The sequence below is a fragment of the Idiotropiscis lumnitzeri genome, chromosome 15 (assembly GCF_059441095.1).
Source record: "Idiotropiscis lumnitzeri isolate Australia: NSW breed Sydney's pygmy pipehorse chromosome 15, RoL_Ilum_1.0, whole genome shotgun sequence".
Classification (NCBI taxonomy): Eukaryota; Metazoa; Chordata; class Actinopteri; order Syngnathiformes; family Syngnathidae; genus Idiotropiscis; species Idiotropiscis lumnitzeri.
This window is the reverse complement of record NC_142405.1, coordinates 6,909,643-7,196,932: the sequence shown is the minus strand read 5'-3', so window position 1 is coordinate 7,196,932 and position 287,290 is coordinate 6,909,643. Positions and strand designations below refer to the sequence as shown.

The following is a 287,290-nucleotide window of genomic DNA, read 5'->3' as shown; positions in this document are numbered from 1 at the left end:
TTTGTCTGAATGAAATTCCTCAATGCACCACCTGATGCCATAAGATGGCACCAAAGCACTAATTTTGTCCAATTAAAACGCCTCAACTCACTTCGAGGTAGTTCATTGAAACCAAGATACCACAACGCGTCCGAGTTTTCCATCAAATATGCAGATTCACCGTGCACGCCCCCCTCGAGAGGAAATAATGACAATTTTTATTAGAATTTTTATTTATAATTTTAACTTCAAAGTCCCGTATATGAAGACATCATCATTTGACACTCCTCACGTTCATGATTATCTAATGCACACAAACATGTGATAGCTTCAGGGTGAAATGTTGTCGTTTTAGAAGGTACCATGATGATAACAACCTTACATAAGAAGATGCCAGGCCTGTTTCCCCGCATTCAGGACATTAAACAGATAAATGAGTCTACTTATTTATACGGATGGCCTATCATTACTTGCCATTATGTGTGACTTAAAAGACCCAACCCCTTTCATGACTCAGAAAAAAAAAAAAAAAGTTGCTCCGGTAATTATATTTTGGACAGCACATGTCTTGGGGGGTGAACACACATTTAGGTTTATGATCACACACTCCTTTCTTACAACACACTTTTTTTTTTCCGCCTGCATTACGCTCCTAGCTGAGGAGTTAAATATCAGTCTTGCGTCCCCCCCCCCCCCCCCGAGACCATTTTACATCCAACGCGCACATAAATGCATGATCCAGACCCCTGCGTCTTGATGTAACATAGTTGGTATTCGAGAAAAGATGGCGTTGGGGGCGGAGGGCTTACTGAAGATGAGCTCCAGATGTTAGTCAGAACAAGGATTTTAATGTAAATGTGAAACGCAGGCTAATGTGGATCAAGATAAAAAAAAAAAAAAAAAGCTTCATAGAGAACATTTTTTTATTGTTTTTTTTACTGCTGGGTCTACACACATCAAAATGTATTTGGACATTATTGTTTTTATTATTCTTGGATGAATTTAAATCGAAACAATCAAGATTATTTCATTATCAACTCTCAGCTTTGATTTTATGCATGAGATTTAAAAAAAAAAATATGCAGTGTACATCCATTTTCATGCCAGCGTATTTCTAGTGGTTAAATAAAAATTCTTTGTAGTATTGAAGTCTGGCGACCATGGAGATCAGAGACTTACTGACTTGCCATTTGAATAATTTTACGATGTTATATTTCATGAATGTTAATACTGATAGTTTATTGTTAACATTCATGCAGAGGAAAACCACTTTGACTGAGTCCAAAAAAAAAAAAACTAGAACTGAAGAAGCTTTTTGCACTAAAGGAGCATCCAGTTGCCTCGAGCTAACCTTTGTGGATTACTGTGACCTTGACGCCTGGGAATCTACACCAGGGGTGAGCAAACCTTTTGATTGGCGGGCCACAATGGGTTCTAAAATTTGACAAAGGGGCCAGGAGCAGATGGATGGAGTGTTTTGGTAACCTCACCTCATTGGAGAAAAAAAATAAATGTAATTTTAAATAAAAAATTAAAGTGATATATACAGGTGTATATATATATATATATGTCTTTGAAAAAACAAGTATTTAGAAAATAAAACATTAACAAGGTTTATTCATTTAATTTTTTTTCAAGTTCGGCGGGCCGAATTGAAACGTTTACTGGGCCGCATGTGGCCCCCGGGCTGTAGCTTGCCCACGCCTGAATTCTACACAGACATTCAATCCGAAGAAACGAAGATCAACTTCAGACTCAAAATGATGAGAAGAAAAAAAATCTGATGAAGGAAAGGAGCATTTTTGGGGCAGCACATAATCTCTCCAAGATGGCGGAGGCCGTGTTATGACATGGCCGTGTATGCCTTCTAATGGAGTGGGCTTCCTGGTGTTTATTGATGATGTGACGATGACTGCTGACAGACGGGCCGAGGAAGTGGGGAGTGCATTACATGTTCTGCTCCAGTTCAACCAGATGTTACGAAACTGACCCTAAACATTCTCCAAAAGCAACTGAAGGCAGACAAATCGCAACACTCTATTCTTCATTGTCCTGATCTCAACCCTATTGAGAAGTGGTCTCGAACCTTTTTTCTCTCCGCGTACCGGTTCATACAAGTCTATAACTTTTGTGAACGAAGAACCGATTGTTGGTGAGCTGGGGGCGATGCCACTTGTTGCTAATGCTAACAGCTAGCTGCTAGCCAGTAGTAGCCATTGATGCCGTAGACTTGTTTCTTGTCTTGTTGTTCCATGAGTGCACTAACAGGCCACATCATTTTCTAATATAAAACTTAAGTGGGGTGGGGGGATAAGGCTGATGAAGGATGTGTTTATTGTACACCAGAGATGATGTGCATGACTCCACGATAATGGAATCTATCACGCATTAGATCAGGCTTGAAGACTGCCCTGAATAGACTCACGCCACGGCGACGGGACATCACTCTTGAAATCTGAATGTTTCCACTTGTTTTTTTCCGCATTGTTGTCTACTACCACTGTCCTGGAGACAGAGGTCAAGAAATGATGCAGCTATGCGTCTAAAATCAATGCATCACACGTTCCAATAGACTGTCACAAATGAAGTGAATCGGATTCAGAATGAAGCAATTATTTGGAGACGATCACTGCATGCTCTGCAAAATACGAAAAGGCTCGAATTCTGCAGAATAGTCAATTATTCTCACCATGTTTGATCCATAGAATGTGGTGTGTCAGAAAAGTCCCAGGACTAGCGTCACGAAAGCCGCAACCGTCCCGCCGCAGTCCAGAGACTATCCCTTGCCGTTTCATTATTTTATTCCGAAAGTGGTGCTTATATTTGATATCCATCATTGATATCTTTACTTGACAACTTCGACATATCGCCGTGTCTGTTTTTTATAGAATGCGTCTCTAACAGGAAAAATAGCACTTTGCAATATTGTACGTCATAAAAAAAAACCCAAAACTGAATAATACAGAATCATAATGAAATTGAGCGCAAAGAAATGAAACAAATTTTGCTGCATTTTTATCTTCAATTCAATGAACATTGTGCTGCTCCTCCTGGGGCATCACAATAAAGACATTCAGATACACATGGAAATGGTCTCAGCTCCTCAGTAAGCTCCTTAGTCGTTCTTCGCAGAGGATAAAGAATATATGCCTGTTAGTAATTTATTATCTGTGTGTGTTGCTCCACCATTTGTGTTCCAATATATATTGCTTAAACTGCCAATATAAAGCACACACATTGTATATTACATTTCTACAAAAAAAGAAAAAAATGTCAGAACCACAGCTTATCAAGTATCGTATCTTAAGGCATCACTGTAAATGCAGTCGGCCACTAAAAAAACAGATAGCATGCTGCAAATGGTTCCCAGGCCGGATGACTAAATTTTTCAATCAATCCAATCAAACCTAAACAACAGCAGAAATGAGGCCCAATTCAACATTCCCGAGCAAGCTTTTCCACTTAACTTGTGGCTTTTAACAAATGTCAACATTCTTTCCAGCGTGTTTCGTTGCGATTCGGAACAATATGTCCCGAGCAACAAATATCCTGTTTAGCTTTCAACAAACCTAGCGTGCTAGCTCACGAGTGGAAGGAAAAAGACACGCAACAGAACACCACAAGATGTTCGCATGAGATCGCCAGAAACCTCCCAATATAACACCTTCAGTATCGGAGCCAGGAAAATCTTTTTGGATGCGTATATGCTGAGCGTGCATGTCTGGTGGAAGAGGGATGGCGTGTTTGTCAGTTTGCCATTTTCATTTTCAGTGTGTCGGCAATCAAAAAGAGGGTCTCCCGAGAAAGTGACACCTGACATGTCTCATTTGGCTTTGGCGGCAAAGGGACACGCCCACTTTACAGTATCTCTATGCATAACGCACGTGGGTATGTGCGGTGACAGTTCAGGTATGTGCGATGTATGAAACACCCAGATTAAGGAGTGTGTAGACACACAACTATGCGATGTATGTCGACACGTGCAAAGGACACACTGACAGAACAATAAAAGCAATAAAAGACAAAACAAACTAAAATGGCGGGTTTTAGTGCTCGTGGAGCAGTAACCATGGGAATGCACGCTCGGAGGATGTTTACTTGTCAAATATGCGACTGATTATAGTTGCACCAAACATTCACAGACGACAGGGGACACCTGCGTACTTGTTCAGATTCCCCCCGAAAATATTTCTTTTAAATTCACTGATAATAATGCATTTGACGTACGAGAAAATTGAGATTCAAACGATTTAAACTTACAAATGTATGCAGACACCAAAAAACCTCTCTGTTGACAACCTTTTTGCATAGTCCATGCTAGTAACATTTGTACTGGGAGAGCTCAACCGTTTTTGTGCCACTCTGTTTGCCACAATGCATCCAATCAAAGCGCAATCATCTTATTCACAGGCATAGGGTGTTTAAAAATAACGAGAATGCCCGGGGGTGAGTCAAGGCCGTATTCTCTTGCCACTTTGCTAAAATGATTATCACTATTGTGCACTTACAGATTTTAATTTGCTTAGGGTTCAAAAAATAGAAAGACCTGACATACAAAGAAGACTTAAGTCGAGCTTTAGTTCAGAGTTTCTTCACAATTGGGAGATTTCAAAGCCAATAAATGGCGCAAAATACTGCGGCGCCTCCAAAAAGGAAGACCAAAAAAATAACCAGCAACAAGCAAAGCTCGATTGAGTTCAAAGAGCATCAGAAAATTCACCCCAATGTCAGTTTTTCCTTTTTCCATTTTGAGGCTTCGTAAACACTCTCTTGTTACGTGAAGTAAGCAGAATCACAGCCAACCCGGTAAAAAAAAAAAAAAAAAAGTGTCAACAACTGTCATCACTAGTTATCCTTAAGGTAGCGTGTCATGTTCAACATTGATGACATTTGACTTGATGAGGCGCACACACGAGTGAGTGTGTTTACTAACAGTGGACTGCTTCCTTTATCTTCGCTCAGTTTGATTTAATTATGCCTGTAAAGAGGTCTCTGTTTAGATCATATTCAAGAATCAAAGAAAGCTTTTAGAACAGTCTTTGAATTAAATATACTTCATCGTTGGTGATTTTGCAAGATATTATTCTTGTAAATATCTGTTAGAAGCTTCACAAAAAATTTGTCGTTGAAAAATGTGATTAATCGCGATTAATCGCGGAATTTTTTGGGGAGTAAATTAGTTAAAAATTTAATCACTTAACAGCACTTATTTTATTTATTTTTTTTTTATTTTTAATTTTAAATTTTTAATTTTTTCTATTTTTATATTTTTTACATTATTTATATTATTTATTTATTATATTATTTTAATAAAACAATTATATAATATAAAAAAATGGAGGCCATTCATTTACCATTTGATGTTGAAGATGCCATTGTATAATGTTTTTATAACAAATATGGCATTTTAAACTCAACAGATTCACCGAATATCCTTGTACAGTTGATTTTGCCTGTTTTTGTAAAAAAATAAATAAAGAAAGAAAATAAATCAACAAGTCCACAAAATCAAGTAAGACAATTGAACTCACCCTCCATCCGAACCGTGCTTCACTCCTTCACCCTGCATGACTCAGCTCCCCTGCACATGCTTTGTTCTGTTTTAACGAATTCGTGGAAGTTCTACGGTTGCTGTGATTGCAGAACTCTTTTGCGTTTTTAGGAATCGTGCGGTGGATAAGCCACATGGGTGACTACAAAATGTGCTGCGTCAGCGTAAGCAGACGGTAGAATAAAAACTCTGGTTCCTCTTTTTCAAACAGCATCCCTGCAAATATTTTGCACTGCTAAATAGATACAATGACAAAACCTACCATGTGGTTACTTTTTTATTACACGAAAAGGGACACAAAAAAATAATCCGTTGAGAATTCCCTGAGGTGACTCACCGGGATTCCTCTCACAAAAGGCAACCGCACTTACAAACATTCCGGATATAACTGATAGACTTTGTCACTTCTCCTGTTGAAAGCGAGCCACTCACGTAGGGCACGGCGCATCTAAGTGAGAACACATGTTGTGGAAAAGTATCTATGGGTTCCCGCGTGAGGAACCATGTCGCATTCTTTATGTCGACACGCATCACAACAAATTTGAAAAGCATCATCTTACATCTTACGTCTCAGAACAAGTAACCATGACAAGATGTAAATAAGCCCAAAGGCTTTTCAATGATGTTTGTGTGACAAAGACGCCTTTCTGTGGCTTTCCTCTTTTGCAGAATCAACGCCAAATCCTCATTTTTTCCAAGGTCGCAGTGCCTGAACTTACTGGATTGTTGACCTCTTCTAAGATAACATCTGGAAGGCCTTCAAAAAGGCCGCTCAGAAGATTTCCATGCTCTACGTGACAAGTTCGCCAGTCGGAAAGCGGCGCGTGCTGGATGAACTAAAGCGAAGGTACACTCGTCACGGTTTTGTACTTTTTTTTTTGAAGATGTTTCGGGCCCCGCGTGACAAGGGAGAAACTCGGTATGTTTTTGTACTGATTACGTTCATTGCAAACAACTGCCATGAAGATGCAGCTAAAGGCTAGCATATTAGCATAATATGTAAATGAGCCTAGCACACCATCGAGTGGTTCTTTTTGGTGTCTGATGTGTTTGGTTTACAATCTGTTGGATGAAAGTAGGTTCTATTTCCTAAAACTATGAACGTTTGAGTTTTGTGTTGCTCGGATTAATGGTACAGAATTTCATTTGCAGAGGAATGGATAACGTGCTAACTCACACTTCACACACTCCACATTTCACGTTTTAACCCGATGATGGCACCAAGGCAGTAGAACACTTGACATAAACCGAAACCTTTTAGGTTATATCTGGTGGCGCCACCCCAACATCTTGTTTTTTTTTGTTTTTTTTTGGTTGTCATCGTTTCAGTGAAGGTCACCTGCGGGCCACCCTAAAGTTCGTAAACATTTGGAATTGGCCATTAAAGGAGCAAGCAGACTTCGCATTCGGCAAACACACTCGATTGCCTGAGGCCCCCCAAATGTCTAATAAAAAAAAAAATAGATCAAAACAATTTCATTCTACTTAAAACACTTTTTTCTATTGTTATCATCTCAAGTCACGCGTTTAAAAACAAATGCTAATTCTATCATAATCATTTCAAGTGTACTCGGACACATGTTGGCGTGTTTTGAGGAAAAATGACGTGGCGTCGATACAGACACATGTGTCTTCACAGTACAAAATTGTTCTGTGTGTGCAGTAAACAATTAATTTTTTTCAACATAGAAAAATGTGTCTTATAGTCTGGTGTGGCTTGTATATTGTTTTTTGTAAAGAGTTTGTGTGGCTTATATGCGGGTGCGTCTTATAGTCTGAAAATTTTGGTGAGTTCTAAATTAAGTTCCGCAAAATGTTTCTTTTGATTATGCATGTGATGGTGAAATTAGTCGATATGTGTGAATTTTATAATTGGATGCCAAGCCCTCATTTTTTTGTGTAAAAGCCTTTTTGGTGGTATATCCCCACTTATTAAAGAATTGATGGGTTAAAAAAAAAAAAAAACTAAACGAAAACTAAAAAAAAAAATAAATAAATGGTGTCCCTAGATTTGGGATTTTTATTTTGTGGTCAATTCAATATTTACAAACAAGAACCATTAACTAACACCGGTAAATGCTGTCAGATATGCGTCACAGTAAATCTATTTCTGTCAGTAATTATGGAAGGAGGTGACGTGTTTACCTTCTTCATCGCTAATGACGGTAGCCTCCTGGTGTGTTTTGGCACCTGACAACTCGTACTCCTCTGCAACATGGACTGCAGCATAGCGGAGCCGTTCCGTTCCTCGCCTTGCTTGTCCGTGCTGGGGGAGGTCGGGAGTGAAGTCAATGCAGGGCCGGCGGGGGGGTCCGGGGGCGAGAACGGGGGAGGCGGCTCCTCTCCGGGGATGGCCATCTCCTCTGTTGCCGTGAGGTGGAGGTTACGCAGACATTCATGCGTCTCCGGGTCCACCACCAGTAATTTGGTCTCGTTTTCTACGGCCTTGATCCTCTGTACCACCTGCAGTTTGGCGGACAAAGTGCAATGATGGACATAAATGGACACAAATTATATTTTACGTGAGCAACATGATCTGCAAAATTTAGGCGTGACCACGGTGACATGATCAAACCTGCAGGAATTCAATTTACATAAAGCAATCTTCCGATTACACAGCGCGATAAACGCGTGTTGCTTTGTCACATCCTCATTTTTGTCCATCGTCATAACCCAGTGACACCTCTTTCCGGAAAATGACTGTCAAGGGACTTCCACACACCAGTCTTGATCAACAGGTTTGCAAACGACAGCATTCATGTACTTGGAGTTCTCTTATGTCACGTGAGACCAGGGTGAGCCTGCTGCACTTTGCTATAAAATATATCATATATCAAAAGTGTGAGAGAGTGTACAGAGTAGTATAGTACACAGACAGGGATGTCAAATTCAAGGCCTGGGGGCCAAATTCTGGTCCGCCGGCCACATCATTTAATGTATGTTAAACAAATAAATTGTTTACTTTGTTAATTGCTCAATGGATTTGTTCTGAAAATCTGAACCGCAATTGCATTTTTTCCCCTTCATTTTAACCTGTTCTATAAGCAAAGTTTATTTTCACCGTATGCCTTCTTAAAACTCATTCACTACAGTCGAGTAGATAAAATGGATTTTTGACGTATTTATCCGTCAAGGGGAGTAAACGAGTTAACCGGTTTTACATAAAAATATTCGTTTGCCACCATACTATTTCCCATAACACTGCAAATTTCTTGTTAAAATATGTAATGACATATATTATTATACATTTCTATGTTTTTTTTTCATAGTCTCAACTGCCATCTGAGTGACACTATAACAACAATGGATGTAAATCATATGGACTTTCAAAATTTCAAATGACCCTTTTAGCAATCCTCTGGCTTTTTATTGTGGGTTGCACACCCTCAAAATTGTGCATTTGGCAGCATTTTTTAAACATTTTTTTTAAGGGGAAAAAATGACTATATGTTACATTGAAGTGGTTGGGTTCGGGTGGGCAACTGGTTAGCACGTCGGCGTCACAGTACAGAGGCGGCGTTCGATTGCGGCTCTGGCCTTTCTGTGTGGAGTTTGTATGTTCTCCCCGTGCCTGTGTGGGTTCTTTCCAGGTAATCTGGTTTCCTCCCACATTCCAAAAACATGCTTGGTAGGTTGATAGAACACAAATTGTCACTAGGTGTGATTGTAAGTGCGGGTGGTATGTCCTGCGATTGGCTGGCAAACAGTCCAGGGTGTGCCCCGCCTATTGCCCGTACACAGCTGGGATAGGCTCCACAGCGCCCTGACACTTGTGAGGAGAAGCGGCTTGGATAAAGGATGGATGGATGGATACATTTAAAGGTTAGCGGTGAAATACACTTAAAGGGGACGTCAACCCCCCAAAAAGGTAACAACCAATCATGGCTCAGCTTCAGAAAACAGGAGAGCCCTGATTGGTCATTACATTTTAGCTATGTCTGGAGCAGCCATTTTGTCCATTGTGTCGACTGAAAATTACATCACAGTTGCTCAGGGCTCAGGTAACGACCAATCATGGCTCAGCTTGAGAAAACAGGTGTTACCTGAGCCCCCAGACACTCTGATGTCATTTGCAGTTGACAGAAGTGACAAAATGGCCGCTCCCTGACATGGTGAAAAAAAGTTGGATTTTGCTGCTTAACTCATATTCCACATTCGTAACATTAATCAGAATGCCATTTATTATACTAATGAAGGTGCTTAGAACATATTATTGCAAATAATTTGGGGGGCTTGACTTCCCCTTTAATATAATAAAAAATGTATACTAAAAATATTCAAGAAACAATACATTTAATAAAACGGGAGTCAGAAATAACTAAAAATGGAAAATGGTAATATATGGTTATAAATTATAATAATATCAGTGCTCTAACGTTATACTGTTCATAGCCTATTAACAGATTCGACCTTTCTTTGTCATAAAAGTAAAAACGAGGTAATCAAGTTTGTCATTTGAAGAGTTTTAGTGTATTTCCATGGCTGCCTTAATAAAAGTTATTGCATTGTGCCGTACCTGGTGGTGCGTTTCTCTCTCCACATTGACACCGTTCACCGCAACCACCCGGTCCCCCGCTCGTAAACCGGCCGCTTCTGCAGACGAGCCGGGCTCCACTTTGCGGATGAACTGCCCAGTCTTGCCTTTCTCTCCGTGCAAGTGAAAGCCATAGCCTTGCTCCCCCTTTGTCATGACGCAAAGCCTCGGTTTCCTCTCGCTCGCCATGTCCTCTTCTTTTTGTACTCCCTTCGCACAGCTCAGTTGATTGGCAAATGTAGAAATCGCGGTTCAAAAGTGCGCTAAACGCATACCTGCCAATTACGCCCGCTTGCCACTGTCAAGAGCAAACACAAGCTACCAAAAGTTGCAAAATCCACAGCGAGAAAACGTGCATTGATACGCGACCATCGCAGTGTTTATTTCCAAAATGTCATCCTCCAATGCTGCATGATGGATGTTCATGCATAAGTGAGCTCCAACTTTTCCCTCGATATCTAACCGTAACAACAGCTCGCTTACACTTGCACAGCCCATGTGGGGCATCAGCACCACCCACTCGGTCCGATCTGATGTTGCGAGACATCAGGTGCACACAACATGCTGCAACACCGCCCCCGTGTGGCGAAATTGTGCAAGTAAGCCTCGTGTCATTTTTTTCAAACAGTGGTTCTTTTACTTTATGCAACAAAATACTACCTAATAAAATATGCACTCCGACATTAATAGAGGAGTATAGTTTAAAAAGTACTTTTGATATTATTGTAAGTCACAACATTATGCACAGTTTGAAGCATTACATATATAATATAAATAACACTGCATTTACATAATATAGGGAAATGCAAATAGGAACCTAATGATTTGCTTAAAATGCACTGCACAGCAAAGTATTAAAAAAATTACCTTAATAAAAGTTTAAAAATTTAATGGTCTTAATATTTCATTTTTTATACTACATTATTCAATTCATCTATAAGACACCCACTATCAATTTAAATGTCCTACGTGTCATTACCCATCAAATGAACAAAGATATGTAGTAATTGAATAATTTTCAGACCAATTAAGCAAAATTAGATCGGCTTTAAAAGCAGAATATGACGTTCTATTTGCAATATTGCAATGGTGTCTCAATGAAAGATCAGATGAAGATGTGCACTTATAATCCACTTGCCATCATCTGGTCCAAATCACTTTTTTTGTGGTTTTGTGGGGGCAGTTGTGTCTTGTTCGTTACCTTGACAACCTGGGGCAGGCATATTTTTTTTTCACAGTGACCACAAGAGGGTAGCAAAAACTAAAGGTTACGCTGTACTTCGTGCAGTAAACATAAAAGGACGCCATCATGCTATGAGTAAAGTGCATTTACATTTTTTTTTTTAGCAACAACTACAATTATCAACAAAAAGCCAATTCTTAAGCTGTTGCTTTGCCTTGAGCAGAGTGTTTTTTTTCCATTTGCAAATTCACTTGTAAAAAAAAAAAAAAAGAAGTTGTCACGTCATGGTTTGAGGCCAAACAATGCCTCTTTAATATTAATCGTCAAGGGGGCAAGAGTCTCTCACATGAATAATTTTGCTCCTTAACATTTGGTCACATCTCCAGTGGAGCAAAAGTGTACTTCACATGCTGCCCTTCTCTAGAAAACGCACCAATTTGATTTTGTGCTCTGGCTTCATCAAAAGTATTGCTTTGACGCCATCTTGGTCTCAAGGAACTGCGCTAAAATGAAGTGAGGTGCTTCATTTACATAAAAGTAGTGCTTTGCTGCCAAAGATTTGCTTTGGGGTGAGTTGAGGCGTTTCATTTTGATGAAAATTGTGATTATCATATGGTATCAACAGGCAAATATAAACCCTTAGGTTTTTACATTGCAGTATGATTTATTTCCCAGTCAGAATAAGCAACACGTGTGTATTTTTCCGTAATTTGAACATGTAAAACTATGACAAATTGACATCATACAAAAATACTGCACTTGGCCTCGGAAAAAACTCTCTTTCTTGACTCCTCCCACAAATAATTCTCGAACTCTTGAAGATGAATCAAATTTGAAAAAAAATGACCATGTTTTGCATTCTGCAAAGGTTTTCCATTTTTTTAATTTAATCCACATAACCCAGCCGAACACTACAAAAATAAAGAACAGTTGAATTCTATCCAGTTGAGAGTTTAATCTAGTCAGTCACTTCGATTTGGCATGGCCGTCGTGTTGCATCGGCTCACGGAAATGACTGACCATTCAACGCAGTTGAAGGGTCATTGTCAAGTTTTCCAGCAGCCTCCATCTGGATGCTCTGTTAAAAAATACACACACAGAGAAACTTTGATTGCATTGCAAAACTCTCACACATGAATAATGCAACTGTAATTCACATGAGCCCTAAAAAAAAAAAAAAAAAACTCACAAGACTTCAGGTCACTGAGCATCTTTCAGGAGACCAAAAAAAAAAAAAAAAAAAAACCCGGCATGTTTGTGTAATTATTGATTCATTCACGACCAGGATCTTTGACGTCTTTAGCCGTCAATGGCAGTAAATGAGTTAGATTTGGAAATCTGGCTTGAATGGTTAGTCAAGGACATCCTACCTGGCTCTTCGGTATATTCCCATTGTGGTTTGCGTTCTTGGCCGGAAAAAGACGAACACGGTTGCCCAGCGGCGTGACCTGGGGTGAAGCTTGTTGGGCGTCCCTCTGGTTTCCAGTTGCAACAACCCCTTTGGGTTTGTGGAAACAGAGCACCTTCTCAAAGCTCTGTCTGAATTTGTCCGAGAGGAAGCCGTAAAGGAGCGGGTTGGCGCACGAGTTCACGTAAGTGAGGATGACTAAGAAAAAATAAACGGCTGCCGTGGCATTGTTCTCGGGGATGATGTGGATTAGGTTGACAATGTTGGTCGTGAAGAACGGCATCCAACAAAGTACAAAGACCAGGACGATGATCACCACCATGCGGGTCACCTTCCGCTCCGACTTACGCCGCTTGGTCACACCCGCACGCGCGCCGGCTGACCTCACCTGGAGAGAGATGAAGCTGATTTACTAAAACATGAAACGGGGAAATCAGCGAGACGCGTGTGTACCTCGATGACGATGAGCAAGTAGCAGATGCTAATGACGAGCAGCGGTCCAAAGAAGCCTAAGATGGACGTGTAGAGGATAAAAACAACAGACCACCAGTTCTGCATCTCTGGCCATGTGATGTTGCAGGTGTTGAAGCCCTCCTGTACGTGCGAGTAGATGGTGACCGGCAGCACGACCAGAAAAGACACAACCCACAGCATGCCGCTGAAAATCTTGGCCACCTGCGGCCTCCTCCACGTGGCGCTGCGGATGGGATGAACCACCGCCAGGTAGCGATCGATGCTCATCACCGTCAGGCAAAAAGTCGACATAAACTGGCTCATGGCGTCGGCGGTCATGCACACCTTGCAGAAAAAATCCCCGTAGGGCCAGTAGTAAAGCACGCTGTTGGTCGCCAAGAAGGGGATTCCCAGGATGTAGAGTTCGTCCGCCACGGCTAAATTGAGGATGTACATGTTGGTGACTGTTTTCATCTTGGTGTAGCGGACCACCACGAAGATGGCCAGCGAGTTGCCAAGGAGACCCACGATGAAGACGACGCTGTAGACGATCCCCATGACGACACGGAAGGGCGGCGGCTCGGTCACGTTGAACATGCTGCCGTTGTGCTCCGTCATGTGGAGCTCGGGGAAAGACAAGTCCAGTTCCTCAGACACCGATGTGATATTATGTTGGGTCATCTTTAGGCCGGGTCATGCGAATGGGTTGGAGTTGGTGCCAGCTCGTAGGAAAAAAAAATTGAAATCATTTTTTACAGCAGTACAGATTTTTCGCAGTGTTGGCGAGGAGGCGAAATATGGGAGATGCGGGTTCTGACGTATATTCTCGATAATGACGTACAATATACGCTCCGTTCCTGCACCACATCCCCAACGAATAATAAATTACCAGCGTGGCCCGGTACCAAATGGCCCGCTGCCCGGTTCCGGACTGCGACCTGGTAGTCGCGAATGCATAAATCGCTTTTGATATGGACTCGCCATGAGTGACCTCGACTCATTTGATAAATGCAAGCTGTCAGTCTTTGTAACCCGGGGCTGTTGCACAAATACTGTAACCGGTTTGATGTAAAGATTCAGTGAACCGCGCTCCAAAAACAGGAGTGACGTGCAGCCCGCAGTGCCTTGTTGGGAAAACAAACACCATGTTTGCTTCAGGCTACGTGCCGCTTGACATCTTGGGCCACCACTTTGTCGGGTTTTTTTTGTATTATTGTGCATATGATGCCATCTTCATTTGGACTCAGGCCATTTTTTTGTCTTGAAAAATTCCAGTAAAATGCCGTCAACACAAAAATGTCGTACTTTTAGTATTTTGTAATTGGACTGCTTTTATTCCTGTTGCTGAGAAACGTTTTTAGCTTGGCTATGAAAAAGCGACCCCTTCGTCGTTTTAAAGTTACAAAAGCCAGTTAAAAATTTGAGCATGCTCTAGAAAGTCAAAACATAGCTCATCTGTTTTTTTTTTGTTTTTTTTAATTAAATCTTAGTTAAAAATTCTGATTTAATTGACAAAATCTTTTCTCAATTGCACTGTTAATCTTACGTGAGCACATTAACTCATTCACTATCAGACGAGTAAAAAAAAAAAGGATGTTTGACGTCTCTAGCCGTCAATGGCAGTAAATGTGTTAATTTGTGAATCCCTGCATTAATGTTTTAATTCCACAATTACGTCACACGTCCATTTTTAGTTTGTACAAGTTGACTCTTAGTGTCGCCCTTTTTCTGTTTCTATTTTATAGTAAGTGGCGAGGATGGGACGTATCCTACCTGTCGCCGTGCGCCTCATATGCTCCGCTTGACCATCACCTGGAGTGCTGCTCTGCTCTCTCAGCATTAAAGCACTCTTCAATTTTTTTTTTTTTTTTTTTGAAGGTCAGATAGAAGAATTTTCCAGCTCAGTTTCCTCGTCACTTTGGAGAGTCATCTTGGTGGACATCATCGCGCTCCTTCCAGCATCTTCAGCGGCCTGAATATAATGATGAACTTCGCCCTCTGCAGATTGGGTTGGAAGCTTCACCCCGGGAACGAACGACACCGTGTTGGAAACGCGTCAAAGATGGATGCACGGTGAGTATTTATGTGTGTGTGTGGGGGGGGGGGGGTGTCACCCCTCCTTCTGATGCGAAAGTCCCACCCATGGGTGGGTGTATCTACGATTGCACTCAACAGTGCAAATGAGAACATTTCATCCCAATTTCTATTATTTTTTTAAAGGTACCACCAATAGCTCATACGATGTCTAAAAATATGAATCACTTTCAGCGTGAGTGTGAACGTGCGTGTGCGTGTTGCGGAGGTGAGTAACAATGAGGTTGCTTGGGATAAAAAAGACGACGTGAAATTTGCGTCCAATTAGGACACAGTTTCAGTATTTTCCACGGACGCATCGTGTTGTGTTCACAATGGGTCAGTTGCTGACGTCTTTTGATGGGACCTGTTTGGCTGGTCCCAACTAGGACCAGGTTGTAAGTAAACACACAGCTGTGTATAGAAACTCGCCCCGCAGGGATGCGCTTAGCCAAACAGCACATAGCGGGTGATGATATGGCTCATTTAGATCATATCTCGACTAATGGGCTCGCGAAGACACATATTTGCTCACCACGGTCAATCTTAGCGCTGCAATTTGAAGACAAGAGTTGAATGAATAAATATATGATTCTGTTCATTTCTGGGCATTTTTCGTTTTTTTTTTTTAGGGGACGTCAAACCCAAAAAATTTCGTTACCAGGATATTTTATATGTAGGCCCACTAGTTGAAAAATGGCATTCTGATTAATATTGAGTTTGTGGAATATGACTTAAGCAGCAAAATGTCAGTGGGCGGCCGTTTTGTCACTTGTGTTGACTGAAAATGACATCACGACCAATCATCAGAATCAGAATCAGAATGCTCTTAATTGTTTTCAGTGTACAACAGGATTCAGTGCAATGTAACAAATAATTTTATTAAATATATCAATTGAATTAATTCAAGATGAAATAATTAAATAAAAAATAAATATGAAATTAAATAATGGAGAAGGCTCTCGGAAGAAACTGTTTCTCAGTCTTTGTTTTGACGCACCTGTCGCGCCTTGCAGAGGCAACCGGTCAAAGAGGCTTCAGAAAACAGGTGAGCCGTGATTGGTCGTTACCTGAGCCATGAGCACCTGTGATGTCATTTTTAGTCGACAGAAGTGACAAAATGGCCGCCCTCAGGTGGATTTTGCTGCTTAACTCATCTTTCACAAATGTAATATTAATCAGAATGCCATGTTTAGAACATTTTATTACAAATCATTTTTAGTTGTTGACTTCCCCTTTAAATTAGGTACTCAAGAATGAAAGGACGCAAATAACACTATTCAAAAAGGAGTAGAAAGAAGTAAAAGGTTATTCATCATCCCATACTATATTTCTTTTATCAGTTTATAAATGATCCCAATGTTCACCACTATTTATAACCTATGAAAGAATCCACTCAAACAAATAGTTTGTTTAGATAGCGGCTCGAATTGTACCCCCTTCTACTCTGAATGGCACATCAGATGAGTTAATTTGGCGCCGCGAGCCGACGTAACCCAGTTTGACACTTATAAGGACCCTTTCTTTATAGGCTCTTCTCGTATAAAACATTTTTTAGCATTGCAGACGTCACGCTGTTGCCTGCTGACGTTAGGATCATTGTTTCCTAATTTTTTTCTAAAAAAGATTAAATACTACAATACATATATAAAAATGATTTTTCCACAGAGTCCACTGAGTGCCTCTTCAAAGCTATCTTGATTTGTTTTGCATATGGGCACTCAAAAGAAATGATAACCACCATGCCACTTGGAAGCTTTTATTGATTCCCTCTCCCCCTCCCGTCGCCCTCGCCGCTACTCATCCTCTTGCACTTTCGTAACATCCTCCCAAGGCTCCACAAGCTGCCACAATTTTTATCAACTTGTGAGAAATATCAAATTGGAGTCACAGCGTGACCCAAATGGCAAAATATGGTGGTCGGGTCTAATTGCCTAAGGGGTGCCCATGGGGACGGCCCAATCGCGTTGTCCATGATTGCAAGCCAGGAAGTGCACAAAAATGTGTTTGCATTTGCATCTTGGCAGGTTGCACTGATGTGGAAAATCTGGGCTGATTGGCCTGGCAATGAGTCAACATAAGACACGTTTTGATGGTAAGCAGGACTGATAGAACTTGGCTCTAATAGCCCGAGAGGTCATCGCCATTATACAGAAGCTGAAGTCTGAGGTTGTATATAAAAATAATTTAGCACAGCTTTCCACCAAAACAGTTTGCTTGTCGTATTTTTAAGATTGTTGCGGCGGTAGCATTGTGGACGAGTTTTGAAGCTCTGTGGCTCGATTCTAGCCTTTCCTGTGTTGAATTTTCGGGACCTCCCTGCGCGTTTTGGGTTTTCTGTTAAAGCATAAGGGAGCAGAAAAACACGACAACTGGAAATATCTTCAGAAAGCCTGATACAACCTTGATTTCTTTCTGCCGTTGGTGGCGTTCTGTGTCGTTTCGTTCTTCCTATGAGTGACATTTGAGTGTCGCATGTGCAAGACTATTGACTTTAACTCGCCTCATTGACAAGAAGTAAAAGCAAAGAAAAAAAAAATCTATTTTTTTCCCTCCGATTATTTTATAGCTTTTATATGTGAGTCACAAGTTATGCAAGTACATTTCATGATCGTCTGTCTTACTAACTTGTAATACTTTGCTGGCGCGTCACATATAGGCTTTTGCAATAGTTTAACAATTATGCTTTTTTGGGGGCGATTGGAGATCATAAAAGCATTGAAAACTAGAACACATAGAGAACAACTACATCCTCTTCCTCCTGCACATTTATTTTTATTGAGGATATTAACCTTTCGTGAACAGAAATATGCTGATAATTGAGTATTTCATCACCACTAGAATGTTCCAGTGTATTTTTTTTATTTTTGTTTATGATCATATTTAATATTTAACCATGACTCTAAGGAGTGTGGTGACCAGTGACATCCCTCAACTGCCATTGTCAATTAGATGTGTTGCCTTGACATCTCTGATCCGTCTGAGTTGAAGTCTGAGCTAGCATGCGCGAGCTAGCATGCGCGAGCTAGCATGCGCGAGCTAGCATGCGCGAGCTAGCATGCGCGAGCTAGCATGCGCGAGCTAGCATGCGCGAGCTAGCATGCGCGAGCTAGCATGCGCGAGCTAGCATGCGCGAGCTAGCATGCGCGAGCTAGCATGCGCGAGCTAGCATGCGCGAGCTAGCATGCGCGAGCTAGCATGCGCGAGCTAGCATGCGCGAGCTAGCATGCGCGAGCTAGCATGCGCGAGCTAGCATGCGCGAGCTAGCATGCGCGAGCTAGCATGCGCGAGCTAGCATGCGCCTCGTAGTGCGGCGAGCCCAGTCTAAGTATTAAATTCAGAAATAGCACCCTCAACTGGTGCTGCGCCCTTTGATATAGCCCTTCTTTTGATATAGCCCGTCTTTTGACCGTAAAAATACGGTATTTAACGGTACTAATTGATTTTGTTACTCTTTGAAAAGTAAGGCTAATTGAATTCTTTTGTATTAGAAAACTTTCTAAACTTTTGCCTGCTAGACTTTCAGATATGTTTACTCATTTTGAAAATGCACATTAACAATTCTTGTAAAAAGTGTGCCGTTGAAAATAGTCATTTAAACTCAAGGGTTTACCAAGTCTGTTAGGTTGCTGTCCGCTTTCTTCAAAGCAGAAAATGAAAACCCTGTTATTATTTGAATAAAAAATAATTTAAAAAGGTTGATTAATTTGTGACATAATGTCACACCCGTAATCATATTAATGTCGTGGTTTATGATGGTAATAAAGTGATGGAAAGACAGAGAGATTATTATCTGCACTGTTTGATCCTTTTCATTGTATCACGATCCAAAGTTCTGCAGGCGAGTTCTCTTTTTATGGTAGTGATAGTTTTAATCATTTACTATACTCCATTTCAGTTCTTTTAATTTACATCAACACTGGAAAGTATGCGCTGACACGAACTTCAGTCGTTAATAAAGAATTAAAAAAGACAATGGACATTTTATTGCATAAAAAGTGTCTGCACAAAATCAGTCGAGCACGGCACGCTTTTTTTTTTTCACTCCCTGCCGACAGATAACACGAGCCATATCGAGTAGACAGAGTCCAGGATGTAAACACAAAAGTTGAGAATTGTCATGAAAGTGACCATCACCAGTTTATCCCACGAGCACAGATAGCCGCAGTTCGGTGGTCTCTGATTGTTTCGGAAACTAAAAAGTGGCCAGATCACCATCGCTGTCATGTACATCACTGCTGCTAAAATGTCATAGGCGATCACTATCTTGTCAAAGAACGGGAGTCGCGACGTCAGCTGGCCAACGGTGAGCAGGATGATGAGCATGGCGAGGATGAAGCACAACGAGTACACAGCCACGCACCACTGCAGTTCAGGAGTGTTGCCGTACTGGCTTTCCTCAAGAGATGTGAAGATGAGACAAGCCAGGAAAGCTTCCAGCATCTTCATTATCCCCGGCAACGTCGAGAGGAACCCTCGCATCTGCCCCCTCTGCCGAACCCGATTTTGAGTCACCTCGCCCACGTACGCGCTGCAACACACGCAGGACACCACCGCGGCGCCGATCTGTCGGTGGCAGATGTTGCAGGTGAAAAATGTCGTGTAGATGACGGAGGCCGTCAAGCACATGAGGCTCGCCAGCATGGCGAAGGCAGTGGTGAAGTCATCCCAGGCGAAAGGCAACTTGGCGCTGAAGGTGGTGAACTCCAAAATGACGATGAGGAGAGTGAAGAAGAAGCAGAAGCACCAAGTGAACATGCACCAGGCCCAGTAGGGAGAAGGCACGTACCCCACCGATGCCACCAGGCTAAAAGAAATACACGTGAGGATGGTGGCCAGCAAGCGCAGGATGCCCACCGGCTGCGTCAGGGAGTGAACGTCGACGTGGATCATGGCGAGGCCGCCAAATCACTTTGACCTCAAAAATGCTCTTCTCTACTCATTCCATGTCTTTGCTGCGCAGAAGAGATGCCCTTGACGAAATCCACGTCGGCAAGAAACACATGATGTATGTTCTTCGAAACAGAAACTCATCTTGCGGGGCGTGTAGTCAAACACGGCATCTTTGGTTTAAGTGTCCACTTTATGGCCTCTGAGCTGTCATTGCTGATTGGTTGTTATCAAGCCCGCATCGAGACACGCACATGCTGGACTTTGCTCTCGGAGCCTCATTCAGAGGCTTATCTTCAGCGGAGGTCATGAAAAAATGGCTTCTTGCCCGAGCTGGATTGTGACAACGCTGAGTAAAACATTCATACATAAGGTCAACATAGAAATAGGTGACGATATATTTCAAATGGAAAATGCATTTTCATGAATGTAAGAAAATAAAATAAAAATGAGAGAGTTTAAAAAGAACTCATTTTAATAATAGCAACATGTCATTCGTTTTGTCGTTTAATTTAATTTAATGAGTTTTCGGGGTTTATTTAAATGTATAGTATTTGATTTCAGTTTTACTATATGGATGCACAAAAAAAGGAAGGTCGAATAGTGGTTGGGGAATTCTAGTTTACGTTATTACGCAATATATATTTTTTAAAATCTTGTACTTGACAACTATTCAATGTATTAAAAAAATCTAAAGCTAATGCAAAAACGAATAAAAGCTAAACTACAAGAAAGCATTTAAAAAAAGAACAAAAGGACTCTAAAACCTAACTCAATTTAACTGAATTTAAAAACAAACCAAAATCAAAACTAACTTAATGAAAATTCCAAAACCATTATAACCCGGTGCTAAGATGATTTATGAATATTTGCAACTTCTCTCTGCATTTTAATATTCTGCTTCCAACTTTGTGAAACCATAAATGTCAGATATGAATTATTAATGGAGAGGTATTGATGTAGAATCACATGCACTAAATGGACGCTGATAACGTGTAATTCATCTGTCAATATTGACGCAACAGTTTTTTTTTTTAAATGTTTTAATTTTTTATTATTTAAGTGAGATAAGGGCCAGGAACAGTAAGGATGTAGAAATGATGGCATGGCTTTGCTGGAATATTTTTTTTAACACTAATTAGATTCCTCTGATGGGTTCTATTTATCAGTGTCTTGAGATTGTTATGAAAGGTTGTGATGTATAAATCAGCGTAACACTTTTCAACTTGGAAATAGTGTTCTATAGTATTAGTCATATTTTTTCAATTAATCGGCCAATTAATCGGTTATCAGAAAAGTTCACAATCGTAAAGTGTTGTAACTCATTATGAAATGTAGAAACTCAACATTTTTTTTTTTTTATTTGACCTCTGCCTCTTTTTGAGACTGTGTGGTGAAACTTGAAAAATGGCCGTCATGCGTGCTTCATGACACACGCACGCCAACACACCTTTGCAAGCAGACTTTGAAAAGGTGAAGGGCGTGTCACTTTGTGTGTTTAACCGTTTCATAAATAACTCAGTCATGGCTGTCATTAGTAACTGACACGCTGAAACATTTGACACTGGTACGAAAAGGTTCCGTTTTATTTATTTGATGCGTACTCTAAGTCACATGCGAACATTCATAGCGCATCAATGGAGGCGTGCGCGAGGACGAGTAAAAGCGCCAACAAGTATCAACATTGCATCAAAAGTGGAGAATATGTCAAGAGAGGCGAATTGGACGTCACGTTCAATTAAGTCTTGGACTTCATATCATGCCCTTGAAATTCAACATTATGTTAAAACAAGACTTTAGGTCCTACTCATGAAGAAGACCAGCCGGAAGGAATAAAATGTATCCACGATGTAAGCAATAAGGTTGACACAGGTCATAAAACTGATAACCACCAATAAATTCCATCCGCATGAATTTGGAAACATATTACAGATGCTTGGTCTGGGATTATCCTTTAAACTATAATAGGGCCAGATGACCACGGCGGTGATGTACATCAAAACGGCCAACACATTGCACACAATCAGAACTTTATCAAACGGTACCGGGAAGAGGGAAAGAAGTCGGCATATGGTAAAGATGATGACGAGGAGCGCGAAAATGAAGCAAATGGAGTAGACGGCCACACACCACTGCAGCCCGGGGAAGTGCTCGTAGTTGATGTACCCCAAGCACACGAAGATAATGCACGCCACGTAGGCTTCCAGCACCTTCAGGAGACCTGGGACTGTTGAAAGAAAACCACTGATCTCGCCAGGTCTGGCCCGGGTCAAGCCCACCTCGGTGGCGTACGCGATGAAGGCCAGGAAGGAAAAAACACACGCCGCAATCAGTTCGGAGCAGACAGAACAAGTGAAGAAGTTGGCGAAGATGATGGATGCGCTGAGAATCTGTAAAAAAAAAAAAAAAGGAAATATTGGAGAATTAGCAACAATGCATGTCGTAATTTTATCTTCAAATAAGAGCGTTAACACATTCGCTGCCATTGACGGATATAGACGTCAAAATGTAAAAAGTGGGCTAGCAGTGAATGAGTAAAAATATTTGGACGGCACATTGATTTGGCGTAAGAATACATTCTTGTTGTGTTAGTGCTTTTTAGTAACAATGCAATTTTTTTTTTTTTCCAATTACTTTTTCATGATTATGTCGATTTGCTCGGCGCCTTTACTGGAGTATCCAATATTCACTGGTTAGGAATTATTGTAGAATAGGGGTCAACTACGGCATCTTTCGGGTTAGGTCTCTGTAGGGTGTGTCATCAAAGTATTTGATAAGGATTCATTTTATTGAATCAAGTAAGCTGTGCTCACACCCACAACGGCCCAAAATGCCCCTTATCTAACTTTGGCAAGCTGCGACGAAAACTTAGGCTGTATGTTTTGAAAAATTAAGTCGGAATTTAAAATATCAGTATAATGGCCATACTGCGACGATAAAAAAATAAAAATCAAGATTTAAAAAAAATAAAAATCATGCTAAGTAACTGTAAAAAAAAAATAACTATAATGATAACCATAATGTACTGAGGAGTTTTTTTCCCCAATTTTTTTAAAAGGTAATTTAGATGAATATTTTTTAAAATCCAAAATACATTAAGGCCCACCTCAGATTAAAACTTTCTGTTAACCAATGCTATTTTTAGCTGACATCAACCAATGTTTCCCCAACATGAGTGAGCCAAGGCAGCCATTTTACATTAAAAAGTGCACGACCACAAAAAAAAAAAAAGGTCACAAAAATTTTCAATACTGAAATAATCATGATATTGTTTCTCACCAAATTAATCTGTTTAGCCAAAATGAAAGCTTATACACTCGCACGACGCCTGGAATTTTCAGTTTTATGCGTAGCAACAGGTGGATGCGCAGCTTTATTGCGCCTTCTGCCATTTGGGTGAAAGGCACAGCGTACATTTTGTTACACTGACATAATGACATATTTGTCATTAATAAATCATTTTTGGGCAAATTAAGTGAAATGTAATCATTTCCAAGCACACTAGCGTGCTCCAGCACCCGACTTGGAAATCATTGTCTTAACAATTCAAAAGATGTTATCAGTGAACAACAAAGTGGACAAAAAACGGGGCCACATGGGCGTGCCGGATGTGGCCCCCGGGCCGTACTTTGACCAGATTTGTACTCGGGCTTACATCCGTCTGACTAAACTAATATCAAAGCTGAATTTTGTACTCCCAACTGACATCCCCACACGTAATCACCCGTAATGTTCACTGCCGCCTCTATCTGACCCATGCAACAAGTTCCTACCAGGCTCTGGCGATGACAAATGAATAAAATGAATAAAACAAAAACACACACCATAAGCGTAGCCAACATGGCGAAGGCAGTGGTGAGGTCATCCCAGGAAATAGCCAGCTTGGATCCGAGACTGAGGAACTCAATAAAGAGTATGAGGATGGTGACCACGAAGCAGAAGCACCAGGTGAACATGCACCATGTCCAGAAGGAGTCTGTTGAGCGGGTGACCGACGCTACCAGGCTGAAGGAGATGCAGGTGAAGATCACCTCCAGTATCCGAACAATGCCCACGGGCGCCGTCAGCGCCTTGGTGTCAATTGTCACCATAACGACGCCGCTGCTTTTTAGAACAAATCTGAAATGATCTTCCGTCCGGTTGACTCGATGATCACCAACAACACCGACCGGCCTCAGTGGCAACGTCTCATCTCGCTACTTCTGCTCCAACATCTGCTGCTGCACGGAGAAGACTGAACGTGGAACTGCCACTCCCTTTCCGTTGCCTGCACCCATTTTAGATCCTCTAATGGGTGGCAAGCCCACCGTCAACGCGCATGCGTGCGACACATTTCATATCATGTTTGCATGGGAGGTGATTGCTTCTATTTGCTTATCACCGCAGTTGAGGTTGCGCTAATAAAAACGGTTTCCCACCCAGTGTGACACAGCGCACGAGTTTCACTCCCCACCACATTCTTTTGTCCATTTCAAGGCGTGTCTTACAAGCGGGAATTGAACGGGAACTTTCGTATTCGAGAAGGTCGATGTGTAGATAAGCTGCACATGCACTTTGTATCTTCAGCTTCACTCCATCTGATTTTACGCAAATCCTCATAAAGCATAACGATACAACACCATTTTTTTTAATCCAATTTGTACGTTTGATTTGATTGATGTACTCATTATTTTTCCAGTTTTTCTTTTTGAATCTGCTTAACTCATTCACGACCAGCCCAGTAAAAAAATGGCTCTTTGACGTATTTAGCCGTCAATGGTATTGAATGAGTTAACAAATAATTCTAAATGAGGACACGCCCTGTTTGCCTTCTAGTGGCGGTGTCGGTACGAGATGTGGACGGGGGTCCTTCGCGTCTGCTGTTGACGTCACGCGTTATAATATATTTATGTATTATAATTCTTTGACTCTCGAGAAAAAAATAAATTAATTAAAAAAAACATTTGAGAGCAAGTCCTTCTTCCTCTTTTCTTTCCACTGTTATCTCCTTGTCTTACTGGCGCAGCTGCAACAGTTGGATCAATAATACAATCATACAAATGCAGCTGGCGTAATGTTTTGATCTAATAACGCTGATGATGGTTTCAGTTTCCCCGATGCTCTCCAGGGTTGTCAGCAGGGCTGAAATGAGTCCCAATGAGATGGATGGTGCTGCTCTCTGCTGTGTGGAGGAAAAGATCACAATATTCATGGTGAGTCCTTTGAATCAAATTGAAGACACTCACCCATGCATACAAAGGACAAGTATTAATATTTGCTAAGTGTTAGTTTTTATGAAGAAAAAAAAATTCCAAATTTCCTGGTGCTCTGAGGAAAAAGAATATCCCCTAAAACTGGTTGAGCCACCAACAACTGAAATCAGCCGTTTCTGTCATTGGCAATAAGTCGTTTGCATCTCTGTGGAGATATTTTGGTGCATGAACAGCCTTGTTAAGGTTATGTCACAGCATTTCAATGAGATTTTCTGGTAAAGACCAGAATCCATGAATCCGTTTATCATAGCAAGTCGTCCAAGTCCTGAAGTCGCAAAGCAGCCCCATGAGTGTCATACTACCAACACCATATTTTGGCTTTTGGTTTGACGCAGTTTTTCTGAATTTATGCAAGATGTAATGAGACACACACTTTCCAAAAAAGATTGTTTGGTCACTCCATAGAATATTCCCCCAAAAGTCTGGTAGTGGTTCACGCATCTGCCTCAGAGTCTGGGTTTGAATCTGCACGGAAATAGTCTGCCTGTTATGTTATTTGAATCTAAGTTGTTCACAGGTGCATATGGATGTTTATTAATTAATTTCTTTTCTGCCTATTTGTGTCCTCTGATTGGCTTGAATAGTCCAGGGTGAACACTGCCTCTCGTCAGCTGGGTTAAGCTCCAGCTCACTTAAAACCCTAAGCGGCATAAAAAATGGATGGACAACAGCATAAAAAACATATTTCTGCGGTAAATGCTAAAAATTATCAATGGTGTTTTAAAAATGAAATGTCTCTTATTATGAGCTGCAGTGCAGTTTTACACCTGTCCTCATCATAAAATGAAAGCCTTTGTGCAGTGTCAATCAACGGTGGACATATTCTAAATGCAGCTTTTGTATTGGATGCCAATAAATTGTCCCTTGTGAGGAGAAGCGAAACAGATAATGGATGGATGGATAAATTGCGAAAGTAAAAAAAAAGTTATGGTCCAAGTGCCGCTATTTTATTGATGTTATACTGACCTCTAGTGGCCATTAAGTTTATGGCCATAACATTTAAACATGCAGCGTAACCTCCGAAGTTGAACACCCTAAATGTGTTACAATTAGGAGTTCCAATCGAAAATTTCAGGAGAAACATGTCAAATAAAAGTGAGGCAAAACAACAATTTAAACCGTAGTACCCACAAGCCCAAAGAAAATAGGAAAACGGCAACTGTAATCCCGACAGTGTTGCAGGTACAATTTTCCCTAAGGAGCTCTCCCACGTACACAAAGGTGAACCTTTCGATTTAGAATTGCCCTCCAAGCTTAAGAGGCAGTTTGTACGAGAACACCCTTGAAGAGTAAACTGTTATACTGACAACATGACTAAGCAATTTAACTGTCTCAACCGTACACAATAAAATAAAGACTGGTTGTTTGATGTGTTCAAGTGACACAAGTATTTATTTTTGAGGGAGCAAAATGGCTTTTTCAGGGGATCCATTTGTAGGAATGGTTTTGATAAATGCACTTACTGTTTTGCAAATTTCAATTCTGATCTGTGAAAGTAATTGTCCGCATACACTAAGGTGTTACTTACAATTTTTAGCTTTACGTCCAAACACCCTCCAAATTACAGACAGGGATCCTTGACATTTACCATTTGTACAAAATGTTTTGAGAAACACGCATATACCAAAGCGACTGAGGAAAAAAACTGTAAAATTGCATTTAGAGTTTCCTTGCCCGCATAGCGGTTTGTGCACGTTTGAAGTTTGGATAAGATTAGACAATTCCAACGTTGTGTTTCATACTCAAGATGGTAGTGGTGAATCGTTCTCACAGGATTCCCTCGTGTGACCTCTCTCTCGTCCCAAACTGACTGTCATGAGATCTTCTGTCATGTGTTGTGAAATGCGTGTGTCAGAGGAATCTTAGGAGAAGTATAACAGGTATTGCAATATATATATATATATATACATATATATATATATATATATATATATATATATATTGTGCTGCCATTTTTTTTAACTAATAAATTGCCCAAAATTCCATAATTAATGGAGATTAATCGCATTTATTCTACTACTATTTTTCTGTGAAGCTTTTAATAGGTATTTACTTGAAGAATAACTTGTAATTAATGTCAAATCACCAAATATGAAGTGTATTTTAAATCAAAGAATCTTCTAATAACTTCCTTTCATCCTTGATTACGATACAAACTGAGTCATCGTTCGAGGAATTTTTCTTAGAAACAATTCTCAAAATGTACTCACTACATTTAGTTGTCAGCGCCACAATCCAGCAGTGTTGGTTTGCAAGGCCTTTTGTTTAAATAAAATAAAACTGAGTTAACTGAGTTAAAATATTTAATCGTGTGAATTAAAAAAAAAAATCAATGTATAAAATATATAATAAATAAAAGTAGTATCGACTATTTTCAGGGTTAACAAACCAGAATGACTGTATTGACAAAGGAATAACGACACACAACTCTTCCGACGGTCTGGAAGAAATGAAAACTTTAATCCAAAGCAACAAAAAAAAAAATAAAATCAGAGAGACATTATACACGCAAGACATTTGAGAGGAATGTTTTTCAACAGGTAGTTGATTGATTTTGATTTTGGACTAAAAATTCAACTAATACCAATATTTACTGCATCCAGCTCATCAAGTGGCTGATTGACTGCAACTCACACAAACACACATTCACAGTATAATTTGATTGCGTTTTCTCTGACGTGTCCAGTCACATGGGATGCTGGGCGGACATAATGGGAGGGGCATCCCGACTGACAAAGTTGTGAGGAGAAGTGAAAAATTGAAACACATGAGCTAATCCATCCTCTATTGGTCTTATCTGTATGATCGAGTTCTGCTTTTATGATCTCATATTGCGCATATCGGGTGCGCTCTTGATTTTGTGCTCACTCCTCTTCACTCACTCGGAGTCAACAGACACACCAGGAAAGATTATTTGCTCTCTTTGCTGGTTAAAAAAAAAAAAAAGCCACAGGTAGGAAAATCATATTTGATCACTTGTTGAAAAAAATTAGAGTGCCTGTCGCTGTTATTTTGAGATGTTGTATTTGTGTAAAATGTAAAATGTTTTGGGGCGGTGATTTCACATTGAATCAGCTACTAAAGAGTGATAATTTATTATTTTTATTTGCTATTCAATTGCATCCATATTTGTGAGTTGAAAAGATATGAAGCGCTCTCAGTGCCGTGTTGCGCAAAACAGGGTGAGGCACCCACAAGAGTGCTTTGAGTGGCTTCTGCTCCTCTTAATGATTTCGTGTGGATTCATGATGCAACTGAGGATGGCTGGCAGGGACTGACTGGGAATACACAGTGAGCAACGGCTTGGACCGCTATAGGATCTGGACGAATGCCAGGCAACATGATCGCAGCTTTTAAGCATAAGCCTCGCAACTCTCCCTCTAATCAAATTATTGATAAGCCGAAGTAAAGTGCTCTGGCTCCGAGAGTCCTGGACCATGGACTCAGAATATTGCATTTATCAAGTCATAATAAGACATCTTGCGTGATATGCTTTCTAACTTTGTGATAGGGTACCATAAAAACTGAAAATGTTGACATAATAAAAGGCTTCACTGGGGAACATTACTGTGAATAACAATGAAGTGTTCTGAAAAAAATGTTTCCAAATCCTTTCCATGTAATTTTGAGTTCTGTACACAGGAGACCAGAGTTCCTCTTTTGATGCCGGTTAGGTAAGTTCTCAGGGTGCCTATGAGAGTTGTTAATATTTGATTTTGATGTCATTCAAGGAAGACTTATGAAAGGTCAAAGTGGCGTTTACAGGAAAATGGTTGGCTGAGTTTGAAAAAAAAATATACAGTTGTGAAATATGATGTGATTCATTTCCTGGGAAAAAAAATTAATTAGAGTGAAAGTCAGATCAAATAATGGCAGCTAGTACAACACTCAGCTACGTGTGTGCGCCATCAATCACCCCATAATTGCATCCCTGTGTGTGTTTTGGGGGAATTGGCATTTCTCTCTACATCAGGGGTGGGAAAACTTTTTAATTGGCGGGCCACAATGAATTCTAAAATTTGACAGAGGGGGATGAATGGAGTGTTTTGGTAACATCACCTCATTGGAGAAAAAAAAAATACATTTAATTTGAAATGAAAGTGAACAAAAGCATTCCAACAATATATATGTCTTTGAAAAACATTAAGGTTTATTCATTTAATTTTTTTCAAGTTCGGCAGGCCGGATTAAAACGGGTATCGGGCCGCATGTGGCCCCCGGGCCGTAGTTTGCCCACGCCTGCTCTATATTGTTGTTACAACAACTACAGGACAGAACTTCAAATATTGACTATACATCTATTAGCTGAAACCACTCCCGCAATGCTGAATTCAGACCGACAAACAAACATTCAAGTCTCCAATGAACTGTATGCTTTTGTTGCCTGGGAGGTAACCTGATCACTTATAAAACAAACACATAATTCATTCGTACTGAAAAGGTGATTCTTCCAAGTGCTCTCTCGTTTATCAGATGGTTTTCTCTGCAGATTGCTAAGTAAATGTTGATGTTTCCTTTCCATTAAAGACATCTCAAGATGGAAAAAGGACATCTAGGACCGGAATCTGCTCCACCCTACCCTGGCCCTCCAATGACCTATGGGGGTGGCGCACCCCCACCTGGGTTCTACCCGTCACCTAATGCAGCACCCCCACCTGTTGGATACCAAGGAGGTCTGTGGATGCTGCCCGTTTAAAATGACAGATTGTTATGACTGTGAATTGGAGAATCTTTATCTGAAGGTTCTGAATTCCTCTTTCCTTTCGTATTGAGCAGAATACTGCTTCGTAGATCAACGGGAAGGTATAAGCTTAACTTCCTTTGGTGGGAAAAAAATACACGATGGCAGGCAACTGTGACACCTATGTCATATGAACCGAATCTAATAACATGATGAGGGAAAACGTTTATTAAAATACGTATTTCATTATCACTTGAGAAGCTGATTATTCAATGTTTTTGTGTTTAAAGGTGTGTTTTGTTCATGGACTATTGCTATAATCTTATTCTGACAAACCAATTAGATGTTGGGAAATTGCTGACGTTAGCGGTCTAGCTATCTACTTCTGTGAGGTAAAGATAAAATTTGATTGTTTCAAAAAAATGTGCCATTGAGAATATGATTAACACTCCATTTGCCATCGCTACTGATTCTAAAGACTTTTAGCAAATGACATGGCAACACACAGAGGCTAAAATCTGATTGGACAAAAAATAAATAAATAAAAGAGAAATGTTATGAAACAAAGCAAATATGATGTTGGCGATATATTTGTAGAATTGTGTTTGTTGGTCATTGTTTATGATGCAATACAGTAGGACTGCAAAAACAGTTGAGGTGTGTAATGTACTGCAAATTAATGGATATTCTGAATTGTTTGCTTGTGTTTTCATCTTCCATGTGCTGTTCTCACTGCTGTCCCAGGTTTATCTACCCCAGGTGAGCTCATGCACGGAATCCAAAGCTCTACAGGTCCATGTAAAATCCCATACATGTGTTTTGTTTTCTCCATTTCTCACTCTGATCTCAGCAGTACATATTTAAATAGCCTAGCAGTACATATGTGCAATGTAAATAACTGCATCTGCACTGTACGAGGAAGTCAGCATGCTTCCAAACTGATCTGCGGAAATAGTCAATTTGCAGCCCGTGTTTTTTGGACAACGAAGCTTTGTTTGTCGTCCTCATGGCGTGCAATCACATTTTGGGATGCGTTTTTTGCCACGGGAATTAAAATTCCCGTCATGGCGTATTGTTGGGCACGCCACGTTCGATAAGTATCAGTTATGTGTGAAGTGACCACATTATGCTCAAAATAGGCTAAATGGGTCGGAATATGATTGCGTGGCATGTTAATGCTGAATAGTATACTTGAATGAAAATTACTAAACAGTGGACTGATATCACGTGATCGTATCATTTGGCACCCTCTGCTGGCCAAGTTATGCCATTGCCGTGAAGGATAACATGGCCGCGTACACTACCCCATGGGAATTTAAAGAATGTCCTTAAAAATGGAAACAAGAAGGAAAAATATTATTTTTTTTGAAAGATAAATCTAAAAAGATACAAATATATATTTTTTAAATATATACTGAATGTTTATATGGTAAAGACACTTTTCCTCTTTCCAAAAACAAGACTATGAATGCGGGGTGTCTCAAAAGTCGCTATTCACTTCCTTTTTTCGATTTCATTTCAGGTTTCATTCGAAAGATGTGACGCCATTAGTATTTGACAGCGTAGGCTTTCCATTTTTTGTTAACCTAGCTGCAGTCCCAATTACACACGCTTTTTGTTCTAAAAATAATAAGCGTTTATTCCTGTATTGATATGCCTTTTAGTATAAAACCCCCGAACCTTATTCATGCAAGGATGTCAGATTTATGAGAAATGCCACGTCATCATATTAGATCTTTTTTGTCCCAAAATGCTAAGGCAGGTATTAATGATCAGCATTTTTTTATTGGCCACTTAAATGAATTAATTGTGATGACTTTGTCTTACATGGAACTGTGACAAAGAAAGAAAAAAAAGAAGTCATTGTGTTGTAATTTTTCCACCTACAGTGACTCACTTGGTGGTAACACCTTCCCTGCAAGACAACCCCGGACAAGCCATATGCCCCCACTGTCAGCAGACAGTGGTCACCCAGACAGAGCACAAGGCAGGCCTGATGGCGTGGGCCATCTGCGGAGGCCTCACCATTTTTGGGTAAAAAGAGAAAACTCACAAGATACCCTAAGTTTTCCATGCTTAACTCTACTTTTTTTTGTTTTCTCTATCAGGTGTTTTCTCTGCTGCTGTATACCGTTCTGTTTGGACTCCTGCAAGGATGTGGAGCATCACTGTCCATCCTGCCACAAAGTCATCTACGTTCACAAGCGGTTATAAAATGCTCCAGATTGGGAACGTGATACTGATCACGACATCTCAAGCAGTGAAAGTGTTTGACAAAGTAAACACTGCAAATGCAATGGTCTGTTTATTTGAGATGTGTGGATGTGGCATGACAGATGACATGAATAAATTATCAGTCAGTGGAAACATATGTTAGTCAATAAAAAAGCACGAGAAAAAAAACGTTTAGTTGTGTTAAATGAAGTTGCCAAATTGCAAACTATCCATAAATTACAAAAATATCACGGACATTTTCGTGACGTCATGGCGTGATCTCGTCAACAACTCAGCTGTTGTAATGGTGCATTCAAAGACATCTGTAAATAGTAGAAACAACGCGAATTTAAAGTGCACGACGTAAAAACGAAATAGCAATGCATTTATTTGGGGTACAATAATCCCTCTTTGTTTGGATACAGCGGTCATAATAGGCAGACTTAAAATATCCCATTGTCAAAATATGCTAAAAAATGTAATTATTAATCACACACATTTCTATCAAATACCACTTAAACCTCAATGTGGATCGATATATCATTTGGCAGACAGACGATGCGATTTATCCCGAGTGGCGAGTGGAAGTATAACGTTGGCGTTTCGTTTGTGGAATATCGAAGCTTGTGGAGTGGCTCCTGAAGGCACCATTGAAGAATAGGGAGGAAAAAAAGAGGAAGACATCCACGTCGCCTCCTGAATCGTAACGGGTCCGGTCCGGTCGAATAATGTTCTCGGTGCGTCCACTTCATCCAAGAAGCTCGTAAATGTGGTCATAGTGGCTGGGAAACTGGAATCCTGCAATAAAAAACACTCCTATTTGGATAATACGGAGAGGACTACAAACAAATAATGGAGCTGGAAGACGGAGTTGTGTACCAGGACGACCCGGGGACATCAGCGATGATGTCTGAGCGGGTATCGGGCCTGGCGAACTCCATTTACCGCGAGTTCGAGAGGCTCATCGGGAAATACGACGAGGATGTGGTGAAGGAGCTCATGCCGCTAGTGGTGGCCGTCCTGGAAAACCTCGACTCGGTATTCGCGGAGAACCAGGAGCACGAAGTGGAACTGGAGCTACTTAAGGAGGACAACGAGCAGCTCATCACTCAATATGAGCGCGAGAAAGCGCTCAGGAAACACGCGGAGGAGGTGAGACATTTTGTGCTGATTTATTATGCTAGCCTCCGTTAGCATAGCTTGGAATTAAAGCGCACTTGACTGGACAGCATCCGGCTTTCTTGCAGATGTAAACAAAATAATGTCATGCTAATGTTGACGATGCTAACGTGCTCGCTATTAAAGTGTGTGTTTCGTGGCTTCCCATGTTTAGTCCTACAATGCATGCAAATAAACTGCATGTCATCCAAATGCACCTGTTTGCCGCTCACTACTCAGGTCAAGTCAGTGAACGCACCACGTCAGAGTGCTGTGAAACCTGCACAGGTGTGACTCAGCAGTTTAGGCCATCACTGAGGTGCTGGACTCAATCAGTGTTATTTGAATGATTGTTTCTGATTTGAATCGGTAGTTCTTCCCTACGCTTACAACAACTTTTTACACCAAGCAACCACCTCTACGATAACGACCGCCATAATGACCAACATTTAAACACAGTGGTGTGGTAGGCCCAAGTGTTATTGCAAATGACAACTTTATGCATAATGTCTACAATACTAAAACAAAATTTGTGCTTTTGTTGTTAGTGCGAGCAGTGCACGTCAACGGCCGTGCTTTGAACTTCGGAAAGCCGATTAAATATCCATCCATCCGTTATCTGAACCGCTTCTCCTCACGAGGGTTGTGTGGCTGCTGGAGCCGATCCCCGCTGTCTTTTTGGGCAGTAGGCTGGGTACACCCTGAACTAGTTGCTAGCCAATCGCAGGGCACATCAAGACAAACAACCATCTGTGCTCACACTCACACCTTGGGGCAATTTAGAGTGTTCAATCAACCTACCTTGCATGTTTTTGGAATGTGGGAGGGAACCGAAGTACCTGGAGAAAATCCACGCTGGCATGGGGATAACATGCAAATCCCACGCTGGAAGGTCGAACCCGGAATCGAACCCTGCACTGTGAGGCCATTGTGCCACTGCCAAAAATAGATTAAAAAATGAATAAATAAAAAATAGACAAATCAAAACTGTAATTTCAGGCAAAGCTACAAAATATCCCCTTATTAATTACCGGTAGAATAATTAGGATTTAGAAAGCCCTTGTTATTTGCTATATACCAGCATCAGATTATTTCATATGGTAATATAATTTGAGAGGTCAGTAAGACCGCTACGTAAATCAATTGTTTATGTTTTAGTTAATGGCTCCGGTGTGAGAATATGCTGCTCTTGGCTCACTTAACCCCCCCTAACCGCTCCTCACCCCGTGTGACTAGTAATAAAACGAGACTCATAGCTTCTGTCCAATGCTAACTCCCTGACCCAGCGCATTTGGACTTGAGCAACAATGACACTGGAGCAGTGTGACAGCCACACATTGTCGCCGTTGCTTAAAAGTCAAGCGTGAACCGTCAATTCGAAAATACATCTGCATGTGTGACACACGGCATTGTCAAAGCGGACTGTGGGGGTACACTGAGGGGATTTACTTCCAGGTCATGTGATTCTTTTAAGGGAAACAACGGAAAGGGAACATCCCCCTCATCACATTTAATTGCATTTCCCCTTTTTTTTTTTTTTTTTTCTGTCTAGAATTTTTAATGTGATGGACTGACCCGTAATGTGCATGCGTGGTCACATTTTAGCTGCTAAGGATGACACTTCATGCTTTGCATTAACTTATTTAAATCTTTCACTTCCTGTTCTGTAACTCTGTATGGAATTGGTTCGTCAATTCAAGTCCATCTGCTGTCACTTTGGAGGCACAGATGGCAGAGAGCATCAACATTAGTCTAGAAGAAATAGACAAATAAATCTCACTTTCTCACAGGCTTCATTTTTTTTCTATGCACGCCATTGGATTATTATTGCACTTTGTCCCAAGCTCGCTGATTAGTTGTGTTCTTTTACTAGCGGTCTTTAATGTTTAATCTGCTTTAGAAAAAAACATTTTGGGGATTAAATTAAGAAAAAAAATCTTGCCACATGCAAAATATTAGATATTAATGATTTTATTTCTACATGGTAGGTCTCCAGCACACTCGTCATAGAGTTCGGTGTAACTAAAAAAAAAAAGAAATTCCCAATGAGTAGTCCAGTTCAAGTGGAACTGGTGACCCGAAGTTGCTTGCGTTTTGTTCTTTTGTGTCGAAAATGAGTCACCTGACGAGTCTAATCCCGCTGCTTGTCTGTGTCTGCGAGTAGAAGTTCATCGAGTTTGAGGACATGCACGAGCAGGAGAAGAAGGACCTGCAGAACCATGTGGACAGAATGGAATCCCACTCGCGGCAACTTGAGCTCAAGATCAAGAACCACGCTGACCAGAGTAAGCACCAGACAAATGATGTTTAAAAAAATAAAAATACAAGTGACCATTATTAAAAAAAAAAAAAAAAATCTCCACGCCTCAGTTGTGCATACTGACACACCCCAACACACTCTTAGACACACACACGCTTTCTTGCTCATTTTTGGGAGGCAGTGTAATTGGATTATAGGATTTATGTTATTCCCATCCTAATGCGGCGCTGCATCACCGCTCTCCTTGTCGGAGGATTACGGCATATTTTATAGTACTGGAAGTGTCCTCATATCGTTGATTCACACCACTAGTAAAGCCAAAGCCTTCTTTACTGGCAAATTTGGGCTAAGTGAGGTTCTTCTAAACCAATAGACAGTAACTCACTGTTAAATTTGCTCTTAGAAATAAAATAAAAACGGCAACTTTGCTTCTGTGAGTAAAAGAAAGTAAATCATTCATTTATTATACCGCACGTTTTATTTGTTGAGTCATATCTGTCACACGAATCTCATTATTCTTCATCCCTTTTGACAATCAGAGCTCGAGGTGAAGCAAGCGCCACTCATAAATATTTCACCGTGTATTTGCATACACACAAAAAGGAGTTCTTTCTGACACTCTCTTTTTTACGTTGCTCTTCAATCAATGTCGGGTCTCCTTGAATTTGATGAGTCATGATACGGTCGCTGCACAAAATTAACTCAGTTGTATCCTGCTTGATGCCGTTGCTGCTGAAAAATATGCAGGATTTCCTTTCGCAGCCCATCTTTGCAAGGCTTATTGGATTAAGTCGTTTTTGTCAGGTTATGAAGTGGCTCTACATGGGGAAAATCCCTGGATTTTTAGAATATTAAATATTAAATTTTGAATAGCCACAGATAAATATAGATGCAGTAATTCCCCCTCCTCACCCGCCACAATGATAAGTGAAAGTGAAGCTTCACATCGTTACAAAAAAAAACATTTGAAGGCAAAACACAATAATTAAAGAGAAGTCAACACAAATAAATTATTTGCCATAATATGTTCTATGTACCTTTGTTGGTCTAAACATGACAGTCTGGTTAATATCACATTTGTGGAATTCGAGTTAAGTAGAAAAATCCACCCGCTTTCATGTATCTCTGAGGGCGGCCATTTTGTCACTTCTATTGACTGGGCTCACCTGCTCTTTTTAAGCTGAGCCATCATTGGTCCTTATCTCAGCCCTCAGCAACTGTGATGTCATTTTCAGTCGCCAGAAATGACAAAATGGCCGCCCACTGACATGGCTAAAAACGGGCGGATTTTACTGCTTAACTCATATTCCACAGAAGCAATATTAGTCAGAAGGCCATGTTTCGATTAGAAAATATTCTTGTAAAGAAAATTTTGGGTTGTCTTCCCCTCGCATCCGTGTCACAGAGCTGCCATAGCATCTGTAAAACTGAAGTGTTTTTTTTTTTTGTTTTTTTTTTTAGGAAAAATGGTGTCTGTTTGTGGTGGTTGAGGTACTTATTTTTTTTCAAGTGGATGACACAACCGCAGATTGATTGGAGTTAAATTGTGTTGGATTTTCAGAGCGAGGGTGTGTGTCGAATTTTAATAATAAGGCCGGAACATAAAATGTGTAAAAAAAAAAATAAAGAAATTGAAGCGCTGTCTCTACTTTCCAGACGTGTATTATGCATGCTCCAAGTAGACTAACAAGGCTTGTGTCCTTTGTTTAGTTGGCAGGTTAGAAGAGCGAGAGGTGGACCTCAAGAAGGAATACAACTCCCTCCATCAGAGGCACACAGAAGTAAGTGGGAAAGGAAAGACGTTGGGATGAACAGAAGGTTTGGTGAAATATCTTTCCTGGCATTCCTGACTTGGGTTCTGCGTGCTTTGCTCTGATCGTTACAGATGATCCATAATTATATGGAGCATGTAGAGCGCATCAAAATGCAGCAAGGTAGTGAGACGTCTGAACCAAGCAGCGTCGGCCGAGTCCGGTAACTCATTTTTCTGTTCACTTCCAGTCTAATTGTGTTTGTGTGAATCATTCCGCCACTTGGCATGATAAGGAAATCCTCTCTCGCCTCTATAGGAGAGAGCGTCCCCTTTCTTTGGGCATCTTCCCAACATCCGGCACTGGGTCTCTGCTCGTTCCGGACTCGCAAACCCGTGCAGAGACGCCAAGCGCAGAGGGATGGCGGTTCAGCGACACAACACACACTCGCTCCAACACGAGCCTCCAGGTGGGTGCCGTGGATGACGCACACACATTTGCTAAGAACAAAACATATTTAAGTCATGACACGGCTCTCCCTTTGGCTTTGGGTCACTAAAAAAAAAAAATAATAGAGAACCCTTGATCAGGCGTGCATGTGGGCTCCTGACAAAGACCTCTCTATTTTCAAACATCCTCTTTTAAAGCGGCCATGAATATGCAAAGCAGTTTCGTGAGGGAACAAATAACAGTGATGTGCTAATGTCAGTTTCAGTCGGTGAGATGCGCTAAATCACGGGTGTCAAACTCAAGGCCCCGGGGCCACATCCGGCCCGACACATCATTTTATGCGGCCTGCGAAGACAAATCATGCACAACTTCATGTTTGTTGCTAAAATGCCTAAATTACAAATTGTCATCAATTTTAGAACCGTTCAAATATTGCTACCAATCACACTTTTAAAATGAATTGAATGGTAGTTAAACAAACAACATTAAAACCACCAAGCCAAACCTAAACTATGATGTGGCCCGCCGAGAAAAATTAGTTTGACACCCCTGCTCTATATGAACTGTTAGGACCTCGGATAGTGGCGAGGTTATTTCATTACTCTTCTGCGATTTCATTACAAGCGGGACAGTGCAGTGCATGATGGGAGTTATGCCACAGTGTGGCTGGGCAGCCAGCCACGGTTGGAGCGGAATTCTTGCCACAGTATAATTGTCCCTTATGTAATCAGCGCTGCAGTATGCTCCTTGTTACGCGCTGGCCTTTTGACCCCCCGTGAGCTTTGATATGTAGACAGGTTCTGATACTTGAACAAGCATTATGAAAGCCACATTACGTTGAGCTCTAATGAACGCAAGCAATACGAGTTTCATAATTATTCATTTAAAGCCTTTTTAATTGCGTTTGCTACATATGTGGATTTGTTTAAATGTTTTTTTTTTTTTTGACAAGAAACTTACACCATTAAAAAACATCTCTTATGACACAATATGAGGAATAATTTTTGCCGTTAAGGCCTTTAGTGGATAAGCACAATCTTTGTTGTATAATTCCCAAAAAGGAACATGCGTCCAACAGTTGAAAAGGAAACAACAGTTCCCATCGAGGCGACCAAGCAAAACCATTTTGCATTAACAGCATTTCCAATCGTTTCCATGGGCAGCGTTGATTTGAGTTACGAGTGTGGTTTCAGAACAAATGAAACTCATACGTCAAGGCACCGTCTTCCTATTCCGCCTTGCACGTGCAGAATAAAAATAAACAAACTTGTCCGTTCACTTCACAGACATGCACACTTGCTTTGGCGTGTTTGCATTTCTGCTGAACGCACACTTGAGCTTCAATCTTACTCTCCCCCCCAAGCAGCAGGACTTTGCCAACCCCCCAAGGGAAAGGGGGGGTAAGAGTGCGCAAGACTCTACTTGGGGGTGTTCACTGGCTGACGACTGCAAGGTAGTTGCCTGAGTGTCGGGTGGTGGATAGCGTAGACACGCCTCGCATCAGCTGCGGGCGCCACCTCGCGTGTGTATGTGTGTGTGTGTGTGTTGGCTATGTAGTGGCTCACTGTGCTTTTAGGCATCATCGTTTCACAGATCACCTCCTCCCGATGGTGCTCCATGCAAACACCTTGTTGTGTGTGGGAAGGGAAATTTGTTGAGTTGGAAATGTCCAAATGATTCATCTATCAAAGTCAACAACAATGCGTTTGCATCTGGGCGCTATTTATTTTTTAATTTCGATTAGCGATGCCTGTTTGTTTCTTGTGTGTATTATTAGCTTTGGTTAACTCACTTAGGACATCACGCACTTGAAAATAAAACAGTTTATTTATTGAATGCTGTGTAAGAGTAGTAACGACTACTAGATACATGTTGTCTTGGATCTCGTGTGTCTCATTTGTGATTTGTGCTAATTTGATTGTAGCTTTCATGGTGGTTGTGTTTTGTCATCTGTATTCAGTAGCATAAAGTTGATTGTCATCTGTGAAGCTGCGTACAAACTTGCTCTTTTTTTATTTCCCCCCTGTGGTAAATGTTTCCTTCCACAGATGTCATTTAGACTTAATTGCTACGCCACCAAATAACGAAATAATATTCAGTTTTGTGTCCTGTGTTGCATGTTTGACTATTTACAACGTGTCTTTTTTTTTTTTTTTTGTGAGTTAATAGTTTCTGTCTGTTCCGTTTTATTTTGGGCACTGGTACATCTGAGATGCTTGCGTGTCATCTCCACCACACGCTTTCGTAGACATATTCCGAATTTGTCTGTAATAAAATTCCGGCTATTACAGGATGAGATGTCGGACTTCACTGGCTCCAAGTCTGCCACTCCGATGTCCACTACGGCCTCGGATGTTGGCCGAGAAGATGGGAACAGTAAGAGCACAGAGGTACAAGCCGCACCAGGGACCAGATCTGTATCAGTTGGTAAAAGAGCCTTTCATTTGTCTCAAAATATTTTTTTCATGCGCTGGCCGTTAGTTATTAATGTCGATTTATTGCGTCTCATTTAGGTTTGCCTGATAACGAGGACAGTTCGGACGTGCAGGACATTATTGAGTCCACACCTGAGCTGGACATGGATCTGACTGGCTACAAGGGATGCAGGTAGCGCAAACAACAATGAATTGAGATTCTACTGAAGCTGCAAAAAAATTCCCCTCCTGTTTTGACCCTTTATCCCAGCACTCCGACCAAAGGCATTGAGAATATGGCGTTCGACCGCAACACAGACTCTCTTTTTGAAGAGCTGTCGTCTGCGGGCACGGGGCTCATCGGAGATGTGGATGAAGGGGCCGACTTGCTGGGTGAGTTCCAACTTCATTCTGATTGCTAGGAAGAGTTCACTTTATTGATTATGTCAATTTGTCAGACGATGCTTAGTTGAATTGCTGGGAGATTTTGCCAAATTAATTCTTTGAAATATTTATTTATTTATTTTTTTTAAGAATTTGTGCATCTACTATAATTTTTGTTGTTGTCTCTTCCTCCTCCAGCCATTTTTGTTCCTAATGAAATAATTTTTTTTTTGTTTTTTGCTTTTTTAAAAATATATATTTTAATGCGAGGGGACTGTTGAACATTTTGGAATTGAATTTAATTGAATATAAACTGCGTTTGTGTATTATCCAATATTCAGGCGTGTACATGACAAATTCATCAAATTTTTGCAGTCACGAGTCCATAATAATTTATTTATTAATGCCATTGTGGTTGTAGTATCTATCTTAAAAATAGCCAGAAAACTCCTCCAGTCTCAAAACATACTTGTATCTATTTAATTTGCATTATTGTGAATATTCTTCTCAGATCAGATTTACTTATTTCCACGCTATAAGAAGCGCTGTAATAAATTTCACACTACCGCTAATAGTACAATTCCAGTATTGTAATTACACTATTAGCGGTAGTTTACAATTCACAGCAACAGCTGCTCGGATTTGCTCCCGCAGTTAGCAGCACACTTAACCATCTGCCTTGTGTTAACGTCACCTCTCTTTTTCCTCCATGTCTCATCTCCCCGCTTTTGTCCATAAACCCAGTGGAGTACTCCGGTGTGTATGACCTCGAAAACCTTTTTCCCTAGCCGACCATTCCTTTTGTTATGTCCCTCCAACGTCACCTTCTGCATATGCACCTCAGCGGCAGCTCACAGTGTCATCCTCATTATTATTTCAAACAGCAGCTTGCTTAGGTTGAGCGCCTGTTAGCTGTCGAATTTTGATTGACTTATTCAAGCCAATCTGACGTTTAGTTGGCTGCATGGAGGCGTTTGTTGATGAATCATGTAAAGATGGTCTAACTATTCCTTTTACAGCTTTGAAATCTTTTCACTTCATTTATGTTCCCTCCCCCTCGATTGCTGTTCTGATGCAAATGTAAACTCGGCTTATTAAGACCCAGCGATATCTATTTATATTTGCTTGTGAAGTCAGGAGCTAAACATCATCATTTCAATCATTCCAGTGTCTCAAACTATATCTGCATTTCTTTTTTTTTTCTCTCTCTCTCTCCTTATTCTTTCCACCTGGCTGGGATTGCATGGTTTTCTCAGACCTTAGTTTGATTGGTAAGACCTCACCCGCTCTTTCCATCCGTTGCCTGCCAGTCATGTGATGCGTGCTTGGATGTGCAAGCTTGTGTGTTTGCTGCTTGTAGTTTTGAAGAAGCTTAGAGTGACAAAATGATTTTGACTATTCTTATATTTTAGTTCTGTCCTTGTGTTTTCTTTGAATATGTAGTGCTAAAGTAGTACCTCATCTTGCAGTGAAATTGTTTAAAATAATATTGATTTATTTTTTGACAGGTATGGGCCGCGAAGTAGAAAATCTCATTCAAGAAAACTCGCAACTTCTTGAGAGAAAGTAAGTTCTTTTTAAAATGTTATATCCTGAGCCCAGTTGTTGAATTAGTAATTGAGTCCTGTGCCGCGCTGATTTATCGACTAAAACTCTCCGCTGCAGGAATGCCCTAAACGTTGTGAATAAAGACTTGATATTAAAAGTGGATGAGTTGGCGTGTGAGAAGGAGATGCTTCAGGGCGAGCTGGAGGCCGTGCAGCAGGCCAAGACAAAGATGGAGGACAAAAACCGAGAGTTGGAGGAGGAACTCAAAAAGTAAGTCCTTGCCGGCAGAATGTATGAAATCCAAAGCGGTTACATTTGCTTTTCGAAACGTAACCCTTCTCGAAATCTTAATGTTGCTTTACAGAGTGCGACTTGAGATGGAGGAGGTGCTCCAGAGAACAAAAGAAGAAGAAGATGTGAGTCTCCGTGGATACTTTTAGTTAAAATTGGACTCAACTCCTTAACGGTTCTCTAATTTTTGTTTGTCAATGCTGCCACAGAGCGACGTACCCACAGCCCAGAGAAAACGCTTCACCAGGGTGGAAATGGCCCGTGTGTTGATGGAAAGGAATCAGTACAAAGAGAGACTCATGGAGCTGCAGGAAGCTGTGCGGTGGACGGAGATGATTCGGTAAGGACAAAAGTCAGATGACTCCAGTACATTAAAGAACAATTTGAGATGGTTCTGGTCCGTTTACATGCTCTTACTAAAAAAAACCCCAAAAACAATCTCGTCTTCAGGGCCTCCAGGGAAAATCCAGCCCTTGCCGAGAAGAAGAAATCCAGCATCTGGCAGTTGTGAGTCCTTTTCCAATTTACTTTACTTTCATTAAATCTCAATTCCATTTGTTAGACCTTTTTTTCTGTGCAATTAAATTTTTCTCTCATCTTCTTCGGGATTTGCTTTTGAATTGGCAGCCTTAGGTAAAAAGTGGTTCAGTAAATAATCTCCCAGTCCAACCGTTGCCTACCTCTTGGAACACAACTGCCCCCCTGTTACTGATGTATCATCATCCATAAAATTGTCTCATTATGCAACTGCATCAGTTTTTCCACGAGAAACTGCTCACACTGCTTTCCTTATACCCTGGTTTCTCCTTTCTCCTGCCTGCTATTTTCCATCTTGGTGTTTTCCTTCTCTGTTTGCTCAAAGGAGAGAACTTTAAACATGTAAGGTATGGGTAATGATTTGAGATACAATATTAGACGATATCAACAGCTGCTAGTGTTCTTCTGTCACAAATTGATATTTGTGTATTTATTAGACATGAGAAAACATCAAATTAAAATTCATCAACTGCTCATAGAAGAGGTCTAGGCCATTATAAAAGGCAATTTTTGAGCCAACATTTAGTTGGACAACTTAGTTTTAAAAGCCCCCAGGCTCCGCTGCATGTCTTATAATTCAATGAAAACCAACATTCTCTTTAGTGAGTTTACAATGGCAAATAGTTTTTTATTTGTTGTGAGTGGTAGTACACTGACATTTGTTCAAATCTCAGCAAAATCGGTTGCCTGTTGCCTCCTGTAGTGTGTGACTTGAGGTGAAAAAGCAAACAGGCAGCTTACTGATTGGCTGCAACCCACTGCACTGTGGGCAGGCCAATCTGCTTCTGCATGCAGGGTCACCAGCACAGCAAAGAGAGATAGAGGTGTGCTGCAACGAGCCAAAATAAACCATCTTATAATTTATCAGCCTTGAAAGTAAAAAAAAAAAAAACAAGGCAGATGTCGATAATCTGCAAAATGTCAAATATCGGCCCGATAACGAGTCCATTTCATGTCATGCCTGCTCAGACTGTCCCGTTTATCAAGGAGAGTGCTGCAAAATGTGGCGGTTGTGTTTGCATGCAGATAAAATAGGAATAATGGAAGATACTTTATAATGGACTGTGTATTCTGGTCCATCTTTTTTAAAAATAGGCCACTAAAATAATCACTAATGCAGTTGTTCTCAGAAGCAACATAATCCAAGTTGACACTTGGTGGTGTTGATCTGAAGTTGTCTCTTCCCCCCCCCCCAGCATGCTTGGCTGTAGTACAGTGACAATGATTTCCGGTGCTTGTTTGGTTGTTGGGTGACACCCTGTTGCTTTTTTTCCCCTGCACTCTTCACACTCGGTGGCTCCGTTTCCCTCTTGGACTTGTGACTTGGCTGCCTTCAGCTTCAGCAGACTTTTTAGCTCCTCCTCCAGCACCCCCGCCATCAAGAAGATTGAGCCCCAGTCCAACGTCAAATACAACGCTCCGGGCAGCATGGTGAAACGAAGCAGCACTTTCTCCCAGTTCCCCACAGAGAAGTCCAAAACGTTCGACTTTCTCAATGAAGAGTAAGTAAAGCACTTGGTCATTTTCATTTCAGTATGTTTCATGTCCAAAGAAAAATACAAAGTCGCTTAATTATTTTTCGCAAAACTGTCATATATTTCATGTCAAGCTGGTAGAAGCCTCGCGGAAAGATTTTCAACTTTCATGAAATCTTAGAAGCATCTGATCCCTTTCCCAATAATATAGAAAAGACCAGTGCAGTTCCCCTTCGCGCAAAGAGCAGAAGCGAGCCCAATACAGGCAGGTGAAAGCTCACATGCAGAAGGAGGACGGTCGGGTCACTGCACACGGCTGGAGCCTGCCGAGCAAGTTCAAGGTAAGACGTCAACAAGGATGGAAAGGAAGTCGCAGGATGGCGTTGAACTGCAGATCAGAGTTGAAAGTTATGATTTGCATGATTGCGTCAGGAAGGTGGGTGGAATTTGTTCGTCAACCCTTTTTTTTTTTTTTTTGTGATAGGTGGCAAATGGTGGACAAACAGAGAACAAAATTAACCTGCCTGTGCCCGTCTATTTGAGACCTTTGGAACAGAAAGATTCTTCTTTGAAGGTAATTTGACGGAAGACTCAAATGCGTAAGACTGTGATGATTTACGAGCGTATTTCTTCGTCGCTTTCCCAGTTGTGGTGTGCGGCTGGCGTCAACCTCGCCGGGGGGAGGACGTCACACCCGTCTGAGCTCGCAAAGCAGATGAAGGGATCTCAGAGTAGCCTGGACTGTTTGGAGCAAGAAAACAAGGTCAGAGTGAGGATTTAAAGATTAGCTTGTTTCCCTCCTGGTAGGTCCAATAAATCCCTAAAACAAGTTTTTGTCTACCTTGTCAGGATCAAGAGAAAGTTGAGGAGCTGATCCTTCAGGATGAATTGTCTAGTCGAGTGTGGGTGTGCACCAGCACCCACTCCTCCACCAAGGTCTTAGTGGTGGATGCTGCTCAACCGTCTGACCTTGTTGACAGCTTCTACGCCTGCAACACCCACGTCGTTTGCATTGCCAGTGTGCCAGGTAAATCTGTGTTTCTCAATTTCTATTGGTGTTTTTATTGCGGACAGAACAAGTAATTGGGAGCTGATATAGAAAAAGCAATACTTGTTCAGTATTGGAAATCCCATCAGTCTAATTAAGCACTTCTGCATTTGTATTTTTTTTATGAATCTCTCAGCGCTGAATGTTGTTAAAATTCTTTTTGCAGGTGTGTCAGAGTCCGATTATCCAGCAGGTGAGGAAGTACCTCAAGACGCGGATGCAAATCAGGGCGATGTGGTCTCCCTGGCCGGCAGCGTGGCCAGCGTGGGCTCAACGGGCAGCGACGGCACCCTGGCCGCTGAGGGGACCACCGCCATCCCCCAGACAGCAAGTACAGGCGGCTTCGAGCAGCCAGCGGAGCACAGCGCCATCCCTGGCTCAGGTACTTGGCAATTGGTTTCCGGGTCATACGTGCATAGCGGAGTTGGCGTGACATTTTTCTAAATGCACAAATAATAAATTCCACAATGCCCGCAGCCGAGCTGTCCAGGCAGACAAGCCCAGTGGAGATTGCCACTGCCGAAGAGGCGACGGAAGCAACAGAGGCAAACGCTGGCGGAAGCGAAGAGGGAGAGGAGGACCAGGAACATGAGCAAAATCAGCCCGGAATCTACACGGAGCATGTTTTCACTGACCCGCTGGGGGTGGGGCCCAATGAGTCCTCTCCTGCCAATGTACAAAGGTGACTGATACACTGCATTCTGCCACTGTAGTTTCAAAATGGTTATAGAACAATCCTTTCATTTTTACAAATAATCCACCTAAACATGCACAGAAAGGAACCTACGCTCAGGTTTTTTTTAATAATGTGTCTGCTTTTTGTGATCCAACAGCTCTGTGACGACCTTGTCAGATGACTCCGACCCCTCAGCTCTGGAAGTCAAAAGGATGAGCAGTGCCCTCCCCACCATGTGGCTTGGAGCTCAGAATGGATGGTGAGTGTTAACGTCACGTCCAGTAGAGGGCGCTAAATGATAGCTGTCTATAAAGAATCCCAAGTTGTTGTACCGCAAGAATTAGAATTTTCGCGTCTTTCTCAAGTCTGTATGTTCACTCATCTGTGGCGCGATGGAGGAAGTGTCTTCATGCCATCAAGCTTAAGGACTCCATCCTCAGCATAGTGTGAGTACACAGTTGCTCTGATAGAGAGACTCTCTAGGTTTAACAATGAAAGGTTTTTGTTGTCATAAAAGAAATGAAAAGTTGAAAATCTTCTTCATGCAGGCATGTTAAAGGCAGAGTCCTGGTCGCACTGGCGGATGGAACATTAGCAATTTTCCACAGAGGCATTGGTGAGTCTGATTTTACGTGAATTGACTGTTGATTGCGGAACCATTTGATCATGGTCATTTTTTTATAAGACCATATCAAGTAAATTTTTTTTTTTTTTTTGCTATTTCTATGTCCTACGCAGACGGTCAGTGGGACCTTACCAACTACCACCTGTTGGATCTGGGACGACCCCACCACTCAATCCGCTGCATGACCGTAGTCCACGATAAGGTGTGGTGCGGCTACAGGAACAAGATCTATGTCATCCAGCCCAAAGCCATGAGGATAGAGGTAATGTGACACTGCATGTTAATTGTCCAAAAGAAAAAAAAAAAGCACGTCACATAAATAACCGCAAGATTTGCATCCGCATCGTCTGAGTAGAAGTCGTTTGACGCGCATCCACGCAAGGAGAGTCAAGTTCGACAGCTGGCCTGGGTTGGAGATGGCATCTGGGTGTCCATCCGACTGGATTCCACACTTCGATTGTTTCATGCCCTCACCTTCCAGCACCTCCAGGATGTAGACATCGAGCCCTATGTCAGCAAAATGCTCGGTATACTTGCCTTTCATCTTCCCCGGTTATGGCCCAAATTCCCCCCCCAACCCTGTTGGAAGCAATACACAGAAAATAAATCGCCAATTTGCTTTGCAGGCACGGGTAAACTGGGTTTCTCATTTGTGAGAATCACAGCCTTGGTGGTGTCCTGCAGCCGACTGTGGGTGGGGACTGGAAATGGCATTATTATTTCCATCCCGCTGTCTGAAGGTAACAAATTGCAGTCTCGTTTGCTTAGCATGGTACTAAAAACTCTTGAAATTTTCATGCTACCTCTGTACATTGTGGAGATGAAACGTCACATATTGCAGAATGTTGTGCCCATGCTCCCGCATGTGATGCTCTCATTTGCTCCGTCTCATTTATTTGGCTTCTTTAAAACAAAGTGAGCGACACGCTAAGCATACATCCTGTGTCGGGGCTGCTCTAAATGCAACAATTGTTGCTCCAGAGGCTCCTTGAATACGAGATGACTGGGTTACCATGGATACTGGGTTTGCAGACACACTGCGCGTTCAACCGTCCAATTCAGAATCTGTTGGATGTTTGTCTCAAAACAAAACAACACGCGCAAGGCTGCGCTGTGAAAAGGAAAGAAACGATGTTTGTTCAGGTGTCTTGAGCGTTTGTGCTTCGACATTTTCTCTGTCAACCACTTTTGGCATTTTTCTTTTGCTTTTTTTTCTATGTACACTAGATCTATAATAAGTAGTTTGACAAGTTTTATCTTGCAGCAAACAAGGCATCAGCGACGGTGCCAAATTGGCCTGGCAGTGCCGTACGCGTTTACAGTGACGACGGCGGCGAGGGCGCGCTGCCATCTAGCTTCGTGCCGTACTGCTCCATGGCGCACGCCCAGCTCTGTTTCCATGGACATCGAGATGCTGTCAAATTCTTTGTCACCGTGCCAGGTAAGCGCCAAGTGCCGAGAAGGCTGAAAAAACTAAATTCCGGTACTTGATGCGCACGCACACCCGTTACAAAAGCTGCATCAGAAATGTTGCCTTTGCAAACAAAATTCGAGACTCAACACCCGCAAAATACCGAGACCATTCTGAAGAATTTTTTTTAATAGTTTGTCCCCTTTCCACATGATTTAAACACATTTAAACATCTTAAAACAAATATATTGAAGCACACATTTTTTAAACTATTTCTTAGCAGCTAAAACTGACACATAAAAACAGAAGAGACTCAAACACTGTGCATTTAATCACCAAAATGTTCAATTTAACTTAAAATTTGGTTCATTGCAAAATTATTGATACTGTCTGTCTGATTGGAACTTGAATGACGATACATTGTCCTACTAAAGTCTGCAGTGAGCCTCACCCTCATTTCCTGACCTTTTATTATTCATATTTTCTTCTTGGCAGGTCAGGCAATGCCGCCTCCCGGGAGTGCTGATTCGGGCTCTGATGACCCTCCGTCTGAATCTTCGGATCCAGCCGCGTCGGAGCCCAAAACGTACCTGGTGATGAGTGGAGGAGAAGGCTACATTGACTTCAGAATGGGTAAGTACAATGATGACTCGGATTCAAAGGTACTCAAAAAATGATTCAAATGACACATATTCAAGTCAGCAGGATTTTTATAGGTTTTTTCTTTTTTTTTTTTTACTTGCTTTCCTGTAAGTCGAGCTCAAGGAATGGTTATGATCACACAGATCATTAAGTTACTCTCAGTGCAATAAATGCGGACTGAAGCATTAATCCACCTGAAACTAAACTTGATAAGACATCTCGGCATTGGCCTGGATAAGACTTTTAAAGCCTGATTTACTAAAACAAGCTCAGCCTCGATTGCTCACACCAGCATATATGCAAGCTGATCTTCGAATTGGCTGCGTCCAACATCACGTCTGTAATTTATGCAAACAAATGAATTCAGCAATGTGATTCATCCGACCTGAGAGGAATTGTGGCGGCTGATTTTGCATCTTGAACTGGCGCGTCTGAAAGGGAACGTGCAAACTGTGCCGGGACCATGACCGCATTAATGCGGCCAGGGAGAATGGATCTTTTCCGCTCTTCTAAACACTTTTGCATTGGCAGAAGCAGAAATTATCACTACATATTGTACATTCTGCAATGTCATTTTCGGGCTTTCGAATGGTTACAGGGCTAAATTGTCAAAAGAAGGAGTCGTGCCATATCACGTTGGACAAAACTCCTTTCGACTCTGCATTTCCTTGCATCTGGGTCGATGTGAGAAATATTACACAAAGTTTATTTTTAAACAACACATGTTCTGTGTTGCCTATAAAAGTCGGTCGTGCCTTAGTGATACTTGGAAAAAGATGGGCCCGGTCGCAGGGTGACAAACCCCTGCTTGAAAGAGTCGCGCCCCCCTCCCTCAAGCCCGCTGCATGTGCGTGGATGCCCACGTCTGTCTCACTGGCCGTCTGACACCTCAGGTGACGAGAGCGGAGACCTGGACGGCACGTCCGAACCGACGTCAGGCCAACCGTCGGCGCCGACCAAGGCTGAGCGGAGTCACCTCATCGTCTGGCAGGTGGCCACCTCTCTTGATTGAGCGAACGCCACCCGCGACATCCACCGTCCTCCGCCCGCATGCGCCACAAACGTTTTTTTTTTTTTTAAATTGGATAGGACTTTTGAATCATTCACTACTTTGTAAAAACAAACCAACAAAATTATTTTTTATCAGAATTTTTTGTACAGTTTATCCCTAAGGTCAGTAGGGATGTTGCGAAGTGAAACAATACGTCCAAGAGCTCCCTTCGTTGGAGAGAAAGGTGCGCACATTTTCATCAGGTCAACCGTGGACATCATTTCACGCCGGAAGATGCCCGAGGCGTTTCTGCAGACATAGGAAGTAAGGGAGAAGGAACTTTTAGATTTCACCTGACCTATTATTTAGTATTCCACATGTTAAGACTTTGGACATTTGTATATCACAAGTCTCCGCATGAGAGCTCAGGTGTGTGTGTTTGTGCGCATGTGAGAGTGTCTCTCTGCTTAAATCAGTTTACAATTCTCTGTCACACAGTCAACTGACCGTGTGTTTAGCTCAGGGGTTCTCAAACTGTGCTACGTGAGCCATCACTTGGGTTCCACAAAATATTTTTAATGAATTATGTTGTCGTCTTTTTTTTTTTTTTAATATTTACTTGAATACAGGCACCAGCACGGCATGAAAACAACCATACTAACTAAACTCATTATAGTTCCAGACATTAGCTCTGGCGCATTAAAAAAACAACAACTCATATGACCATGTCATTTACCATTTGGCTAGCAGATAAAGAATAAATATTCCTATTGCATTTAGGGGTAGAAATGGTAGTTTAAAAAAAAAAAAAGGTTTGTGAACCCCTGAGCTCTACCCTTTAACAGTAACAGTGCACGTGGTAGCCCACTGGAAAGATGTAATCGACATTTAGGTACCACTTTTATCGGTAGATTATTGGTGAAAATTGGTCAATATGTATCATCTGTTTGTGTATCAACCAATTCGGAATATAATCTCCTGAGATATAAATATAATTGAGTCACAGTTAAATCAGAAGTTTGAAGAAAAGCCACAAAATGTTAAATCTGACCTTAAACTTTTTTTTTTTTCTCACTTGGAGCTGTCGAGTAAGGCCATTGATTTCCAGTTTTATTTTGTATTTTTATTATTATATTTTTTCATCTAGGATTTAAATGCGGGCTTTTTGGGTAGTCAACTTTTATTGACGAGCCAGTGTACATTTCCATTTGGGGCGAGAGGGAAAGTGCCACAATCTTGGTGCTTCCCGTTCCTGTTTAATGGGCACTTTATTGTGATAGAATAGATTATTTGCTCAGACAAATAAACAGAACTGCTCTGCGTGCCAATAAAGAGTAACAAAGTGTCATCCCAAAAAACAAATGATGACTGGAGAAAGAACATGGAAAGGAATGAAGTCATCTGTTTAGTCTTGAGTATCTTAAAAGGTTTGTGCGCATGTTTTGTATCATATCAACTTGAAGAGGACATTTTGGCCAAATGTAATATTTGAAAGTGGCACCTTCTAGTGGAAATGCACTCGTCACTAAAAGAGACTATTGTGCTGCATCGTTCCCGCCGTAAGGGAATTATTGTCATGTTTGCTTTGGGCATTGTTTTGTATCCATCGCTGAAAAATTTGAAATATGTAATGATGACTGTAAAATGCTTGCAGGCAATGTTTTAATGTTTGAAAAGGCCAGGCCAAGTCTGGTCTTCCCTCCTTCGCCGGCATTCAAAATGATGACATTGTCTTGTGTTTTTAGCATTCCAATATTTATTTGCTTTGTAACAGAGCCTACCTTGGTTCCGAATGTAACTTTTATCAAACCAGACTATTGTGAATAATGACGTGCGAAGAGTTTACATGATTGTTAATTTTTAAGCAGTTCTTTTTTCCTCCAAAGCCACAAGATCACATTTTGCCAACAGTAACAAAGGTTTTTGACATCAATATACTAAGCTATGCATGTTTTTTAAGACAACACTGCAATGTTATTGGCTCTTTAGTGCCACCATTTTGGGTAGGGTGGATGTGTGTGAGGAGATGTGCATGTGAGTTTGGATGCAAAACACATTTGTTCGTGTGTGTGTGTGTGTGTGCGGGGGTGTGGGTGTGTGTGTGTGTGGCTTTGTGTAGTGTTTGTGTGTATTCCCATTTTGGAAAAAAAAAAATCTCTGGATGCCATAACAGTTTTCTTCCTGGTCAGTGTTTGCTAAGTGAACATCATAGCCTTATTTTTAACAATCTATTAAACTCAAGTTCACCAAGAACCTGCTGTTGTCGCTTCTCATTGTGGATTACCATCCATCACCTAATTTGAGACTGAGAGGTAGACAGACATGAACACAACATAACTAAATGGATAGATTTATGCTATATATATATATATATATATATATATATATATATACATATATAGATATGTATGTATTTTTTTTACTCCTTACGTTTCAAAACCAATACTGACCTATCTATCAATACATTGTTGGCATTAACATTGTACTTAAGTAGCATGTGAGTACTTTTGTCACCTCTGCTAGGATGTCATTTAATCTTGAAATGAATATTGTCGAAATTTTATTTGTTCTCTGTTCTCATGTAACAACAGTGAGTTTTGGTTAATGAGGAACCTGGCAGCAAGCTCCTGGCTGTTCATTAGTATGTGCCATACCTTCTTTGTATGATAGGGGGCGCTGTGGCTCAGGCTTCTATTGGATGCAACATCTTCAAATGAAAAAAATAAAGAAATCCATGAAATTACATCAGAGCATAAAGCCCATCTTCCGCCTCCTCACTTTTCTTCCAGCCCCTCCTCACCCACCCTCCTCTGCTTAAGCCATGCGGGGGCTGATACAGACGCACACACAAACGCACGCATTGGGGCTTCTGACGTCACAGAGTGTGATGTCGCCCATGCAGGGGATTCTGAGAACATAACATGCCGGGATTGTAGTGCTTTACAGTTGACATGCTGCAAATGAAGGGAAAAAAAAAAAAACAACAGATTCCAACTTCCGGTGCCAAAGCTGCTTCCTGTGGGAATTCGTGGCAAGAATATACTTCACAAACAAACTGAAGTGTTTTGTTCTCGCGGCTCACTGTGTATATGATGAGCGGAAGTAAGTACAGCAGCATGTGCAGGTTGCGCTGTTGCATAACATCCGAGGCAACCTCCTCTCTGTCTGTCCTTCATATATCATTGTGGTTCGGTATGTCCCTTTATTGGGGATTATTTCTCTGTTCTGTGCTATGTGGAAGGTGTGAGCTGCGTTGTGTTATGAGCAGAACAATGCCAAGGGCAGGACGAGTTCAGAAAAACAACACTGTCTTTTCATAACAATATGGCTTCTGTTCGAAAGCACCTCAGTCCCCTTTTTGTCTTGTTTACGCTTATTAGCTTGGCTGATGGTGAATGCTGAGAGCCCATCAAGAGAAAAGGAGAGGGAAAAAAACGTGAGATGAAAAATATGGCAGAGGTAAGGAGACATCTGCTTCATGTTCTCCCAAGCCTCCCCTCAAAAGTCGTCCCGCTGAAGGTTTTGGTAAAGTGGATTTGTGTTAATGTCGTGCGTGTGTTTGCATCTGTTTTACTTTTACTCCCTATTTCTGAAAACCAATGCAGTCTACGCTTTCCACTCTTGAAAAAATAAATTAACTTAAACAAAAATTCTAAATAAAATTAGACATTTCTGTCAACCTGAGCGAATGACAACACAACATAAGAAAATATGCTTGATACAGATTTAAAATCAAGCACAGTTGAACTTCCCCCCCCCCTCACAGGGCGGCCATTTTGTCACCATCTGGCGCCTGAAAATGACATCACAGTGCCTCAGGGCTCAGCCGGCAAACGTCACATGACCAAAACCCAGAAAACAGGTAAGTAATGACGGTCAGTACCTGAGCCCTTCGTCACTTTGATGTCATTTTCAGTCACTAGCAAGTGCCAAAATGGCCGCCACACTTCTAATTATGCCACTCCACTGTGTGTCATTTTATTTGCTTCCATACACAAACAGTATTTCACCATTTTTTTCTGCGTTGTTTTTCCTCCGATATTTGTACGGAAGATTACAGCTAATGTGGCACCAACACAGTGGAATTTGTTTTAATCCATGAGAGACATCTGATGATAGGGAGATAGCCGGGAGAATGCATTGTCAAGGCTAAGATTTAATAATATAACGCTTGGAATGAGAGGAGGGGCTCGAAATTGTGTTCATTTGTGTCGTTAGTGTGTGTGCATGTATGTACATAAACTGCATGATCACTTGTGATTTAAACGCCTCCTTTAGTCCCGGTGAGAGTGCCATTGGTCTCCCGTGGAGGTGTGCGCTATTTCACAATGACAGGCTAGCCGAAGCAGTTTCCGAGGCAGTGCCACAAAGCATGTTGGGATTCTCGCAGCCCGCCATGAGCAAATTGAAAAAAAATAAATAAATACAGGTGAAGCCACAGAACAAACCAAAATCTTTATTTCACAGTAAACAGAGGTTGGGAGAGAGACAATATGGTGCCATGGCGGCGGCGTGTGTGCGTCGATGTAGCTATTTTTAGCCCCTGACTAAAGTGCTGAGAGGGCTGAACTGGGGTTGAAAGCAGGGACAAATAATGTGACACCATGTGCAGGCCAGCACTTCAATATGGATGATCATCTTCCGTCCCTTCCTATTTTGAAGGTGTTATTTGCTGTTTCTCTGCTCTTTAAACCGCCTCAGCTAAAAACATTAGGCATGCTTGAACAAGCTAATGAGATGCAAGACAAGAGCTGTAATAAATGTTCTGCATTTTTACTGCTATAATAATGTAGCATTTTCCTTATTCACTTATCCACTTATTCAGTGTCATATTTTTATTTTTCATTTGTTTTTGCCTTAAGTAATAGTGGCGAGTATCAGTCTCCTCCGTGAGTACCCGATCCCTAGAAATAAGGCTGTTATCAACCCGATACCGATCGGTATTGGACTCGCCCATCCCTACTTTCTAGGATACGCAAAACCTTTGTGAAGGCACATCATTTGTTGATTCAAATTGTGATCGTTCAGCGTCTATGTGTGTCATTCTAATTAAACATGTTTGTTGCTGTAGTTTGTGGTGGTTTTGTACCGCTCAGTATCAGCCTGATGACGTCCTATTTGTCATATTCTGTCCTTCAAGTGTAACTACATAAGCAGTGCTGTTTGGCAGCGGCGACGCTAAGATCAGAAGTTCAGGGGTCAGGTAAGAGCAATTTCATTGTTTTCTTAATTTTCCATGAAAGGAAGGTTATTTTTTTTAGGAAAGCACAACATGTTCTAAACCACAATACCACAAATGTACTTTTGTGAATACTAATGTATATATATATATATTTTTCTCATTTTTCTCTCTGTGTGTTAAATTTTATTAGGATCCAGTCCACTAGCTTGCTAATAGCACCTTAGCTTTAATATTGACAAAAGCCCATAGCACACCAACTAGCTTCTCTCACACCTATTCAAACAGAAGACAGCATCGCTGGCGTTAATCACCTGAAATATTTCCTAACTTGGAAGAAATGTCAGCTAACTCCTACCTGAAAACATAAACAGCTAGCCCTGATAGAATGCAGAAGAAAAAGAGGAATAATAATGAGTAACTAGCGGTTTGTTCATTGGTTGACTAAGTCGTCACTTTAGCATGACGGAACAAATCAAATTGATAAAAATACAAAAAAACAGTCATTACTTGCCATAATTGGACAAAATGTTTGAGAAATAAGCTACACCTAGCTTATTTAGTTATGTGAAAATAGCTTCAAAGCCTAAAACAAATATTTGTCAAATATGTCTGGGTTAGCATTAGCGCTGATCAATGTTGAGCATGACTCTTTGTTACCAATTAAAGTCGTTTAGCGCTAGTTGCTAGCAGTTTGACAACACTGTCACTTTTACATAAAAGAATAAATTAAATTGATGAAAAAAAAAACATTCATTAAAATATTGGATAAATAAGCTACACCTAGCTTATTTAGCTACATAAACACTTGAAAGTCTAAAAGAAACAATTATTAAATATGTCTGGATTAGCGTTAGCGCCAATCAATATGGAGCATGATGAGATTATATAGGCAGAATTTATGTATTGCGCCTCATTAGATTGTCGCCATTCCTGTGGAAATGACCTTTTAGATACCGATAGGGTCCAGATTGATGAGGAGCATATTAATACACATGCATGGTTTTATTGATTTGGTGTGTGTTCCTCTGCGCCTTTTGCGTGCGTGTTTGTAATGTCGTGTCTATTATGGGATGTGCGAGGGAGCTTCTCTGCAGTCTGGGTGACATCACTTGCCCGGAGCGCATCGCATGACAGGCGGCAAGGCCACAAGCAGCAGAGAGGCGTACTGTAACATTACCCACGCACCTCACTGCACTCCTTTATTTATCCCTTCAGTCCCCCCGGGGTCTCGCTACTCTTTTGCTGATGACGTAGGCCGTCTGCTGTTGTTGCGCTCGCTCGCTTCCTGTCGTCTCTCTTCTTTTTTTTTTTGCTCTTGGAGTGGATGGACAGCTGGATGAGCTTTTCACTTTTCTGATTCATGGGGCTGGCAGCGGTTTTCCTCTCCGAAGGGACACTTTTGGCTTTCAGTCACTCCGGCTGTGAATCAGCTCGGTTTTATGTAATCTTCCATGTAAATAGGAGCAATGAATCGATAAATTCGGGGTATTTTTATTCCTCCATGCTGCACGAGATTCTACATTCTTTGAAAGCAGGATTCATAATTTATAATTAATAACATGAAAACAATAAAATAAATCGAATCTTTGACTTGACTTTACAAAGTCTTGAATAACAAGAACACAACAACAAATGTGTGTTTGTTTTGTTCTGATTTCTTCTGTTGCAAAAAAAAAAAAAAAAAACACCCAATCAACAGACAGCATTGTCATACTCCACTCGATATTTCCGTACAGCTAATGTTATCAAAAGTCCTCATTACACGCAGAGAAAGGGTAAAGTAAATTGCTTATTAAAAGAAAAAATACCCAAATGCAATTATACATTGATAATTACAATCTGTATGCAACAAATTCGCCTATTGTGCATCAACTAAGCTGACTGGTAACGACCCCTCACAAAACACCATAGACGAGTTCGCAAAACTTGGAATAACATAAGTAACACTTTTCTTCTCCGTGTCATCAACAACTCTGTTATACGTTAATGTATTATACTGCCCCTAGTGGCCATCTTGCGATCTTCACATTCTATTAAATTCTGACTATGTTTTAATGAAGGACAATATTGTGCAATGCTATTTGTTGTTTTCTGGGAGATGAAACGGATTATGAACATTTTCATTCATTTGTCAAAATGAAAGATCAGGCACCACTGTAAAGCCTTTAGTTCCAATCATGCGCAATTTAGGGGAAGAAAAAAATAAGCATGCAAGTAGATCAAGTCAAAGAAACACTAAATTGTCTGCGGCTTCAGTTGTCTATCAAGTAAAAGGAAAAGAAAACTTGAATAAGCCAACGTCAACAACCTGCTATCCGATTTACATTTCAAGATCGCAACATCCGTAAAGTAAAAACATAAATACTTAAGATGCACCGCTCTCAAACATTTCGCCAACAAATGAAGAACGGCTCATATATGTTTCTGCTGCATGGCCACATGAGAAATGGAATGTGAAAAGATCTCCTACGATCTCCTCCCTGAGTCGCAGCCATGAGATGGCTCATTAAAATGCAAATGTGTTCCTTTATAAGAGCAACTAATTTAGCGTCTGTCCTTGAACGCGGCCTCCAGCATGAATTCTATTCACGGCGCTCGTCTTTTGTGACCATCGTGTGCACTCGTCGGACACAACATTAGGTACACACGCGCCATTTGCTGAGATAGCATTCAAAAGCTGTGTCGACTTCCAATTTTGCAACCTCTATTTTTATTTTTTGCTTTGACTTTCGGGCAACAAAAAAAAAAGGAAATTAACATGCAGCAGTTTGGCAGATAGTCAATGGTTTTTCAAAAAAGAGCGGCTTCAAGCTATTTATTGTCATTAACAGATGAAGTTTAATGTCAAACTAAACATAAAACCAAGAGAATGATTTATGTATTTCAAACAACCACAGAGCTTTCCTTGGGAACTCTATTTAGCTTAATGCTCATGAAAAACGCAAAATGCCATAGATGGGCTAACAAATAGCATTAATGTCACTGAATAACAAATTACGCAACGTATATTTGAACATCAACGATCGCCCCCAGGTGGCCAACGTATATACACCGGAAGCAGCACAATTACAATTGAACAAAAAATAATTAAAAAAAAAAAAATGAATTTAAAAAAATGTTTAATTCTTTATATTTTTGACAGTTGCCATTTTCATGTTTTTATGAAGTAAAATCTTCTAGAATGAAAGTTTTCACTAAAAGAAAATTATTTAATTTATATTATTTATTTAATTAAATATTTTTTTCCCCGCCATCTCATAACTCATCAACCCCGATTTCCTTTCCCTCTATGCACGTACGTATTATTTTTATATATATATATCATCAGCGGAGTCTTGTAAAACCAAATGACCTCATTTAGGCAAAGTAAGTTTATGACAATGCCAAGTTTGCGTTGGTGGCCCAGCGGTGTGTTTGCTCAATCAAAGAGGTTCATGGTGATGTCAGCGTGAAGGCGAGTGCAGTCCATCATCTTATGTTCAACCTTCCTTGTGTCATGTGTGGCCTTGCAGGCCCCATAGTGAGATAAGCGACTGGCTGTTACCAGGTTCCTTGTGATTATAATGTCAAGGTAATGCAAACTGTCAGAAGGTGCGCTCGTGCAAAAATGACGGCTGCTCCTTTCTCGCTTTTCCTCAAAAAAACGTATTGTATCGTGCGTTTCTGGAGCCAGATCCGTTGGCCTTGGCAAGCTCTTGTTCTGCTGAAAAAAAAACGAAGCAACAAAAAGGAGGTGAAGAAGCAGCAAAACATCGACTCAGTTGATCCTTTGATGCGCCGACCTTTTTAATAATTTGCATGAGCTAACCTTTGGAGTTTACGTGTGCAACCTTCGGACAGTCCATTTCAGAGGCTGATGTGATGCGACTTGAGTTGGAGTTCAGTCCATTGCTGATACCTGATCGCAATGTAGGCCGATTTCCGCTGCGTGCTCCCACAAATAAAAGTGTACTTCGTGACCTTGCCACTTCGATGTATCTCAGTAAACGATAAACCAAATTAACTCCGCCTTTGTGTTTCTTTCTGTCTCGCGCCAACAAAGGTGCACCGGGTAGGACGGAAAGGAATGACATTTATTCATCTTTCCGTGGTGGAGCTCTCCGACCTCTGGAGAACGTGACTCTTTCGGGGGAACTTGTACATTTGAGTAGCAAACAGTCCTCCCTTGTTTTATGTGACGTATCGCCTTGGTCTTTACGAGGGTAGAAGATGCTTTAATAGGATTGCAAAGATAAAGACGCATGATGGAGTGGAAATCAATAGAGCACAATGACAGATCAGGAGCGGCGCCAAATACAAAAGCATAATTGGATTCAATTTCATCCCGAGTTTGCGTTTGTACCAAGCGTGCAGTCGTGCACGACGGATGCTTGACCTTGGATGGAAGTCCGGATCTTCCTGACAGGCGAAAAACTGCACGCTATTTAATTTTCTCACATCCAAACTTCCGTCTGTCCATCGTCATCAGGGGCGATTGTGATGTTGATTCTTGACACACTTATCAATTGATCTTCTTGAAGTGTTGACAGGGTATTAATCAAGAATCCTAATCATTTTTGAATGACTGCCAATATTTAGGAAGGAGCATTAAAGCTTGCTGGAAAAAATAACAAAACTGAATTGGACACTACGGGAATCCTGTAGAAATCTGAAAGTTCTTTTTCCTTAGAAAAGTTGCAATCATTTAATAAGAGTCTCAGAGTCCGATTTCTTTTTTCGAGATAACATTTTTTTTCAAGATAAATAAATAAACCTCACATTTTCGTAAGGAAATAAGCTGTCATCTCATGAGATTTTAGTCTTATCTAAAAAAAAAAAAAATACAAATACATTTTGAAATAAAGGGACATTTTTTAAAATGTGCCGAAAACCTGGAAGCTACATTTTTTAAATACTTTTGAAGCCAGAATGGCACCTCTTGATGTCAACTCTTTTTATTTAGCGTTTTTTTTTTAATTATTATTATTATTTTTTTTTAGAAATGCTTGTTATTTTATTTGTCGTCTAGTTTAAAAAAAGTGTTCAAATAAGAGTAAAGCCCAACATGTAGCAGACTACATGACAAGTCGCCGGTGACATCCCCAACGCTGTCACTAAGAGCTGATGTACTGCTTCACGAAGGTACATTCGTTGTCCAGATAATTTGTCCCGTCACATCCTTGACAGGAGCTTTAAAGTATCTTGGGAGAGTTGAGTTGGGTTGGGTATGAATAGCAAAGATTAGCACCACGCTCCCAACTAGCCACGGGGCTAAGAATACGTCGGATTGCTGCTTGGTGTGACGGTGAAGATTCCGAAGACCTCCTCCGCCGGGTGGGACGGTGACCCAGAGGGGGAGAGGATTGAGGTCAGTTCGGCGCTACCAAAGGTAGTTCAAGCTTATACAAGAGGAATGAAGAGTTATTTTTGTTGTTGGACAAAGGAGGGAAAGCGAGCATGAGAACAGCTTACCTTTTTGAGACTTTATTTCAAGCACGTCTGCGTCTGCGTCACAGAAACGGTGGCGTAGCGGAATCTCACGAGTGGTCCGTTCGCTACTTTTTCCTCTACGTTTGGATTTAAAGTCATTATTATGTAATTATGTAAAATGAATTTAGCTGTCGTGGCAAACTTTAATTGTACGGGCAATGTTTGAGGCAGATGTGCGACTTTTGAGGCATGTCCATCAAAAATTTGGTTGGAATCTAAATTGTCACTTTTGGGGTGGCCAAGCGTGGGAAATTATGGTCAGCGGGCAACATGTGGCCCCCTCCTTTATTTATCTCCACAGATTATTGATACGATCAAGAGTACTGTAATTTTTTGATTCACAGAACAGTAGTTAGTGTGTATTTTCATGTTTGGGATGCGTACATGAAAAGGTTGCAGCTTTGCATTTATCAGAATCAGAATGAGAAATCCCTTTATTGTCATTGTACTCAAGATTAGATTAGCTCCCCTCTCCAGTGCGATACAACAATAATTCAGATAAATATATAAATTAGATTAATAAGAGAATAGTTAGTGCAATGGAAAATAATTGATGGAGTCAATGTGGGAATGTTTCTTCCCACAGTAAAAAAAAATACATCAATAAAAATAAAAAACATATTGCCTACTAGTGCACAGTTCGCCTCGGGACTGAATAAATCCAAATGGCATGCGACCTTCACCCCTGAAATTGCCGTAATTGAATCCTGTAACTTCACATGTGTAACAAGGGCATTCTATCTCGACCCCGAACCGCATCCCCCCCCCCCCTCACCCCCTCACACACATATCCATTAATTTCACACTCTGCATTGACTCGGCTGTCAATATTTCTTAAAAGTGAAGCGCCTGCGAAAATTCATGAAGCCGACTCGCGCGGGTCAAAGCTCAGCTACCATTTCTCCTTTCAAATTTGGCCAAGTGCATAATTTCTGCCATGTATCAACTGACCACAATGCTTTCATATCTTTCCAAAGCACACAACTCGGTTTTATGCGCGTTTGCGTGTCATATACTCCTACAATATTATAATTGCCAGAGTTCTTTGGGTCGTTCGTAAAGGAGAGCAAAGCTATTAAAAGTCCGAGTTGTCGGCTGATAAATTGACCTGAGAGCGGTTGGAGTCATTCCACCACGGGAGGTGTCAAAATTAAGAGCTATTAGCAGCTAACTAAGCTCTATCCTCAGATTAGCACTGATCAGCAGCGGAGTAAGAGGTGGATTTTGCTCTTCCTTTCTTCCTTCCTTTGACTTGCACTCTTCATGAATCGTAATCATTATCCTCTCCGGAGCCTTTTTCCTTTGCTCGTTGCGTTTCTCTTCCTTTCCCCTCCATAAACCTGTTAAAGGGAAAGCCGCAGGATCTCCAAATGGCCGTGGAAGTGAAAGTGTGGAATAGGAAGAGAAAAGGGACTGTTTATCATAACAATTGTTGCTGTGAGTTCATTTCTTCCGCCTTCTTCGGGGTGAAAATGCGAGGGGGACGGCGTCAAGCCACATCTGTCATTTTAAAATAAATCTTAAGAGCGCTAGGAAAAAAAGGCTTTGGCATTTGCAGTCAACTAGGATGCTGATTAACCTCCAAAAAAAGAGCAGCGGTTTCCTCGGGCCTGTTTTCTGATTCGCTGCTTGAAGTAGGTCTGCCGCTGAAGTCAACTCAAAGGGTCACGGCCAGGTTGCCCTCTTAATTCTGCCCAATTACGTGTGATTAGACCTTCTTGGGGGCGCTTAAGAAAGCAGCCAGTGATCTAAAATAAGCTTAAACTCTTCTGTAATGAGCATTTCCCAGCCAGGAATAGCTGATGAAAAGACGAATGAAAGCGTTTTGGACTCATATTAGGCACCGTATTTGGGAATTGATGCGCAGTAGGGACTTGTTGTATAAGACTTGTAACTAGGTTAAGACACAAGTGACTGCGAACAGGAAACACAACATGTTTTCACTGAAAAAACACATATGCAGGGCTGATGTGAGAGTATCATGCGTTTTATTTAAATGGTTAGTCGACCCCCCCCCCCAAAAAAAAAATCTTTGCATTAAAATGTCCTATTTGCCGTCACGAGTCTAAACATGGTATTTTGATTAATATTGTGTTTGTGGAACATGACTTAAGCAGTAAAATCCACCCATTTTTAGCCGTGTCAGGGGGCGGCCATTTTGTCACTTCTGTCGACTGAAAATGACATCACAGTTGCTCAGCGTTCAGATAACATTAAATTATGGATCAACTTAAAAAAACAGATGAGGTAAAATTTTCTATTTTCTGTCATGAGTCTAAACATGGCATTCTGCTTTATATTACGTTTGTGGAATATCAGTTAAGCAGCCGTCTCAGGGGGCGGCCATTTTAGCCAACTAAAAATGACTCCATAGTGGCTCACATAATGACCAATCATGGCTCTGTAAATTTTTCAAAATGTTCACATGTCGGCATTTCGGGATGACTTGTGTTAATGGTTGTAGTTCTTTCAATTCTGACCGTCAGTGAATAATGTGGCAGTTGGAAGGTGAAGCCAGCACCAGACAGCACGTCCACGTACATTCAGTGCTCCCTCGCTCGTGTTTTTGATCTTCTTCTTCTTCTTTTTTTTTTTAACTCGTTTTTACGGCGTCTCATAACTCTCGTGTCAGACCCGTGTATGCTTTACGACGCTCTCCTGCGAAGCTAAAAGATTGCACGCACGCACCCTAATAACATGAAGGTCAACATGTTGGCTCGTTGGAGCAAGCGCCGGTCGCCGCCCCGACTGCATGTCAGTGTAAGAACATTACACGTTACCTAGTCCCTGGAACTTTTGGTGAGTACTTCAGTTCCAAATAGAATCGGACAAGTAAAAAGATTGTTCAGGAGCGTTTGATGAATTGTGTTTGAGCACGCAGCACTTTTTATTTCCATGAGCGCAGTGGCAGTGGGATTTATACCGCTGCTGTCTGAAAATGCCCTCGGCTGCTTTATGGCTGGAATATGAATCAGAGTTGGAGTGCAGACAGCATGGGGATGTGATCTATGTCCACACTGGTTCACATCCAGCTACTCCATCACTCTACTTCCCTGCCGGTGCTCACAGCGTGTTAGACGGGATGAAATTAGGGGCTTCGCAACAACGATGCAAAGTAAATCGGGAGGATTTTCAGTGCCTTGTATTTGGACGACTAAGATCAGTTTTTCAAGCTTTTTTTTCCCGCCGTACTACAATAAAGTGTAATTGCACATACACTCCAGTAGTTGGCAGTGGCGCTCTCCTTGCCCATTGTGCGCAGCGAGTGTTAACTCTACGGTGTAGAACGAAAATGCTTTTACTTATAGTAGAAAGTGGATGGTGGGGGCGTAACTGGACTAGGGCAACACTGATCAGTGTTAAATCATGGCTAAAATGTTAGCGAAATTCGATGCAGAGCAATGCTACACAACAGGCAGTTGCAACCGCATTTATTATAAGCTACTAATTCCTGTGCATGGGCAGCATAAATATAGCCTATTATACAGGATTTTAGAATTTGATGCATGACAAACAAGGGCCTTGAAAAATGTTCCCCCGGTTTTTAAGTGTGTATCGCTGAAGCTACCTGTGCCACTGAGTCACACATTCGTTCTACAATGTACACACACGCACGCACACCCCTGCACAATCTTTGCTGACGTCAACTGAGAGACTCTGGTCAACAAATATGCACTCCTCTAGAACGTGTTGTTACATCAACCTCATGTGCAGTATGTCAATAATTACTAGCATACCAAATAATGATCCATTCAACCCTATGAACTACACAAGCACACACACACACACACACACATGGACTTGCGTATGTCTGGGTTTTAGTTACAGCAGGTCCACACAAGCTGATCAGGAACGTAGTAACCAAACAAGATGGTAAGAGCCACTTCCTCGAATTAAATCCTAAAAAAAAAAAATGACAGTCATGAAATAGCGAAGGTGCTTTAATCGGAATCAATAAAAAAAAAGACAAAGCCAATCAATATTCGCACAGCATGTGACTTCTGTCCTTATTGTGTTTTTTTTTCCTGACATTTTCAGGCATGAGGAAAGAGTTTGCTTATAATGTTGATTCAGGTCAGTTGTGTTTGGACAAGAAGAAGGCAGCTCATGCAACCCCAACTGTAAACTTGTAGCTCAAATGATTATTTTTCCTGGTAATCTTTTTATCATTTGTCCTGTTTTTTTTTTTTCTAAAGCAGCAGCTCTGTTTATCCTTCTTTCTGTTTATTTTTCCGATCCCGGCACCCGTCTTGGTGCGTTCTCAGTGTTTCCTCGCGTTGAGAACATTGGCAGATGGAGGGCAAAGGGGGTGGATGTGCTACCTGCTGCCAGGTGCTCATGGGGAGGCGGTGGGGGCAACGTGTACTCGCGCGGTCACGGAACCCGGACGGCCTACTCTGACCTCTGATAAGACAACAGTAACCCTTCCCTTAGCTGCCCTTGCAAAGCTGTGGACTTTTCCACATCTTTGACCTGGCTTGTAGTGGACGGCTGAGAATTCCCCTGATGTTTTCGACATTATACAAGAGGAGAAGCTCAGATTTGCTTCCTTTGACAAGTAGCGCAATGTTTTATGTTTGTATTCAGTCATCCATGTTCTGCTTATTAGCTCATCGGGGAGTCCTGGGTGACATGGAGCCTGTCCTACAGAGCCCGACATTGCGCGAGCGGCAGTGAAGAATACAAGAGGGCCTTGGTAGAATGCTAAATTTAAGATCCCCTGTACTTACATTGTAATAACACCCAAAAAAAAAAATCGCTCAAAGAAGTAACAAACGTTCCATAACTCACATCCATCCAAGTGTTAAGGATTATTTGTCAAAAGAGCGGGGCCCGCTTGACTGATGCTATCCACTCCAAGAAGCCTGAGGTAGCGGAGGTCAAAGTTCATCTGGATGCATGTCTGTTTGTTACTCGTTTGAGCTCACAGCTGATTTTTCTGACTTCCAAACAGCGACGGCATCTCAGGGCGACAACGCACTGTCGTCTGCAATTTCTCTTCCGGTCGTGACTGCAGTGTTATCTGCGCGTCGCCATCGCATGCTTCACTCTGCATTACACTGACAAAGGTGATGCTTTTGGTCGGAGCTGCATGCGTAAGCTTCCTGCCTCTGTCTTCACTGAGAGTGATTGCGTGTCGACCATGATGCCTCAGACACTTTTACATTCTGGCTTTGTTGCCTAGATGCCAACCAGAAGGTCGCTCTCCAGGTGATGTTATTTTTATTACATGCTGTGCGCGTGTGTGTGTGTCATTTAAAGTGTGTGTGTGTGTATACGTGTGTTAGGGAGGTGGGAATGCTGAGCACTTTGGCCGTCAGCCATTAGAGAGAGAAAAAGAGAGAGAGACAGAAGATGCATCAGCAGGGAGCAACTACCATTTACACAGTCTTGTTTGGCAAACCGGCTGCTTGCTGAGATTTCCCGAACAGCAAAATGAAGATTAGCATGTTTATCCATGCGAAAGCTAACAGCGAAAATGTGGCAAAATGAGGTTTGCAAGTCTGAAGTACACCAAGTAACCATGCGAGTTTGCTCACAAAATCAACAGGCGCCCGCATCGCTTTTTATTTTTTTTTTGTAATAAAGTGCTTATTACCATATAACAATATTACACAGTTTATAATTTACTTCATGTTTGGCGTGCTAATTGACCGTTTGCTGAGTAGTCAAAGATCAAATGACATGCTATTCAGGAGTTTATGAGAAACTGTTTTTCTGTGAAGTTGTTGTTTTTTAATGCATCATGTGCTTCTCATTTTTATTACTTTTGTAAAAAAAAATTTTATTAGCCCGAGCAATGTGGATTTTTTAGACCGATTTTCGGTAGAAAAAAAAATACAGACTACAGATTAATCAGACGATTTATTTAATGAATATCTAATGCATAGTTACTTTATTTTTTCTTTATTTAAACACATTGTGACTTTTGGTTGTGTGTAAAATTGTGACATCCATTCTAATATTGTTTTGGTTGCTGCCATTGTAGAAAATTCTAGTTCGTAAATAATTTAGTGTGGTTATTTTTTTCATTATTTTTTCGGGGGCGGGAAATCTCTGGATGTTTTGCAACCAAAATATTGTTTGCCCAGCCAGGTACCAAATGTACAGTCCCGTTCACCATCCAACCTCTGTTATGATACGACCTCCACGGACAGGAAATTGCTTGCTCGCTTGCTTCATGAAAGAAGTAGTCAGTTGAGCGGCGTCTTTCGAAAAAAGAAAGACAAGCTGTTTATAGCGTGATGTAAGCGGATTATCAGCTCTTTGAATCAAAATGTCCTGATTTTTAGGGATCAGAATTTGGGATGGCATCAACAAACAGCCTCCAGTTTGTGTGCGACAACACCGACATCCACGCCAACTAATTACCGACGGAGATGGGAAGGGATTAGGATGAAAGCGAGCTCGTTTGAGGCGGGATGAGCGGCAGGGTATCGTGATGGAGGGGCAGATGGCACGAGGCGGTACGCAGCCATCTCATGGCAGAAGACCCCGTACATGGAGCCGTGCACTTTGCGAGAAGGTTACGTTATGCAATCCCACAACTGGGTGCGCTCCAGTTCTTGCCGACTCGGGCTGTTGGTGCTGAAGCTGACAGCGCTTGATCCACGCCCCTGAATGGCTGCCCACATTTCACATTTTACACCTGTCACGGAACATTTGGATGCGTCAAGCAGTGGTGTAACTAACGGCAGATTTCATGTCTCTATTCCAGCTGGCTGTGCCGGTTCGTGACTCAACTCAAAGGAACTCCTGAATGTGTTCAACTTGCACGTTTCCTGGTAAACCAGGTGACAACATCTGCTGAGAACAGTTGGATTTAAAGGTGAGGTATTCCACCTTTGCCACAGTGAATTTCTTCTTGGCACTCACGGGGGGTGGGCGGGGGGTGAGTTGGAAAAGCTGGTCTCAAGGGTTAGACGAGTCCAAGAGGATTTTTGCCTAGCCACATTTTAGCTCTTCAAGAGCACAATTATTTCCCTAACTAGATTTTCCAAACTGGGATCTTTTTTCTCCATCTCTAGAAAGCGGATGAAGATAAAATTATGCTATGAAGTGTTTGTGCCGGTAAAATCATGTTGTGAAAGTGGGCTCTTCAAAAAAATAAAAAATAATAATAATAATAAAGATAAGCGACATTGCATAGTTAATGCTAGCTAGCTAGCTAGCTAGCTTGTTGCCATTGAAACGTGTCCAAACAATGTATGGTCAATTATCCGCTAGACTGCAGGTGTGTCAATCATTAAATAAGGAAAATAATTGTCTAGTTGAGCAATGCAGTCCGTAATGGTTAATATTTGTATTATTTATTTTCAAATTTTTTTTACCTCGCTGCCTGAAATTGACGCGTCTGTAATTATTTACGTACAATTTGGGTATCGGTATCAGGGACGTGCGCTCTTCTGGTGACTGTCCTCATGAAGTCAACAGACATCTGAGCTGAGCACGAGGAGCAATGGAGTGTCTCAAGCCGAGTTATTGCTATTCCAGATAGATGCTGGGCCAAGAATTTAGAGTCCTGGTACTTGATATTTGCAAGACCAGGACATTAACCTCCGACAAAGGCTGGACTCCTGCGGTTCCAAGAGAGCCATCGGTTACCGATGGGAAGACTTTGTAACACTGTTATCAACTACCTTTGGCACATTTACAGTTTCTTTTGATTGATTACATGTTTATGACAATTATTAGCGCATTTGCCCCCCCCCCCCTTTCTCTTTTCGTTTGGCTACAGCATTTTAAATTTCTGAGAGAATTGCAATTTCCAGGTGCTTTTTTTTTTTCTTTTTATTGGATCACATAATCCGTCTAGCCATCCTTACTGTTGAGAACAAGTGTCTGTCCTCCGGGGAAAGTCTTTAATGGTTCAGACAACTTTTACAGAGCCGGAGAGAGCACAGAGGAAAAACTGCTCTGACTTTGAAAACTTCCACAGTTACTTGTGTGATGGCTCCTGCTCTATCGTTTTTGCCACCAACAAATCAGACACACCTGGTCAGTTCGCCTTTTTTTTTGCAGGCTTGCTTTCCAAGTCTATTTGTGCCAGATGGCTGTGCACGGTGAATTGCAAGAGGTGGAGCCGTCGAGAGGCGTTAGCCAATCCCAACATGGGGCGGAGACGTACTTCTACCCGGCAACAGACCGAGAGCGAAACGGCTACGGTATTCTGTGCACAGGTGGACACGAACAGAGCTTAGTCCAAAGACTTTAGTGACTTATTGCAGGGTGACACTTTCTCACCACGTCCCACAGTTCATCATGCACACGCTTTGAATGATTTTTAGAGTCGGATTGCAGAAGCCTGCACCTGTTGTATCAAAAAGCCAAACAGAGAATTCTCAGTTGGATTGGCATTGTCTTGTGTTTCAAGTGGTATAAAGTGAGCCCCTGTTTTTGGTGACAGGTGAAAAGCCATAATACTGAGGGACTATGTGATTTTGTTTTTTTTAAATAGCATTACTCCTCACATACATTTTAAGCACATCAAGTTATGAGTATTCCTTAGATCTTGTTCTCGCTATCTCCCTGTCAGTAAAGTGAACTGCAAGCAAAAAACAAGTCAACATTATATATTTCAACAGCAGAAATGTTCAACTGAAACGTAAAATTTCACCTAAAGAATGTTAGCTTACTTGATGCTAACATACAGTTGTAGAACGTGAAACGATATAGAATACAGAAATTAGCATGGATGTCAAGCCTTAAAGGGGAAGTCAACCCCCAAAATAATCTTTGCAATAAAACGTTCTTAGCCTTTAAACACGACATTCTGATTAATATTGCATTTGTGGAATATGAGTTAGACAGCAAAATCCACCCGTTTTTAGCCATCTCAGGGGGCGGCCATTTTGTAACTACTGCCGACTGAAAATGACATCACAGTCGCTCAGGGCTCAGCTAACGACCAATCATGGCTCAGCTTCAGAAAACAGATTGCCCGTGATTGGCCGTTAACTGAGCCCTGAGCGACTGTGATGTCATTTTCAGTCGACAGGAGTTACAAAATGGCCGCCTCCGAGATGGCTAAAATACGGTGGATTTTACTGCTTAATTCATATTCCGCAAACGCAATTTTAATCAGAATGCCATGTTGGGAGTAAACCAATTAATAGATTATATTCTTGTAAAGATAATTTTTGGGGTTGACTTCCCCTTTAAAATAAATTGCTACGAACACAGTGGCGTACAATCTCTAAAACTGGTTCTATATTACAATAAAGGGCCGTCTTTTTCTTCGTCTAGCTGTTTATTGTGGCATCTGTTCCAGTCTATCCCTAAAGAAAATGTCCCGTGACTGGATTGAGCAATCCTTGTCACACAAAAAGGTAAAAACAGGATGTGTTTGTGTAAGCAGTGAGGCCAGACAGTGTATTTATTTTTAGGCATTTGGCAAGGCTGACCAATATGTTGAGCAAAACATTAATACCAAGCAACCTTTTTAAAGGGGCCGGGGCGCTGGTCGACGGTTCTGTCAGTGTGCATATTTGCCTGCAGGCAAACGCACACAAATGAAGATCTGAAAGCAAGAAACAACCATCACACTGTTCACCCTCGCACCAGCTCACCCTTCACATCCTCTTTTCTAGAATTACAGCGACAACGCTGCCCTTTTTGGCAGACTGCGCTTGAGGGTTTCGTATACTATATTTCACTTTTTAATAGGTTCTCGCGTTAAAAGGGCTTGTGATGCAGAGTGAACGCTTTGTCCTTGAAAAATATTGCTGCGATGTTGAACACACGCCGTCATTTCCCAGAACATCTGCTTTGGGTGTTGACACCTCTCGCATGCTCACACTGTAAATCATTCATTTAGTAAGCGTGGACGTTAATAGTTCAGGCAGTAACAGCAACTGCTGAGCACACACACACACACACACACGGAGAATATTGCGATCTACACGTAACATGATTTTTTTCATTTATTTTTTTGACCTTCTGTCTGTTTCAAACTTAAAATAATCTCGTGCATAAACAGGAAGTGAATCATGGCAGCAACTACAGAACATTTATTATTGTTTTTCATAATTCTAGTTATAACACTACTATTAGTGCGACTACTAGGCATGTCAGCTTAATTTAAATAGCGCACTTCATACAAAACGTAACTCAATGTGCTGTACATGATTAAAAAAAACTAACTTTTAAAAGTTTTTATTCATAAGCGTGAAGAAACTTGCACTTAAAAACATCTGTTTGCAGCATAACTGCAAAATGCTGCTTAACCATGTTTGCTTCAAACTCCAGGGTCCACTAATTGACTTTTGTCTGCACATCTTAGAGATCTTATACTACTATTATTATATTTCCTTGCACTACTATCTTCCTTGTCCTCACTAGTTACCATTCGTTCGCAACGTTTGCACTAATGCCTTCCACTAGTGCATGACATTCTGCACACTAGTCACATGACCAGCTAGGCAAAAAGATGCACTAGTTGACATTTGTGTGCTACTAGTACTACTGGTGAAGTGCTAGACATGAACGATTAAAGCGTTATAATGTCACTCGATCTGGTAGCATGCAGTAGTCAACTAGTGCACAGTTTTGCTTCACTAGTATCATGGAGTGTGCCCTCTGGATGCATTTGGGGTCGTTGGGCATGAATCACCCCAAATTGATGAAAATGCAGCTAGAACCCTCAAAATGGCAACGGCAATTTTTAATCAATCAGTCAAATATGCACTATTTTTTAACTAAAATAATAATAAAATAAAAATAAAAACCTGTTGGAACACTTTTAATTCGGCAAAGACAGCACACGCAGGCGGCAAAACGAGAAGATAGGCACATGCAGAATAACCCCTCAGGGCTTCAAGTTTTCAGCAGCAGCAGCGGCGTTAGGAATTAATTATAAAGTCCAAAAGTCTCCAAAGTGATTCTTTGCCAAACATTTACTTTACCTCCTCAGAGTTCGCCTCGAGTTGCCAGCACTGGGCTCCTAATCAGAACGTGAGGAAGCGATCAAATCCAACTCTAATAGGAATTCTCTGCAGTGTGAGTTTGACTTCTTAACCAAACACAACACAAATTAGGCATCTTTCACACGCGCGGAATATTTCAGTCGACGGGATGCCATGTGCGGGGCGGCGAAACTGCGGACACAGACGTGTCCTTATTTTTGCCAGTATGACTCAATGTCCCGACTTAATGTGTCTCACCTGCTTTGTTAACTCTCATTTCAGGCTGTTCTACTCTCGCATATTAGCTTTCCCACATTGTACTCTCGTGCGCTCAGAGCAAGCCTCCGAATCCCGAGCAGCCGCACGCACACAAGCTTGTTATTTGCATCGTAAACACTCAAGCTGGCACTTCATGTTGCCTTCCAGCGAGGCCGCGTGCAGTTTGACATTATAGGTCAGAAACGAGAAAAGTTGCAACATGACCGGAGGAAGTGAGTAAAAAGTGCAACGTGTGACGCATAGGGCCTGCATGTTTGCAACATTTTCAGCACGTTGCAAACTAGAATGGGCAACGGTTTTAATTTAGAGCAGCAAATTGTACAAATATCCTGGATTTTGTCCTTCAAGTTAATTTTCTGTTCAATGAGAGTAGAACGACTAAGCGTTCCACCACACAGAGACGGCTATCATTCGACATGTTGACGTAGCATGCATGAGCACAGCGTAGTATCGTGGGCTTTGACTTTGTGGATTCTTTGAGTTGTTCTACTTATTTTTGTTTAATATTATGAACTGGCAATGGCAGAAAGCAGATTGCGTAATTACAGGCGGTAATTATATGCCACATCCAGGCTTGTGTGTAAGGTGTGCTGAGGTCCGTGAGGTGGACGGTGCTTGACCAGGGGGGCTGAGTGCTCACACGAGTCTGACGATGGCGATATTACAGTTAGGGGGCGGAATTACTAACATTTGAGTAAAAAAAAGAAAAAGAGGGCTTTAAATTTAGAATTGATTCAAAAACTCTTTTTGTAAAATTTGTAAAGTGACAAAAGAATTAAATAAGATTTTTCAAGTAATTATCACTCAACTTTTTTTTACAGTGTGTCAAGGTTGAAAAAAAGTCAATTTTGACAACGTAAGGAGTCGAAAATACAGATATCCTTTGTCACATGTATGTTGTAAATACACATTCCATAAAAAAATAACTTATATATTACACATATATTTTCGTAACCAAACGTGTACTTTGTTACTTGCTACCACTGATTTACGTCACAGATAAGTGTGGATGAGCACAGCACAGTTATGCTTCTTAGTTGTGTTCAATTTACAACAAAGCCTACACATATTTTCATGTGAGCCATTTCACGCTGCCTTCGTGTCAAATTGGAACCACAGAAACCAACATTTCACGAACGGAACCGGCGTCTGAAAGATAGCGAAAGCCGACATCCTGGCACACCGGGCAAACAATGATTTTGCACGCCAACGTCATTTCATTTCTATTCATCTTGTGTTATGTGGTTTATGCAGCCTTTCATGTTTTTTTTTTAAATCGGCTTTCATGCGTTTTACAAATAATAATGTGAATGCGATTATAAATACTTCCTTTCCTCTCTATGGACCTGAATGAGATGTACGCGACTAGCCCTGGTTGCAATTTGCTGCCTGAAGCCTTCACGGGTATATCGATTATGTGTTCAGAATTCCTAGAGGGCACTCATGACTCAACAGTTTTTCAACTCTCACATCCTCTGGCTGTTTTCGGAACTATTCCCCTTCTTGTCCTGTTTTGCAATACTCTGAGGGGCTGGTATGAAATGAAAACGGCAACGATGGCTGCTCTGCAGTTTACATCACATTGATCTAAATGGCTATGACAGTGACATATTTTGTCTTACTAAGACAAAAATGGATGTCATACCACACATTGACCTCATTATTACTCAACAAAGATGGTGAGGACGATCATGCTGTTGTTAACACCAGGCAAATTTACATGGACAACTACAATAACCTTGCTAGATAATTATCTAGCTAGCTAGCAAGATAATTATCTAGCTAGATATTGTGCTATCTGGCTAGATAATTATCTAGCTAGCTAGCTAGATAATTATCTAGCTAGATATTGTTCTATCTAGCTAGCTAAATGAGTATATATCTATCTAGCTAGACAATTATCTAGCTAGCTAGCCTAGCTAGCTAGATAGATACCTATCTATCTATCTATGGATAGCTAGATAGATAGTAGATCTATCTATCTATCTAGCTAGCTAGCTAGCTAGCTAGAAAGCTAACAAGCTAGAAGGCTAGCTAGCTAGCTAGATATATTCAGATGCAGCATGTTTTTAAGGCATCATAACTGGAGTTTTCACCTTAGTCTAATCTATGTCTCGGATCTATAGCTATACTGCATGCGAGTGGGTTTTTTTCCCCAAAAAATAGCCACTGATTCAATAACACGGTAAGCCAGTACTGATGCTAACGGTTTATCTGACACTGCCACAAGGAAATTCGAGTTTCATATTACAGCGGCGCATCAATGCTTCCATGCGTTGCCCGTGTGTACTGAGATGTAAAATCATCCGCGGTGCATTGGAAATGTGAGATTGTGCTGTCAGTTCAGGAATCGCTACCTTTATCGTTGACCCCCCCCTTTTTTTTTTCCCCCAATTTCCAGCCCTCATAAGTCACCTCTCAGCTGCTTGCCTCTCCTCACATATTTTTAGCAATAAAGCTCAGTTTTCTATTGATTGTATCTGTTCTTTTTTTTTTGTGTGTGTGGTCTAAGTTGGAGGTGAGCCGCATTCCTGCAGCCGTACATCGTCCTTGAGGGTGCAGTGTCATTACTGGGCCGCTCATGTTGCAGCTTTAGGCCTTCTCTGAACTGGGCATCCAGTCTGACAGCTCGTATAATTTAATGCAATCCCAATGCTGTGATACTCACTTTATTAGACACGCTCATCTGGAGGGGGTTCATTGCTTTGTTTCGTGAACCAAAGTATTTTGGATACTTGACTGTTTGTGTAGAAGTTAAAAAAGGGAAAAAAATGGAGTTCATCCAGAACATTTGCAAGCACGCAAGAAAGTCAAACCCTAATCTTTAAATATGAAAACCACTGATTCATGCTTCCTCTAGTCTAGTTCAACTCGTTTGACTAATTCAGTTCGTTAAGAGCTTCATGCCTATACCTTCGTCTTTGTGTCGGTGTCAAGAATGCGGCGATGATGCCCCGCCCACTCTACTCTACTCTAACTTCCCATCATGTACCATTCCATTTACCAGCTCATGTCATTAAAAAACATGAGAGGGTTTTGTTCAGACCTGCATTTGTCTTTAAAGTGCAGCTCTGACTTCTTTGCCAGTAACAGTTTGATGAGAACCAACCCTCGGAGCTCACCTAATGATTTTTCCACTTGCTCCCCCTCGTCCTATCTTTGCTTCTGCGAGTGCTTTTCCACGTTTGTAGGAATGCTTTGTGTTCGCTTGCACTCTATCAACCAGTGACCTCTCCTCCTCCAAAGGCTTTTGCTTCCGTTCTGCAGTTATGGATGCGTGTTGCCATCCGCACGCATCTTGGCGTGATTACGCACAAAAGGAGCACGTTTAAAAAAAAAAAAAAAAAAATGCTGTCTCCGCGTAGCTTCACTTCTAGGATACGAGCTGGGAACAAGGAGGCTATTGAGCGGTGCAGAAAGAGGAGGGGCAATCCTGGCATTCAGGCCGCCATTCGACAAGCCACACGGGCGGGGTGTAAGGTCAGGACGACACACTATGGACACACAAACTTTTTCGTTAATCGTTATGGTCAAACGAATTTTTCGCGGGAGCTGTTTTGCTGCTGAGTACGAGACAGAAAAAGCAATTAGGTTGAAGAGTTCACACATACTGTAGTTGGAATCCAAAAGTTTTTAATTACAGGATTGTGTTCTCATGACCCTTGGCTGTGCATCACCTCAATTTTCTGCCTGTGTGAGTGTTCATATCGGCTCCCTCAGGCGTTACTCGTCTCTAATGCATTTTCTTCGGATGCAACGCTTATTTCAAATTGAGAATATTGCCGCTGTCGTTGCCATGGAAATAGATCACATACTTTTGATTGGCTCCGATTGTGGCGGTCCAGCAAGAAAAATAATGACATTTTAATGTTTAATGTAATGTTCTTACAAATGAGCTGGTAATGTTCACGTCAGGATATTTTATGCAGATTAATGATGTGAGTTGTTGTTGCCTAAGAAAATCCCAATTCCTGGAATTTCAATTTCACATCAACACAAACAATTATTCATTACTGTTGCTGTAACCCCTTTTACAGTTCATCAGCTCTCGCCAGTTTGTTTTTCTACTTGTGTACTCATCAAGTTACGCAAGGTTGTGGCAAAAAAATATTGGTAACCCGTTTAGTGTTTGTCGCGATGACATAACACATTTGTGCAGTCACTGTGACCTGCACTCTGAATGACCGTGCCATAGCGCTGGGCTTTGCATAAACACAAAGAAGGAAACCAAAAAAAACAAAAAACAAGGGAGTGAACTTGGGTGATACGTCGCTGATGTTTCGATCGAGTCACTTTCTCAGTGAATTCATCTGATTTGGATAATGCAAATAGTGGCCCGGGTTTGTTTATTTACTCGATTGCAGATGCGGGGAGGCGTCTATTGGAATGGGGGAGGGGCAATTTGGGAAAATAATAGGACCTTGAGATGAATTAAATTTATTCCGTGATCAGATTCGTAACTCCCAAACAACTCCACTATTTTTTGACACATTTTTATTTATTTATTTAATTATTTATTTTACAGAGTGATATGTTTGTAAAAAGTAGATTTTAAAGCTCAATATTTGCAACACCGGTGTCAACATTAAGGCCCCGGGTCAGGTTTGGACCCTTGGATCACATTGTGTGGCCATCTAAAGCAAACGTGTTTACTGAATGTTTCTTGCAAAATCTTTTTTTTTTTTTAAATAAAAAAAAAAAAAAAAATTCCTTTACTTTTAACATAGCCTTTTTTTTTTTTTTTTGACAAATACCTTTTTCACAAAGTGCACATATAGTTGCTTGAGTTACATTTACCCTATGTTCCCGATGGCCGTGCTGGCCTTCTTTCCATGGCTTTGTGGGACATCGTGTCAACGTATCAAATATTAACATGCCATCATTTCTCATGACTTCTAATTTCAATTTCCGCTTGTTGCCAACAATAAACATAACACATGGGCAATTGTGTAAACAATAATATGATGAGGTGACAATACATCTGCAGTGTATTGTTTCCACAGTCATAATGGCACTATGAGGGGAAACGATAACTACGACGGGCTGCTGCGAAGAAAATGAGTTTGACACTCCTGAGTTGCGACAATTGCAAAAATACAATTATTGGCAAAAGCAAATATTCCATTATGACAAGCAAGGTTGCTCGGTGAGTTGGAAGCATTTATGAATGAAGTTGATGCTGTTCCTTTGCTTTTTTTTTTGTGTGTGATGCTATTTTGTTTATAATCCCACCCATCATTCAAAGGCTTTAACGCCGTGGTCAGCACCGTCCTCCCCATCGATCATCACAATCGACTATTCCTGCGCTTGAAGTCTTTTACTCCCCAACAGCTGTGCTTCACTAAAGGAAACTTTTGCCAAGCTGTGCAGTTCATTTCGATTTGCTGTGATAGGGCTCGGAATGGAAAACCCGCGGGATGGTGTGCATTTGGCGTGCTGGCGAGGAAGATGATAGCTGCGTCGGTGACGGAAATAGTGTGACATCACACGAGTTTGGCGTCGCGGATGATTTTGACTTTATCACATATTTCCAATTCTAATCATGAAGACAAGACCAGTCATCCTTTGTTTTGTTTTAATGAGCGAGGTGCCGACACTTTTGCCGTTTTTGAGCAGATCGAACAGCAGGTTCTTGTATCCTCTCATCTCAGGGAACATTATTACAATTATACATCAGCCTGACTGAATTTTTAAACCAGCCCAAGAATTGTGCATGTAGTTGTGATAGTGTAAGTCTGGATTTAAAAACATAAAAAAGTGACACGGGAAGTTTCTATCGAGCTGCGACCAAATAAGAAACCATTACAAAAAAAAAAAAAAAATCAACTCGTCTGCTCATCACTCATCGTCTCCGTCTGACTTTATGGTTGTTGTTCCCATGGTGACTGTGACTGGAGGTCTGTACTCTCGCTGGGACTTTCGCTTATGTGGAGGTGAAGGCAAACAACAGTTGCAGTGTGACAGAAGGGGACGCTTTATGAAATTGCGCTGACAGTTATGTGGCTGTAACACTGACGGAGGCTGTTGTCAATCGTAGCACCCTATTCCTGTTCATCACGCTGATGTCCGATGTGGGCGTCGCGGATACGTCAAATATTGGAGAGTGCTTGAGAACCGGTTCATGCATGCAGCTCGGTCTTTTGAATTGACTTATTAGGTTCAAGAGAGGCAGGGAAACTCATGCAGAGCAAACCACATTGCATGGAATTTAATTATCATGATGCAAATGTGATAAATAGAAATAGACAAGTTAGAATTCCATCCAAGTGTTTGTTGCTGTATCATGAAATCCTGTTTATATATTTTCAGATTTTGACCTTTTAACATAATTACATTCTCTGTGTCCTGCTGCATGTGCTGAGCCTGCTTCATCTAATAGTGGCGTGACAAACTCATTAAAAAAAAAAGGAAACAGTTACCACACACATGATCACCAAAACTTCATTTTACTGCACTCCTGTGTGAGCTAGAATCCGTCATATAAACTATTTCACACATAAATACCGCCTTAATCACTTTGGTCACCCAGGACAAGGCGCTTACAAGGAATATTTATATCAGTGGTCCAGCCCCCGTTTTTATTTATTTATTTATTTATTGTTTATTTATTTATTATTTATTTATTGTTTATTTATTTATTTATTTTCCATTTATTTATTATTTATTTATTTTCCATTTATTTGTTTTTATTATTTAATATTTATTCATATTTGTTTATTTATGTATTTATAATTTATTTATTTTATTGTATATTTTTTTGAGGGTGCAGCATGTTGTGTGAACAAGAATGCTAGTCAGCAGTCCCACGGAATGGAATATGATGCTCGCGATCATCTTTAGTGACAGTGTGTGAATTTTTCCAAACTTCCACTGTTTATTGCTCTTCAGGTGCGTGTGTGACTCTCCTTACATTTCTCGGAGTTCTTCAAGACCTTGTCACGCTCTTGCTTAGTCCCGGCTCCTTCAATCCATCGCCGGTCCAAATATACAATCCCTGACACCATTATGTCAAAATATGATTTGTGCATGTGCGAGTAAATAGATGTAGTGAGTCAAAGGTCAGGGGAGAATAGACGGGACGCGGCTGTCGCACTGGCGGGAGATATTTGGGGGATGCCGTTAGCGTTTCACGGAAAAATCAAACGACATTGGCCGGGTGAGGTTTGCGGCACCCTTCGAGTCGACGCCGGCTTCAAATACGTTAAGTGTGAAGAGCACCAGCTGGGTGCTTCCTCTTCAAAGGATGAAGCAGCGCGTTGAGGAAAAGAGGATTGCTTTTGGTTCGAGGAGCCACTCTGAAGTATTGAAGTCAAGTCAACAAAGTGAGAGCGGGAGATGCTTGTGAGAGGCTTGATCTGTTTTGGGCCTGCAGTTATTTGCTAAGCTTGCATTGACATCAATAATTGCCCCCCCCTCTCGGCCACGTTTCAGTTTTCCCCTTTCCAGGCCAATGCAAATGTGTCAAGATGACCAAATCGTCGTCATCACCATCACACTAACCACTCGCTCGCCGTGCAATTTAAATTTGTATTAAAGATCTCACAAGAGCTGTAAGACAATATCAGAACAACGGTGTCACAATCTTGGAGCCCGATTGTCAAACGTGACCAGTCGAGCGCGGCAATGTGATATTGGCTCACCTCGCACGCTCTGCAGGACAAACTCTAAATAAAGAGGAGGATAATGTGCTAAACTCATTTTAGCTATGCATCAAGTCCTCCATGATACCATATCTGTTTCCAAAACAGGTATGGAGCAGTTAGCTGTTACCAGCGATGGCGTGTGTGTGTGTGTGTGTGTTGCTATGTATGCGCATGACTCGCCGATAAGGCCGCAGGAGGTCTGAGGAGCAGCGCCGCACACAAACACCGATATTCACACCAAGCGTACTGAGACATGATGTCTGGAAAGCCGACAGCAAAGCGGCCGGTTTATGGACTGTGAATTTGGTACCATGGCGTCTGATTCGTGTCGATGCGCGGTGGGGCAAAATGTTTGTAGCCGGAGATAAAGGCTTGTGTAAAGAGTCGTATACGTTGAGATATGGGAATCTAACCTCACTTAGGACCGTCGTCCTTGCACAATACCTCTAGGAAAAAAAACATCTATGAATAATTCTTTGAAATTTTTTTTTAAACCAAAAACTGAATTTGATACAGTTGGATTTTCTCATTGCTTGAAATGAGTAACACTGAACATTGGAGTCGTATATTCATGACATCATGGTTATTTGAAAATGTTCACTTTGACTGCAGTACCTTTCCGAAATCAAATGCGAATGCAATACATTTTCCATGATACATCTGCGTAACTCGGGACGACCAAATAAAATCTGAAGATTTAGGGAGACTTGTAAGTGGAGCTCGTGGAAATGAGTTCCCAACTATACTCATAAAATAAGCACCCAAGCCAAGTTCGACTCATTGGTGGGGACGTAATGTGACTGCCAACCGGGCCAACGATGTCACCGGGCAGCTCAAATTCTGATGTCGTGAGGGAGGGGCAAGTCACACCCGACGCCCAAGTTTAGATTTTAGCCACAGTCATAGTTCTCAGCGATTATCTTCCAAGATGTTAAATGGATCTCTCATTTTACTTTACATGTAATTTTGATGCTTAAAGGGGAAGTCCACCCAAAAATATTCTTAACAAGAATATGTTCTATGCAGGCCCGTTAGTCAAAACACGACATTCTGATTGATATTGCGTTTGCGGAATATGAATTAAGCCGGGGGGGGGGGGATTTGACATCCCCTTTAAGAACAGCACCTGTTAAATAGTTTAAGACTTTTACTCGAGTCATCTACTGATATTATTGTCTCTAAAAATACTTGGCATGTGGTATCTGCGTGTAAGGCGACGTGATTGTGATTCAGGTAATGTGCCGGAGGAGCAGACGAAGTTTTCAGTCAGTGTGCTGCCGATGTGGATGTGGAATATGAACTTGCGGAACGGCCCTTATCTGCGGGAGCAGCTTGATGAACAGACATCAAGTTTGCTGGACATGCGCCTTCTTGTAAATATTTGATGAGCCTACACTCTTTCCATGTCTTTTTCTTCACTGGATGTTAATTCAGATGATGCTCTTATATTTATTTATTTATATGTATTTTTTTTTATTAATTAGCCAGCTTGCGACGCACACTCCCGCACTCAACATGCATCCATGTTTTCCTCCATCGATCCATGCATCCTCATCTATGCCGCCATCCGTCATCTTTCCTTCATTTCCCGCCGTTACTCAACTTCCATTCTTCCCGATCAACAAGCCACCCTCCCCATCCATCATTTCTCCTTCCTTCCCTCTCTTTGTTTATTCCCCTTTTCTCTCCATCCTTAACCACTTCCTTCAGTCGTCATCCATCCATCTGTCCAGACTAAGCTGTCAACTCGTCCGCTCACTCATTCATCCACGAATCATCCTCCCGAGTCATGCTTTCATCCATTCACATATCAATCTATCAATTCTTCTACTGTTTCCTCTCCTTGATCGGCCCACATCTTGTCATCAATCACCCGTCATTCCTGCCTGTCATCCGTGCAACAACCTTCTGTTTATCATCCATCATCCATCCACCATCATCCTCCGTATATGCACGTATGTTCTCGTCTAGTTGAAATGAGTAAACTGAGCGAGATCATATCATTGGAATGGGATGAGATGCAGCTGGTTTCCTACGACAATCAGGAGTTGTAGACCAAAGAAAATACTTCATTTGTAATTTAGAGAGCAGGAATCTCGTTGGGATGAGGACGAGATTATCTATTGAGTGGTTTAAAATAGACATCCACGACACACAAAAGCGTTCAGTGCAGCTGGGTGCAATTACACGTCTGAATGTGCGCATATTTGTTTGGAGAAGCCAACGTACACGTTAGCCGGAGGATTATTTATTTATTTATTTTTCATCCACAGTTTTATTTTATTTATTTTTTTTGTTCTGTTCCTTTTCCTGTGCTTTCTCCATCTGTCTGTCCTCTCATTTATTATTCGCGCTGCTTGGCTGCTGTTTGCTTTTCCTTTCTCTCAGTGAATGTTAATTGTGTCTTTTTCTGGGTCACTTCTAATTTGAATTATGATGAGTGGGTCAGACTTTGCAGACAGCGCTACTAAAGCACCCATACCACTTTTGTACTGATGTCACTAAGTGCTCTCTAGGTTGCTGACTGTGCTTTTTTTTTTTTTTTTTACACATACCGTGAGCTCTAAGCTTTTTTTCAGGGCAATTTCACAACCTTGTGAGCGCTTATCTACAGGTCATTATAAGGACTACAGATATTGTACATATTATAGTTCCAGTATTTTGATACTGTAGTAAATCTGTTTAATTTTGGCGGACTTGGACGTAGTAGTAATAAAAATCAGATGCAGTGCAAATGGAACCGTTGAACACAAACTTAGACGGAATGTGTGACTTTATTTCAAGAAGAAATCGGAATCAAATCTGATTGTTTGCTCGACTCCACCAAATGGAGCATGGCGAGAAAATCAGAGGCGGGCAAAGTTCATAACCAGTTGCAAAAGGGTGTGGTTGCCGGCCTATCGCAGATAATCAGTCTTTATTCCCCCTAAAAGCAAAACCTGATGCCTCGTAAGTAATTCACTGTACAAACATGGCAGTCCTGAGGCTGTGAAACCGGCTCGCAGTGACGTGAAGCAAATCCTTTTGTTTGGTTGTTTTTTTTTCTTTTAATTGGGTGTGGCCTGCTCGATAAAATACATTTTGCAAGCTACTGATGAACAGAATCATAAGTTGTCTTTTTCGCCGCTCGTTTCAAGCCTCCTTTTTTCTTTGTCGTCTTCTCCTCTTAAAACCCACAGCTGTCCTCCATACCTCTGTGCTTCCCCTCATTTTCATTCTTACACCTCCACTCCCTTTTCAATAAACAAACTATTGTTTGCCAGACACCTCTGAGCGTCTCCGCACTTGTTCACGCCACACTCAAAGACATCCAACTACAAACAATCAGCTCTGCGTACAGGTGTGAATAGATGGCTAGGATGTGCAAGTGGAGATTCCCTCACGTCGAATTTGCGACATCCTTTTGTTCGCGTGATCCACTTGGGTGCTCATTCACAAGTTGGGGAATTGTCAGAATGTGCGGTTCTTGGCAACAACAACAACAAAATGCGAATTGTAAGAATGATTATCAAGTTGTATTTTTTATTAATTTTTTTTTTTTTTTTTAGAAAGTCTTAAAAAAAAACTTTTTTTTTCTAAGCCATTATCTCAATAGAATGTCGTATATTACTCTAGAAAAAAAGTCCTAAATTCCCCAAGTCCACTTCGGATGTCTTATGAAATCGGTTATAAAAAACAATATTCTCATATGAAAGCGATAACACTTCACATAAATATTTATCTCAATCTATTCAAATGTTTGTTCTTAAACACGTGTCTGTGTCACTAGATCACTCCACACTATATAATCAATCAATCAATTCGGAGGTGTGATAAATATTTTATCATTATTCTGACAAGCACAAAATGATTCTAACTGTATTTAAAAAACAAAATAAATCTGAATCAAACTAAGATAACAGCAGATTAAGTGACTTTTATCTCTTGAAAGTCTCCTTTCAAAATGTCCTCACTCCTTTATCTGCGTCTTGTTTTATTTCCCATTCCCATTTAAAACACATTGATTTAAAGCAGCAATGTTTATTTTATTTTTTTTTTTTTTTTGTTTTTTTTTTTCATTTCCTGCAGTAAACTCCAGAGAGTAATTGATGAGACAGCGTGCTCTCGCAAAGCCATGGGCCTGTTTACTATTTCGATCACAAACTTGAAGTGTCATCCCGAGTTGAAAGACGCATTTGCCACATGCGGGACTAATTATGCTTCGATTTAAACCAAGTGTATGATTAGGCTTGCTGCCTTTATGGTGAAATGACAAATGAAGAGGCCAGTCATTGTCATGCACAGATCATCAAATATACTTTCTCTCGTCTTTCCATCTAGCGTCTACGTCTCATTACCAAATTGATTCTCTTTCATGTCCTTGAGGCACAGGTGAAGGCGTTTTGTCACTGGAGACAAGGTTTGTGTGCGTGCGTGTGTGTGTGTGTGTGTGTGTATGCACGGCCCCGCAATTGACAAGCTCGGTGGCGCTTTGGCCTTTTATAAATCATGGTCACGCAGCGTAGTGGGTTTGACTGGGACTAATGGGGGAGCAACGCAATCAAGCCAAGTGTAGAATGAAGCGCTCATGTGACGAGGCCGCTAATGGGAACATCCAGTGCTGAGGGATAGCAGCATGGAGCCCCCTTGGTCCTAATCTTGCTCATTCGTGTGGGATTGTTTGTGTAGAACCCGCCATCATTTTTACAGTGCAAGCCACAATCCACAGTCTTGTCTTTCTACTTTCTTCTCATCAGATGGATATATTGATGTTGACCAAAGGGCCTCCCATTGGATGAATTATGTAACAGCCTCAATAGGTGATCAAGATAATTGTGCATTCTTGTGTGGCAGTTGAGAAAAATAACCGCGGCATGTGGCCCCAAACAAATTCTCTTTGCACGATGTGAGAGTTGCATGTGGCTCGTGACCACCTGGTTTCAGAGGACCGTGACAAAATATCACAAACGCATATGGGAAAATGCATTATGGACCAAGGTTAAACTTTTTGGCATATGATTCCCAAAAAAAAACAAAAAAAAGCAGCCCTGCTCGACACCAACAGAACACGACACCGACGGTGAAGCATGCCAGTTGTAGCATCACGCTACGGGGATGTTTTTGGAGTCTTAGTCAAGGCAGGAGGGATTAGAAACAGTTCCATATAGGAGTCATTGTTAGCACAAAAACTATAGGCGTCTGCTAGGAAGCACAACAATTCGGGCTGGGTTAAAAAAAAATTCGATTTTAATCGATTTCCTTATAATAGCCATTGGCTTCAATTCTTCATGTAAATATTAATATTTTTACTAATGTACCTAGTCACAGCAAGACATTTCCTTGCGTAAGTAAAATTAGTACCGCGCGAAATCCTTGATTGAATCGAAAATCAATCCAAGTAAATCATGAATCAAAAATCGAATCGGATAAATTTGGGAAATTTGAGTCGATATCCAGCCGTAACAATAATGTCATGAAAAGCCTACTAGAACAGCCGAAATGTATTTCGGGTTACTCAGAGGCCCAGCTGTGTTTATTCGCTATAAGTAATTTATCTTTGTTTAACTATCCATGCCTGTGACGTGTGGCGAATTGGAGCGCAATTACATGTTCTTCCACTAGATGGCAGAGGGTACAATTAACCTGCATGTTTGCGTAACACACTTTCGACTGTAAAATATGTGCCTTGGCTCAATAAAGGTTGCGAGCTATCATTTGAATATGTTTTCAGAGCTTAGGCAGTGTAATCCTTTGAATGTACTTTCCTTTCCGTCAACAAATACAAAAACTTTCCTGCCGTCATGTTTAATTTTAGTAACAGTATATGCTTCTCACTTTAGTGTGGATGCTTTAATGTTTGCGTCACAGTGGCAAACTAAGTTCCAGTCGAGCGGCTGTCACATACTAACAGCATTCCCTCTCCCTTTCCTCATTCGGGCCTCTACCTCATTTATTCTTCAAAGGGAAAGCCAGGCATCTGTGTATTACGCGGTGCCCGGGGCGCCGTGCTGACTTGTGTTAAGTAATAACACGGCGTGACGTCAAAGGCTCTCCGTCTGAGCTGCGAGAGGGAGGGCGAGGCGGCGCAAAGAGAGGGGATTGGAAGAAAGGGAGAAGGAGAGGCAAACATTGGTGAGCGGCGGGCAGGGCAGTGTGTGAGAATCTGCATGTTGTGTCAGCTGCTCCTCGTCTGTTCGCTTGATAACGCCGTGCAGACAAACAAGTCTTTAAATAGTGTTTTGAAAAACACGCCGTCAATCAGCTCATATTCATTTTGTTCTTGGCAACTTGCCGTTATCTAGGCCTTCGCTGCAAACGTCCTGCTTATGTAATATTATTTTTCAACGGCATGTCAAAATCTAGACGTTTTTTTTTTAAGGACTGAGTAATCTCCCATATGTGCGTTGGGAGGCGTTCTCCACTCCTTGGTAAACACAAGTGACAGAAATGGCTCTGGACTAGAGGATACATTGGGGGGGGATTACACCCTAAGACAATATAGCAGTCTTAGCATGCCTCGTTATGGCTGCTGACCTTTCTCTGTCAGGTGATGTCTGTCTTTTATAACCGTAAATACCACAGGCATGCATACACGCAGATTGTATACTGTCGTGCTTAAAAAAAGCACAAGAATCCCGCACAGAATGTAAAGTGGCAGCTATGACTTTGGCCCCAGAGGACACTCCGTATATTAGTTGGGCTGAGCTGTTTACAGTCAAAACAAGCCGCGGAGCCGCATGAGTGCTAACTTCCACCCTAATCTCAATGCACGGGGCTTCGTCAAACCTTCTAATCTCTCGCTCGGTGCTCGCCTACTGCCTGATCTGTCATCTGTGAGCCCCGCTGCGCTTTCCATGAGAGACTTTTCGCACATATTTGCAGCTTTAAAACTAGCACATGACTGTGCTCGACAAATCTAAGTGCTTGAAGAATGTCGGAAAGGCCACCCTGTCCATCGGCAAGCAGACGCACAACAGAGGCCACGAAAAAAATAATATATTTTGCAGGCTGTTGCAATTTTGAATAGGAATGACTTGAATTGTTCTTGAAAACATGGTTTGCGTTAAAGTTACAGTAGGAACCACTTTTGGTCCCGCAAGGAACATTCTCATGATTGGCCTGTACTAGTAGTTAGGTAATAAGAGTCAAGAATACAAGGATGTACTGTATGTAGGCGGCCATCTCAAAATTGCCAACATAATGAATGTAATTGACGAAATTAACTTCACAATTCTATCCAATCAGGTTTATGGGCCACTGGGTCTTTTTTTCCCAACCAGTATACAGTACACATGTTGTTTTCCAATGGCCATTTGGAGGCCCTGCAGCGTGAGTGGGCCCCAGGCTTTAGCCCATGCACGCCTGTACATTAATCCAACCCTGAGTGTGGGTTAAGGTTCAAAGCTATAAAAATAGGAGTCTTCACAGCACCATAAGAGCATAAACAAGATCACAATAATAATGATAATAAAGTGTCTTTGAGTACTTTAAAAAGCGCTTTCAAATAAAATCAATTAATATTATTATTATTATTATTATTATATAGACGGACATGCTATCCACTCATGCTCCATGCTGCGTCGTTTTTAATATCATACATGGTTTTCGGAGAAAGTAGTGCTTTCAAGTGATTACATTTTTTAACTAATTACTCACAAAATATTTTCGTGATTAATTGTGATTAATAAAATTTTTAATTTTTTTTGTGGGAAGCTTGTTACATTTACTTGAATAATATATTGTAATTAATGTAAAATCCCATAATTTAAGAGACGACAGCTTTGAAAAAAAAATATAAAAAAAGACAATAACCCCCAAAAAGTAAGCACATAACAATTCTTGCCCAACGAGAACAGCACAAAAAAACACATAAGGTTCATATTTTGTCATGTGAAAGTGGATTACTTTTGTAAAAAAAAAAAAAAAGGTTCACTTATATGAAGAAACTTCATGACATTGTTAAACGATGACTTCACGTCACGTATGTATATATATATGGTGATCACATATAGGGGGCTGCCCTGCGTGTGTCTGTGCTCTTTAATTTTGGCAGCAGCAGCAGCGTGCGTGGAGCACAGGCGTGACGTCAGCAGCCTACATCAGCACCTTGGATACGGGCTCGCCACTCACCATAGGGATCCTGCCCCGTTTTGGACCAATCGCGGCTGTGTTTTCCACATAGCGTTCAACACCACCCACCCACGCACACACTGCTGCTGCTCGCTTAGGAGCCGATTGTTCAGCAGGCAGGGAATCTCCTCCCAAGTACAATCCCTTCACAAGCGATTGTGGCACCGTCACATGAAGAGGAAATAGGATACTGTCTCTTTAAGGATTACAAAAAGCAGCACGAATTTGCGGAAGTATAATGTAAACAAACACCCCCCACACCACGCTGTTTTACAATCTTTGTGTTTTTATAATGTATATATTTGATAGTGTAGTGTGTCTCTTTTTTCGGTGTCGCTTCAGTATTTTAACCATTTGCCGTCAGCAGCCCAACCTTATCTCTGACGTAAGCCCTCGTCACGGGCGTCCCTCCCATTTCGCGGAATCATATGTCTCAAGATTGATAGGGCACGGCGGCCAATGGACACGCGATACGGGCGATACTCTAAGGGCGGGGCTTGCATTCCCAGCCAATGGAAGCCACCCATATTGTTTTGACCTCTGTAACCGCATCACCGCCTACCTCGTGCCCATGGCGGAGGAAATCTATAAATACGGGCGATCGTCGGCCAGGCGGAGTCGAAGTCGCTGAACTCCCGAGAAGGAGGGAGCTACTCCGCCGAGCCTGCTGAAAAACACTCGAAATCACCTTCAAATCCAGAAACTCAAGCAATCGGCAATCCGCAGATATTTTTCATCGACTGGAATAACCTTTTTTAAAAAAAGAAAATCGTAATATATTATACGTGAAGAAAGTATTCCTACTTTTTTCTCTCCACTATTTGCACTAACAGTACTTCACAACTACTGAGAATTCTTGATTCTTTTTTCTAAGTGAGTATTTTCATCTCTTTTGGAAATGTGATACGTGAGCTTTTGTGCCTTTATTTTGGCTTGACGTACTGAAAGCTCTGTTAACTCTTACTAAGCTGATTTGCTGCGTCAGTCTACGAAAGTTAAGGTTCGTGTGTCTGGGTGTGGGGCGAGATGGTGCGGCTCATATTTTCTCCTCCAAAATGATGTCTGATGTCTTTATGATAGCTTGTTCATGACGCGTTGCTGAATAGAAATTGTCGTTTGTCGGCGATATATATATTTTTCTCTTTGCTCCCCACTGGTGTCAGCTCGTAAATTATCAATGGAAGCCAGCAGCTCTCCACTATTGTAAGCGTATTGCTCGAACTTTGCCAAGCTGATAAGGCTAAGTGTGTTGTTTCGCAATACTTTGCTGTACATTTACCACAGAGATGGCTTTTTTTTTCTCCCTTCCCTCACCAAAACCAATAGATCAACATTTAGGTACAACAAAAAGGTCAATCTTATGTGCCTTCACTGACCAAGCCTTTTTATGTAATTACTGTATTAAACCTCCATTTTTATATTAAAAGTGCTGTTTGTCATAAAGTATTTGCTTTTTGCTTTGTAGATAAATGGGTGTAGCCATTCTTATGGATGTTATACACAGCAACACTGTCATTCGATGGTCAAATGACTTAATTCAATGGATGTTATTGACTCTGTTTTCAGTCAATGCCATCTTCTGCGTTTTATGGATGCTACATTATGTAACCAGATTCACATTTATTAGTTTTCTAATGTCGTTAAGATCTTACTTTTAGATATCTAGATATTTATAAACAGATTGAAAATCAAAGTGATTATTTAAAAAGGACATTATCTTCAAAGGCATGCTCAGATTTTCTGCTGTCGTTACAACTAGTGAACAGTTATCCCCAGGCAGTGAGGGTTTCTAGCAGATAAATGTTTTATTTATTTTTTATTTTTATTATTTTATTTTTTACACTTTTTTACACAATCCGACTCTAACAGTTTTATTTGTCACTCTGTTTCCTTTCCAGAACGTTTCACACTGTGTGGAAAAAAAAGCTCTTCTGCAAGTACCGCACTTTTACCCTTCGGAACACGTTTGACCAACGTTTCGGTCCCTTAGGCCATTCTGCCCCAAGATCCTCCCGTGTTGTCAACCACGGCTAAACCAAGCAAAGCCAATCGACCCATCTTCACGCACGGCCGGTCTCCGCTCACCTGGTAAACGTCAGCAGTCAGCTATGCAGCTTGAAATCCAAGTAGCTCTCAACTTCATCATCTCGTACCTGTACAACAAACTGCCCAGACGGCGGGTCAACATCTTCGGCGAGGAGCTAGAGCGGCAGCTGAAGCAGAAGTACGAGGGACACTGGTACCCGGACAAGCCATACAAGGGCTCGGGCTTCAGATGCATCCACGTGGGAGAGAAGGTGGACCCTGTGGTGGAGAAGGCAGCCAAAGAGAGCGGACTGGACATCAACGATGTCCGCAACAACCTTCCCCAGGACCTCAGCGTGTGGATTGACCCCTACGAGGTGTCCTACCAGATCGGGGAGAAAGGCCCCGTCAAAGTGCTCTACGTCGATGACAGCAACGAGAGCGCGGCGAGCAGCGGGGGGCTCGATCTGGACAAGGAAATCAAGAACAGTTTCAATCCGGACGCGCAGGTCTTCATGCCCATCAACGAACCCATGGGCGGAACCTCCCCGGGCTCCAGCTCGCCGTCTCCTCCTTTCGGCCACTCGGCGGCGGTCAGCCCTACTTTCATGCCCCGCTCCACGCAGCCTTTAACCTTCACTACCGCCACCTTCGCCGCCACCAAGTTTGGCTCCACGAAGATGAAGAGCAGCGGGCGCAACAACAACAACAACGCCACTAACGCCACCAGCAAGGCGGCTCGCACCTCTCCCACCAACCTGGGCCTGAATGTGAACTCTCTCCTGAAGCAGAAAGCCATCTCCACCTCCATGCACTCGCTCTACGGGCTGGGCCTGGGAACGCAGCAGCAGGCCAAGCCCTCGGCCCTGTCCCCCAACGCCAAGGAGTTTGTGTTCCCCAACCTGCAGGGCCTGAGCAACCAAAGCGCCCTCTTCCCGGGGGACAGCTCGCTGGGTCTGGGCCCGCTTCCGTACAGCAACGCCTTCGACGTGTTTGCGACTTACGGCGGCCTTAACGACAAGTCCCTGATGGATGGCTTGAATTTCAGCCTGAGCAACATGCAGTATTCTAACCAGCAATTCCAGCCAGTCATGGCCAACTAGTACACCGAGCTAGTACTTCTCACAGCAACGACCAGATAATGTGACCGCTAGTGGTGGTGGTAGAAGGAGGTCTCAAACTCAAATGCACATTTAGAAAAAAAAAAGAGAAAAGAATGTCAAGGTTAAAAGGAAAAGTGACGTCAGCTATAAGATCTCAGTCACAAGTCTTAAGAATATGAGCCCGAGGGTGAACTACTTTGCCCCCTTGAGTTACAACTTTTCTTTTTACCCTCAGTGGTGACGCTTGTTGTACGAGATGTCCAAGCTTGGTTATCCAAACTTCAACTTGCATTATTGTTATTTCATTTGCCAACCGAGCACAAAATATTTTTTTATGTTACTGTTTAAGATATATTTAAATGAAAAAGACAAAAAAAAAAAAAAAAAACACCACCACAAGTCATGGCCTCTTTCAGTATTTTGACAGAACTGGACATTGCCAATCTTTCAAGAAATTGGCAAAGCTAAGTGGGATTTTCTGGTCTTTTTTCTAATTGTATAATTTAATTTAGTACAGAGTTTGTAAAATATCAGAGTATCTATTGTTTCTACGACACGGTATTGCATTTATATCTTTTTACTACTCCAGTGATCTGTGATGGCTGCAGCAACTTTTTGTTTTCTTTTTTATTGAAATTATTAAAAAAAAAAAAAACGAATCCATCTTTCAAAAAAAAAGACATTGACTACTCTAAAGACTGTGTGCAGAATATTCCGTAGTGGTGGGATTTAAGAATATTTGCTTTTTTTGGGGAGGGGTGGCATAGAGTTGTATTTTCTGTTAAGAGTAAAAAAGATTTTTGCTATATTATGGACAAAATGTAATCGTATATTAATTTTGTACCTACATTGTGCAATACTTGATAAAACAAAACGGTATAACAAAGTATTCGGAGTCAGTGTCTTACATGTTAACAGGGACTGATAGTTTGTTAAGTTTGTATTAAAAGGCTTGAAAATAACGGCTTGTTTACTTGGGTCTTTGTGGGGACGTTGAAGCCACGTTCAAATTATTACTTAGGTGGGGATTTTTGGGCACCACTTCACATGAAATATTATTTTGATCACAATTTGAGTGAGAGACAAAGTTAACTCGCATGCACATTTCTTAGTCTCTTCATGAGGAACTCACAAGGCGTTGCTGGTCATGCCGTGTTGTGTCATAACCTCTTGAACTCTTGCTGGTGGAAGCAAGCAAATGGGCAAATCACTACTTTACAAAAAATAAAGTTTTGGTCTGAGGAAGAGCCCATCGATCGAAAAGATTTAAATATTTTCTTTAAACGAGAGGTGAGCCCCAAAATTATCTTTACAAGAATAATAAAGCATTTATTAAGCAGCAAAATCCCAGGGGGCGGCCATTTTGCTTTTTTCTGCTACTCACTGTCGACTGAAAATGACACCGCAGTGCTTAAAAGATCAGCGTGAAACGTCACATGACCAAGCCCAGAAAACAGGTGAGTCGTGATTGGATGTTACCTGAGCCCTTAGCACTGCGATGCCATTTTCAGTCAACAGCATGTGACAAAATGGCCGCTCCCTGAAATGGCTAAAAATCGGATTTTGCCGCTTAATTCATATTCTATAAATGCAACATTAATCAGAGTAGCGTGTTGAGACTAGTGGGGGCACATACAACATATAGAAAGTATTTTTTTTTAAGTAATTTTATTTTCCCTTTAAATGTTAAAGTTAAGGACTGTTTTAGCGTTGGTGGGGCGACGCGTTTGGGTCGTGGTTCGTTTGAATCCGAGCTCCGGCCTTTCCTGTTCGGACTGCGCATGTTCTCCCACGATCCCACTGAGTCTAAGCGCCATAAAAAATGAATAGATGGCCTTGGAGGAGGTCCGCACTTCACCGAGCGCCTCAAGTTTTCATTTCGAGGTGGACAGAAAGTTGCATCCAGAATCCACAAAAGTAAGATCCTGAACTGAATCATCGGCAGCATCTCGGACCAGGAGGAATCACTCCCCCGCGGGTCAGCAGCACAGTCACACATTAACTAATGAAATGCATCACGACAAAGTAAGAAAACAGAATTCAAATGTTCTTCACAAGCAGCTCGTTATAATTCACTCGGCAGACTTGTCAATGGATAACTGGCTGCGAAGGGTTCAGTGGTTTGACGACATGTTGTTCATGAAAGTCACCGTGTTTTTTGCACTCAAAGAAACACTTTGAGGAATTTCAATAAAAAGCCGCAATCTTTTGAGAGCGTTTTTCCGCATCGAGTTTGTGCTGCTGCTGCATATCTTGAAATGTCCGGGATTAAAAATAACCCTCGTGGTGTATCATGATCCCTCTGGGGGGGCCGCCTCATCGTCACTTGACTGTCTGCGTGTCCCTTGATACTCCGAGGGTGGGTGGGGGGGCGGTGGCTGATAGTGCCCTGTAAAGTTCACCGTGTGTGTTTGTGTGCTGATACTGTGTGCACAACAGAGCGTGGTGGTAGGAGTGTTTGTTTATCATCATCGGGATGAATGTCTCAAGGGAAGGTCGTCCTGAAAATGCCTTTTTGCACTCGTTTATACATTTACAGGACGCCGTCTGTCGAGCTCAGGCTTTAACATGACAACGACATGATTTATATGTGCTATCATACTCATGTCACCTGATTACAGTTATTGACTTGAGAGGTTGCGTCCTTTGCTCAAAAGATAGTGACTCGAGCGTGTACGCGAGTCGGGCGGCTGTTATGTAATGACTCGAACATTTTTTTCCCTTCATTCCGACCGTTCCATGAAAAGCCCTTAGATAAGTACGAGACCGGCGAAAATATATTACTCTGGATTTAATAAGCAGGTCATCTCCTCCACAACGTCTAACTGTATTCTCTGGAGACTTCAGTTGGAAATCGAATAAACAAGTCAAGAACGCTGAACAGAAAATATTGTGCTTCTCCAAAAGCGCTCTCAACATATTCGACTGAGAATCCTTGATTTTTTTTTTTTTTAATCGAAACATTATATTTGCCCTTAATTTCAAACAAATGGATTAATTAATTAATTATTTACTAGAGTAGAATCTGAGGCAACTTATGTCGTAAGAATGATAATGCCCAAAAAAGACAAAAGCAACAGCTCTCTATTTAATTTTCACAAGAGCGTTCTTTCCGACCTTTAAATCATTTGAGACAACCGTCAGAGTGCTTGACGCTCAACCTGACTGATAGCACACACCAAGGCCCTCGTGACTGTTTGCCTAAAGGCTGAAAGAAATTTAGCCGTCCTGTGGTTATTTCAATTTGACATCGTTGGCGCTTTGGGTCTAACGCGTTTTAACTCCAAGAATTTTTGCCGAGGCGATATCGATGACAGAAATCCAAACAAAGCACTATTTGTACTAAGAATAGCAACGAGGACAAGGTGAGTCCGGCAGCACTCCCGATGCTCATCTTGTGCCAGGCTGCCAGTCTGCCCTTCGCCTCCCATAAAAAGACGGCGCAGCTCAATGGCGCTGGCGGCGGGTGCCAGCGGACAAGACTTTATGGTAATGTTACCCTCCTCAGCAAAAAGCACTTAATGGCTTTTCATTCGCCTGCCTTCGCTCTCAGCCCATCTATTTCTGGAAGCTCGCTGGGGCTGATTGAGCAATGATAAGCTGGAGGGAATGTTGCTTTGCTATTAACATGACTTCACCACACCTTATCTGTACCTCACAGGGGAAACCATAGGAGGATCTATTTGCTCGCGTATAACTTAGCTTCGGAAATCAGACCTTTTATTTTCTTTCTTCTCGAAAGATCACATTGCCTGACTAGTCTCGGTGTGGGAGCTTAGGGTGTTGACACAGTTTGAAACAGTTGCTCACACCCATTTGGATAACAAGAATTATGGCTGGTAGACAGGAACACTTTTGCATCCCTTCAATTTTAATTCCCCCCGCAGCTGCAAACGGGCATCGTCGTATGCAGATCGCTGCATGATTTTTCAAAGCAGTGATGTCTTGGAGAGCATTTTGGTGCTTATTTGGAATGCGTTACACGTCTGGTTTGTCTCCTTGTACTTTCTCTATTTAACATTTATGAGGCATTGTGGGAGTTGTCTGGTTTGCTTTGTACACTCAATATATCCCCAGCAGACACTGGTGTGTGTGCGCCCAGCCCTTTAAACTGCAGATGATCTTATCTGCAGAGGGAAACTAAAAACAAATACAGTACAGGCTTTGCAGCCCCCCCCCTCCACCACCCTAACTTTTACTGCTACGTTTGACGCATTGTGGCTTCCAGCGCTAGCAAGCTAGCACGCCACGCCCATACCTGCTTCGGAGGTCCCATCTAACACGACGAGGGCAAAACTCTTTCTATATCTTATATTAAAGCAGGCGTGTCAAACTCATTTTTGTGGACGGGCCAGATCATCGTTATGGTTTCCGTCAAGAGAGCTGTTATGACTGTCAACCCATATAAATGTATGATCACCTTACATTATCCCATAAACTCAATCAGAAGCCAGTCAGTAATTGTTTGTTCAACAATTCTTCAATTCATTTAAAAAAAGGGGAGGATTGTTAACAAATAAATGGTGATATCACATATTTCAATGTTGTTAAAAGGGAAGAAAATGGGCTAGAAACAGGAAGTTGACGCACATGATTTGGACTTCGCGGGCCTCATAAAATGAGGTCACGGGCCAGATCTGGCCCCCGGGCCTTGAGTTTGACACCTGTGTATTAAAGTGTATTTTTAAATGCTCTGTTCTGTGAATATGGTTTGGAAATTTGATTTAAGGGTGGGGTCACAGCGAACGTATGCATGACGCAGCGTTATTCACAAATGATTACGCCAGTGGACAGCAAGGTCGGAATGTCTGCCTCATGGAGCTGAGATTCGGGTTTCGAATCTCAACTATAGATTTCTATAGCAGAGTTACCATTTTCTCTAAGAAATTGATGACTATCATACATATATTTTTAAAATAATTTTTGTTGTTGTAATTTTATATTTATTTCATTTTTTTTTAATTGGCCTTGGAGGGGTTTGGTGTGGGAGAACCCATGACCTCAACCACATCAAACGCGTGTCAACTCCATACTTTCTTCCATTTTCACTCTTCTATCCCAGTCATTTTCTCAAAATAACTTACTATCACTGTCATTGCAATTATTGAATTATTCCAACCAAATTCCATTCATATCACTGTTTGATAAGAACTTAAAACCCTTTGCAACATTATCTGGATATGGTGCGGTTACTGCACCTCTATTTCTGGATTAAATAACATATTTTTAAACTTCTCAGCAATCTACAAAGACCACTCTGTTCCCACCCCTCAACCATTAACTTTCCTGAGTACTTGCGGGGGGAAACAAAATACTTTCAGTCGTGTCCAAGTGACATGAAACATCGCTTGCCATGCGGGAATTAATCAGTGCGGTGCAATCTGCAGATCAGTGGCACGGGTGCTGCTAGTGGGGGAGCGACAGCAGGGGAAGAAGGTAAAGAGGGGAGGGGGGGAGTGGACACCTGCTATCCATCACTTGTGTGTATGCGTGTTCAAAGAAAGAAGGAGATAGGACAGAGTAGCAACAAAGGAGTCTTTTGTTGTCCCTCACAAGCTTCATGCTCACAAGAGGCCGATTTGCAGCCATGATAGAGCGCAGTGCTAAATTTTGCACACACAAATGTATGTAGAAAATAGGACCGCGGATCTTGTTGAAGATGAGGGAAAATCAGAGGTGGCAAAAGTCCTCAAACTCTGTATTTATAAGTAGATACTTTTGTTAAAATATTTAAAAAAAAAAAACGACTCAGGTACTGATTGAAATGTCCCTAAAGAGGGAGTTTGCTTTGTTAAAACTACCTAGCAAGATTTGAATGTAGCCTCATACCTCACTTTACTAATTCCCCTCTCGAGTCTCGAAGCAAAGACATGCCAATCTCTAACATGTAAAAGCGAGATTGTCAAATTCACAAAGAACGCATGTTCAGTTTCAACAAAATAGCAGCACTGCTAATACTATGCTAGCATTAGCGCTCTACACGCCAACGTTAGCCACAGCTGCTACGCTGGTAGCATGACTTATTCCTGATGGAGGGTTACTGTAAAACTTGATGTTAGCGGAATGAAAAATCACAAAGAAGCTGCCACACAAGCCGCAGATAAACTCGATTCAATCGCATCTTAGCTTAGCCTCCATTTAACACGTGACCGGAAGTGTCTGTTGCTTTTTCTTTGACTACCTCAACAAGAAGTGCTGCAAGAAGAATGTTAGACGAAAAGAAGACTATCCAGTTGCTACTAACATTAGCTGTTAGCCGCCAGCTCATTGGCTCGCTGCTAGCATGTTTTTGTATTGTTTTATTGTATTTTTATGACAGTAGATCTTGTTTGGAATATTGTTCAAATGTAATCATTTGATACTATGATATATGGATGGAATGTGACCAGCATTGCTTGACATTTGTCCATTGTAATTGAATTTTGTTTAATCAAGACGCTAGCAGAAAGACGCAAGCCTGATGAAAGTTTCCCTCCGCAACTCTTTAATCCACATGATCTTTTCACATATGTCACTGCAAAATTTGCTCTCCGGTTGATGCTTCTGAAACACCTTTCCTCTGTCTACTTAGAGTCAAGTTGGATTTACCTGACACATACCTCAGAATGCTTTGAACACTCCATGAATAATATTTGCACATATCTTATGGGAGACAGAGAGCTCAGAAATAGCCGACTTCTCAGGAGATCACGCCAGTGCTTGTGTGAATAAAATCTGGACGACAATGCGGGTTTAGCTCAGTGCGATACGAAGTGAGGATTGTTCTTGAGACATGGAATGAAGATGCATGGAAACAAAGTGGAAGAGAGTTATTGTTTATAAAAATGATACAGCCCGAGCACAAGCAACAACCTGAGACAGAGCTTATTGGATCTCTTTTGTGAAAGTGTTCAGGGAATGTCGCTACAGCTGGAACAGCAAACGCAAAGCTCTGGAATTCCAGCTATCTCCACACCAAAGCTTCCCAAGATGCTGGTGCGCAAGCCTGAGCACAGATCTCAGCCATTTCACTTTCTCTTACACTCGAGCAAACCGTCACAAAAGGTCTAAAACTGGAGTTATGTACGGTTTAGTTCGTCAAAAAAAGAAAAATGAAGGAAATATTGCAAACGCCCTTTCCTGTTTCTTTGCTGCTATTAGCTATTTAAATGGCGATTTACATATGCAAGTATACAAAGCTTTTTTTTCCAGCTAACTGTGAAAACATTTTGACTGAGTTACTGCCCTGCAGCTGTTATGGTGTTTGCATAGGAACGCTGCAAGAAAAAAAAAAAAAAAAAAAAAGAAGAAGCAAGGGTGGCTGAAACCGCAAACGTCAAAAACTTAATTAATTAAATTATTTACAAATCTCTCTCTCTCTCTCTCTCTCTCGTGCAACGATTTAGGGAATGTAGCACACTCCTGTTAGCCAACAGTGTAATGCAGCAAGCCTCCAATGAAGTTAGATGCTGATGTCAAAAAAAGAAAGCTACTAGTCCATTTAAGTTTAAAGTTTAGGTTCCAAATTAGACGATTATCTTCACATTGGACATCATTGTAGGAAAAAGTCAATTGCATTAATTATTGACTGTTGGTTCTTTTTCAATCCCATACAAAAATTAGAAGCTCATGTAGGATACATTTGTGTTCATTTGACATATGCTGAGATGTTACAAATATCGCTTTTGTTTTTACAGTATACTCTCTCTCTTTTTGCTTGAAAACACACTGATGAATGATCATTTCTCAGGAAGTTTTGGGAATTCGTCATTTTAGTTTTACTTTGGAGGCCTTTTTCTCACACTTTTAGGTGTGTTTTTCATTGATGTCCGTTTGTATGATTGCGACTGTAACAAAACACAAAAGATGAATCATCGCTGAATAACGCTGTTAGTGTATTTGTCGCCGAATGTTTGTTCTGGCACACAGATTGCCGGTGGATTAAATGATGTCACTGCTCTCCCACACAGAGCGAAGATGCTTCGAGCTACTCCGTGCGTGTAGGCACGCTTTGTGTGTGCGTGGGACGTTCTGATGGGTCCACAATGGGTGGTACTGCTTTGGAACGCGACCAATGAAACAAAAGTTGGGTTGAGATTTCTGTGTTCCTGATTTTTTTTTCTTCTTTTCTTTTGTTTTTGGGTTGCCCAGTGACATAATTGCAGGACAGGCATGAGTCTGCCATCCGTAACAACTAGAGAAAACCATCTGATAGAGTGACTAAATATGTTTGGTATGTTTAGTGACAGCCCAGGGTGAGCATGCTGCAGACTTTGAAAGTTGTTGTAATTCAAGTGTATTAGTGCAACACATTAGGGAAAGTGATGACAGTGATGCTCACTATAAAACAATTTTTAGCCATAATATTATTATTATTATTATTATTATTATTATTATTAATAATAATAATAATAATAATAATGATAATAATTAGTATTATTATTGTTATTATTATTATTATTAATAATAATAATAATAATAATAATAATGATAATAATTAGTATTATTATTGTTATTATTATTATTATTATTATTATTATTAATAATAATAATAATAATAATAATAATAATAATAATAATAATAATAATAATAATTATTATTATTATTATTATTATTATTATTATTATTATTATATTGACAGACTGCAAGCTATTAAATGAAAATGATCCCCAATCCAATGAACATGAATCTTTTGTGAGGAGTCTCATATAATGTTTGTTTCGTTGGCGGTTTATAAGTTTAAAGGTCGTCCGTGGGGCCAACCGTTGAGGCAGGTCAGCGCCTGCATGCAAATGAAGGATACAAATAGACTTAACAGGATATGATATAGGATATCATAATACTGCCGTTCGTTTATCGTCGTATTTATAACCCTCCAATCACGTCCTCCAAATGCTGCATTGTCATGCTGCTCATGGTGATGCACTCCTGAGACTCTCCAAGAGCATTTCCGGGCTAACGGGAGGGTGGGACATTATCTCTATCACTTGTATTGGCAACAGCAGACTGACTCGCTTGGGGGGGGGGGGATGATACTGCTGCTCAATTTGCTGAATGCCTCTCACGCACACCCACACCACCGGAGGGTGATTGTTGGGGAAGGACATTTTTTTTTTTTTTTAAAAAAGCAGCAGGTAGCGTCATCTCCATGCCTCGCAATGGAGCAACACGTACTGTAGCTCATCCCTATTTCGAGACTTGTTCATGCGTCTTCCTTCACTGGGCTGCTCGCAGTTCACAGCGGGCCCATAAACCATCCATCCTGCGGTGTGATGGAGTGCCCACTGTGCTGTTAGAGGAATATTGGAGTTGCTCTGAGCCAAAATAAGGAGGAGGAAGACTAAGTGGAAAAAGCTGCCATCACAAAAATAGATTGTTATTCTAATTTGAATTCACACACGTCATATATTATATACAGTACACTCAATGTGAAAGATGCGTGTTCATTCCTCTATATATTGCCATACTTCTTTGCTGGGATGATGTATTCACTGAAGCGCCTCGCCAGTTCAGAGGCGGCTCTGATTGGAAACAAATGTACGTGTAAGGGTGGAGCTCACACACTCCTGTCGGATGGAACCATCAACCTAATCCCTAACTATGACAAAATCCCAAACTCATCCCTAAACGTGAACACTCTAGACAAAGATGAATCATAAACAATCTAAAACTTACTTTATACCCTAACACTAAACCTGAACACAGACAAAACCCTAACCCGGAATAATATAAAATAAGACATAAGATATATATATATTCACAGCAATTTTAACTTAATAAAAAAACTTAAACACCTAATGTGAAGTCATTTAAAAAATGCCAAATGAGTACATTAAAATTAAAATAATAGTTAATATATTAATATAGTAATAATAGTAAAACAATTTAAATTTAAATTAATTTTAATTTTAGTTCATTTCATTTTCATTTCTGTGTGTGGTTACCTAAACCTAAACGCAATTAAACTCTAACAGGAAATCCTAATCTCCCCAACACTGGTCCCAAAAAGAAGCCTGATAAAGCACACTTCAGGAAAACATTTTATATTACAAGGAAGAGGAGATTTAAAGACGTTTGTTGTTTACAGGTCAGCTGCTGATTGCGTTTTTAAGGGCGGACCTGAGATTTCCACTGCACAGCAGGCCACGTGTGGATAAAAATAGTGAAAAGAACAGATGGATATCTTTTATGTAAACAGTACGGAGGAGCAGGCCAAGTGGACAGGTTTGAGATGATATCAAAAGTGGCAGATTGGATTCATTTCCTCTTTTTTGCCTGATCATTTTTACATGACATGCTTTATGTAATCGCCCTCCACAGTGAATCTGCACCTTTTGAATGTTTACAAACAAACTCAACCCAAACAAAAACCCTCCTAATCTACGAATTATTACATTTGTGCGTGGGTAACATTTACCCAACAGGTTAATTTGCCCGATGCGGCATTATGTGTAAGCACGTCACACTCACATATGCATGTGCGCTCATATCAAACTGCGTGTGTGTGCATCTTATTAGAAACAGGTTTGATTTAGTGCGGTTCTTAGCCACGCTCCGGCTCGGTTGCAGACGTCAGCAGCAAGCTAAGAAGGATGGGACGGAGGACGAGTGGCCGGCTGAATAAAGCAGATGGTGAGCGAGAAAGATGGGAAGTTAGAGGGGGATAGGAAATAAAAACAGACTGCTGGTGAGATGACGAAAGAGGTTAAGCTTGTCGTGCTGATGAGAGACGAATAGAAACGCCTTACCTCAAAAATGTTCATTTAAAAAAAAAAAAAAACACAAACATGAGGTTAAGGTTGCATGCATTTAGAAGGAGCCATTTCATTAGGTACACCTGCCCCGTCCAATACATGGGCTGCATAAAAAATATTGACTGTATTTTCGTTTTTCATTTAAACATATTTACATTTATATATATATATTAATAGGTTATCACCTCTGGTCATGTGATGCTACTCGAGATGCCCTTATAAGGTCATAAAAATCCTCATCACCCCATTAATACTGTTTGCACGTTGCTTTTTTTAGTGCAATGAATTGTCGTAAAATAATTAGAATGAGAATTAATTGTTTCAGACCTGACGTGAGCCGGTGATAAAAAAAAAAAAAAATCCCGCTATTGCTTGGCCTTGAGCTGCCGTCTTCCTCCCGCCCTGCAACTGATGCTGCGATCGAATCCACGGCGGCTCGACAGCCACACATGAGACACGCTAATGGTTGGGTTGAGGCTGACGCAGACGCACTGAAAAATAGAAACATATGCAAAGTGGCTTTGAGACCGCAGGCTTGTCAGTGAACCAGAACACAACCATCATCATTTCGCAGCATCCCTCCTACGCCAAACACTGATTAGAGGCTATTTATTTGTTTGATGCACGTCCTGGGTGTCATTAGACAAGACCTATGGATGCGTTTTTAAATCCATAAGTCATATTTCACAATTTTTGCTCGTAGTCTAACAAAATGAATACTTTAAGAAGGGGAACCGGCAATAGCTAAGGCAAGAAAAAAAGCAAGTTGTAAAAAGCAGCAGGGGGCAGACTGCCTGACTTTCAACCGTGGCTCTAACTCAAGTATGCTGACTGTGGACTTTGGGATAGAAAAATATTTTGAGCCATGATGTGAAAAATAGGCCTTACATAATCAGAATTTTGGAGCTAATGAGCAATCAGCGAGTTAAAAAAAAACAAAAACGATCCAATCAGAGGATGGAAGGTGAAAGGAATTATGAACAGTTTCAACGAGCGGTTATTGTTAGGACAAAACCTTCGGGTCTTCTGCTAGAAACCTTTTTAAACATCTATAATGTATTCAGAGTGTGATTGATTCATTCAGATACACAATGAGATCTTAGTTTAAATAGGGTGTGCACAGTTTTGCAACCACATCATACTCTCAAAACGATGTTGTAAATTCTATTGAGTTCAGAGATCGGTGACGTTCAACAATTTTGAAATGGTCTCGAGTTTAAAAAAAGGCATTTCAACTGGGGGTGTGTAGACTTTTTATGCCCACTGTACACAAATTGATCAAACACCTTAACATGATCCCGAATTAGTAAATGATCAATTGTAACTCATGCCAAAGGCCATACTGACAACTTTACTGACTGATCTTTAAGAGAGCAAATATCTATCTGGAACATTTCACAAGACATTGAGCAACATTTAGAAGAAAAAAAAAATGAAGAAGCAGGTCAAACCCATCTGACATGATCTACCCTGAGGACACACACTGGAGCACCACCACACCCGCCTTTCCTCAGCGCCTCTCAAATTCCCTTTCCAGCCGCAGTAAGGTTAGATGAGCCTGTATATTCTACTAAAAATAGGAACGAGCAAATCATCAGCTACCCTATTGTCATGGAGGATGGAGAAAAGAACCCAGAGAATGAAAATAGGGTGCGTGTGGTTTGGCGTTCACTTGATTCCACAGTGGTGAACAGCCAAATAAAAGGTGCGCGCACACAAGAATGCTGCTTAACACATAAATAGCATTCACTCCGATCCTGAAGATTCCACTCACATTTTCTCTTGCAGTATGTGTGCGCATGTTCATTTTGTCATTTCTTGTGGTCTGGACATGTTGCAGTTTGGTGCCTGGGAGAAATCGAAGTGAATAAATGCAGGCAGACAGCTTCAGTCTCCTCTTGGGCTCAGTGTGGGAAGGCGGACAGATGGACAGACTGATGCTAGCACCTAAACCGTGAGATGGGAGCAAATTGGAATCTCATCAAGCTTCTGCATGTGCGCTCGCGGCATTTGAAAGTCACGCAAACGCTTGATTTTTTTCGGGATTCAAGTTTATTAATATTGGTGCATAAAACCATTTTGATGTTAAATTTCTCTTCTCATACAGGCGACTGTAATAGTTTATAAACTGTTCATATCAAGCAAGAAAATAATTTTAGATACAAATAGATATTTTGTTTCTGAATTATGGATTTTGAGGTGTGCATCGCTCCAATAAAAGACGATTCGACATGGTACTCGATATATGGGCGGAATTGGATTCAAGGGTGGTTCAAGTTAAACTGCGGCGATTCAATCGGGCTCATTTCAGTGGAATTACAATTTGATTGGATAAGGTGTGGGTTGGTTTGAGAGGGTATGATGCTATGAGTTTCTTGTTGGCATTTTACAATATGAATGAACATGCCAGCACTCAAAGAGATGTTTTATACACACACATACTTACACACACATACACGTTTACAGTATATTTACAGTACCAGTTCAAATTCACATGGTCTCACACACATTTTATAGGTCAAGAATTTCAAGGTATCAACTCTTGCTTATTCACAGCTGTGAAGTAAAAATCATTCCAGGTCATAAAGCATCATACACATAGCCAAGATGTGCAAAGCCGTTATCTGGCAAAAGGTGCCTACTTTGAAGAATCGAAATTATTAAGCATTGTCTTGATTAACATTATTTTTGTTTACCAAATAATGACATAAATATTTTTCCATAATGTGATGTGTATAAGTATTCATAATAATGCTATTATATATATATATATATATATATATATATATATATATATATATATATATATATATATATATATATATATATATATATATATATATATATATATATATATATATATTTTAATATTTTCTTTTTTTTATGAATAAGGACGGAAGTTTGCCCAGGTCGTGGATGTTGGACGGCACGGCAAAATAGGGTAAAGTGCCCATCTATGCATAAATACATATTATATATAATTACTGCAACATTGATGAGGTTTTAGAATCACATCAATGATGTTTTGCATTGTGTTCACATTAAACTACCAGCTAGCCAACTTCTGTCAAAGTCGACAAAGTTAACGAAAGGTTAAATACACAACATGTATTTGTCTTTGTTTCAAAGTGAACATAAAAAGGAGTGGCAACAAAGCACTTTTGCCTCCTTTTCAAAGAATTGTCACCATCAGCCCAACGGCTTCCTGTTGCGAGCGCCACGTCCTTCCAAGAAACTTGTAAGTTGGGTCGCTCACAAGTCGAGGTGCCACTGCTTGTTTACGTCAAACGCAAGAGCCATCGAGACTTTGGGAAGGCAACTTTGACCGCCGGCCGTCGTCTATTTAGCTTCTGTCATGAGGCTGGCTGCTGCCTCTCTCGCTCCTTCAAATGTCATGCTGTGCCAAGTGGAAGAGATTCAGCTGACTCACAAAAAGTGCACTCTGCCAACCGCCGCCCTCACGTTAACACATAGACACACACCAGTAGCAAGGTGCGGTGAGGAAGAAAGCAAGACAATCTGAAATCTTAATCCCAATCTCATTTAAAACCCAGCCAAAAGGATTTATGAAAATATACAAAACAAAAACCTCCCCAAAGTCGCTCACGCATTCGGTTTTGAAGTGAAACTGCAGCGGGGCAGAAGTGGCAACAAATTAATAATGCGCTCCCCGGAGAGCGCCACACTGACTCACTCCTCCAATTACCCGCCGTACAAAGAAAATGAACACGAGAGCTTGTGGAAAGAAGTGGAGAGTTCCCCTGGGGTACAACAACCAGGCCCCCTCCTCTCGGAGACACACGTCCACGTGACGGGTTGCACAATAATATGCATGCAAACGCTCAGTTCTGCGGAAGACAGACCTAGTTCTGTCAAGGAGAAACAAGGTCACCGTTCAAGACGGCTGTTGGCTCCCCAAAAGCGAGAGATATTTCTGAAAATTCACTTCAAATGCTGCGGAAGATTAAACTCATATAATTCTGGTACACATATTTCTAATGCAACGGATTCGAATGCTGGATTTAGAAAATCAAGTGCAGTTCAAGCTACGGGACGATGGGCCTCATGACGCGTGTGTGTGGCCATTAATCATTACTGCATCGAGGAGGAAACCGAAAGTTATCCATCCGCTCTTTTTGCTCAACTTCAGCATCTTTCACTCTAAAACAAACACACACACACAATGTCTCTTTGGGGGACATATTTCACAACGCCACAACTGCTACTTGTTCTAGCTTACCCAACTCTGAGGATAATCTTTGACAAATTTGTTCAAGAGCCAAGTTAACTCGCACGAGCACGTGTGCGTGTGTTTCTGTGTGTGTCACAGAAGTTACAGAGTAGTTAACGCAAAAGTTGTCTTTTACCGAAATGTGAGTCCATGTGGAGTAAGTGCTTACAAACTCAAATTGGTGTCTTGCCGACCTGTTATGTGCTAGCATGGATGGATGCGTTGCCATTATTGTCTTTTCCATTAATCTATGAAAGTTTATTTTAGAATTTTGTAAGCGTTTTAGTGAATTTCAATCAAAAGTAATCAAGACGTATTATAGTCGTTTTGAACAACAGCTAAATACTTTCAATAACCAGGAACTAGCAGTGATGGACAGTCAAGGCCATCAGAGCCTAACAAAAATCAAGGAATCATGATCATATTTTTCACATTGATGTCATCTTGTTGTATTTTTAGGTGAGAGTTTTTATCCAATCAGAATTCAGCTAGCTCGTGTTGCCGGGCAGATTTCATAATACCAGTAGCACGCTATTATGAGGGGGGGTTAATTCAAGTTGGACTAAGTAGGACTTCACTGAAGGCCTACGTGTGAAGTGCACGGTCCAGGGAGTAAGCTAAAATTTCGATTTTCAGAATAAATATCACTTAATATAGATTAGCTGATGTTGTTCCTTTTACAGCGAAGGAATCAGATACTCTTCATTTTAAAACTGATTGACAGGCAAACTAAAGCTTTCCGAAACTCTCAACTCCGTCACCTCTGCTCCAGCCAAACCTCGGCCACACCTCTACAACAAACGTCCACCCCACCCTCTTGGCTGTATAATCAGAGTTGCCGAGCTAAGCAGAGTGAAAGCACAGGAAAGACAGTGCGAGGGCACGGGAGGGGGATGGCACCAGTGCTCGACCACCGTGTACTTCAATCGCTGGGCCTGCCCGGGCCCCAAAAGCTCAGATTACATTGCACATAATGAGAGGCCTGGCTCAGCAGCCTCGCACATACAAACACACACACACACACACACACACACACGAACGCACAAATACACACACATACAGAGGCATTATTGCTAAAGCCCACTTCTGTTCTGTTCTAAGTTTTGGTTTCCACAGGAGCAAGGGCATAGCACGTCTGCTTTACAAGGATCTGTAAAAAAAAATAATAAATAAATAAATAAATAAATAAATAAAAAACGGTTTGCAACCCGGTCAACTCGGAACCAACATTTTGTAAACAATAAACTAAAGTACTGAAAAATAGAACTGCGACTGTTGTGGCGTGAATCTGCATGAAGGCGTGTGAGGCCGTTGGTAATTTCGCAGGTGTGTGCAAGCCGGTGTACTTTCTATAAAAAAAAAAAAGAAAAAAGGGCGGGTTGCGCCGCTGTTGGCATGAGCACAGCCGACTCCATTTGCGGCCAATTAAAGTCACTCCTCAAATTTTCTTTAAAATGCAGCACTTCATACGTGACCGGATCATTGTCTCTTGGTTGCCGGTGAGGCAACAAACAACTTAAGCAGGTTCCTTCAATAAATACAGAACGAGCTGGTGACGTAAATATGTCAGTGGATCTTCATGTATCGACCTTCACCTTCGGTCATCCGTCCATTGAGCGGGAAAGGAACCCACACTGCCGCCACACCATAAATCACTTTGTTTCGAAAGGTGCCATATACAACTATTATTATTGTTATTGCGATTAATTTATGGGCTGTATACCGAAGCTCATGACCCAACTAATGACGATAATCAGTAATGTAACTATGTATTTACAATATATTTATGGCGTGTATTGCAATGTGTTTATCGCCGTACCAAGGCCATTAGCATTGTGACAACCTGAATTAGAGTCCAGACCGCTTGCGAGCATGCATACTCGTGACCAACTACACCACGGAACATGAGTTTATTTATGTAAATATAAACTTTTTTTTTAATCCTCGCATTGACGACTACAATGGACCTTTCCCTTCCATGCGAGCGCTTTGTGGGTGCAAATAAAACGAGAATGAGTGAGGTCAGAGACTTTTGCCGCAAAGGCTTCCAGCTCAAGGTTTTGCAAGAATACAAGCAGGCTTTGTCAAGGCCGTGTGTGCAGCGCTCTGTGTTGCATTACAATGGAATGGAGACAGAGAGAGGACCTAACAACCTCTATTGATTAGGAGCAAAAAGAGTTGCACCTAATACCACAGACACAGTTTCTGCGGCAAACAGGAAAAGACTAACTTGCCTTGGCCTTTGGAACATAATAGGACATGGACGGAGGGCGCAGACCACCAATGAGGGGGTCCATTGGTATGTTAGCAGGACGTTTCCTGGACCATTATTGATTTTTGTGTGGGGGAGGGGAAACTTTCATCAGAATTGAACGGTAAATAAAAAGAAATAACTCAGCAAAGGATTGCAAAGTGTTTGCGTTGGACTGTCTCTGGGCGCGCCAACTACTTTCTGACGCTCCACAACACGTTTCAAACATAACACTGGATTGGTTGGATCACAATACAGACAAATTAATTGAAAGCAATTAAAACTCATTGAATCCCAGGCATTTTCACTAGAGGAAACCCCTCAATCCTAGCATTTTTCGGGATTTTGACTGATTTTGCAAAGCCAACAGAATATTGTGTTCTAATGTTATAAAAACACGGAACTATGACGCAAAAAGCTAAGACGTATAAATACGTCTTTGGGAGGCGGGGACTATGTTTTTAAAAAGGTATAGGTAGGTCTTATGGATTGAATGAGTAAAGTAGGATTTTTATATAACCAAAAACAAAAATCGAGTGAAAAGTGTGTGGCAGACCTATGTTGTGCAAAAAACTCATGAAAATGTCTGTTTTGACTAAGGCTTTTCTGCTCGGCGGATTAAAAATATTACCACATGCTACTTGCATAACATGCCTTCTTTTGTTTCTATAGCAGGAGGTTATGTCACCCGTGAGCATTTTGTTTCTTGGCAAAGTATAGATGGTACTGTATACGCTACAGTATGTAAAATGAGGAGGAGTGTGTGCTCGTGTTGTGCGTGTCAACAAGGAAGCGAAAAAAGGCGAGGAATTTGCTCACAGCTGCTCTGCTTGCACGCTCATTACTGTATTTTTGTTTCTCATTGCACGGTTCAATCCGAAAAACGACAGTCACACATTATAAAGAGCTTCTCACCCTCAGATGACGCAGCATCAGGTGTAAATGCGGGTTCGTTGACTTGCATGTATATATATGGACATCCTAAGCAGCTTCGCGTGATCAGAGCCGCCAACCTATTTATTATCATTATTATTCTAGAAGCATGAACCATGTGTCAGTCACCCCTATGACTTTCAACTTTGTACTGGCGTTTCTGAGTCATCAGCTCAGAAAACTCTGCACCTGTCACCACTTTGGACACCTCACACGCACACGCATTTTGATTTTGTTACTCTGAATATCTTGGTCCATTTGTTTCCTTGGGCTTTTTTGAGACTGTGGTAGTCTTTTTCATTAATTTCCTGGTTGCTATTCTGCTGTATGATGATTGCGTCACTCACCAGTTGGCATGTAGCGTTCATTTCTCCCATCAGATGGGTCTTGGTGTTTGGATCCATTTGTCACTGCAACACAAGCATATGCATGTTCTAGCATTGTCTAGAAATGTTTACTGTACTCAATAATAAAGGACAAAGATGTGACAATCATTTGGTGGTCAGATTCTCATTGTTCTTCTTGCAAATGATAAAACTTCAAAGTGATCAAATGTATTTTGGTATAACACTCAAAATGTAGTAACAAGGTATTCAGCCAGAGTACATTTAAACGCCCCTTTTAAGTCGGTTTGACAAAAAACTGTCAATTGTCATTGTTACTGCTCAAGCCAATCCAAAAATGTCTGCCGCATCGTACTTTGGCACAGCACGACACAGTAAAGATGTTTAAAATGTCAGTCATGGTTTCAATTCCAGAATTAATTCACCAACTTTTTTACCCTGCTTCGGCTAGAGCTGCAGTTGTTATGGCAACAGATCAGGCGTAGAAATGTCCTCGGGCAAACTTTCATTGTGATTCCCCATCGCAGCAGTCTATTCAAGCAACCTACTTAATGGTCACTCGACAGGTGTGCGGCCCGCTTTCAGATGTCGTTAAGAACCGTTGGCTGAGCTACGTCCCTCTGTGGTTCCGCAAGTCTAATTTCCTATTAGTTTTTAATAACACTCTCCTTAAAAGTATTTTGGATGCTAATTTAAAAAAAAAAAAAACATCAGGTTTTCGAGAATTATTTTGTTTTTAAGTTTGACCAATAAAAGCTAGCATAGCGATGACGTTTCAGATAAAAATTCCACCTGAAATTCATAAATATTACTAATTATGGAACAATATTACATATTATTATTATATTAAATTCTGAAAAAAAAACAAGGGCGTAAAAAAGAAAAAAAAATGAGCATGAAAAAAAATATTTGGAAAAGTTCACTTGTATTTCTACTTCTAAAAAAAATGTAGTAACCATTTTTTTGAACAGTGTAATCTTCCAACCCAGGCAGTCCTGTTTTTCCGCATAGATGAACACATTCGGACAGGGGTTGCTCACAGCACAGGTCAAAGGTCAAGTGTCATGCGATTCTTGCCTAAGCTGCTCAGGATGAACGCATACGCACACACACGTCTTCATTAGGCGTGAGCTGCACGTGAGGATTTCAGCCAAGGTCAGCTTAGAGGCATTTGCTTTGCCGCTCGCTCACTCACATATATGTAAAGTAAACAGACGTGTATAAATATATATATATATATATAGGGGCCCTCACAAAGAGCCGTCTGTACACTCCCCAATTTAATCTTCCTGTTTACCTGTTGATCAATCATAAGTCATCACACCCTCTCTAAACACACCTGACAAGTTATTTACTGTAGCTTCCGTTTTACACGGTAACCTTTAATTCCCTGCATCTCAACAGCATAATAAATGGAAACAGGGGAAATTCTGCCGTACAGACTGAACCTCTCTGCAACGCATAATGAAAACAATGAATAATATTCATACTCTCTCATGACGCACAAACCTGACTGCGGTCTAAAAATAGGCCTGACTGACTACCAAGTAATGTGTCTTTGAGAGGTGCAGGCATTCCCTTCCATTTCAAGTCCTGAACACTTACACAATTCTCCTTTTGAAATAGAAAAACGCTCAGGCAACTAACAAACCTGTTTCCATGTCGCTCAATATTCTATTTAGAATGTAAACAAAGAAACCTGACATCCCCAGAGGACATCTGAGTCATGAAATGTTGAACCCAAAGGTCACAGCACACAGCAACAGCGCCCCCATGACAATTTAACGCTGCTGATAATGATTATGTTAATGAGGAAATGACATTGAAAACTCGAAATGACCCCATGATGTGCGCAGATTAGATCAGCGTGTGCTTGACTCGCGCTAAACTGGTTTCACAAGACTATGAAGAAACTAAAGTCGAACAATGTTCTGCTTCCTCCAAACCCAACATTGTGTTCCAATTAAAGTCAATTCCTAAACATAACAAACTGGGTGAAAGTCTGCGTGGGTTAAATGTCGACAGTCTATCATAGTACACACCTACGTTAAAAGAATGAACAACTTTTTTTTCGCGCCTCCACAACCATTTATATGGCGGACACTATGAAAGCAAAGCACCGCCAATATGGAATAGTTAAATATCTTTCTTTTTGTCTCGACAAAAGAAAACTGACCTTGGAGGAGACTCACTCAATTGAGAACTCCAAGTCGCCAGTCAACATTCCACTCAACATTTACGTTAGGACTCCCTCCAGTGTCTGGACAACGTCATATAGCATGTCACGAGGAGGAGGAGGAGGCGGAGGAGGAGGAGGAGGAGGAGGAGGAGGGGCGGGGGCGGGGGCGGGGGCAATCTGTCCTGCTGCTACCACGGCAACAGGACCTGTGAGGTCATTGTGCCGAGAGCAGAAAGAATTCTATTTAGAGGGACTGCATGCTTCGCTTCAATGTGGAAAGGCCTGGTTGAGACCGGATGCTGTTTTGAAAGTCTAGTGAGGCCAGAGTATGAATGAATATTCTCGTTCTAGGAACTATTTAACTTCCAAATGACGCTACCGCCAAGGCAGTCTAGTACATTTGGCAGATCTTCACATCATTTTTTTCTTCACGACTTTCTCATTTCTTTGAACAAGTTGCAAATTTGGCACAACCACGCAAATGATGGTGATATGTCAAGTACATTTCTGCACATTTTCATTCGCCTTTTCTTCCCAGGTGAAGCTTGATTTTCTCTAAGGAGGGACACGTGCGAAGCATTAGATCAACCAATTTTCTGAACTAGTTCGACGCAAGAGAAGATATTCTAACCAAATATCAGGAAAGGTTGTTTGGTCTTTAGTTGTTTTGCTTTAAAATGAAATTTTAACGACAAGATAAGAAAATGCTATTTGAGTAATCACATTTAAGAGTGGAAAAATAAGATAAGATGGACTTTTTAAAAATAATATATTTTTTTTAAAAATGATGTTCACTTCCTTTCCATTTCGTGCCCAATAAACTAACCGGCAAGATGATGTTTTATAGATTTGGTATTTTACCGTTGTATGCTTGCATAATAGATGGATGGATAATGCGTTTTTAAAACGTAAAGGAATTACAACGGCAGTAAACCGTTTCATTAATTAACCCCAATTATGGTAATTAGGGAAATTAATTCTAAATGACAATTATAATGAATTATTTAAACTAAAATTGACTTTTTTTTTATGTATGTATGTATTTTATTTAATGTATTTGCACTCGTATCTTTGTTTTCTTGAGTCAACAGAACTGCTCAATTGCACCATCAAAATGTATTTGTCGCCATCTGCAGGCCGTAAGTAGTACATGATTGAGGACGGTCAGGAAGTATTTCGGGATTACCCACCGACTAAACCAGAACTTTCAAGAACATTGAGTTAAATATACTTCATTGACCCAATAACTGTTAACTGTTGATGTACCATTTTCCCCACTTGACTGCACTTCAGCAGCAGAAGTAGACAAAAACACAAGAGAAAGAAAAAGGTCACTTTTTACACTCAGGGCATTAGGCTGAGCACCACCTAGTGGTTGTATATTGGTGTGCCATAGTAGTCCAATCCTTTCTCATCATGTCTCATATAAATTTGCCTTTTATTACGTACTTCCTTAGCTGGGCAGTCCGTCCCGGACTTTATGAAATAAAGGTGGAGGCCGGAATGGTACAGAAACCGCGACCGGGACTGACAGGCAAGAAGGGTCAAGTGCCCAGCTCTGCATCCTTCCATGTTGAAAATACAGAGTTTAACTACTTTATTTTTTTACACCCAGTACAAGCAGTGTATGCTAAGAATTAAGATACTATGACAAGAAACAACATAATTTTAGCTTCTGGGGTCAGATACAATTTTATATGAGTTGTACACATGTGTACGTAGACATCATGGATCACTGAAGTACTGGAAGACGACTGCAACTTACTTTTTTGTCCGTTTTATTGTGCTCTTTTCAGCCGAACTGAAGTAAAAGTGTATCCCCTAGTGGACAACCTTGAAATTGCAGTGTTTTTTTTTTTTCAAAAGGTTTTTGCATTGACTAAAGAAAATGAACAACTTCAGCATACAAAATATGAATGCAATATGTTCTGCACACATATCAATCTATCAAGTTCAAGTAATGAGCACGTCACAAGGTTCATACCAGTATGGCTGCGTTGATTGTGTATCATGAATTACCGTCAAAGTCCAAGTTCCTCCTCCATACGGTGTCACTGAGGGCATTGTGTCTGCACTTGTCATGCTCATTATTATGGTCTGTCTGGCAGGCGGGTGGCCTAGCTGGTGGTCTCCATGTGAACCTGATGCTGAAGTCAGCAGCCGACTGTGATGTGAGGAGTTGAGCATCAAGGGAGTTTGTGGGGAGCTTAGCTAGTCACTTGTCAGCTCTAATGAAAGTGGTCCTTTTCTTAGTGGCCTCTTTTTCATTAGGTGGGTCAAAGGTCGTCGCCGAAGGCTGGGTTTCTGACGGTCTAAGTGGGTAGACGGGTGAGCGAGGGGGATGTAAAGGCAAAGAAGGGGGGGAGGGGGGTAAATATTCAGTTGCAAAAGATGAGACAGGGAGATTACGTTAGTTTCCGTTTGTATTGTCGGTGCGTTATGAGCTAATCTCGTCAATATTTTGTCCCACTTTTGAACAGGACAGCCATAAATCTAAATGAAAATACAATATCCTTCCTGAATTATAATTCCTTTCTATTATCCGAGATGTGACCCAAAGAGAGTGTCTTTTCCACCTCCTCCTCCTTTTCCCCTTCACCCCGGCCTCTTACACATGAAAGGAGCCGCGCAAGGGCAAAGGATGGCCAGTGGGGTGTGTGCAATGTGAGGGCCCCAAACCCAGACACAACACAACACACACAACTCCACAGGCCTCCACAGCTGGGCTGGAATGTGACCCGCTTCAGATTTGTAGGCCAGACAAGGCCCAGTTTGTGTGCTTGCGCGTGTGTGCGTCCATCTCAGACGGAAACATGAACTGAATTCACAATCAAGTCGACGAGAAAGCGGAATACCTTCTAAATCGTATTTATTCATTCAGCAGGTTCCATATTAATGGATAATAAGACATAACGTGGAAATATATAAATGTTTTCCCTGTACTGGAGCGATACATTCTGTCCATGCATATATTGTATCGGCTGCACTATAAGAAATAAGAGAGAAAAATAAATATAGTTCCGAGTGATTCACACACATAGCCTGTCTTGTAAAATGATTCCAAAAGAAAGGAACCAAAGAGCTTATTGATTCTGGTCGATAAAACTGAGACGTCGCAACCGTTTTAGGCCACAAATATAGAAGACTTATTAATATAACGCTAATATTAAAGAGGGGCTCTAATTTGAATCATTCTCGTCATTTGAATTTCCTTGAACACAGTCTGGGATTTGATTTCATTTCAGTCTTCAATTTTATTATTAGGTTCCGCGAGATGATTCAGTCCGACTGCTGCGGCTTATCCGTCACCCTTATTGGATGCCGGGAAACTCCTTCAATAAACTGCAGCTCCTCTTGTTGGAAATCTCGCGAAGCTTCCGGACCTTGCGGGCGCTGGAGGAGCCTACGAAGCTGTCGGGCTGCAGCACGGCCATCCCGTTGTGAACCTCCCCCATGATGATGAGCTGACTCTCGGCGACGGTGATGTTCGGGCAGGGGCAGTTCCAGTCCATATTCAGGAGCGTCACCTCCAAGGGTTCTTTGCCGAAGAACTTGAGACCCATCTTCTCATCCTTCAGGATCTCCTCCACCGTCATCAGAGCGTGACCCGACTCCTGCTCCTCCGTCAGCTCGGTGACCCGCGCCAGGATGACAAAGTCGCTGCGGCAGAAGCTGGCCGCCATCTTACTTCGTGGCTTACACGCCTTGCAATTGTGGTTCTTGGGAAAGGGGCACATCCCTTCGCAGGCTTCTTTGGACTCAAAGTTGTTCTCGTTGCCGCCGCAGCCCCCGTAGACGAAAGACTGGCATTTCTTGAGGGCGTTGCTGTAGGCCCACCGATGCTCGTAGGCCTTGCACGGGCCCTGAACGCTGGGCAGGCTACAAGGAGCTGCCAGCTCCCCCCCACATGACAGCATGCACACGTCATACGTGTCGAAATGGTTCCGGTTCTTATCGCACTGACTGTAAGTGAAGGTGAAGCAAATGTTCCGGCTGGATTCGTAGTACCAGCTTATACTTTCCTCTCCACAGTCGTCGCTGTCCGGACTTTTTAAGCACTCTGCAGGTGGGAACGGCAGATTGGTATTATTTCCTTCGCCTTCCTTCCCCCTCGCCTCTTTTTTGATGACCGCCAATGGGAAGTGAGAAGACACACTTCCGCCCACATTTTTAGCCGTGCACGTGTAGATTCCGGCATCTTGAAGCTGCGCGTTGTAAATGACAAGCTGGCCGATGTTGGTGACCACGACGTTCCCTCGGACGTGATTCGGTCGCATGACGATGTTGTCTTTGCCCTTCAGTTGTTTCTCCCAGGTGATTTCCGGCGGCGGCTTCCCAGTCACCTCGCACAGGAAGCTGGCTGTCTCCCCCACAAAGACAGCCTGCTGGGTGGGGCTGCTATGAATGGCGGGGGTCCGGATGTCGGCCGGCAGGGTGGTCTGAAGAGCCGTGGTTGGGTGGAGAGTTGTTTCGGCTGGGAGTGGGCTGGTGTTTGGCCATGTCAGGTGGTACCTGTAGGAGAGGTGATGAGCGAGTAAAAACGTCAGTTCTTTGTGATTTGTGAAAAATTATTTTGATCAGGTCCAAATTGTATATTGATTGACATCTGGATTTTGTTGCACTGATTCATACAAGGTGGGGGACAAAAGTTCCAGGACAAAATACAAATTTTTCATTTCTGACCCAACCTATCCATGTGAACCCCCCCCCCCCCCCCCCCATCTTTCCCAAGTTCCCAAGAATCCTTCCGGGGGTGCATTAAGGCAAAACAGAAAAGTCTGGTAAAGTCTAATAGACTGAAAAGGAAAATTTGGAGTTTGGATTTGAAATATAGATTTTGTGACATCAGTCCTGGAACTTTTCTGACAAATCGTATTTTTTATAGTCATCACTCAGGAATGTTCTGAGGGAAGAAAAAGTCTGTACCTTGTTCCAGGTACACCCAACAATTTCGCTAACTGACCGAAATACTACAATAATTATACAGTCTGCTGTCAATTTCAACGGCGCATTTAACATTTTGGGAAAATAACTTATTTTGGGTAAACTGCAAGTTGACACAAATGAGATCAACATTTTGTTCTTTTTTTTTTTTTTTTAAATAAAGCAAGCTACGGACAGCCAACATCCCTCCGACAAACATCATCACCCCAAAACAAAAGCAATTGGAAAAGATTGAAAATACTTAACATGTTACCTGCAGGTGACCTCAGAGATAGAGACACCCTTGGAGCACGCCTCTGCGTCCATGTAACACTTGTTATAGTAAGTCATGCCGTCAGACGCGCACGTGAAGTGGGGCTCTCGCTCGCAGCGGTCCCGGCACTTACACACAGGCTGACCGTCCCAGATGTCACACTCGGAACCTTGCTGGGAGCACATGAACTTGTCACAGGTGGCTCCTCTGGGCATTCCAATGGGGCCCCTGTTGCCCTTGATGTCAATGTAGCGTGCCGCCACGCAACTCTTGTTTCCACATACATTGAGGCAGCACTTCTCAAATGTCTCGCAGTCCTAGAAGGGGGATGACAAATAACATTTCTGCAACACATATCATTGTGTGAGTAATTTGTCAAAAATATTCATTCAGCTGAGAAAGAATTTTCTGCCAATACCCAAACCATTATGTGCAACACAATTATATATATATATATATATATATATTTTTTTAGATTCACCTCAGAATAGACAGACAGACAGAGACAGATAGACAGATAGATAGATAGACATAGATAGATAGATAGATAGATAGGTACGCACCTGGTCAGATTCACACTCGCGGGTACAGGTGCTCATAGCATCCACCCACAGATTGGGGTTCAGCTCATTGGGGCACAGACCCGCGTGAGAGTACACCACTTTCGCCACGGACATCGGCATCGCGCCCACACTTTCCATATAGAGCAGAAAAGTGTACAAATGTCCCAGAAGAAACCAAATCCATCGCGGAAACAGCATCCACCACATAGCGTGCGTAACAGCCCGGCAGATTAAACTCTTAGAAGAAGCGACGAATAAATCCCACGGGAGGAAGAAAGAAAGTAACAAATAACTGACGAGAGGGGTGGAAAGGAAAAAAATAAAGCGGAGGCTCACTCGCCCTGGTTGAATATCGCATGCAGGGAGATTAGCGCTGCTGCGTGCACAAATTTAAAGATCAATTAGTGTGCCTCGATCGTCCACTGGGGCTGCGAGAGCCGACTGACTTACAGTTGGGATCAACTTAATTCAGCACGTTTGCAGACGCTGCTCCACGCTCGCAGTGGCGAGACACCTGCGCGCACACTGGACGCCTTAACCCTTAACATGCAAACAAGCAGCACAGAGACTCACGCAGATGCGCATATGTTACGCGGCTAAAAAAAAAAAAAGTGTTCCGTTAAATCATGCTTAGTGCAATGCCAAAAGAAATTCACTATAATTGAGTAATACAGCTCAGCATATTATGACAGCCACCATGCTAGATGACGTCAGATCAGAGCTGGTTAATTGCTGTGGACGTCATTAAATTTCAGTCACTTCCCTCAAATGTGGCTTTCTTGATTTTGATAATAATAATAATAACTACAAAAAAGATGAATTTACACCAAAAATAATTAACTCGTCTAAAAAGCAGCATGTTTTAACGATCGCGTTACTTTATCAGATTTAGCCTAATAATATTATTGTACAGTTCTGTGAACGGTCGACCCATTCATTAATTTGTCTTCATTCCAGAAGATGGCACCAAACGCACTTTTTTTGCAGGCTATAGTAATCTTTCGACTCCGACTAACTTTGTTTGGTAGTTGTCATGTGTTAGGGTGATGTTTATGAAAAGACTACTTTTGTTCACACCCAACTGTTATTTCATTATTAGACCCTTTCTCCATTGCAAACACACAAAAAGGGGTCGTAACATATCTTCATGAAATTGTACTTCAATGTGAAGATGGCATTTATCTCTAAAAAGCGAAATGCTAAGTTATGTCCGCCACACCCAATTTAATAGGATTGTTCTTGACATGAACTGAGAAGTAAAAAAAAAAAAAAAGGGAAGGGGGGGGACAAAAGTACATGATGGAACCCTAAAAAATGCTTTCTTAAGTTGGAGATTTTACTTTTACTGTTGGGGAACATAAATGTACCTTTGGTGGTGAGTTTTTGTGCAATGCACCAAAGCCAAAAACAAAATTCAGCATGTGAATCATCAGTCAGATCAACTGAATTGGTGCAATTTTTCAACGCAAAGTCTCATCATGTTTGGCTTTAATATCATTTGCATGCCACTTAAAAAAGACAATAGAAGAAAATAATCTAAGTATTATAGGCCTACTTTACAGTAGAAAAGTTATTCTTTGACAAAGGACTAGTCAAAGGAATCTAAAGCATCAAAGAAAAACAAAAAAACAACAACTGCCTTCCCTTCAAGGAACTTTTCTGGTTTTCTAAACGGTGACAGCTTTTTATTGTTTCAGGAGCACCGCTCAACTAAATCATGTTTGCTGACCTCAAAACCTCATCTGCCTTTAGGGAAACATTAAAAATCAACCTTGTTTTTTTGGGTGTGCGCGAATAGAGTATGTGCTTCACAAGCCGGGTCCCTGCTGAGTCCAAAGAGGCCCAATGCGTTCCAAGCTGGACTCGTAGCCTCAATCTGGTCGATGAACTTTTCAGAGACACACGCAGGCATGTATTAAACTGACCCGTGTGTTCAGATGAACAGACAAAAATTATTCCGCATAATACCAACTACAATATTTCCTTATCCAATATCTGACATTCGCACACACATTTTCCCCTTACACACTTGCGTGATAACCCGACCCTCAAGACCTCACATTCCCAGCGTAGCCAACGCTGGGGTTACGCAGGGCACCGCGCATATTGAATCAACTCTGCCCCCATCACTCAATTTGTCTGCAAAGAGACCGTGACTTTGACCAACACGTACTCCGTCACGAAAGGCCGTGCTTCTCCTACTCCATTATTAACGTCTCGATGTGCGGCGCACATCATTTCACACCTAAAATATTTACATTAATGCGAACGACAAAGTACAACCTGGACTGGTCGCCAGCCAATCGTAATACTTTCATAATTACCCCCATGTTATGAGTCGACAATACTTAAACAATTGTTTCATTTCAGATCTTGTAACAAAGCGGCAGTGGGGATGCAGGTTCTCGAAAAGGGTGTGCATGGATTTGTCACATGTGGTTTACAAATTACAACAATGTACCTGTGAGTGATGTCGTCTTCTGTCTCCATTTTTAAAATACTCTTCGGGCTTACTATGTGAACTGAGGTGTTTCCGTGGCGGCATTGGAGACTGGTAGAGCTACTTTGAAACAATAAAAGGCTGTTCATGTTAAGCTCATTATGAGTGTCCCACTCAAACCGAACAAAGGTGTCCAGCCACATTGGGGCACTAAGCTGATTCCTCAACGCGGGTCTAGACACAAAATACCGGACGACAGACATCCACGTGCAAGTGTATTTGTGCTTCATGAAATGTACCGTTTCAGGCCTCAATATTACATGTGTGTATACTATCAAATTATGACGACAGGTTAAGAATGATGAGATGACGACAGTATTTTATGAATCATCAACAACAAAGGTAATGCAGTCAATCTGCCTCCTTTGGGGATTTCTCAAATGTTTTTTGTACAATAATAACTATGAATAATGTATTGTACTGTATTGGCTTTTATATCAGGTGCAATTCTACTATTACCCACAAGATGGCAGCACACGTAGTCTGCGACTGTGTAAACTTGAAAGAAGAACAAAACAGGAAGTATACTTCAGTAGTTGTTTTATGCCGAAAGTGATGATTAAGTTAACTTTATAACGTACATTTTCGGATGTTAATATTTACGTCTGTTGACATAAGTTAAGTTTGTTGGTTTGGAAACTAAACACATCGAGTGATCAGTGCATTGCTACTTTTTTTTAATTTGATTTTGCTCTTGAACTCTCAATATATCACGTTTAAATGTTTATATTACTTTAAAAGTGCGTTTTATTAAATTAAACATGTGTTGTGAATGGAATAAAAAAATACCTAGCGAATATTTAAATAGGGTATTTCTATATCACAGATTTTTCTCATTGTGGGGGTGCACGAAGACGCTGCAATGGCTGGGGAATTATTGTACTCAATCCATGAGAAAATAAAAAGGATGATTAGTCACCGATGCACTTTCAGCCTTTTATTAAAGGGGATTGGCAAACACAAAATGAATCACAAGGAGCAATTGCTAACATTTGAAAATTCTATTAACTCCATGTTTTTGGGAGTGGTTTTTTTTGGGGAGTCGGAGATTTGATTAAATAGCATTCCAATTAACTTCAATTGGAATCATTAAATAAACCGAGTGACTTTGGTCAAAGGAGTATTAAACTCACACAGTACCAAATTTGCGAAAATACAAGCAGAGCAGTTCCGCACTACTGCAAACAAAAACAATCACTATTAGCATTGTGGAAAATAGATGGATTGAAAAGTGACTTTTAACCGACCATAAATGCATTTTTAGGTTCATAATTTCATCACTGCGCTGTCCGAGGAGCTTATGTAATATTTGTGCTCCTTGCTTTGCTTTGTCTGAACATCTGCTCACCACATGAGACTTTGTTGTATTCATTCATTCACAGATAGAAAAGGTGTTGTGGACGACCACGATTTGGTCTTTGTTTATATTCTTTACATCAGAAAGGGAACAAAATGTCTTGATGATTCGGGGCATAACAAAATGTACTACAGTGGCTTGTTGTGCAAACCTGGGTCAGATAAGAATACACAGCTGGGTAGTGAAGCTCTGGGAGGAAAAAAAATTGGGACTCCAAAATGTTTCATTGCAGTTTCACTGTTAAGGAACATTTCATTTTCTTTTGATTTGTGGAAATACATGCCACACTTTTTTTTTCACTGAAGAAATATTTTTTTTTAGCTTTATATTAATGGAATTGTCATAGTCCTTGTATAGAGCACATACGATTTCTTCCCTACGTAATTCCATCCAAAAAATCCTACATTTATAATTGCTGTCATTATAGCAATATCAAGGTTTCAATGTAATTTAATGGTGCATAATTAACATTGAAACAACTTCAGTTTAGTTGCCTAAAGAAAATGGACACTACTCATACTAATGTAATACAAAAATGTGGCTTCGAGCCAAGAAAAAAAACAAACGACTATGGAGTACCATATTAAAAAAAAAAAAGACTCTGCCGCCCTCTAGTGTTTTAATGGCGCATTTCATCTATGCTGAATGACATAATCATAACCACCACACGCCAGACTTTAACAATAGGACAATGTGTTAAAGTGAGGGAGCCAGAGAAGAGATGGGAGTCATTCACCATGCTTTTATCAAAGAACATGTACAGGTCTCCAGAACGAAAAAAAAACAACAAAAAACACAGCTTTAACAGTGACTACGATTATGTCTGCAAGTACACAGGACACATCTTTTATAAAAATATCAGACTCTGGATGCATAGGTTAAGTCAAACTGTATTCTGCTTTAACTCTAGAACAACTAACAAACCCACAACTATTGTTAGTCGTCTCCTTTTCACAGAATCAAACATGAGCTATAAACTCATTTAAAACATGACGCTCTCACCCTGTCTTGACATTTGCACTTTGTAAATCAAGCCTTTTACCTCACATTGCACTTTCTTCCACAAACGGCCACGCCGTGCTTGAACTTCAACCTCCGACATTAACGTATTGACACAAACACAACAGGCCTACCCGGTTAAAAAAAAAAAAAAATACTATGGTTAGTAAGAAAAAATATGATAAAGTAAGAGCTTCGGGTATACATTTGAAAAACTAACGGCACAGATAGGAAACCTTTTGATTGTAGGATGTAGAAAATGGCGCAGTTAACCGCACCACTGTCAGAAATTAAGCATCAGTATCGACGGAATGCGATGATAAGAGCAGCATTCACATTTCCGTTTGACGTAAGGCTCTCCACCTGCCGATTACCATCTCAACATACAAACATTTCGTTTTAATAGTCATCTTGTCAGTGCAGTTTTAGGTTCGGTCAAACAGACTTGTGTTATGTGATAAAGCTACCATTAAAAGCAAAAAAGATATTAGGAAAAAAACTGCACTGAGAAGGGTGCCAATATGGAGGCAACCTCACCTCCCGTCCGCAAACACCTCCTCGTAGTGTTTTAGTGAATTCACTTTTGGAACAAAAAGCATTTTTTCATTCCTCTCCAATTGTTCAAACAAACATGTTCAGCTGGATTCCTTTGTGATGAAGAGGCATTCTGCAGTTTGTTCATCAGCACGTATCGGACAATGCAAGTTGCTACCTGTGGACATAGACGGGGGGAGGGAATTACGCCTCTTTAGTTGAAAGCACAATGCGCGGTCCACCCTCGTTAGTGATCGCTAATACAACTAAAAAAAAAACAACTATAAATACTTCAGAGACGGTGAGGTATCTGGGAATTTAAAACTACAATAAATGGTACACATGGGAAAACTATAAAAACAAAAGAGTCTTTTCCACAGTGCACTTTTTCTCCATCACGTCGGAACGTACGCAGACGGCAGTCGAAATGATCCGTCCCAAAAAAGACCCAACGACTAAAGCAACTCACAGAGCTCCTCTCTGCAGCAAAGACACGAAGGTTGAAGCAACAGCATGTATGAAGGTGTGTAAGCAAGCTGGAAAATCTTCGATCACTTCAAGTCTATGGGAGCTGTTCTGTTAAGTGACGGTTAGTGAGCGACATCTCGCTCCGCAGCTTGTTAATAAGCATGACCATATAAGGCTATTGCAGAAACCCCAGGAAGACAAACTAATGTCCCCGACCCACCTTCCCGTCATCCCGCTGAAACCTCGGCACAAGGTGCACTGGGTGGCGACGGAGAGAAGGGCCCAAATAGTTTCTCTCAAAATCCAAGACACCATGCATCGGTAATCTCTGAGAACCAGTTGGGGAACAACAAAGCAGCGAAAGGGCCCTGGAGGAGGATAAAGAGCTCGAGAATTTGAAAGACGGAATCCTGGTAAGAAAAGTGACAGCACACCCGAAGCTGATCAAAGCTCGGAAGGGGGTCCGACAGGCAAGTGGGTAGCGGCTGCTGGAGGGTGGCTAGAGAAGCCCGTGAAAAGCGGAGAAACGGGGCGGGGCGCTTCAGTAGGTGAGGCGCGAGGCCTTCATGTTGTAGCACGGTCGGTCGGTGAGGCCTCCCGTCCCGGAGAACAAGGACAAGCCCTCGGATTTCTCCAGCACAACCTCCAGCTCCTGAAAGTCCTGCAGCCGGGCAACATCTTTGTCCTGGGCAAAAGAGGGATAGCAGTTCCGGATATGAAGAAGAGGCAAGCACAATTTCTACTTGCTCCTGCAATCCCTCAAAATAAAAAAAATAAATAAATAAAAAAAATTGAAAAATGTATTACTAGACTGTTTGAAATCAATAAAATGGTTGATTACTTCTTAATGTTTCAGAGGAAAAGTTTTGTGTCAGACTGTTTTAAGATTTCCCCGGGACTCTTCAAGGACAAACAGACGAATATTTCTACTGGAAGGCCGAAGTTATTATGGTTAATGAAAACGAACTAATTAAGTAAATTTCCATGAACAAAATAAAAAATAAAATGCCTTATAAAAAAATGAAAACTAACTGAAACTACATAAATAAAATTCCATTAAAAAAATCCAAAATATAGTGAAAACGACCTTCGTTTTTGTCTTTCACAATCAATACCGTAAATAAATTGATTTATTTCCAAATTACTGTATATCCATACAGATAGTCAGTTTTTGGAGAATTGTAGTTTACACTGTTACAAAGTGATTGGGGGCTTTAGTTGGAACTCGACAATTATTCGATATATTAAAAAAAATAAAAAAAATGAAACTAATACTAAAACTAAAACACACAAAAAAAAACCATCATGCTTGCTTTAAAAATACAATTAAAACTAACTGAATCTAAAAAATAAAGTCAATGTGAAATAAAAAAACTATAGTGAAAAATTCAAAAATATAATAAACCTGGGTGGCACACAGACTGTCCTCAGGAATGCTTCAAATTAATAGCAATAAATTGTTCAATTAACTTACTAGTCTAAACATGGCATTCTAATATTGCATTTGTGGAATATGACTTTAGCAGCAAAATCCACCTGATTTTAGCTATCACAAGTGGCGGCCATTTTGTCAACTGAAAATGACATCACAGTTACTAAAGGCTTAGGTAACGGAAAAAAAAAAAAGCAATCACGACTCGATTTTCTGAAGCTGAACCATGATTAGTTGTAACTGAGCCATGAGCAACTGATGTCATTTGCAAATGTCTCATTTGTCTCAAATAGTGCATACGTGCAACTTTCATAACTAACAGGGTTAAATCAAGTGTATCTTACATTTCTCAACATCGTGTTTGGTAGCTTGCGGATCTTCTCCACGTGCTCAGCACTGATGTCCAATTCCCGGCAGCAGACCCTCAGCAGTGAACGATACGTGAGCTCCTGGCGGTTCAGCTCCACCTCGATGAAGTCGTTCTCACGGGCGTTAGGGTTCTGGATACGCACCTTCAGTACTAATTCTACAATAGGATTAATGCCACAGGTGGGTTCAACGTGGTACTTCAGTGACATCAACAATTTAGTTCAAAGTGTTATAACACTTTGAACTCCATTTTATTGTCAAGGCGTCAAAATGGTTTGCTCTCACCTTGCACGTTGACGGGGAAGGTGCTTGTGAAGAAAAACGGCTGGAAGGCTGGCAAAGGTCCGCCTGGTTGACTGTAGCCTATCGGTTGTGGGACAGACTGCTGCCTGCTCACCGTCGGGTTGGCGTTGGTCACCGGCGCTTGAACCTGACCGCCGTTGCTGCAAGCCAACCCTGGACTGGGTGAGGTCAAAGGAGGCGAGCACATGGTTCCATTGTGTGGCACTGCGTGGTTGACGAGGTGCGGCTCGACCGACAGATCCACGGGCACTGTGCAGTTTACAACCGTGTGGTTGTGGGATGCGGCCAAGCCGGTTGACACACCGTTTTGCTCAGCCACTGGAACAAATTCCCGGCTTTGAATTTTGCTGTGAGTGATGGGGCTTGTTGGTGGAACGGGGTCATCAGAGGCCAGGCTCTGTGATGTCTGAAAGTGCTGAGTTGGAGAAAGTGGCGCTGAATTGCTGTCCGTGGACTCCGTGTGTTCCACAGATCCATTTTGTGCAAGGTACTGAGAAAGGAGGAGCTCCACCTTGTTATCCATCGATGCGTATAAGAACGGAGGGTTGGACAAATAGTTGGGGATGATTGGCAATTCAGGCTCCTTGACTTCAGGCACGTCGTCCACTTCAACTGTGGGAGTTAAAAAAAAGTTTTCAGTTTTATCAGCTTGATTGGCAGAAGAAAATCAGTTATGTAAGCATGAAAGAAGAGACACTATTCAAACAAAACAAACACTGCAAAGCTGGTTGCAAATGGAAGCCATATTTGTATTCATGTTTAATGATAAAGACCATAAACAAAAGTTATGAATTAAAAAAAAAAAAAAACAATGACTGTGATCATTTACCTCCTAAAAGCCGTCTGATCTCCGGTTTGGATGTGAGTTGTGAGGCCAGCTCTTCCTTAGCTGTGAGGATGTCTTTGTCTGCACCGCTACTAAGCAAGTAGGACACAATCTGCTTATGGTTCCGCTTGCATGCCCAATGCAGGCAAGTCCTGGTGAGATTAAAGACAATTACTGTTTACACGCACGTTTAAAAGTGACACCAAAGACATCCAATAGGTTAACATAGCATATTATAGAAATGAAGAACCATTCCACATGACTACATACAAGTCATGTTCATGATTGGGAATGCTGTGTGCCTGTAGATCACCCACTTAAAGGATTTCCAAAAGACAGCTCGAAAGGATTAAAGCAAGATTTGCCTAATGGGATATCACAGACCAAACCAAAAACATGCAACTCACCAAGCAACTTCCTCAAGTTGTTAAATAAGCGCCCATTCTTTACAATACGTGAAGGCTAATATATGCTGTGGCTTTTCACTTTTTGGGGAGCCCACTCACGTAATGTTACATGCTCAAACTTACCATCCATTGATTTCGTTTTGGGAATTGACGTTTACTCCACTCTCTACCAACGTCCGCACTTCGTCAATGTCCCCGATTGCAGACGCCTCTCTCAGTCGCTCCTGTAGTTCTTTATCCAACGAAGTGGTGGACATGTTTGCACAGACTACGAGATTTCTGAGTTCATAGGATATACTAAAGCCTCACGAGTTAGCCAAACAACAATAATGGCCAAAGAGCATTAGCCACAAGGCTAAATATTAACTACTGTGCTCGCTAGCCTGATTAGGTGACAGCAGTCTTTTGTGCTAATATTAGAAGGCGATAACAAACTGCTGCCGCTAATGCGACTGAGCAACCGAATTCCTTGTCGTTTACAGAGCGGCTCCCTTGTTTGGATTCGCTTCAATTTTTACTGTCACAGTCAACACCCGCTTTCCAGTCAATCTTATCGGCGGTTTCTGCCCGTTCCTTCGGTGGGGTGACTTGCCAGCAGCCCCGCCACATCGCGGGGCGGACACTTTTGGATGTAACAACGACTAACCAGACCGCGTACAGCGGGTTGGTCCGTTGCGGCAATACGTCAGTGCGTTAGCCATATTGGATGTGGCAGATCGGTAGCAAATGTAAATTAATTTTTTTTTATTAAGTTTGTAGCGCTCATTCATTCATTCACGAATATATTTAGGTAGGTAAACAATGTATATCACTTTTGATCTGGTCGCCACTGCCGAAAAGTAGCCCACAAGTGTCATATGGGTAGCCAGCAAATGTAATTTAAAAAATTGCATTTCCTCAGGATTTTGACGACATTTTAGCTTGAAAATGCAAACACTTGCAGATAATTATAGAAATAAAGTGTTGCAAAAATGATTAGTTCGTCATCTCCCACCTTGTTGATAATTATTGTGAAATTAATTATCATGATCAGTGCCCTCACAAATGAATATAATTATTAATTAGTAATAACACATGGTTAAATGTTTTTTGTGCGAATTTGTTATTTCAGAAATGTGTACAATTCTTGTAGACCTTCACATTGAATCAGTAACCAAAGATAAAAAAACGCAGTTGGGAAATTCTAAAGTTTGTTTCCAAGATACTGTATTCATGCACGATTTCAGAATTTTTGTCCAACCAGATGTCAAACCATTCTAATCTGCCCAGGGCCTTAGTGTTGTTTGACAACATGACTTAGTCTTCGTCCCATGAGATTTGGCTTTGAGTGCAAAATATTTGTTACATTTCCAATGTAACTGCACATTAATGATGAAAATATGTAATGCGGCTGGTAGTTCCATTCCTCTAAAAATGTTTTTGTGTTGCGTGCACTTAAGATAGTGTAAATAAAATGCATTATCATAATGGATATACGTTACAGCTTTATGACGCGTGTATATGCACTTTTCCCAAGACATTCCATCGTTCTAGTTGCATATCCGGGTCAAAAATTGGACTCAATTCGCAGTTAGTGAGTGGTGACGTCACAGAGGCTGCCATTTTAACTCAATGTACTTTGGGCGGTTTGGGATGGTGTGAACAGAAGCTCCGCGATTTATTGTTGCGTTTAAGACAAATACTTCGAAGTTAAGCAAAATGCTTTCCGCCGCCCAGTTGCTCGACGAGTTAATGGGCCGAGACAGGAATTTGGCCCCCGACGAGAAAAGATGTAACGTCAAATGGGACGACGAGAGCGTAAGATAGCATTCTTGCTAATTGTAGCCTCGTGGGTTTGCTCGCTAACGTTACTCTTTGTAACGTTTGGTGTGCTTAGGGACCACGCACACACACGTTGTCGATATCTTTCAATATTTCTGAACGATTATAAATGCCATTATCGAATAAAGTAGTCGTAAACATATATTTGACGCAGCGTGACAAATGGTAATCCACACACGATGATCCATTGTTAGCATGCTGATGCTGATACTGATGGTCGACCTCACCAAGAGGCATGCGTTGTCATCTGATTTGAACCAGATTTTTTTTAACGTATCTGACGTGGCGGGATGGGGGTAAATGTGTTCCCTTTGAAATTAAATATCTCAACTCTGTTTTTTTAGGTATGTCGATACTATCTGTGTGGCTTCTGTCCAGCCGAATTATTTACAAATACACGCTCTGATTTAGGTAAGTCAAGCACAATTTGATTTATGCATTCACAATAATGTACATTCAATTGAACGGTCACTGATAACAATTTCCATTTTCCTTTGGAAGGCCCTTGTGAGAAAATCCATGATGAAAATCTTCGGAAAGTGTAAGCAATGCATCGATGCATTTTACATTTGTTCAATGTCTTTTTTATGACCTATTAATGTTGTATTATTTTTGTTCAGATACGAAAAGAGCTCACGTTACATGAAGGAGGGCTATGAGCGGGACTTTCTGCGTTATCTGCAGTCGCTCCTGGCCGAAGTGGAACGACGAATCCGCCGAGGGCATGCTCGACTTGCACTTTCCCAAGCTCAGCAGAATGCAGGGGTTTGTTTGTGCTTCATATGTTTTTCTCTATTATTACTAAGATGCAAATTATAGAGAGAGCTTGTGTTTTTTTCTGCTAAATGCGTTTGTTTTTTTTAGCAAGCTCCTGCTCCAGCAGGAAAGAATGAGGAGAAGGCTCAGGTTCTGACAGAGAAGATTGAAGATTTAGTTCTACAGGTTTGTTGAAAATAATGCACAATAACTTTTGTTTTTCATTTATGTGGCTGTTTTAACATTGTACTTTGTTTTGCACAGATTGAGGAGCTGGGCTCTGAGGGCCGTGTGGAGGAGGCTCAGGGAATGATGAAGCTGGTTGAGCAGCTCAAGGAGGAGAGGGAACTGCTTAGCGCAAACCCTTCGGTGAGTCACCTTACTCAGCCTCATCAGCCTATTTTTGCTGTCTGTTGAGGGTTTAATTCATTCTGTCAGAGTTGAAGTGAAACTATTTGTCATTTATTAGATTATGTAAAAAAAAAAAAAAAGGGAAGAAGTGTGGGAGTTAATATTCTTCCATCAAAATTATGAAGATCCATGGATTATATTAGTCAAGCACAAGATGATATCATCCCCCTGTTGATGTGTTTTCATTCAGACAATTGAGAGCTTTGCGGCCCAGGAGAAACAGATGGAAGTGTGCGAGGTGTGCGGAGCCTTCCTAATTGTGGGTGATGCTCAATCTCGGGTGGACGACCACTTAATGGGGAAGCAGCATATGGGCTATGCCAAGATCAAATCCACTGTAGAGGAGCTCAAGGTATATAAATAATAGCACAATAGCACCACAATGTTGAAGATGATAGGCATTGTCGCAAAGAAATAAAAACTTAATATTTTTGCCTCCTGCATGTGGTCAAAAATTATTTGCTGATCACATTTTTTGTTCTTAAACTCTGGTGCTTGCTGAACTTCCAACAGGAGAAAATACGACGTCGCTCAGAGGACCCGCAAGGAGAAAACCCAGTCGTTAAGAAAGACAGAGAAGAGCGTGAGAAGGAGGAGCGTGAGAAGAAGCGCAAAGAGGAGGAGGAAAAGGAGAAGGAGCGAGAGAAAGAGAAGGAGAAGGAGCGGGAACGTGAGAAGGAGCGCGACAGGGAGAGAGACAGAGAAAGGGACAGGGACAGGGACCGGGACAGAGACAGGGACCGGGAAAGGGACAGGGAAAGGGACAGGGACCGGCCGGCACGGCGAAGCCATTCTAACAGCCGCCACTCCAGTCGAGCATCAGAGAGGAGAAGGAGTCGATCCCGGGATCGTCGGAGGTCCAGGAGCAGAGACAAAGACAGGGACCGGGACCACAGACGCAGCAGGTAACCCCAACTGTTATCTGTAACGGCAAACATTTTTTAATAAAATGGAAACCTGCAAATTGCAATCTTACCCGTCAGTGTCATCACAGACTGCAGATTGACATTTTTTTTTTTTTTAAGTACTTCTGTATCGCTGACATTTGCTTGTTCTGCAGGAGCCGGGATAGAGATCGAGAGAGAGAGAGGGATAGAGACAGGAGACGCAGCCGTGACCGCTCCGACCGGAAGCGACGCTCCCGCAGCCGTGACAGGAGGAGGTCGCGAAGCTCGGAGCGCAGATCTCACCGCCAGCGCAGCCGCAGCAGGGACCGGGACAGAGAGAGAGATAAGGAGAGAGAGAGGGACAGGGATAGAGACAGGGATAGAGACAAAGAGCGCTCATCCAAAGAAATAGGTGACGACCCATATCTGCCCCCACCACCAGATGTAAAATTGAAGATTGCTTCAACCACCCTGTGATGCTTTGTTTGTTTTTAAGAACGTAAGATGTCGGAGGAGAAGAGCGGCAGCGCCAAGAAAGACAAGAACTCTGACGGCGAAGCAGCTGCTGTCAAGGCTTCAACGGAAGCGGAGCCGATGGAGACAGGGGCTGCTGCCTCGGCCTCCCCCGCTCTCCTTAACGGCCAGCAAGAGCTCCTCCTTTCTGAAGGTGACACTCAGTCCAATTAAAACTGATCTGATAGGACCTCAGATCAGACTCAGGTAAGTGTGTCCTTCTCCTCGCCCCCCTGAAACCCTAAAACCCCCCTCACACACTTCCACCCCTCCCATGCTACCTCCTTCCCCTCCTGCTCCCACCTTCTTTGCATTCACTTAAATGCTGATTATGTTTGTCTGATGTACCATATCCTGTTTTTGAATAGTGCATCATAAGTATGCACTGAAGATGAAGAACTAGGCCCGATGAATGAGAAGAAAGTAGAAAGCATACTCAAAGCCAAGAGCGAAAGGCCAGTGTAGCCCTGAGCAAACATGCCCAGAGGTACCCCTCGTTTTGTATCGCTTTTGATCCTTCAAAATGTTTTTGTCCTTGTTGACAAAAGTAGTAGGACATTTCTTTTTCATAATATAATAGACTTAATTTTCTTTCCTGCATTTTTCTCCCCGATTTGGCAGTATTATTATTTTTTTTTTTAAATAACGTTATCTTCAACATAGATTACAAATAGTTAAACCACAATAGTGTGTTTATCTTTATTCAAAGCGGGACGATTTCATCCTCGTATGTAAACACACAAATTCTTGCCTAGCAAATGCCATGCATTTCCTTAATGTGACTGATAATGCTTTGCAGTGTGTGTGTTTTTTTTTTTTTTTTGCGGGGTGGTGGGTTGGGGTAGTCATAGGAGCTTGGGGGGTGCGGGTGGGAGGGACCAGCGTACCTAACTAACCGGAGGGTAGGGTTTATGGCATAATTTGCAGCTGACTTCCACACCTCACAGCGTTGGTGTTGTGAGCGAGACCACATGTGAAAAGGGCAAATTAAAAATCAAGGATACTCTCTGACTGTCAAAGTGTGCAGGTACTCACCCCAGGTACTCCTTTCTATACCCGCATCCTTTTGTCAATGCTGTTGCCTGTACTCTCCACGACATCAACTTGAAAGCTTGATTGTGGCTCTGTATGTTGTTTAGCTTTCATCATTCAAGTTTAGGAGAGGGCGCCTGCTTGAATTAACTTCTGCCATAGGGTTTAAATGTAGTCCTCTATGAATCATTTGTTTGTCACATCTGTTCACTATCATAAGTACAGAGGAAATATCACATAGTTTTGACACTTATAAAATGTTAATTTCAAGGTGGTGTCAAACATTTGTAGACAGTTTGTCAGCATTTTCACCAAATGATGACAAAGCATGTCAGAGGAACTTTAGAATCTTTTGTGTGACGTTCTTTCTGAGATGTACTGTTTTTTTGCTGATCCAGTAGCAGTCACTTTGTGTTTTTTTTCTAGAAAGGTTGTTGCTGGGCTCCTTTACTAACATTCAATTTTATGAACATGTTTGTCCAACAGGGGAATCTGAGATATCCATTGGAGGAAGAACAGGAGGAGGTCACCCCAACCTCACCTTGACCCTGGCACTTCGCTGCTTATAAACAAGGTGATCCACATATGCGTTGTGGCTTATATAAAATCAAGAACATGCACGTGGAAGAGGGAGGAAAATATCGCTGCGTTGATTTTCATGTCTCTGTTGATCTGATCTCATAGTTGGATGAGTTGTGGTTAATATATGTATTTCGAGGGGTCTAGACATCAGTCAAACACCACTTGAAATACCCAAAGTTGTAGGCACAGTTCACACCCCCCCAACCCCTTTATTATTTTGGGGGAGAACTTCCCCCTTTCCTCTGCATTTAGTAACTCTTTAAAGGAAACAATACTTTGTAGTTTATTTCGGTGTGTCAGGTCCTACTTCACTTTGATATTTTTTAATTTTTAAATGATGTAAAATGTTAGTCCAATGATAGGGCATGGCTCTTTTTTTCCCTTCCACGTAGAGCTAATGATTTGCTCATCTTGCTGTAAAATATACTGGTTTCCTTTTGATCCAATCATTTTGATTGAAGGCTGAAGATGTGTTTAGGTTTGGTCAGCTTCAAATATTCTTGTGGTCTTGAGAAATAAAAGGTAAAAACTTGACTCTTGTCTTCTTTCTTTAGCTGCATACATAAAATGTCTACAGGGCAGGGGTGGGCAAACGTTTTGATTGGCGGGCCACAATGGGTTCTAAAATTTGACAGAGGGGCCGGATCAGGAGAAGATGGACTGATTTGGTAACCTCACCTCATTGGAGAAAAAAATTACGTTTAATTTTTCACACCACAGTATTTAGAAAATAAAGGTTACGGATGTAATTTTTTTCAAGTTGGGTGGGCCAGATTAAAATGTTTAATGGGCTGCATGTGGCCCCCGGGCTGTAGTTTGCCCACGCCTGCTATATGGCCTCTGAAAAATCCAGTTCCAGCCCCATTTACAGATTTTAAGAGTAACTTTTAATTATAATTTTTATTTATTTTTTTCGCTGTGTTCATGGGTTAGTTCCCACACACTTGTTATAATCATCATTTTGTGAAATAGTCAAAATCTATAATTGACAAAGCTGTAACTTGTATGACCAATGATCGGAAGCATTTTATTTGTTTTTTTTCCCACCACCCAGCAAGTCAAGCGAGACGTTTTTAGCAAAAACCACAAAATCTTATTTATCGTTTTTACCTTGGAACAGGTATAATAACACTGTAATAAAGTTGTATTGTAATACGATGCCATTTTTACATTTACTTGAGGGCTGTAGACACCATAATCTAGCAGCAGGGGGCAGTATCTGCTAACTCACAAACGACAGGGATGTCGCTAGGTTTCATACAAAATAGGTTCAGGGGGGTCGTCTTGTCCCCCAGGAGATTTAAAAAAGGCGTACCGACACCACTGACTCACAACATTAAAGTTGCACGCAAAAAGAACATACTCAATCTACTATCCATACAAGCCACCTGGGCACGTCGCCCAAGGGAAAGGGCTACAATGGGCACATTTCTAAATTGTCACAATGGATAATGGCCTCTCTACTTTCACTCAAACTCAGTTGAAGGCCAGAAGGCAAAGCATGATGCAGATGCCACAGAGGCAATTCATCAATTGGGGCTGTCACCATGCTGATTAATGATGGAGACTCCCAGTGCACGCTCGCAGCTTTTGTCAGCTTGTCACTCCTATTTTGATGAAGGAATTAAATTTCCCCTAAAGGCGCGGTGCTCCTACTTCTATTACGCTACTGCACAGCTGCAGCACTAATATTCTTTCGGCTTATCATTTAATTACTGTAAAGAAGATGCTGCGATGCTGAGCAGCCTTTCAGGCATGGCGCTGAGACTGTAAATGCTCTCTAACAATGACGTTTCTTCCATTTGCGATTAATGATAAATGCTTTCCTTTTTAAAAACACAAAAATCAATGCTCAGTAATGTAATGAAATCTTGCTTTGTATGAACGATCTTATACCCTCATTTGTCATCCATCTTAATACCAGTTATACGCCGTGCGGTTATATTCATTTTAAATGGAATATGCGGGATGGGTTAGTGCACTTAGACCCTGGATACTATCAGCAAAGAGGTTTTATTTTTTGGGGGGAAAAAAAAAAATCTACTAATAAAATGCACAGCGATTGGTTGTCGACCAGTTCAGGGTGCACAGCGATTGGTTGTCGACCAGTTCAGGGTGCACCCCGCATCTCAGTGTCAGCTGGAATAGGCTCCTGCACCGCCGTGACTCTAATGAGGTACAGAACATTTTATGGATGGAACATAAATGCAGAATCCTCTGAACTGTGTCGTACGCCATTCTTTGTCTCGTCAGACCAGAAAAATGTTCTCTCTGAGGGTCTGAGAGTGACCATCAGGTTCTCTGCCATCTCCTTCACTAAGGCCCTTCTCCTGCTTAATTGAGATTGGCAACCACTCCTTCCATTTCCAGATGATGGGGGCAACTGCTTTTTGGGACCTTTAAGCAAAAAAAAAAGATTTTTGACATCTTTAGCCATCAATAGTAAATGAGTTAATGCACCCATTTTTACTTACTTTCACTCGGGTCATGGGTGAAAGGTCAGACAATATTTATTTTTCTTAACAGAGAAATGTTAAATTAAGACTTCGTATCAATCCAAATGGAACAGAAGGTGTAAAACTGTTCTGTGAATCTCTAATTACACAACTCCACACTATGACAAGCCGTAAAAAACGACGACCAATCAGAGCAGTGTTACCTCAACCACCTTAGTAACCGAGCTCCCGCCACCAAATTACACGACGAGCCACACGTTCTGTCCCAGATATTTAAAATCAAGTTGGGTCAAGCCGAATACCACACGCTGCGAGAGCAACATTCGTCCTATCGCCACACTCCGTCTCACGCCTTCAGCAGATGGCTCCACCGCAGGAATGGGCGACAAAATGACGCCTTCCTTTCAGACTTTTTGCATTGTTTCATGCGTGAGTTCTTCTCTCAATATCGTGCAATTTTTTTTGCAGTTTTGGCCCAAGCATAGTCACCAGGCGCCAAGAATCCTGGGTAGAGCAGCAGGAGGCTTTTCAGTCCTCCCGCCTGACCATCAAAGCCCTTTTGAAGGTCATAGTAAGAACATACTTGGTCTCCAAGACCCTCCTCAGAGCGCTCAAGAAGGAAGAGTTGGACAGAGGATGATAAGAGGATTAAATAGAGACAGAAAGATGGAATTTGGCTTCGGGGGATGAAGAACAGTACTTGCAGACAATAGGTGGAAGCGGGAAGCACTGATACGTTAACCCCCCCAGAAAAAAAAGAAACCAAACAAAAACATTTTTTGGACTTGCTCAATATAATTTTTTTTCCACAGTAACTCGAGTCTTGTTTTAGACTCGAAGGTTCCAACTTGCGACTTGCACGAATGAAACGTACTGCAAACAAGCCACCCCCACTTTTTGACGTATATATCCGTCAATGGGAGTCAATATGTCCCTGCCACATTACAGACACTTTTGTTGTTATTTATCCCAAATATTATCACAATATTTTGAACTTTTTTTTTTATTTGTATGACGAGACAAAAATAACGTGGAATAAAATAATAAAATAATCTCTTCATGCGTAACAAGGCTGAGGTGGAGTCGTGCATCATTTGATGTCCATTAAAAGTCCGATTTATTTATTGATCACAGACAGCACCCGAAGGCTTCTCATTACATATTGGGGCTTCTATTTAATCTTTGTCACAAGGGAATCTCCTCCCCTTGGGTTCGTTGTTATTGACCCGTACATTGTCTGCGGATTGCCATCAGATCAATACGATCATTGTTTTTTTTTTGCCCGTCATGTCTTTTGTTACGGTAGACTTTAATTGCATGTCAGTCTGTTTTGATTTAAAAAGAATGATAATACAGTGCGAGCTTTTTTTTAAATTGCATCGCTTGACTAGAATTTGATGGAATATGCGTCTTTTTTATTTTTTTTTGTAATTTTACGCACAAACGGCACCCTCCAGCATTCTCCAACCGCTTTCGTCGCCAGGAAAGTGCTGATAATGCGGTCTTGTGATCCATTTCGCCTACCCCTTCCCTTTTATGGCACGTGCTTCCACCCTATGAATTATGTATCTGATTAATTAGGCTCGTCGTGATAGTGTATGCTCAATTGGTAATTCCTTTCCGTTCTAGTTCAAACAAAAAAAACAGACCGCTTTCGCCCCCAACCCCGTCGTTGCCATTATTGTCGGCTGTGTTATGGATGAGAGGGATGGTATTTGTTGCACCCCCCCGCCCCTCAACCCCGCCCCCCCCGGGGGGGGATGTTGCCGGGCATTGCGCAAGGGAATACAATGAAATAACAAGATAAGATAAAAGCCTCATGTCGGGCTTCAAAGCGGAACGACAGCTTGAATAGAAGAAGAGTTGGCTGCTCGTACAGAACATTCATCGGCCGCATCCGGAACCAAGCGTGCATTCATGAGATTATTTGTGCGTGTATGGATACACTCATGAATATGAAGCTGTCAATATACAGCACAACTCATCTCATTTGCAATGGAAAAACAACTCATCTTCCAGATGAACCCAAGGTTAGGAGCTGGTCAAGATCCTCAAGTTTAGAAAATTAATCTTTGCTGAGGATGAGTCATGGGTTAATACGGCTGTGGGATTCAGCTCCACTTGCCCATATCTACTATTAATATCAAGTTAGCACTGTGGAGTTAATTACATTCAGCGTCCTGAAAACTGTTAGTGGAAGTCTGAAATTAACTCTCCAAGTGAAGGATGTACAGTGAATTGGTGCAAGAAAAACGGTGAGAAACAGTTTGTGATTTTAGCGCTGCTTTTTTTCTGTTTACTATTCCACAAGGGTTTCAGCGATATTAATCCAATTAAATAATCTTCTTTTATAAAAAGAAAAATGCTCATCATTGGTAAGATACATTTTTGGCAATGTGGACAAGACGCATACACAACTAACTTTCTCACGCTTTAAATGAACGACGTCATCGGGATTTGCACATCCTGTGACTGTAAATTATCGAGCCAAATTGCTGTGGAGTGCTGCACGCACCTCTGCATGGCCATCAGTTGCATATTGTACATCTCGACTAGCATCTGGCTGCCGCCACCCCAGTGACAAGGGTAAACTGCAGTATCCTTCACTGTACGGCTAACGTGATCAGATTCCATCTGTCATGCCGACAGGACCTAAACCCCTCCAGGACCTGCCGATGTGCAGTAAAGATCGCGGCTGACCCATCTTAACACATTTTTTTCCTGGTCACGTTTTGTGTCACGCTCTTGTTCAGCAGCAAGTTGAAATCCAAAACCGCAAATCATAAAAACAGACTTTCTCCTTTGCAGTCGACTAGAGATTTGGCCAGAATCTCCAATGCATTCTTGGGAGCAGTGGCTGGTGGTCAATAGAGGGCGCTAGGGTGCTAGCCTACCAAACATGGTCATTACCATAAAAAATACAAATAATGACAGTAAAAATACAAATATTATGGACTGTATGTACAATCCTTCCTAAACCTATGAGAACCAAAGCAAGCTGTTTCGAGTCAGAAGACACCGAAGCACTAACCGTAGTAACGTTTACGAAGCGGCTTACTTTCTCACATCTGTACCAGGCTCCTTTAATGACCAATTCTTCAATTAATTTTAAAAGGGGAAGATTGGAAAACGTGCTAGAAACAGGAAGTCGATGCACATGATTTGCCCTTTGCGGGCCACATAAAATGAGGTCGCGGGCCAGATCTGGCCCCCGGGCCATGGGTTTGACACCTGTGAAGTAGTGCATTGTTTTAAGATGTTTAAACACATTTGAAATGTCGTTAAAGGTGTTGTGAGGTCATATATGACGACGTGCTAATTAAATGCAAAATGCTAATTAAACGTATGATTGACTGGTATTAGTTACAAGTCGTTACATGGTTATGAATAAAAAGTCATGAATTATCATTGGCAAAACAAGAATTTGTCTCTCGTTGTGTCTTTCAGACACGTTTGTGCATTTTTAAAACTCGACATAGTCATCTGGTTGGAACTTTTGCGCTCTTGTCAATGTCACGCAATGTCACGTTTAGCACCGAGCAATCTCAAGGTCTAAATTTGCAACAAAACGTGTTATTCCTGCAGGTTGCCATCGCCTTGCTCAAGGTGCTAGCCGTGCAATAAATTAACATTTGTTGTTATCGATCCACACTGGGCCTACTTAACTCCAATGCGATGTATCATTCGGACACGTGTGACTCGTCGTTGCGACTGGCGCGAAGGAACATTTTGATGCTAATATATCTCAAAGTGGGCATTTTCTCACAATATCCTCGCTCAACTTTTTTTTAACTTTTTGATTACACCGGGAAGCAAGAGGAGTTTGTTGGTGAGGTGCCTTCCGCATCCTTTTGGCCGCTTATTGATCAGCGGCGTCAATAGCTCGTTATTGATCGTCCTTCTTTCCCCCGCGTTGAGATCAGTCATGCACCTGTCCACTAATACTCTGTGACCAGTGTTGTGTTTTCTGCTTGCCAAGCAGCGAGATTAGAGACAAGTCACTAAAGGTATGAAATGACGAAGCGTTTGAAAGATGAAACGCAAGCTTCGACGCGGTTCATCCCCACCCCTGATCAGCCGTAAACAGCGTCATGTGGTAATAAGCGTACACTATTCGTCCGTGTCGCGTTCCTCATTTTCTTGTAATCACATTGTGTGCATCTGTGGGAGGCAAATAAGTGTTTGTGTCTGTCTGACGGAGCTTGTGTAATCATGCAAATCGGCGCAGTGTGCGCTGCTTTCCAGCAAGGTAATGCCACACACCCGACATGGTTCAGTGACTTCCTGCTTCCTTTTTGGGAAAGTACTTTGGGAAGATGTCGAAGGATTAAAAAGGGGCGGCAAAGTCATGATATGTCTGGATTGTTTCAATTTTTATTTTTGTGGTATTATATAGATTGATTTAATCATTTCATACATTTCAGGTGTCGTTTAATGTGGTTCATCGTGGATTGTGTACGTCCATGTCTGTTGTGTCCAAGGGAGTGAATGAGTGTGTTTTATTCAGATGAAGTTAATGAGTAGTGGCATTTGCACCCAAGTGCACTGAAACGGAAAATACCACGTGGACCGGCTGACAAAACACCTCAGAACCACGAGTGGATCCACTCCACGGCTCCTAAAGCAATCGAAATACATCGATGCGGCCCAAAATATTTTATTTTATTTTTTGACTCAATATCCTCAACATTTATGGCTGACACGACCTTTGCTGGGTGGCGATGTGAAAGCCTGGCAAAGATTCGGGGCCGCTATGTCGATTGCCGCTTTGCTTCTTTTAAGGAAGTAGGCACTTTGTTTGAGCTATCAATTCTAATTTTGCATCCTTTTTTTTTTAGGAAAATCAAGGTTTAAGGATTATAAAATCAAAATTAAATTATTAAAAAAAAAAAAAAAAAAAAAAAGGCGATGTTACACCCTGTTGGTCAGAGTGAACTTAAGCGGGGAGCCAGTGGTGGGGGAAAAAAAAAAAAGAACTTTGAGACCTTTTGATCGGCATACTTGATAGATGTGACATTTTGGTTAGGATGATTTTTCATTTTGATGGCAGCTCAAATAAATTTGAGTCCCTGCGAATGAGCACTTTTAATGCCTAGTAACATCCAGCCATCGCGCTTGGACTAAATCATAAATGGGATGTTTAATAGCCGGCGTATTACCAACGATGGACAGTCGACATCACAGAAAGCCATCCGTTATCCATAAAGCTTGGCCGCATTTGTGTCATGAGTCCGTCGGGGGCCGATCACAATTGACGGGTAAAAGTGACGTTGGTCACCAAGTCACTCCCAGTTCACATTTACAAACACTCACATTCACACCTGTGGACAATTTAGAGTCTTAAATATTTTTGGAACGCGAGACCGAGTTGGAGTGCGCGGGAAAAACATGCTAACGCCATACAGGAGGGCGACTCAAACCCAGAGCCTCGTAACTGTGAAGCAGATTTCAGTTGAAAAAAAGCGAAGAGGATCTTGAATTCCCATCATGATTAATTCAACAATAATGTGATCGCAAACCGAATAACATTATCTTACTGAATTGTCAAGTTAGCATGCTAATTTCTTGCATGCTAACGTCATCCACATTTAAGAATTTCCCAAGGTAGTCAGAATTTGATTTCATTTTTTTTTCACGTGACATCGGACCACTTACACGGTGATTATTTCCTTCCATCACCCGTGCTTGCCAGTGTAAAAAGACAGAAACGAATTAACGGTGAGAGTTAACGTGAGATTAACGATGTGTTGTTATCAAAATCAAGGATGGAGTCGTGCATCAGTGCAGGCCCCGCCGACAAGTATACGATGAATTATTTTTATCCGTCTAACAAAAAAGGGTGGCTCAACTGCCTCACAGTGCTGATTTTCGGGATTTTTATGTTTCCACCTACATTCCAAAACCACACGAGTCAGATCCGTACACAATATGATGTTTGTCAGTACGTGCTCTAGGGCGGGCTGACTACCCGGATGGGCTCCAGCTCACCTGCGACAGTGATGAGGACAAGCGCTACGGAAAATGGATGGTTGGATGCCTAACAAGCATGGTACCTTGTGTGATCAATAGAATTAAGTCCAACTCTCACAATTGAGCGATTCAATCATAGTGAGTTTGCTACGAAGGACAGCGGGAGAAAAGGTGCGAGCGGAGTTAAATGATACATTGGACAGGATGAGACAAATATCGGACGATGAGTTGAGGTCACTGACATCGCAATTATCCATTTTTTCACGCAATTCAAAGTGAACGGTCCATGACTGCTCATATCGAAATCCAAATATTTTAAACAGAAGAAAATACATTTTAGTCTCTAATTTGGAACATGCGTGCATTATTATTTAACAGACTATATACAAAATCTTATTTTTCAATCCGCTAGTGCTTACCGCTAACATTGCATCTTGTCTTGTGCATGCGGCGGTGCAAAGAGTCATCGTCACTTTGGAAGTTGTTGGCTCCAATTTCGCTTCTCGAGATCCTGCGGATACACAACATATGCTCAGACGCTAAATAAGGACAATTTTCTTTAGCAAGCGCAGTTTGGAAGTTAAGCGAAGCGCTACGCGTGGCTCTCGTCTTACTTTTTTTTTTTCCCGGTCTGGAATGTGGTCAGACAGGCAACACCACCAACATACAAATTGCATTGACCCAATCACAGATGCCTGAAGCAGCTGCGTCCATTGCAAACAGGTGCTTTTGCCTGTGGACAGACGGAGCTCCAAATGCGATATGGGCGTCAGAAAATTGCATTTCGCAACACATATTGAATGCGGAAGTAGGTCACATGTCAGAACGTTGGACTTTTCCTCAACAAGTCACACTGGTTAAAAACAACTTTAACTTCATTTTGGGGCTGCAACGAATTAATTGCATTTCCATTCATTTCAATGGGAAACGTTACCTTGATTTATGAATGTTTCAAGTTTCAAACAGAATCACGGAACCGATTAAGCTGCTAACTTGAGGTTCCACTGTACTGGTTTTCATGTTGCATTGGGACCAAATTTTGAACACCAAAAACGCGCGCACACACACACACACGTATAGACACACACAATGTAGAAGGCCTCTCCAGTGGAGGAGAGCTGCTTGCCCAGTGTGGGCCTCCAGTACACGCTCAGCAGAGCGCCTAATTGCACTGATAAATTTGAGAGGGGAAACAAAAGCTCCCAGGAAGCCGAGTACCTCACATGAACCTGCAGATGGAAGGAAGTTGTTTAATAGGTGCACCTTACAAGCACATTAACAGCACGGCAACACACACTTAAGACTAAAGTGAGTTCATGAGGTTCAAAATGAACACTTCACCATTTTGCACCACAGTAGGAGTTCACTCCTTCATGTATTTTGAGACTTGAAATGGTCCAGGAATACAAATAGTGCTTAAGCAACACGATTTTATGTTCCATTGGAACGCGCCACGATACGTACCTTAATTGACCGAGGCCTTTTTTTCGTCACGCTGCCAGTGAGCTGGACGTGTTCATGTTTTGCCCTACATCTGATTAGGTCTGTTAAGCAAATCGGGATCTTGTAAAAAGAAATGGAAAAAACCTCCAAAAGGGCTAAAGACTAAATCAGCAGAAAACAACGTCAATTTGGAACACAAGGAATTAACACTTACCCCTCAAGATGAGATTCTCGGTCTTCTGGATTCCTTTTTAATGCATGATTAATTAATTCAGAATTTTCATCACAGGGCACATTATTATTTCTTGCAAAGGATCATTAGGACCGCGAATGATACTACATTTTATTTATATTTTATAGATTTTTAACAACACATTTTTAAAAAAAATCTGAAGTCATGGAAAATAGAGACAACTATTGTTCACAATTGGTTAAGGGATTTTGTTGAAAGTAATGCTTGTAAGAACTGTAAAAGGGGAGACAATAATGGAAATTTATGTATAGGTTTTTTTTTCCCAAATGAAAATAAAATTTTAATTCAGCAAAAAAAACATGAATTTGACACTCTTAAAGTGCTTCAGTGGGCCATAAAATAAAATATTAGGTCTACTCTCGTTGTATAGGGCAGTCAAAGACCCAGCGCAAGTGCAACTAAGATGTGTCTGCCATCTAATGGTGATTGGTGATATTACAACTTAAAAGCATTTTCACAGATTTTTTTTCTTTTTTAAATGTATATTTTGGATTATTCCCCCCCGGGATTATTTCACAATTCCTTTGTTTTTGTGTCACATTTCTATTGCATGTTTGTCAGTATTTTTGAAGCCCACCAGTTGCCTGGTTCACTTTAAATTTATTAAAATATTAATACATTATATTTATCAAAATAGTTTTTTTTAATTTATCAAATTTTTTTGGGGGGGGCTTAGTCTACCAATATGAGTAGACACAAGAGCCGTCTTTCATTTCTGTTTGCAGCCTTGTTGTGGCATTTGTAATGTAATGCAATCATGTGAGACTTTGAAATTCATGAGTGTCTTGATGTTTCGCCCTTCGCCACAACCTTGTCTCATGCATAATGTGAATTGGAGTGCGTTTGAGTTAAAGGAGATGATCTGTCTCTTATTTCTCCTCTCACTGCTCTTTGAGAGAGCGTTGCGTGCATGAGAGGCTGCAGCCAAAACCTCTTAACACAACAACTTAACACATCTCAAAAGCACTCCCCCACTCAGCACCCTCTCAAAAGGATGCAACGGCACCGCACGTGAACCATGAAAATCCCTCGGCTCTTCTGACAAGTGTCAATCACTTTGATGGCGTATTTGCTTCTGCTACCTCACCTGGAACATTAAAATGCAATTTGTCGCAGAATGTCATCCAATCCAAATTACACACACTAAGCAACATTAATTGAAATATAAATATTCTTTCAGGTGCACTGAGATGATCAAAAGTGCAACCAAAAATCAGTTTAATTGCATGCGTGCAAAAAAAGAACAAAAACAAACTGCCTTTGTTGCTCCTCATTGATTTGGAAGGTCCACTTTATTTTGTGCCACAGTCGAGCAAAGTTTACTGCAAGCGCAGCATTTGGAAAATGTTACTTTGTGCTTTGTAAGACATGACTTAGTATTTCTTCTCCTTTGCGCCGCGATGTGAACTTTTCCACTGCTTCATACGGGCCGCTCGTTAATTTTATTTGGTCGAAACAATTCTTACATGTACGCTCTCACACATCCTGTTCAGTGCAATAAGAAAGTGGTGAGCCGTCAGGGCCAGGAAAGTCTGAAAACTATCAGAAGCACTGATTTACATTTGCAGAGAATATAAAAAAAAGTCTACACAACCCTGTTAATTGCCGGGATTTTTTTTTTTAGATTAAAAACGAGATCAAAGTAAATGTAAATAAAAAAATTATGCCATTAATGAAATCGAGGAAAAAAATATGGAGACACCCGACACCTGCCCCATATTTTAAGTGCTCCTTATTCACATTCAAAAAGTTTTAGCGTTCTTGGTTTTGGGGTTTATCAGTGGCACTTCAAATGGTGGCAGGTGGCATTTAACATGAGTTTGAATGTGGTCGATTTGTTTTTATTTAGTGAGGGTGTGCATATATGTGCAACAACCGCCATATCTATTTTTCTTGTTGACCTCTCAAATATTTCATTTATTTCAATAGACCAGTTAACAGGTCACAATTACGGAAAATTTTTTGAAATTATGTCACCACACTTTTTAATTTATCCTGAGAATTTGGGGTGTGTAGACTTTTTATACCTGCGTAAAACCCAAATTTGAATATTTTCTTTCCATGAAATTGCAATTTGTATTCATTTATTTCCATCAATTCTCCATTTTGAAGCGTCCTTCATGGCTGCTCTGTGTGGTCTAACGTTAAATACGTGTGAGAAGTAGTAGCCTGAGACAGTTCATGAACGCAAAGCAACGGATAACCCAATGGAAATTGTCGACGTTCCCTCAAAAATGCTTTTTCCAAGCGTGACAATTTTTTTTTTTTACCCCATCATGTTCCAGGAAATTGCATAAGTCTGAATCCGAGCAGCGATGTGAACGCTTGAACCGGGATTTAAAATCTGCTTGTCGCAAAGGCGGCCCATCAAATAAGTGAACCGCCACAGTTCCTCACTCAATAAATCTTTTACAGCACAACCCATTTCTGCAACATTGTTGCTGATTTTTTTTTCCCCCTCCTTGTGTGTGTGTGGAGCTATTATCTCACAAACCAGCGGGGCAGGTGTTGAGGAAAGCTGTCAGCAATCCATCACGATGAAAGCACAGTGGCGCAGAAAGCAGCAGTGTCAGCACTGTTCCCGAGCTCAAGGTTTCCGCTTGTCACACCTCCCCTCCCTTGGCGAACACACAGCAAAGGCAAAGAAGGAGCAGAAGAAGTGAGGACGATGCGGTGACGGTGGGGCACTTGGAAGCAAGTTGAGAAGTGATAAGCTTCAGCCATTAGCACTGATCATCTGACAAGCTTTGTAGCCTCTCACTGAGCGCTACAAGGGACGACACAGCGGCGGCGTCCACAAAGGAGAAGATGGAAGATTAGAGTAGCCCGGTGTGGATGCCTGTCAGGAAAGGGCAATGAGGCGCGCTTGCAAGCAAGTCGCGCACCCATGGGCGCTTCCAAATGTGACTGCTGCCGCGAAAGAGTAAAACGATGCATCGAGAGCGGCGAAAGCAATTCATTGGTGGATGAGTACACGCCATCTACGTCGCGATATTAGCACAACACCAACTAGTGACCCTTTGGTCGTGTTACATGAATTGATGTTAAAGTTTCATAAATTCCAAATGTTCCTTGAAGGTTGTAATTGGGTGAGCCAATGTCTTAATTTGGGATTTTGTGCAGTAATTTAAAAAAAAAATAAATAAATTCCATTAAGTTGAGAAAAATATCAATGATGTCATTAATCGGTCGACCGGATTTAAAGTGCTGACAAAAACTCTTCCAACAGATTAAGAAGAGGTTTTCAATAAAAAAAAAAAATCTTATGTATAGTATACATACATAAAGATTTATATGTGTATACTGTATTTGCACTTTTTAAATTAATGTAATTAAAAATTTTTTTTTTTTTAAACATGACCTTTGTGTGTGTGTGTGTGTGTGTGTGTACCTTTATCGTGTGCAGTTCGAACTGTACGCGTGATGGCCTCTTAGCGACAGTGTGGTGGACACATGAAGAGAATTGGAGTTTACTTAACACTTTATAACACAGTTACGAGTTAAAAGGCCAAAAAAAAAACGAAAATCATAATCAAACAAGTTTTGTAAAGTCAAATTAAAATTTGCAACATTTTTGATCATTGGAAAGGTTTTGCGTTATAAGTAAGAGTCTGGCTCTCACATTACACTTTTTTTTTTTTTTATAAAGTTTTCTAGACAAAAAAATCAATTACACCGGTGATCCGTCCTGGTCTTGTATTTTGAATTACTCGACATTTACCAGATACTAGGACAAATTATCTCTATCGCCGATACCAGCTTGAATTTGACTCATTATTAACTCCAAAAGAAAATTGTCGATATTCATCATCACTAGATTTGTTTTTCAGTCCAGCATCTTTTTCAAGCAACTCCACAAACATCCTTTTGTTGTGTCACATTCACATGCTGCTTCTTTTCTCAGCAGAGAGTGATACCATCAGTGCTTCAAGACAACACCGTAGGGCACTTTTTGTCCTGATGGATTACTCGATGTGATTTCTGTACTTGTGCGTGTGTACCGCATGAGGGCAAATGTCAACAAGAATGATGGGAATAGTCATCGTTGTTCTAATGTGTCATCACATGCAGCCTTAATCAATCTTAATAACCCCATTGACAAGAACACATTTAAGACTTTTAAGCTTCTAAAAAAATAATAATAATAAAAAAATATGTATACATATATATTAGAATTCATAGACGAATATGAGTATAGGGTCAAAAGACGATGGGGGAGGGGGAAAAAAACTCATCAGCATCGGCTCGTCAGGGCATACACATTGAACATTTATTGCTGTGTAGTCAGGCTTTAAACTTTGTAGCCATATTCATTGACAATTTGTCTCAGAAAAGACAGGAGGATAAACTTTGAAAGCTAAAACAGCCCTTGGTTGTTCTGCGTTTAACCGTAACTCTCAGGCATCATCATCATCATCATGACACAGTTCACTGACAGAAACATCAGGAAAATGCAGTCACCTCACCTGAAGTCATGTAACAAATGCATGCACGCTGGCACGCACATACATGAGTGATTTTGCACGAGTTGGGAAGGAGAAAAAAAAAAATAAATCTTTTTTTTTTTTTTTTACACCATTATTTTTTGGGGATAAATTCCAAATCAAAGTTATGATCTTAACACAACTAGCTCTAAGAACCAGCATCTCATTTTAGGCTTGAAGTGATTCAGCATGTGGCAACCACCCCCCCCCGTGCCCCCCAAAGTCATTTTGCATTAAAAGACACTTGTGCTCAGTGTTATGCTGCATTGCTACAACAGCAGATGGGTAGAAATGGAGATATTCGTTAATCTGGGTGACATTTCAATAATAAACGTAAACGCACAGATTTGCAAACCCAGACCAAAACAATATGTCCATGAGCGTTATGCTTGAGTGAATATGGCTGCTCCCATCTGCTATGACTCATCAAAAGAAGAGATATGAACGAAGGAACGACTTCAAGCAAATTTTTTTTTTTTACACTTTTAAAAAAAAAAAAAAAAAATGTTATAAAACCGGAAGCCACTGGCGGACAAAATGACGTGAGGCATCGGAACGGACGAGGTAATGGCCGTGATTTGCATGTGCCTATTCTCTTTTCTACAAAAATAGTGGAATAGAAATCACATGGTCATCACCTGACACTGACATCTGGACACACGTTTTGTATATACGTAAAAATGTTGATTAAGTTAAATGCATTTCCATCATGCAAGTTAAGGTCCCTTGCAACCTTTGTGGTTTCGTCATTGCATCTCAAAATCTTGAACACGGTGAGAGGAAGAAAAGGAGTGTGCTTTAAATCTCACCGGCTAGAAGGTCCAAACCACCTGGTGACAGATGCTTGAGCTAATTATATATATGTTTATATATAAAAAAAAAATAATAATTCAAATCACGCCAAGGTCACATCAGATCTGACACGACTCGCTTTTCAAAGAAACGCTGCCGAAAAGGTGAGAACTATTTCATTCAATCCCCTTCGGACACCTGAGGCAGTGCACTCTCAGACATCGGTGAACTCTCGTCCACCTCACACTTTCCTGTGATGTCAGCAGAAGGTCTCGAGCCAGAGAGAGCGGGACCCGTTGTTTCCGTCTGCCGGACCAGATGGAGATTAGATCCGCTTCCTGCCTTCCCCGCCAAACAAATGACCTGACATTCTTGTCCCTCTCGTCTACCTTTAAGCCTTGCTAATGCAAATATTCCGTCATCTGGAAGCCGACCTTCCGACTTACCCGCTGCGCTGCCTCATAAAAACTAAACCTCCAGTTTTGCATTTTCAGAATCGCTGAACATGACCTGGTTTGGAGCCGTAGCTCTCATGTCTGATCGAGTTTAAACTCTTGTTTAAGCTCTGGACGTCTCCCTGGTATACAACCCTGGACTGGTGCCTATCCTGAGCCCTTAGGCCCCAACGTTGCCGGTGCACTGCAGCAAAACCAAGATTCGGTTCTTCTTAGGTAGCACAATTGCACGAAATAGGTCTTCGAAATGTCCCGAGAGGGGTCCGTGGGGGAACGATGAGGGTTGGAAATACAGGCAAGCCTCTCTCGCATTCTGGGGAAGAGAGAGTGCAAAGGACAACGAAGGGTTCATATCCAAGGGCGCAAAAAAATGTAGCAGTAGGTTTCATCTGTTTTTGCGAAAAGGCCCTACTGTCGTTTGGCTTGAGCTTTTCCCTCGGAACCCTTGCGAGCCGTCTCCAATTTCATCTCCATCTCCTCTTCTTGCCTCGGCTAATACCCCCGACCACGGGTTGGCCAAGAAACCCTGAGGGTCCATAAGCTCCAGGCCTAGAATGTCTCTGCGGGTGTCTCTTCCTCTCGATGACAGCAGCATCCCCCCTTGGTCCAGGCTTCCCGTGCTATTGCACTTTTTGACGGCTCCTCCAGGATACGCTAGCGAAGCGGGCGACAGCAGTGACGTCAGCGACAAGCTGCTCATTGTCTCCGACAAGTGTTCACTGTTGCCCGCTTGACTGGACCCACAACCACCAATGGAGGAACCGATAACGATGCCCAGGTCCTCATCTGAAGGGTCGATGGAGTCCTCCCGCGTGAAACCCGGGCTTGTGCTACCTCGCCCGCTGCTTTGGCTCCGCTGTTGGCCAATAGTGGCCTGGAGGGTTAGAGCCGATGAGGGGCTCGGCCTCAGTCTCAGCGTGCGGACCGGGGAAGACATGCTCGTGTTGTCTTCGCGGAGCGGGCACTCGTGTGGTAAAGGAGCTGCTGGCGAGTCCATGTTTTGCGGTGGAGAGATGCTGAAGCTAAGTCCTTCTTCCAGGGTGGTCTGGAGGCTGCCTTCAGAGCTGCCAGTTGCGAGGGACGAATCACTGTGGGATGGATACTGCAGAGACACGCAAGAGTTGGGGAAGGTGGTTTGGACGGATTGTCTTTCCCAAGTCAAGGTTGAATGTATCTTATATGATCTCCCTACCTGACGACACAACATCTTGCTCTGGCCTCCAGGGGAGCGAAACGCAGCCCAAGAAGCCGGGGAGGTCAACCTAAGGCCTCGTGACAAACGCAGGCTCCTGCTGCGAGGAGGTGCTGGGATGGCTGCTCCCGTCGAGTGGAAGAACTCAGCAGGCAGGGGGAGCAGCGGCGAGACGCTGCGGGCTTCTTCTTTTCCCTCGGTGCTTCTCTCTTTGTTGCTGATGCCGGAAACTCCACCTTGGGAAGGAAATCATTTCATGCAATCTACGACGGAGCTTAATGTTAATGTTTTCAAAGCTCCCTGGCTCTTTATGATGCCCTGAAGGCAATTATTTCATTTTGCACATGGTTTACTCTGGCGTGTAAAGACACGAGCTTCGCGTGTCTACGTGAAAATATGCACATCATTGACGAGATTGACTCACTTGGGCTGTAGTAAGGTGAGCACAGATTTGATGAATTTGTTTGGATTTCGACATCCTGGAGCACGGTTTCCATTTCTACTTTGCAGAGTGTCCGGGAGAAATGGCCAAGCCCTTGGACCTGGCTCTGGACAACCGTCTGGTGGACATGCTGACTTCCTCCCCCTGCTGCCTCTTCAGAGCTGCAAGATCCGCTTCTGAGTTTAGCCTGGAAGGGAGCAGACAACCTGGAACTGAGGAGAAAGCCTTTTCCAATATTCTTTTTTTTTTTTTTTTCCAAAAGTGTCTTTATAAAATTTGAAATTAGCCGCAGGAACGGGTATTATCCTCAAAGTGATTATTAAAGTTCAGAATTGCATGCCGTAAAAAAAAAAAATATTCTCCGACCTTTAATCACACTTGCTCTCTTTTCATATTGGCTCTTGTCAAATAGAGCGGCAATTATTAAAACATTACTGAGTATTTGTTAACACAATAAATGTCAGGTGTTAACTTTGTGGGCGCATGTAATTGCTCGGCTGTTAGAAATGGATTGAGTTCTGCTTTTATGATTCCAGCCTTTTAAATGCACTGGAAAAATATTTTTAAAAAAATGCATGTTATTGAGTCACTTTTTTCAGTCGGGCCATGAACGTCAACTGAATGACCCTCCGGTATCAAAGAGCCATTTACGTCAAGCCAAACCAAAGGCGATGCTTACCACCAAAGATCCAAACTGTCTTCATGTCACTTCCCTCACTTGTGCACTTTCTTAAATGAGCTGTGTTTGCAGAGAAATGTTTGCCGATTGCACGTCTTATCTCGCTATCCAGAAACAAGTCGTATCACCCAATTAAGGAGGACAAAGGATGGATGATGAGGGATGGAGATAAATGGGGCTCTCTTTGCCGAGATAACTCCAAACGGGGACCGGCATGTGAGACACGAGGGATCGCAACTCGGGAGAACCTGACGGAGAGATTTATTGACGAGACGGTGTTAAGATGGTGGACAGAGATGACCAATTTCACGGCGTACTCACACAAAGTGAATTCTTTGGAATGACCTGGATTTTGGCGTGAATTGGTGAGAAAATATCTCATTGTCGTCCAAGTCACAAGATCAGACACACACAGTCTGTGTTGTCATTTTTTTTTATTGGACATGCCATGTCAAGGGTGGAAAATGTCTGGTAACACCTGAGCCAGTGGTTCTTAAAGTTTTTCATATCAAGGACCGCCGCAAACCGATTGCGACTTGCATATATCACAGCACGAGATGGTTGCTTCGTGTGAGTGTCCCCTTAAGGCCAAGAGAGTTCGACAACCGATAAAAAATAAAATATCCTCTAAGATAAGGTTTATGCTTGCAGTTCACAAGAAAGCAGAACACAGTCATGAAAAGACTCCTAATGGTCATTTGTCGTTGCCTTCTGGGATGAATACAAAAAGCAACCGATAGACCCCAGTGTAACGTTTGTTTTCCCCCTTGTGGGGACGTACGCCAGTCACGATAATTACAAATGAATGCTTGGAGGAATTACGACAATTTGATGATGCCGTTGTTGTTGGGGTTCTCCTATGTTTAGAATAAAGTGAGAGGACACCTCGTAGCAAAAGTCATGACGTCACACTGTATTGGAGTTCCATATTCAAATGTTGAGGAATTTTTGTATTTATCCAGGAAAACGTCCTGGGAGAGAGTCACAAAAGGAGATGAACGTGACTCACGTCTTGATAAGTTCTAAATTGATGCAATTCTAAAATGTAGTGATTATCTTACTAATGAATCCGTTGCCAATCAGCAGGCTAATGATGAGCTCGATAGTTGTGCGCAGTTATTGCTTCCCGTGCATTATGCGATTTCACTACTTGATTGCTTTCTATTAAATAGCGCACACATAAATGCGTTATTGAAAATTCTGGAAATATTTTTCACAGATTCTTCTTGCCCTAATTCTTGACTCCTTACCCCTGTTCAGCGTTGCAGCGAGTGTGTCACATGACTTCAGGTGAAAGGCGCACACAATTCCTATTTGGCCTGAGGCTGACCTTGGTTGAGAGTCAACACAACGCCACTAAATATGCAAGTTTATTTTAAGAGGGTTGCACAATTAAACAGAAGTGTTTCCTGAAGATTATAAGGCTGCATTGATTTTTCATAATAACAATAATAATAATAATAATACCAATAGTTTTTAAATTAATAATAATTACAACAACAATGATACTAATATAATAATAATAATATAAAAATGAACAATAATAATATTTAAATAAATAAATAAATAATAATTAATAATTTAATTTGGCCTGAGGCTCACCTTTGTTGACTGTCAACACACGCCTCTAAATATGCAAGTTTATCTTAAGAGGGTTGCACAATTAAACAGAAGTGTTTCCTGAAGATTTTAAGGCCGCATTAAATAGCCAACTTGTATTACAAAAAGAGATTTGTCGCTTCTGTAATGATACAGAACATACCAGGTGAGTGCTGGAATGTTTGCTTTGCATATTTTATACCTCATTAAAGAAGAATGGCAATGTTTTTTTTTGTTTTTTTTTTCCCCCCCAGACTTTATTCTGCTCTCACCTCACTTATCTCACCACCAACCTTGCTCTCTCTCACGAGCAGCTGGTAGGCCGTGTGCTCGTCCAGGCTGAGGTCATCAGGGAGGGCGGGAGACGACGACTTGTCCGAGAGTTGCTCTGACTTCAGCGAAGCCTGCTCAATCTCCGCCATCCTGATCTGGTGTAAGGAAGTCATCTCAGTTATTGATGTCCCAGGCCGGGAGGGAAAAAGGTTCCCAAAAACGTGAGCAGATGGTTTAATTAACCTCATTTGCCACAGTGCCATTACTCCACGCATACAGTCCGAAAGTGCGTTTGCAACACGTCGGTGCAAACGGAGGCTAATGTGACACTCATTAGTTTACAACACCAGCAAGCTTGAATGTGCTTCAGCAGCTGTTGACAATTTTATTGTCCTGTGCGTTCTCAGCGGAAGTCCATTGGAAATCATAAAGTTAAGCAGTTCACCACAGATGTTTGCCACGACACATTTCACGCGACCACCGCATGTCGCACACAATATTTTGGCATCATTTCAAAAGTGCATAGAATTCGTTCATAAAAATAGTCATTCAAAAGATTTTGATTTTCCATTCATGTTTCACTTTGATTTACGATTCGATCAAGGATTTCACGCAGTACCAATTTTACTTACGTAAGGAAGGCATTCTCAGAAGACCCAATGCAGCAATTAGTGCAATCTTCTTGCTTTAACTAGGTGCATTAGTAAAAATATTAATATTTTCATTAAGAATAGAAGCCAATGCGGCATTAATCAAGTATGCGTGACGCGTGAAGTCACGTAAATTTATGGGGAAAAAGACGTTATTAAAAGTTTTATGAATCAATATCAGGCTATGAAAATCGATTAAAATCGATTTATTGATTTTTATTCAACACAGCCCTCGTCTGGATGCTAATTACATGAAACTATAAAGCAACGCATTATAGTTCAGCAAACATGTTTAACCCATTTGCTGCCATTGACGGCTAAAGATGTCAAAGATCCCTTTTATTTTTTATTTTTTTTTTTTACTCGGCTGGTAGTGAATGAGGTTTTTTTTTTTTCCACGTGAAAATTGTTCTGGCATTACAACAGCTAGTAATTCAGTTAACTGTTACGCAACAAATATTTCACCTGGATGTTTCACTGTATAACTCAGATCCATCATCCTCTATAAAATAGAACTACTAGCTAATAAAACATTACAAAGATCTGCACAACTTATACCATTTATTCCACATTACCTGCATCTAATCATGCATTTATTAAAAAAAAAAAAAATGCAATCTCTTACCCTCTTACCTGTCAAATACTATTTTAGTGCTTTTCTTTGCCAAACCTGTCATATTATTTGTTCAGCTTGGTAAAACCGTTTAAAAGCAGCTTTTAAAACTTATGGTGCCTCTCATAAGAGCGCATCTTCCACAAATAACACTTAAAGACACGTTATGGTATTTGCATGCGTGGAGTGTGGAGAGACTCTCGTAGTCGTTGAATGAAAGCAAACGCCTTCATTGCACCACTCAACAGCACCCCTGCAGACTCAAATGCAGTCAGCCTCACCCTGGGGATGATCCCACGTCCTCATTAGGTAGTGCCCTGATGGATATTGTGTCCCATTTTCACCTTTGTTGTGTCCCCCGCAAACACAAAGAAAAAACCAAAACAGGTGCACATAACTCTAGGTCGATGACGGACGCTGTCTGAGGAACACCCACCTTCTCACGCACAGACACACCGATAAAGGTTAATACAGCAGAGATAGATGGACCAAAGGGAAGAAGAAATATGGAGGGGAGGGGTGACAGGGTTCAGATTGATGGTTTGACAGCATCTGCAGACAGGTAGAAAACAGCACTGACAGGTGAGGAGGTGTTGAGGCCAGTTATTGCTTCTTCTGAGTAGGCCCGCCGCACTTTGTCACAGTGATGGACAACACGGGCACGGGGACAACAATGTTGGGAAGTTTATCTCGTAAGTGCAACCTGCTGTCAACAAAAAAAAAAAACCCCAAAAAAAACCCCACAAGTCGTAGGAGAGAGTTGCACACATGCACGTTAGGGGAGGTCACGGGTCATGCTGTTGGGGCCTCATTCATCGACATGTCAGCTTGTGTGGAAAGTCGAGAGCACAAAATGCATTTTGTAACGGGTTGAAATTAACTCGGACATACATGTGTGGATGGACATGCTTCTTAAGGCTGCAAACACTTTCCATTCACGATGCTTCATGAGATCAATGAAGCCCGAAGTGGGGAACACGCTAATGCTCAAATGCTGTTCTCTTTGTGTGTGGGAACATTTTACCAATGATCCTCATAAAAATCCTCCTCAGGGGAGGCAGGGGAGGATGAGCCTCACTTGCATCACGAAGACTAACAAAAAAAAAAAAAAGATTAAATGATTTTGAATGCTTTCTATAGAATTTCTTTTTTTTTTTTTTTTTTTAAACGATCTGAAAATTGCTGAATTTGCATATTTCCTGTACAGAGAAGTGTGTCAGCAAGGAGCCGAGCCGAGCCTCAGATGGGGTCGAGACGTTTTATAACTGGCAAGCTCAAATACACTTTCAAACATGCACTCTAATTTTCTACAGTCAAGCTAATGTACGTAATATTTGTGCGTTACATATTTATATTGGCGGTTGCATAAAATGGTAGTTAAAAAAAAAAAAATGCAAGGTGAGGCAAACAATAATCTGCCTCACAAAGATTGATTTACTACAAGACAAACAAATGCCTCATAAAAACTGCTTTGCGGCTTGTTTTAGTTTTAATGTGCTTAAAAACACATAAAATTCTTTTCGACTGCTCTGATCTCACTGTGCAGAGGCAGACTTGATTAAGAAAGGCTTACACGCTAAATGATGATTTCGTAAGATATTAACAATCTAAAACATTTTTTTTTTATCTCAAAACTGAACAACCAACTAAAAACAATTAGTCAGAAAATAACCAGTTTTAAAGGTCAGCCTGTTAAGTTGATGGCCAATAGCACCACTGATTGGTTCAATATTTAATAAATATTACTCTGCCTCAGCAGCCAGGACGCCCACCAAACATCACTGATCCACATAAATATCTGGGACACATTTAAGAGTGTAGCTATTCGGCGCAAGTACTATTTGCCGTCGAGTCTCTAAAACAGAACGTCGGTGGAGTCGTACAAGTTGGAATGTCACGGGACGTCTGCTTATCGAGTGTGACCTCAACCTCATTGGATGGAGCGTTAAAGCATTAACTCCGGGGACTCCATTTTCATTGCATCTTTGGTGCAAATGCCTGAGGATCGTAATTTTCATACCAGCGCAACACCGGCTGCATATTTGTTGATTTGGCAGACTGGTTACCGCCAACCTGAGTGGGCCAACGCAGCAGAAGGAGAGACTTGGAGATGCGTCTGGCGGAATGACAATTTAGTGGCAGAAGGTAAATCTATAGCTGGTCTAAAAACTTGCACAAGGTAGATAGCTGGTCTAACGTGACGTATTTTAGAAATATGTGAACAGCTGCCATCAAACCCTCGGAATCGTTGGATTATACATCTCGTTAAATCACGCCACATTTAAAGGGAATGAAAAGAGAGCATTTGATTGGCCTTAATTGGATTCAGCAGTGACCACTCCCCCTGTAGCGCAGACCTCCCTCTCGCCAATCCGCCATCTTGTGCGCGTGACCGTAAAATTACCAACATCGGGTCTAACCCACCTCTTCGCAGCTATACGCCATGTGTCGTGCAGGATGAATGCCGGTTAGGAAAATAGATTTGCAGTTTTTTCTGCTTTATTTATTTATTTTTTTAATTTACAGTAAGCATATGTTCGGGTTGAGTGACTTGTTGCACTTATTTTTTTTTGTCTCAATTACGAATGTTAAAAAAATAAATAATCCATTTTAAATCATATATATATATATATATTTATTTTTTTATTTTTTTTTGCCAATATTTTCAAAGCTTTTTTTTTTATTGCCGGAACAGTTAATTAAGGTTTTTTTTTTTCTCAGCTATCCAACCGCCATTGCACTTTTTGACCCCAAAAGGGAGGCCAGTGTTTCACCTCCTGTGCATGTGCTGCATTTGTGCACGTGTTCACGTCACATGAGGGTGGTACCTCTTGTGGGTGGCCCCTGCGGTCTTTACAGATGGGTAGAGGGGAGGAGTAATGGTGGAAGACAGAACCAGAGAGATTGTCGATCATCAGCATCTCCCCTTCTAATGTATCCTTGATCAGGAGAGATACGCTGTCCAACCACTGGCTCTCCTGGAACACACACACACACGCACACATGCGTACACACATGGGGGGACACACACACACACATACACATACACACGGGACGCGGGCCAGCAGACCAGAATTGCACGCAGGCACAAAGGTGTGCACATGCCGACATGCGAGGACAAAGAACACGTAGGGAAATGCAAAGACAGCCGTCAGGGTCCCAAAAATGCTTTTGTGCATGTAAAGACACAAACTCACTGTCAGAAAGCATCCAACTATTTTCCCCCCCCTTTCCCAAAGGAATAAGAAAGCCTTTTCATCAAACACAACCCACAAGCACCGTATTTTCCCAACAAGCACACTTTAAACCCCCGTTTGCCAGGTAACGTCTTTTCCTTGTCAAAGGCCGCGGCGTGGAGAACGGCGCAATTACATCTGAGATATCACCTCATTGAAATTGCGCAATACCTTCAGATAACAGTTTGAGTTTAAGCAATTACGACTCAGTCAAACGGGGTTTCCCCTGCGAGAAAACCCGACTAGTTCAACCTGGGAATATAAAGGAAATGACTTCAAAATAATTTATCAAAATTTTACAGAGTGTCATGAATTCACTTTAATCATAAATCCTTCGAGAAGTCTTTTTTTTTTTACCTTTGGACATTGTATGACCGTAAAACATTCCGGGTTAGATCAAGATATAGTTATTTTCTCGATATTCATTTACATTTTCATATTTCTGACTGGCGGCTCATGGGTCATCTCATTTTTAGGAGTTTTGAGAGCACACTGAAAATAATGTTATATTTGCTGAAAAAAAAAAATTATACACATTTTATTCTCCTAATATCCGGCCACCTGATAATTACTTTTTCTTTTCACTTGATTAATTATCCAATCCCAGCAACATGAGTGAATTAAATGATGCAACCATGCCTCCTCTTGCACGTACCCTCGCTCCCATTTTCAAGCGTCCATTCTATGTCGGTGGCTAAGATAGAAAGATAATGTTTGATTGACTGCGGTGGCCTACGTGCTGGCCTCTATTAATAACTGTATTACGAGACAACAATGGAGCCCGTCTGCTGGGAGTTGAACTTGAGAGAGAGAGAGAGAGAGAGCTGAAATTAATTACAACTTCTATCTGACTGTCACTGCTTGAGCTATTATCTCTCCTCTCTGATTCCCTTTGCCCTTTCTCACCGAGTGCGGAACTCCGACTGGCTTCTTTTACCTGCTATCTATCAATAGTGTTTCACTGCAGCCGAAACTTTGCGGCGTAACCTAGCACAGACGACAAAATTGCCTGGCGGACTCAGCAACGGCCAAATCGGATCGAATCAATCAAATTAATCTTTCGAAGCAGCGAGATTGACGGGATTACGGGTGTGTTTTGTCACAAACAAATAAATAAATAAACAAAAAAAAAAAACTGATTTCCAAGAATTTAGATGTTATATTTTTTTTTTTACCTCAGAGGTAAGAAAAAAATGCCTTTTGGACTTTTTTTAATTCAATTAAAAATTTATGGTATTATATGTATTATACAGTTTAAAAAAAAATCTATATAGGTTATGGTCCCATATTTTATTTTATTTTTTTAACCGCAAGATGAAAATACAAATAGCAAAATAATGTTTGTGAGCTTGCTGACAGAGTGGACATTTTTGGCTAATTTTGGCATTGAAAAGATTTATCGTCCTGGTATGTGCAAATGTTTGGCCAATTGCCCAAATGTTTTATTATTCCACGACATTTTCATAATGACAGTGCGTGATGGATGATTACACGGCTATCGATCACTTTACATGAAGTAAACAGCCTCGTATTCCGAGCCAAATCGTTTCGATCGGCATCCTCGAGGCTCCACTCCCGCTTGCTTCCCTCCTCCCTAATCTTATGGATGCAAAAATTGACGGAAGCACTTTCTTTCTTCTCGACATTCCACCACTTTGAACTTCTACAATATTATGACTCTCCATTTTGCAGCACGGTGGTGTGGCCGCTTGCTCATTTTGAGTCTCACTTCACTAAACACACACACGCTCATCAAAACACACTAAACGCCCGGGACTGAATAAATTACAGATCCCTTAACGCAAATCATTCGAGAGACGCGTGTTCTCCCCTGGTCGGCAATATGTTCCTCCATCAGCCGACGCTGAGCTAAAAACGGCGCCATGTGTCTGGGTGTAGAGCCCCGAAGTGAAGGTGAAAGGCTGCCGATGAGTCATCTAAACGTGTGTTGATATCATTAGCAACTCACGAAATGAATGAAATGCGTCAGACTTTGTAGAAATGAGGGGGGGGGGTTGCAACAAGGCGTGCACCTGTGTCCAGTCCGCAAAGAACATCCTGCCTGGAGAGGTCTACGACAAGCCCCGAAAGAAAATGAATTTTAAGCCTCAAGAAGAACAAAAACAACCCCAAAAAAAAGTAAAAAAAAAAAAAAGAGCCCAACCATAAAACATGGCTGTCAATTTGATGAAAGTAAAGGCAAGGAGTCTCTTTTGTCAGCATCAATCAAATCACAATTCGCAATTTTGTTTTGGTTTTCTCGATATGAACTGACGCGCCGATACATAAAAGCAGCTACGCGGAGAATACCCAAGCAGGGATGTCTTCGTTTTATTTCCGTTGTAAATCGTCCCGCTCTTTTTGTCTTTCGCATCAGGATTTTCCCGCTTTGAGGCTACAAGGTTAATAATGAGTGATAAGGTCATTGTACCGATACATCAAAAAATGATGCGTCTTTTCGGATCGTGATAAATCATATCAGGGGAAAAATTGGCTGAGCCGAACTTTAGAATCGATGACTGATCCCTAAGTCTTTAAATAAGTGAAGCAATTCAAAGATCTGGGTTAATTATTCCCCAATAAAAAAATAGTGCACGTATTGATTCATTTTTTGTTTGTTTTTACAGATCGACTTGACATTCTAAAAGGCAATAACACACTCATACACACACACGCGGAAAGACACTCACTTCATGTGCTGGTGAGTACAACGGCCGGTTGGAGTCAGCGGCGTTGTACGGCACCGCGTGCGTGCCGGCTGACGTGCGCGTCCTCCCTCCCGCTCCCTTCTCTCCTCGCCCTCCCGCCTCCTTCCTGCAGCCGGCGGCACCGGGGGCCGAGCCAGCGGCGACGCCGCCTTTCTCCACGCCTCCACCCCCGCAGCCGGGGGCGCCCATGCAACAGAGGGTGCCCTGGGCCAGCTCCAGCTCAATTTCTGCATCCATCTCCGCCTCCTCTTGGGCCTCCTTATTGGAGTCGTCCAGGTGCTTCATCAGCACGGCCACCACCACATTGATGAGCACGAACTGGGCGGTGAGCACGAAGGAGACAAAGTACATGGGCGAGATAAACTGAAGGCTGGGATTGCAGGCGTAATCCACATCAGTGGCGTGATCTGGTGGGCATTCCCGCAATGTATCCTGGAAACAGGATGGAGAGGAGGATGAAGATCAGTGGACAAATATAGGTCAGAAAATACTGTAGGAACAGACGATGAGGAGTTCATGAGGCGATTCTGATATTTAGCAGAGTAAAATTCCAATAAATTTATCGACCGATTATTAAAACAATTAATAAATATATATATTTTTACAATAAAGATATGATATCTGTTACAGGCAGAATGCTTGTGGTGTTTGACCCATGAAGACATCCACTTGTACGCGTTTGGGTGGCTCTTTATGTCTGTGCTGATGACTCTCGGTGACACTCTAAGCTCAGTGGCCACTTCTGACAACATCCTCTCAAATGTTACGGGTCACCTTGGTCCAGTGAAGTAAAAATGTAAACAGCGTGATAAATCGTTTTTTTTTTTGTTTTTTTTTTAAATACCAATTGGAATTGAACCAGAAAATATATTGGCTGATTCATAGAACAAACACAACAATTTATTTATTGATTTATTTATATTTTTTGGGACATTCAGCTGCTTGTTAGAAAACAGAAAATTGAACAAAAAGTATTGAAATAGTTGGAAGTGCCTTCAAAACTTTAAAGAAAGTCAAATTAAGTTCACCAGTGAAGGTTACCAGTAGGATTACCCTGATATTTCAAAATCCTGAAAAAGTCAAATATCCTTAGCTCATTGTCAAGTCGAATGACTTTTGTTTTTTACAGTGTCAATTAAAACAGATCATTATTCTCCTGGTATACAATTTTTGGTACACCTCTTCTATTGGGACTCATTAGTTCTGATTTCCAGAGAAAACAAAAAAAAAGCACAAGGAGAACCTGTAAATTTAAACGACACAATAACAGAAGTGGACACTTAGCCAACTAGCTAACGCGGCTAATGCGTGGCAGATTTCGCATCAGTTGACTTCATTTTTCAATTACGGACTACTTCGTGTAACTTTTACTCATCTAGGAGCGCCCAAAAACAGAGGACAAGACTTGCTATCACAATTTTTGCCTCATTTGTTTAATTTCCGGTCAATGTTGATGTTAGTTAGCATGTTGGGCTGAAGGCTAATTTGGCAGCTAATCACTGTTAGCAGAATTATTTGTGTTAGCAGAGGACTGATTAAAGACACAAACACATCTTAATTTACAGTCTCTCATTTTGTTCATTTTCTAAAATACCGGCCACTTCCTGTATGTTTCCAAACGGCTCTTTTCTCCTCATCATGTTTCACCGAATTATATCAGATGGGAGGACAGGTTGATGGCCAAACATCGTCCACACTCGCTGCTCCTCCATAAGATAATTTCTCCTCCCCTGTGGAGCGCATTGGGAGGGAGGATAGCTGCAGGAGGTGTGCGTTCAAGGGTAATTAGTGTTTCGTGTGCGTGTGCAATGAGCCACAGTCACTTCCCAACCCATCAGAGCGGAAATTTGTGTAGCCGTTCGCCGAGCCAGCACATTTCTCCTCCGTCGGAAATCATGATTAAGACAAAGGGATAGTTTGTCTTTTGTCTCTCTCTCTCTCTCGGGGCATCTTGTCGGTTCTCGGTCGAGCGATTTGAGATAAATCTTTTCAGACACCAAGTCATTCGTAAGCGGCACGGTCCATCGGCGATTGGAGAAGTGAGCATGGCGAAAAAAAAATTGAACGCACCTTCATGATGCCATTCCAGTTGTCGCCCGTAGAGACTTGAAACAAAGTCAGGAAGGCCATGCCAAAGTTCTCAAAGGTAGCGTGACGACTCATGCCCTCGCACGGGTAGTCTTGATTGCAAACTGAGGAGGAGAAGGGCGGATGCGGGGAACGAGGGAGGAGGTCAAGCGGAAAGCAGACGGGATGAGGAAAAGAGAGGGGGGGGATACAGTTTGATGTCACAAGAGATAATTTGGACAAATTCGACACGTTCCTCACAGGACGATGCTCTCCTTTTAAAACTGCTAGTAAGCTTCCTTGAAGTCAATTTTTTTTGTGATTAATCGCAAGGAAACCTGTTGCCCCATATGTCCTTGAGCTTGAATCCCAAAATAGTTTTAAAAATGACCTCAAGAAAGTGACACATTTCTCCAGCGCTGTTGGAATTTAACAAGATGAAGAGTATCTTCGAGTAGTGTGGCATTTAAGGACAGTCCTTTTTTTTCCCCGAGCGCTTCTATTCCCTGTTGGCTAACTGTAGGAGAACTAATGAGAAGAGTTTAAGGATGGTGAAAAAAAAAAAATGTTGCTTTTAATGTGATTCAATGAGCACCAGCTGGATCCGCCATACTTTATCTGGAGAAATTAGATAAAAGAAATATATTTTCCATTTATATGTGCTAATGCAAAGAATAATTCACTTTCTGTGAAGCTCAGCAGAAATTTTATGCCCCCTTCTGTTAGTTTGGCAAAATTCAAGTTGCCACCTGACTGTGCTTTTTTTTTTTTTTTTTTTGACTCCCAGAGGACTCCAGGCTGTAGTGGAGGAATGGCGACTATTTTTAATATATTTTTAAAAATATAAATTGTTAAGGTGCATATTCGCCACATTGATCACAAGCATTGAAATCACCTTATAATAATTTAATTTCTTTAGTTACATGTTAAATAAAATAATAATAATAAAAAAAAATAAATAAATATTGCATATTTTTCCAATATCGTGCAGTCCTATTTTTTTTGGTCTCCATTTTAATGTTATTAAAAATTAACATATAATTCAAGGTAATTTTAGCACATTATGTCACAAAAAATAAAATAAAAAAAAAACTGTCAAAACATCAAAATTAAACCGACAGGTATCTTTTTTTTAACCTAGGACAAGACGCAAAGTATTGTTAGGACTCGAAAATTTGAACACAACCCAAATAAAACTGCAACCTTAAAAAACGTCACGTTTCTAGTAATTGCAGTGCAATATTGTCTTCCCATCTCAAAAGTGCACAAAATAGCTCCTCGGAAAAAAAAAAAAATGAAGGCGCACTCCCATGCTGGGTATCAAATGTTTTAACCCAGACGTCTTCTCTGCATGAGTTTTGATGAAAAAGTGACTCACCAAGTTCTCCGAAAAGCTCTACTCCTAAGGCGGCGTAGATGAAAAACAGTAGCATGAAGAGCAGACCCAGGTTACCCACCTGAAACAAACAAACATTTCAAAGCTTAACAGAACCGCTCTCCGCCCCCCCCCTTGCGATTTATAAATACTTTAGCAGCACTTTACACATGCGATTAGAAACTCTTTTTATATCGACGACCGATGGGTTCAACTGAAACCGATGCCGTCACATTTCACTAATTTATTGCGCAAGCTTTTGTAGGTCAAACTTAAAAACAGTTTTTAGGGACACAAAGCCACTTGTGATTAAAATTTGAAAGTTAACCAACGCAATGTTTTCGGTTCCCATTTGATGCAAGGAGGTGATGCTGGATGATTGTCATTTCATTTTAAAAGTGGTATCATAGGAGCGCGGGTCAAATCTACTGCTTTAATGACCTCACACACACACATGGCCATACAAAACAGAACGAAAGTGAGAGATACCTCCCGGAATGCTTTAATTAGCCTGAGTTTTAATTACCTCCCAATGCACTCTTGGGACAGAGCAAAGGGCTCCGTGTTAAAGAGCGCAGATCAATAAAAAAAAAAAACAAAGCCGTGATCTTTTTCTTCACGACTGACGCTAACCTCCTAAAACAAATGCACTCGAACTCTTGCGTTTGCTTCGTTTTATTTTTGGATACTCAGCAGGTGTGGGGGGGGTCGTGCCGCCAATGCCCCCCCCCGCCCCCCTCTAGCTCTGCCAGTGCATCATAGCAGTGTGCTTCTTTAATTTACCGACATGACTCACTTCTTGATCATTTAATCCATTAAAGAGAAGTTTCTTAATCCTAATTTAATGTTTTCCCCAAAACAGTTAAGTGTAAACAGTACGAGAACTACTTTTGACTCTGCCCGAGTACACCATGCGAGGTCCAAAAGGATCCATTTGGATTAGCCTATCTGGCCCATTCATTTCAATCCCATTTCAAGACTTTTGTGATAAACTACAAATGTCAGAAAACTTGGGTCAAGGACGCCACCGATTTTGGTCGCACCGGACATGGTTTAGGCAGCTCCCAGAGTTTTTAGCACACACAATATAAATGTGATGCATTAGTGAGTCATCTATTAAAAGTTGCGAGCTGACAGAGGGGAAAAAAGTGAGTAGGAAACCAGACTGGGAATTCTTTGAGGGCTGGCCGCTCACACTGACATGGAACGTTTGCGTGTGTGTGTGTGCGCGTGTGTGTGTGTGTGTGTGTGTGTGTACCTGAGGCAGGGCTTGGACCACCGTATCCAACAGGGCTCTCATTCCTGTGGCCATCTTCAGCAGCTTCAGGACTGTGCAAATGTGTGGGAGCGAAATGCATTTAGGGAGGGTATACCGGTACGTCTCTAACGCTAATTAGATATCTCATAACCAAACAAAAGTCAGGCTCTTAATTTTGCGCCGTATGGCAAGTTCCCATTTATGTGAAAGGGGAAATTATGGCAAAGATGATCCGCACCTCGTGCTATCCTCAGTACTCTCATGATCCGGATGATGGTGGGGTTGATGGGCAGCGCAGCGCTGATCTCGATCTCCTCCAATGTGATGCCCATCACAGACAGAAGCACAATGGCAAGGTCCAGTTGGTTCCATCTGACACAAACGCACGTTTTTTTTGTTTTTTTTTTACATCGACAAATCATGGACATGGTCAGTATTAAAATTGGTCTCTGTGCCAGTTGTGCATCCCCCCCCCCAATTTTTTTTCTTGTTGTGCTGTAGGAGAATTCTGACCGTGGTGGCCGGATTAAAACGTTCAACGGGCCGCATGTGGCCCCTGGGCCGTAGTTTGCCCACGCCTGTTCTAATCAGTGCTAGTTATTGGTTGGGAGAAGTGGTTTATATGGTGCGTTGAAGCGCTATTTTTGCGGCAATTGAACATCAACTCACTTCTTGACTTGTGTTATGTGAATTTTTACTGGAGTGTTTGTGGTGCAGTCCGTTTGCTACCTTGTAGCGTTTGCCAGCGATCAATAGCTGTGATGCAATCAAGCGCCTTTTGGGCGGTGTTACTTTATAGCTGGCTTCGGTCAGGCCCATTGACAAAATTGCACTGTGACAAACAACAATGCATCTTCTAAAAACCTCCACTGTAAATTCTCAATCGAAATGTGCTCACTTTTATGATTTGCTTTTGTCTTGAAGAATAGGCCTTTGCCTGATATCATCATTTAAAATGGACTTTGCTCACTTCCCGGTATGCTACTTGGATCTTATCGCGCTAAATGTGACAGTCTTTTGAGAATAGCTGTTTTTTTTTCTTTTCTTATTTACAAGAATAGAACAGAACAATTACGCAATGTTTACTCAATGTATGCATTGGCAGTCAGTCTCACAAAATGCTTAATAATCGACACTCTCGCAATTCCTACTGTTGTGTTAGTGTGTCCCTGGCGGCTATTAATGTGTCCTGACAGACATCCGGGCCAAGGGAAAGAAAAACAAATGACACGATGCACAGTGACCACTCGTGTCTGTTGGAGACGCTTTAAAATACATTTGATGCATTAACGTGCGTTACATTCTCTCAAATCAGTCCAGACTATCGTACGACAGACAATTTCCTCTTTTACCTTGTCTATTTTTCTCCATTTGAATGGGATTTAGTTGTCGTCAATGTTATAATAACGTCAAATCACGTTAGTCATATAGACATGACAGTGCGCTCAATGGGGTCACTATGAAATTGATTCCACATAAAAACTGTAAATGGTGTTAGATTAATCTTTAGATTGTGCAGAATTTAACTCATTCACTACCAGCCAAGTAAAAAAAAAAAAAAGGATCTTTGACGTCTTTAGCCGTCAATGGCAGTAAATGAGTTAATGGCGATTTAGGTACAAATAATGTAACCGATTAGACAAATAAAGCATCATTTCCCTGTTGTTTTGCAAACGGTTGGCATGGTCCTCCTGGCCGGCAAACTCACCCCGAAGCGAATGCAAATGAATGAATCACTTTCGTAGAGCTTAGCACGTGCACACAATGACAGTGACCCAATCACGAACAACTTCACACTGCACCTGTCTTTGAAGAAGCGACGGAAGCCGAAGGCGATGAGCTTGAGAATGGATTCCAGCACAAAAGTGGAGGTGAAGAAATAATTGCAGTACTTCAGGGCGAGATCTAAAGACTGGGGAAAGACAGTCAAGAGGCGGGAGTGTGAGTGTGTGTGGGGTTGTGCGCGGTTAGGCTGGGCGAATTATCTCGATTGTTTGGAGTGTAAAAGGCAGGCAGGCCAGAGGCATGAACACAGCATCATATATTCATAAAAATGCAAATATTCACACTTAAAAAAAAAGAAGCAACCACAGTTATACAGTTATACTTAGTTATGCAGAATAACTTAGAAATTCAAATTTCCTTCGAAAACAACGATTTGCGGTGAATACGTTTATTTTCAAAATCACTAGATTATTAACAAAAACAACAAACGCTAAAGGGGTTCAGCTCAGGTTGAAAAGGTTTCGTGTTCACTTCTATTTATTTGCATGAACAATGGAATTTGATTTACAGCTGATAAAATAAAAAAAGAAAAACAACATTACTAAGGAATAAATATTGTACATATCAATAATAAAAATAAAAATTTTGAATGTTCTAGAGTAGGGTTGACGTTCTGAATTTAAAAGCAAGAAAATGAGTGATAGGTAGTCAAAAGGGATACACATTTTTTTGAACAATTTAATTATTATTATTATTCTATATTATTCTTTCCAATAGGAAAGAAAATAGTTTAAAATAGTTTATTTATTGCAGATTTGGCAGTGGTGAAGCATTATTCTATGACTACCTTTTGTTATTTAAAATATTTGAATATAAAGTGTGGGCTGAAATTGATGCCACCAGAAACTGAATAAAAAAAAAACAAAACTCAATTTCAATCATTTAACTCAAATCATTGCATTTGAAAATAGAATTTTAATCGCGCAATTAAATTTGTATTGTTCAATTGGAATGATTGCATTGAAAAGCGAAAACTCAATTGTACTCTGTCCAATAAACTTGAAACTCGAGTGAAAATGGCAAAATTGATTCAAAGTTCTCTTAGGCTGCATTTGATCATCATTGAGAAAATTTCAATTGCTTGCATTTTCACATTCAGTTTTCTTAAAAGAAATTCAATCCCTCTCAATACAAATTCAATATCCGTGCAGATTAGCACAATAATTTAGAGAGAGTAATTTTTTTTATATGCACTGGATCACATTCTGTGTCACTTTGCCTCATGGCAAAGGTCGACAAGGTCGAAAGAGCTACCAAAAAGGCGTGTTGTTTTAAAATAACACTGCCAAATGTCTTCCCCCTGAGAACAAGCTTGTAAAATCGTCAGTAGTTTGCAAAATATCGAGGGGAAAAAAAAAAAAAAAAAAAGGTACCAAAGGGGAAATGAGAACAAAATGAAGACATCAGCGCCAGACCACACTCTCATACATAAATCATGTCTTACGTGAGGTTGATTGTAGTGCTCGAGGGACATTGTGATGACGTTGATGCAGATGATGAAAGTGATGATGAGGTCCAGGTAGTGGTTTGTGCACAGCGTGTGGATCATCAGGCGCACGTTGCTGTAGCTGGAGTAATAGGGAAGCTTTTGGGCTTCTGTTGATGTAAAAAAAGAAAAATTAAATGCAATTTATCGAAGCTGTTAAACATATAATAGTTACACCTTAAAGTTTTTTTTTTGTCAGCTGTTTTCTGCAGCTCATGAGCAATTTTGGTATTAATTTTTTTTTTTTTAAAGCCTCAAATCCTGTATAAACTTATTGTGACGGAAAATGAGGAATCCCGCTGCCTACCACCATAATGAAGTAAAAATCTGTGCCAAATATGTCAATAATGCCAGAGTGCTCATTTCAACAAGTCAGAAAAAAATTGTATTAGTGCCGTCAAGTGGTTAATTTTTTTTAACTAATTAATCACAACAGAATTGCGATTAATCACATTTTTCAACTACTATTTTTTGTGAAGCATATACCAGATGGGTACTTGAATAATATCTCGGAATTATCGCGAAATCACCAAATATGAAGTATTTTAATTCAAAGACGGTTATAATAGCTTTCTTTGATTCTTGAATGTGATCAAATGTGACATTTTTACGTAATTTTTTATTTTTCAAATTAATCTCCTGAGTTACCGCTTTCATTTTGACAGCTCTAAATAGTATAAATCTGATGATGCTCAAGATAGCTGAGTCATTTGTGTCTTAATAAAATTGAGAAAAGACGACAATGGATCGAAATTTTTAGCCGCATCACACATTGCTCTTGAGATTTACACCCTGTTGACAATGTCAAAACTGTTAAGTGTTCCGCCATATCTAATTTAGTGTCTCCTAAAAAGATTTTTTTTTGGCACTCCACTGAAGATCTCCTTAAATTATTTTCTGTTTTTGATTAACCATGCTATGCTCATCAAAACCCATCTGATTTCTACATAACCTTCATCAAACTTTACATGAAATAACATCCTCGTCTTACTCCTCCTCTTTTTTTCCATCCGCCGCTGACGTTTCTCCTCGCGCCTCTTGGCCTCCTCCACCTCCTGGTGCTGCCGGCACTTGTGAAAGTTCTCCACCACCACGCCGACAAACATGTTGAGGACGAAGAAGCTGACGATGAGGAGGAAGGAGATGAAATAGAGCAGCATCCAGGGGTTGTTGTTGGTCACCGGCTTTGGCGCGTCGTCACGTATTAGGTTGGAAAAGGAGAGACGGGAAAGAGCGGGATTCATTAGGAGTGACTTGAAAGACAAATTGGAGTATTAATTCAGAATATTTTGTCGGGAACTAGTATGGCGTTTGTTGCTTCAAAGTGTTTACCTGTTGGTCCACGCCGACAGCATCTAGACCGTGATACATGATGTTGACCCAGCCGTCTTTAGAGGCCAGTACAAACAAGGACATCAGGGCCTGAACAATAGTTGAAGAGAGGAAAAAAACCCAAAACAAAACAATATAAGGTACGACAAAATATACACGCAATGCATTTTTTTTTTATCCGTTAATAAAAACAAGACTGACCTGCCCCAAATTGTCAAAGTTATACTTATGGTGAACCCACTTGTAGTTGGCTTGTAGACAATCGGATTTATTGGTGATGTTTTTAACATCAGTTCCCAAGCAGTAGAAGAACTTGCCTTTAAACAGCTGTTGGAAAAAGTAGAAGACAAACAAAGGACACAAAGTCAAATAATGAGCTGATCACGTTTTGCTGCGTCTTTAAAAACAACGAGGTAAATGATTTCTTTTCTGAGACCAAAACAAGCTGTTCAAGTACCCCATCCGTGCAAAAGGACCACTGATTAGCAAGCTTCTGTGAAAAGCAGCAATAATTCTTCAAAGTGCACAAGATTAAAAATTTCGTCACACCGTTGTCTCAAAAAGCTGTCCTACCTGGACGCCAAGGATACCGAAGATGATGAAGAAAGCGCAGCAGATGAGGACAATGTTGCCGATGGGTTTAAGAGAGGTAATGAGGGTCTCTACCACCAGCTTCAAACCTGGAGCTCTACTGATCACCCTGTAGAGAGGTTTTTGATAAAAAAAATTAAAAAAATCACAAAGAAATATATGCAACACAAATTTATGACGAACATTATCACTTTACAAATCACCTCCGTAGTGACGAAATGGCACCGATTCATTTTGTGGGCCAAATAAAAATAATGACCATATTTATCACCTTGAAAAATGAGTAACACGTCACTTTTACCGCACCTGAGAGGACGTAACGTCCTGAGCAGACGGAGCACTCTGAGCACACCCAGGATCTTCGCCCCGCCCGCCATTGACACGACAATGTCAATTAAAGACACAAAAACCAGGAAGCCATCCAGAATGTTCCAGCTGCTTCGCAAATACGCCTGCTCCCCCATGTACAGGCCCATGGAAACCACCTGGAGGGAAGACATTAAAGAAGGGAAGGAAGGTGAAACATAATCTTCGAGAATGACGTGTGAAAGTGAACAAAAAGCATTACAACAAAATATGTCTTTGACACACCACAGTATTTAAAAAAATAAATAAAAAAATATTAACAAGGTTTATTCATTTAAATTTTTTCAAATTCGACGGGCCGGATTAAAACGTTTAATGGGCCGCATGTGGCCCCCGGGCCGTAGTTTGCCCACACCTACAACAGAATAGCACAAGGGCAAAAAAGGAGAAGATCAGAAGGAAGACATCACTAGAACTATCATCAAACGACAGAAGACAGCAGTGTCAAATATTTGGACACAGACATTCACGTTAGATAAGAGAGTACTTTTTATTCTTGAGCAGGGCTGGCACATAAAAAAAAAAAAAATGGCCGTGGCATTTTGGCTTAGATCAGACATCACACCCAGTGATGCTGATTATTACAGATGTGTTTTGCCGGTCTAACAAGTTGGTCTGATCAACCATCAGAGGTCGGAAAAAATGCCAACATTATTATTGGTTGGTCAACTCGCTTGCAGTATGAGAAGTGGAAATCTGTTTAGGTCGAGAGAAAGTCTCATGGCTTGTATAGTTTGATTTACGGCCAGCGGGACTGATTCTGAAGGCTCTGGGCAGATTAGATTGACATGGCAACATGTAGAGGCTGAAACCTGAGAGGACAAAATGTTTAAGAACCCCAAAAAAACGACAAAATTAAATTGGGAATAAATTCATACAAATTCATGGATCAAATATTCAAAATTTTTGTTTAAAATGAGGTCGTTGCTTCGGATTGTAAAATTCAAATTTCACGGGAACAGAGGGCAAGATGACCCCACTGCACAAACGGAGATGCATAAAAATACGCTTGGATGAATTTAGTATGACAGAACTGACCTCAACCTCGTAAAAAGTCATTTCATGTTTTACTTCTTTTTCTTTTGGAACGACCCATAGTCCCAATTCGTTGGCGCCGTGTAACTCAATCAGTCCAACATAGACACAGTGCCATCTTGTCAGCCAATGTGAGCTGACTGAGGCAAAAAAAACCAACAAAAAAATCGACAACTGACATTCGAAGGCGTTTACTCCAGGGAATTTGCGCCAACATCCTACAATGTTGCCTTGCATTCCTCCAAGCGCTAACCTGCAAAATCTCGTTCTGATTTACAGACTCCAGAGTATCAAATAGTTGTGCATTGCACCCCACTCCCAAAACACTCCCTCAGAAAAAAAAAAAAAAAAAAGAAAAACCATAAAATATCGAGCAACATGCTGACCACTTCATCAATCCTGCTGTGTTGTGCCTTTTACTTGGCTGCATCTCGTACACTAACACGAAGCTCAGCAGCGGCGTCCTGCCGAGAGACGAATGCTACACACACTCAAACCAACACGTGTTATTTGGACACACAAGGCTCAGACAGACAGAGACACAAAGGGATACATGTACAGCTCGGCCGGGGGGCTGACAAGTCTGCGGCTGCTTGACGGCGCGTGATTGGTTAATAATTGATTGTGGGAGTGCATAATGGATGGCCCACTTGTGCCAAAGGATCGCAGAGAAAACAGACACTATCGGTGGGAGGTGGAAGGAGAGATGAAACAAGGAGGGAAAAAATGAAAATAAAAATGAAAGAAAACGGACTCATGGGGAGGGATTAAGTGTGCGCATGTGCAGGTGTGTGTGTTGGGAATCTTCGCTTGACATGGTAAAAAGTTACCTTGAGTGTCATCTCGCCCACAAAGATGGCAGTAAAGATGTAGTTGGATATGGTGAGAAAGACTCTTTCCTGGATTGAAAGAGACAGGCAGACATCAAGAGAGGTTGACGTTAAAAAAAAAAAAAAAAAAAAGGCACAATGTGACAGTAAGGATGAGTAAAGCTTTCCTTATGGCACCTTTTATGTCATAAAAGTTAATTTGGTTTGAATAATTGCAGGAAAATCTGCAATAATTTCAATGACACTCATCAATTCGTTCTCATTAAATTTTTGTTGGATTTTCTATTAAAAAAAAAAGCAATGCACCATAATGTTTTTTTGGGGAGTTTTTTTTAATTCATAACATAAAAAAAAAAAAAAAAAAAACAATGCACCATAATGTCTTTTGGGGGATTTTTTTTAAAATTAATAACATTTAAAAAAAAAAAAAAAAAAAGAAGCAATGCACCGAAATTTCTTTTTGGGGATTTTTTTAAATTGATAACATAAAAAAAAAAAAAAAAAAAAAAAACAGCAGCATTATCATATTGAAATGTGTCTCTGCACCCGGAATTTATATATTTGGACATGTTCAACGTGTAATAAAAAGTATGTGTGCCCAATTTTGAGAACTCTAAGTACTTCTACACACTCAATTTCAATGTGACGAACCAAAACGGTTGCTAATAATAATTCCCAATAGAAATTGTTGCATGAATCCCATCGAAATCGTCTTGAGTCATACATGCGCATCCATGCATTTGATTGATTTACCAAGCTGCCCTGGAGGATCTTGGGTCTCTCAAGAGCCACTGTGATGCAATTGGAAAAGATGAAGGCCAGCACCACGTAATCAAACAGCTTATGAGCGATGATGGACTGGCAGATCTGTCTGAACCTAAACCAGGAACATGTTAAAAAAAAAACAACAGAAGCGACACCAATGAGGGGAAAACCCGGAAATGCAATTGTTGTTTTACTCCAACTCCACCTGTTCCAATACAATTAAAATCCTTCTCTTCACCGAATTACAACACGCGAGCGGGTAAGCCCCGGCCTGCTGTTGCAAAGCAGAACACAGAGCACATCAAAAGAGATACAACGGGACGAAATATACTGAATGCACGTTTCCAAATTTGGCATGTGGCACTGTTTGTGCTGCCCAAAAGCAATTAAATGTCCTCACCGCGACGCGTATTGGAATGGAAGGAAAGAAAATGAACTAAATGAAAAGAATAATCAGTTTTACAAGCCATGCGGCAACATTTCAATGCATTTTATTAAAGCGCTGCATCTAACTGAAACCACAAAAGATGATGCAGGATATGAAAGAAAGCCTCCCGTGACTGTTTCTTGAAATGGCAATCGATACCCTAATGGAGTCTTGGGTGCTCTCTTTTGATGAGATGGGATGGCGGGCGGGGTGGTGGTGGTGGGGGGGGGCATAATTTATTTTCGTAGCTGTGAATTTTCCTGAGGCTAATTTGAACCAACCCGCAATAATGACATCATGAGCGTCTAAAAGACGAAGAGAGGTGGACCACGGCGACTCACCTGTTCTGTGGAGAGAAGAGAAACACTGACCAGTCCTCTCTGGTCTCACACCAATCCGGTTTATGCGCCTCCAACATTTTCTGGATGCGGAAGCACAAGCTCTGAAACCAAAAAGAAAAATACCTATCAGCGCAATCCGTCACACGTTCTAAGTCATAGACATAAAAATGTACCAGGCGGGTTCTACACCTCCCCTCAGGCTTTAAATTATTTACAGAATTGAAAGACATACAGAAACAGCTTGGAGCGTCTACCAACATTACCATCTGTATAGCGCTCTTCCCCGCTGTCTAAATAGCCCTTTCTAATTAAGCGTGTTTCTCTTTGTACACAACCTTATTTACAATGGAAACAATCAAGCTCTCACGGGGCCTGATAGATAAGAAGTAGCGAGTTTATACAAAGTGCTTGGAAATCCCACACATGAGAGCGGGGAGATTCTCGCATGTGTAAAAAACGGTTGTACTAAAACAAGAGTTAATAGCGGGGTTAGGGACAGACACGGTATTTCTTTGAGTTTAGATTCCGTCTGTGGAATGAGACCGTTTGTTTGATGTCAGGGAATAAGCATCCATTCTTTCCATATTGCGTATTCTGTTCACAACAAACAGCAAGGGAGGGAGCCAATCACAGTTGATTACGAGTTGGACTAGTCGCCATTAAAGGCCGATTGGAAATAGACCGCATTCATGTCGGATGGATCCATTTAGTCGATCATACCGAGATGAGAGGATCATGTTTTAAAAGAAGAATACCTTGTATGAGGCAGGATAATTGAAAAAAAAATGTATTCCGATTAATATTGCACTCATGGGATGAAAATTAAACGGAATAATTAGTCGACGTAAGCGGCGGTGCCATGTTGGGGGAAATCATTGTCAGCTGCAGATTTTAAATGACAATGAAGATAAAGCGCGCAAATGAACGGAATTGGCTCAACGATGGTTGAGACGATTCTATGTGCACCATAGCTGAGATGGAAAACATGTAGCGGTCATCAAAGGAAGCGTAGCGAGAATAAGAAGTCATGGACATCGGGATAGTTCACATGGAATCGTACTCTCGTGAGAGTGTAAAAGTCCTAAAAATGGCGGCCCCCATCGGCAGATGTGATGATTTCAATAAATAGATTTCAGAGTAAATACCTGATAGATACGTGTCGATTTCAGAAAACAGCAGCTGATAACGATGTTCAGATTTAAAAAGACAACAAAGTTTTGACATTTTTGGTTAAATTCTCAATGGCTGCATAGATTAGCTTGCGTCATGGCACTAGTTTTATGAGAACCACAATACAAAATACTTTGTTGGACATGAAAAAGTAAAGAACTGCACTGTGAGGTTTTCTACAAGATCCTTGTTTGGGCTTGTTTAAGGTCCTCAAGTTTTGTGGCTGACTTGACAAAACGGGCTGAACATATCGTCTGATTTCAGTTCCTCAAAGTTTTACAGAATACAAAAACATCTCACCGGTTGAAAACTGAAACTTACATAGTCAAGCTCATCGTCCATGTCTTCGTGGCCCTTGCTACGCGTGTTCACCTGAGGAAAGACTTCGGAAATCAACCTTTGGTGGTTTGTCCTGCTATCCTGCTCGGTCTGATGTGGAGGAGGTGGGTGAAGAAGCTGCGCCAGAGGAGTCTTGCCATTACAGTCTTGGTACACTCCTCCGATGACGCTCAGACTCTCAAAGCCACCGCCGCCACCGATGACCATCCCTCCAGGGAAGCTCTTCCTCTGGTGAGCGTGCAGTGCTGCGGGGGACACAGGACGATGTGACAACGGAGGAGGATGAGGAGCTCCTGGGACTTGGAGCAATTGGGGAAGCTCCAGAGAGAGAGCCCGGCGGTCCCTCCGGGGTACAAAATGTCCCTGGAGAATAGGATGGCGTAGATGAAGCGTGTGAGAAGCAACGGCGGGAGGAGAGAGAAGGCTTTCCTCCTCATCTGGGTGTACGCTGTGGAGGTGGCGGAGTGGGGATGAGGAGGCACGGGGGCCTCGGATCCGAAGGCTTCCGCCAACGACTCCTCCCAGGCCCCCTAACCCGTAGCCGTAGAAAGGCCTGGCCGAGGTGGAGGTGAAGGCTGGACTAGCTGAAGGAGATGACGAGGAGCAGGGGCGAACTCCGATCAGGCTGTTCCAACTGGAGCGGCGAGCCCATGGGGCTTGATGGTGGCGGGGCGGCGGGCGACCCCAGTTGTGGTAACCGCGACCTGGATACTGAGAGACAAAAGAAGAGATGCTCCTAAGACTTTTTGGATTGCTAAACACAAATGGATCCAAGGGTTGCTCGTGTCTCTTTTTGAAGAAAAACTAACAAAACGTTATGCCAGAATGTGCATGACCACTTAGCACATTTCGATAAAGCAGTGGCGGGAGGTGCATTTCACAGACAGACCTAAAAATGGCCTCTCAAGTGTATATGCAATTAAATCCACACTTTTACCTCCTTCGGCCATTGTGATTTAAAAAAGGAAGAATATATTTGAGATTTTTCGAACGGTCGCCAGTTACGACTTTCCGGTGTGTTGATTCCGTAGAGCACCGCCCCTTCACGAGTGAGTATCCAATCACAAAACGCGTTCATCACCTTCAGCGTAAGGCCAGCGAGAAGGCTCACTGGAACCAACTTGTGATTTGATCTATGAACGCTGAAAGCCCATCGACTTTGACAGAATAGCGTGTGCTACTGGAATTGTGAAATCTGCCTGACAACACGAGCTAGCTGAATTCTGATTGGATAAAAACTCTCACCTAAAAATACAACACTAGGATATAATATGACGTCAATGTGAAGAATATGATCATTTTTTCTTGATAATGTTAGCCAGCAGAGAAGGTCTTGACGGCCCACCACTGGTATCCAGACAGGCAACCGGTACTTGCATATTTGAGGAAATGTTTTGCCAGTTTTTGTGATGACTGACGAGGACCTTGTTCATGATCACCATTTTAGATGTCTTTGATAACAGAAGGATTAAGATTCAGCGTCAACTAAGGGGTTTTACCCAACCCCCGTCGGATTAAGTAATTAACCTTGCCTCAATACTTTCCATATAGTGCATTATTAATCAACTAAATGGCCTTTTTACTTGATCAAATAGTTTCTTTTGCAAATTAAAAAAAACAATAAAACCGATGATTTGCTGCAGAGGAAAGTCGCTCATAGATTCACGAAGACTCAGACAAGCTGCAGAAAGTCAGCAAATATAGCCCACAATATCAAATAAATATTGCCGAATGTCATATTAAAGCAAAAATCAATGCACTGTCGCAAAAGATTCATACATTTGTGGCTCCGGTTCACTTACCGCAGACTTCTGCTCCAGGTTGGCCCTGCCAAGAGAAATGACGCTGTTCTTCCTCGACCCAAGAGCAAAGCTCAGTCTCTCTCCAGGAAATAGGCTGGCAGGCAGTGGGCCCAAGTCCAAGTGTCCATTAGGGGTTAGCGTGCAGATCTTTGGGTCTGTGTGAAAAGGCCAAGTCCAAAAACTATTATGTACGAACGAACGAAAGAGCAAGAGACCTCGCGAAAACAGAGACGAGACATTTTTCTTCTCCTTTTTACTTCGACATTATTGCAGATAGGTGAGCTGAATTTAAACGCCATTACTTCCAAGAATACATTTCCTCAAGTGACATAATGGCCAGTTAAGAGAGACACAGGGTGGTTTAATCCAAGTCGAATCACCTCGAAAGAGCCAAAGATGAGCTCGTAATGGTGATACCCCGCCAGCAGGTTGTCCAATCTTTAAATAGTAAACGCTTTAATGTGCTGCTACATGCTAATTTATTGAGTGTGATGCTTTGGGTTTTGCCAGGAGCGAGAAAGGAGACGAGTTGTGAAGAGAAATGTCAATTGTGCTCTTTAGACAGGAAAACGATGCTAAGCTAAGGTGAGAAAATTGAGTCAGAACAAAACATACGTGCTGGCATTTGTGAGCTGTATTTTTCGAAAAGGAAGAAGTACATACCGACAACAATTGCAACAATTAGATATTTTAATGATTATTATTAACCATGTCATGGTTTGAAATACCGGAATGTCAGGAACAACCTCCGATAGGATTTAATACCTGAGAGATGGAGAGAGTCCTTCTGCTTATCGTTGTCCTCAAAATTACAGGACGACCTGTCATCATCGGAGTAAGAGCGGTTTGCATCTCCCTGTAGAAGGACAACAGCAGAGTGAGATTAAATTGTACAACGTTGTCGTCACACAAGAGAAACTGGAATGCCTGACGAGGACCAAGACAGCAGTGTCCAAAATATTTAATTTAATTTTTTGGAAAAACATTTTTTGTGTACATGTTGCCCAGAGTCTTACCTCAGCTTGAAAACCCTCCACCAAGATGGCTACCAGTAAATTGAAGAGCACGTAGTTTCCAAACGTCATCAGCGCTACAAAGTAGAGGGCGGCGCAAGGTGAGGTGGAAGCCATGCCATTGTACAACACCATATTCCAGTCCTCCTGAGTCAGAATCTACAAGCCGGTACACACATTGTGAATAACACGTAGCACAATCAAGATATTTTAATAAGTGTTAAACATCTGGACCTGAAAAACGGTGACGATGGCCCAGAGGAGGGAATCAAAGTTCTTCCTGTCAGGCACAGTGTCTCCTGCGTCTGTCTTCAGGCTGAACTTGCAACCAAAGATGTGCATCCCCAGGATACTGTGACACAAGAAATACGTTAAGCTAAATCCTCTCGCCGTTTGCTAGCTTCACGATGTAATTCTTTTAAATACCCTAAATGTATAACGTTCCTAGAAATGTTATGCCAGCTGAGGAATCCCCAGTTAGCGCGCAAGCTAACTGGTGGCTATCGCCTTTTTTTTAAGGCTAATTTGATATATTTGGCGATTTTTTTTTTTTTTTAATCGTTCAAATGTTGTTGCCACTCTTCTCTGTGGTCCGTCAAATTTACAATATTTATTTTCACTTTACCCGGATTTTAAGTGCTGTGCATTATTGCCCATTAAAAGCCCATATTCTTTAGTTTATGTTATAGTCGCCTCGGGTGCTATTCAGGTAAAAACTGAGCAGAATACTGAGGGGACGGCTAATCAGACAGGCTCAACAACATCCAAAATTTTGGACAACGTCCTGAGACAGATTTGGATGATGGATTGCGTGCACTCTGGATTTCTTGACGCGGCATCTTTTGAGTCACTGTTGTCTTTTTTGTTTTAAGTGCCAAAATGTCTTTCACAGTTTATAGCAGTTTAGTTCTTTACAGTCTGCAGACAGTCATATTAGCAAGAACATAATCATAACTTTTATGGTCAAAGCGAAGCAAGCGGAGCCAAAGAAGAGAATTGCTGAGACATACAGGGCTTTGGGAAATTATGATTTGGCACTTTCATAATTAACATAACCCTACAGTTTTCCCACAAACATTTTTCAGGCCTTTGGCTGTATGTCTGCGTGGACTGTTCTACGACTATACACAGGACTTTAATTTTCTATTCCCTCAGACGATGTTTTATATCACGATTAAATTTATCGCTGGTTTGAAAGCCTCTTGAACAAAGCACATATTACTATATGAAGATATATGTGCAGTAATAAATAGCAAAAAAGCGCAAACAAATCTCGTTACCTGAAGATGAAGATGAAGAGCATGAGGAGCATACAGAAAGTTGCCACGTTGTCCATCGTCTTCATCAGAACCACCAACTGACGCCTCAGCGCGGGCATGAACCGGACCAGTTTTATGACCCGCAGCAGTCTGAAGGTCCTCAGCACCGACAAGCCACCATCCGCCTGACCGATAATCTCACACACACTGGGTTGGATGTAAGAAGGCAGAGGTGGAAGGTCAAAGGTTGAGAAGTAGCTAAACCAGGGGTGGGCAAACTTTTTGATTGGCGGGCCACGATGGGTTCTAAAATTTGACAGAGGGGTCGGACCAGGAGCAGATGGATGGAGTGTTTTGGTAACCTCACCTCATCCGGGAAAAAAAATTTAAATCTAATTTTAAATGAAAGTGAACAAAAGCATTGGGTAGTATTTAGAAAATAAAACATCAACAAGTTTTATTCATTTAATCCCCCCCCCCCCCCCCCCAAGTACGGCGGGCCGGATTGAAACATTTAACGGGCCACATGTGGCCCCCGGGCCGTAGTTTGCCCACACCTGAGCTAAACTATCAAGCCTTTAAAGATTCAAAATGAAGGTCTAAAAAGATGAGCCTCGAGTTCTACTCCATCCATCTCGCCTATAAATAACGAAAAAACCAAAAACAAAACAAATCTCATCGACGGCCACACCTGATGATGACGATGATGCCGTCAAAAATGTTGTACGGGTTCCTCAGGTAATCAAAGAAGCCGAAGGCCGTCAGCTTGAGGATCATCTCCAGGGTGAACATGCTGGTGAAAACAATATTGCAGATCTCCAGCACGTTGGTCAGCTCCTCCGGCTGCGTTAAAGGAAACACAACAGACTTCCAGTTACCAAATGGACACTCGGCACACAAAACAGCCGACAAGCCGCGGCAAAGTTGGCGGTCCGTGTCAGAGGAAAAGTACGCTCACACACCTCCATCCACCCCTTTAATCCGCTTTTTTCTCCCAATCTATCTTCATCCCCTCCAGCTCCCCAACTCCGCTTTTCCTTCCTTTTTTTTTTTTTTTTTTTTTTTTTTTTTTTTTTTCCAAAGTCTCATTATCAAGGAGAGCCATCTCTTGGAAATCAATATGGTGCTGTCGATCACAGAGGAGGAGAAGGGTGGCAGAACGGGTCAAGGCGAGTGGAGAGGAAAGAAAAACTGGTGGAAGCAAATCAGTCCGAATGCAATGAAGCTCAGTTGGCGGCGATAATGTTGCGGAAGATAAAAACGAAAACTGAGCACCATCGAAGCTGATCCATTTATCTGAAAACGGTTTGATAAAACATCTGGAATGTTCCGCTCTCTGTAAACAAGCACGCTATCCAAATGACACACGGGCTGATTAATGATTTTTTTTTTTTCTTCTCGCTACTTTATTCAGTATCAAAAATGAACAATTCTGAATTTCTACGACCGAGCAAGTTTGCAGAAAACGTCTGTGAGCAATTTGGCGCTGATCCAAATTGGGATCGTTCAACCTTGGTGGAGGTTTGCGCTCATCTCAGAGCGGTCAGGTGTGACCCCATTTGGAAGCAAGTGTAATCACAACAACGACAATTGATTGAAACATACACGATAAACACAAACCGAAAAGGAGATTACGACCCCTCGATGCCGCAGTTTAACAGCTCACATATCATTTTCTTCCGGATTTTTCCTCAACTCATTATCTGACGATCGTTAAGTCAAGGTCTTCTTCGTCTAGCCTTACTTCACTTCCGTTACAAGTCATCTTTAGTGTCCTCATTTTGTGAATGAGGCTTCAGTGATTAAACAAGGGTGGTATTTCAAATAACATTTTGTCGAGCTGGTGCGGAGGACTGAACCGCATCAAACTGCGCCGAATTTCAAATATGATATTTTGCCCGACTCGTCGCAAAATAAAGGTCCCCCAAAAGCACAGAAATACCTAACAGGGTGGCAATCAAAACAGAACATTAATATCATCAGCCAAGTGAAAAAGCAAGCAGTTTGGTTACAACGTCAGTGAGTGTGTGTGCGTGATAAGGCATTTTTAAAAATGTATTTATTTATTTTTTCATGCTTGACGCCTTGAATATGTCTGAGTCAGATTTCGTAATATGTGCAGGTGTCTCCTGGGCCGAGTACATACAAATGCTGCTTTTAAACATGGGCAGTCCGTCCTGGGGGTGAACGGTCCGACCTTCCAGCCCGGCCGGATGCCCTTTTTTGGGGCGGGGTGCTGTGACAATTAAAAAAGGGTTCGATTAAAATCAAAGGCCAGAGGTTGATTCTAGTACGGCCCACGAATCTGGACCTCGACAATTTTTATGAATAAGGCCAAAGGGTCGAGGCCAGAACCGTACAGAGATCGCAGCCGGACAGCGAGGGGACTGACCTGCAAAAAAGGGTCAAGTGCCCAGCTTCATATATTTGTTTGAGGATACAAATACAGGTGCAACGACGGTTATATTTTTATTCACTTTTTACTGTTACAATCCACTTGCATCGGGGCCAAGCGGGGAAATGATCAACCTCATGTTTGAGGGCTATTGGCATTTTGCAGAAAGTACCACCGGACACTTCTAAACGTTTCTTGAGAGGTCACAATCAAGTACTTCACTTAAAAGAAGTACACTCCTGATATGAAAGTTCCTCTTTGAAGGAAACTAACACATCTGCTCACGAGCTTTAAATGAGATTGGACCTTGCCGCTACAGAACCGACACATGACGGTATGGCCGCTCGTGTGAGAAGGAGGAAGGCTCAAACAAAAGCGTCAGTGAGAGCGTGCATGCAAATGCATGTGCTTGCACATATGCCAGCTTTGAAACGCGCACGCTCAAACTCGCGGGAAAATCGAGACGAAAAATGCTGCGTGACCGGCGTCTGTCTCGCTCTTCTCACCGCCCCCCCCTCCTCCTCCTCCCTCAGCCTTCGTTTATTTTTAGAGTCTTCAGAGACAGGAGAAAGCAACTATGCCGTACACTGTCAAAGAGTGCGGGGGTGGATGGGAAAGAGGCAGAAGCAGAGAGACGAGAGTCAGAGAGAAGCCAAGACACTTGGGGTAAAGCAGGAAGGAAAGATGGGAGGAAGGAAAACTGCTAGGAAGGCAGGAAGCAATGCGGGCTAAGCGACATGCGAAGGCATTCTAGGAGAAAATAATTAGAGAAGGTAGCGAGGGAGGCGGCGAGGAATACCATAAAGTGAGCAAAATCTTTTTACCCACACAAAAATGTAAAGCATCACGTGCCTCTCGTGTTTTGCAGCTGCGTTCTCTCTCACGTGCCTTCACACATCTGACGTGTCTCTGCCTCTCACAAGCACGGCTGATGTTAAAAGCCGGCGTATCCGTCGCCGGGCTAAATGTTTACACCTCGTCCCTCCCACGCCATCTGACACAAGCGCGCCAATCAGACACACACGCGCGCACATGCGATCAAGTGGATGTTCAATTGGTAGAGCTTTATCAGCTCAAGCTGAGGTGATTTGTAGGGTTTAGGAAGACTAATTTACATTTATGGCCAAACATATTTTGCGTCAAAGGGCTGTTTTGTGTAATATTTTTTTCCCGGTTTAAAAGATGAAAAGCAAAGGGAATGTTTGGAAAACAGGAAACATATCGCAAAGAATGCACATATTGAAATCTACTGGGCCCTTAATGTTAAGTTGTTGTGATTTGGTGTGATATAAATAGAAATCAAATCATTTGTAAAGCATGGACGACACTTGAAATGACAAAATTCCAATCCTGAGACAAATGTGCTGCAGTGGACTATAGCAAAAATCTGCATATAATTGGCGCTCATTACTACATTAAAAAAAAAATTATTATTATTCATACCATAAAACAATTTGAATAAACAAACAGAACTGCGAGTATGTGGAGGTCCGCTGTACATTTTACATAGTTCTAGACAACAACACACAAACACACACATACACAACTATGAATAAGATTTATGTTTCCTCAGTGGGATCCAACACCGGACAGCATAAAAAAAAAGTTGATTTAGATTATTATGCTTATTAATAGTAAAATTGCCAATCTGATTCCGTTTTTTTTCCCTAGCATCAAGTTTTTTTTCTTTCTCCACACCAGATAAGCAAAAGTCGATTGGTTAGCTGTAAGAGTACTTGCCATCTTTTTACGATTGGACTCATCTGCAGCTATGTGTCAACTTGCTTGTGCATTCACAATTGAGACAGTGCGGTGAGAGGTGTGTGCGGCTCCCAAGGAGAGGATTAGTGCTGTTTTCTTTCTTAACCATGTAAGTGTGTTTTATGTACATACATACACACACCTACATATATTTCCAAAAAACAGGGATCTTATAGCTCAAAAACTTGATGTGATAAAAAAAAAAAAATGAGATCAGTTCTGGATTCCATACACAAAATAAAAAATCGCTGTCAGCCCTAACGCAACAAAAGTTGTGTTAACCATTCATTCATTCATTCATTCACTCAATGTGTCCGCTTTTCAGGCATCCACGCTTCAAAAGAAAACGTCTTACCTGATTGTGATGTTCGATGCCCATACTGATGGTGTTGATGAGAATAGCAATCATAATGCCCCTGCTGAAGTACTTGCTCTCCACAATGCCCCAGAGTTTTCTCCTGATTTCATCCCACACATTCTTACACTGTCCAAAACAGCTTCTCTTCTTCTTCTTCTTCCCTTCATTCGCACCACCCCTCTCCTCTAAGTGGTTGTCTTCCTTGTCCGTCTCCTCCACAGCCTCCCCCTCGTCGTCATCTCCACTGGCGGCGTCTCCCGCAGTCCTCGGGCCCTCTTCCAGTGCTAAAGTACACAATGGGCAGTCCTGTGGGTTCTGAGGCACGGTCAGGCAGATGGAGTTGTCGAGTGGCCGGAACTCATGGTCTTGCTTGCTTTGGTGTGGACAGTGGGATACTGGAGAGATGTGGACGAATAAAGTAAATAACAGAGTGCAAAATGGCTCTTGGCAAGAGGATACACAGCTGCTAGCAAGCTAGCTAGAATGGCTGTGTGAAGAAGCAATTGAGAGCCAAAAACAAGTGTTTCATTTGAGCAAAGGGATAAAGTGCAATAAATACCATCTCTACTATGAATTATGACACATCTGCTGTCAGCCTTTTGTCATGTACGGATGCTTTATTATTTTATTTATTTTTTTGGGCAGGTGGACGCCTTAGTGAAATGCAACGACAGAACGGACAGCGGGCGCAGGAAGATTATTTTATGAAAAAGGACCGGGGACCATGATGAAGGTTGCCCAGGTCACGAACGAAGGACGGCCTGGCAAGCGGCCATCCCTGGCAAATAGTCTCTCAGTCATTTAAAACGAGCACACGGAGCTACGCAGAAATTTCCCTCAGGGTTACTTGGCATTTGGCAGTGGCCCCGAAGAGCACAGCCCTTTCATTGTAACACAATTCCATGTCAATTTGAGTTCACTGAGCCGAGGATATCTTACTCACATTTGGGATGCCTCGGGTGATGCCTTTCTCCGTTCTGATTGACTCCACCCCGCCTGTTGCCTCTGCCTCCACCAGCGGGCGGGGGCTTGCCCCTCAGCGTGTAGTAGAGAGCTGCCGATCTCCTCCTGGCCTTGCGGAGGACATGGCAGACCAGCTGGAAGATTTCCTCGTAGCAGTCGCCCGGTTCCGCCATGCTGGCCAGGGTGGACGACGATAGGCACTGTGCCCTCTGCTCTTGCATCAGCTGGTGCTCCCGCTGCTTGGTTTCTGAAAATTGAGTGGCGATGACCACTAGGCAAAGGTTGATCATGAAGAAGGAACCAATCTGCAATGGGAGGACAAGAACAAATTGAAAAAAAAAAAGATTTACTTTTAACACAGGGATGGAAACTCAATACAACATTTGGTGGATTTGACAGCTACTCTGGCCAAATAAAAGTGGTTGGTGCGGAAATAAAGACCAACTTGTTTTCACGCACTCTCTGATTCTTATGAAGTACGTCAATCCGCCTGTAGAAATGCGAGCACACATTCTAAAAGGTCTTCGAGGGATGACTTTCTACCAAAGCGAGGCTGATTGGAGCAGACAGACCGAGTCAACGCACGCCCAAAGCACCGCTCGGATTTCGGTATTTTCATTTCACCTTTATCTCGCTGAACAACGTACTCGCTACAAAAAAAAAAAGTATCTCTTCCTTTATTCACTCGTAACAATTTTCATGCTTTAGTTGATTTGACCATGGATCCAAAACAGAACTCACATTCTTGACACAGAACTGACATTTTAATAGTCGTAAAAAAACAAAACAAAAAAAAAAAACGCTTTGCCGAGGTCATTGCTACTTGTTTAGCATTGAGGAGTTTAAAAGTATGTTATCAGTAATAGCGTTTCTGCTTTACAAATATTTCTGTATTAAATGTACAAATGGTGTATGTCAGCGACTTCAAATATATTTTTTAAACAATTTCAGTACATACTGTTCAGTTCTATTTAACTTGTAAAATACAACACATTTGCATTTAATCATTCAGATTGTGTATTTATATGCTCCGCCTCGCTTATGACAAGGCTATTGTATTTTTGAGCCACATATTTTTTTTTGAGGCGCTACTAGATGTAAAATGTAGGATTAAAACAAGGCAACTACCTTTACCTTTGAATTCTTTTTCGTTTTTAGTGTGAGGCACATTGTGCACTATATTCACTTAAAAAAAGATTAAACTACATCACTTGTAACTTTCCAATTAGAATAAAAAACAAATGGAGGTAGAAGAAGGAAAAAAAAAAAGAAAAAAAAACACGCATAGGGAGCTTTCTGGTTGTGTATGTGTGTGTAGCACGGGACGCAAGCTACATCTGTGGCCTGTGGGTCAAACAGTTCTGCAGGTGTGTGGGGGCTTTGATTCCCCCTCCAGCCAAGTGTGTGTGTGTGTGTGTGTGATGTGCATTTGATCAGATCATAGACAGCTTTCCGCATAATTTGAGAGGGCAGTCCAGTGTCAGCATTCAGAGGATCACTGTATTATGCATGCGAGAACCCACACAGACAAATTAAGATGGCGAGCTTCGTCTGCAGATGATTGTTTTTGCGCTTTTGTGCAGCTGCTGTCAGATGCATTCATGTCTACACGACTGCACACACGGACACACTTACGAATAATTGCCAACTTGTCAGTAGGTCTAAAAGACTTACAGCCGTTTACTCTTTAAGTTGACTGACACTTGGCTGCACACATGAATTTGTAGATAAAGTGCCAGAGAGACAAATGATGATGCCTTTGATGCTCTGGGGGTGAAGTTTCTTTTTGTGGGTCTTCGATCTGGGAATTCTTGCAGGGAAGCCCAAGAAACAAACTCATTTTTTGCATCGGATCATTTAGCTGAAAGGGAGCTCCGTGTCCTGCAAAAGTCATTTTCCGTGGTATATTGAACATGAAGCAAATACTGAAAGCCTGTTTAACAGGGTTGAACGGAAAAATAAATGTGAAAATAATGCATCTAAAATTAATCCTTTTTCATAATTACAATTACATATTACCATATTCTTCTGGACTATAAGCCGTTACTTTGTCCCTAGATTTTAAACCATGCGGCTAATACAACGGTGCGGCTTTTCTGTGGATTTTTCTTTCACCAGTAGGGGCGCTCTATAGTTCAGAAAATACACTAAATGAATCTCGATTTATTTTTTTCTCTTGGATCTGTTCTGTTTTAATTAGTAAAGTTGTTGCCGTGTTAAAAGGCACAGTTTTAACAATCTGTTTATGTACCTTTATGTGCATTCACAGTACTAAAATTGTTCTGTACATGCAGTAAACAACTAATTTTTTTCAACATAGAAAACTGCCACTTATAGTCTGGTGTGGCTTGTATATTGTTTTTTTAAATTATTTTTTTATTTTTATAATAATTTTTTTGAATTAATTTTAAAAAAATTCATTTATATATATTTATATTTATATATATTTATATATATTTATATTTATATATATATATATATATATATATATATATATATTTTATTTTATTTTATTTTTTTAAGGGAGCCACGGCAGCTTATGTACAGGTGCACTTTATAGTCTGGAAATTACAGTACTCTGTTTCTTTTTCGTGTAATGTGACACATTAAAAACTGAATGTCTAGCCAAAGGCGGAGCTCACCTGAAGTTGACGACAGTTGATCCATTTTGGCGTTATTTAATTAAAATTGACTTTGTCAGACTACTATTTGGCCCTTTAAAACCACCGGGAAAAAAAAGGACAGAATAACTAAAACCTGATGAAATGAATTGCAAGTCTGCGGAAACTGTCACTCCGAGATGGAAAACATAATCGTTACATAAATCAGAATGGTGATGTCACCTAGTTGGAATTGTGTTGACTTACAATGATGAGTAAGATGAAGTAGATGAAATTGTAGAAGGAGTGGGCATCCATTACATAATACATAATCTCCACCCAGCCTTCCAGAGTGATCACCTACGAGGAAACGTAAAAATAAAAACGATCCAAGTCAGAAAACAATTGTTCAAGCCGAGGTGATGTCGAGAAAACAAGTTACAAAAACACACCTGAAAAATGACAATCCAGGCATAGACAATGTTGTCGAAGTTGATTGCACCTTTATGGGGGTTCGTGCTCCCTGTATGGCAGCGGGTGTAATACTGGTGCCAGTTGATGCACAGGCCCAAGGCGTCACCGGCGCCGCTGCCGTTCACTATTGGTTCGGGACTGAGACCGAGAGCTTGTCTGTGTAGAGCATCCTCTTTGTCCAGGCAGCATGTCTGACCTCCTTGTCGTCTCGCGGGAACGTCAGAACATGACATGATGCCGTTGTCAGATGCCAGTGAGCAGATGAAGGGGCGCTCATCATCCTCCTCGGGTCTGTAGTACGGAGGTGGCGGGGTCATTCCTGAAGAGCTGAGATAGGAAAATAAGGTAAGCATTTATGCGTATTTCAATGTTTTATTTTATTTTAATTTGGGGGGTTTAATCAGTTATTCGCAGTTTTTGTTGTTTCATATCTTGGGAATTCTCTCACGGTCAGCTACCTAATGTAGAGAGGCAGGAAGAGCGAGAAAGGGGAAACAACCTGACCCAGCAGTGAACTTGAAAACTAGGTCTAAAGCTAATGAAGCAAAGCAAAGGCATGCTGACAAGTGTGGATTACAGGTGAGGGATCATGTGTTAGGTCGGAACATGACAAAAGGAGTGGGTTGAAGAGGAATCATCCCACATTCAGATCAGTAGAATCCCTCGAGTACCGACGACCGGGACGCTACTATTGAGAATTTCAACCAGCTCTAACGGAGCAACCCTGAAAATTACTGTTAAATAAGTGACTTTGTGTAAAATGTAATTAAAAATGGCTTGGTGACGCAATCATTGAAACTCAGCGGAATATGCTAAGCTACTGTGTACACCATATGGCAGCATTTAACAATAACAAAACAAAATCAGTGAAACAAAAATCATGCAGCCTTGTGGTGAATAATCAGCTTGGGTTCCAGAAGTTTTGTTTAAATAATGTTGGAATATCTACATGCCCATCCCTCGCATGCTAACATTGGGCATAAGCTAGTACAAAGGTGACCTCAGAGATGTGAGAATTCAGAAGTCATACCAGAATTAGCAATGATTGTGCTAAAGTTTCGCACCTGTTTTCAAATTTTAATTGTGAATGTACATTTAAAACAATATAATCTACTTTTATAAATAAATCATGCAAGCAGCTGTCGCTAATGTCAGCATGTTTACAGTGCTAATGCTAGCTAGTATTACTAGAGCTACTAGAGATTATTAAACGCTAAACAAAACATTTTGTCATCTAAAATGTGACTCTATTATGGAGAAGCAGTTCAGAAAAAACACCAGCCATGTGAGATCACAGCTTCTGTCTGTTTTGTTGTTTGGCGAAAGGAATTAACTTTAATATTAGCTTAGCTGCTAGTAGGAATCAGGCAAGGTGTGCTTCATTGAATGGGATCCTTAAAACAAATATTGGGTGGAACTCCGCAAGACAAAAAAAAAAAAAAAAAAGAAGAAAAAAAAGAATACAGTTTCTGGCAGAAAGATAAAAAATGTTCCAATTCTAGAGTGGTTCCACTGCACCAGAGGACCTCATTTGACCGGGGCTGTAACAGAGAGATAATCCTACATCACCCTTTGAGATCAAGTGTTGGATTCTAATAAGCGACAAGAGATTACTGATTAAAGAAGCTTGGGAAATGTGGAATGGAAACTCTCACCACATTTTCTTACACAGTTCTTCCGTAGCGTACGTACTTTATATCAGGTTTATTGAGAGATGTTCCGGTACCGAAATAGCCATGTAACAAGAAAAAGAAATGCTAAGCTAATAAACCAAATGACAAGCACAAAATTGTAGCTGGGTTCCTTATTGCGGCAGACAACAGATTGCTTAATCATGTAAACTAAGTCATGTGGAAAGTGAATATGATACTATGTAAGCGCGTGAGCCCGAGCATGAAATCAGTGGAAAAGTAGATTATAGTCTCATCCATTGACAACCTTTTAAGCAGCACGGCAGTGAGTGTCTTTAGCTGCTCCTTGGATTATAACTCGAAAATATGAACCTGACTGATTGCCCTGACCGCCCGGAGCAGGACACGATTACGTACACCGTCTCCCATCAGTGATAAGCTATCTAAAATCGCTATCTTTCACACCGCGTCCGCCTCAGGTTTATGCGCTATAACGCGCTCACTTCTTGGAAGGAGGTCATTTCAAAGAGCCAAAATTTGGCCATCAGCGACACCTGAAGGTCCCTCAAGCTTTTCCTGAGGACGTTTCTGAGGACAAAAGGTGCACTAAAAATTGATGGCCATACTCGGAATCCATGTATCTTTTCAGTTGAGTTCAGTCTGTGCAGCTTTGACGGTGAGCAAAATCCCCATAATGGGTACAAATCGGATGTTTAGTAAAGGGACGCTTGATTGATGTTAACATTATGATGACATAACGTTTTGTGACGAGATTTACTTTTGGAGCTTGGCTTGTTATTTTTTTTCCCCGTTTCAGTGTCTAAATCACAGCAGGGAGACGAGCCTCCACAAAATAAAAAATACAGTGCCGATCGATTCTTCACTTACACCGGCTGAAACGGACAAGAACATGAATGCGCACACGAACCCCGACTGGTTATATTTCGGATATTTAGCAATGCTAAAGTCGTGTCAACTCTCAGCGGCCAAAAGGTGGGCGTGGTTCTTTCTATTTTTGACCCAAAACATGCAAAAAACAAGAAAAACTCAGTGATGCAGTTGTCTGTCATGGAACTCCAAAAAGTTAAAGATGAGCTATGCCTGGCTGGACGCATGAAAAAAGACTCCACAATTTTGCTTCGGTTAGGCCAGTGCTTCTCAAATAATTGAGCGGACCACCCTTGGGGGGGGGGGTGATGCTGAGGGGGGCGCGTGTGAACCTGGGGGCGTCACAGAAAATGATTGAGAACCACTGGGTTAGGCCAACCCCATTTTTCATGGAAACTGCTTATTGGACATTTTTTTGTGTTTAAAAAGATTAAATAAATTCCAGCATTTATGCTAATGTGGAACTTATTCACCGTTTTTCCACCATTCACAGTTTAGACCGGCCCGTGGCTAAAACGACATAACATGACGCATTCTTTAAATTTATAGGTGAACTTTAATCCAATAGGTCAATCAAACAGTATCGGTATGTATATATTTTATCAGTAAAAAAAAAAAATCTGTGACAAAAAAAAAAAAAAAAAAGCCTTGGTCTACGACTGCGTGTGTATTCCGACATGGCTGTCAAGTAAATAGGGAGACTGAGGTCTGATTTTTCCTTCCTTTCTCCTCTCGCTCTCATTTTTTGTGTGCTTGAAGAGAGGCTCGCTGAAGGCAAACAGCGTGCGCACACACCAGCAATTCTACACGCTATGAATAGGTGCCCATGGGTGTGCACGCCTACATGAGCGCCAATGCATTTGCTGCATTGGCAGCTGCGGGATGCGCCAATTTCAAGCGTGCCGGTTACATCACAACTGTAGCGGAACCATTTCTTGGCAACAGCCTGTGGCCTAACAGTTCTCACCAATAAATGATACTCTCGTGAAAACAACACTTACCGAGCAGAAGGGCATAGGCTATGCGTTTGACTTTCTGCTCTCCACCCTCAACGCACGACACGCAGCATAGTGATTGCGCTAATGAGACCGGGACTGGAGAACAAAAGAAAAGCAGAGAGACGCCTCCGTCAAAGTACGAGAGCATGAATGAAGGCTGTTGCCCCCCCACTGGTGAGTCTGCAGTGCGCAGTGTGGCCGTGACAAAAGTCTGGCATCACACTGAGAACACACCTGCTGGTGGAGAGTAAACTGCTGAGAGGGAGCAAGGAGTAGCAGCTGTCAAATTTAGAAAATGAGAAGGAAGAATCATCATCGGAAGTTGAGATGAGGACATGCAGCACACTCGCCCGAGACTTGATTTGGTACACGTGCGCAATCTAAGGGGATCAAATCAAACAAGAGCACTGTCGAAAGTTTTGATAAGAATGCTTTGTTAAGGTGGGTATTGCTAATTATCGGCGAATAGGTAATGAATTAACGGTAATGTACGTATACTCCGACAGAGGCTGGATTGACAGTAAATGATTCATTTGAGTATTTCTGCTGTCAAGAAATTAAATCTGATGTCGCACCGTGTTAATGTGAGCCTGGGGATGTATACAGACACACCCACAGTCACAATTTGAAACTAGAGAAGCGGTGTAAAGCAGTGGTGCCCAATCACCGGGCCGCAGCCCAGTACAGGTCTGTGGGCCATTGGACCAGGCCACACATAAAAAAATAAAAAATAAAAAAATTGTTAACGCATGTCAAGATGCTAATTGACGAAGCCCGCTCTATGCAGTCTGCAATCCCCCCCAGCTCCCCTCTTGCCAAGTTATGGAAAAAATATATATATATTGTTGACCACTAGTTTTAAGATCATCAAATTAGGAAAATAATTGCAGATTAAAACAGAGATTAGCCTCATTTAAACGGACAGTTTATGCCAATTAAACGGGACTGGCCAATATTATTATTACCATCAGATACGGGTAACTCAAATTGGATATGCAAACAAACTAAATAATTGGTGGATGCTCATCCACTGTAATACATTACTCGTAACTACTCCCTCCATATCTATTGCTCTTAAAAGGAGAGTTCAACTATATTAACTCATTCACTACCATCTGAATAAAAAAAAATTAAAATAAAATAAATAAAAAAAAAAAAAAAGAAAAAAAAATGGATCCTTGACGTCTTTAGCCGTCAACGGCAGTTAATGAGTGAATTCTCTCCAAACAAATTACCGGTTGCCCCATCCATGTATTTTCTTGGTGTATGAATACCGTATTTTCCGGACTATAAGACAACTTTTTGGCTCTGTGATTACAGTTGTATTTGGAATCTCAACCTCCTTTTAATAATTCAAAAATAATACCGTATTTCCCCCCCCACAAAAATTACTATACACGGCTGACTTACAACAAGATATCTATTTGGAGAGGAAAAAAAGAGGGAGACGTGAAGGGGACAGAAGGTGCGAGATGGCAAAGTGATTGCTGCACTTGACTGTGACACTATTGTTGCCTCTCAGGGAGGCCACATTAGCTCTTTACTTAGCATAATAGCGCTCAAGTGCTAACTCGCTAGCACCTTTCTAATTAAGCACTCAAGCAACACTCTCTCGCCTGCAGGTTTCAATTCCATGCGAAATTACACCTCTCCTATCCTAATAACGAATCTAATGAAATGGAAAAGTCCGCTTTGGTCAGCACTAGAATCATTCGGGGGGGAAAAAAAAAAAGAATAACTTCTGTACATCTCTAAAAAAACACTAATAAGAAAAAAAAACTCTTGAGCCAAATGAAGTGGAACAAAAATGCACTGGTTCAAGTTTACCTCATTAAGTGACTGAAGAGGTTTCACTTCAGTAAACTTCAGCACTTAACTTTAAGAGGACAAAGCAGACAGGTTTTTGTTCACTGGCAGATACAAATCCGCTTTCCATTCAACGATTACACGTGTCATTACCGCTCGCTGGATCGGCATTACCCGGCGAGAAACAAAAGCAGTATTGCAATCTTATAGGACACATTAAAACACGAACATGGGATCACTCGGGATGCGTTCGCGCAGCACGGAAAAGAATGGAGAGAATGCACGCCATGTAATCAAACCCTCAGACACACAAGGTGAATGTCATGGTGACACAAACTAGCGGCCGGCGTGTTGGCGGGTGGTGAATATGCAGGCATGCAGCTGCAAACTATTCGTATTCTTAGAAGGCAAGGACGAGGAGAGGGAAGGAGGTGGAAAGAACACAAACAAACAAAATACTCGTCTAGAGATTGCGTCTAACTTATTGGCAGAATTTTGTAATGTTGGTCAAATTGATGACAATGGCATTCATTTAAAGCCTTTCTTTAAATTTGCCATCACTTTTAAATGTGATATTACTTCAACCAACTACCAACCAAGCGACAAAAAGGCGACGCATTCCACAAGGATTATCTTACAGGGTGAAGTTCTCCTCCAGGTAACAGCGGTTCCGTAGCAGCCCCGCCCACAACTGCACACCAATGATTCCGAAGATGAAGAACACAAAGAAGCAGAGCAGGAGAACGTTGCCCAGCATGGGTAGCGTGTCCAGCAGCAGGTTCACCAGGATACGCATACCTGCAAGTCAATATGAAATTAAAAAAAAAAAAAATCACTAAAATGCATCACAGATGAGCATAAAACATATTTACATTGACATAAACACTTGACTGCAGTGTCTGGCGGGCCACAATGGGTTCTAAAATTTGACAGAGGAGGCCGGTCCAGGACAAGTTGGATGGAGTGTTTTGGTCACCTCACCTCTTCGGAGAAAAAAAATACATTTAATTTTAAATGAAAGTGAACAAAAGCAAAATATGTCTTTGACACACCACAGTATTTAAAAAGATAAAACATTAACAAGTTTTATTCATTTAATTTATTTCAAGTTCGGCGGGCCGGATTAAAACATTACCGGGCCGCATGTGGCCCCCGGGCCGTATTTTTCTCACCCCTGGTCTATATTATATCATACTATATATAATATCATATTAATCAATCATATTTCAAATTCTTCCTCCCGAGATGTGACAGTGGCGGTATTGAGCAATCGGACCAGCTACCAAATACACTGCCCGCCGCCATCAAAAAACTGCTTAATCTCCCAATCTAACAAAATCTGACCCAAGACCCACCTCGGCACAAAATCTTTGAGCTTTTGAGGTATCTCGATCACAAACTAACAAATGTCAGCAGCAACATAAACTCTTGGTGAAGATATCTAACAGCAAAGAGAATTTCGGCTGTCCACAGCCTCTGCACAGAAATAGCATCCGAGTGGTTCCGCAAGGGGAGATAACCGTGGAGTCGGCGCAACATCAGACAATCAATCGTTGAGAAATGGAAATTTGTAAGAAGGATTCGGACAAAGCGAGAATTTCAAAAGCACACGCAACAACCCAACTACGTGGTAAATCGAGGGATGCTTGCTCGTGACTAGAAGGAGCTCAATTAGATACAAACACATTCCCTCCCAAAATGATGACCTCATCCCCTGAGGATGAGTTGCTGACACGCTGAGATGTGATTAGTGGCATCTGATGACAGCGAGTTGGACTGACGGGAGGATGAGGTGAAAGCCACTGATGAGATCAAAGCCGCCTCATTCAGGCACCTGGCATACACGCGTGTTACTTGTATAACGTTTTACGAGAGCTGTGAGTACACGTCGGCAGTGACGGCGCAAAATGATGACGGCTAGTCCTGAGCATACATTGAAGATTATTTAGGGGGGAAGTAAAAGTATGTCTGTATATAAAAAAAAAAAAAGAGAAAAATCACTCACTGCCATTGACGGGTATAGAAGTCCAAAAGTACATTCATTTTACCTGGTTTGGCAGTGAGTGAGTTAAATGTCACAGAAAAGCCGATAATCCTTTTTTTTTTTTTTTTGTGAGTCGTCTGAGTGATTGCAACAAGACTCGGCATGTTTGCAATCATTTAGCACGGGCGTCGCCGTTGTCTCTGATGAATGTGTGTTTGTGTTTTTCAGGGCCGCGCTGTGATTAGTGAGTAACAGCTCAACGGTACGCTAACTTGTCAGTGACACAACCGTGCGTTTAATCTGCAGACGCGATGAGTGACAGGTGAGAAGCTGAGAAACGAGACAATGCTGCGAATGACTCACAAGTTGACAACATTGAGAGCAAGGCAGGTGCCGTCACCTGATACAAGTGTAAAAAGAAGCGCGCAGAGGCAAGTGATCACAACCATTCTGTCGTAGCTAATCTATTATCTATCCGAGATGATGTCACATTTGTTGCGTAACAAGACTCGAAACCAGTGCTTACTGATTTTATCGGACTTGTTGTAAACGACATATGGCATGACAGTGTAATAGCTTGAAAGTGTCACATATGGTCTTCGCTAATTTTCGCATCAAATGCAGAGCACAAGTGTTGCTTGTGTATGAGTCTGCATGCGCCAGCGTGTGCGTGTGTGCGGTGGCGGCTTGAGGCAAGTCGAAATGTCTTTCTTCCCAAGGGGCCTAGACCGCAGTTCCATTAGTCCTAATTGTGTGAGGAGAGGCTGATATTGAGACGGTGAACTAGAATGAGGCACGGCCGGAAGGAACACCGAGAAGTAACACGAAAAAGAACGAAATCAAGGCGGAAAGGAAAAAGAAATGTCACACTAAACATTTTTGAAAAAAACGCATTAACAAGAGTGTCGGGAAACATTCCTGGCGTTTTCTGTTTCTTCAAAGTTGTTATTTCTCTCGTCAGTGACAATCCCAAGTTGCAGTTGCCGTCGATACGCCGTGACTATACTTCCTGTTCACTTGAAGTGTTATATTTCATTTGGCACTACTTCCAAGTTGGAGCGGTTTCTTCACGAAAAGAAACCCAACACAGTCCATCTCTCGCACGCAGGTGTGAGCGCACTGCAAGGGACTATTATCGGACAATTTGTCGGGAGGTTACAAATTGAGGTGTGTGAGGGGTGATCTTGCACACATGCACTCTGGTTTGTGGTGGGGGGCAAAGTAGCGATCCAACAAAACCAGGAACAAATCGTCGGAAGCCCTCTAATGGGGTCACGGACAGAGGACGGAATCGGGTTACCGCAAAGTAATTACACACGGCGGGTCAACTTGTAGCAAACGGCGAGCACGTAAAATGCAATGAAATGGAATCGACGCATAGCTCAAGTATGATACACATTCATGCATCTGATGTCAAAATATTCGAATGTCTGCTATTTCCCAGCCCCGATTTAGCAAACGATTTGGCTAATTTACGTTTAGTGCATTCTCGCACAATTTCTGATCAATAATCACTCGCCGAAACTTTGTGTCAGCGACTCTCTATTTCAATAGCATTTAGATTTAATTAAACTGCATACCACCAAACACCAAAAATTTTGTTTCATTTTAATTTGGTAATAACATTATTATTACTAATTAGTTTAAAAAAAAATTTTTTTATTTATTTATTATTTATTATATAATTATTCTTATTACTTTTGTCGCACAATCAATTCCTTATCTACAGTTTGAATTAGTTGCTTCAGGTTATCCCCCAGATGAAAATAAGTATGCAAACATTAACAATTTTAACATATATCATTTAAATAAATTCTAAACAATTTAGGTCCCAATACCGAACCCTGTGGGATACCACATTGCGCTTCTAAGATGTGATTCAGCATTATTTCTTATTACATTTTGAAACCATCGTACCATGGAAATCATTTAAATAAATCCGTAATCATAAGGTTTTGGATTCTAAGTTTTAGAATAAAAATGGGTAACGAAAGCTAATTTCAACCCAATTTTAACAGTGAATTAAAATTCAAAAGCTGACCTTCTTATCGTGACTTCTGTTAAAAGTTTGGATACATTTGTTAATAACCCCCAGCACACATTTCCCCCAAATTGCAATAAGGTGCATCGCGAAGTCTGCCCGTCTCAAAGTTTTAGATTAAAGAGGAGCACTTATTGCATGATCAATAAAAGAGCAATAACTTATTTGATGAAGCCGTGACTCAGGGTCGAGCTACGATTTGTGATTAAGGATAACATGAATGTTTAATGATCCCCATAGCGAACAGGTGGCACAGCAGGACAGCTCTAACGCGTAGAAATGCATTTTAAAGATAAAAAAAAAAACATGCAGTAGCAAGACACACACAGGGTGACATGGCAAAAAAAATAAACGCCACAAATAGATTTAAAAAAAAAAATAAAATAAATGCCCTCACTTGGCACTCTGTTGATGGCTTTCAGGGGACGCAGGACTCGCACCGTCCTAATAGCTGACAGGTTGATATTCTGCAAATCCAGAGAGTATTCGACCATGCTGCAGTGAAAGAATGAGAGAGAATGAAGAACACTTTAATCTTCCTTGTTGTCAAAACATGCCAAATAGACAAGCATGGCCCCAGGTGGAGCAAAGATCCCTGGTTGGGTTTTAGCATCACTGGTCATTCTTTTGATCTAATCTCACCTGTCCCAGCAGTGTTGGATATGAACATCGGTCCAGAGGCAGGGGAAGGGAATTACATAAAAGAGAGAGGTGAGGAGGAAAATGAGAGCAGGAAAAAAAAAAAAAGAAGGCTTGATGTTCCAAGTTTTGCCTGCAGGACGCCATGGCTCACTTTAAGGCTGGCATCTGTTAGCAAGTATTGGCAGCAAGGCCAAGCTGTTTGTGCCCGCAAAGCCGAACCACTTTCACATGAGAATACTTGATGGGTGTTTTATATGTCTCTTTTAATGGACACTAAATGAGATTTTTGCCGAAGAAATAAAGGACTCTTGGAAGCCAATAGCTTGTGTTTGTTTCGATTTCAATGTATTATCCCAACAGGAAATGACTTAACTCATTCACTGCCATTGACGAGCGTAGAAGCCAAAAAGTGCATTCATTTTACCTGTGTTGGGAGTGAATAAGAAAGTCAACCCCCAAAGATTCTTCAGAATATGACATCATAATTTGACATCACCTTACGACCAATAATGGATCAGCTTCAGAAAACAGGCCAGCTGTGATTAATCGTTACCTAGGCATTGTGCTCCTGTGATGTCATTTTCAGTCGACAAAAGTGACAAAATCGCTGCGTCCTCAGATGGCTATAAACGGGTGGATTTTGCTGCTTAACTCATATTCCTCAAACGCAATATTAATCAGAATGTTGTTTAGACTAGTGACGGCACGTAGAACATTACTGAAAAAAAAATTAATTAGGGTCGACCTCCCCTTTAATTTCACCCAGTGTGAATGTGTGTGTTTTAACGGTGCGATAGAATAACTGCTACCTTGAATCAAATTTTAAGGTTTCTCATACAGTGTATTGCATAATTTTTTCCAACGAACCAAAAACACTTTAAACACTTTGATATGAATGTCATGGAAGAAATTGTCTTGCCACAAAGAGAGTTAAGAGAGAGTATGGTAGATGTGAAGATGGCGTATTCACTGACTGCACCTGTGCATTTTGTCTCTGAGACGCTCCACCATATTTATAAGCCGACCAGCTGAGTCTCACTTACACTTATAAGGTGGAAGCGTCTAGTTATTGTATAAACTCAAGCAAATTTTTAATTGGCTGTTATAACTGTGTAATAGCGATGGCTGTTATAACTGTGTAATAGCGATGCTGTTCAACAGCAATCCAGAACTTTGAATTGCAGCAAAACCGAGTGACTGAATTTCGGCCCCTCTCGAGAAATAAATGCCGAACCCCCGCGCCGTGTGACACTCCACTTAGGTTCAGCCGTGCAAATCTGCGTGTGCCGGGCCTTAAGCGGGTTTGTGCGCAACATTGCCGTGCCTGGGGCTGCAACAGTGTTGAGGCAGCATGACACCGCTCCAACACTCCGGCTAATATCATCTACTGGCTTAACAACACGCAGCAACCTGCCTCTCACTCGGATGAGGAAGATTTTCACGTCAGCATTGACTCATCAACTTGACAGCGGCTCACACTTGAGTCGAAGCGGTTGCAACAAGGGTTGAACTGTTGTAGCCCACAGCTGACAGGCAGCAGCTCAAGCTACTAATTGTATCCGCCAGCAAGCGAGGGGACCGCATCACATTTGGGCTGGTGCTGCTCCACTGGGTGCAGTTCTCAACTGATTTTCTTCAAACTTTCAGGGAATATTTTCTACGGGGTTGTGATTTGGGAGGCAGTAGCGAAGTTGATAAGTACTTGAGCTTTGGGACTGGAGGGCTAGGGTTCAAATTCTGCCGAGGATGAAAAATGTCAAGTTAGCGAGATGCCAGTCTAGATGACGTTGAGCAATGCAGACAATGTTTTATCAATCTAACCAAACCTGAATTGTACCGTACTAAAAGTACAGTATTTATTCATTTTTTGTCCCATGGTGATAATTCCATGTGAGTAACCATGCTTGAATAAATTGTAATTGCACATCCACTCCAGTAGGAGGCAGTGGTGCTCTCATCGTGTGCACAGGGATTATTACTGTATTTTTTATTTTATTTTATTTTTTTAACAAGCATGTGCACACAGTTCAGAGCAGATATGAAGTGTGATCAACAAACCCTTAAGAGACAAAATGAAAGCGAGGGACAAAACTCTATACTATAAAATGGGTGCAGGAAATATTTCCCGTAAAAGAAAATCATTGAGAAGCACTCCTTTAATTGAATTAAACGAGAGGAGAAAATTAATTTAACTCCAATCTCGAGTGCAATGACCATAAAGGCCAATCTGATTCTGATTTTCTAGATTTGAAGGATTAATTATTCAATTTTAGAGAAAGCACTGGTTTAGTTTGTGTCCAATAAATTGTCTGCTTATTCTTGCCATATTGTTGTCTTCCTAATGTATTAATTCAACATTGCGTTCCTAATTCTTCATATGACGCTTCCTCCATTGAAAATCTTGCTTTGTGCTGATCAATTATTGACCACCTTTACCTCCGCGACCAAACCCCCCTTCAGTGAAACGTCCTCATTCTCATTTCAAGCGCTCCCTGCGTGAGAGTGTCGACATTCAAATCCCAGTGTTGTGCTAAAATGTTCCAGCTTGCCCGAAATGTCCCAGACTAAAAGAAGAGCTAAAGCGTAGTTTTGGGCCAACCTTTTCCACCCACTTCAAATGCAATAATATCTGTGCTCAACTAACTGAATGCGTGCAGCTGAGATCCCGAGTAACGTCAAAGGGAAGCTGTTCAACAAAAAACTCAACATATTTGCCTTCTTGTATTGAGCTTGATGTCTCCGAAGATTGAGTTAGCGATCCCATCACATACGCGCTGCAATTGGAAAAATGAAATTTTGCAGCTGTGCTTCAGTGTGCAAAGTGTTCCAAGTGTGTACGTGTACATCCGAGACATGTCCCGTGTTCTTCACGTCAATCAGGCCACAGTGTTTGCGGACGTAATTAGTGGCTCGCTTACAGCCTCCTGCGCAGGTATGCGTGTATTTATTGTTTATTACTTATTAATATGAAAAAGCCTGCGGAGGATCTGACAGTGGGGAAGACCCAGGGCGAAGATGCAGCTTTGACAGCGAAGAAGAAGATGCAAAAATGTTAAAACTGCAGGGAGTTAACTGTCAAATTAGCAACGTGCTTGCTTCAAAGTTTCCATTAAAGTTCATCGTCCCCTCCTGTGAACAAAGCGCATTTCCCGCATCATTTGCATTAAGCATACGTGCACTTGACAGCCGTACGTACAGTAAGGTATACATATTTCTATTGACAAAACTGGTTATATATTCGAATGTATCTGACTGTCATAAGTTTGAACGTATAAGCTTGTTAGCTGCATAAAGACTGGTTCCAGTTTTTCGGCTTAATTTTGCATTGCATAAACCAGTTTAACAACAAACTAAATGAGGTTAAGGGTGACACGGTGACACAGTTCAGAGGTTGAGGGTTCGATTCCCGCTCCGGGCTTCCTGTGTGGAGTTTGCATGTTCTCCCCGTGCCTGCGTGGGTTTTTTATTCCGGTTTCCTCCCACATTCCAAAAACATGCATAATAGGTTGATTGGACACTCTAAAATGGTCTTAGGTGTGATTGTGAGCGCAGATGGTTGTTCGTCTACGTGTGCCCCGCGATTGGTCGGGAACCAGTTCTACACCCGAAGACGGCTGGGATAGGCTCCAGCATGCCAGCAACCCTCGTGAGGAGAAGCGACTCGGATGAATGGATGCACAGAAATGAGGTTAAGAAAAGTCAGATTTGACAAATATATCATTTCCAGACTATACATTTAGTTAAATCCCCGTTGCCTCAGTAATTTCGTAGACTTGCCCAGAATACACAGAAGCAATAAAAGAGTATGAGAATTACCTGAGAATATATAAAATGAATTCTCCAGTTATTCTTTTGAAAATTTAATTTCTATAGTAAGTCTCATAGCTCAGGGTATGAACTAGGCTAGCCTCGGATATAGCTTGAGGTATAAAACACGTTTCACGTATATAGTGTTAAAATAAAAGATTACGCCAGCAGTCGCGCCTTGAGAAAAAGAGCCAATAGCAGACCGTCGACCGAGATTTGGCCCGGCACCACCGCGAATGCCCTCAGTAATTAGCCCGGACGCTAATCTAAAACAAGTGTGGAAGTGAAATTAAAGCAGAGGCAGTCGAACAAAAGTACAAACTCTCCCCAAAGAAAGCCACGCATGCATATTAAACAAAGCCAGTTATGACCTGGCAGGCTAATTGAGCAATTTAATCATTTGTTGAGTCATTTTGTGTACCTACAGACACTCAGAAAAAACACTCCGGGCAATTTAGAATCCACTGAAAAGAAAGTGCTTCAATTCAAATGAAGACGAACGTCCCGTCACCTTACGGCACTCTACTTTGTCTGGCGGTTGACTGCGACGAATCCATCACGCGAACATATGCTAACTTGGGATACTTTGGCACATTTACAGCTGCTTTCAAAGGAGATACATCACACACGCTCAGAAGCATTTTAGTTTTTCACTGGGAAAGGGCAGAAATCTATTTTAACAAGATATTTACAATTGACTGGCATGTAGTCTTATCTTAAAGGGGAAGTCAACCCCCCCCCCCAAAAAAAATAAATAAATTGCAATTAAATGTTCTGTGCCTCCACAAGTCTAAACATGCCATTCTGATTAATATTGCAGTTGTGGAATATGATTTGAACCAGATTTAAGCGATCTCGGAGGGCGGCCATTTTGTCACTTTCTGTTGACTGGAAATGACATCACAGTTGCTAAGGGGTCAGGTAATGACATCTTCATTAAAATGTATTTTTCTTTCACGTTTTTTTTTTTCACACACAAAAAAAAGAAAAAAAAAAAAGGTTATGAACCTTGTCTATTTCTAATTTTCTGGAAAGCATGCAGGATATAGCTTACCCGGCCATGACGATGAAGAAGTCCAATCTGTTCCACGTATCCCCCAGGTAACAGTGACGACCAAAGATTCCAAGAGCCACCATCTTCACCACCATCTCCAGTGCAAAAAAAATGTAGATGAAGGCATCGAAGGCCTGCACAAAATGTCAATCAATAGAGTTTAAGAAAATTCAAACATGTGCAACAAGTGGTATTTATTGTGTATTTTCTTTATTGTTAAAAGAAGCAAAAACATAAAGACACAACAATATTGGGAAAAAAAAAAAAAGGTGAAGACCTTCCCAGAATCAACATTTGTTTTACAAGAAATGCGGCAGTTGCCTGTGTCGTGCAGGATATGTAATTTAACCAGACGGCCTTGCAACATATTTTCTAGGTCAAAGTGGAAATGTGTTTCCATTCAGTGCTGACCTTTCTTCAATTCAAAGGTCTCGAAACAACCCATGACCAATTTCTCACCTGGAAAAGGCAATTTTACGACTTTTTAAGTTTGCATTGCATGTACGAAACCCTCCTGGGGGTTTTTAATTATTTCCACCCGACTGTCTCTTAAACACTCCTGATTGCAAATCTAGCGTGCGGCAATAGCGCCACACCTGTGATTTGATGCACAAAATTTCAAGATATAAACCTTGACAAGCGTACATAAAAAGAAAAATGGTCAAAGCTTTATGAAAAGGAAAGAAACACGGTGTGAGATTTAATTTCCAGTTGTCATTGTTGTACTGTACATCACAAACTAAGCCTTCTATTGTTATTTTTGGGAGGGGATTTAAAAAATTAATAAATAAAAATAAATTCCGGGGCTTTAGGCTGTCTGACTATTTGCAGCCTTACTAATACTGTAAGTCATTCAAGGGAATTTCTTTATTTGAGTAGTGGAAGCGGTCGTCGCCAGCAGGCTCCAGGATATGCCAAGTATTTGGCTTTTTGATGATGACAGGGGGCTTTCTTTCTTTAGTCAGTTCCCAGGCTGTGTGGCACACACACACACACACACACACACACACACACGAAATCTTTGATAAATATCAGTTTGTTGCAGTCTATCCCTGAAAAAGGTTGTTTCCTGACTTTCATACCTTGACCAAAATACAATAATATCACTTACGAGATATTTGTGGTATTTTTTTCAGAAAAATAGGAACAGCTGCTGTTGTAAAATTTACAACACACCCTCTATAGCGGGCATCCTCAAATAGCGAATCGCGATGCCGGTTCGGACCAAGTCAAGGTGTCTTGTAGGCACGCTCAACTGCTGTTAAATGTATAGAAATCCTCACTTGGACGTTTTTTGTCACGGATCATCTTGACGCTTGGTAGAATGAATTGCTGCTGAATGCGACTGCCTCGCAAGGTTAACATCCTATGCCAGCAGTAAAGTTTGCTTGAGTAAGCACATCCCCGGTGACATTAGCACTCAGCTGTTGCCAGTTCTAGCGTTCCTTCCCAATAGTGGGCTGCTTCTATCATCATTTATCCCTCAAAAAGAGCGGATATACGGCACCGACTCAGTGAATTTAGCTTTAAGCAGCACGGATGCCCCAAGAATTGAGTTTGTGGCCTCAACAAATGGCCCAGACCGCTACACATGCTGCAATGGGGGAAAAACGATTTTCCACAAATACTTTACGGTTATTACCTTTGGAAGGTTTCAGGCGGAAGATAAATGACAAACAAAAGCGTCAACAGTAGCCCACAGCGGGACGCAGAACACAGAGGAGAGGAAGGCGGATGCATCCGGGAGTTATATCCTTCACGTGGTGAGAACTTTCCTTTCTTAGTACTCACAAACAATTTCAAGATGGGTGTGTGCAGCCTGAACCGACGAGAGAGGGATGTTTGCCGATTCATTTTGTTTGGCTGCTTTAGCTCAGTTCGCTCTTTTATCCAAGTCCGAGTCCCAATTCCAAGATTTTCTTATACGTCGCTGTACTTCATCTTCATAGAAAATAAATGTTGGTTCATTCGTTAATCTTGGGCCGAGCAGATTTAAAAAAAAAAAAAAACAATTGCTAATTGTCTCGATCATGTGACGCTAATATTAAAGCTAACCAAATGAGTCAAAACAATACACCCATACGAAGCCCGCTCTGCACACGGCCAGCACCACAGTATATCTTTCGACATCTCTCTAAAACCGGGCGTCAACTTGTTTCACGCCCATTTCCAAGTCATCGACTCACTTTTAAATTAAATAACATTTCAAGTTCCATCACACAGTTGCTGTTGTTGGTGTCTGCTTTGGTGGCAGCAGCAAAACCGCCAGATGGTCATAAAGCTACGAAACAAGCCCGCAGGCTGGCCAGCGGTCAATTTCTCAACAAGGTGTCCTTCCTTTTTCAACATACGAGGAACAGACACCGGTAAAAGTTTGTTGACGGTTTTAGAACTGGCACTCGCAAAAGACACAGATTAGCTTTCAAAATTACCATATTTTCCGGGACTATATACTGCTACTTTTTTTTCTAGATTTTGAACCATGCGGCTAATTCAAATGGTGGAGCTTTTCTGTAGATTTTTCTTTCACCAGTAGGGGAGCTCTAGAGTTCAGAAAATACGCTAAATAAATCGATTTTTTTCTCTTGGGTCTGTTCTGTTTTAATCTGTTTATGTACCTTTATGTGCATTCACAGTACAAAACCGTTCTGTGATGCGGCTTATAGCCTGGCGCGGCTTGTATATCTTTTTTTGTTTTGTTTTGTTTTTTAAAATTATTTATTTATTCATTTATTTTTTGTGGTTGCGGCTTATATAAAGGTGAAAATATGGCAAGTACCTTTTTGGAGTAATACAATAATCCGTCCATTAGGACAATAAATGTGCTCTTTTAATTGTGACGGTCAAACAGGCAATTGAAAATATTTTATTGCCACGCGAAAGGGATGCAATGAGAGAAACAACTCAAGATGGCTTCTCAAAAAGGGAGTGTTTTGACACAGCGAATTTATTGGACCTCACAGGATTGTTCAGCTGGATAATAAACTATTTTATGAGTGGCTATTTTGTACAGGTAAGCGAGTCATTCGATACGGCGCCAAAAGGTTAGACATCAGCAGAGCTTTCAGATTTCTAACGGGTAGAAAAGAAGACGAGTCTCATAAGCTGTTTAAAATGATGTTTTGATAAATAATGCAGCCTGCCAGCCTCACGCGTAATTCGACATTGGCCGCGCCTCGCCTTGCACTCGGCTGCCGAGTGAAAGGGGGGGGGGGATTCATTGTGGCTATTTGTCACCACCGCCAGCTTCTTTTTCAGTCAGCCTATCAGGTTTAATCATCAACATGATTTGTAAAGCGGGCGAGGGTGTTGCGTGTCAAGGGCCCTTTCATGATGTGAAACGGGAGCTAACTCATATGCTGCTATTTGGGAATGGAAGGAGAGGATGCGGTAAGTAGGTCAACTCCGATTTTGATGTTGAAACACTAAGATATATTGCATATGTATCACATGGCGGCATGAGCAAAATGAGTGACAGTCGGGATGAAGCAAAAAGAGTCATTTCATACTCGGATACAAATAGGGACGGAAAAAGAGTGAGTTATTGCACAAAAAAAAATAAATAAAAAAATCAGGCATTCAAAGTCCTCTTTGGAATTAAGTGTGAGTTCTGTATCTGAAGTGGCAATATGCATTTGTGCAAACAGGACAGAAAAAAGGAAGATTTATTGAAAACAAAAACTACCCTTTCAACTCAAGAAAATAATGCTAAAAAAAAAACTGTTAACTCATTTGAATCTAGCAGACTAAAGTAAATCGAATGGATCTTTGACGTCTTCAGCCGTCAATGGCAGTGAGTGAGTTAATAAAAGTGAAAATTCATCGAGTGTCGTGTTTTTATTTGTCCATCTGCTTGTGAGACAACAGGATACCTTCCTGGTTTACAAAGGATGACGAAGTGACGATACCGTCGTGAAACAAATTGTATAACCATATCCTTGTATCGGCATCCTTATTCTCATCAAAACATAATTGCTTCTTCCTTCTCTCATGCACCATCCCTCGAGACTTTAGCGGCGTGCATTCTATATTAAAAGTTTAATGGCTGTCATGTGAATGTATCGTGGGTAAGAAAGAAGGGTAGAAATTTAAAGCACCTTTTATGCTCATTTTATTTATTTATTTATTTTTTTTTAGATCTAAATAAACTTTTTTAAGCATACATCTGAACTAATGTACAGGAATGCAAGTTATGCAAATTATATATCTACGCTGTTAAAAAAATAATTTATTTTATTGAGCACATTGACTAAATGATTATCATCTTTTTCACCAAGCGTGGGCAAACTACGGCCAGGGGGCCACTTGCGGCCCATTAAACGTTTTAATCCGGCCCGCCGAACTTGAAAAAAAATGGAATAAACCTTGTTAATGTTTTATTTTCTAAATACAGTATATTGTTGTAATGATATTGTTCACTTTCATTTAAATTTTAGAACCCATTGTGGCCCGCCAATCAAAACGTTTGCCCACCCCTGCTTTAAACCATTCAAGCGCCAGACTTCAAGCATTGTCAGCGAAATCTCTGCCGTTGCCATTAGCCACAAAAACCAAAAAAAAAGAAAAGAAAAAAAAACAAAAACAATAGGCACCCGGACTACTTCGGGAAACAATGGGCTCGTTAGAAAAACAAAGTCTCGAGTAAGGGAAGGAAGCTATTGTGGTGGATGTTGGAATACAGAAATGCAGATCTGTGGATGATGCCAAATTCATATATTCGAAGATACAAAAAGGAGTCCTTGAGAGTCAAGGACCAACTGTATTCATGTTTGAGAAAAGACTAAATAAATCACCAATAGGATTGAATGTTTCATCCGGATGCATAATTAGTTTAGAATTCAATGGAATAAATATGAATAGCAGTTCAGGTATGCATCCTGATCATCCCACAAGGAAGATGCTGCAGGAGTGTCTCATTTTTTGGGGGGTAATTGTTCTTTGTAAATGTCCCCGCTCTCGTGTATTTTTATTAATTTAAAACTAATTTAAAATTGTAGCTTCCCTTAACTGCTTTGTAACCCCAAACTAGCGTTCGCGATAAGCGCCTCACCTGGAGGATCTGGCAGCGGTCCGAGGTGCAGTCGATGTTCTCGCAGGGTTGGTACATTCCGAGTGTCACACAGTTGAGCAAGATGACCATGATGCTTATCCTCTCGAACCACGTATTGACAAGGGTGGAGTTAAGGCTGGAACAGCTTTTATACAGTCATACAACATTCCATCAAATTAAAACATCATCGGCAGCACTGACACATTTTTTTTTTTTCTAATTGTCCTAAAAAGAAATGGCATACAAAAGCTTCCTTGCGTGTGAAAGATAAAATAAACAAAACATACAGACTATGATGACGTCATCATGTTGTTTAATGTCTCATGCAGAGACATTTTTCAACGGACTGTCTCCAGAAAATTTGCATTAGGCGATTTAAAAAAATAAATAAATTTAAAAAATAAATAAATAAAAACATTCATCCTGCATGTGCGTGTAATATTTCCCCAACACGACAAAAGCGGCCCAAAGTAGAATAGAATATTGAGACTCAGTGACTCATATCACTGCGGTCAGGCCAAAACCTCCTAAATCACATTTTGGAGAATTTCCCTTTTTTTTTTTTTTTTTTTTTTTTCTCAAAAAATCTCAACTATTGGTCAGTCCACACACGTGAGTGTTATTTTCAAAATGCAATGCTAAGGGTTGAAACTTGCCAATTTTGGGGTTCTCCTGAAAAGTGACTATTTTGGAGGTTTCGGCTCGGCAAACTGTAAAAAGCAACAAAGCTTCTGCAAAGCGACTCAATCCAAAACCGCGCTGACGTGACACGCAAATTCTTAACTTGACGAAAGCATCTTGGATGACGTCAATCCTTCTAGTTAGCAATTCAGCGATTCAAGCGACTAAACACCGGTTCGAGGTTCTTCGTCATATTAACCCCAAACAAGGCCCGTCCCTCCGCGGGAGACTGCAGGCGGCCGACTCACAAGCAACCGAGCGGATGTCTGCTCGCGTCAGCCCCTTTTCATTTTGACGAGAAACTAAATCATTGTGACCGCCAGCAGTAGATGAAAGGAAGAGACGAGAGGGACGGACTCTTAATTCCCTGGTGATTTGGCAACCTCTGTCCTATATGATTTGGTGAGATCGCTCACCTGTTAGCAGAACATATTTCACATCATAAGCTCTTCTTTATATAGACGCAAGCGTTATAGCCCTCTCCGTTCCCGTCACGACCAATTTGGATGCCTGCCGTTCTGCGTCAATACAGATTCTTATCAGACATTCCGCTTTCGTCCTATTTTTCTTCAAATTTGCGTCTTTCCAATTGTTCCAAACGCATCGTCTTCCCTTTTGACAAAATATTCCACTCTGTGTTGTCATTTCCTTTTGTCGCCCGTTGTGCATTCAGGTAACCAAAGAGCTTCAATTTTATGCCGGCAAAACCCCGAGGGAGAAAAGCTATTCTAATCATCACAATAATAAAATGGAGGGCAATGGTGCATGAACCAATTTAGTAGCTGGGTGTGTTTCATTTCTTTTTTGCACTGAAAAGTGCTGCCACAGGTTGCGGCAAAATGAGCACTTTAAAGTGGAATCTGAATAAGGTTTGGATTTAATTGTAACAGAGAGTAGTATATTTAGTCAGCCAAAATTTTGAGAAAAAAAAATGCATATACGGTCAAATGTGTGTGTGGGTGTGTGTGTCTTATATTTCAGAAATACAATCAGTAGTTTAGCTTTCAATCATTCTGCCTCGTTTCTCTTGAAGAGGGAGTGTGTGGTTATGGCAAAAATGCCGTTTATATGAAAACTAAAATTAGTGGGACATTTCTGTAGGTGATTTGATGCAGAAAAATGTAAAGTTGAAGGGGAAGTCTCCCCCACAAAATATTTGCAAAAATATGATCTATGCGTCTTCACATGTTTAAACTTGGCGCTAAAAATCAATCATGGTTTGTCATTGGTTGTTAGCTGAGCCTTGAGTGACTGTGATGTCATTTTCAGTTGACACAAGAGACAAAATGGCCGCCCCCTGAAATGGGTATAAACAGGTGGATTTTACTGCTTAACTCTTACTCCACAAACACAATAATTAATCAGAATTTCATAGAATAGCATAAAACATATTCTTGTTAAAAAAAAAAAAAAAAAATTAAGTGAGGTTGACTTCCCCTTTATTTAGTTACAACTCAAAAGAAGCGGCTATTTAAGGGTGCTATTAACTGATCTGCATCTATTGTCTACAGTAATGTTGATATTTAGCCTTCGGATGTCTCTGGTTAATCTATCGGGGGGGGGTTGTCATGTTTCGAGGCTACAAATGTAGCGAATGGCTACATCCATCTTTTCTTGTCTCGTAAAATACTGTAAGTGCACTTTAAGCTCGTCTTGTACGCATTTAAATATATAATCCGTATAAAAAGGAAGGTTGCGCCAAGTCAACAGCTATGTATGTGTGCGAGTGGTGAGAACGGGATGAGTCATGACTCGAGGAGATTTGTTCGCAATGAGGCTTTTTGTCAAAGTGCCGTTTGTGTGTGTGTGTGTCTGGATCAGCCTCATTCCAAATCAAAATAGCATTCGGCATCCTATTGCGGCGGCATCCCGGCTCACATGCATGGGTGTTCCTCTACTCTCAACTCTCTTATTTTATCTGTTTCACTTCCTGGTTTGATTTTTGTGAAAATGCGCACAAAATTAATTCTTGCACATGAGTATTTTTTTATGCAAGAGAGCCTTTCGCACAGCAGCTAAATAATAAATAAATAAATCATGAATAATGTTTTTTTGTATTAATTTCATTTTTCTATGAATCGAACTTGAGGCCTATAGCCCGGTCCAAATATTAAAATGAAAAACTTAGCCAATGTGCTGCGTTAAATGGCGTGCCGTTAAGATAACGCTCCCAGCACACCTCCCGTCATTTCTCTGCGTCACAGAACGACCAACACATAATGGTGACAAAAGACTCTTTGGTTCTAAATGGTCTCATCTCAACACTTTGCAACATGCCTGTGAGTCAAAAGGACACACAACGCACACACACTGCATTCCACCCAGAATAGCAAGCGAACCATCATCCTGGAGACCCTCACGCAACCTTTAAGACAACATTTAATATTCGCTACCTGTCACCGTGCTTGTCTCGGCAAAACCACCTATTAAGGTCTCGTAAAATTGATTATTAGAAGCTTTTGGACCTGCGCATCGAAATCCTGCTTAGTAATGACATGATAACAGCCACGGGTTCAGTATTTGTGGTGCAACAATATTACAAGGTAATAACACGATAATAAACATTTGTAAATTATTACATCTCTGAAAATGTCAGCAAATACGGAGCATTATTATGTCAGGCGCAAAGTTTGCTGCACAGATAAAAAGGAAGAGACAGCTGGAGGCCACTGAGTGAATTCTGCTCAGAAAGTCTTTGTTTACGAAATTCAAATGCACTCGGACGCATTTTCTACATCTCGGACCGGGCTTTGCTCGGTGTTGATCCATTTTCCAGCGACATTGTTCAAATCAAGTTGGCAGCTCGAGTGGCAAGGCGTTTTTTGGGAGGTGGCAGCTGTCGCCCCATGGCTGTGTGGATCAGGCTACACCAGACATGCAGGCCTTGAAAGGTTTGAAACAACACAGCAGTTTGCATAAAAAAAAAAAATACAAATCTGGGCAGCGTTTTCACAAGAAAATTCGATGAGAAACTTCTGATTTCAAATTCAGGCTCCTGTCACCGTATTCCATTTACAAACGGAGTTTAGTCATATTGAAGCATGATTTTCAGGTTATTGTAGTTGTTTGTTGTGGCCGAGAACAGCACTGCAACGAACCTCAAAATGTCATTAAATCCAGTAACAAAAATAAATAAAATCTCTCACTGCCTTTTAGTATGCAGCTCGTGGATAAATGAATATCATAAATCCCCAAAGTTTCTCCTGGTCAACATATGGACTGAAGTTAGTTGTTAAATTATTCAGTCCTCTTATCTCTTCGTGTAAAATATGGGAAGGCACGGTGCGCTGACAAGTCGGTTGACTGTATTGGAAAACACATTAAAAGGAGGTATGTTGAGTTTTTCCCACATCAAAGCACAAATATACCAAGAGGACTAAACATACAAAAGGCAGAAACGTGTCCTTCTTGCCTAAACGGGTTCCCTTGAGACAACGAGAAGACACCAACCATGTAGTGCGTCCGTGCACGTTTTTCGTAATGCGCACAATTCCGTGAGGGCAATTAAATTACACAGACTTGCATTTGTGAGCAAGTTACTAGTTAGGAGCCTTGTCGGCATTTACAGACACAATTACATTTTTCAGCCATGTGTGCGTGTGCTGTGTATGTGTGTGCGTCCCACTCTCTCTCTCCTCATATCAGCTCAGCACAGCAGGTGCCTTGCTCCAGTACATTGCTGCAGCAAGTGAAGCTGAATGTACTGCAGACACCATGGGAAATAAAAGCCAATACATCTTGTGTGTGCGTGTGCGTGCGCGCGTGCGCGTGTGTGAAAGCATGTGTGTGCAGGCATTTGTCTGCGTGTAGATAAAGAGTATAACACGAGTCAGTGGAGTAACGAGAGCCTTGCAAAGAAAAAGAATGTGACGTGCCAATGGACGCTAGCATAGGTGAAAAGAAATATTTAAATCGGACTGGATTGAAAAAGGCGTGAGTTGGCAAGGCGGCGATGTGCGGGGGCAATAACTTCAAGGCCGTCTCTGCTGGCCTAACATAATCATGAAATCATGATCATATTATTCTTATTGACGTCATATTATATCCTAGTGTTGTATTTTTCGGTGAAAGTTATTATCCAATCAGAATTCAGCTAGCTTGTGTTGCCAGGCAGATTTCACGATACCAGGAGCACACACTATTCAATCAAGATTCAATCATGCGGGCGTCGGTTTTGTGTCTCAACGGGGCTTTTACAGTTGATAGACAGTTGCGACAACCAATCAGCTCACGAGTTGATGACGGTGAGCCTTCCCGCTGGCCTTACATTGAAGGTGATGAACCACAACGACCGAAGGAGGTAATTTAATTGCAGATACACTTGCGAGGCCGTTTTCAAGACGGACCTTTCAAGCTACATCATCCAAAACTCACTCAGTAGAACGTAAGTGCCTTTCTCTGTATGATTTCTCCAGCCGCTGTGTCAGAAATGATTGTATTACGAGATGTATTTATTCAAGTCGGACTAAGTAGGACTTCGCTGTAGGCCTACGTGTGAAATGCACGGCCCGCCGCTGCAAGAAGCTAAGGTTAGGAAGAGGAAGGCAAACACATTCAGAGTGGAGAATTTGCCGGCTCACTGGCGAGAGTACACAAGCCATTAGCTTGAATTCGACACGGGGTCAGAGAATTGCACACAGAGGAAAGAACAGCGAGAAGATGAAAACCGAGACGCAACGAGAGGGCGAAGCTGGCGACTTTTGCGGGGACAAGCCCACGTTCAAGTTTTACTTTTGGGCCCACTGTGCATTTGAGTTTGACACACCTGGTTTACAGTATAACAAGTGACTCGACCATGAGTGATTAACAATGCTGGACGCTAGCCCAATATTGTATGTTCGTGAGCATCAGCACGGCTACAAGAGCAATCCGACGACTTTATAAGCATCACGAATAACAACCAGGGAGTCAAGTTAAATCCTGGTTGAAGCGAGCATTCCCCTCTAAACACCCCTCATTCATCACTTAGTGGCTTGGGTCTGCACTTGTGGAGCCGATACATCATGCAATAGCAAGCTAATCCACCTTTGCAGCTTTAGAGGACACGTGGGTGCCACATGAGTAAATAGGATTTCCGTTGCATTTCAGAACATCTCATATCTTACTGTATCTTATCGTAAAAGAAGAATATTCCGGTTCAACGGACACGTGGAACACAAATAAGAGGGTGAGGTATCTGGTGAGTCGATCATATCTTTTTTCACCCTGAAGATCAACTGGGACACATTGAAATGTAGGAGTTTGCACCCGACATAAAGTGACTATTAAAAAAGCTCAGCACACACGAGCGATACATTCGGACAATTTTGGCTTTTTTTTTTCCCGGCGGTAAGTCTTAATTAGGGAGAGTTTTTCTGCGTTGAAAGATAATCATTGTTATTGTTATTTCCTCATGCAGGGACGACACTGAGCGGATGCGAGCCTTTTCAAATACGATACATATTGAACCGCAACTGCCCCAGGCTGCATAAAAGGAGCTTTAAAAAAAAAAAAAAAAAAAAGACATTTACGGAAATTCAGTTTTCACTCCCTCCGCCTGACCTTTGTGGAGAACGATCAGTTTGTGATTGGTTCGGGTTTGCAGGGATAATGGCACCAGGGAGCTTCATGTGCATTTTATGAAAGGACAAAATGAACGGAGCCACAGTGTGCGGGGCGTGTGAGAGAGCAAGACAAAAGAAAATGAGATTATCTGAACAAAAGGAATTATTGCTGGAGTGTGATCCTCCTATTTGCCATGCTATTTTTTTCCAGCCCCAAAAAAAAGGTGAAAGTCCGGCTGTGTTTATCTGCAGTTGTTGAATAGAATCAGGCAAAATTACAAATATTTTTTTTTTTTATTATATATATATATATATATATATATATATATATATATATATATAATTATTTTTTGATAAAATTTTTTTAAAATAAAAATAAAAATAATTTTTATAATAATTTTTTTCATTATTATTTTTTTTCATTTTTATTTTAAATATATTTGATCATTTCATTTGATCAAAAAGGAATCTTGGTAGGATTGAATTATGATGGTTAAAAAAAAATTGGTGTTTTGTCCCTAAATGTATAATAAATACCGTACTTTAAGTGAACTTAAAAATCTTACATTCATAGTTCGGCTTAGCTGACTGGGAGCTTTTCCATGTAAAGGAGAAGCAGACGTAACTATTGGACATCTGTGTAAAAAGGGCGTTCAAAGTGAAGTTCCGAGCGATGCATGACAGCGGGCGAGTTATGCCACGATTTGTCCATGGATTGTGGATCTGCTTGGACTGTTATTCGAGCCTTCGCAAAAAAAACATACTTTTTGAGAAGCCGCCTCACTCTGACAATTACAAGAGCTAACCTGACGTGTTAAATGTTTCAATACTTCAAAAAAGCACAATCGAACTCCATTTTGCTCCCGCTACCTTTTTAACAACGTATGCTAGCTAGCATGTTACGGCCACGGAGAGTTTCCTTCATTCCTCTCGATTCCAAAGTGAGAATTTATCATCGTCTAACACAGTTCTTACTGGAACAAACAAGCCCAATCAAGGCCACGTTGCACATTAAAATACACTTCTAACCTCATTTTGACTTCAGAGCTTGAAGCCCTTAGGACAGTGTTAGCAGAATACAGCACAAGAGTCTCTCACCAACATTTCAGTCTATGAAGCGAGCGCTGCGGTATACCAAGGGATGCATTTTCACCTTTGCTTTAGAAGCACGACACTGGCGGTGTGAGTCCCCCGACGGCTTTTGCTCCCCTCAAAGCCTTTAAAACGCCACACAGCACATCCAAGAGTTAAGTTATATTTGGCTTTTTGCTATTAAGGACATCACGAATCAAACTCACTAATGACCAGACCAGGGGTGGGCAAACATTTTGATTGGTGGGCCACAATGTGTTCTAAAATTTGATAGAGGGCCCGGACCAGGGGCAGATGCATGGAGTGTTTTGGTAACCTCACCTCATCGGAGAAAAAAAAAAAATACATTTAATTTTAAATTAAAGTGAACAAAAGGATTACAACAAAATACGTGTCTTTGAAAAAACACAGTATTCAGAAAATAAAACCTTAACAAGGTTTATTCATTTAATTTTTTTCAAGTTCGGCGGGCCAGATTAAACCGTTTAACGGGCCGCATGTGGCCCCCGGGCCGTAGTTTGCCCACCCTTGGACCAGACAGTGGTTTGAATTTTTTAGGTACAAAAAAAACAAAAAAAAACAAGGCAGTTTCCAGTACTCGAGGCCATTTGTCAAAAAAGTATTACTTGATATAAATATATGTTTTATATTGACCTTTGCAACAACAATTCTCCATTATATTTTCCTCAGTTGGTACACTCCAAAAAAAAATCTCGATAGCCGCAAGCTCAGAAACAAAACACTCCAGATTCGATGGCGTTTAAAAGGACATGCTGAAGCATTAAGTGCTTTTTAGCCTGACCTGGGAATTATTTGTTTGCAAGTCGTCTCCGCTCGCAGCCTCTTGGCAAAATCATTCAGCCCATTCTTTCACCCCTTCATGTTTTTTTTTTGTCCTTATCACACTACTACAATATTAATCCGTGAGTGCTGCAAGACCAAAATGAAGCAAGTGACTCAATAATGCATAGCAGCCTCTTTTCTATCTCTACCTTCAGGTTAAGCTCAGGCTAAAATAGGGACGTTGAGATTAAGCGCAAACAGGACCGAATGAATCGACATTTTAATTTAGGGAGAACGTTTAAAGCTTGAATAACTTCGCGCCGATGCGTGCGCATGTGCGTATGAGCACTCGGACGGCTCGGCAAGTCCATTATGAGAATGTCAACACACTCTGAGTCGATGTTCCTGTCTTTATTAATCACCACCTGACACAAGCCCACTCCAATAACACGCCTTGATTCAACACACACCTGTCTCCGGAAGAAGCTTTTTTTTTTTTTTTTTTTTAACCACATCCACGCAACAGCAAAATGGAGTCGGTAATTTGTCCCCACGTCCCCTCTGCTCTTCGTTCCTCATGCTTGGTTGAGTCGGCGCCGAGGCCGAGGACGCAGACGAAGCAGAATGACAAGCCAAGTCAAGGCCTTAACGAAAGGCTGCTGGCATGACCCTGCAAAAAAAAAACAAAAAAAAAAAAACTGCAGTGTGCTACACTGCTTGACGCGTGATATTTTTAGAGGCGCCTCCTTCTGTCTTCTCGTGGGCGACACGGCAACATTTTCCTGAACAGCCACAGACATCCCCCCCCTTTTTTTTTTTTTTTTTTTTTTTTTTAACATGACATGCCTCGTGAATTTCTTGCTACAACATAAGATCCCCGACCATCAATTTGCATAACTCTCGCTCTGCATGCCTTCCAACTCTTCCTTCGTTATGATCATCATGAAACGTTGAACGGCCGTTGCCGGTGGCCAGCTGCCACGACGGAAACAAAATGGTGAAAAAGAGAGAAAGGTCACGCATCAGTGGATGCCAAATATGATCTCAGAGATGACATTACGCAACAATATCGGAGATGGCAGTTTCGGACTCTGAGCCAGTGGAACAATATAGCGTTGGTGGATGCCAGATGTTTTTTTTTTTTTTTTTTTGCTCTCTCCCAATATTTTCAATATGGAGTTTATTAGACTTCAAAGGACAAATTCAGCCAATTAAAACGGGGGGGGGGGGTCCCTTACACTGTCTGTGTCCCAAGTTCCCACAAGATAACAATAACGGAAATATAATGAGCATACATTTTCAACAAAAGAAAGAAGTCAGTGAGTGATGTCACAAGGTTTGCTCAACACACAATATTAACAGTACGCAATCATAAAATATCAATTATACGCGCCATTAATTTTACCGAGCAGATGCTAACATAAATAGCATTGCCCTACAAACACCTCTCCATTAAGTAACCATTACAGGTGAATTATAATGATGAGCCGCAGGGAAGGCCGATAAGAATATTGTACCATGTGACATTTACACGTGTCGAAAATAACAGCTTGAGTCTCACATTTGGCATTTGTCAAAAGCAACGCGGCGCAAAAGATCGCTCATCCTTTTCGTTGTTTTACCAGTGGAGGCTTTCGCTTATCAATCTTTTTCTTTTTTTTTTCCTCAAGGCCTCTCAGGCAGCACCACACTTCTCTGGCTGCTCTTGAAGTTAATCCCCCCTTGAGGCAATGTCAAGTTTGCGAGGGGACAGCAAAGTCAGAGCATGACAGCATGTGTGCTCAAACTCAACGGCAATGCGATTTATGACGATTGGTTTGAGTCTTATTGCGTTCGCGTTGCGAAGAGAAGAATCAAATAAGAATTGATGGCGAGGGTCAACATAAATCAAAAGTCATCTCGTATCATTCACTAGTAAAGAGCTGCAACAGATTTAAAGCATTAAACAGTATTAAAAAAAAAGAAAAAGAAAAAAAAAAAGGGGCTTGTTTTAGCATCATTGGCAGGGTGATGGCCACAGAAAAAAGATTGAGTCGACGCTACTCGGAATTAAATGCAACATTGTATATTTAGGATTATAATGATTTCTAAATTGTTTTTACAGTATAATAACAGTAAAATATTGGTCATTGGAGACATACAGAAATTAGTTTTTAGGTGCATATTCTTCTTGTTTAGAGTATATGTAAAAAAATAAAAATAAAAAAAATAATTAAAAATAAGTAAATAAATAAAAAAAAAATAATAATAATAAAAAAAATAAATAAAAATTAAAAAAAATAAAAATAAAAGAGACTAAAGACCGTAATGAAATGCAAGCGAGATGAGCTCATGGTTAAGTGAAGCATTACCAAGGTCACCGTTGTTGCAGCTCAAACGGTTTCACTGATATTAATAAGCCCTGACAGAGACTGTTCTCTGTGGGATCACATCTCTGCAGGTTGGCAAGCTCAGGTACAGGCAAGCTCAATATGCACACGCACGCACACGCACGCACACACCGACAGATGCCCTCGCAACAAAGGCGGGAGGGGGGGCAAGTGGACGCTAGACAAACTTGCACAGATTGAAACGAGGAAAAAACTGCAAAAGCGAAACAACGGCATTTTCTTTTAACGTAATTTGAGATATTACAGAAACGGACAAAAAGGTCACGGCACCTTGTACATTGCAGCATTTCTTAACATAGCTTCTGCAGGTTTGGCGGGTTTTGATGTCGCACCTTCAATATCCGTACACTTGATGGCTGCAAATAAAGGCCACAGTCCGACACGCAATTATACGTCTTGAGAGGTTTTCACAACTGGCTTGGGTGTCATTTTGAACTCACAGATCAGATGGTCTTTGCCTTAATACTCGCTATCATTTCTTTATCTGGGAATCGAGCCAACAAGAGATACACACGCGCACTCTCGCGCTCACTCGACTAAATCCCCTGCCAGGAAACTAAATTGCGCAAAATTGCGTTGTCAAGTTTCGTTTACGAGAGAAACAGTGTCGGGTTTTACTTAAGGGCAGCAGGTGGTTTGGTGTGCTCAGACAAATAACATTTTTATCGTACGATTTAGATACTCAGATACGTCCCGTAGATGGTCCACACGCTTATTCTAAACATCAAGGGAAAACAGAATGTAATTTAGCTTGTGCACATATCGGAGGTAAAAATGACGACCATAACAATAATCGCAACAATCATGTGGCTGTAAAGTGTGAGGCGAGGCCGCAAATGGAGTCTCGTTGTGTTTGGAATAGTTCAGGTTGGCTCTTTGGCTGCCGGTGATTGTGCCTTGTAAGCCAACACAGACAATGTTGGCATAGTTTAAAAACAAATATGAAAGATGAAATATATACGGATACAAAAAAAAACAGATGTAAAGCTGAACTAGTTTTATTTTTTAGTTATTTTGTCAACATATGACTAATCACTACTGGCGGACCGTCAAGGCCATCAAGGCCTTCTCTGCTGGCCTAACATAATCAATAAATCACGATCACATTCTTCACATCGTCATATTATATTTTTAGCTGAGAGTTTTTATCCAATCAGAATTCAGCTAGCTCGTGTTGCCAGGCAGATTTCACAATACCAGTAGCGCGCACTATTCTTCCGAGGCCTTCAGACACAGACGGTTGCGATAGCCAATCAGATCACAAGTTGGTTACAGTGAGCCTTCCAGCTGGGCTTACGCTGAAGATGATTAACGCGTTTTGTGATTGCATACACACTCGTGAGGGGGCGGCGCTATGCAACAAAAAAAAAATCAACACACCCGAAAGTCGTATCTGGCGACCGTTCAAAAAGCTGTTTTTTTAAACCACAATGGCCGAAGGAGTGAAAAGTGGATTTAATTGCAGATACGCTTGCGAGGCCATTTTCAAGACAGACCTTTCGAGAGAAGCTAGGTCGTCCAACACACACCGACTACTGTGCAAGTGTCTTTCTGTATATTTCTTGTCCAGCCGTAGTGTCATAAATTACGCTATTATGACGGGGGTTGATTCAAATCGGATTAAGTAGGACTTCACTGAAGGCCTTTGTACATAAAGTGCGGCATATGGTTACTTTAACACCCCAAGTTTGACACTGGCATCACTGTCCCTCTTTTTGCCGTGTGCGCCGAGTGTAAAATGATGACATGGTCATGCTCCCACACATTCAGAGTCACCAGACAAGAAGAGTGTGACAGAGTAGAGACGATATCAGCCTCCCTCACATAGCGTCGGCCTGGAAATAAGCAAAGCCAGACTCCATTTCCTAATCGCTATCCCATTTGCGGTCATTAAGCCAGTTGATGAAATGTCTCGCTAGCGCCGCGCTGTATCACTTCACTATTTCTTTGTCTCCTTCCACCCAACGCTCTAAGCCGGTTTCAACCGCGGCCTTCTCCGATTGCCTGACGCGACTCCTCGCGACTGTACGCGCTTTTTTAGAAGAAACTCAAGAGGTCAGCTACTTTGAGTAGCAAGCGTGGTGGGAAGTTTAAAAGATGGTGCTTAATGACTTAAGCTGAGAGGTTCATTTGAGCCGCAGATATCAGCAGTCAGTTTCAACATTATGCAACACGTACGGGTCCAAGCTTTTCTCGCTGGTCAGAGAAATTTAAGCTTATGCCCTGACATACGCCCCCCCATTCGCTCACGCAGCATTTCTAGACGAAGAGCGCAAAAAAAAGAAGGATTTAGGTTGACCATGATCCACATATGTGCGACACATATCTGACAGCTGGGATTATGTGTGTTTTATATAGGAGGGGTACATTTGTGTGCACGTTGGGGTGTGTTTGACAGTGACAAAGCAGGGCCATTCCAGCAGGGCTGTGGTGGTCAGTAACTCTTTCCTCACCTCAGGCCATAAGCCTTTTTTTTTTACACCGACTCCACTCTCTATCTTCTCTGCTAGCAACTTCTGGAGGTAACAGAGCGAAAGGAATAAGGGCAAAAGGGTCACTGGAGAAAAGTCAGTAAAATAATAGCAGTCACATTACAAGTTTCTATGTTCATAAGGGCAAGGTATGAAAATAAAAAAAATCAGTTTTTCTTTTGCTAGCTGGAGCTTAGTTTAGCTCTCCAAAGATTGGTCGTCGGTCAATCACAAGGCACATATTATTTGGAGAGATTTACATCATCACAGAGTGGGAAGTGCTCCACGACACACAATCAGGAACTGGAAGTCAAAGTTTAACATCACGCAAATGATGCTAACAAGCTAGCATCTCCCGTTTATACTTCTTAGCATGTGATAAGGAGATTTTTTTTCCCCCGCAGAGGGAAGCGAGAAAGCAGGACGTGGTAGTGAAACGTTAACAGGGGAGAATCCAGAGCTAAGGAACAGCAGAAGTAGTTGACATTAAAACGAATTTAGATTTTTCAATCCAAGTGTTAAAAGTTAAAATGTCATGGAGATGATAAATCTGCTCCACTTGCTCTGTTTAGGTCAGTAGTCCCCGAATTTTTTTTCCCGCCGCAAACTAGTTCATCCAAGTCCATAAATTTTGTGGACCGGCAACCATGACGGTGGAGGGGGAGGGGGGGTCATTTGAGTGATTATGTTGGTAAACTTACTGTGGATGAAAAAGTCGACTCTGACTTACGTGACGATATTTACCGATCCCTACTCCCTCACTCACTGGATGGCCGACTTAACAGGACTGCCCACCGGCCAATAAAATGACCAAATCTTCACAAAACTGAGCTAGAAAAACATATTTCAATTGATCATACCTCTCCAAGATGCAAGTGAAAGAGGTATCTCTAAAAAAAAATGCATCACTGCCACACCCACTACGGCGTCGACGTACTCAAGACGGTTGCCGCAAACGTCGCCATTCAAGACGATTGATCGAGAGCGACACCGCGACAACTCTAGGCGGGTAAGGTAGCATCGCATATATGGAACAACGTTTGTACTGTCTGCTGGGTATTCATAATAATAACCTTTTGTTTTGGTTCTTTTATCCTGAGCTCAGTCTCAGTCCAGGCTTTGTGGCATCTCGGTTCCCCCGTGGAAGAGGTTTAAAGTTGCCATCACCAGCGTAATTAGATACTTCAAGCTCTCCTCCGCTGCCAGGAGGTGAACAGACATCACGTGCGCACACACACACACACACACACACACACCCACACCCATCCTCTGTGCTGACAGGGACTGGGCAATAGTTCACTCCGTCACAGCGCTAACTATCCCTCTTCCTCCCTCACATGCTGCCTTTTGAGCGAGAGTGCTAACTCGCAATCTCTCACTTCTCCTCACTCGCTCGCCTTCCCAAAGCGCACACACCAATGGTCCATCATCCATATTACATTTTTTTTTTCTATCCAGGTTTCAAGTGTTGTTTTGCCCGTCGCGCTATTGTGAGCTGGTTCCTCCTTGTACTGTAGCTGCCAGCGGAATTTCTATTTGACTTTTTAATGAATTAATTTATTTATTTTAATATTTGGAACTGTTTTTAATATGACGATTTTTCATTCTCGGCAAAAAATATCAATCTGCATTCTGCATTCATTTGTAATCTAAGGAGTTGAGTCCCTAAAATTGCGTCACTGATCATCAGTTTGAATGAATGCCAGATCAACTGAAAACATATTGGGGGATTTTTACACATGATAGTTTCAAATCCCCTCTCTTGCTTTCCCTCGTGCATAATTTCAACACCCACCTTATCCGCTTAGCATTGCTGGTGACATCGTCCACCCCTCACATTCCCACTTCAATTTTCTCCAAGGAGAAGGCAAGAGCCTCCAGTGCCAGTCCGCTATCGCCATCATCTACCCCAACCTCTTGCAGAAAAAGACTACCTCTGCACTTTTGCAAATGGACTCACTATATCCACATGCTGTAAATTATCGAACAACTTAATGCTGACTCTTTCTGCTCTAAAAGTCGATACATTTTGTGGACAAATCACCTCTGGGCGAGCGGCGGGGGATTAGCCATATATCGTGCAGAGCGGTCTCCATACGTGGTCTGTATTTTTTACCAATTTACTAGCTTGTGGGTTTAATAATGCTACAGATTCAAATAGCATCTTCACATGCGTTAAAAGTCCATCATTGATAGATGTAACAGAGAGAAGTGGGTTACATTTCAAAATAAATTACTTTTCAGCCTCAAATAATATAGAAATGAAAGCCACTTTGGACCGGGCCACCGACCGGTGGTGGTCGTGGAAAAAGGCTCAGGTTGCGATTTTAAGTGCCAAAGTAGAGTTGCCGAATAAATAAACAACTCCAACAAGACCCTTTTTACGACTACAATGTCAATGTTCCTCCATCTTGAACTGGTTACTCACATGCGCGCACTCCCTGGCCACCTCCTGTGACAATCTATGATCCGAGATCTGAGAGATTCGTCATTGTAAGCAGCCCATTATACAGTATGTCACTGACATTCTGTAACTTGCTGTGACGGCACCATCGCACATGACAGCTGTCGGAGAGTGAATCACAAAGTTTTTTTTCCTATGCAAACGGGATGCAGGAGGAGCCGTGAGGCGGAAAATGTGTTACGCAGTCGAGTTCACGCTGCCGCAAGATTCCCAAGAATTACCGCCGCCGCGAATGGGGGGAAAGGACACGGATGAGCCATTTGAGATTGTTCTAATTGTTACACAGACATTCATAGCATGACACGCTTTGCCTCTTATAGCTACAAAGACAAAAAAAAAAAAAAAAAAAAAATTCTCTCAAAAGCCATGAAAGCGTGCGCGATATGCTCCTCTCCTTGATATTGTAATGAGTCTTCTTGGTCTGCTAATGCACTCATAAGTATTCATCACAGAAGGGTGGACCTCAAAGCGGGTGCTGCAAGTGGCCAAATGGATCCCGCGGAAACATTCTGATGATCAATCAAAAAGCAGAATATTCATAAACATCCCCCAATGACTCACGGGGCTCGCACACTTCCTGCAAACCTGAACACTGAAACAGAATCGAAGCGGCTGTATTTTTTTTTTTTTTTTTTTTGTGCCGGCTTTCACATTTTGTTTTAAAGGCTGTCGGTTATTTTTCATTTATTTACAATGTGCTTTTTCTCCTTTTAATTAAAATAATAAACAGCGATACTATAAATATTTTATATGACGTTTATTTGCTCAGAAGCAACACAACTTTGGGCCCACAGGGAGCAGTGCCTCACTGAACCAAGTGTTGGTATTTTATATTTAACGCATTCATTCATGCTAATCAGAATTACCATAAATACAGTTTATAATTTTATTTCATCATCTTTAAAGCAAAGTGTTCCAATTAACTAGTGTGGCATGTCACCTATTTTCCCCCCAAGGGCCACAAATAATTTTGCTTTGCAAACATATACAATTCATATTCATAAAAGGTACAATAAGAAACCATATAAATAATATATATAAGATTTTTTTCCATTTTCATTGTAGCTAGTTTTTATTTCATTGAGACTTTCTCCCCCCTTTTTTTCTTTTTTAATGGGTTTTTAGAGCAGATTTGTTATTTTTTAAATATTTATATTTTAACGGTGTCCTTTAGTATTAGCTTTAGTTTTTTTTTTTTTTACTATATGGAGTACTTGTGGGGTGCCCCAAAAATTTAATAATTAATTAAACTACAATCCTCAAATGACTGTTTGACCTTCCCTTTTGTGTATGGACGTATAGCAACACCAAAATTAATAATTTAATTTATATTTTTTGCTATAATTTGTCAGTTTTATTAGCATAAGATTTTTTTATTTTTTTTATTTGGATTTGCGAAAATGTTTTTTCAGGTTTTTAGTTATTTCATTAACTGTCATACGCTTGATCCGAGCTGATTTGGGGTATAATCCAGACCAAACCCTGAAATCGGGGCCAGTCAAGCTTTCCTTTCACTGAGTGGTAACTGAAAACTGCTTGGAAAACAGGCGAGGGAAGCGCAGGACAGTCAATGACTACAACTGTAAAACACCTCTCCATAAATTGCAAACTTTGATATTGGATCTCATTACAATGTACGATAATGTTGTGGCTGATGGCCGTTTGTATTTGTATCTTTTTTTTTTTCCCACAGCATTAGCATGCGGCAAAACTTTGCGCAATGAGCACGGAACGCCAATGCTAATCTACAAAGTGAAGTCAAACGGAATTGTCACGTTGGAATTAGTCCTTATACCTACCCGCTTATTTGCTTCCTAGTATTAAAAAAAAAAATAAAAAAAATAAATTTAAAAAAGCAGTGCGGTAATAATCCAAAGTTTGATCAAGAAAAGAAATCACATTTACATTTCCTAACTAGCAATTAATAGTTTTAGTGGGAGAATAAGATATTCATTAAAATGTCAAGGACTCTTTCTAATAAAAAAAAAATTAAAAAAAACACTAGGCACTATGCTGAACGAGTCATATCATTTCTGAAATCGTTTGTGTATACTAGATCATATAAAACAAAACTACAAAGCTGTCACTCTGCGGCTAGTGGTAATGGAGCCAGTAATTGACTAATTTAATTTTCTCCAGACTTTTGTATGAGGCAAAACTTTTCAAAGAGAATAACAATAGAGAATGTTTTTTTTTTTGTTTTTTGGAATAAATTAGACGATTGTGTTCAAGTGTTGAACTACAGCACATCCATTGTAATTGTTCCTTGGCAAGGTTCTACCAAAGCAGTTGACTTTCGCCATGCGTGTGTGACCGCAACATGATTGATAGTTTTTTTTTTGTTTTGTTTTTACCAGCTAACTGCAATGCATAAAAAAATACCCATAAAAGAGACCCAAGGACAAATCCGATTGGATGCACACAATGTAGCAGGTAAAGCAATTAGCAAATCACCACTGCATGAACTTGAAACCATCCCTCAATACTTTGTGTGACCTCCAGACTGCCATCCCAGCAGTTTGGGGTTGGAAATAAATAAAATAAATGCCATCTCGTCATCAGTTATCAGCAAGGCTCATTAGAAGAAAACAAAAAAAATTCTCTTTTTAATTGAACCCTCCTCACAAAGCTCTCTTTAATTCTCCTGGAAAAAGCATTGCAATCATTCGATAGTATTTTTTTTTTAATTATGTATTAATGTGATAAGAAAATAAAATGAGGCAAATCCAATAACACTGCTATTGATATTCATGCTGGGTTGAGAAATTGCTTTGCCATAATTTAAAAAAAAAAAAGAAGAAAACACTCACACATGCTCATTACACAGCTAGTGCCTTAAAAGAGTGCTACATGTGAGAGAGGTCAGGCAGAGTGTGCAAGCACCGAGGCCTGCTACGACAACAGTCATTACAGTCACTTTAAAGCCTTCATCTCGTCGCCAGTGCGCCTCTCCTAACTCAGATGCTGGTTGCACTAATGGAGTTTGGACTACACCAGAGGGAGAAGGCCGAGGGAGTAACGAGGATGCGAGAGATCACGATTGCATGTTGAATGATCATTAGCACTGGGATTTATTCTGGAAGCATAATCATACTAATAGGTTTTATTTATCCTTTGCAGTGGCTCATTAACATTTGCGCCTCTTTCTTTCAGGGTCAGAGTCTTGTTAATAAAAGCGGGAAATTGAGATTGTCGCATGACATTTGAAATATTCTCTTGAAAGGAAACTAAAACTGTTTTGGAATCCAACCTGACAGACCAAACCATAACCTGCTTCCACAGCACCGGTTTCGACTAAAACTTTGAGAATGTGAAGCAAAAGTTGAGCATAAAGAAAGCGACCCAAGGAGATCGTATTAAAACGGCGCTGGAAGGTGAGCGAAAGTGGATGATGTGTCCCAGGTGTGTGCTCCATCCTCAGCACTAGTTAAGACCGAGGCACGGCAACGCCTCAGCCATCCGTCACCATGGAGATAACAAGCTGTCAAGGCCGGAGAGGATCATGGGCCACAGAGGCCGGTCACTCTGCATGAACACCACAGGAGCCAATCAAAGGAGATGGCAAGAAAAGGCTACGTGTATGTTACAAAAAAAAAAAAGGGAAGAGAAAGGGCAAGAAAGAAGGAGGAAATAAATATCATTGGAGGTTCGGCTATACACTGCTTTGAAATCGCTGATATAGATTTCCTTCAAGTAATTATGTGAATTTCATTTACACCTTAAAGCGCTGGTATGAAGCACTCAATGCGATCTCAACTCCTATAAAAAAAAAAAATTTTAAAAACGGCAGTACAGTTTTGGGAGGAACCTGCTATTGATCGCGTGTCTATCGCGATATATATCGATATTTAATTATCGCCGAGCTTGGTTCTTTTCTGGCTGTACTGAGCGCAATCTCAAAATCTCAAATTTGATCCGCTGCATATTCTCCCGTCGACTTTTCGTCTTATGCGCTACATCGACTTTCGTAAGCCAAGTGCCTCTGGTGGAAGATCATATCACAATATATACCGCTTCTAGTCATAAAATTGCAAAACGAACTTTCAGAACGCTATCAAACTAATTTACCGGCCACTGTCGCAGAGTTTTGCCAACGTTGGCAGACACCTTTAGTCAAATGAAGCTTCAGCTCTCCAGCCAGACCAAAAAAATTATTAATTGACGATTACGGAGTTTTAGTCCTGAAATATTAGATGAATAATTTTTTTCCCGTTTGTTTCTGATGCTTGCTTACAAGTGAGAGGATTACAGTCATTCTGTTTCAAACATGTTACTAGCCAGCCTTTGGAGGTTTTCAAGCTTGGGCGTTCCTTGCCGGCTCACACCCTGCAAGAGTGTACCAAGTCGACGTAGATTCAAAGTGCAACCAGGCGCGTAAAGAAGGTACTAATATGGCCCCAAGTGCATCGTGCTGAAGAGACTTTTGTTTCCACAATTTATCTACTTTAGAGGACCATCATATTAGAAAACGCCTTGAGTATGATGAGTTCTACACCACTGCAAATGACCACAACACATTTGGAATTTAATACCTCAACGACTGTGGGCTTCAATTTGAAGTGTATTGTAAAGTGCGCTGTAACCGGGAAGAATATAGTGGCGCATGACGGGGAGTGTGTGGGGGTTGCAGCATCAGAGGAAGTGCTCCAGGTGCCCTGCTGCAGGCGTGGGAGACTATTGGAGATGTGTGTGTGTGTGTGTGTAGGTGTGGGGGTGTGTAGGTGTGTGTGTGTGTCAGAGAGAGAGAGACTGAAGGCCCCTCTTAACTGAGTGGCGGACAGATTTATTGATCTGCCAAGAGATAGTGAAACAGCCTCTTATTACCCTCTCGTAAACACACATTCTCCAGCACACACACACACACACACTTCACAAACCTCATCTGATATTGTCATCGCATAAAAGCAGCGCTTGATTAGCTTACATGCATCTTCGTCATTCCTTGACATGCTAGGATTGGTCTCAGTTGATGGAGACGCTACAAAGTAAATGTGCATGCACCCGGGGGCGTATAAACACTGGAGAGATGCGCGCAATTAACTTGACCTATCTGTTTAATGCAGGGGTGTCAAACTCAAATACCCAGTGGGCCGGAAAGTAAAACTTGAACAAAGCCGTGGGCCAGCATTTAATTTTTTAAAAACAATAGAAATGCTGATTTTTTTTTTTTTTTTTTTTTACTGAAAATTTTTATTATAAGTGGTTTTAATAATGCAATATAATGTTTAGTTTTTAAAATTACTATTATCATTTTAAATGTTCCTATTATGATATATAATGCAAAATGGCATAGTAGTCATTTGGTATCGCCTCGTGGGAAAAATATAATTGCGCTGTGGGCCAAATTTGGCCCGAGGGCCAGAGTTTGACATCCATGGTTTAACGTACAGCAGGCAACAGAAACACACAGAATTTGCTGTCAAATTATCCAAGTAAATAAATATCATTGTTGAAAGGGGAGTTGCAATTAAAAAAAAAAAAAAATCTAATTTGCACTAGAAACCAGTTTGCGGTCAAAAAAAAGGTCCTCGAAAGTCTTCTCTTTTGTTCACACACGACAATAATAGTTCTTGTGTCCAGAGCCTCTTGAACTACTACAACAAACCACAGCAAAAACCACTGAAGGCAAATGAGCTATACCAAGCTTTGAGTGTCTTGTGCCACTGCGGCGATGGATGCACACATGCACAATGCTGCGGCTCAGCGTGATCTTTTGCACACTCGAGACGGGAAAGGATCATCTGCAATCCCACCGCCACATCAGTGAGCGTTGTCAGCAAACAAACCACTTATGGATCGATGCCAGACAACGTGACACGCAAACGAGCACGCCCGCAGATAAGTTGTTTACATACAACATAGGAAAAGCGTGAAATTTATGATTCACTAATGTCGAGTGGCGGGTTTGCACGTTTGACGTGAGGAAGCTTAATTCCTGCACGTCATCAAAATTGACGATGAGCAACTATACATGTCGTTTAAATGCTTCTCTGTTTACAATCACATCAATAGCCCAAAATTAAAAAAAAAAGGCATTAAAACAGAGAAGCGACATTTTCTTTTGACCTTAACTTCACTACAGTCATATTTGGCGCAAACGATAAGTGGATTCAGACGTGCCATTTTTGAGCACTATCAGCCGCAAATTAAAAACTACCACAAGTATCCATCCATCAAATTTTCAAAACCGCTCATCGTCATTAGGGTTATGGCTCAGGTGGATCCCAGCTAATTTTGAGGTGAGACACCTTGGACTGATTGCTGCCCAGTTAAAAAAAAAAAACAAAAAAAAAACGTATCGACTAACAAACGTGGATAATTACACAAATATCTCATCTACACTGTTATTGCCTGCGAAAAAAAAAAATAGCATTTTCACCAGTGATGGAAAGGATATGGACTGGAAACCATGCGGATGCACCAGCTGCGGGGGCAGGTGGTCTGCTTGAGGCAGAAGAAAACCACGGGCGCCAGCTCGGGGAAGGGCACCACAAGCGTGCTCAGGTCACTTCCGATGCTGGCGTCGTCACCTGGACCCATTTCCTCGATGACGTCATCAGCCTGCGCCGAGCCATACTCCTCATGATGCCCTGGCACTGCTGAGGAAATGCCCCCCAGCGGCACAGGACACTCCTCGCTCGTCATGGCAACGCAGCCGAGCTCTGAGAAGAGATGAGAATGAGGTTAAAGGAAATGACATTTACAACTGAAGGCTTATATTGGATATAGGCAGGAAACTTTTGTACAACACAGTGATGAAAATAAGGTCCACTGCCACTTAATTGATTTAAATTGCCGTCCATTAAAAAACATGTGAATCCAAATTTTGTCTTATTTTCTGATAGAATCTCACATTTGTACAAATAATTTAAGCATTTAAAAAGGCCAAAGAGTTAAATGAAATATATGAGAATAAAAAGTCAAGTTGTGCATCAAGAGAAAAGTTTTAATATTACGATGTTATTAAGATGTTTTAGCTGAAAAAACAGACAACTCATTTTCTTTATCTTCAAAATACAAGAAAGTATTGCACAAATTGTTGTAATATGGAATTATTGTTTATAATTAATTAATTATTGTTATAATCAACTACACTGCAAGGAATGTTTTCAGTACTTTCTACTTTATTTAACAGTAAGGGAGTCCTGAATTGTATTTTAATTTTAAGCCATTGTGGTGAAAACAATTTAATAGCACTAAGAGGGCATTTCGGAAGATTCAACGACATGAGCAGAACTTAAAGAGGAAGTCAACCCCAAAAAATTCTTCACAATAATATGTTCTATGCAGGCCCACAAGTCTAAAAATAGCATTCTGATCAATATTGTGTCAGTGGAATGCGAGATAAGCAGCAAAATCCACCTGTTTTTTTACTTTCTGTCCACTATAAATGACATCATAGTTGCTCAGGGCAACCAATCATGGTTCAGCTTCAGAAAACAGGTGAGCCATGATTGATTGTTATCTGAGCAACGGTGATGTCATTTTCAGTCGACAAAGTGACAAAATGGCCGCCCCCTGAGTCGGCTAAAAATGTGAGGATTTTGCGGCTCAACTCAAGTCCCACAAACGCAATATTAATCAGAAGGCCATGTTTTGACTCGAGCGATGGCGCACCAAACATAATATCCCAAATAATTTGGTGGGTTGACTTCCTCCATAAATAAGCCAAGGACGCGAGTGTGTTAAAGGCTTACGCAACTGAAAGTTGACAAAAAGCTGCTCACAAGCACAAGTTTATTGCAGACGCTGGTGTACGTAGGAAGTGCACATGCCATGACACTCATCTTGCATAATTGGGAACATTATGTCATTCGGGCTTCCTATGTATGAACAGAAGTTGCAAATCACTGACGTTTTGCTGCCAACAAACTCACATAATGAGATGAATGCATAAAATACTTGCAAATAAATATTTGACTAAGGAAAAAAAAAGTCTAGCAATGAAAGTAAGCGTGACAAAAAAAAAAACAGAAAGGGATTTAGGCTCCAGCTCCCTTTCCAAACGTCAAACCAGCGAGCAAACGTGCAAGTCGGACATTGCAGCTGACGCCTGAGTGGATGCATAATAACATATTGAGCTTGGGAGTCCTCATGCTTTTAACTTGCAGCCAAATGAGGCAGCCAGCATGGAGGCAAGCCAAGGCTGGAAACACATTTCCAAATACACTCTCGTGGACACGTTAGATGCTCGCCATGCAATCGAGCGCTGGAAGCATTAACAGAGGAATGTTTGGAGACGGCTGAGTTATTATTTGAAGCGGCGTGATCACGTGTGAATGTTCATCTTGATTAATTACTACATCGTGAATGCTTGTGTGCAAACATGGACAGTAGGCGTGCAGTTATGCTAAATCCTACTACGGCGGGATTAAGTGCCAGTAGAGGGAGAGGCTTTGTTTTTATAGCATAATTATATTACAGGCTATTTATTAGAAAGGATGAAAATAGGACACGAGCGATATAATAAGCAGTATGTAATCCTCTGACAAGATGCACTTCTTGAATATGGAAAACACAACCAAAAAAAAAAACTGATTATGGTTTTCTGAAGCATGTCATAAACACAACAAACAAAGCTTTTTACTCATTTTGTTTTTGCACTTGCATAGAAACAAAACCAAAGCTAAACTGTTCGACAAATGTTCAGAATCTAATCTGTAATTTATTTGAAATTAATTAAATATTATATGTATTTTTTTTTAAACTGCAACTCCCCTTTCGACAGTGATATCATATGTATGCAAAAATATAATAAACACAAATTTACAAATCGGATAATAAGTACTTAAAAAGTTATAAATAATGTAGTAAAAATAAATCTAAATAAAATAAAAAATAAAATAAATTAATAAAACATATGTATATATATATATATTTTTTAAACTAGGAAAAAAAATTGTTTTAGCTCAAATATTTCATAATAAAAATGTCTCTCTTAGTAACACTTCCTGTGAAAAAGCTTGACAAACTAAGCAGACGTCCCTGCTATATTAAATTAAATTAAACTTGCTCAATTAAATATCTATCGATTCATCCATTCATTTTCTGTAGCGCTCAAGCTCATTATGGCTGAGCTGAAGCCCGCCATGGAGCACCCCGTACATTTTAGAGCACACCCAAGACTGATCGGCAGTCAATCGCAGAGCAAATTTGATATCTAAATCTTGTGAAGACTTTTACGTGTGGGGTTGTCAAAAGAGAACGCGCAAAAGCCCGCTGCAGGTGACGCACACAAACACGCTCACTGATTAACACCTTTAATTGGAGGAGTAAACGCAAACCGTTAGTTGCACCATGAAAACACACCGCGATAAATGGCAGAAAGTGTGCTTTCGCCTACACATAACTCAGGAGCAGGTTGGATCAAGCGGTGAAACGCTGTCCAAAAGGGAGTTAGAAGCAGCACATTTATCATCAAAGCTGTTTTTTTTTTTTTTTTTTTCTTTAGCTCAGGCTGTTGGTTAAATTTTTGATTGAACACTCAGGTTGTACAACTACTATATAAGTGAAGACTGGGAGTTCAAATGTGTATTATTCATCGGGACATGCAAGTAAAGACTCAAATCCCGAGCAAGTTAGTGAGTGAGCTCAAAGGGAAAGTCTGAAGATGAGAAATTCAAATTGAGTGTAGTTCTGGTTGTCACAGACCAATGATGGATAAACACTTTGGAATACGGTGCTGCTTTGACATGCTTGTTGAATTTTCTCCTTGACAAATAAAATTTCCCCAAAAATTGGCAAACTTTCTTTATGAAATGACTCTTTGATACATTTCAGTTTGGGCACTGTCAATTCCATTTCTTACAAGTAGCTCTTCCCCGTGTCTCAAATAACATTTTGATGCTATTTGAACATCCTCTTGCTTCTACTTGATCTCAGTTGTGTGATCATCGCAACCTCAGAGATAAAAGTTGGCATCTCTCGGTCTGATGTTCAACAGTTCATATCCTAGTGTGGCCTATGTATCAAACCTTTTTGCCTTCTTTTGCTCTTTTTGACCTCCATAAATCAGAGCCTGGCTCGCTTGCCTGTGGTGTTCCTCAAGGGTCAACCTTAGAGCCCATCAGTGGTCTCACATTTTTTTAATTGTATTAACGATAAAATGTTGCAATACTGTGTTTTATATGTATTTGAGCAGAAACACATTGCGACTATAGAAAACTACACAACTCTCATAAGAGGGGCCGGAGGCTGCCCGAGAGAGAAGGTGAGCAAAGTAAATGGACCCGGTGGCAGAGTGCAGGGAAAGTGGATGGACAGCGATGCTCTATCACACGGAAGCAAGAGGCTTCGTGCGAGAGCCAAAATGTCTCCTCGAAGATTTCAGACTGCAGTGAGCCCAACTCCACAGAGTAACCGGGGAAATATCATTGGAGGCAGAGAAGGCTAACGTGCAGGTCTGCCTGAGGAGGTCTGACACGAATTTGGGAGCAAATACAAACTGAAGGTTTGGTACGGGGGGGGGGCGATGCTACTTCACTGGACCACCACTAAGGGATATTCCAGGATGAGGGGCGGAACAACGAAAAATAGTCTTTGGCTGATGACCCTGTAGAAAACTCCCTCGGGTAGGTTGAGGTCTTGTGGAAAATGTTATATGAATTAAAAAAAAATGCATAAAAAAAATGAAAAATGAATTTTATCGCACAATGACAATGTAAGACAATAGAGAGTTATACCCGATGAATCAATTTTCCAAGCCAATATTTAATATCAATATGCCATCAGAGTTGGAACTCAAAAGAAAACATCCAACACCAAATGTGACTCACAGCAGCAGAATTTCTCATTCCTCCCTATAATGTTTCATTGCAAGTTTCAGAAGCGGCATTTCATTCTTTTTACAATGCAACATGTAAAAAAAAATAAATAAAAAAATGTGTATGCATTGTGAGTGTGTGGGGGTGTGTGTGCGTGTGCATGTCAGTGAATGTGTCGCTTTGTGTGTCACGGAGTGATTTGGAACAATGCTGAGCCAAGCAGAGCTGCCATGCTTCTCCCTCCTGCACCAACTTAACACCTGGCTACAACCTCTCTGGAGCGTTTGCCTACAACTGGGATGCAACACAATACAACCGGCTGAGAACACACACACACACACACAGACACCTTCTACACACAGCCTGATGTAATTGGTCTGAAAAATGAGAACAACAAAACATCCAATATATAAAACAAAGGACACATCTCCAAGAACGGTTCGGTATCTTGCATGTGTCAGCAGAAGCAGCACTGGACCACCACAAACACCAAACACACACGCTAAAGACTGCTTGAATATGGCAAAATGCGGTCAGCGACAATGCGAGTGCGGAATGGTCTCGATATGTGCTCTATACAATTGACCGGCAACAAGTTTGACTTTGCTCAAAGTCAGCTGGGATTGGATCCAGCTCACCTTTGACCCTGAACAGAACATGCGGTATAGAAAATTAATGGAGAGATGCCGTCAAGCAATTTTTCATTCTATTTATCTTGTTCAATTTTGCAGATGGGATTATGCCAAAACACATTCCCTGTTTTTTTTTTTGTTTTTTTAGCCATTGTCAATTACCCTGGAAAATAAATTTGAGGTGCATTCAAAATCAAGTCATCCGACAACAGGTGCTTTATAGGGCAAACACCTCACCTAACGTATGCCCTATAAAGGCTTAAATCTTCCGAGGAACATATTCAGCCCGGTTTAAGTTTATAATCATAACTATAAACAAAAAAAATGAATTCTACATGCATGTTATCTCACAAGTTCAAGTCACAATAGATATTTTGATGAGTCGTTAGCATTTGTTCATGGTCACAATTTGAAGTTCATTATCACCAACCATTAGACACAAAATGGTTTGTTAACCAAGACAAGAAATTGCATTCGTCGGCAAAAATAACCAAATCAATTAATTTCACTATTTACATTTTTGCGCAATCCTGCCAACCAACAAAACAAGCAATAAAATCAGGAACATTTTTGTATGCACCTGAATTTGACCCAAACATTTTCTTCTACCGCATCACAAAATTTCAGAGCGATCAGAATAGACTGACAATCCCAAATTGTCATAAAAAATACAACACAAAAAAAAAACACGCATGTATTCATTCTATTCTTCCGTTTCTGAGCAAGTTTGACAGTAACCAAAAGCTCCCAAAAATATATTCCTTCTGTCTTGTTCTAATCTGACTTCATGTAATCAGTTGAAATTCTTATGGAATTTTGGGAATTTGCAGCCTCTGCTACTTTATCTCATCCACATTTGCACTTCCAACCTCTTGCTAAAGCCCCCTCGCCTACCATCAGTGATAAACAGCGAGCCGCAGCTTCTTGTCAGAAAACATCTTGAGAGAGTGACTGTCAGTGGATTACACCGAGCCAGTGGCCCCATCAACTTAATCTGTTTTAGCGCTATTAGCTGTAAACAAGCCGCCAAAAATTTGCTGTTTGGGGTGGTGTCAGTTTGCGCAGCTTCCACGGCTGAACGCCACCGCTGATGATGCTGCTGCTGCAGCTGTGAATGGACCTCAGCATTTTTTTTTTGGGCTAACAAAATTTGGGAATGAGATTATGTAGTTATGATAGAAACTAAGATTTCCGTTGGTATTACTTTTTTGGTTTATTATTTATTATTATTATTATTTGGTTTATTATAGAGCTGAAAGTGGGTCTGGTTTTCGGTCTATACCCTCACCTTTGGTCACCATCTGTGAGGATTTGGATGAAGTGGCTGGGGCGAGGGAGGTTTTGGGCTTCCCTGTTTAAGATTCTGTCCCAGCGACGCACCCTCGGATAAGCGCAAGGGAACGGATAGACGACTTAAATCAAATCAGGTTGCATCTCGTTTTGCTTTCTCTCGTCACCCATGCTGAGCTCTGTATTATTTTTGAATGCGTGCCGGAAGTGATGCACGGAAGAGGGATAACGAGTCACTCGGGCACGGCATTGACTAATTTATAATAGTGTCAAAAAAACTTTAAAAAAGCCAAATAAAATGGCACCTTATTTTAGCTCCTGACCAATGTTTGATGTCGAAGCCAATGAGAGGTGCAAACTGACAGATAAAGAAAACGAGACAAATAAAAGTGCGTTACCAAGGCGACCGGTGCTGGGGAGCACTTTTGGGAGGCATTATGATTTAGTTTCACTCACCTCGACATTTCTCCTTCTTTGTTATTTCCAACAGGGCTCAATGCGCGTGTTGCGAAGCTACAAATCGATTCGCTGTTACCTAAACGCTTCTGTGCGGTATGATCGGCAAACACCCAAATATGGGAAGGAGAAATTAACAGGGAGCACATCTGTCTGCACTTCTTTTTTTTTTTTTTCCAGCTGTCTTTTTCACCAACTCTCTCCCTTCTACATTTACAAGACTCTTTCCAGGAGTTCCGGCAGAAAAGTGTCATCTAAAGTTCGGCAACTTTGAAAGGAGGCGACGTGTGCGTTTGTGACACGCTGGCATTTCACAGCCATGTGTGAGACTTCCGCTATGGACATACACACGGCTGTTTGTGATTTACAAGTGATTTGCCGTCACGATATAAATTGTCAGTCGGGATGAAGATCACAAACGACATAATATGATGCTTACCGAATGAGATGATGAGGAAAACCAAGGGACGAACTCGATTTAATCATTCAAAAGAGAAACAGGAAGGCGGTAATTGAAGATGACAAAACGACTAATATGAAATTGAAGGACAATGGACATGCGGTGAACTTCGACGCCAGCGTCAATCCAAATTGAACGCCGTTATCTTCCGCGGTTCTTTTTATTGGATCTCATTATACGGTGCAGGTGTACCTAATGAAGTGTCAGCTGCACGTCGGCCGAATCCGTCCCCACCCCGTTCTCTTCCCTCGTCCTCACATCTCTTCTCAAACCTTCAAGCTCAAAGGAATCCTCCCTAATTACCTCATTTGCACAAACATGCTCAACGCGCGAGCGAGAAGGGGAAGGAAGGCTCAGTGCTTCACCTGCACATATAGGGGAGGAAATGAAGTCCGACAAGAATTTGATCGTTACTTCTACGTAGGTAGGAAGAGCAACACTATTTGGTTTTATTGTAATCCAGATTATATCGCAATTTTAGTTTTTACAAGCATGCAAAAAAACAAAAACAAAAATCACCACAAATATAGACGGCAAAAAATTAATTAATTAAGAGTTGTATACCGTTTCTTATGTCAGCTGTTCCAAAAAGCTTATCCTGCCATAGTTTTTTTTTTTTAAACTCAAAATCAGACCCCCTGCATGAAAAAAGTCATTTTAACTTCTGTCCAAATTTGCAGCTGACAAAAGTGTTGTAAAGCGTCATTTTTGCACTTTTAGTTCACGAGGACAGAAAACGGAAGTTTTAGAGAACTATTTGAAGACTTTCTTTTCAAGGCCCATGTTGAGATTCGGATGGGGAGACAAAAAAAAACAAACTGTAAATTTCATAGAGTACATTTTAATCTGGAAAAAAAAATTGGTCCCAGTAAACAGAGTAAAGTATTTAGTGTGAATTTCTCAGTAAGTGTTACGCTGAATATTTTACTCTCATATTTTACTCCGTTTACTGGGACCAAATATTATTTTTTTTAGAATTAACATCCTCCAAAAAGTACCTTATACGTCTGAACTTTAACTGAGGTTGTCCAGAGGCAAGTTCAATGATGGCAGGTGTGCCGACTCCCATTTAACTTGAGCTCAAATGTGATTGGTTCGTTCTGAACACAGTCACATCCCGCCACATTATTTTTTTGACTACTTTACTCACCTTTTCGTTTACTTTTAATTTAATGGCGTAAAACAGCCTACAGTCCACATCAATGGTACAAAGAGTTTTGAATTGTTTTCTGAACTTCCTGGAAGATACTTTCTCACATGCATGCACTGTGTTGCTCAAAAATATTGCCTTCCTTGGTTGAATATCAAATAATTGATATCCATGTCAGAAGAACCAAACTGTCCATGTGACAAAGGTCTCAAAATTGCCTTATGCAAATGAGCCTCCCTCCTTTGTCTATCCCATTTCCTTTTCAAAATTGACCAACTTCAAACAATTATTTGCTCGGTTTCTCCTCCCCTGCTTCCCTTCCGCCAGCCTCCAGGTAGAATGATGCGAGCAACCTCACCCTCATTTTGTCCCTCACTCTCTGCCCCCCACATTCCGCTTTTGTCTTCAGCATCATTTCCTCCCCTTCTCCTGCCACCCCTCCCCTTTTGTTCCTCCTCACGTTTTCATCCTCCCTTCCTAGCCTCCCTCACAGAGTGCTTTGTCAGGTCTTTTTACCCTCAGCCGTGTAAAATGAGATTTGAAAATGGCTCTCGGAGCATTTGAGGCTCGCCTGCAAGCCCCCCCCCCCCAACACACAGCAAACTAAACACATGCACATACACACTTAAAGGAAGACCACTCGTAAATATAAAAAGATTGTGATGCCGCTTCATAGCATACTCACATATCAAGAGGGGAGAGAGGAAGTATGGGTCAGGGATTACGGCAAGAGGGAAAAGGGTGAAATAGAAGAAAATGAAACACAGACGGGTGATCAAGTGGAACAAAACATGGACTGAAAAGCAGAGGCTTCACTTGAAATTCACCATCCTTCTTGTTTGCCCAGCGAGAGTGAGAAACACCGTGGAGGGAGTTGCACTGAGTTGGGTAGGAAATGCCCATCAAGTGTCAACTGATGCTCTCGTATTTATACGTTAAAAAAAAAAAAGGGGGGGGGGGGGGATAAAATATCTCCACCAACAGCGGATTTCAATGGGAATTTCATCCATTTCTTAGTCACCTCCAACTTGTGAGATTCCAAACAAGCAATCGGTTCCTAGACCAATCAAGGAAAAGCAAATTGACTTTCTTGAGTCACCTGCACTTTAATTCTTGTACTTTGGATTTTGTTTGGATAGTAAAATAAAAAATAAACGAATCCAGAATATAATCAATAGCATAAATACACTATAGAGACCGACAGAAAAATACTCAAGTCCCTGAAAATCGAAAATACTAATAGCTAAACTCTAGATTAAAAAAAATAAATAAATAAAATATTTGAGTGTATTTTGAATTACTATATAATATTACAAGCACTAGCAAAGCTGATTTGAATTCAGAATTTTAACGTCTGAGTCATCTTCCGTCGGCACTGACAAAATGCCCACATCTGTTTATCAGTATACTTAAAAATCTAGACAGTAAAAAAAAATAAATTAATTAAAAAAAATTACCAAAAAAAACAAGAGAAACCATTTTATTTCTTTGCAACACACCCATTTTTCCCCCCATGCCTGGATAAAAAAAAATAAAAACCTTGCAGTTTTGCATGGCTGGTCTTTAATTGAAGATCGGTTAGTGTGCTATTAGCGTTGGGGGTCACACTTGTGTTAATGTAGCAAGCAGGTGGGATGGAGATAATCCTGTCAGCGACAAATTGACTTTAATGCTCCTATTTGCACCCAAATAACCCCACTAACTCGCACATAACTGAATTATTTAGAGTTTCTCTTCCCTTGCTCAGCTCTCCATTATTTAGAAGATTACAACATTTCTTTGCTCTGCTTTTATTTCCCCTCACTATGCCGAGCCCTTGATCATGATACGCTTCTCCGTGATTGTTTTGTTGACTATCTGTCTGTTGTTTTCCCACCAAGACTCAAGACTGCTTGCGATGGTTCCCTTTCTCCCCAAAAAAAAAAAAAGGAAAAAAAATCCCTGGGGATGATATGGAGCTTCTAGTTATGATGTCATTGTCCCTTCGCGTGACATAACTTAAAAACAGCAAGTTGTCGTGGCAAAACTAATTTAAATTAAAATCAGTGCAAATCGACTGTGATTTCTAAATGTCCAGCAAATTGTCAAGAAACAAGCGAATGAATGCAATCGGGAGTGAAAACACAAATATTTTCAGTCAGTCGAGGTGTATTGTTTATCTCGCGACAGAAGACAAATACTCAAGTGTGCACTATAAAGTACTCAAAGAAGACAAAAGGGAAGCAGACAGGGAAGAGAGTGGTAGGATGAAAAAAAAGGAGTGAGGAATGCAAAGATATTGTGACAGCGGGCTGAGAAGCAGTTCTACACTGTCAGGCAGAGGCCTCCCTCAGGGGTGCTTAAATGCATTACGGCTGTCCACTGGGAAGCACCAAAGTCATTAGCTGTACTTTTGCTTCAAGACAAAAATAGTCGGGATTGCCTGGAACGGAGGCTTTACCACACGGGTTTTTATTCCAACAAATAGAATATTGCATTTTGAAATTAATGGCAAAAGTCAATATATATATTTATTTATTTTTTATTTTTTTATTTTTTTTTTTTTTTGCTTCAATCGTCATTGTTTCATGATGCTGGCCACTTCCGCTAAAAATAGCTAATTTCCTTAGTTGACATTATGCAATTCTACCCCTGAAATGAAATTATTCAATATTATGTTAAGGTTATTGTGTTTTTTATTAGGGCTATTTTTTTTTTTTTAATTTCAAATGGGATAATTTTTCACTTTTTGTTTCACGTTGACTGATCAAGCATTCCGTTTGGAATGATTTCAACAATTGGCGAACAGGTTACGATCAAACAGGTGCAAACCAGCATGCAAACAGCTAAGAGGTGGCAAGGAGACGTTTTCTTTGTGTTTAAATATTTTTTTAAACCAAATCAAATCAAAATATTACTTATAGCAACATAATGTCCATTCAGCGATACAATTTTGGACCATTTCAATGATTTGTAGCAAGTCACAAGAAGGAGTCATGCCGTACAAACAAGGATCTGGATCATTTCATGAGCTGTCACTCAAACGTGGCTTTTTTGGCTGAATTCCTCAAAATTATCTGCAAAATATATTTTCTGTAAAATAATCCTGGTTTACAAAACCAAAATTAATTTTATTCCATTTCACAAGCATGGCTAATCCCTGTTGCCAAATTGAGCAAAATAATTTTTCATCCGTGTTTACATCGATCTGTGCCCGTCACAAGTCTGTAAAACGACTGTTGAGACTAATTATACAGTCGAGGCACGTGGAAACAATTAAGTGAAATTCTGACCCCTTCATTAAAAACGCACAATTTGCCATCGGCATGTGTGGTGATTTGCGAAGCCATGCATGTGAGATATGTTTTAAATAATGCAGAAGCAGCTTGGTCAGACATGTTAAACGTTCAGCGACACCCACGAACCAAACAAGAAAAGAATGCTTTCAAATTCAGCAGACAAAATGCAGACCATATTCAAGGTCTTTGGCATGAACTCCACAGTTGGCGCACGATCAAAAGCACATGATCCTTTTGTTACTTATTTATCATCTACATATCGTCTCAGCAAGCATTCAAGGCTGGTGTCAGTCTGCCGTACGCGAGTTTGTGCTCCGCATCGCCTGCAAATAATCCGAGGATGACTGCAGGCAAAACATCATCCTAAATTCAATTACCTCAAACTTGGCAGAGAAAACTGTTGAGCAATGACCTTACATAAATGTCAAACTAAATTTATGCAGTTTGATTTTACATAATATTCAAGACCAAATTCATCACGGCACCTTTTTTTTTTGTCAAAGAGCGAGTTGTAGCTAAGTGGGCATGTTGAATTTGACGATCTCTAATCATGTTTTCTTTTTTTTTTTCTTTTAAAGCAGGATGCAGAAGAGGTACGCAGCTGCCACGAGAAATCAGGCTATAATACATGAAATATTAATTGAACAATTACCTTGTTGTACATTCACTTGGAGCTCCTGTTAAATAAAACATGCCGTGCTTTCTACTTCGAAAGTAGATTACTCGCAATATTGAACTTGTGTTTTTTTATTTTTTTTAACCTCAAACAGTCAACCGCTAACCACACTATTTGAAAAAGAGCCAATAAAAACTGTTTTGGAAAATGATTAATGATCACTTTCAAAAATATATACATGCCCGGTTAAGATAATCCGTCACAGCATCTTGAATTATTTATCAGAATAGGAAATATTGGAAATTAAAGTGGCTCAGAGTTTTGCAGCCATTTATTTATTAATTTCTTAATGAGGCTCAGGTAATAATGTCATTTACTAAACCTTCGTCCAGCCTTGTCAATTGGAACCATTTTGGAACAAGATCGTCTTTAGGTTTTCAGATCCAGTTCTAAGTGCACCAAACTGCTCAAATCGCAGAGGAGCATCTTGTGTAACATGAAAACAAATTGCGCATCGTCCCGTTTCGGCTAAACTGCAACTATCCAGCAACAAGCCATCATTTTACCGTCTGCCATTATACCTTGCGGATTTCCACTCATTTCTCTTTGCTTTGTCTATCTCGCCACATTCAGTGCCAAACTTGGCAAGATGGATTTGCAAGATTACAGAGCTGTATTCACACAGCACCATCCGCCGTTATCAACATCTGCTAGACCGCTGCTGTTGTAGGATCGTTCTGGAGAAAAAAAAATATATATCACGTGATTACGAGAACATTATGAATTTTCTAAACGCATGCACCATCCACAAAGAGCAAGGCTAAAAAAAATCCCTTGAAGTATCCCCAAAGGCACATATTAACCTCCTATATGTCGCTCGCAAAGTCGACACGCGGTGAGATCCCATGACAAATCCGACTTTGTATTTTTTTTTTTTGTAATTTGCGCCTTCACCCCGCCACTGGAGCCTCACAGACGGCAAAGGTGAAGGAGCGTAAAGTGTACACAAAACCGCAATGCTGAGCGCCAAAATGAAAAGCAGACCCAATTATCAAAAGAGGATGATTCACCCGTTGATCTTCAAAGACCAGTACGTCTCCTTTCTCTTCCTCATCCCTCACGTTCTCAAATCATCTGCCGCCTCGACTTATAGAGTGATTTGCTATTTGAGTCTTGGTAGGCGTGATTTTTCTATAAGCGTCCGACAGACGGAGTTAATAATGCAGTCAGCAGTTGTTTGCTTACCTCGGGAGAGGTTCTCTCCTGAATAAAGAGGATATCACTTTTGTCTCGTCTGTCTGAGTCACTCATTTGTTGGTTTAAGTCTCGGCCTGGATTTACACTACAGGTCTTAGTGCCTTTATCGGAGCGCGATTTACATGTAGAGTGGTAGCGTGAGTTACATTCCGTCTTTTATCGGCCTCGTAACTTAATTGCTTGTCAAGTGAAATAACAATCGATTGCAGCTAAAAAAAAAAAAAAAGCAACCCACACACAAACATGTCTACAGTAGCTCAAGGTGTGAGCAAACTGAGGCCCGGGGGCCACATGCGGCCCGTTAAACGTTTTAATCCGGCCCGCCAAACTTGAAAAAAATTAAATGAATAAACTTTGTTAATGTTTTTTCTAAATACTGTGGTTTTTCAAAGACATATTGTTGTAATGCTTTTGTTCACTTTCATTTCAAATTAAATGTATTTTTTTTTCTCCGATGAGGTGAGGTTACCGAAACACTCCATCGATCTGCTCCTGGTCTGGCCCCTCTGTTGAATTATAGAACCCATTGTGGCCCGCCAATCAAAACGCTTGCCCACCCCTGCTCTATATAGTATTTATAGATATACACATTCATAAATGCACACAAAATGGATACACTCATGCATAGGATTGTGCAACTCTCCAATAATCAATGCCAGATCAGAAATACAATATAGGTTTTCCATTTTTCTTTTGCACGCATGTCAAGCAGCGGACACAATAGCGAAATAAATAATCATTGAAAAAACAAAAAAGTACATTCATTTTTACCTAGGCTGGCACTGAATGAGTTAATTAAAAGTGTACTGACGCACCACATCCAGAGTTTTCTCATACTTCTTGTAGGTTTTCAACCCTATTCAAGATAAAGGAATTTCCCTTCCCTCAAGCTCAGATGTCCTCAAAACAAATGCAATTCCGAGACCGAAATCAGCAGACTTCACTAGACCGGAGAAGAGTAGCTTGTTTTTTTTTGTTGTTTTTTTTATGATCGTTTTCAACCTTAGACAAACAAAGCAAGCAACAAAGTAAATTTAGCATCAATAGTCCTTAAGTGAATTACATAAGGTATGCTGAATAACGCTCCTTGACTGCCAAGCATGATATTTCTGCTATTGCTCAAGTGCTACCAAAAAAAAAAAAAAAACACACACACACAGGTGAGACCCACACATAAAAATCTCTCTGCACAGCAACAATGTATTTCCGTATTTTAAGGTTGACTCATCTCCCCCCCCGCCTAAGCTCTTAACTTCCTCTGCTGCCCTAATAAGCAGCACAGACTGAGAGGCAAAGGAGAACAGCCAGTCACAAAAGCACATTTTCATCACGTTAACACTACAGATGTAGTAAAACAAATAAATAAAAGGCAGCTTGCTCTCCAGATGCAGCAACTATAAAATAAAAAGCTTCAAGTGATGCCTCATGACATTTAAGACGTGGATATTTGAGATTGTGCCGATATCCCAAAAAGTCCACTTTTTTTTTTTCCGAGGTTGAAATGATGGTGTCCCTAATTGAACACAATATCATAATTGAATTTGTCTTTCCGCCAAATCTGACAAATGTACGCACACACATTTATTTGGGAGCCTTGTAGGAAGAATTCAATTCGGGATTTTTTTTTTTAATATTTAAATGGGGAATGTGCAGATTAATGAAGTGTTGAAATAAAAACAACCAATCAGAGGAAGAAGGCGGGACCAATGCGGCGCTGATCATTATCACTCATGGGCGCACTCAGACGCTCACCAACACAGCAAGGTTTTTATCGGTAATGAAAAATAAAGAAATGAAGTCAAATTGAAAAAAAAATTTCCAGAAATAAAACCGAAAAAAAATGTTTTTAGAAATGAAAATTAATTGAAAATGTTTCACACCGCAAATACTCCATAGAAAATAAAATAAAACTGAAAAAAAAAAATGCTTTTAGAAATGAAAATTAATTGAAAATTTTTCACACCACAAATACTCCATATAAAATAAAATAAAAAAAAAAAATACTAAAACTCAGAAAAATCAAGTAAAAATAGAGACTCTCTAACTTGCTCTTGAAGACTAAATTAACAATTATCAGCTTGTGGTAGGGCCCTAGCAAAATGCTGCCCCTGCTGGGCGTCTGCGGCTCACTTCAGAGAGCAGGTTGCCCAGTGACAAAAGGTTCGGCTGTGCGGGAGCGCCGCACCAGGGATGAAAAGTGTCAGCAAAAAATAGAGTTACTTTCATGGTCGACTTGGTTACCTGCGTCTGCGTCAAAAAACGGATTAAATCGCATTTGCGTAATTGCTTGCTCTACTTCTTAGTAATGTTGAAATATAAGGCAAGCGAACCGGTTACGTTGCAATTAATAAGTGTTCTGTCTCAGTATCTATCTCGGCTTCGCTCCTTTCTGATGGTTTCTGGGAAGAATGCCAGAGAAGAATGCTCAACAACAACAGATGTAGTCGCAAGTAATTTGCTTTACCTCTCACGCACGGTCTGATATCATCCATTGGCTTCCCCCCCTGCCAAAATTAAAACAACAAATCTTAAAGGGGAAGTCAAGTCAATAAAAAAATAAAAATCACAATATGTTCTATGCACTCTCTGTAGTCTACACACTGTATTCTGATTAATTTCAAGTTTGTGGAATTTGAAGTAAGTAGAAAAATCCACACATTTGGAGGCGGCCATTTTGCCACATTCAACCGAATCCCAGTGGCCTTCACGATTTATATTTGCTAGAGCAGCTCGACCATTAAGAATTGAGTAATAACCTTGTTCATTGCATGAAGGTTCGGGATGTTTTTTTTGTCATTGAAAAAAAAAAAATGCACTCTCAAAATGTAGATCAAATTCCGTAATTTAATCCGCATGGATCTGAATGCAAACTTTTAACCCTCCAGAGGTTCTAAGAATGCGATGTCACTGTCAGTCATTGTCTTGCTTTTCAGGTTTTCATTGTGATCGTCTTAACACACATGGCCACCCCCCATACCTGTGTGCGTGCAGACATATCGACATGTGGCCCCAGCCATCCTCAAAACACTTAATATGCAGCTCAACTCTTCCATGCCAGGCATCCCAAAGACTCTCCTCTCGCCTGTCTACTTTCTCTTCATCTCATTTTGACAGAGCAGGGGCCAGTTTAATAGAATTCATAAGACAAAGACGGGATTGTTTGCTAAATGAGGCGTGTGAGCGTGAAGGAGGGATGGGTGACGGGAGGGTGCTCGGCATTGAAACTAATTATTAGCCGTGGCTTGTGATCAACAAGCATGGACTAGTGGAGCTTGGAGTGTGTGCGTGGACGCCTCTTCCAATTAAATGCTTTAAAATTGTGGAACTTGACCTTTAGGAATCTAATTACACGAGACCATCGGTGGAAAATTTATATTTATTGATGAGTGTGTGTTGTATATAATACTTTAAAAATGTATTAGACCGCCACCCATTTTAAGGTTTTTGTCACAACTGCCTTAAACTAAACAGCCCTCACCAAAACAATTTATGTTAATTTCCAACTTTTTTTTCTCTCGACACTCCTTTTTGAAATGGCAAAACAGAGCCCACGGAAATTGATAGAGATCACAGGAAAGCACGTGAGGAACAAGAACGCAAAAAAAAATTAGAACCACACCCACTAGCTTATAACGTGCATTTCCGACCCAACAACTACCATATATAACTTAAAAGAAAAATTTCAGCAGAAGCCAAGAAATGCTATTTTGCTGCATCAACGGTCTTCTCCATTCAAAGCAATCACAAGCACATCACTGTCTCTACCCGTTTTTTAAGCTAACTCACCATATAGCACTAAATGCGCTTTGAAGCAACAATAAAATATGATAATTACGTGAAACAGTCCAAGAAAGATGATGTTCTGAAACTAAACTGCGGAGTGATGTGGGAAATAATCATTCCCTTCACTGGCGGACAGTGACGACATGCAGTACACGGCGTTTGAACACCAGTTAGCCCGTAAGCTAGCTGCCGGCTAGCTCTTCTTGTCGCAATGTAGTAAAGCTCCGCGGCGACTGGAACATGGATATATTACAGCAGTTATTTTTACAACCCAAACATAGCGATTTATAGATGCTAAACATACAAACTTATTTGATTGACAGTTGAAAGTTGAAGTTTTCAGCGCATTCAGTTGCCAACTGAGAGCACGACCCAGTTTTGAAGTCTCACTTTATACACTCGGCATTTTTTTTTTTGCTTCACATTTGGCAGGCTTGTTAACAACACTCTTGTTAACTTGTGTGGTGTGTCAAATTTACAAGATATTTTTATTTTCACCTTAACAGAGATTTTAATGAGCCTATTTGTTTTTTTTGTCCATCGGCCACAAGCATACCGTTCAGCCATTACTTCAGAAGAAGCGACAAGTAAGGGAAACTGCTGTTAATGAACGTGTAAGTGCGATTACGGTCACTAGTAAGAACATAACCCAGACGCAACACACCAGGCCATTTCATTGGTTAAAATGGAATTATGAATAGACTAGCGATAAGGTACATAGATAAGGTTTTGAGTTACTTTAATTTTACCAGGTCTAATTTTACCGCTCTATTCTGGGCGTCTTTGGTGGAAAAATGAAACTAAAAAAAATGCCTCACGGGAAAAAAAAATCATGCACTGCAGACATAATAAATCCCAAACATTACTAATAAAAATATTTTTTTTTTAACCCATTATTGAAAAAATGCTACATTTATTACAAACAAAAATAATTGTTTTTTTTTTTTGTTTGTTTGGTTTTTTTTACCCGGTGGCATTATGGGGAAAAAAATGCAATATTTTTAGCATTTAGCCTACAAGTATGTTTGAACGCATTTACAAGTAGGATACGTTCGATTGTAGTCGCAAATATATTCAAACGTATTTGCCAGACCGAAATATTTACTGCACTTCCGCAAAGAACGGAGCTGAATGGTGACAACTGTTGCTCCTCCGACAATAGTTCAACAATTAAAACAAACTCTTACACTTTGTTTTGATCGTCTTTTGTGCTTGTTACTATTCAATTTTTGTAGCGATTTAACTTAGTAAATTAATTTGATATAATGTATTCATTAAATTGATTTTACACATATCCTGGTAATAAATTACCAGATGTAAAAAAAAATAAATAAATAAAATAAAACCTCAATGCACCAAAAACGGAATTAATTGTGCAGTCGTCACGTTTAAAAAAAAAATTCTCTGTGAATCCATTTGTGTTTTTCAATGTAATTGTTTCTCGAAGGTGCGAGAGCATCTTTGTCTAAAAATGCAATTGGTTTTATGCCAATGTGTGTGTTTGTGATGTCCCTGTTGCTGTGTGTTTGTGATTACAGCTTTACGAGCGACAAGGGCTGATGATTCAGTGCGGCAGGAAGGTGCGCCGCAGAACACGGTCATCACCATCAGCCATGACAATTGTGTCATAAGTCTGTCAGCTCCCCTACTCGGATCCTTAAAATACATGTGAGGCATTCGGGGGGGGGGGTTGGGGGTAGATAAAACATGCGACGAGGAAGCAGTAGAGCGCTACTGAAGATGAAAAGAGAAAAACAAAAACAGACCAATGTATAATGAAGACATGTGACATCATGTAGCACAATTAATTTGACTTCAAGTGAAGATCTCAAGACTAACCTTTTCGTCATAGCTACATTTCACAGAACAAGACTTACATTAAATTATATTTGGTTTCCAGCAGTCTTTTGTCTTCTTTTTATAACGTGCGTCCGGGCTGCACTGCCTCATTTGTGGCTTAATTTCCAATTCTCCCACAAGATTCCAGCTCCAGTGTAAATGAAATGTACCGAGAGCCACCAGAGTAAAGACTCCAAGGGATGTTGCATTTATCCATCCTCTGATTGGTTGATCGGAGCTACTCGACTGGGATGCATAATTAATGCATGTGCAGGTGAGTGAAAAGAAGTGGACAAATGTTGGATATTATTAAAAAAAAGAATTTTCAAGTTAAAGTGGACGATGTGAGGTCGAAGCTGGCTCACTTCACACGTAACGTTTTACGTCTGTTTCTTTCTTTCGTAACAATGGCCGTCTTCCTCAAATATGTCTCGTTGTAATGCTACATGTAGTTCTAATGCGTTTATTTTTTTATTTTTTATTTTTCATTTTTTTTTATTTTATTACCTGTTCGTAGAGAGGAGGTGAGAAATTCACTGGAATTGAGATTTTTTTTATTTTTTTTTATTATTAAGAGTGATATTATTTTTCATGATTTTGAACCCTCATTTTATATATTTGCCGTTTTTTGGCGTTTGAACATTATTTGAACATTTATTAACACCACTGCAAATTACAACCATAATAGATTGTTCGATCAAGACTTCTCTCGCGAAACAATAAATTAATATCTTTGTAAAGGCAGCATTTGACAAAGCTTTTGCTTTCGATAATAAGCAAGCGGTGACAATGTCTGCTTGATATATAAATCTGTAATTTCAAATTTAAAGAAGCTATTGGACTGCATAAAATCCCCCAATTGTGAGCTAATTATTGTCAACAGACCAAAAATAATAAGTTCCTCTCACTCTCTTTTAAACACAAACACAAAGAGTGAAAAGAAGATTTAAGAATTATGACGCAACGTTTTGACCGATGGCGCTCAACTAATTCATCCCAGTTTTCCCGCAGTCTTGAAATGTCAAAACATATACAGTATTTGCTGTATATAATTCAACCCCTGTGGCTTTTTTTCCCCAAAACGCCATCAGTGTCTTCTTCAGCTGATGGTTGATGTCATGTCGCACGACTAAAGCAATTAGTCGTCTTCCCTAACTTCAGCGACACATCATTAAGATCCTTGACTAATGTATTGTAACACTTTGGAAGAAGGAGCAGATTTGGAGTGTCACGAGAGGGAGGATATGGTTTCATCTCAAACTTGCCAGAGCGTGGGATTTAACACGTTGTTAATCACTAAATACTTCCAAAGCCATTTTGACTGAAATAACATGATGAAATTTCAATGAATAAAACACAGCCAATTTTAAATAGGTACCCATAATTTTCAAGTAAAGATGCTATATTTAAATTCATTATATCCTTATGTAATTCTTGTACATTTTGAGGTAAGCCACACCATGTCCCCACAAAGCCCTGCATAAAGGTGCACGCTCACACACACACACACACACAGTATCCCACGATCAATCAAATCTATCAACAAATAGACAGAGTGAGGGCTGACATTTACACCCCTGCAGCTCTCAGCTTTGTGTGAACTGTGGACTCATATTAATGCGTGCGTGTGTGTCTGAGTGTGTGCGCAAGTGTGTGTTACCTATCCAGCATGAAAGGAAGGTGGCCCCAAGACAAGCTGACTTTGCCATGAGGCAGAGAAGGAGGGCGAATGAAGTGTTTGAATGATATGACACGCATAGCTGATGCTCCATCTTATCTCTGTCTGGAACACGACAAACCTTTTTCACTAAATACTATTCTGTCTTTCGGACAGTTCAGCTTTTCTTCCCGCTTTCGCAGAGAGGGAGAAGCAGCAAGTGAATAAATGAGGTGTAATCATGCAGGTAAGATTTCATTAGGAGCGATGAGCGTTATTATGATGGTAGTGTTGTGGGGCAGAAAAGAAAAATAGCAAAGTTAGCAAACAGGCTAAGCAACTGAGTGTGTGAGTGTACTTGTTTATGTATTCTTGTTGGACTAAATTGAGGACATTTTGAGCAAGTGTAGTTTCTAATTGTGAATTCTGCAGAACAAAAAGCATGGCCGATCGTATCATGTAGCAGCAATACGCTAATTTCCAAATCCAGCAATCGGCACATTTTGTTTTGGGACTAACTATTTGAGTTTGTGTGTGTCTCACATCCTGTTCCTGACAGCTTTCTATCCAGGGACACCATTAGCCTCAAGTATGTTATTTCAAAAGCTTAGTGTGTTTTCTTTTTTTTTTTTCCGTTGGCCAATGGGACTGTTATGATTGCGCCCCATGGACTCGTTCTGGCATCGAATGGCTAAACAAACATGACGGGACCACGAACTGATGTTCTGGATTGCTAAAACTTAATTTGTTCAGGTATTAGCTGTTTGTGTAATGAATCCTAATGTTATTCAATAAAAATCCCATTTGTTGAGTTCATGCAGATAACATAATTACTGTAGATGAACTTATTCGCTGCCAGCCTTGGTAGAATGAATGAACTTTTTGACTTCTACATCCGTCAATGGCAGTGAATGCGTTAAACATTTTTTTTTTTTTGCATATAGTTTACCTGCAGTAAAAAGATGAATAACAAAACAATTTTAATTAACATACAAAACATATGCAATTTATGAGGAAGGAGGCAAGAAAAGGTCGGATAAATGACCGGATTTTCTCAGCCTTCCTGCCCTTCGTGACAGTAACCCTTATTGACTAGCATTTTAGGCACTGCTCATGAAATCATTGCATGGTCGATTATGCCAACGATGACTGCAGCCCCACTGATGGCGAAGAAAGAATAAAAATCATATATTACCTACAACGAGGCAACGTTGACGTTTATTATAATAGCTATGTGCTGGGAACAAAACGAAATATGGCAAAATGTCAATTCAATGTTGATTTATACATCCCACACAAACGCTAAATGATGTGTTCATGGACTCGCATCGGTCCGTCTTGGAAAAGGTCACAATTTGTCGTTAAGGGAGGCGATTTGCTCCCATCACTAAGCAGCGAGCAGATCGGGCTTGAACGGTGGGATGTGTTGTCCGTCAAAATGACTTAGTGATGGTAGAGCTGGCTTCAGTCTGCCTTCCTCGCTGGTGTCTGCGGTGACAGGTAACAAAACTGCTGCGGGAAAGGCGTGCCAAGAGCCCACACGGCGCATCACAGTGAGAAGGAAAACGGAATGTGGTGCATCAACTGCAGGATTCTATTCTAATTAAAGATATTTCCCGCCTGTTTGGGGTGTTTGTCACAAAGCTCTTTGAAATTGGGACAAATGAACACAGAAAGCGAGGGGAAAACGACGTGGCAGTTGCACACCGCGAGAAGAACTAGACTCGAGGCGGGGCGGCTCGCTTCTACGAGATGAAAGACACAAAACTGACTTGGAGGCCGGGGTTGAAAGAGTTTTGGATTTTACAGTATAGAAGCTAGTTTTCATTTTTGCTGTTAAATTCAAATGTTTTAGTTATTATCGTGTAATAAAAGTAAATTACAATTCTTAAACAACTGATTTGTTCTCTTCAGCCATACAGTAATACCGAAATCAAAACATTTCAAATGACCCAAAAGTTAATGTAGTTTTTTTTTTTTGCTGTATAGCAATTTTTAGTTTGTTTTCTAAACGTAAAATGTCATTAGTCAGCATTTTTTTTTTCAATATGTTTCCTCAATTTTTCATGAAAAGATTTTTCAAAAGTTTTCATGAACTGCAATAACCTCATTGCAATAAAAAATTAACTAGAAGGGACACATCTTTGACTATTGTGCTAATTTGTCTTTATCAAGATACCAAGCCAAAAGGCCCAATCTTTGCTTGCTGCTGGCTGGATCGTAATTGCAATCAATCCATCTCCGTCGGTAAGAAGTTAGGGCTCGTCTCAGGAACTAAAGTCTGCTTCAGCTAAAAAAAAAAAAAGTGGAAGACCTGCTACCGACTATTTACCGATTTGGCTCTGAAGCACATCTGAGGTGCCTTTGAGCAAGTGCTAAACTCCCAAGTGATCCCTTACTTCCCATCGTTGTCTTGTGCATGGATGCATATAGTACGGCATAAAATGAATTTTCACCCAAAGGAATAGTTGGGATTGCACAACAAGTTTTCTCACATTTCGGCTTCTTCAGTCATGTTTTGCATAAGCAGTATGACTCGATTTCTGTAAACCTTCCCATTTATTCAGGCTTGGGGCAAACGCTGCATCACTCCAATGACAATCCTACAATGACACTACCAAACTATTCTGCTTGCCAATAGCGAGTTAGGCCATGTACAGTTTGAAACCTTTCACAAGTAACCATGGTATCTTCACAATGGCTACAAGGTGGAAGTTGATTACTTTCTAAGCAGGATGTCCCTTAGGGGCATTCGGATGTGAATTGAATACTTCCACATCTGCATTCTCTCCCTGAATTAAATGTGATCAAAGAGATAGATAATTAAGAAAGATGAATGGGGAAATCAACATTAATGAAATTGGGGGTTGGGTGTTTTCTTCAAGGGCGTGTTGATTAATATAGAGGAGAACCAGGAGTTGGACCAATACCACATGTCATGTGACCTGCCACAGTTGCCTTTCTAGCAGAGACAGCACGGTGGATGGATGGCGTCAACTACTCTGCACCTTCATCCATCCATCTTTCTACGAAAGGACGGACTAAGCAAGGCCGGAAGTGGGTGATTGTGAGAGAGAGAGAGAGAGAGAGAGAGAGAGATAGAGAGACAGAGAGAGGTGTGAAGGGGAGAGAGAGAGAGAGACAGAGAGACAGAGAGAGAGAGTGAGATGTGAAGGGGAGAGAGAGAGAGAGAGAGAGAGAGAGAGATGTGAAGGAGAGAGAGAGAGAGTGAGAGAGAGAGAGATGTGAAGGAGAGAGAGAGAGAGAGAGAGAGATGTGAAGGAGAGAGAGAGAGAGGTGAAGGAGAGAGAGAGATAGAGATATGTGAAGGAGAGAGAGAGAAAGACAGGGAGACAGAGGGAAAGAGAGAAAGAAAAAAGAAAGAGCAAAAACACGGCACCAATAAGCTTGGCTGTGTGAAGAAGCAATTGAGAGCCAAAGTAAGCATCTATTAATCTGAAGCGGCTCATATAGATCCAAATCAGTTTTTATGGCTATATTTAGCTATTGTGGCTTTCAATCAGATGTCATTTCTAGTCTGGAAATTAAGGTAAGTGGATGTGAAAAGGATATTACTTTTTTTTTTTGGGGGGGGGGGTCGGAGGGTGCTCTAAAAAGAACGCAGAACGGTTTATTTTGTGATACCCAGGTTGGCGAAAAAGGGCAATGTCACACCAGTTGCTGCCTGCTACAATACACATGTAGACACAACAATGTCATGACATTCTCTCTGAAAGACGCAGGTGAATAAATGCCAGCTCGACTGATGCGTCCGTTTTTTTTGTTTTTTTTTAGTCCCTCCATTAACCATAAACTCTCGCATCTGCATAACACCCATCTCAATGTTCGCACCAATTTACTCACTAATCCAAAGAGTATATTTACAAAGTCAACCACATTGAAGCAGCAACTATCACTCGCTCATGCTAATCCCTGACATGACCTACAACAAATCCCAACACTCCCATATGCCGTGCAGCATATAATTATCTATCACTGAGATGAAGTGTGATGGGCCACACACTGCGGCTTGTCGTCAGAGATTAGCCCGAGACGTGTGCCGGCGTGGGTTTGCAGCCATTGTTGCACCCCGACGGAAGCACCTGGATTAACTGGAAACTGCAAGAGCGCAAAACAACACGATTGTGTGTAAACAAGTACACAACTTTTCAACACGGCTCGCTTCCGGAATCTATTTTCACCGTTGCCTGTCTCTCATAAGAGGCCAGTAGAGAAATAGATATGACATCAATACTAATAGTAGGAAGACATAGCAGGAATAAAGGCAAGGGCTTCATCTGTAACAACAAGCGCTCTCTCCAGAGTGAAGTAAGCATGATATAATGATTGTATTAAAACCGTCGGTGGAGGCAAGCGAGCAAGAAACGGGGAAAGGAAGAGAAGTCTTCTGATGAAATCAACCTTCTCGTGTTGCCGACGACAATAACAGCTGCGTTTCTGTTCGGCAAGTCCAATTAGGACTGAGACAGAGGATTGGAATTGGTGGTGCACAAACAACTGAAAAAAAAAAATTTGCAACATTTCTGTCAAGTGAACAGTAAAATGGGATTTGGACCACCTGTCTTAATTACGCCATTAAACTATTGGCGTCTTTAGATTCTCTTTACGCAAAACCGGTTTCAAGGAGGGACGAGGGTTTGGGATGTTTTATATCATTTTTTTGTCGATCCCTAACTAGTTAGCTAACTAACAAATTATTATGACGGCAGAATTATTCACATTTGCGGGAAGAATTGAATTAGAAATATGACCCCCATGACGTATGCAGACATTTTCAAACATTCGACGTCAGCTAAGTTGTTTTATTTTCGTGAGGTATTATTTCATATCTTTTTTCTCAGAGCTCCCACATTAATAGTCCCCCCTTGGAAACGATCCGTGACATGCACGCATGCTTGCCCCACCATCCCGTTGGCCACACGCACTTGTGGTCATATTCACTGTGACACAATAGCGGGGCCCGTGGGGGGCTGTGCATGAGTCCGCAAATACAGCCCGAGCTGCTGGGAGTGACTCACGATTTCAGGATGTGTCAAGAAAAGAAAATTAAAAAAAAAAATCTTACCAAATGATCTGATGCTTTTGTTTCGACAAATAAAAAAAAAAAGACTTATTTTATATTATTTAAGGATAATTGCAAAAAACGTGCAAAGACGTATGATGTAGTCAACTGTGGAGATGCACTGTTGAACTAGTTTTGACCATTCGGCTTATTTTTTGGGGGGGGGGGGGCGTGGCTAAAACATGGCCAGTGATGCACATAAAACTTTAAAGCCCTCGTTCACGTCAGTTCTTATCGGGCGCAACTGTGAGGTGGAGCTAGCTAGCTATGCTTACATCCCGAAACCGCACCTTCCCTGCTGGAGTGGTTCCTTTAGAGTGCCTCGTTGTTGGCTATGAGTGTGTGCAAATCACTCAGAGAAAGAAGCAAAAATCAAGGAGAGGGATATTATTTTGAAGTCTGACATGACAGTTAGCATGTCGGGACGGCCTTCAAAGCAGCTTGGCTGCTTTAGAGCGCCTCGTTGTTGTAGGCACCAGGTAACGCCGAGTGTGGGAGAGCCACCAGAGGATTTTTTTGCGGATATAATCAGGCGTCTGAAAACGGACACATTACCTTGAATCTTTTTTTTCTATACTTGGAGATTCATTTTAAATCATGAAAATTTGGCAAAGGTGTTAACAACGCTCTTCTTAGCGTTTTATGTTCACTTTACGGGGACTTTAAAAAATTTTGCCAAGCAATGAATACATTTTGGATTAAGTGTAACAACAGAATAGATACAAAGAACGCTGAACAATCCTGCGTGTTCAGTCTTGTCTTTCTATAAATCTCTATAAAGATGAGGGGCGCTCCGAGATCTGTAAATTTTGTAGGGCGATTAGCATGAAACGAGTATTTTATATTAATTCCATTGCTCGGTCGTTTTCTATTTTTATTTATTTTTTTTTTTTAGTCATCTGTGTGTTTTTTTTCACTCCCTGCCTCCACCTGCTACATTTCCATGTAGAATATCGACAGTCGCAGCAATCGAATCTCTTCCCTGCTCGCTCTCCCTCACTCAGCCTCTCTCTCTCTCTCGGCTCCTTCCCGGACCTTGGCGGGAAGCCCTCCAGGCGCAGTATGTGTCTGCCCTCAGCACACAGTTGTGCAGCCATTGTTTCACGCCACTGGATAATGGCAGCCTTCGCAGCAGCTTCCACTCGCATCCGCCTCACGGTCGCTTTCTTCTCCTCCTTTTTTTTTTTTTTTTTTAGCCCCTCCAAGTGTACGCTTAGCCTCCATCTCCCCTGACTCCTCACTTGATCCCTCTCTCATCCTCACCCACGTGTCGCTCTGATGCACTCAACGCCCCCCCCCCCCACAAACTTCCTTTTGACTCCCAGCCTCTCTTGTCCGTCATCCCTCCGGTCATTACGCATTTCTTCTTCTCTCTGCAGGAATGTCTCCCGTTTTTTATTTTTTTTTTTTTTTACTCATGGCTCGGTCTCATTTCTCCCCATTGACACCATCTCGTCAGGTTATTGATGGCGGCTTCTGGGCGCAATCGAAGATTATGAGCTGTGACGTTAAATTTGCAAAGGTTGAGCTGCACTGTGTTTGTTTGCAGAGTTGATGCTAACACCTCGGTAGTGTTCTGTAAAAACATCGGAATAAAAATAAAAAGTACTTTTTTTTTTACTAGCAGGAGCAATCCAATCACTTTTTTTTTTTTTTTTTAAAGGCCGGTGGATGAGATGTTTGGGACACAAGCACAGCGTGTGCCTTGGTGTGTGTGTGCGTGCATGTTTACGGAAGAGTTGATTTTCATTGCCTTTTTTTTTCCACATTCATTTGCCAATATCCTCGCTGTTATTGTGAGAGCCTGCTCCAAAAATTAATATAACAATTGTTACCCACAGGTTGGGGTACAATGTGTTGATTACTCCTTTGTTTGTTATTAGCCGAGTCTCCATGCAACATTGTCAGAATTATCATCAACAAGCGCAGCTGGTTCTCTTGTGAGGCCGTTAGAATGAATGTCTCAAATCTCACATAGAATTGCGTCGAATACAATCGACATTCAAAATGAATCAGAAGCTTATGTTCGCCTCCCTGAGGTGAGACACCTTTGCAAAAAGCCGACCCCCCCCAAAAAAAAAAAAAACAACACAGGACCAAATACGTGTGATCAGGCTCATTGATGTGCTGTCCCAAGGGGGTCAAAGTTCATTGGAAATAATTGGCCCTTGCTTGGCGGAGGCACTCCAGGGCATTTCATTATTATAAAGCCTTTAAGGAGGGAGCTCGGGACTTGCAGTAATTCCGCAGCATGAAGCATAAAATTCATCCAGGGAGGGATGGCAGAGTGGAAGCTTGTCCCTCTTCCGCATTAGGCTTGTTTATGTGTGCAATCCAATCATATTACTTGGAGACTCAAATGATGGCAGCCTTATGCAGAGGAATGAACCCCCTGGTATAGTGCAACAGTCACACTATATTTTATACGTCACATCACCCTGAAGTGGCTCTTACAGCAGTTTATTCACTCCCGGCCACATTAATAGGGACAACTACACGTTCTAATGGGATTCAGTGCATTCAATTCGAGCATCTTCTGTGGACATTGATGAAGAAAGAAAACTGCTTAAAGGGAAATGTTCCATGCAGACCTGTTTTATTCCCTGCCTACTAAAATAAAAAAAATTAAAAATATAAAATGATGATTTCTAAAAAAAAAGAAAATGATCGTCTCAAATTGCATCACATTATCTCGTGATGTACCAATCAAATGGACCAAGCTGACTATTCCACTATCCACAAAAAAAAGCTAAAGTGGATAAAGTGGGCGGTTCCTCGAGGCCCCCCCCCCATCTTGCATTTTTAAATTTTTATTTATTTTTTTGCTCCTCCAGCACACCTGACTCAAATCATCAGCTCATCAGTAAGCTCTGCAGAAGCCGGGGAACAATCCTGATCATTTGAATCAGGTGCGTTGGAGGAGGGAAACATCTAAAACATGCAGATTAAAGGGCCTCGAGGACCATGTGTTAACATATACTGTAAATACATTGAAAGGTTGGTTGATTAAAATTGATTTGCAACAAAAGCTCACTCATTGTAACACTTTATATGTCCAGTAAGACAAGTTAAAAATAAGGAGTGGGGGAAAAAAACTATAACTTGTGTGCAGCTGTATGAGAGCAAAAAGCTCATCCAGAACCATGGACAGCGCCATAAAAGCAAAATTCGGCGACAGCGACACGTCAGAATCAACTCACATTCGCAAAAATAAACACAAACGTATGCAACACCTCTCATCGCTTCAATGCATTTCCTGAACAATAAACACATTTGCATATGATAAATAGTCATCATGGAAAATGGGTCAAACTTACCTTGACTGTCATTAAAAGCGAAGAGGATGTCCAGGAATTACTGAACAATCCAGCCTCGGGTTTCCAGCTCGGTGCACACCATAAAGAATCAGTATCCTCTGGCCACGATCAGTCCGTGTAAAGTCATTTTTTTTCTCCAAGAATGTCGCCGAAATGCGGACTGTGAAGAAGCGCCGAAGCACGGTTGTAGAAAATGTTGTTGTTGTTTGTTTTTTTTTATCTTTTTGCGCGTTGCAGCCCTCCGTGGCTCCGTCTGGTGCGCACCGGTCCTCCTTTTTGGACTCACATGTCCACTAATGACCTGACCAGGTTGGATGCAGGGGAGGGGGCTCTTAGAGCACCATTCTGAGAAAGAAAAAGTCAAAAGTTAATATATATTTGGAGTTTCACTTGAAGCTGCGTGCGATGAAAATTTTTTTGGGGGGGGACTTTTATTTTCCCACCTTAGTCACGTTGGTCGAGCACGCTGCGACAAGCGGGGAAAGAAAAAAAATCGACCTGGCGTGTGGTAGTTGGAGAAAAAAAAAAACACCTTTAGTCGACAGAAACGTGTAAAAGCACCAATTTAGGAGCCCCACAAGCACATTTTTCCAAAAGGCGGTTCCTCACCAAATTGCAACTTGGTGCAAAGAAGAAAGGGGGGGGGGAGAAAATCCGTTAAGACTTCACCTCATCACGTGTTATTTCCTCATCCTCGTAGAACAAACGAAGACGGACAAAATAGTTCCCACGCATTTGTTTGTAGTTTGTCTCCTGCAGCGCGCCACGGTATAACCTCTTCTCACTGAAGACATCTGAGATTGTGCGTGTGCGTGTGCGTGTGCGTGCGAAGAGAGAGAGCTGGGAGAGAGGGAGAAAGAGAATGTGGATGCACCTGATTTAAAAAAAAAAAAAAAGGAGCGCATCTTACTAAAGTCCACCTTTATGTCAAATAGATTTAACTTTGTCCATTTCATTCGCTTTCATTTGAAGAAGAACAACAGTTCAAGCTTGCTCTTGAAAACATTGCGCGCGTCTGGATTGCATATTTAACGAGCCGTGTTTGGACTTTAACAGCACCGGCAGCTCACAAGCTTCGTAATTGGAGGCACGCAAACGCACCGAGCGGTGCACATAATCGGGTTTGAGTGTTTCATGTGTTCATGCGATCGGACAAGCGCGGACGCGCCGTCGCAGCGTGAACGCGCACGGCAAGAAGCACCGAAGCGGGAGCTGGCGGTTGCAAAGAATGAAATGCTGGGTGGTCGTCGGTAGCGAGGGTGGAGATGTTTTGACATCATGACAAGGAGATACTTTGGGGATGGACTGAAAGAGCAAACCACACAAATTCAGTTTGGTAAAAGTCAATACAGGTTTCTACGTGGGTGTCTGATTACAGCTAAAGTAAAAAATAAATGACACATTTTTTAAATGTGTCTTTTAATTTGTATTTTTTTTCTGGTTATAAGGATATATGTGGCGCACACAATAATGATTGTAACTACAAGATAGAGCTCCAATTGCCCATGTCACAACGATATCATCCACAAGGGGGAATCTTGCAGTTCACCTGTAAAACGCCAACGTCATACCCTGATGTTTTTCCGACAATTTTTTTTTCCGCCCAAAATTCCAAGATGGTAATTCTCACTAGACAGACAACAGTGCTACTCTTCGTAATTGCCCCACACTTCTCCCTATTACGTTACCAGTTGTCTAAGTGAAGTTCATGTCAATGTTAACGTTCATATTAATGTCACGTTTCGCCTTCAAACGTCCTCCGTCTAATCCAATGAAAATGCCTTTAATAGTCTACCGTCCTCTGAATGACCTCGTCATTTTGCCGCACGATCGTTCATATCTGTAACTTTTGCACCCACGTGCTGATTTGAATCCAATCGCGTCCGTCCAATCACTATGCACATCTTTCCATTGCGTGTCCTACACTAAAGGACTCGGATTTATTTAGCGTGAAACAAATTTTGAAGACGGCAAGATATGCGTTGTGAAGAGATCAAGAATTCTTCAAATGAATTAAAGGAATATTGACGAGTTCACGAAGATTGCTATATCGGAAACATGACCACCTGACTTCACATGGCAAGCAAGTTCCGACTAAGAGCCCCCTCAGGCTTTAAACATACTGTATATGTTGGCGCCAGTCAATCTTCACATATATTGACAACAAACGTGGCACTTTCCAAGTCAGTGTGGAGAAGGGCGGAGAAATGAAAATTGTATGTTTTGCCATTGTGAGGTTATGACTAATTCACGCCATCATGTGCAAAAATACCCCCACTTGCCAGCTTGGGGTGAAGTGCGTTATTCATAAGTTGTGAATAATTGAAGTTTAGGGAGCACAGCTGGAAGGGGGGGGGGGTTTGCTGACTGTGTGCTTTGTCTTGCTGGGCACTTAGGAAGAATACAATGCTTGGGTCAGGCAATTAGCTGGCATAACGTGCTGAAAAGGCACAGTTAGGTAACTTGAATATTTTAATGATAATTAAGCTCCCTTAGCCCATTATTATTATTAACAATTGATATCTCCATGCCTGTTTTTTTTTGTGGAAAACAGAAAGTGTCATGAGCAAATTCGATTTTAATAGCAATAGGTAATAATGAAAGTGAATTGGGGCGCTTTCATGTTGCGAGGGCAGGGAGGGAACATATTAAACGTTTGTCGGGTTAGCATAGTTTTTCATGATGTTACCTCCTGATATGCGTGCCACATAAAGGAAGAAGAAAGCTGTTAAGCAGGAATTCATTATTGAAAAAAAGAGTACAGTCGTCGTATTTTGCTGATGTGTCCGAAAAGATTGGAAGCCTGGAGAGATTTTTGAAAAGGGAAAAGGACGACAGGCGTTTAGTTTTTCTCGTGACTGATTGACTGATTGATTCTCGACAACGCAGGTGAGAGCCTCGCACTGCCGTCTCCGCAACAGACGCGTTTGTATCTAAAAACTTGTTTTCTTCAGACTTGGGAATTTCTTCGAAAGTTAACTTGTGATTCTTTAGGCGGCACCATGTGGCCTTCAGGACTTTCCATTATTTCTTTGGTTTGTATTTTTTTTTTTTTTTTTTGCTCACCGTTGGGTGTCACCTTTTATCTCTTCCCCACTTTGTTTTCCTTGGTTAGACTTTCTGTTGTTTTCTCCCAAGAGCTTATAACCTTTTCTTTGGGTATGGCCAAATGAGCAAGGTTGTGAATAGTATTACAAAAGAGGATGGGAAATTTCAACAAATTTATTTTAGTTTTATAGTTACTGCAAAGTTTTTAAGACATTGTTGCCTTCAAGTTCTAAAGCGCAATAGCACAAAATGAAAGATTCCAAATATTTGGAGCATACTTGAGAGTTGTTTTCCACAATGAATCAAGTTGACGGTTTAGTTCACAGCAAGTCACAAAGACGTTACAGTCAACTTCAGTCTTTAACAGGTGTGGGCAAACTACGGCCCGGGGGCCACATGCGGCCCATTAAACGTTTTAATCCGGCCAGCCAAACTTCCCCAATAAATTAAATGAATAAACCTTGTAAAGGTTTTATTTTCTAAAGACTGTGTTTTTTCAAAGACATATATATTGTTGTAATGCTTTCGTTCACTTTCATTTAAAATTAAATGTATTTTTTATCTCCAATGAGGTGAGGTTACCAAAACACTCCATCCAACTTGTCCTGGTCCGGCCCCTCTGTCAAATTTTAGAACCCATTGTGGCCCGCCAATTCAAACGTTTGCACACCCCTGGTCTATAATATTTGATTGGACTTGTCGCCGGCCAAATGTTAAGACCAATGAGTGTATTAAGTCCAAGACACAGCGAACGACACAATCTGCACTGCCATCCACTCGTTTTGCCATGAATCAATATTTGAATTGCAGGTAAATAGCAAAACAATGTCACATAAAAGCAAATAAAAGATTCCACATCTGGATCACATCAGCTTTCCCAACAAAAAAATACACCAAGACGTACTAGATTCAAATTTTATCTGAACCCATAGCTGAAGAAGCGATGTGTGGAGAGTCTCTGTCTCTAGAATTTTAATGTAGTACAAACCATTACTGTACCAAAACATTCTTTTCAAAACGGACTTTTTCCTGAAACGTACTCTGGCCTCGCTGTGCTCCCATTGAAACATCCAGCATGTATCCCACTTTCCACCCAAAGTCCAGTTGGAATAGTGTCCAGCACTGTCATGACCCTGAACAGGAAACCCGGTAGAACTATAACAATTACAACAACAGCAATCATAATAACCATTTTGTCCTCTCTAAAGGAAAACCCTGGTAAAGTCCAAGACCTGTTTTACTCTGTTGCACTTGCACCCCTCTGCAAGCTCAACATCCATCCATCAAATTGACATTGAGGCAGCAAGGGAAGAATTTAAACCCATTTGACTCACTGTCAAGTCTATTTGCTGAATGCTTCCACTCCTTCCTCACACACACACACACACAAATTGTGCACATATATCTCGGAGTATAGTCTCATTTCACAGTCTGGTCCTTTCTTACCTAGCCAGAAAAAAAGCCCACAAGGGGGATTTAGTAAATATAAAGCAAGTTTGTACTTCCCATTAGATCCTAATTCTATTACGCGGTCGGCTTGTATTGATCCAAACATTGAGGTAGACGTGCAGGGAACGTAGCAAGTGCAGTCTAGTTGACTGCAGTGAGGTTTGTTGCAATACGGTGACTTTTATGGCTTTATAAAAATGTGGTGGTGTGAGGTCAGGACCAGCTAGCAACCTAAATTTTGGATATTTCATGAAACTGTATTGCATTGACAGCATGCATGAGTGTTCATGTTGCCCCAAATAAGCCCCACGTGAACATGTGCACACATTGAAAAGCGAACAGGTGAAATTGGAATAAGAGGCATGCTGGAGCCCGAGGGAGCAAGTGTGAATAAACTTGGCTGAAAAAAAAAAAAAAGGTAGATTATAAGGAACATTTCCTCTGAGATACACTTAGATGGAGAATGAGATGGGAAAAAAAAGTGGTGGCGGGAGGTGACAGAGCAGATAAAGGAAGAGATGAGTTCAGTAGTTGGCATGAAAGGAGATGTGGGTGATATGGGGGATCAGACTGGGCAGCCCCCTCCCCCCCCCCAAGAAAAAAAAAAACAAAAAAAACGTGGACATTCAAAGGCAACACACACATTACAGCAACCTGCCACTGTGATTTGTCTATCAATTGCGCAGAGTAGAACGCAAGAGACAGATCCTGACTAAACATGCACTCAGTGAGCCGGAACAAGACTTCACTGCAATCGCATGGCTGCAGAGAGAAGACGGATGACCAAGAAAATGTCCTTTTTTTCCCCCCCAGAAAACAAAAACGCAAGCGGGCATGTGCTTTAACTTCAAATCAATCTTTGCCTACTGCGTTTCCAGTACAATGGACCGTCTTAAAATCAGAAGTTGTGCGGTACAAAATATGCTCCCTAAAGTTACGCACAACTTCCGTGTTGTTGTAGAAAATGATTTCAAACAAGGACTGACTTCAGCAAATGGATGAACTAGGTCTATTTTGGTGCTGGGGGGGGGCGATACTGAGGGAGGCGAGTGTGAACCTAGGGATCAGGCTTTTTTTTTTTTTTTTTGCTGTACAACAATAAAGTGTAATTGCACATCCACTCCACTAGTTGGCAGTGGCGCTCTCCTTGCAAGTATTAACTCTACGGTGTAGGTTTGTTTTGCCGCAAAAATGTTATTATTTATAGTTGCGGCAGTGAACGGATGGTGGTCGGGGGAGCGCGAATTGTTTTCTTCTTGCTAGAGGGGGGCGTAACAGAAAATAATTGAGAAGCCAAGTGAAAAAAAAAATGCATCATTGACGTCTTGAGCCGTCAATGGTAGTAAATGAGTTAAAAGGACAAGCCGCAAAAACAAAAGAAATGAGAAAAGATAACGATGATACAATGGACATCACACGTAGATGACATCACTAATAAACACAACTTTTGACGTCATTTCACCAAATCAGAGCGATTGAGGAAATAAGATTCACATTGCTCAACTTTTGGACAACTTTTATCCTAATTTATTGTTGTTTCAGGACTTTTTTTTAGCATTGTGCCTCTGTCAAAAAAAGTGGGTTCAAATTTGAGCAACATTATTACAGCAAAGGAGGCTGCTTTCAAACTGCCCTGAGTGACCCAGATTGCCTCCTTCTGGAAATCATAAAGTACGACCCATTTGTGCCTTTTGACCTTCATGCCTCCGTGCTGATCATTGCTCCGGCAAAAAGAACATCATCAGAAGCCAGCAGTACGCTTTCAGAGCACATCTGGATAGTCAAAATGATTACAAGATGACAACTTCCAATTGTTCTGATTACTAACAAACCGTACAACTGTGAGGCAGACGTGCCAAGCGCATCTTTTCATCCGAATAAATAATGCAATTAAATCATTCCACAAGTTGCCACGCCACAAATCAACAGGTTACGTTAAGCGTGTGTTAATATGATACTAATCCGAAAAGCAACCCTGCAGGAGAGGCAGGGATGGAGATGAAGCACCGCAGTGAGCCCGGCCGGGGTGGGCCCACGCGCAGCTCAATGTGTGGCTGATAGCTTTGGTGCAGAAATCTGGAGTCATGCGGGAGCTAAATATAGTTTTTATGTAAGATGAGGTGAATCATTTTTAGTCCGCACAGTTCACGTTTGCTCACACACCCGGGAGGTGACACTGCACAGGTAAATGTTTTTAGAGAGTGAACGTGTGTATGCTCTTGTTGTTCTTGATGTCTCAATTTTATTGTCCTTTGTATGGACATTTTCACTAGTTAAAAAAAAAATAACTCAAAAAAAGTCAAGGGTGTGTGTCTAAATGCAACAATCCCATTTGATGATTATGGTCCACCCTCCTGATATTGGGACTTGCTTGTGCCATCTTGAAAAGTCAAACATATTTTGAATGACATTACTCATCATATAATTTTGCAGAGACATCATCTGTGATGCAGCGAGTGCAGCATTTGACTCCCAGTACATGAACATAATAAAATAAGATATAAATTGCTTTAAAACTTGAAGTGTTCTTATCCATCTTTGGGTGTGTTCTACCTCAAAGCAGAGCAACCTGTTGGCATATAACGCTGGTTAACTGCCTTGCCTCTAAAATCAGTTTCATTGCCTTTTGTTACATCAGATGAAATTAAACGAACACTTGAAAATCTCTCGCACGCAGGCTTGCATTCAAATTCAAGTTGGTTGGGATGAATAGAGACATATTGCAATCTGTGACCTTGTATGTGTATGCTTGTTTCAAAAAGGCGGATTAAGGGAAGTCTTGCACTTCCGTCACAATCTACACAATAAAAACAATTATTTGAACTTATGTAGCAACGTTGCATCACGTGGGAAAAGTAACAAGAAAAAGAAAAGCACCATCAGCATCCAATTAGAATTCGAAAGCACCAGAGTTGCGATTAACTCGCCTTTCTTTTTAAATTTTCTCACCCTCAGCAAGCAACGTGGAGTGTTAGTCTTAACAATGGCGCCATCTAGTGGCCAAAATGGATTATCGCGCAAGCACACATTTAAAAAGAGTCAATGACCACAATCACAGCAGTCCATGTTTACTCTTGATTTAATACTTATTAAATGCAAGCATTTGGTACAAGTCTGGAATGTTTGGGACGGAAAAAGTTGAGGATTTCAGTTTACTTCAATAAAAAAAAGAAATCTTTGTTAGGTTAATTTTACAGTCAATCATAGAATTTCGTACATTCCTACAGCGTAACTTGTGTTGTCTAAGATGTGCATTCATGTAAATGGCCATAGTGTTTGCATATATCGTAAATTATTGTGTGTATGAAAGGAAATAAAGGGAGTAAAGTGAGCTCTGCAGCAAGCACCAATTTGGAAAAAAATAATCCTACAGTTACTGTGATTTATTTAATCTCAATACTGGTGACACGGGCTTCCCCAGAGACGCTTATGAAAGAGTATTTTTCCGCGCCCATGCGGTTGGGAAAATGGATTTCGGAGCCATCCGACAGAGAGATCTGGAATTCCGTGGGAGTGAACACAATGATGACCTACGAACAAAAAAAAATAAAAATGTTGTGTTAGGATGAAAATCGATAGAATTTGTATTCAATTGTTGTATAATATTATTGGTTGAAGTTTTGTGATCTTTGGCTATAATAAAATGGGTTCAATAATTAAAGGACAATTACCCTTAAAAAAAATTAATAGTCTATGACAATACTTTTTGACTCATTTCTAACCATAATTATAACAATTTTAAGGACATTCTCTCCCTAGAGAGAGTGCATTGGTTTACAGCAGAAAAAAAAATAGTGACGTCCTCACTTTGAACTCCTCCCCCTGGTGGAATGGGAAACCTCCCTCGCGGTGCTCCTCGCACCACTTGCCTTCCTGGTAAGAGTTGCAAACCACCGCGTTCTCGTCTCCGTGCGCGTTGAAACGTGGGTTGATATGCATGGTGATGTCCTTGTCATTCGGGCCGATGTTGATTGCAAAACTGCAGCACACAGACGCAGGCAAAAATATTGTCATATTGTTTGCAAAACGATTCCAGAGCTTGGAAGTGACTTCCGGAAGATATTTGAAATGACTGATTTAGTACTCACTTAGTAGCATCGGGCTGAGCCTTTCCGACAATGGTCAGAGTCTGTCCTACTTTGAAGGACATGTTCTTGACAACCATCCCCTGTGTACAAGAACAAACACGGACGTAAGCATGTTGTTGAAAAGATCTATCAAATACACCGTCATAACATTTCTACCATGCAGGCCACTTGTCATTTGAGACTTTTGAGATCTTACCTAAAACTACTACAAGAAACGCGTAAAGATTCAAACTTCCACCCCCATTTTCCTCTCCACACCACAGCTTGGCAGAGGTTCCAAATGTTGATCGAACTAATTATGATACAGTATATGATGTAACCGTGAAATATTGTGGTCGGGGGGGAAACAGAAAAAGGCCGAGTGCAGCAGAAACGCTTCTGCGCACGTTGCACGAACAGTTAGTCGTTAGTCGCCTGTCTCAAGATTGGGCCACTTCCAATTGAGGAAATGATTAGTCATTTTATTAAAATGATGCATCATGGGAGAAGACGTGGATGGAACACATACATATCCAGCAGCCATTTATGAATTTTCATCTCATCTAGATATTGAAAAAGCATTTTGCAATCACGATTATCCACCAGTAACCCCTCCGAGATTGCATTTTTAAGGAAGTTCTTTACTGGGTTAGAAACCCGCCACATATTGGAAGAACACGTTAAAGGAAAATGAGAAATTAAAGACCAGCCAAGCCAAGATAGGAAAAGCAGGCTTGTGGGAATGGTATAGCTGCAACATTCTTTCCATGCAAGAGTCCAACTCCAAAGTGGGCGTGTGCAACAAATGGCGCTGGGCCTTATAGTCTGCATGAGGAATCCAGTACACCGTGTATCAGAAGTTCGGGTCTTGCTTGCTCAGTTTGGATTGACACTATCATCTTTATAAACGCATCTTTTTTCTTTTTTTCTGGTCTAGCATTTCGGGGCGAGGAGTCGACTCCACGGTATTACTGTACTCTCGGGGAAGCCAGCTTTTCATGCCCCAGGGAGTGATCAGCAGACACATGGTCAGACTAGTCAGGAGCCAACAAAAGCAGACATTCATAGAATGAACTCAGTTTATGTTAATTAAAAATAAAAAAAAAATTAAAAAAGATGCTGCCTGATTTTTGCCATTAATAGCTGATATTTTGTATATTTGGGGTTGTAAGGAAATCCGATAATTTCAGTAGGAACGCGACAAGCTTAAGTGGCGACTGAGAAGCAGCTGAGAATTCAGTCATTTGTTGGCGAATGTTCATGGGAGCACTGCAGGGAATGCTTCAACCATAAAAGGCAACAGAACACATCCAGATCTCTCCTCTCAAAAAAAAAAAAAAAAACAGCAGCTTGCGAATTATCTGTAATTCAAGTAAACTGATGACATTTTGGTCATGTGCTTGTTAAACATGTCATGTGATATTTAAAAAAAAAAAAAAACACCACTAAAATGTTCACCGGGTACAAAGCAGAAAGTAAAACTACAAGTAGAGAAAAATCAAACTTTTACTTACGGCCATTGTGAATTCAGATGTGGTCGTCGGTGATGAGTAGCTTGAAAAGAAGAAGTAGTGAGAGCAGGGCCTCGCCTCAGCGACCTCGTGAGCTTTTATGAAAAGTGGGCGGTGGCTCCATTTTATTGACAGTCCAGGCAGCCAGAAGCACTCCAAACTTCGGATGACATTGACCAATGAGATCGCAGAGAGGCTCGAACCAACTCATATGGCTTTTAACAAGCAACTGTTGACCGTAGGGAAGTCAGACTAATTACTTCTTAACGTTTTCATTATACTGTCACATTGTAACTCTTTTGAGTCGTCAGGCTGAGGGGGCCGGGATCGAAATGAGTTTGTCACCAAGGAGACAACTAAATATTTAGCTCAGCTGAATGTGGCAATGCCCGCCAACTGTTTTTAGCCTGTAACGGAATCAGATGACAAGTCAGCCCAGCTTGGAGGGGGGGGACGTGACCCCAGTGTGACCTCACTGCGGGGCAAGTGACAATAATGTATTTCAGATGACATTCGGGCTATATTTCTAGACCATAATATTGCGGTTTAACAACGAGGGAAAGGGATGCTAAATGCATCCAAACCTAAACAGATTAACAGCATATTCCAAAAATTCAGGGATGTGAACAGTAAGTGCGTTCTTCATTCATATGTACAACAAAAAGTTTCTCGGCATTAATTTCCCATTATACTTGTTGACCTAGTACGTTTTTTAAATATTGGATTTTTTTGTTTATAAAATGCATTTAATGCACTTTTATGAATAAAGATTAGGTACAGCTTTATGATCTGTTCATTTTTTTTTTAATACTTTTTTCTGTGTAATGTTTTGCAGTCTTTTTTTTTTTATTTTTGACTGTCAATGCTGTTAAAGTTAATAGTTTAATTTTGCAGCAATAGTCTGGGGTTTTGAGACTGAAGATTTTTGGGTTTAATGTTTTGCGAAAATGAAGGAATTTTCAGCTGTTGTGTGGGGAAAAAAATAACCAGCACCTTAAGCCATTAAACATGCTCTAATTGAATTGTGTTTAACTAAATGGACCATGATTTCACACCAAGTAAATAGAGATTATTATTTTAGTATACAAGTACAGTACATACTTTTGTAACACATGACAAATCTCCCTGACACTTTTTCAGTGGTCAGGACAAATTGCAAAAGCATGAACATGAATCTTTGAGAAAACACATGCAGATGATTGATAAAAAGAAGCCCCTGACTGAGTCAAACGTCACATTTCGCTGACGTCGTTTGTAACAGAGCACCTGATGGTTTTAAAGTCCCTGACGTTGAAAATTACTATTCCCCGGTTAGCCCTTGTGTTTATCAAACTATAATCGACTTTGACAGGCAGGATTGGCCACGTATGACGCCCGTCGTTGCACACATATTGCACGCACAACATTCGGGAAAATGAGAGGAGGAGGCTGCAGAAACATGCTCGACCCCCCTGCATGGCATTGGTTCTCTGCTCGCATATTCAAGAGAATCAGAAAGACTATTGGCGAGCATGTAACATATTCACCAACACCTACCTCATTATTATCAATAGGGCGGTGACGTGTTATTTTGAAAAGAAAACTGACAGCTCACAAATAGCCAGTTCTCTCCATTTGCAATGTTGACAAAATTAAGAGCGTCCGTCGTGTAGCTAGTCGCTATCCGACGTTAGCACCAAGCCATCATCCGAACAATCCCGACAGCCTGACACACATCTCCAAGAACACTTCTCGCATAGAGAAATGGCTTCGATAGCAGCGGCGGCCCGTGAGTCGAGCTCTGCACTTGCTGACGCCTTACTCCCGGCGAGTATATTCGCACCCGACCGGGGAGGATGCGTGGACGATCCCGGGGATGAGTTCTACGAGGACGGGGAAATGGTGAACGGCCAGCCCGAGGACCGAAGGATTGACTTTACTAGCAAGGTGAAGCTAGGCCCTCGTTAGCATTAGGCTAATGCTAGCTGATTGTTTATGAAAACGAATGAATGGGATTTTAATTTAATTTTGTGTTTGAAAGTATATTTAGTCAGCATTAGATTTAATATTAGAAACCGAGTATTATGAATAGTACCAAACACGGTACATCAAGAGGTGTTTCGCTTTTGCTTCCGTAGAAATCTTTAGCCTGATGTAGCTAAGGCTAGCATTACTAGCCAGCGTAGCTTGAGCTCTGTGGTTTACTAGCTATGGTAATAAAGCTGTAGTTACATGTTAATGAAATCAGTTGTAATAACAGCGGTTTATTTTAGGTGATTTGGGCTGTCAACATCACATTTGGTGGAGAGTGACAGGTATATATATATATATATATAATAATAAACAACACGTGACTGTAGGTTAACGTTAGTCCATAAACAGGCTGATGAAAGAAGTGGCGCAACATGGAAAGATCTGTAAATTTGGTTGCTGAAGTTTATGTTTAAATTTTCTCACAATTACTTACAAAGTAAAACAAAGTGTGCATTTGGGAGTCAACCTTGTTGCAATTCTCAAAACGTCACGCCAGTTTTGTAAATGTCGTGTGTCACAATCTGGCTTTATTTTCATTTTGCGCTCATTTTAAAACCGGCACCCCCGCACAAACATGTTCGTTTTGGTTCATGTTCTTGTCAAACAAGTTCAGCGTATTGAATGATGTAAACCTCGGAGACTGGTTGTAATAGTCAATTGGCCACAAAGGTCAATGACACATCACAAAAGGGTGATGTATCAGCCACATTGCATGGGATTGCATCAGTGTCTTGGGCATCACCTGTAGATTAGTCTTTTTTTTTATTTAAATTCCTAAATGATACACAATGCATTTGAGGTCAATTGAGTAGTTTAAAATTTTATTGTAGTTTTAGTTGCAGTGGTATTGCACACATTTATCAGCGATGGTTTAATACATACGACATGGGAAGAGAGGCAGCTGTAGTTATGGAATGCTGTTTTTTTTCCCTTCAGGTCACCTACCCCTTATATTTTACCCCTTAGTGCTTTAAAAAAAAAATCTCCCCTCAATCAGCTGGTATTTTTATAAAACAACATTCTAATGCTCTTCTTTCTTTCCTTACCACATGCAATAAAGCTGGCCCTTGTCAGTCCAAATGGAGAGCAGTATGACTCCTTACTTAGCCAGCTAAAGGACAGGATGGAGGAGGGGTCTGGAGAGACCATCTACGTGGTTGGAATGGGTTCAGGTGAGAGACGCACTTGACGAATATCATAAACTAATGAATTGATATTTTTATTGAAATGTGTCCGTTTTCATCTTTGAGATGGTGGTGATTGGGGTCTCAACGAAAAGGACATGGAGGCCTCAGAGGCCACTGTGCGATCCATGTGCGCGCAACTGGACTCTGATCTGATCCCGCTCAGGGAACGCACTGAGGCTGAAGGTTTGGTACGGGACTATCTGATACGTCGGCGTGTGGGGGAGCTGGACTTCCTGGAGGTCAGGTGTGTGGTCAAAGACTATCTGTTCTATTAAAGGGCTTGATCAGATTTAAGACCTGATTTTTTTTTTCCTTCCTAGAGTGGCAGTGGTCGGGAATGTGGATGCTGGTAAGAGTACTCTTCTGGGTGTGTTAACACATGGGGAGCTGGATAACGGCAGAGGCTTCGCTCGCCAGAAACTCTTCAGACACAAGCACGAGATGGAAAGCGGTAGGACCAGCAGCGTGGGCAACGATATCCTCGGATTTGACCAAGAGGGGCAGGTGAGGACGACAGTTTTGTTCTCTTATATCCTACCAGAGAAACACAAAAGGTGCATTGGATTCACCATACGCTGTTGCAGAGATTTGGAGTCAGGTTGTCCACTATACGCTGTTGCAGAGATTTGGAGTCAGGTTGTCCACTATTTTTAGGTGGTGAACAAACCGGACAGCCACGGAGGAAGTCTGGATTGGACCAAAATCTGCGAGAAGTCCTCCAAAGTGATTACCTTCATCGATCTTGCTGGCCACGAGAAATACCTCAAGACCACCGTGTTTGGAATGACTGGACACTTACCAGACTTTTGCATGCTCATGGTAAGAAGTGGCATTTAAAAGTGCTCCATAATATAACCTTGCTCTAAGATTCATCATCCTTTCCAGGTCGGCAGTAACGCGGGGATTGTCGGCATGACCAAAGAGCACCTGGGTCTGGCCTTGGCCCTCAACGTGCCCGTGTTTGTTGTGGTGACAAAAATTGACATGTGTCCAGCCAACATCCTTCAAGGTCAGACATCTGGCGTGCCCTTTCTCGCTCGCTTTCTCTCGACAATGTTCTTACTTGGTTGAGATGTAAAACTCCATCTGTGGTTGTTTAAAGCAGGAGTGTGAAATTAGGAGGCAAACATTCAGAGTGCTGCTTCTTTTTAGCTCGCAGCGGTTGCCACTTTTGTCGGTCAAAATGACAGATGTTTGCCTCATTAATTTCTTCCCCCACACCTGCCCATTCATCGGAAAGTCTCGAACCTCTTTGTTAGAAATCCCATAAATGCGCCTCGTGTTAAAATCGTGAGCTCACTGTAATTAAATTTTATTATTTGGAAAGTAGAATTTAACGTAACTCACCACATCTATTGAATTCGCAAGTCACCTAAATTGTACCTGTTGGACAAATTAAAATATGCTACATGATCTTAAAATAACATTTAAAGACATTGAAGAACAAATGGGAAGCAGAACAATTGCAATCCATCAGTCTGGAAAAGTTTATAAAGCCATTTTGAGCTTTGGCACTCCAGGAAATTCTAGCCTGTGCAATTATCCACAAATGGAGACGACTCGGAACTGTAGTGAGCCTTCCCAGGAGAGGTCAACCAACCAATGGCATATTTAGAAATTGCATTTCATATTTACTTGCTTGTCTTTGTGCGATATTGAAATCTGAGATTTCTCTCACTTCAGAAATCCGGAAGAGGAAAAGTACTTTTTGAAACAACTACTGACATTCATAATTAATTGCTCATGGGGCCAAATAACCAGGACATTATTCCTTTACTTGAAGTCTAGAGATTAAAAATAATTGTGAAGAGAAGCCGTCATTCTTGTGTGCTCTGATCTTAACAGAGACGTTAAAGCTGCTTCAGAGGCTACTGAAGTCCCCTGGCTGCAGGAAAATCCCCGTCCTGGTGCAGAACAAGGATGACGTCATAGTCACGGCATCCAACTTCAGCTCAGAGAGGTACAAAGTCTGCCCCGAGGCAGATTTTGTGCGAGACGGCCAGAGTTAAAACCCTTTTCTTGTGCCTTCCTCAAGGATGTGTCCCATTTTTCAAATCTCAAACGTGACTGGAGAGAACATGGACCTGCTCAAAATGTTTCTCAACCTGCTCTCATCTCGGACATGCTACAGAGACGACCAGCCGGCCGAGTTTCAGATTGACGACACCTACTCTGTACCGGTGGGTGTTAGTTGCAAACGACAATCTCGCATTTAATTATCTGCTTGCTACGATTTTAACAGTGCAAGAATTTATACAACGGTCTTTCCCAACTATTATTACATCTAAATAATTAAACAATACCACAAAAATGTCCCAAAAAGTATTTATGCCAAAATGAAAAATGGGACTGTTTTATGGAACACAAAGATATTGTTCTGTTCTTGGAATGGCAACAGGTGGATAAACGGTAATTATGTCAAAAGTAGATTAACATATGTTTATTTTTAAAAAATCCTTTTTAGATCAATTTACTAAAATTGGATAATGCCCACCTGGTGATTTCACAAGATTAATCATGACTCCACGCTTGTCTGTTTTAGGGAGTTGGAACAGTAGTATCAGGAACTACATTACGTGGACTGATACGTCTGAACGACACCATGCTACTAGGACCAGACCCTTTGGGCAGCTTCATTTCCATCGCTGTCAAATCTATCCACCGCAAGAGAATGCCTGTAAAGGAAGTCCGAGGGGGGCAGACCGCCTCTTTTGCTCTCAAAAAGGTAAGTGGGAAAATACTGCCACCTAGTGGCCACATTTACGACTGCAGATAAATCCATAGAAGACTGCTGTCTACTGCCGATTTAACTCAGAATGAGACTCAAAAAGCCGCTCATTTAGCATGGCATGCTAATGGGAATTACTGAGCCAAAGTCAAATAAATAATTGGACAATTATTTTTCCGATCCTGCAGCATATTTCTGTTTGACACAGATTAAGCGTTCGACCATAAGGAAAGGGATGGTGATGGTGTCCCCAAGATTGAACCCACAGGCTACTTGGGAGTTTGAAGCAGAGATTCTTGTTCTACATCACCCTACTACGATATCGCCCCGATACCAGGCTATGGGTGCGTAACTGACAGTCGACATCTTATATTGTTTCTGTTCTTAAACATGATTGCTTACCTTCTCATCACGTCTTTCTCTCTCCATAGTCCACTGTGGCAGCATAAGGCAGACCGCCACCATATTGTCCATGAACAGAGACTGCTTACGGACAGGGGACAAGGCCTCTGTCCACTTCCGCTTCATTAAGACCCCCGAGTACCTTCACTGTGACCAGAGGCTGGTGTTCAGGGAGGGACGCACTAAAGCTGTAGGGACTATCACAAAGGTAAGACAAAAGAGGTTTTGCTCATTTTCTCCAAGGTGCGTCCAGAAAAATCAAAAATGTCCTTACCTTCAAGGTAAGAGATTGCCCATCAAAACGATTTCCTATCGCATTCTTTCCAGCTCCTGCAGTCCACCAATAATTTGCCGTCAAACTCCAAACCTCCACAGATAAAAATGCAATCCACGAAAAAGGCGCCGGCTCGAAAAGACGACAGCACCACGGCAACGGGAGATGAGGGGTTGACGATAGCACAGTCGGCGGGACCAAGCACGACACAACAGGTGAGATCAGAAAAATAAACGTAGCGGGTTCTGCTGACTGTCTTTCTTTTTGCGAACTCACACTGCTAACTGCTTCTCTAACTTGTCAACTCTTCTGTGTCCTTATTCAATTCTTGGAACTTCTCATTCATCCATTCAAAACTGTATCATGCATCATGTGTCATACTCTGCCCTCTCCTTTGCTTGCGTGGCTGGCTCTCGGAAGGGAGAGGGGGAGGAGGACCCTCAGTTAAAGGAGGGCAACAAAGAGAACAAGGTAAAGTGAGTCATCATGACAGGTGGTGATCCTGAATGGAGGATTTAGCAAGATCGCGCTTTGGCTAAGGTTTTCCACTTCACAAAGTGTTTTTTGCTACTTGTTTGCTCAAGAAGTATAGTTTGGTTTTTGATTTTGGCATCTCTTCTGTATAGCCAAAGACTGGAGGAGGTGGACGAAGAAGAGGAGGTCAGAGACACAAAGGGAAAGGCCAGAACATCTCGGCAGCGGCAGCCTCCACATCAGGATCAGGAGGATGCTGAACTCTTTGCCTACGTTCCTCTGCATAACTCCATTCCAGCGACTTTAGTGCAAAACACTCCTCAGTCTTACTCCTCATAGCCTTTTATACCAAGATTTTATTGTAAAGGGAATGTGAAGAGCTATACCCGCAAAAGAGTGCAGCTTGGATTTTTGTCGTTGAATCTGCCATCACTGTTGAGAATGGTTTCCTTAAGAGAGGAGAGTAGCTTGTCACAATCATTTGTATCTTTTTTTTTTTCCCCGAAGTGGCTTCATGATAGGGATGGAGGTAAAACCCCAACCAAGGGTCCAACAACTATGAGCAGCTAAAAAAGTGACACTCGCCCATTTTGTGAAGTATTTATACGTAATATGTAAATGAGATGTTTGCCGTTCCCGAATTGAAAGGATAAGTATACAACTGAATGTAACACAGCACATAAACGATACAAGCGGTTACATTTTATAATTGTCAATCGGCATGAATGCAAAATTTTACTCTTGGATATTTGACGTTCTTAACTTTCAATCTTGTATGACTTGCGCTCCTCTACCCGCGAATATTACATCATGGCTCCGCCCTCCACATCGTAAGACATCACACAATCATTCTCGTCACCCCCAGCAGTCGCTCATGATTGTAAGACATGCAGTGTTTGCCGTGCTAATTGTGAATTCTAGTACCTATTGTGTGACAGCTTGCTACTGGTAACGTGACATTAACTCACCAGGAACTCAATAAACTGGTTTTACTGAGCTGCATGATGGTACTGTTTTTTTTTTTTTTTTAATAAATCCAGTGGTTCTGTCTTAAATTATTATTGGTCAAATCTTGTGTATGACAACAGCTTCATTTTTTAGTACCCAAAAAATATAATCAGGTAACATTTATTTGGAATGCAGAACATTTTTCTTTTAACGTGCAGCCTTCACTACCACTGTTTAGGTAGCACACATTCACACACGTCCACTTTAATATACACACTCTGTAAAGGCTATACTTGGCATGTGCAACATTAGTATTTATACATCTAGTGTAATATGAGATAACTAAAATATCTGTGAAAAATAATTTCTAAATTTACAAGCTTTGAGGAATCTTCTGTTTTGGGCTTTGAATATATCTGAGTTAAATGGAAAAGTCAAGTTTTTCGTGATGAATTACAGTAACTGCACTTCACACGAGGATGTCCTTCAAGTCTCAACCCTGTACCAATAACGGGAGAAAATTGTCTGAAGTTAAGTGTTGCAGTCCAGAGGATACAGATGATTCTGTACTTTTTCACCTTGTTTGACCTCCATAATAAAACTTACCAAAAAAAAAAAAAAAAAGGACATCCTCCCAAAAAAAACCCAGAGTGAACAAAAAGTAGGATGCATCTTGATGCACGCACATTTGAGTTCACACAAACCAGTGACTCTTCATGGTAACTGGCGGGTTTATAGTCATTGAAATGTTTTACCATTGTCCATATTGTGTCCAATAATCAGACAAAAAAAAAGATGGTTCAAAAGACACACAAACATAAGTCACACACACCAGTTAGGATGCAGTTTTGCTTAGTGTTTGTCTAGCCGTCAATGTCCCAGCTGAAGAGATGATGCTTCACCAGCATGTCCTGCACGCCCTCTTTCAGCGGCCTCTGCTCCTTATCCTGGAACAGGATGGACACAAGCATCATCGGACTGTTGCAACACTTTAAAGTAATCCAAAGATTACATTGAGAGCTGAGTGGCTGAAGAGAGGACAGGAATACCTATAACCAGTAAGCATCATGTTTTGCCCTTTTAAAAAAATAAATAAATAAATGACACTACATTTCACATTCGTCTTCGCGTCCTCTATGCTTCAGCAACTTTCTTTGCTTACCTCTTTCTGCTCTGGTAATTCACAATCTTGAGAGAGACTGAAGGCAAACTTTGAAAGGACCCTGTCAAAAAAAAATAGTATTCTATTGATAGCATTCATGAAAAAACAAACCATTCAATTGTTTGCAATTTTAGATATAATATCCAGAGGTTCTACTTAATCAAATTCTAACCTGAGTTCACATTTGATTTGAACCCATCCGGGACTGCGCAGAAATGACCACGGATGATACCATTTCTCTACAGCCGCCATGCTGGAACAAAGCACCTCCAGCCATAAGTGTAACACCTGCTCACTGTTGGGGAAAGATTCGTCCACATGTTCGGATTGTGCTCGCTTTCTACTTTTACCCAACTACAAGCAATCTGTTAACTCTTGCAACGCGTGTGTGTGAACTCACTTGAGGCCAACGCAGACAAGAGACCTGAACTTGACATCCATCTGAACATGAGCCACGTCATGGCTCATGTTCACTGACTGCACTGCCTAGAGAGAGCAGACAGATGGCCCTCAGACAAAAATTAAAATCGAAATGTTCACGATGAGTCTAAAAGCAAAATAAGACGAGATATTTCTAATTCAGAAAAGATTAGAATGTAACTTACCCGGTATAGGAGCTCCTCTGGTGTTAGAACCTTCCCATCTTCATCTAACCTGTTATAAAAACCATTCCCTTGAATTAAATCGAAAATAAAAATACAGGACCACACCACTGCCATCAAATAAGATCACCCGAGAGATAGTAATTGTTTTATTTCATCACGCAAACTTCAATGATGTCATTTCCATTTAAATCCATGCCAATTGTGTGCGTGTTTGCAAGATGTGTGTGACTTTACCTGTAGGTTTTACACAACACCAGTCTGGAGTAGACGGAGTTAAAGTCCCTCTCGACCTCTCTGCTGGCAGCCTGAAAGGAGCCACGGTGGGCCGGTGGTTTTGATTATGGTGGTGTGACATGAAATTTGGCAGGATAGAATTTACTGTACCTCTTCTATAAATAACCATGGGTGACAAGGCCCGCCCAATATGGAGGGTTTCTTAAGGCCGTGCAGAAAGATGGCCTTCAGGGCCGGGCATAGAGTCCCTCTGGCGAGATCAGTCACAGCTTCCGTTACTGAGTCATCTCCTGCTAACGAGTACTGCAGACACAGAAGGTGACAGCAACTACAGTAGTAAGAAGCAAATATCACGTGAGACACTGGCGGCTTGTCAATTTGGAAGAAAATCCATTATTGACCTCTTTACTTCTTTCGTCGAGGATCTCAACAAACTTTGCAGGGAACCAGCCTGTTTGAGAGCAACGCAGTTATGATCAATGGCAAATAATGGAAAATGAGATGACCCCTAGTGCAACAGTACACGCACCTCGAAGACCGTTGAGCTCTCCTACCCAACAGTGTTCATCCTTTTGCGAGACGATCTGACAGCAAAATAATCGCAGCTTGTCTCAATCAATTATTTTCTTCAGTGTCAACAATATTAATTATGCGTTTGTGCGGCATATCTCACCGTGATGATATCATTCTTCCTGAAGCCCAACTCATCATCGTCATGCCGCTCAAAATCCAGCAAAGCTTTCGCTCGTCTCCGTCGGTTTCGGGACACGACCAGGAAATTTTCATGGTCCTGCTGGTGGCTCTCCATGGAGTAGTCAGGGGTTAGCTCCTCCAGTGGAAAACAAACGGCCAAAACACTTTACTCAGACATGACATTTAATTTCGCCCTCACGAGATGGATAAAAGGATCTATTCAATTAACTTATCTCCGACTGCAAGTTTTGATTTAGTGTCTTGATATTCAGTGAGCGTCACAGTGATTCACTGTGGCGGTGTTGTGAACTCACAGTGCTGGAGTGGCGTGGGTCCAGACAGTGGAAATGCTCTGAAGTGCGGGTTATGGCCTCTCGAAGGGCCGCCACCAACTCAGTCTGCTTAATGTTCTTGGATTTAAGAGCTTCGGCCTCATCCTCCCCAAATAGCAGAGAGCTTAGAGTGGACTTTCGACGCAGGGACTGTCTCCTCACCACCTGCACACGCACAGAGAGACAAAGTATGTTATGTCATCATTAAAAACCAACTACGGTGGTAACTTGATTTATCGGATTAATAAAACAAATATTTTGGTCTAATAGCGTCGGCGAAAAATAAAGGCAAACGTATCATGAATTCATATGAAAGACAGTTCATCTATTTCAGTTTGTTGTTAATTAACTAAACAAATTGACTTGCAGTCTTCCAAGCATTCACTATGACAACTTCACAAATTTCTCTTCTTGACTCAAAAGAGAAAAATCATACTTGCTAAACAGGACCAGAACTGGAAATTAATTAACATCCGCTACGTACAGTGAAGTATATAAATATAGTAGAAAATAGCCACAATATCAGTAACTTTTTCTTTTTTTGTCCTAGCTGCCACATATACATAAAACCCTGAGTTTGACTTCTGCACAATAAATCTCAAATTTATATATTAAAAAAAAAATAAAAATAAAAATCAAGGTACCCCTTTTATAAAAACTAAGCCTAGTTTTCAATGACTGACCTTGTTGAGATTGGAATTAAGTGCCGCGTTCCCACTGTCGAGCTGGGCCTGTTCGTTGAGGATGTAGGCAAGGTGTTTGTGTCGGTGGGCATCCAGCGCGTCCTGTGACAGATTCCCTGCCAGCCGCAAAGCTTCCCCAAGTACTGCAGGCCCATCCTTCAACTGGCTTGGTAGGTCCGACAGAGTGTTAAAAATGGACGCGGAGTTCTCCGATGATATGAGCTCCTCTTCCTGAGGTAGACGGATTAGTGAGGGTAAAATCAGCAGCATTAGATTAGAAAACACCTTTGATATTTCATTTTGGTGATCAGTGACATTTGTGAGACATCTGTTCTCAGTAAACACCTTGATCTTAAGCATGGCCAGTGTGATTTGAAAGAGCACCAAGGAGCCCTGGTAGAAAAGGAGGTCCCAGATCCGGAGGAGCAAACGGATATCCACCACGCTGGCAAAGGATGTCAGGAACCAATGCAATGTGATCAGAGACAACTCTAAATGAGGAGGAAGACACAAACGGTTGCATTTAGAATACAGACGTTGGGCGTAAATTTTTTTTTTTTTTGTAATATTATATACCAATGTCATGCTCCTGTAAAAGGCGGTCAAGGGCCGGTAGGTACTGAACAATGAGCTGACGAAGCACCCTCTGGTCTGTTTGGACACCCAGCAGAGTGGAGGAGAAGTATGACGGAGGGAGGAGGTCTTCGATCAGGGCACACATCATCCATAGCACATCCTCCTCCTCCATGAAGAGCAACAGACAGGAAACCACCTAAAAAAAAAAGAGGAGAAAAAAAAAGGCGCAGGGTGTCCATATGCGTCGATGATGAAACAAACGGCAAGTAGATATTTAGAGGTAAATATTCACCATTCCAGTTCCCTGACAGTACCCAATGTCAGGGTAAAGCCAAGCCAAGCCTCGCAGTACCCGTCGCAGTCTCGGGACCCCGACACTTGTTAGGTTGTTGAAGCACACGTTGGTGGGCATTGTCCGCAACAAGTCCTTCTCTATCTACGGGAAGGAATTTTTTTTAACAGTCGTGTAATTACCATCATCATTCGATACAATACATTCACCTTGGCCATGCACGTATTTGAGGGATCCCACCTGTTTAGCTGTGGAAGTGTCATCATTGGAGCTGTTCTTGACGATTTCTTTGTAGGAGATTTCAGAAGTCCGCTTCTTCTGCAGGGCTCCGGACAGACGCATCCATAGCTAGCAGAGAGAAAACACCCGCCTTGTAGTTTGTTCCTTCAAATACGTTTCTCATTTTGGGGAAATACGGTACAAGCCACTTACCTGTGGCCTCATGCTATGAGGAATGCCGCCAAGTACGAGTGCACGCAGGCGTTCCGAGCGTGGAAGGACCGGTGCAATGAGCTCCCAGGTGAGGTCGCCCACCGTGTGATTATGCGTGAACTCCAAATGCGCTTGCCAACGCAACCTCTGCTGAGGGTTTTCACGTTGTGGCGAGCCTTCAGTGCCCAGCCAAGGACCGCGATCGTCGGTTTCTGCACGACAAGACATTAAAAATGAATGATTGGAAATGTGTGACCCTAATGAAATAATCGCGTTATAATCAGTGACGGTCGGGAGAGTCTGATTAACATCAAAATGAAGGTCATTGGGTGTGGATAAAGAACAGGAAGGAGTCAAAATTAAGATAATAAAACTCAAGATTGATCCAATAAGATAATGAACATACATTATCCTAATCTGACAATCATCCAAAACCTGACAGACTCGATGATGGAACATTTCAGCAAATGAAATGCTAATTTCACATCACGCTAATTTCATGCCGGTAATCCTACAAAGCAATAATGACCAGCAGCAGTCATAAAACCAAGATCACATGCACGTACTGCTTTAGTGCAACTAATTCCCACCCAAATTCATTTGCCATTGAATATTTCCCAGATAGAATAGAAGAAATTTAACTTGCAGAGAAATAAGCATGTCCATACGCGTTAAACGCTACCTTCTATGTCCACTTTGAAGCCAAACTCATCATACTTGAGTTCATTCTGTTCCAAGTTGTCTCTCTGTAGAGGGGAAAACAAGTTTCATTTAATTGGAAGGAAAACGTCATGTGATGCTTACATGATCAAAAACATGTATTGAGCTGAGACACATTATTTTACATCAGGGAAACATAAAATCTCATGGCACACACACAAAAAAAAAACAATCACAAAAGTGGCTGCGCAGGTTAATTCCTTCTACTGTCTTTTCAGAGCAATTAAATAAAATTAGCTAGTTTCCCGCGGCACATTTGATGATCTCTCAAAGAACACAGCACGGTGTTTTGTAAGCACGGATCTCGACATATACGCGCACGAGAAGTCATGTGCTTACTTGATGGTACTTTGCCAAAATGTCCTGGGGCCACATGCTTGGAGTGAGAGCTGAGAAGGGCCCACCAGGGGCCGGAGTATATGTGCCTGAAATAAAAACATCCAATAAACAAGCTTGCCAAAGTAACACACGTAAATATTAAATGCAGCCTCTAAATGGGTGTAGTTTGAAGAGTGAATATTGAATACCTGACATAGTGCTGAATTTGAGAGTGATGCCTCCTTTATCCAAAGAATGCAGTCACTCTGAAGTCAGGCGCAGCAGTAGTTCCGGAATCTGCTGAACACAAAACGGTGGTTCAATTAACCGCTCATCCGAACACGAAGGTGTCTCCGTTTAAGGAAGGAGCCGAGTTATGAAAAGAATGAACGAACAAGGAAGAGGAAAAAGGAGGACACTGCCTCTCATGACCACATGACTGCTGCTCTCACAAGAGGCTCATTAATAAGCGCAACTTTTCTTCACATTCTGTTCTTGCACATTAACAGCCCTTTGGCAGAATTCCCAAACAGATCTTTCATCAACAAATGACAAAGTCGGTTCATTTCAACTCTGTGACAGGATCAAACAGTGCCATCCGCATTATGCATCAAAGGTGAGCGAAGGTTACAAACAAAGTATTGCCTCACTTTACATGTGCAACCTCACGGAAACAAACTAGCGCGGCGAGCATGACGTACAAGAGGCAGCAGCAGGAATGATTCATCCAGCAGCATCCTAAGGAGGATTTAGGACTTAAAAGAGATGAGAAATCAATTTGAGGATGGGAGGATAGCCAAGCGGCTTCAGGGGGATGTGAAATTCAGAGGAGTATTGGGATTTGAGAGCTACGCCCTGACATACACTTTAATCACCTGCCAAGAGATTCAGTGTGACAGAACCTGTCAACAAACTATTGCACAATTGTAGCACAAATACATCCAAAATATTCACCTGCAAAAGTCAAGATTACTGGCCATCAATGCTTAGCGTTCATTGTTGGGTCAGAAAATTCCAATATCAACACATTCACAAATATGAGTGTTTTGCTGTCTTCTCACTTCACAGTGACCACTTATTTTTATTTGACCCTTTTGGTACAAAGCTAAAAGAAAATGTGTGTAAGGTACATCACTCAGTGTACTTTGAGTTTTAATTCATTGGATAACATTTGTTTACAGGTTTGTTATACACAGTATATCTGATGTTACGGCAGTTTCCATTAATCAGATTCTCTGCATAGAATCCAAACCTGACTTGATGAAAGTCTTGACAAACTATCTTCCCTTATGACTATGCTCGCCTTTGTTTACCCTGGAAAAACAACATGCTGCAAGAAGATTCTACAGTGCGTGCGTGTGTGCAGTGGACTTGACTTTAATTGTGCATCTACATTTGAGCATGCACACATAAGAAGTCTAACACTGGTGGTGACTCATGCCTTCATCTCGTCAAGTGTATACGTCCACCCACACAATGACAAAAACAAGAGCTTTATCTTGATCATGATGGTCATAATCAGGCCAGATTATTATTTTTCCTCCACTTAAAAGACACATGTTCAATCTAGATACGTATTGCATTTCATTATCACCGTGCACGGTGAAATAGCAGAAACTACACTCGCAGCAATTACAAAAGGATTGGTCAGTGACGTCAAAACAGGATGCAGCACAGGAATATTGTTACACACTTGCACACAGCTCCGCAAGCTTTTCTAGTGCCACTTTGTCTTTGTCTGGAATAAAGACCGCACAAGCGCTCAACACTTGTTCCCAGATGAAACACACCATATTAGCTACATATCATGTCACCCAGCGCATCACATGATGACGTAGGCGACTCCAGCTCCCCAGATGACGTCAGAACAGCCTCAATCCTTCTAAACATAGCGTTACTTTTTATTTCATGCCAATCCGTTTTTCCCAAAGAGAACAAAATTACACGGATATCATATTTTTTAACACTCGGAAATCACACCGAAGAAACCACAAGAAAAACAGTGCAGTTGATAGCATGCGTGTCACAAGCCATTGCAATGTGTTGATTCAGTAGTCAGCTGTTAGCTAGCATTAGCATACGGCTAGCAATTACGTGTCAAGATGGATATTTTAGCCAGCTGGCCAAACTTACCGTGACATTCGTCAAGTGTAAACACAGGCGTGTGGCTAGGCGGCAGGCGCGTTGTTCACAGTGAACGAAAAGATGAAAACGCCGAACGCGGCGCCATGACGTGTCTCTCAAGAGACTTGAAAATGCACCTGCTAGCGACGTGTAGCTCTGCTGTATCCTTGCACTTTTCAACGGTTGTTCCGAAGCCATTTAAGAGAAATAGTCCCACTTCCCGGAACTAAACGTCCCTGTGACATCGTCTTTTCAGTATCCTTCCGCACAGCAAGAGGTGACGTAGCACAACAAGTCGATCGTTCATTCATTTTCCTCCTCATTCATTTTATATCAAAGTACAATGTTGTCTAATCACAAATGCGGAAAAATAACTACATTACATGTAAATAAATGGTATGACGCTTGTAATTTTGACCATAATAATCAAAGGTTTACTTAAAAAAAGTTGAGACTCTACTGTTACTTCGAATAATGACTCAATTAAAAGTAAAAACTGGTTCTACAAATAATTACTTGAGCAAAAGTAAGTATTCAGTGGAAAAACGAGTCAAGTACCGAATAACTAATGATTAAATTCAGATTTTTTTTAAATATGTCAAATAGTCAACTAAAACATAAAAGGGAATTATGCACATATACATTTTCCCCACCAACATATTTTAAAAGAAAAAAAACAACTATTATAAATCCAGCCACAACAAATGCTTCTAAATTAAATTTATTTACACATATGAAACAGCACAATGGGACAGAGGTAGAGATGATTGATTTTATAATGACATTTAATTTTATTACCGTATATTCCTTTGTAAAGTGGATTCACCCATATTTCTCAGCAACGCCAACATCTGTTTTATTACACAAAGCTTTCATCTTTGTTTTGCTGTGTAGATTGCAGATGGTTTTTTCCTCCCCTTTCTACAACTGAGAACAACTGAGCCCAAACAGGTTTGAGAGGGTTATATGATCTGCAATTTGTATTCATGTGGTGTGGCCCACCCGCTGTTTTTGTTTTTTTGTTTTTTTCCACAGAGTATTACATTTTGCAATCCCAGACTGAGACAGATATATGGATGCATGTTTCAATGACAGCACTTCTTTCTCATAGTCCATCCTTCCATTTTTTTAATATAGCACTTATTTTAACTTGTGTTCTAACTCATGTTTCACCAGAGTCATCTATACAAGAGTCGCTTTGAAAACTTTGTTTCAGAGTGGGGTCATGTGGTAGCTGTGTGAGGTCATGAGACTGCCTCGTTTGATTGGAGAAATTAATTCATTTCTGATCATATGCTAGTTTAGCAATGTTTGTTAGTCACTTCACAAGGTTACGCTTGCTATTTTCTTCTTCTTCTCAGAAGGAATAGCACTACTAAGAGGCAAGATATTTTGTGTCCCGTTTTCCAAAAAGGGGAATTTTATATAATTGGCAGTTAAGAAAAAAATGGGATTTCACAGTCCTGATTTTTTTTATATTATTATTTTACTCAATGAAGGAGTTCAAACAGGACTTCCAAGAGTCTATTTTGACACAGATCTTACATAAATATGCACTTCGACTTAAACACAGAGTGAACATTTTCCAATTGTGAGAATAAAATACTAATTCAGAGCACTATGCGCTAAATTTAATATCCAGATTTAGAGAAATCTAATTTTCTATCAAACCATGAACTTCATTGGTGATTAATGTTGAGCTATACTCTGTTGTGCCACAAGATGTCCCTAGTGTGTTCACGTTCACTCATTCGTTACTGCTTAGCCATTGAGATAAAAAAAAAAAGATCCAGTCCAACCACCATCACACGTGAAATTAATAGTTATTTTATTTTAACTATAGAGGAGAGTTTCGCTGGAATAAAATAGAAAATAGATAATCATAATAGTCAGTTGTTTCCAATTTCTTCAGGGATGACATGAAAGTCTCAAATAATTTTTTCTTGCCTTTTTGCACACGCAAGCACAGATTTGTGCCTCCCATGTTGCATTGCAGGTCAAACAACTACAAACAACAACTACAATAATAAGCTTTGTTTAAGAAACATGCGCACAGCTGTTATCGTTGGCAAGGGCAGACTTGTTGATGCGGCGCATGTATAGAATCTCATTACAGTAGATCGCGCAGATGAACCCGCCGTATGAATAATAATGTATAAGCTGATGAGCGTATATCTTAAATCCCTCCCTCCCTCCCTCTCCTGCTTCCACCTCAGCACTCTTGACTCTTCCACGATGGCGCTTGGGCTATATTAACCCCCTCGCTTAGCTTGAACACTCATCTCGCTGCACCACGCCACAGTGAGTCACATCAATAAAAAACGCTGCAGCCCAAAGCCGACCTTGCCCACGGCCTGCAGAGCCCCTGCATGTCATATTGTGTGGGTGTGGCTCGGTTTGTCACTCTCTCCTCTGTATTCCTCATCGGCCTGGCTGCCTCTGTCATTTTTGGTACAATGACGTAGACTGATGAAGAAGAAAAAAAAAAATGGCTCATACACTGCGGTTGCTATGACGTCAGACACAAGCAAAGAGAGGATGACTAGAACGAGAGGAGAGGTTTTCAGAGACAGTCGAGAAGGTAATGGGAGGGGAAAAAAAACATCCTGAGATAAGAGGAGTGTGAATGGAAAAAAAAAAAAGATAAGAGGATGAGCAAGACCATTATGAGTGTGTGAACAACGATCATTGCTACTGTTAGAGTGATGAATAAATGAAAGAGGAAAGCTTAGTCTGCATTTGGAGTTCTCCACACATTCGGTTGAGGAAACGGATGATTATGGATTAGCATGAAACGGCAGGTTGTCATCAGTTAAGGGGGCGAAGAAAAGAAACATCGAGTCGTTTGGGATT

The 287,290-nt window shown here is 41.2% G+C and overlaps 15 protein-coding genes and 1 long non-coding RNA gene across 33 annotated transcripts in view; 6 read left to right on the top strand and 10 right to left on the bottom strand.

Moving 5' to 3' along the window:
- The window catches only part of LOC148322584 (Na(+)/H(+) exchange regulatory cofactor NHE-RF2), a 23,359-nt gene extending 12,825 nt beyond the window's left edge, over nt 1-10,534 (bottom strand). The window contains exons 1-2 of the mRNA XM_088317088.1: nt 10,047-10,534; nt 7,676-7,993 (exon numbers count right to left, since the gene is read on the bottom strand). Coding sequence (XP_088173214.1) covers nt 7,676-7,993; nt 10,047-10,253 — 525 coding nt within the window. The 5' untranslated portion in view covers nt 10,254-10,534. The remainder of the gene's footprint in view (nt 1-7,675; nt 7,994-10,046) is intronic.
- Nucleotides 10,535-11,377: 843 nt separating this feature from the next.
- LOC148322583 (somatostatin receptor type 5-like) lies at nt 11,378-15,167 on the bottom strand. The gene is made up of 4 exons (XM_088317084.1): nt 14,882-15,167; nt 13,109-13,830; nt 12,618-13,043; nt 11,378-12,325 (listed from the first exon to the last, which is right to left on the bottom strand). Exons 2-4 carry the CDS (start codon nt 13,787-13,789, stop codon nt 12,251-12,253), a joined length of 1,182 nt encoding a protein of 393 aa, XP_088173210.1. The 5' UTR covers nt 13,790-13,830; nt 14,882-15,167; the 3' UTR covers nt 11,378-12,250.
- A 4,055-nt stretch (nt 15,168-19,222) lies between these two features.
- Nucleotides 19,223-20,074, bottom strand: LOC148322582 (myeloid-associated differentiation marker-like). Its single transcript, XM_088317267.1, has one exon. It carries the CDS (start codon nt 20,072-20,074, stop codon nt 19,223-19,225), a length of 852 nt encoding a protein of 283 aa, XP_088173393.1.
- Nucleotides 20,075-21,782: 1,708 nt separating this feature from the next.
- LOC148322581 (myeloid-associated differentiation marker-like) lies at nt 21,783-24,300 on the bottom strand. The gene is made up of 2 exons (XM_088317508.1): nt 23,896-24,300; nt 21,783-22,461 (listed from the first exon to the last, which is right to left on the bottom strand). Exons 1-2 carry the CDS (start codon nt 24,160-24,162, stop codon nt 21,868-21,870), a joined length of 861 nt encoding a protein of 286 aa, XP_088173634.1. The 5' UTR covers nt 24,163-24,300; the 3' UTR covers nt 21,783-21,867.
- A 3,786-nt stretch (nt 24,301-28,086) lies between these two features.
- LOC148322580 (cell death-inducing p53-target protein 1-like) lies at nt 28,087-32,301 on the top strand. Its single transcript, XM_088317087.1, has 4 exons — nt 28,087-28,276; nt 29,851-30,000; nt 31,862-32,038; nt 32,113-32,301. Exons 1-4 carry the CDS (start codon nt 28,125-28,127, stop codon nt 32,216-32,218), a joined length of 585 nt encoding a protein of 194 aa, XP_088173213.1. The 5' UTR covers nt 28,087-28,124; the 3' UTR covers nt 32,219-32,301.
- A 482-nt stretch (nt 32,302-32,783) lies between these two features.
- spag9a (sperm associated antigen 9a) lies at nt 32,784-51,748 on the top strand. Of its 5 annotated transcripts, none has more exons than XM_088317078.1 (31): nt 32,784-33,370; nt 35,541-35,661; nt 37,347-37,417; nt 37,522-37,610; nt 37,706-37,856; nt 39,204-39,290; nt 40,129-40,264; nt 40,351-40,444; nt 40,523-40,644; nt 41,892-41,906; nt 42,144-42,201; nt 42,301-42,453; nt 42,548-42,599; nt 42,684-42,814; nt 42,925-42,981; nt 44,349-44,513; nt 44,698-44,827; nt 44,971-45,060; nt 45,133-45,249; nt 45,336-45,513; nt 45,701-45,916; nt 46,012-46,216; nt 46,368-46,469; nt 46,576-46,656; nt 46,759-46,826; nt 46,949-47,097; nt 47,191-47,362; nt 47,462-47,575; nt 48,100-48,276; nt 48,742-48,879; nt 49,782-51,748. In XM_088317078.1, the coding sequence occupies exons 1-31, from the start codon at nt 33,071-33,073 to the stop codon at nt 49,898-49,900; spliced, it is 3,858 nt and encodes a 1,285-aa protein (XP_088173204.1). In that variant the 5' UTR covers nt 32,784-33,070; the 3' UTR covers nt 49,901-51,748. The 5 variants fall into 5 exon arrangements, with proteins under 5 accessions (XP_088173204.1, XP_088173205.1, XP_088173206.1 ...); XM_088317079.1 differs by lacking the exon at nt 41,892-41,906 and adding an exon at nt 41,380-41,391; XM_088317080.1 differs by lacking the exon at nt 41,892-41,906.
- A 933-nt stretch (nt 51,749-52,681) lies between these two features.
- LOC148322578 (uncharacterized) lies at nt 52,682-69,359 on the top strand. 2 transcript variants are annotated; one of them, XR_015846647.1, is made up of 5 exons: nt 52,682-52,981; nt 53,260-53,338; nt 55,020-55,082; nt 67,249-67,359; nt 68,553-69,359. It is a non-coding gene; the product is annotated as an uncharacterized LOC148322578 (long non-coding RNA). The 2 variants fall into 2 exon arrangements; XR_015846648.1 differs by having other exon boundaries at nt 52,976-53,071.
- LOC148322576 (uncharacterized) lies at nt 64,158-111,338 on the bottom strand. Of its 4 annotated transcripts, XM_088317086.1 has the most exons (5): nt 110,738-110,851; nt 109,090-109,152; nt 103,102-103,274; nt 101,655-101,818; nt 64,158-64,430 (listed from the first exon to the last, which is right to left on the bottom strand). In XM_088317086.1, the coding sequence occupies exons 1-4, from the start codon at nt 110,790-110,792 to the stop codon at nt 101,693-101,695; spliced, it is 417 nt and encodes a 138-aa protein (XP_088173212.1). In that variant the 5' UTR covers nt 110,793-110,851; the 3' UTR covers nt 64,158-64,430; nt 101,655-101,692. The 4 variants fall into 4 exon arrangements, 2 of the variants coding, with proteins under 2 accessions (XP_088173212.1, XP_088173211.1); XM_088317085.1 differs by lacking the exon at nt 64,158-64,430 and having other exon boundaries at nt 101,444-101,818; XR_015846646.1 differs by lacking the exons at nt 64,158-64,430; nt 103,102-103,274; nt 110,738-110,851 and adding an exon at nt 111,263-111,338 and having other exon boundaries at nt 101,444-101,818.
- On the top strand, nt 88,071-91,555 carry tob1a (transducer of ERBB2, 1a). Its single transcript, XM_088317213.1, has 2 exons — nt 88,071-88,338; nt 89,364-91,555. The coding sequence occupies exon 2, from the start codon at nt 89,574-89,576 to the stop codon at nt 90,591-90,593; it is 1,020 nt and encodes a 339-aa protein (XP_088173339.1). The 5' UTR covers nt 88,071-88,338; nt 89,364-89,573; the 3' UTR covers nt 90,594-91,555.
- Nucleotides 111,339-114,117: 2,779 nt separating the features above from the next.
- wfikkn2a (info WAP, follistatin/kazal, immunoglobulin, kunitz and netrin domain containing 2a) lies at nt 114,118-117,524 on the bottom strand. Its single transcript, XM_088316998.1, has 3 exons — nt 117,026-117,524; nt 116,463-116,779; nt 114,118-115,777 (listed from the first exon to the last, which is right to left on the bottom strand). The coding sequence occupies exons 1-3, from the start codon at nt 117,230-117,232 to the stop codon at nt 114,577-114,579; spliced, it is 1,725 nt and encodes a 574-aa protein (XP_088173124.1). The 5' UTR covers nt 117,233-117,524; the 3' UTR covers nt 114,118-114,576.
- Nucleotides 117,525-121,610: 4,086 nt separating this feature from the next.
- On the bottom strand, nt 121,611-126,840 carry ankrd40 (ankyrin repeat domain 40). Of its 2 annotated transcripts, XM_088317833.1 has the most exons (6): nt 126,344-126,840; nt 125,817-125,965; nt 125,499-125,599; nt 124,970-125,402; nt 124,660-124,841; nt 121,611-123,568 (listed from the first exon to the last, which is right to left on the bottom strand). In XM_088317833.1, exons 1-6 carry the CDS (start codon nt 126,475-126,477, stop codon nt 123,425-123,427), a joined length of 1,143 nt encoding a protein of 380 aa, XP_088173959.1. In that variant the 5' UTR covers nt 126,478-126,840; the 3' UTR covers nt 121,611-123,424. The 2 variants fall into 2 exon arrangements, with proteins under 2 accessions (XP_088173959.1, XP_088173958.1); XM_088317832.1 differs by having other exon boundaries at nt 124,970-125,599.
- Nucleotides 126,841-127,806: 966 nt separating this feature from the next.
- luc7l3 (LUC7-like 3 pre-mRNA splicing factor) lies at nt 127,807-132,756 on the top strand. Its single transcript, XM_088317528.1, has 11 exons — nt 127,807-128,017; nt 128,386-128,452; nt 128,543-128,582; nt 128,662-128,806; nt 128,906-128,983; nt 129,062-129,166; nt 129,399-129,560; nt 129,722-130,113; nt 130,269-130,507; nt 130,592-130,815; nt 132,127-132,756. The coding sequence occupies exons 1-10, from the start codon at nt 127,919-127,921 to the stop codon at nt 130,780-130,782; spliced, it is 1,518 nt and encodes a 505-aa protein (XP_088173654.1). The 5' UTR covers nt 127,807-127,918; the 3' UTR covers nt 130,783-130,815; nt 132,127-132,756.
- Nucleotides 132,757-146,592: 13,836 nt separating this feature from the next.
- Nucleotides 146,593-258,377, bottom strand: LOC148322572 (voltage-dependent T-type calcium channel subunit alpha-1I-like). 5 transcript variants are annotated; one of them, XM_088316175.1, is made up of 37 exons: nt 258,166-258,377; nt 228,983-229,246; nt 207,161-207,273; nt 202,111-202,244; nt 197,005-197,102; nt 193,221-193,380; nt 187,238-187,586; nt 187,053-187,145; nt 184,166-184,490; nt 183,220-183,617; nt 179,400-179,551; nt 178,730-178,915; nt 177,684-177,801; nt 177,453-177,608; nt 177,202-177,292; nt 176,437-176,591; nt 174,617-175,345; nt 173,126-173,226; nt 172,346-172,469; nt 171,593-171,661; nt 169,668-169,846; nt 169,344-169,470; nt 168,972-169,097; nt 168,771-168,860; nt 168,430-168,622; nt 167,397-167,548; nt 165,970-166,079; nt 164,406-164,539; nt 164,168-164,238; nt 162,913-162,991; nt 161,538-161,659; nt 159,450-159,899; nt 156,352-156,501; nt 152,260-152,415; nt 149,692-149,896; nt 149,268-149,503; nt 146,593-149,177 (listed from the first exon to the last, which is right to left on the bottom strand). In XM_088316175.1, the coding sequence occupies exons 2-37, from the start codon at nt 229,227-229,229 to the stop codon at nt 148,461-148,463; spliced, it is 7,095 nt and encodes a 2,364-aa protein (XP_088172301.1). In that variant the 5' UTR covers nt 229,230-229,246; nt 258,166-258,377; the 3' UTR covers nt 146,593-148,460. The 5 variants fall into 5 exon arrangements, with proteins under 5 accessions (XP_088172301.1, XP_088172304.1, XP_088172302.1 ...); XM_088316178.1 differs by having other exon boundaries at nt 152,281-152,415; XM_088316176.1 differs by lacking the exon at nt 258,166-258,377 and adding an exon at nt 236,165-236,323.
- Nucleotides 258,378-265,723: 7,346 nt separating this feature from the next.
- On the bottom strand, nt 265,724-268,400 carry lgals2a (lectin, galactoside-binding, soluble, 2a). Its single transcript, XM_088316331.1, has 4 exons — nt 268,244-268,400; nt 266,751-266,830; nt 266,470-266,641; nt 265,724-266,192 (listed from the first exon to the last, which is right to left on the bottom strand). The coding sequence occupies exons 1-4, from the start codon at nt 268,247-268,249 to the stop codon at nt 266,046-266,048; spliced, it is 405 nt and encodes a 134-aa protein (XP_088172457.1). The 5' UTR covers nt 268,250-268,400; the 3' UTR covers nt 265,724-266,045.
- A 1,380-nt stretch (nt 268,401-269,780) lies between these two features.
- Nucleotides 269,781-276,318, top strand: gtpbp1 (GTP binding protein 1). Of its 4 annotated transcripts, none has more exons than XM_088316327.1 (14): nt 269,781-270,166; nt 271,314-271,425; nt 271,504-271,684; nt 271,761-271,944; nt 272,095-272,259; nt 272,326-272,449; nt 273,286-273,400; nt 273,476-273,620; nt 273,983-274,165; nt 274,377-274,512; nt 274,600-274,778; nt 274,946-275,059; nt 275,265-275,315; nt 275,471-276,318. In XM_088316327.1, exons 1-14 carry the CDS (start codon nt 269,984-269,986, stop codon nt 275,576-275,578), a joined length of 1,980 nt encoding a protein of 659 aa, XP_088172453.1. In that variant the 5' UTR covers nt 269,781-269,983; the 3' UTR covers nt 275,579-276,318. The 4 variants fall into 4 exon arrangements, with proteins under 4 accessions (XP_088172453.1, XP_088172452.1, XP_088172455.1 ...); XM_088316326.1 differs by having other exon boundaries at nt 269,782-270,166; nt 274,898-275,059; XM_088316329.1 differs by lacking the exon at nt 275,265-275,315 and having other exon boundaries at nt 269,782-270,166.
- Nucleotides 276,319-276,430: 112 nt separating this feature from the next.
- sgsm3 (small G protein signaling modulator 3) lies at nt 276,431-284,635 on the bottom strand. Of its 2 annotated transcripts, none has more exons than XM_088316325.1 (21): nt 284,447-284,635; nt 282,523-282,613; nt 282,335-282,420; nt 281,958-282,021; nt 281,276-281,487; nt 281,084-281,191; nt 280,844-280,987; nt 280,552-280,747; nt 280,321-280,466; nt 279,976-280,206; nt 279,275-279,457; nt 278,941-279,096; nt 278,797-278,851; nt 278,669-278,718; nt 278,418-278,570; nt 278,268-278,338; nt 278,034-278,082; nt 277,829-277,914; nt 277,601-277,723; nt 277,429-277,489; nt 276,431-277,213 (listed from the first exon to the last, which is right to left on the bottom strand). In XM_088316325.1, the coding sequence occupies exons 2-21, from the start codon at nt 282,527-282,529 to the stop codon at nt 277,130-277,132; spliced, it is 2,265 nt and encodes a 754-aa protein (XP_088172451.1). In that variant the 5' UTR covers nt 282,530-282,613; nt 284,447-284,635; the 3' UTR covers nt 276,431-277,129. The 2 variants fall into 2 exon arrangements, with proteins under 2 accessions (XP_088172451.1, XP_088172450.1); XM_088316324.1 differs by having other exon boundaries at nt 282,523-282,610.
- Between the last annotated feature and the right edge of the window lie 2,655 nt (nt 284,636-287,290).

What these genes read in the sequence shown, in the direction of transcription:
- LOC148322583 (XM_088317084.1), bottom strand. Translation starts at nt 13,789, where the DNA reads ATGACCCAACATAATATCACATCGGTGTCTGAGGAACTGGACTTGTCT. An exon ending in ACTTGCTCATCGTCATCGAG is followed by an intron (nt 13,044 to 13,108) that starts GTACACACGCGT and finishes ATCTCTCTCCAG; the next exon opens with GTGAGGTCAGCCGGCGCGCG. An exon ending in GGAATATACCGAAGAGCCAG is followed by an intron (nt 12,326 to 12,617) that starts GTAGGATGTCCT and finishes ATTTTTTAACAG; the next exon opens with AGCATCCAGATGGAGGCTGC.
- LOC148322582 (XM_088317267.1), bottom strand. Translation starts at nt 20,074, where the DNA reads ATGATCCACGTCGACGTTCACTCCCTGACGCAGCCGGTGGGCATCCTG.
- LOC148322581 (XM_088317508.1), bottom strand. Translation starts at nt 24,162, where the DNA reads ATGGTGACAATTGACACCAAGGCGCTGACGGCGCCCGTGGGCATTGTT. An exon ending in CCATGTTGGCTACGCTTATG is followed by an intron (nt 22,462 to 23,895) that starts GTGTGTGTTTTT and finishes TTTTTTTTACAG; the next exon opens with ATTCTCAGCGCATCCATCAT.
- LOC148322580 (XM_088317087.1), top strand. Translation starts at nt 28,125, where the DNA reads ATGATCGAGTTCTGCTTTTATGATCTCATATTGCGCATATCGGGTGCG. An exon ending in AAAAAAAAAAAAAGCCACAG is followed by an intron (nt 28,277 to 29,850) that starts GTAGGAAAATCA and finishes TTTCCATTAAAG; the next exon opens with ACATCTCAAGATGGAAAAAG. An exon ending in GGAGGCCTCACCATTTTTGG is followed by an intron (nt 32,039 to 32,112) that starts GTAAAAAGAGAA and finishes TTTCTCTATCAG; the next exon opens with GTGTTTTCTCTGCTGCTGTA.
- spag9a (XM_088317078.1), top strand. Translation starts at nt 33,071, where the DNA reads ATGGAGCTGGAAGACGGAGTTGTGTACCAGGACGACCCGGGGACATCA. An exon ending in TCTCCTGCCAATGTACAAAG is followed by an intron (nt 46,217 to 46,367) that starts GTGACTGATACA and finishes GTGATCCAACAG; the next exon opens with CTCTGTGACGACCTTGTCAG. An exon ending in CTTGGAGCTCAGAATGGATG is followed by an intron (nt 46,470 to 46,575) that starts GTGAGTGTTAAC and finishes GTCTTTCTCAAG; the next exon opens with TCTGTATGTTCACTCATCTG.
- tob1a (XM_088317213.1), top strand. Translation starts at nt 89,574, where the DNA reads ATGCAGCTTGAAATCCAAGTAGCTCTCAACTTCATCATCTCGTACCTG.
- LOC148322576 (XM_088317086.1), bottom strand. Translation starts at nt 110,792, where the DNA reads ATGTCAGGTTTCTTTGTTTACATTCTAAATAGAATATTGAGCGACATG. An exon ending in ATTGAGCGACATGGAAACAG is followed by an intron (nt 109,153 to 110,737) that starts GTTTGTTAGTTG and finishes CTTGTGTTGCAG; the next exon opens with TGACAAATGGATCCAAACAC. An exon ending in TGAACGCTACATGCCAACTG is followed by an intron (nt 103,275 to 109,089) that starts GTGAGTGACGCA and finishes CTCACGGTTTAG; the next exon opens with GTGCTAGCATCAGTCTGTCC.
- wfikkn2a (XM_088316998.1), bottom strand. Translation starts at nt 117,232, where the DNA reads ATGTGGTGGATGCTGTTTCCGCGATGGATTTGGTTTCTTCTGGGACAT. An exon ending in GCGAGTGTGAATCTGACCAG is followed by an intron (nt 116,780 to 117,025) that starts GTGCGTACCTAT and finishes TCCCCCTTCTAG; the next exon opens with GACTGCGAGACATTTGAGAA. An exon ending in ATCTCTGAGGTCACCTGCAG is followed by an intron (nt 115,778 to 116,462) that starts GTAACATGTTAA and finishes CCTCTCCTACAG; the next exon opens with GTACCACCTGACATGGCCAA.
- ankrd40 (XM_088317832.1), bottom strand. Translation starts at nt 126,477, where the DNA reads ATGTCCACCACTTCGTTGGATAAAGAACTACAGGAGCGACTGAGAGAG. An exon ending in GATCAGACGGCTTTTAGGAG is followed by an intron (nt 125,600 to 125,816) that starts GTAAATGATCAC and finishes TAACTCCCACAG; the next exon opens with TTGAAGTGGACGACGTGCCT. An exon ending in CTTCCCCGTCAACGTGCAAG is followed by an intron (nt 124,842 to 124,969) that starts GTGAGAGCAAAC and finishes ATCCTATTGTAG; the next exon opens with AATTAGTACTGAAGGTGCGT.
- luc7l3 (XM_088317528.1), top strand. Translation starts at nt 127,919, where the DNA reads ATGCTTTCCGCCGCCCAGTTGCTCGACGAGTTAATGGGCCGAGACAGG. An exon ending in TCAAATGGGACGACGAGAGC is followed by an intron (nt 128,018 to 128,385) that starts GTAAGATAGCAT and finishes CTGTTTTTTTAG; the next exon opens with GTATGTCGATACTATCTGTG. An exon ending in CGGGACCACAGACGCAGCAG is followed by an intron (nt 130,114 to 130,268) that starts GTAACCCCAACT and finishes CTTGTTCTGCAG; the next exon opens with GAGCCGGGATAGAGATCGAG.
- LOC148322572 (XM_088316175.1), bottom strand. Translation starts at nt 229,229, where the DNA reads ATGACGAGCGAGGAGTGTCCTGTGCCGCTGGGGGGCATTTCCTCAGCA. An exon ending in CATCCGCATGGTTTCCAGTC is followed by an intron (nt 207,274 to 228,982) that starts CATATCCTTTCC and finishes CCCTTGTCAATA; the next exon opens with CGTGGTTCGAGAGGATAAGC. An exon ending in AGTACTGAGGATAGCACGAG is followed by an intron (nt 164,239 to 164,405) that starts GTGCGGATCATC and finishes ACATTTGCACAG; the next exon opens with TCCTGAAGCTGCTGAAGATG.
- lgals2a (XM_088316331.1), bottom strand. An exon ending in GCTCAGCCCGATGCTACTAA is followed by an intron (nt 266,642 to 266,750) that starts GTGAGTACTAAA and finishes TGTGTGCTGCAG; the next exon opens with TTTTGCAATCAACATCGGCC. An exon ending in ACCAGGGGGAGGAGTTCAAA is followed by an intron (nt 266,193 to 266,469) that starts GTGAGGACGTCA and finishes TTTTGTTCGTAG; the next exon opens with GTCATCATTGTGTTCACTCC.
- gtpbp1 (XM_088316326.1), top strand. Translation starts at nt 269,984, where the DNA reads ATGGCTTCGATAGCAGCGGCGGCCCGTGAGTCGAGCTCTGCACTTGCT. An exon ending in TCCAGCCAACATCCTTCAAG is followed by an intron (nt 272,450 to 273,285) that starts GTCAGACATCTG and finishes TGATCTTAACAG; the next exon opens with AGACGTTAAAGCTGCTTCAG. An exon ending in TCCAACTTCAGCTCAGAGAG is followed by an intron (nt 273,401 to 273,475) that starts GTACAAAGTCTG and finishes GCCTTCCTCAAG; the next exon opens with GATGTGTCCCATTTTTCAAA.
- sgsm3 (XM_088316325.1), bottom strand. An exon ending in CTCATAGCATGAGGCCACAG is followed by an intron (nt 281,192 to 281,275) that starts GTAAGTGGCTTG and finishes TCTCTCTGCTAG; the next exon opens with CTATGGATGCGTCTGTCCGG. An exon ending in ACCCACGCCACTCCAGCACT is followed by an intron (nt 279,097 to 279,274) that starts GTGAGTTCACAA and finishes TTTCCACTGGAG; the next exon opens with GAGCTAACCCCTGACTACTC.